Below are 288,358 nucleotides of genomic sequence, written 5' to 3' on the forward strand. Positions count from 1 at the left end.
CTAAACAAGATTCTCTAGGTTTAGCCTGAAATCTTGCACACAAACAAGTACCATATATAAATGTGGTCTACTAGCAGTTAGATACAATAATGAGCCAATGATACCTCTATAAGCAGTGATATCAACCTCATTACCTTGATCAGGATCTAACTTAATAGTAGTGGCCATTGGAGTTGTAGTTGTAGTACTTTTCTGCATATTAAATCTAGTCAATAGATTCTTTGTATACTTGGACTGATTAATGAAAATTCCCTCATCAGTCTATATTATGTGTAGTCCAAGAAAGTAGCTCAGTTCCCCAATCATACTCATTTGATACCTTGACTTCATAAGATTAGAAAATTTCTTGCACAACTTGTTATTAGTAGACCCAAAAATTATGTCACCTACATATATTTTCACTAAAAGCAGATCATTACCCTTATTAATGTAAAACAAGGTTTTGTTAATTGTACCTCTTTTGAAACCACTTTCAATCAGAAATTTTGCAAGTATTTCATACCAGGCCATTGGTGCTTGTTTGAGTCCATATAAAGCTTTATCAAGTTTGTACACATGATTTGGAAATCTTGGATCAATAAAACCATGTGATTGCTCAACATACACCTATTCTTCTAACTCTCTATTCAGAAAAGCACTTTTGACATCCATCTGAAAGACCTTGAATTTCTTAAGTGCAGCATATGCTAAGAAAATCCTAATAGCTTCCAGTCTTGCCACATGGGAAAATATTTCATCATAGTTAATGCCCTCTTTTTGTGAATATCCCTTTGCAATAACTCTAGCTTTGTTCCTGATTATAGTGCCATCTGAATCTGCCTTGTTCCTGAAAACCCACTTTGTGTCAACTACTAGTTTGTTCTTTGGCCTTGGAACAAGCTTCCACACTTCATTCCTTTCAAATTCATTCAACTCTTCCTGCATTGCTTAAATCCAATCAGCATCTTTGAGTGCATCCTCTACTTTCTTTGGCTCCTCCTTAGAAAGAAAATTATGATAGAGGCATTCATGCTCAGTTGCACTCCTTTTCTGAACACCAACATTATGATCTCCAATGTTAATATTAGGTGTGTGATCTTTTATCCATTTGACAGCTCTTGGAAGTTCAGTCCTATTTCCTGATGTTCCCACTGAATTGGATGCATCATTTTTATGTGAATCCCCCACATATTCGTACTGTCATTTCCTGATTGATAAGAGCTTCTAGTTATGGACTATTCACCAAATTTATCTAGATGCTCAGTTGAAATATCTCCTCCTGATGAACTATCATTTATTGAACTAGAAGAATTTCCGGTTGATCTAGTATTTCCCGATTCATCAGTATCATCAGGATTTGATTCATTTGAGTTAATACTGTTTGTGTCTTGGTATTGCTCCCCCTCAACATGTGCATCTTCAATAATCAACTCTAGATCAGGATCAGTATTGTCATCGGGATTAGACTCATTTTCAGGATTTGACTCATCATCAGGATTTGATGAGTCATCAGGATTTGGATTATTTTTTGACTTGAGCTTTTTGTTTGCAAATACAGTTCTTCATGAGTATATTCTTCAATTCCTGAAATATTCTTGTCATCAAAGGAAACATGAATTGATTCAGAAATGGTTCTTGTTCTAATATTGAATACTTTATAGGCTTTTTGAAGATGTATATCCAACAAAAATACCCTCATCATCTTTTTGTCAAATTTTCCAAGCATTTTGGGATGTGTTCTCAATACAAAGCATTTACATCCAAAAATGTGAAGATGCTTCAAGCTTGGCTTATTTTCCTTGATCATTTGATAAGGAGTTAGTCCATGTCTGTTAATAAGAGTCAAATTCTGAGTATAACAGGCAGTTTTGGCAGCTTCAGCCCAAAAGTATGTTGGTAAATTTGCTTCCACAATCATTGTTCTTCCAGCTTCAATCAGTGTCATGTTCTTCCTTTCTACAAAACCATTTTGCTGAGGTGTGCCATGAGCTGAGAATTGTTGTGAAATTCCCTTGTATCTGCATAATTTATCCATCTTGCAATTCTTGAATTTAGTGCCATTATCACTCCTGAGTATTTGTACTTTGTACTTGGATCCATTCTCTATTAGTCTTAGATGATCCAAAAGAACATTTAGAGTTTCATCTTTCCTGTGCAAGAAAAATGCCCATGTAAATCTGGCATACTCATCAACAACAACTAAGGTGTACCTTTTCTTGTTAATTGACATGATATTAACAGGGCCAAAGTGTAACGCCCCCAAATCCGGGGTCAGGAATCTGGGTCGTCACGTCATCCTATACTCATATGTAACCTGGTAATGATTCAATAATCCAACAGACCCCAATCTTATACTCGCACACACAAGTTATAGCCTTAGAAATGACATACAAAATGTAATCTTCTTTTATTACACTCAAATGTACTTTACAGGATCTTAAACAATTATTTATAACCTCTACATGAAGTTACAATAATTATGAGTGATATCTTATATCTATCTGATACTCTAGCACACCTGAGACAAAGCTGTCAGGGATCCTCCCCATGACTGTAAGCGACTAAGTCCCACACCGGCATACTGGTTATCTGTTCTGTTGTGTCATTTAAAAGAAAGCAAGAGTGATCTATAATGCCCGGCATAATAATGTACAGTATGAAAATGGCTGTATGATAAACTCACGTAAAATATCATATCTGATAGTTACATTTTATTCGAAAATAGTTTCCCTTGGTGATACACACCTTTTACGAAAACAATCTTTTGGTGGATTTTATTAACCTGCGAATACCTTAATAGTAAACCCAGCACCTAGGCTTGGGTTACGGTATTGCATCACAATTTCAATTGGAAGAATAGGAAATTCATTGGAGCCACCGCATACGATGATCAGTCGTAACACTATAATAGTAACCTTTTCTACTAGTAGAAGCACGACACCTTCGTATCCCGGTTATCACACTTGCCGCATTCGGGCTACGTGTCCCATTTTCGGGTATACACATACTTCACAAGTTCCTGAGTACACTGAGTACCTTCGCCTGCGGTACCTTTGGTAGTCCATCTAGCACACATCGTACCAGAGTCTACCCCTCCCTTGTCCTTTAAAAGAATTCTATCAATCTCAAGAACTCGAACCACATCGAAGTTCCCCAAGCATTTTGCTTATTGATAGAAATAGCTTATCTCTCTAAGATATAAGTGTATATATATGTATATACGTACTTCCTAGAATTTCGAAGGAAGTACTAAGGATGTGAGTTGACCGTTGTAAACAGATAATTAATAAGGGGGAAAAGTTTCTCCTTGAAACTATATTCAACATATTAAATAAGTCGGGATAATATTCACCGACGATCTGAAATTATTCGAATGATATTTTGAAATCAGAAAGTATATTTTAAATCAGGATCTATGATTTTTAAATCAATAATAAACCCTTTAAGAATAATAATTAATTAAATAATAGTCGATAAATAATTAAACCTCGAATGAGTTTACTCTCTAAAAGAATATTTAAAATAATATTACTTAACTAGTTTTTGTCTACATAATTAATAATCTATAATGATTAATCGGGTTTGAAATAAATAATCGCTGGAGTATACTACTCCCAAAATAAAGGAATAAGTATATAGTATTTATTATTCGAACCATAAATATAGTTGAGGTAATATGATCGTTGGGAAATCGTTTAAATAAAAGTTCGAGGTTAATATTTCGTAAGTGGACGATGAGTCCCTTTAAAACGTACTACTACGGACTTATAATCGCCCTATAATATCACCGGAATGATTCCCGGGTTTTATCTTAAATCCCGACCAACTCTCGGTCTTATAACTTATACATCACGCTCTATTATAGCGTTAATATTCTTAACTAAAACGCCTCCAGAATACTTTCGGGTTTTCATCAATTTCAATGACCGATCCTCGGTCTAAAATATATACACGCCACGCTACTCGCTAGCATCGACATTCTCAATTATAAACTCCTCCGGGATACTTCCGGGTTTTTATAAGCTTACACCGACCGGCTCTCGGTCTAAATATAATATTTCGAACTTGGTATGAAATATACTAGAAATTATCAACAATTGAGTAATGTAATACATCTCAACTTCGTAAAACAGTTTAAAGCAATCTCATACATATATTACAGTTTTGAAAAATATTCACAACACAATAGTTCTTAAAAGGTAGGGTTTGAAAACTTTCCTGGGTATCTCGCGGTGGAGGATGCTCTAGGTTCCACTCGGAAATCTATAACCATAAACACAATTCATTTCGTTAGGTCCCGTTCTAATTTACGGTGACTCGCACTCATACGCTACTTATAATGCACCCTCTCAACTTATACTACCCTTATTATTCCTTTAAGTCCTTATTCACATTATGGTCGCTTCATTTTTCTAAGTATCTTAGGTTCATTCTCATTATCGTTGCCGGCTCCGCTTATGGATTCTTACGGTTTCTACTCGCGCGGTCTTGGTTCCGATATTTTTATAAAATTGAAAAATCATTATTTTCACCTGAAATTTTTATGGCAGTTAGGAAACTCTCTATGTTACGCTCTGTAAAAATTTCATGATTTATGAACACATTCAAGTCGATCCTTTATATTTTCAAAGTTCGTGATTTGTAGCTGTTTTCGTCGCGTAAATCACTTTTAGTAAAACGGCCATAACTTTTGATCCGTAAATCAGAATCAAGCGATTCAAGCACCTAAATGATCCTTATAATATTTTATATCCTAAACAAGGGTTATTTTTTCAAGAAACTACAGTTTACAACTTCAAGACTTTCTGCAGAAACTTAAACTTACGATTTGTTGATTTTAATGAAGTTACGTTTACGATCGGGGTTTCGTTTACGCCCTAACTCTTAACACAACCACCAACAATCATCATTTCATCATCAACACACAAACTCCTCTCAAGAACATCATTTTCTTGAGGCAACAACAATCAACCTTTAACTTAAACACCAAGATTTTATCAATACCACTCATTGAACTAAGTTTACTACCACATACTAAATAGATCTTAAAATGAATCTTAAATAAAGTTGGGCCAAAGATTTTTACCTTTCTTGAAAGCTTGAGATGTTTTCTTGAGGATGATGGAGGCTTGGAAGTGCTTGGTATGATTTTTGGAACCTAAAACCACCATTGACATCAAGAAACCAAGGAGGGGTTACTATTCATACTATTCACTAGTGACTTTCTTGATTTTATTTCACCCATCAAACCTTGATAAAAAGAGATGAAAGAATTTTCTTACCTTAGTTTAATTGCTAGGAGGCTTGAGAATTAATGGGATGATTTTACCATGGATAGATTTTGAGATTTGAAATTGAATTTGCCCTTCTTTTTCTTCAAGGCCGAATAGAACAATGTGCAAGAGGGGGGTATTTATACTTGCTTCCCTTGGTTACTTAGCTTGGTTGATTTGCTAGGTTGCTTCTAGGAAATGGGGTGGAAGATCTTGCACTTGATTTTTATTCTCCTAGGTTGAATCCTAGGTTTATTCTTGTTGCAAATCTTAGGGATAAATCTTTGGTAGCTTCCTAGAAACTACTTATTTTAGCTTCCTTAGCACATTATTTGGATAGCTTGCTTGATAATCCTATGGTTAGATTACTATTTGATAAAGTAACCATGGTTACTTTCTTACCATGGTTTAATTAGTGCGTTACGTTTATTTAATCATTTACGCGTTCGCTCGGTTGCTTAAACGTTTTCGTAATACTTACTCGTAAATGGTTCGTGACGTAATTCCTTTCGTGTTTATTCCTTATATTTGAATTATCATACTTGAATATAAATCTGTAGGGTTTTAATCTAGTAATTATATTGTGATTCCCGTAATCCTCGATAAGTCGTAAAAACGGTCATTTTTCAAAGTTCGTTTTCTTCGAAAACTATTAGCGTTTACTTACACTCATTTGGTACGTATAATCGTAATATCAACTCCGAAACTCATTTTCTCGTGCACTACATAGTGTGGGCTCAAACCTTTTTTCCGTCCGCCAGGGTTACTGTTCATTAAACGTTTTACAAGGTCTCAAAAATTCAAGTTATTATATTACCATTCATAAAGGTCTTTTACCGATGTCAAAAATTTGGGTTCTTACAGTCTTCCCCTTTAAAAGGATTCCGTCCCGGAATCAGTTCAGGAACAGGTAGGGATATGCTTCTCGCATGACAACCTCGAGTTCTCACGTTGACCTTACAGTATTTGATCTCTTCATAAAATTTCCACTCATCCATCCAATATAGTGCTGGGTACTCGTCCTTGTAGTCTTATGACCTCTACACGTTACTCGATATACGCTAAGTTTGGCTACGAGTTTATTAGCTCATTTTCAATCATATGTTTAGTTTTGACGGTTAAATTTCCTAATCTCGATTCGTGGTGCTCGTTATAACTTGGTGACCGTTCGACGATGGTGTTAATTTATAAGTCAACTTTCTTAGTCCTTTAATTCTTCAACTGGTCCAATAGATCTTGGGTTCAACATTTCTTCCCTTTCGAATCTCATCACTTGCTCCTCGGGAGGTACTTTCAACAATACTTGGTCCGCTACTTCTATTGTTCGTCCTGGGCTGCCACTAGCCGGGTTCTGATACTTTCTAGGAATTCCTTTGGTTTGTTGACTCAACGATGGTCCAAGTATCTTCCGCTTACCAACTCCTTCCCAATCCTAAGGGAGAACGATTCTTTCTTCCGTACATGCTTTATAGCCGTTCCAATGCTCGCACGATAACTCGTTATTATCGGTGATTCGATTAACGTCAACTGGTCCCTTTATCTCCCTTAAAATTGATAATATGGACAATAAGCGCATCTTCTAGTGTTTGGAATCATCCTTCAACTCATTCGTTCCCCCCTACATCGCTCCTACTAGTGCTAGAGTTTCATTCCTTAATGTTTTTCCCATTTTGGCGCATCCTCTCTGTCGATTAAGTCATGTAAGAAGTTCTCGTTGCATTTTGAAACGCTTGTCTCCTGCTACACGCTTAGCGCCGGATTTGACATTTCTTCCCCTAGTAATGTAAAGCACGTCATTGTCATGCTGCCATCTTGAAGGAAGCACCATTTCATACGCAATTTATTGACACGTGTTAGGATCGTGCAACGTTCAGCTTCCGTCATCGGTCAGACTTCTTTAATCATACCCCGTATAATATCTATAGTACTACGATACCTTCTGGGTAATATTTCTTATTCTTGCTAGCACCTTAGACGTATTCACATTTATTGGTACCTGCTACCAGTGGCATTTATAGGGCGTGTACGATCCTCTTTGCCTTCTATCAGTTCTGACAATGACATCCTTCATTCTTTTCACGTTACCCTTTGTAAGGGATATCGTCGACTATTTTTCGTATGCTAGCGTGGTAAGTACATCTACACGAATTATCCCTCAATAATAGACGATTCTCTAAACCTTTCCAAATAAAAGGTAAGCCGCTAAATGTATCTTCAATGATCAGGATAGTCCTCTCGTTCTACTTGTCGATTTGAGAACTCTAAATCGTGCCTCTTTCCGTCCTTTTTCGTAAAATATCTTGGGAAATAGTCCCGTTGTGAAATTAAATCTTGGGTCCTTGTGCGGCACAGTCATCACGGGGTCTCTCTGTCCCAATTATCTCTTCTACGTTCATAACAATTTTGTAGAGTGGACATCTATCGTTTACATTATAAAGTAAGCGGTCTTATTTAATCTATCACTCAAAATCCCCAAATAGCACGATGGCTAACTTGGTTCTTGATAATCCTCCTTCAAAATTTATTATAATTAACTCTTAACCCTATTTGGGTCATCTACAAGTTGAAATCGCCAAAATTTTAACCCTCGCCTTTCCGTTTTCATTTTCCAGCTATGTCGAATACTTACTTACCTACTTGATGACATCCCCTTTCATATTCTGTCAGGACTAATATCCGTTTACGTTTTTAGGCACCTTTAAGTCTTCTTGTTAAGTAATAAAGCATTCTTTTCAAGCGATCCTTCTCATCAGTTATTCTGAGACTTGTTATCCTCCATATATCTTTTCCTACTTAAAGTATCGGCCACCACATTGGCCTTTCCTTGATGATAATAGATTCCTCAAATACGGCCTTTGATCAATTTGACTATATCCTCTATCTCGTGTTCAGTGTAAAAAAAAATTTCCAAAATTTTCTCATAAATAAACTCCTTATCCCTTTCAGTCCGAACCTTATCGCAATTATTCTAGATTATTATTAGAAAGCCTTATGTCACGGTCCTTAAGTTGCGTAGACATATCATTAGACTTCACGCAATATCCTATTTTTATTGTCAAGTAATTCTAGCACGGGATTGCTACTAACTTTGCCTTCAATTCTTGAAAACCTTATTCCTCAAATTCATACATGCTTGGTTTTCCCCGAATCTATTAGCACCTCTCCCGATAATGTTTCATAGAAGTGTACCTACTAATCATGTCGTATCCCTATTTTTGTTCTTCTATAACCATATTAAATATACTTATGATAATAAATAAACATGGTGTTCTTCTTTTTAAAACAACTTACCCCTCACGATGCTCCGATTGCACCATCATAGCACTGAGCTTTTAGTCTCATATTACAACAATCAGTTCTCGACTATACCTCTTCTTTGTTGGGAAGGAAATTAGCCTTGGAAAAATGATTTTCACGATATCGATGAAATTTAGACAGTCTTAACAAGATTTCAAAATCTAACATCTGAACAAATAATGAGCTCTAAATAAAAGAGTCGCAACACTCAGAAGATTTATAACTTGGAAGGAAGAATATAACAAGGATTATCCTTCCATGTCCTTAGAACTCTATATTATGATATTATGGAGAATATCCATTGAAAGCAATGATTGCTGAATAATAACATCATACGAATGATACTTGTAAGATTTTCCCATTGAAAGAATACTTTTCTTCTCTAATAATGAAAGAAATATCGAATGACATCCTCAACCAAAGGTTAACCATTGAGGTCTCCAGGAGGTGCTATTTTGAAAGAAGGAATTTTATCCAATGATTAATAAATAAGGAAGTATATTGTTCTTCAATCACTTTGAAATTTTAATTGGATATTAATTATACAACGAAAGAATAAAATATTTTATGAACAAAATATTTCATAAAACTGAATGTGAATTCTCATTTGAGTGGGCGACCTAGTTAGGTCTCAATTAAATCATTCTTTGAAAATTTCGTCAACAATTAAATCTGGCATATATAATGCACTATTGAATAATCAAAATTTTATTAGAAGTAGAACTAGCAAAATAATAACTAGTCCATATCAAGCAATATTATCAACCGGCTAAGAAAATGGCCAACACAATTGGTTCGACCCATAACAACTAGCTAGGACGATTAGCTAGGCTTTTGTCGTATTAATTAAAATTTTGACTAGTTAGGACAATTAACTAGTCATTCATAAGAACATATGCAACTAGGCATATTTAAGTTTATTTGTAAAAATCTCAACATCGTAACCACTGAAGAAATTGTGGCTAACTGGATGACGATTTTGAAATAAAGAGTTTTTAAATTTGGGCCGAGAAAGACAATTATAACTCTGAATCGAGTGGTCTTGGCATCAGAACAATCGATAGCCTCTTATCAAATATTTCTTTCAAAATAAAGGGTACACTCATAGGTGCCCTAGTTCACATACTTTATCAGATCTTTAAATAGAATTGAATCGGAATACCAATATCAAATTGATACCCTTACTATGATTTCGAAGTTCAATATATAATTTCATCATGATTAAAAGAAAAGGATTCTCGAGGAATATATGGATATTAGATCATCCATATTTTTAACAATTTGTTAGATATTTACAATCTCGACTGAGAAGAGTAAGTATGAAAGAAGAATCAAAAGAAGATACTCATTATGAATATTCATCGATGAATTGAGGGAAAATTTATATATATAAAAAAATCTATTGGATAATTGAAATGAAGTATAAATATCTCTGAGTTGATCAAGAAGATCATAATCTATGAATGAAAGTTCATGAATTAACTAAAAGAATTGAACAAGTCTGATGCGGAGAAAGACTATTCAAGATGGTCGCATCAGAAGTTCAAAGTAGGGAACGAAAAGGATTGTCTGATATAACTTATCAAGGCAATACCAATGATCAACAATTTGGAGGGTGTAACGGGACAGTGAGTAGGTGCCAAAAGATTTCACTGATTATCCTAACTCTCGTCATTATCCCTCTGAAGATGATCCCACCTCTTCTTCTTCGTAATTCCATGTTTCAAATAGTTTCTCTTTCAACATCATTTTAAAATCGATTACTAATCTTGACTTTTGCACGTATATCTGTCATTCCGGTGTTTTACCTCGAAGACCTTACTCAGAAATATTCCAAAAACATCTGTTAAGCCGATATTTGCCTGCTACACGCATCTGTTACTAACTATAAGTGGCCAGTTCCCTCTGGGAATAGATCAAAGAGATCTCTTAGGGATCTCAATGCAGTCCATAAGTTCAGTGGCATTTGTGTGTAATTGAACATACGTTACCGAATATATTAGAGGTCTACGTGTATATATACGTTGCCTCTGACATTATTTCTACCAAAGAATTCCGCTCTAGACTCACTGGTCTATCTTTTAAAAGGTTTTAAGATCAAACCATCGCTCGTTGTAATCTTATGCCATTTAATTATAGACATGTTATCAATTCTCAATGCTCTCGATTTCTGAGCTAAACCATCATAACCTTACATGTTAAGTGCTCTAATAATATCACATAGTGTACTCGTCCTATGATGACATTCTTATATTAAATTCAAATATTCCGTAATAGAATTAGAATCCTCAATGGTATATTGGACACTATCTCTGGTGAGTTTGTGATTAATACGGCATTCCCATCCTCCTTGGTAAAATGACACTGTCAACTAGTTTGGGCCAATAACCTCAACTGTATGCTAATAATTAGACTTCATGATCCTCACATGTGATGCCCCCTTCACGGGCAACCTATAAAGAACTACGAGTATCAAGGCTCGTGTTATCAAAATTTACATATGGTATTGGTAATATCGTCTTTACCCCAATTGCCCTGGAGACTCAGTTCCAAGTTCTACATCCACATCTTTGCCAAATCAAATATGATTCTAATTTTTCTCCTCATCATTCTGATAATCTCCAATGATCTTATTAGTCATGCTTTAATACCTCAATTATACACTTATCCTAACTACCCATTGGGGCTATATCCGGTAGTCCAATGATGAATTCTATATGAGCTCTTACGCAATCTCGCATCTAGACAGATTCCTAACACAGCATTTCTGTAACGCCCCCAAATTCGGGGTCAGGAATCTGGGTCATCACGCCATCCTTCACTCATATGTAACCTGTATTGATTCAATAATCCAACATACCCCAATCTCATACTCGCACACACAAGTTATAGCCTTAGAAACGACGTACAAAATGTAATCTTCTTTTATTACACTCAAATGTACTTTACAGGATCTTAAACAATTATTTATAACCTCTACATGAAGTTATAATAATTATGACTGATATCTTATATCTATCTGATACTCTAGCACACCTAAGACAAAGCTGCCATGGATCATCCCCATGACTGCAAGCGATTAAGTCCCACACCGGCATACTGGTTATCTGTTGCGTTGTGTCATTTAAAAGAAAGCAAGAGCGAGCTATAATGCCAAGCATAATAATGTACAGTATGAAAATGACTGTATGATAAACTCACGTAAAACATCATATTTGATAGTTACGTTTTATTCGAAAATAGTTTCCTTTGGTAATACACACCTTTTATGAAAACAATCCTTTGGTGGATTTTATTAACCTGCGAATACCTTAATAGTAAACCCAGCACCTAGGCTTCGGTTACGGTATTGCATCACAATTCCAATTGGAAGAATAGGACATTCGTTGGAGCCACCGCATACGATGATCAGTCGTAATACGGTAATAGTAACCTTTTTTACTAGTAGAAGGACGACACCTTCGTATCCCGGTTATCACCCTTGCCGCATTCGGGCTACGTGTCCCATTTTCGGGTATACACATACTTCGCAAGTTCCTAAGTACACTAAGTATCTTCGCCTGCGGTACCTTTGGTAGTCCATCTAGCACACATAGTACCAAAGTCTACCCCTCCCTTGTCCTTTAAAAGAATTCTATCAATCTCAAGAATTTGAACCACATCGAAGTTCCCCAAGCGTTTTGCTTGTTGATAGAAACAGATTATCTCTCTAAGATATAAGTGCATATATATGTATATACATACTTCCGAGAATTTCGGAGGAAGTACTAAGGATGTGAGTTGACCGTTGTCAATAGATAATTAATAAGGGGGAAAAGTTTCTCCTTGAAACTATATTCAACATATTAAATAAGTCGGGATAATATTCACCGACGATCTGAAATTATTCGAATGATATTCTGAAATCAGAAAGTATATTTTAAATCAGGATCTATGATTTTTAAATCAATAATAAAACCTTTAAGAATAATAATTAATTAAATAATAGTTGATAAATAATTAAACCTCGAATGAGTTTACTCTCTAAAAGAATATTTAAAATAATATTCCTCAACTAGTTTGTGTCTACATAATTAATAATCTATAATGATTAATCGGGTTTGAAATAAATAATCGCTGGAGTATACTACTCCCAAAATAAAGGAATAAGTATATAGTATTTATTATTCGAACCATAAATATAGTTGAGGTAATATGATCGTTGGGAAATCGTTTAAATAAAAGTTTGAGGTATTTTAATGTTTTGTAAGTGGACGATGAGTCCCTTTAAAACGTACTACTATGGACTTATAATCGCCCTATAATATCACCGGAATAATTCCCGGGTTTTATCTTAAATCCCGACTGACTCTCGGTCTTATAACTTATACATCACGCTCTATTATAGCGTTAATATTCTTAACTAAAACGCCTCTGGAATACTTCCGGGTTTTCATCAATTTCATTAACAGATCCTCGGTCTAAAATATATACACGCCACGCTACTCTCTAGCGTCGACATTCTCAATTATAAACTCCTCTGGGATACTTCCGGGGTTTTATAAGCTTACACCAACCGGCTCTCGGTCTAAATATAATATTTCGAACTAGGTATGAACATATACTAGAAATTATCAACAATTGAGTAATGTAATACATCTCAACTTCGTAAAACAGTTTAAAGCAATCTCATGCATATATCACAGTTTTGAAAAATATTCACAACACAACAGTTCTTAAAAGGTAGGGTTTGAAAACTTTCCTGGGTATCTCGCGGTGGAGGATTCTCTAGGTTCCACTCGGAAATCTATAATCATATACACAATTCATTTCGTTAGGTCCCGTTCTAATTTACGGCAACTCGCACTCATGTGCTACTTATAATGCACCCTCTCAACTTATACTACCCTTATTATTCCTTTAAGTCCTTATTCACATCATGGTCGCTTCATTTTTCTAAGTATCTTAGGTTCATTCTCATTATCGTCGTCGGCTCCGCTTATGGATTCTTACGGTTTCTACTCGCACGGTCTCGGCTCCGACATTTTTATAAAATTGAGAAATCATTATTTTCACTTGAAAATTTTATATCAGTTAGGACACTCTCTATGTTACTCTCTGTAAAAATTTCATGATTTATGAACACTTTCAAGTCGATCCTTCATATTTTCAAAGTTTGTGATTTGTAGCAGTTTTCATTGTGTAAATCACTTTTAGTAAAACGACCATAACTTTTGATCCGTAAATCGAAATTAAGCGATTCAAGCACCTAAACGATCCTTATAACATTTTATATCCCAAAAAAGGGTTATACAAGAAAATACAGTTTACAACTGCGGGACTTTCTTCAGAAACTTAAAGTTACGATTTGTTGATGTTAACGAAGTTACGTTTACGATCGGGGTTTCGTTTACGCCCTAACTCTTAAAACAACCACCAAAAATCATCATTTCATCATCAACACACAAAATCCTCTCAAGAACATCATGTTCTTGAGGCAACAACAATCAACCTTTAACTTAAACACTAAGATTTCATCAATACCACTCATTGAACTAAGTTTACTACCACATACTAAATGGATCTTAAAATGAATCTTAAATAAAGTTGGGCCAAAGATTTTTACCTTTATTGAAATCTTGAGATGTGTTCTTGAGGATGGTGGAGGCTTGGAAGTGCTTGGTATGATTTTTGGAACCTAAAACCACCATTGAAATCAAGAAACCAAGGAGGGGTTACTATTCATACTATTCACTAGTGACTTTCTTGATTTTATTTCACCCATCAAACCTTGATAAAAAGAGATAAAAGAATTTTCTTACCTTAGATTAATTTCTAGGAGGCTTGAGAATTAATGGGATGATTTTACCATGGATAGATTTTGAGATTTGAAATTGAATTTCCCCTTCTTTTTCTTCAAGGCCGAATGGAATAATGTGCAATGGGGGGGTATTTATACTTGCTTCCCTTGGTTACTTAGCTTGGTTGATTTGCTAGGTTTATTCTAGGAAATGGGGTAGAAGATCTTGCACTTGATTTTTATTCTCCTAGGTTGAATCCTAGGTTTATTCTTGTTGCAAATCTTAGGGACAAATCTTTGGTAGGTTCCTAGAAACTACTTATGTTAGCTTCCTTAGCACATTATTTGGATAGCTTGCTTGATAATCCTATGGTTAGCTTACAATTTGATAAAGTAACCATGGTTACTTTCTTACCATGGTTTAGTTAGTGCGTTACGTTTATTTTATCATTTACGCGTTCGCTCGGTTGCTTAAACGTTTTCGTAATACTTACTCCTAAATGGTTCACGACGTAATTCCTTTCGTGTTTATTCCTTATATTTGAATTATCATACTTGAATATAAATCTGTAGGGTTTTAATCTTGTAATTATATTGTGATTCCCATAATCCTCGATAAGTCGTAAATACCGTCGTTTTTCAAAGTTCGTTTTCTTCGAAAACTAATAGCGTTTACATACACTCATTTGGTACGTATAATCGTAATATGAACTCCGAAACTCATTTTCTCGTGCACTACATAGTGTGGGCTCAAAAGCTTTTCCCGTCCTTCAGGGTTACTATTCATTAAACGTTTTACAAGGTCTCAAAAATTCAAGTTATTATATTACCATTCATAAAGGTCTTTTACCGATGTCAAAAATTTGGGTTCTTACACAAAGAGATCCAGATGTAACATTTGATATGGCTTCTTGATGGATGATTCTAAATTGCTCTTAAAAGAGGTTCTTCTTTGCTTGGCTTGCTGACATGCATTACACAAACCATCAGGGGAGTAGTACATAGTTGGTAGACCTCTAACCAAATCTTTCTTCACCAATTCATTAAGATTGTTGAAATTGAGATGAGAAAGCTTCTTGTGCAAGTTCCAACTTTCATCTACTGATGCTTTTTTATCAAGCAAGTATCAGGTTCATCAGTATTTGCATGAATTTTGGCTTCATATATGTTTCCATGTGTGTACCCTTTGAAAACAACTTTCTTTATAATTTTATGAACTACTTTACAGTGAGTGTCTTAAAATACAACATAGTATCCTCTGTTAGTAATTTGACTGATGCTCAACAGATTGTGCTTCAGTCCTTCTACCAGAGCTACATCTTGAATAATGATATTTTCAATGACTATGTTACCATATCTTAGTGTGTTTCCTACATTGCCATCACCATAGGAAACCATTGGTCCATCCTCCTTCTCCTCGTATTCTGACAACAGAGATTTATTTCCAGTCATATATGCAGAACAACCACTATCCAGGACTAGCACACTCTTTTTGTTTCCCTGCAATCGGAAATATGAAAATCAATTAGAATTTTTAAGAATCCACACTTGTTGGGTCCTTTTTGACATCTTATGTTTATTTGCAGCAGAAGACTTCTTAACAGGATTTGGTCTATCAGGATTTGATCCATCAGGATTTACTCCATCAGGATTTGTCCTGTCAGTTTTAACCTTATAAGATGCATGATCATTCAATTTGGCAGATTTAGCAGAAATAGCAATTTTAATGAACTTGGGAAAAGGATCATAATTATTGTGATACAAACTATGATAATCCGTACAAGTATAAATGGAATGCCAAATACTACCATTGTGGTACAAGGGTTCTGTGGCTTATAAAATAATGATCTACCACTAATATCGGATTCAGGAATAACAGTTGCTTTCTTTTTACTCTTTCTACAATCAATAGCAATATGATTATTATTTCCACAGTTAAAACAAGCTTTCCTAGGAGCATCAGGAATGTATTTATAATTGCTTTCTTTATTTATCCCCTGTTTTCCATTTCTACCTTTTTAACACTAGATTTGTGAGGCCTAACAGTTACTTCACAAATTTTCTTTTCTAGTTGACTTTTAGAGAGAAGACCTATGTTTTTTCCTTTCTTTTCCTTAACTCTAAATTTTACTCTAAATTTAACTCTTTTCTATCAAGAACTCTAGAGGTAGATCCTACTTCATAAACTGACTTGACTCCATTCTCATCAGTACTGACAAACTAAATTGGTATAGTATTGGTAATATTTTTATTGATATTTTTATTAGTGTATTTATTATAACCTAGACACTCTTTCCATTTTTTGTCATATATAAAGTTATGAACCTTCATTCCTGAAATCATCCAAGTCTTAAACATTTCTTTTTCCTTTTCTAGTACTTCCTCTAGCATGGCATATTTGATGCGCATCTGAGCTTCATTATGTATAGCCTTTTTACATGCATTTTGTTGGGAATATGTTGTGAACTTGATGATTTAATTAACAAAACACATTAGTAGATTTAACTTAGTGAAATATGTAGCACTCGACGGATAAGCAAATATAGTCCCGGCGGATGACTCAATATAGTCCCGATGGATGATGATTTGACATCCATCGAGTGAGTAGCTTGTGCAATAATAAGTCATGTAGCACATCTCTGTAAATACCTTTGTTTAGATTCGGTAGTAGCATATAAGTCATGTTGACTTTAATTAGATATGCAGAATAGGTTGATTAATTGTACATAGATGATGTCTTGTAATTCTGCATAAATGAAATGAAGTCAAGTGCCAAATAGCTACCCGAAGGATGATCAATAAGGCAACCCGACAGATGATCAACAAGGCAACCCAACGGATGATCATGTACCCGATGGATGATCAATTCAAACATCTGTTGACAGTGACAACACAGTAACATGCGTCGAGTGTATGCAAAAAGGAATGTGGAAGCCTATTCAACTGGGTTTTTGAGAACAAAGAAGCATTGTCATTTCCATGCTATTATGAAGATATTCAAAGATGCTGGAATAGAGTAATGAAGCAGCATAGTATTAGACTTGATAGGTTTTGTTTTATTATCTTGTCTTATTACTGTGTAATTTTGGTGATATATAAACCAAGAGTAGCAAATAGAACAACAATAAGACTAAGCAGGTATTCTCTAAGAGAAACAATTGTAAGTTGTATCCTTTGCATTTCTCTATAAGTTTAGTTGTTCTTATTTGTAAGCAGCTGTGAGCTATTCAAGATTCACAGAGTTCTCTTGATATATATATATATATATATATATATATATATATATATCTGGTGGATACATTCAAATCCACCAGAAAGTTTTAAAGACTTGTGTTTTTATTACTTAGTGTTTTGATTCATATTTAACTTGTCATTCCGCACTTTGCAAATCAAAACATCGACATATATATTTTAAGTTAGAACATTTTATAATTGAGAAAAAGTTTCAAGAATTCCATTCAACCCCCCTTCTGTAATTCTTGTTGCATTGTTAGGGACTAACAATTGGTATCAGAGTAAGCTCTTGAAGAACAAAGAGTTTAAAGATCACAACAAACAGCAAGATAAACAAGAAGGATGTTGGAGTCAAGATTCCTTTTCTGGACAAAGATAATTACCATCACTGGAAGGTAAAGATGCATCTCCATTTACCTTCTCAAGATGAGGCCTATGTGGATTGCATAGAGAGAGGTCCTCATGTACCAATGAGAGCTGCAACTGGAAATGAGCCATCAGTTCCCAAGCCAAGGCAAGAATGGTCAGATCCTAATATTGAACAAGTCAGGAAAGACAAGAAGGCCATGAATATCCTGTTCAATGGAGTTGATGGTGACATGTTTGACAAACATCATCAATTGCAAAACTGCCAAGGTAGTTTGGGATACAATTCAGATTATCTGTGATGGCACTGAACAAGTTAGGGAAAATAAGATGCAGCTGCTAATTCAGCAATATGAGCACTTTCATTGTGAAGATAGTTAGTCTCTCACTGACATTTTTAGTAGATTTCAAAACCTACTAAATGCTCTGAAGTTGCATGGAAGAGTCTATCAGACAAAAGACTACAATCTTAAGTTCCTTAGATCTCTTCCAAAGGAATGGAAACCAATGACAATCTCATTGAGAAACTCTCAAGATTACAAAGAATTTACTTTGGAGAGACTGTATGGCATCCTGAAAACTTATGAGCTTGAAATAGAGCAAGATGAGAGGATGGAGAAAGGAAAGAAGAAAGGAGGGTCCATTGCACTAGTTGCTGAGTTAGAGAAAGAGAAGGAGATGAAGATAGAAGATGTTGAGTCTACTTCAAAGGTCTGTGAAAACAAGGGCAAAGGGCTGGTGGCAGAAAATGAAGATTCATTGAGCCAAGATGATATGGATGACATTGATGAACACCTAGCATTTCTTTCCAGAAGATTTTCCAAGCTCAAGTTCAAAAAGAACTTTGGAGCAACTAAGCCAAATAGAAACATGGTGGATAAATCAAAATTCAAATGTTTCAAATGTGGCTTGGCAGGGCAATTTGCTAGTGAGTGTAGAAAGTCAGATTCCAATAAGAAGAAGTTTGAGCCTGTGGATTATAAACAGAAATATTTTGAGTTGCTCAAACAGAAGGAAAGGGCTTTCATTACACAAGAAAATGACTGGGCAGCAGATGATCTGGATGAGGATGAGGATGTCAGCTATGTTAATCTAGCCCTAATGGCCAAGTCTGATGAAACAGAGACAAGTTCTTCAAGTAATCAGCTAATCACCGCTAACCTTGCACATTTATCTAAAGCTGAGTGTAATGATTCTATAAATGATATGTCTACAGAATTATATCATTTGCGTGTTACACTTAAGTCCCTCACTAAGGAAAATGCTAAAATCAAAGAAAACAATTTGGTTTTAAGTGAGAGGAATAATGTGTTAGAGTCTCAGTTTATTGAATTTGAAAAACTGAGAATTGAGTGTAAGATTGCTAAGGATGAATTAACTGAGTCCTTGAAGAAAGAAGAGATTTTGATGAAGCAGATTGAACGAGAACAGGAGGTGATTAAGGCATGGAAAACATCTAGAGATGTTCATGCTCAAATCACCAAAGTTCAAGGTATTGAGTCCTTTTGTGATGCAGCCTGGAAGAAGAATAAGGAGAAGCTGGAATCCAATTTTGTTGAAGGATTGCTAACAGATGAGGACTCGACGGATGATGAGAGCCATCCGTCGGATAACCAAAAGAATTATCCGTCGAGTGACATAAATCCTCATTCGTCGATTGTAAGCAAACCTGTGAGTAAAGCCAAACTTGCTAAGTTAAATGAAAAATATGGATCAGTTTCCAAAAACTTCATTTCAGGAGAATCTAGTCAAGTGAAGAAGGAAAAGAATGTAATTGTTGGTCATCTGTCTATCAAGCAATTGAATGACATACTAGAAAAGATTGAGGTTAAAACAGAGGCTATAAGGAAAAACAATAGAAATGGTAAAGTAGGGATTAACAAACATAACAACTACACACCTGATAAATATACTCCAAGAAAAATATGTGTTAAGTGTGGTAGTGTAAATCATCTGTCTGTTAATTGCAAAACTACCATGCCTACTTCCATATCTGTGCCACTTCCTTTTCCCAACATGAATGCCATGCCTTCTATGCCTATGAATGTTATATCTACACAGAATATGAATGCACAATTTTCTAATATGCCATTTGCACCTAATCCTTATTATGCTGCATTTAGTATGCCTCAAATGCCATTTAGCATGCCCTACAAGAATAACATATTTTCTAATTGCATGCCATTTCCTGTTAATCAAAATGTGCATGATAATTCTGTTTTAATGAATGGTTTCAAAGGTCCAACTCAAATGAGTAAGGATGAATCTGATATCCCCAAGTCAAATGAGATCAAACCTAAGAAATAGAAAAAGAAAGCTAACAAGGAAGGACCCAAGGAAACTTGGGTACCAAAATCAACTTGCTTTGATTTTAATGTGTGCAGGGAAACATAAAGAATCTATGGTACTTGGATAGTGGTTGTTCAAGACACATGACAGGAGATTCTACCTTGCTCACAAAGTTCAAGGAGAGAGCTGGCCCAAGTATTACTTTTAGAGATGACAACAAGGGTTATACTGTGGGATATGGCTTGATTTCAAAAGACAATGTCATCATTGAGGAGGTTGCCTTAGTGGATGGTCTCAAGCACAATTTGTTGAGTATCAGCCAGTTTTGTGATAAAGGCAATTCAGTGACCTTCACCTCAGAAGCCTATGTTGTGACAAACAAAAGGAGCAATAAAGTGGTTCTCACTGGAGTGTGAAAAGGAAATGTGTACTTAGCTGACTTCAACTCATCAAATGTAGAATCTGTTACTTGTCTTCTCAATAAAGCAAGTCAAGATGAAAGTTGGCTATGGCACAAGAAGCTATCCCATCTAAACTTCAAGACCATGAATGAACTTGTAAAGAAAGAACTGGTTAGAGGCATTCCTCAAGTAGAGTTTTCTAAGGATGGACTGTGTGATGCTTGCGAAAAGGGAAAGCATATTAAAGCATCATTCATGAAGAAGCTTGATTCAACAATATGGATTTGTTTGGACCAGTCAATATGTTTTCCATCTCTAGGAAAAGATTTTGCCTAGTAATTGTAGATGATTTCTCATAGTTCTCTTGGACATATTTCCTTAAGTCTAAAGATGAGGCTAGTGAAATCATCATCAATCACATAAGGCAAGTCAATAATCCTGATTTCAAAGTTAGAAGAATCAGGAGTGACAATGGAACTGAGTTCAAAAATTCTATCATGAGAGCATTTTGTGAAGAAAATGGGATTTTGCATGAGTTTTCAGCAACAAGAACTCCACGACAAAATGGAGTAGTAGAAAGAAAGAACAGATCACTTATTGAAGTTGCAAGGACAATGCTTGAAGAATCTAAGTTACCAACATATTTCTGGGCTGAAGCTGTAAATACTGCATGCTCCACTCAGAATATTTCTTTGATAAATCAAGAAAAATGCATGACTCCCTACCAATTGTTCAAGAACAAGAAGCCAACTCTAAATTTTCTTCATGTCTTTGGCTGCAAATGTTATATCTTGAGAAATCAAATTGATCAGAATGGGAAGTTTGATGCTAAAGCAGATGAAGGAATTTTTGTTGGATATGTTATTGGTAAAGCATACAGAGTCTACAATCTGAGAACCAACATTGTTGTGGAATCAATACATGTTGTGTTTGACGATAAAAAGATTGAAGGACTACAAGCTGGAGATTACCATGAGAGCCTCAAATTTGACAATGTGGAGATGGTTAGCGATGACAGTGATGATGAAAGTGATCAAGAAACAGTATCAAAGGATAATGCAGAAAAATCTACTACCAATGAAGTACAAAATTCAACATCTGTCGAGTTGCAAAATGCTTCATCCGTCTGGAGACAATCTGCTTTATCCGTCGGGAGACAACCAGCTTCATCCGTCGGTACTCAAAATTCACCATCCGTTGGGTCATCAAAAGAAGCTGAAAGTCAGAATAGATCACTTACAGAAAGTTCCCCTTTCTCAAATCAAAAATTCATAAACTCAGGGGGAGTTTCTAATAATCAAAACTCAATCACACATCAAGACAACTTTGAGGCCTCTTCATCTAGAGCTAATCTACATCAACAAAGGAAATGGAAAAAGGATCACCCCTTTGAGCTCATCATTGGTGATGTATCTTCTAGAGTTCAAACAAGGAGAGCAACTCAGGAAGAATGTCTATATAGCAGTTTCCTATCTAATGAAGAACCAAAGAAGGTAGAAGAAGCTTTGTTGGATCCTGATTGGATTTTAGCTATGCTGGAGGAGCTAAACCAATTTGAAAGGAATAAGGTATGGAAGCTGGTACCCAAGCCTAAAGGAAAGAATCCAATAGACACCAAATGGATATTTAGAAACAAGATGGATGAAAATGGCATAGTAGTCAGAAACAAAGCTAGATTGGTTGCTAAGGGCTATTGTCAACAAGAAGGAATAGACTTTGATGAAACATTTGCTCCTTTTGCAAGACTTGAAGCCATCAGAATCTTCTTAGCCTACGCAGCTCATGCCAATTTTAAGGTCTATCAAATGGATGTCAAAAGTGCCTTTCTGAATGGAGATTTGGAGGAGGAAGTCTATGTCAGTCAGCCTCCTGGTTTTGAAGATCCAAATCTTCCAGAATATGTCTATTATCTTTTAAAAGAACTTTATGGACTGAAGCAAGCACCTAGAGCCTGGTATGACACTTTGTCAAAGTTTCTTTTAGAGAATCACTTCACTAGAGGTACTGTAGACAAAACTTTATTCTTTAGAAATGTTAATGGCTCTAGCATACTTGTTAAAATTTATGTAGATGACATTATTTTTGGCTCCACTAATGAAAAGCTTTGCAAAAAGTTTGCCAAATTGATGCAAATTAAGTATGAAATGAGCATGATGGGAGAACTAACTTACTTTCTTGGTTTGCAAGTTAAGCAAGTTAGTGATGAAATATTCATTAGTCAAACTAAATACATTTATGATCTTTTAAAGAAGTTTGATCTAATGGATTGCACATCTGCAAAAACTCCTATGGCCACTGCAACTAAGCTTGAATTAAACACTACTGAAAAGTCTATGGAAATTTCAAGTTATAGGGGCATGGTTGGCTCACTTCTGTACTTAACAGCTAGTAGGCCAGATATAATGTTTGTTACATGTCTGTGTGCTAGATTTCAGGCTGATCCTAGAGAATCTCACTTAGTAACTATTAAGAGAACTTTCAGATATCTTAAGGGAATACCAAAACTTGGCATTTGGTACCCTAGAGATTCTGGTTTTGATCTAACTGGTTATTCAGATGCAGATTATGAAGGTTGCAGAATTGATAGAAAAAGTACAACATGAACATGTCAATTTCTAGGAAACAAGCTTGTGTCCTGGTTCAGTAAAAAGAAAATTTTAGTTTCTACTTCTACAGCTGAAGCTGAATATATTGCTGCTGGCAGTTGCTGTGCACATATTTTGTGGATGAAAAACCAATTGCTAGACTATGGTCTTCAAGTATAAAGGATTCCTATTTTCTGTGATAACACAAGTGCAATTGCCATCACTGAAAATCCAGTACAGCATTCAAGAACAAAGCACATAGACATCAAGTACCACTTCATAAGGGAACATGTAATGAATGGTACTGTGGAACTACATTTTGTTCCAAGTGAAAAACTGCTTGCAGATATATTTACCAAGACACTGAATGAATCCACCTTTTCAAGGTTGGTAAGTGAGTTAGGTATGCTTAATTACTCTTAAATCTTTATAGATAATTTGCAAGTTGTAATCCAGCCAGAAATTTAATTAATTTTTCAGTCATGGATGAAATTTTGGCTAAGTCAAAATTTACATCTCGACGGATGATCATTATCCATCGAGTTTGATCATCCGTCGATATACTATTTATTAATAAAATCAAATATTTTTCTGGAATATTTTATGTCTCGACGAATAACTGATTTATCATCATCCGTCGAATTATCTTATTCTTAGCCGTTGATTCTCTGAACATTATCCATCGAGTATACTTACAGTTTGTAAGCATAACACGACGGATAATTGATGGAATTTTTACAGTTTATTTTTAAACGGCTATTTTGGGCAATTTTTATTGGTTACTTTATTTTACTTTATTATTTTTTGACAGTTATTTTTTATATAGTATAAAAGCATAATTCATTTTCATTGCTTTTCTTTTATCATTCTCAAATCATCTGCTCTAACTTCTCTCTTTCTCAAAAGCAATTATCATCTCTCTCTCTGCAATTTTCACTCTCTAACAATGGCACCAGTTGTCAAGATCATGTCTCAAACTGGATTTATCTATGAGAAGAACAACTTCACGGCTCTAGTGAACAAGGGGATTCAGAAGTCTGGCGACTACCACAAAATGATGGATTTTGTGAAGAACTGCAAACTCAACTATGCCATGCTGGAATCGCCCACCATTTACTGTGAGGTTGTTGAAGAAATGTGGACGACTGCAACATACAACTCAACTGGCAAGACTATCACTTTCACTATTAAAGGTAAGGAATTCTGTGTTAATAGTGATATTGTTAAAGCATGTTTCAAAATTCCTGATAATACTGCAACTTCTCCACACACAGACACTGACATTGTTAATATGCTTAACTTCATGGTCTATGCACTCTCTACTTCTAAATTGAGTGAAATTAGGAGGTTGGGTCTTAGGAAGGAATGAAGTTATCTGTGTGATGTAGTTACTAAGGTATTTTCTGGTAAAATTAGCAATTTTGATTCAGTTAATATCTCTATGCTCAACATGCTTTACATGCTAGTAACTGATAATTATTTCAACTTTAATGATCTTGTCATATTTGAATTGGGGTTTAAGTTAGGGGAGCTAAATAAGAGGGGTAAAAATGTTTACTATGCTAGATTTTTAATGATGCTTGCTAACCACCTCTCTGAGGATATTGTGCTTGAGAACCCAACCAACAATGTTGGGTTCAAGAAAGGAGAATCACTGCAGATTTGAACAGGGCAAACCATCACAAAGAGGTGCCACTCTTCTATTTTCCGGTTATGGAGGCACCTCAGGTAAGTGAGGTAATTTCAACTGTCTCTACTCTTCCAGCCTCACAAACATCTTTGCATTCTAGTGTAGCTATGGCAACTGTGTTATTGACCCAACAGTTGCCTACCCAAGCTACCAAATCCAAAATTTCAAAAATAAAGACAAAGAAAGCCCCCTCTGGTGTCTCTCAAAAGATGCCAGTTGTAAGATCCACCAAACCAAAAGAGGGGATTGTGAAGGTGGGTAAGAAAGGTGAGGGACAGGGTGAGCATCAAATAAACCCTAAGGATAAGGTTAGAGAGGTGAGTGTTTCCCAACCTAGCCACACTGCAGTTTCCCAACAAACTGCAGTGCTTAATAAGGATATAAGCTCATTACTAGTTGCATCCTCCCAAAAGGATGTGACTATTGAACATAACTCTCAACCAAGAGCACGGGCCAAAAGGGTAAGGGACACAAGCTCACCCCAAACTTACACTAGAAAGAAGAAATCAAAGACCCTTGGGGATACACAGGGTTCACACACTATGAAAACTGGTGCTAAAGACACAGTCACTGCACCTTCTCAAATTCTTTAATAATTGAAGCACCTGAAACACCAAATTCTCCCACACACTCTTTGGATGTTGACATAATAAACACATCACTTCCAAATTCTCCATCTTTAACTCTCTTGGAGAAGCTAAAAATCCAAGCAAGTGAGCATCATCTTCTAGATGATTGTTGGCTTACTTGCCATTTCTTTCTGAAATTGTTGAGACATCTGTGCCAAAATTTTCATCAATCTGCAGAGAGTCCACAATAGTTTCCACTCCAAACTCATTCATTTCTACTCACTCGATGGATATTTTTCATCTGTCGAGTAGTTATTGTATCCCGATGGATAAGCTTAACATCAGTTATCTGTCGGATCGTCAAACTGCTAACTTGATGAATATTCCTTATATGTCGAGTGTCTCTGCACAGCTTCAAATTTCATCAATTATTACAAGTGCATAAGGCTTAGTAGTAGTGCAATCACTCCTAGGATTGAGGGAAGGGAGTAAAATGAGTGATAGTCTGGGTTGCTCCCAGGAAGAAGGAGAGGAAAAGAGTAAACCAATGCAGTCCATTTTTTCAGGACTGGCAAAAGTGAGTGTGAGGAGTCCCACCTTACATGGTGAAGGTGAGGGTGTGAGGGTGGGGAGCCAAGGTGAGACCTTGATGTAACAAAAGAGAGATCATGAGAGAAATGCAGGTACAGGAGTAATAAGGATGGAAACCATTGCAAGTGGGTCAATGAATGTCAGTGATGCAGAAAGGAAAAGGCTATTTCAGCAAGAATATCAAGTTGTTATAGATTCTATTTCCCTAGATGCTGAGACATTTACTCACCCTGTTACATTTTATCAAACTCTAGATGTACAGGGCAATGAGGAGGCTGAAAGATTGCTGAACTTGGTGCATATAACACAATCTTTACAGAGAGCAAATGATGCAATCACTGATATGCCTTCCAACATTGGCAGTGATTTTGAACTGGGTGAAACTTATTTTGGGGATGCTGGTGGGGATGATGAGGAAGATAGCATGGACATAGGGGGAGATGCAGATGTTCCTGCCTGGATGCTAACAAAAGAATGCTAATACTCACATCTCCAATCAACACTATTCAAGCTAATTCATGACACCCAAGCAGCCATTCAGGCATCTTCCAATGTTAGCACAAAGAAGCTACTCACAGCACATCTTGAAGCACTCCAGCTGCATAAAAGTCAAGCCCTCCAACACAGTCAGAGTGTGGATGCAATCAAGCAAGAAATTTCTGAAGTCAAGCAAGATGTTATAGAAAGGATGGATACTAGACTCCCTGCAATCACCATGACTGAAATTGCTCAAAAGCTAAGGAAGGAGGCTGATCTCAATAGGAAAGTTGAGGCCATGGACTCAAGACTATCTGCTGTAGAGAAGTCAATGTCCAAGATACTTAACAATCAAGAAGCTCAGACTACACTACTCCAACAGTTGGTTGCTGCTCAACTCCCTCCCACACAACTTGATGATAACAAAAAGGGGGAGAGAGGCTTAAGTGAGGGGGAGAAACAACTTAACATTAAAGTTAGAAAAGTAATTGTGCCCACAATTGCTTTCACTAAGCCACCAACTAAGGACAACATTGATCTGATTAATGAAGCAGCAGCCACTTTGAGAGCAGCTGAAAAGAAGCAGTTGAGCCCAATCAATTGGGAGAAAATTGATGAGGACATTCAAAAGAGGTTTGGGCTAGCAAAGAAGCCAGAAAAATCAGCCATTCATCACTCTCAAGTCAGGAAAATCTCTGTGAATGATATGAGCATGAATAATCTGGAAAGAGGACAGCCATCCTGCATCAAATCTCCAAAGGCTGAGCTAATTTTGAAGCCAAAGGTGAACTATCCTAAATCTTCCCTAAAGAATCCTTTGGACACAGTGTATGAGACACCAAAGCCTGATGAGAAGAAACTGTTGTCAAGATCTATTGCATTCTATAAGGATCCAGCTGATTCAGCATTGAAAAGAAGAATTGCTAAGGTTTTCAGGAATGGTAAGGAAATTTGTGTGGTGGCTGGACACCCTCAATTTGCTGAAGCAAAGAGAGAAGAAAAGGCAAGATTGAAGCAAGAAAAGAAGCAAGCTGCTCTAGATGCTAAAAAGGTCAAACAAAAGAAGGAGCAAGCTGCTATCTTGGCCAAGCTGCAAGCTGTAAAACCTACACAACAAATTCCTGAACAATCATCTGAAACCACTGAATCTAAGGAACTGAAAATGCAAGAAGAATCACAACAGAGAAAAAGTTATAGATACAAACTTCATGCAAAGAGAAAAGTGGATTTTGATAAAAAGGAATTGGAAGATCAGTTTCCCAAAAATTCTACATCTGCAACAACTCAAACATCCATGCCCTCTGTGGCACATGAAGAATTCAAGATAGATCCATCCAAGAATTTCCATGGTGAACCTATCATTCCAAAGGATGAGCCAATAGACTGGGATAGTCTACCAATACCTCAACTCAATCTACCTCACTTCATGAAGCCAAAGAAGACAAAGACCAGAGCAGTCAAGAAAGTGAAGCCCTCAACTCTCAGATCCAAGTCCCTAACCAAAGCTCAAACCAAAGTCAACAAGGGAGACATCATGTACATCTGTGACATCAAGGAATTTTCAGATCTAAACCTCTATCTAGATGAACTGGAAGAATTCTGAGGGATTAATGCTTACATGAATCTACCTGAAAGGTTAGTATTCAAGTACAAGGGAGGAAAAGAAATACAGTGGCCACTTCACAGGATCCTTCAAGAAAGCCAATCTGTGCTGATAAAAGTTTATCCATCCTTCAAGAAGAACTTTGGATTCTATGTGACAGCTAGAAGACTTGTTCTAAAGAAGATTGAAGAACTAAGGAGTATTAGAGCCAAGGATGCACTCCCAAAGACTCTAACTATTCCTTACACTGGAAGTAGAGTGCATCTAAGGCCCTACTGGCTGATGGAATTCATGGATGATAAAGGAGTTAGAAGATTCTTCATATTAGAAGACCAGTTGAGCATCTCTAGCTATGAGACTCTTTTGGAAATGCAAGGAATGCTAAATCTCTCATAATCTGATGAACTGGAATTCCACAGACAGCTCCAAAATTAGATAGAAGAAAACAACAGAAAGCTTGGAAGGAGATCCAGATCATCAAGGAAATAGATCAATCTGCTCAGGCTAGAGGAGCACCTTGAAAATGATTGTGAGCAAATCTTTGTACATTCTGTGATATGCAGCACTTTACAGTTTTATCTACTTTCATTCAAATTTGTATTTTTAGAGTGTTTTGTTATCATCAAGCTTCTCTTAATTTATGGATACAATTCTAGTAGACATAAATTGGGGGAGATTGTTGGGAATATGTTGTGAACTTGATGATTTCATTAACAAAACACATTAGTAGATTTAACTTAGTGAAATATGTAGCACTTTACGGATAAGCAAATATAGTCCCGACGGATGACTCAATATAGTCCCGACGGATGATGATTTGACATCAATCGAGTGAGTAGCTTGTGTAATAATAAGTCATGTAGCACATCTCTGTAAACACCTTTGTTTAGATTCTGTAGTAGCATATAAGTCATGTTGACTATAATTAGATATGCAGAATATGTTGATTAATTGTATATAGATGATGTCTTGTAATTCTGCATAAATGAAATGAAGTCAAGTTCCAAATAGCTACCCGACAGATGATCAACAAGGCAACCCGGCGGATGATCAACAAGGCAACCCGACGAATGATCATTTACCCGACGGATGATCAATTCAAACATCAGTTGACAGTGTCAACACAGTCACATGCGTCGAGTGTATGCAAAAAGGAATGTGGAAGCCTATTCAACTGGGTTTTTGAGAACAAAGAAGCATTTCCATTTCCATGATATTATGAAGATATTCAAATATGCTTGAATAGAGTAATGAAGCAGCATAGTATTAGACTTGATAGGTTTTGTTTTATTATCTTGTCTTATTACTGTGTAATCTTGGTGATATATAAACCAAGAGTAGCAAACAGAACAACAATAAGACTAAGCAAGTATTCTCTCAGAGAAACAATTGTAAGCTGTATCCTTAGCCTTTCTCTGTAAGTTTAGTTGTTCTTATTTGTAAGCAGCTGTGAGCTATTCAAGATTCACAGAGTTCTCTTGATATATATATATATATATATATATATCTGGTGGATACATTCAAATCCACCAGAAAGTTTTAAAGACTTGTGTTTTTATTACTTAGTGTTTTGATTCATATTTAACTTGTCATTCCGCACTTTGCAAATCAAAACATTGACATATATATTTTAAGTTAGAACATTTTATAATTGAGAAAAAGTTTCAAGAATTTCATTCAACCCCCCTTCTGTAATTCTTGTCGCATTGTTAGGGACTAACATATTTTCATTTTCATGCATACATATAAGCTCAACTTCTAAGTGATCATTTCTCTTTTTAAGTTATTTATTCTCATCAATTGAACTATCAGTTTCAATTGACATATTCTTAAAGCTAGCATGCGGAGAATGCAAGAATTTCTTTAACTCGAACAAGTTATCAGTATCCATTGAAAAAATAGTCATTTGTACCTTATCAGTGGAAGGCACATCATCTCCATGAGTAGTTGTCTGAAGAAATTGATGATATCAGCTTATAAACTATCAAAGTTTATTATCAATATTTGATATTAGAGTTTAGCAGAAGGTGACGTCATCAGCATATGCCATCAATATTTGTTGATCAGTAATTAATATCATTATTGAGTCATTTCAGCTAAAAATCAGAAGATATCAAAGAAGGAAAGGATTTGCAGAATTCAAGTCGGTGAAGGACTTTACTTCTAGTAGCAATCAAATTAAGGATATATTTTATGATTCTTTATTGTAATATAATAGGATTCCTTATTTGATTGTGTAGTTTTGCAATATATAAGTACAAATTAGGTTAACACTTTATGTATCGCGTATTAATATATCTTTTATGTAACCTAGCAACTCTCAAGGATATATGTTCATCCATTGAGAGATTAGTTTTTAACCAGTTTTTATTAATCAATACAAAATGATTTATCATGTTGAGTACTTAATTCGATTTATCTGCATAAACTGTAATCACCCCCCCCACAGTTGTATTAAGGACCTAAAAATTGGTATATCAAGACAAAGAATATGATCTTGAAGACTCTAACTTGAAGTTCCTTCTTGAACTCCCAGAAAAAAAAAAGTGGGACTAAAAAGTCACATCAATCAGGGACAATTATGAACTGGATGATATATCTCTAGATGAGATCTATAGCATGTTGAAGACTCATGAATTGGAGATGGAGCATGTTAGTCCCTTAACAATTCAACAAGAATTACAGAAGGGGGTTGAATGGAATTCTTGAAACTTTTCTTAAATAAAATTGTTCTAACTTAAATATATATATATATAAGTGTTAATTGATTTGCAGAGTGCGGAATAATAACTTCAAATGAATCAAAACACAAGTAATTAAAAACACAAGTCTTTAAAAACTTTCTGGTGGATTTGAATGTATCCACCAGAGATATATAATATATATCGAGAGAACTCTGTGTAGCAAAAAGCTCACAGCTGCTTACAAATGTTGAACAACTAAGAATGCAGAGAAATGCTAAGAATACAGCTTACAAATGTTTCTCTCCTTGTATCTCAGTTAATTAGTTAGTTGTTCTATTTGCTGCTTCTTGGTTTATATATCACCAAGATTACAAAGCAATAAGACAAGATAATAAAACAAAAACTATCAAGTCTAATACAATGCTACTTCATTACTCTATTCCAGCATCTTTGAATATCTTCATATTAGCATGGAAATGGCAATGCTTCTTTGTTCTCGAAAACCCAGTTGAATAGGCTGCCACATTCCATTTGCATACACTCGACACATGTGACTGTGTTATCACTGTCAACGGATGTTTGAATTGATTATCCGTTGATTACATGATCATCCGTCGATGGCTTTGTTGATCATCCGTCGAAAGCTATAATGATCATCCGCTGATAGCTTTTTTAATCATCCGTTGGTAGCTATTTGGCACTTGACTTCATTTCATTTATGCAGAATTACAAGACATCATCTATGTACAATTAATCAACCTATTCTGCATATCTAGTTAAAGTCAACATGACTTGAGTACTACTTACAGAATCTAAACAATGTGTATGCAAAAATGTGCTACAGATTTATTGTTAGATAAGCTACTCACTCGATGGATAATAAATCATCATCCGTCGGGACTATATTGAGTCATCCGTCGGGACTATAAACCTTATTCGTCGAGTGCTACATTTTTCACCAAGTAAAATCTACCAAGGTATTTTGTTAATGAAATCATCAATTTCACAACATATATACAACAATCTCCCCCAATTTATGTCTACTGGAATTGTAGCCATAAATTAAGAGAAACTTGATGATAACAAAACACTCTAAAAATACAACTTTGAAAGAAAGTAGATAATACTGTAAAGTGCTTCAAATAACAAAATGTACAAAGATTAGCTCACAGTCATTTTCAAGGTGCTCATCTAGCCTGAGCAGATTTATCTAGTTCCTTGAAGGTCTGGATCTCTTTCTAAGCTTTCTGTTGTTTTCTTCTATCTAATATTGGAGATGTCTGTGGAATTCCAGTTCATCAGATTCTGAGAGATTTAGCTTTTCTTGCATCTCCAAGAGAGTCTCATTGCTAGAGATGCTCAATTGGTCTTCTAATCTGAAAAATCTTCTCACTCCTTTGTTATCCATGAACTCCATCATCCAGTAGGGCCTTATATGCACTCTTCTCCTTGTGTAAGGGATAATTAGAGTCTTTGGGAGTGCATCTTTAGCTCTAAAACTCCTCAGTTCTTCAATCTTCTTTAGAACCAATCTTCTTGCAGATATATTGAACCCAAAGTTCTTCTTGAAAGATAAATAAACCTTAATCAGTACAGCTTGGCTTTCTTGAAGGATCCTGTGAAGTGGCCATTGAATCTCCTTTCCTCCCTTGTACTTAAAAACTAACCTTTCAGGTAGGTTTCTGTATGCATCAATCCCTCTCACTTCTTCTAGTTCATCTAGATAGAGATTTAGATCAGAGAATTCTTTGATGCCACATAAGTACACGTAATCTCCATTATTGACTTTAAATTGAGCTTTGACTAGAGATTTGGATTTGAGAGGTGACAACTTCACTTTCTTGACTGCTCTTGACTTTGTTCTTTTTGGCTTGCTAAGGATTTGCAAATTGAAGTCAGGAATTGGTAGGCTCTCCCAGTCTATTGGTTCATCCTTAGGCACAATAGGTTCACCATGAATATTCCTATAAGGAACCACCACCTTGATATCTTCAAATACCATAGTGGGTTTTGATGTTTGAGTTGTAGTTAAAGTGGATTCCTTAGAAAACTGATCCTTCAATTCCTTATCAACAAAATCTAGTTTCCTTTTGGTTCTTTTGGCCAATTCCTTGTATCTTGGAGATTTCTTCTATTCTGATTCAACTTGCTTTTGTGGATCTTGAGATTCAGTGATTCCAGATGGCTGAGAAGGAATCTGTTGTGTTGGTTTCACAGCTTGTAGCTTGGCCAAGATAGCAGCTTGCTCTTTCTTTTGTTTAGCCTATTTGGCATCTAGAATAGCTTGCTTCTTTTCCTGCTTCAATCTTGCTTTTTCTTCTCTCTTTGCTTGAGCAAATTGAGGATGTCCCGCCACCACACAAATTTCTTTCCCATTCCTGAAGACTTTAGCAATTCTTCTTTTTAAAGCTGAATCAGCTGGATCCTTGTAGAAGGCAATTGACCTTGATAAAAGCTTCTTCTCATCAGGCTTAGGTGTCTCATACACTGTATCCAAAGGGTTCTTTAATGATGATTTTGGATAGTTCACCCTTGGCTTCAGAATAATGTCAGCCTTTAGAGATTTGATGCAGGATGGTTGTCCTCTTTCCAGATAGTTCATGCTCATTTCATTCACAGAGATTTGTTTGACTTCAGAGTGATGAATGACTGACTTTACTGGCTCCTTTACTAGCTCAAACTTCCTTTGTCTGTCCTCATCAATTTTCTCCCAGTTGATTGGTTTCAACTGCTCCTTTTCAGCTTCTCTTAAATTGACTGCTGCTGCATTGATCAGATCTATACTATTTGTTACTGGTGGCTTGGTGAAAGTAATTGTGGGCACAATTACTTTACTGATTTGAATTTGAAGCTTCTCCCCCTCACTTGGTCCTTTCTCCCCCTTTTTGTTATCATCAAGTTGAGTAGAGGAGGAGGTTTGAGCAGCCACCAGTTTCTGAAGTAAATCTATCTGTTGGGCTTGATGAAGATGAATGGATGTTAGAGATGCTTCCATAGACGACATTCTTGTATCCAAAGCATCTATCTTTGTTGCAAGATCATAATTTTTCCTTAGTTGCCTCTTGATGCCAAGCATTATAGCTTCTGGAAGCTTAGAATCCATTTTGTCTGAAATGGCCTTCTTCATCTCATCAGTATCAGCCTTGATGGTGTTAACATCTCTAGCATGTTGGAAGCCTTGAATCTGTTGTAGTTGCAGAGAAGCAAGATGTGCTTGAAGGAGCTTCTTGGTGTTGGCATTTGTAGTGGTTTGAAGAGCAGTATTTGTCTGATTGATTAGTTGAATCAGGGTTGTCTTGAAGTAGTGCTCATCACAGTGCTTTTAAAATTCCCATGATGGCATTCCTGATCTAGAATTTAAACCTACTTCTCCCCTATGTCCAATGACTCTTCTTCACTGTCTCCACCTTTATCACCAAAGAAATCTGCTGAACCACCAGTCTCATAATCCACATCACCAACTGTAGAAGGCAAAGCTGTGATGGCATCCTTAGCTCTTAGCATTGACTGAGTGGTATGCACCAAATTGATCATCCTTTATGCATTGTCATTTCCCTCTTCAACTAGAAGTTGATAAGCTGGAATAGGGTGAGTAAATGCCTCAGCATCAAGAGAGGTGGAATCTATAACAGCTTGAGGTTGCTGAGATAGTCCATCCATGTCTACATCCTGGACATTCATTGACTCACTAGCAATGACATCCATCCTTATAGCTCATGTACCTGCATTTCTCTCGTGTTCTCTCTTTTGTTGTATCAGGGTCTCACCCTGGCTCCCCACCCTCACACCCTCACCTTCACCATCTAAGGTGGGATTCCTTTCACTCTCTTTTGCCAATCCTGAAGAAATGGATTGCATAGTTTCACTCTTTTCCTCTCCTTTTTCCTGGGAGCAACCCAGACTCTCACTCATAACACTCTCTTCCCTCAATCCTAAGAGTGATTGGACAACCACTAAGTCTTCTGCACTTGATATAAATGAAGTTTAAAACTGTGCAGAGACACTCGACGGATGAGTAATATCCATCGGGTTAGTAGTTTTGCTGTCCGACGGATAACTGTTGTTAAGCTTATCCGTCGGGATACAATCACTACTCGACGGATGAGCAATATCCATCGAGAGAGTAGAAATGAATGAACTTGGAATAGAAACTATTATGGACTCTGTGCTGATTGATGATATTTTGGGCACAGATGATTCAACAGTTCCTGAAAGAATTAGCAAGTGAGCCAACAAACCATCTAAAAGATGATGCTCACTTGCATTAGATTTTGGCTTCCCCAACAAAGTTAAAGAAGGGGAATCAGGAATTGATGTGTTGATCATATCCACATCCAGAGAATTTGTAGGAGAATTTGGTGTTTGAGGTGCTTCTATTATTAGAGATTTTGGTTGTGACTCCACATTTATTGGAGCCACATCAAGCTGAATTTGTGAAGGTGCAGTGATTGTGTCTTTAGCACCAGTTTGCACAATGTGTGTACCCTGTGCATCCTCAAGGTTTTTGGATTTCTTCTTTCTGGCATAAGTTTGGGGTGAGCTAGTGTCCCTTACCCTCTTGTCATGTGCTCTTGGTTGAGAGCTTTGTTCAACAGTTACATCCTTTTGGGAGAATGCAACTAGAAATGATCTTTTATCCTTTTTAAGCACTGCAGTTTGTTGGGAAACTGTAGTGTGGCTAGGCTGGGAACCACTCAACTCTCCATCCTTATCCTTAGGGTTTCTTTTATGTTCACCCTGTCCCTCACCTACCTTTCCCACCTTCACACTCCCCTATTTTGTTTGGGTGGATTTTACAAATGGCATCTTTTGAGAGATACCAGAGGGGGCTTTCTTTGATTTGGATTTTGAAATTTTTGTTGGTTTGGTAGCTTGGGTAGGAAACTGTTGGATCATTGACACAGTTGGCATAGCTACACTAGAACTCAAAGAAACTAGTGAGGTTGGAATAGTAGTAGGGATAGATGAACTTACCTCAATTACCTGAGGTGCTTCCATTACAGGGAAATAGAAAAGTGGCACTTCTCTGTGATGATTTGCCCTGTTCAAATCCGCAATGATTCTTCTCTCTTGAACCCAACAATCTTATTTGTTGTTTGGATTCTCAAGCATAATTTCCTCAGAGAGGTGGTTAGCTAACATCATGAAAAATCTAGCATAATAAACACTTTTACCCCTCTTGTTTAACTCTCCTAATTTAAAACCCAACTCAAACAGAACAAGGTCACTAAAATTAAAGTACTTATCTGTAACTAGCATGTAGAGCATGTTAAGCATGGAAATATTAACAGAGTCAAAATTACTGATTTTACCATAAAAGACCTTGGTCACTATATCACACATGAAACTCCATTCCTTCCTCAGACCCAATCTCCTAATGTCACTCAACTTAGAAGTAGAAAGAGCATAGTTCATGGAATTAAGAATATTAACTATATCAATGTCTGTGTGTGGTGAGGTCACATTATTATCAGGAATCTTGAAATATGCTTTAATAACATCACTATTAATACAGAATTCATTACCTTTGATAGTGAGTGTGATGGTCTTATCAGTTGAGTTGTATGAAGCAGTGGTCCACATCTCTTCAACAACTTCACAAAAGATGGTGGGTGATTCCAGTATGGCATAATTAAGCTTGCAGTTCTTCACAAAATTCATCATTTTGTGGTAGTCACCAGAATGCTGAATCCCCTTGTTCACTAAGGTTGTGAAGTTATTCTTCTCATAAATGAACCCAGTTTGAGACATAATCTTGACAACAGGCACCATTGTTAGAGAATAAGAGCTTGCAGAGAGAGAGTAAGTGCTTTAAAAGAGAAATAAATTGGAGCAGATAATTTGAGAATGATAAAAGAAAAGCGATGGAAATGAAACAGGCTTTTATATTATCTCAAAAATAACTGCCAAAAAAAAAAGTAAAATAAAGTAGCCAATTAAAATTGCCTAAAATAGCCGTTTTAAAAATAAACTGTAAAAATTCCATCAATTATTCGTCGTGTTATGCTTACAAACTGTAAGTATACTCGATGGATAATGTTTAGGAAATTAACGGCTAAGATTAAGACAATTCGACGGATGAGGATAAACTGTTATCCGTCGAGTGATAAAATATTCCAGAAAAATAATTGACTTTTATTAGCAAATAGTATTCCGACGGATGATCAGACTCGATGGATAACGATCATCCGTCGAGATGTAAATTTTGACTTAGCCAAAATTTCATCCAAGACTGAAAAAATTAATTAAATTTCTGGATGCATTACAACTTGCAAAATATCTCATAAAGATTTAAGAATAATTGAGCATACCTAACTCACTTACTAACCTTGAAAAAGTGGATTCATCCAGTGGTTTGGTAAAAATATCTGCAAGCTGCTTCTCACTTGGAACAAAATGTAGTTCCACAGTACCATTCATTACATGTTCCCTTATGAAGTGGTACTTGATGTCTATGTGCTTTGTCCTTGAATGTTGTACTGGATTTTCAGTGATGGCAATTTCACTTGTGTTATCACAGAAAATAGGAATCCTTTCAACTTGCAAACCATAGTCTAGCAATTGATTTTTTATCCACAAAATCTGTGCACAACAACTGCCAGCAACAATATATTCAGCTTCAGCTGTAGAAGTAGAAACTAAATTTTGCTTTTTACTGAACCAGGACACAAGCTTGTTTCCTAAAAATTGATAGGTTCCTGTTGTACTTTTTCTATCAATTCTACAACCTACATAGTCTGCATCTGAGTAACCAGTTAGATCAAAACCAGAATCTCTAGGGTACCAAATGCCAAGTTTTGGTGTTACCTTGAGATATCTGAAAATTCTCTTAATAGCTATTAAGTGAGATTCTCTAGGGTCAGCCTGAAATCTAGCACACAAACATGTAGCAAACATTATATCTGGCCTACTTGCTGTTAAGTACAGAAGTGAGCCAACCATGCCCCTATAACTTGAAATATCCACAGACTTTTCAGTAGTGTTTAATTCAAACTTAGTTGCAGTAGCCATGGGAGTTTTTGTAGATGTGCAATCCATTAGATCAAACTTCTTTAAAAGATCAAAAATGTATTTAGTTTGACTAATGAATATTCCATCACTAACTTGCTTAACTTGCAAACCAAGAAAGTAAGTTAGTTCTTCCATCATACTCATTTCATACTTACTTTGCATCAATTTGGAAATTTTTTTGCAAAGTTTCTCATCTGTAGAGCCAAAAATAATATCATCTACATAAATTTGAACAAGTATGCTAGAGCCATTAACATTTCTAAAGAATAAAGTTTTATCTACAGTACCTCTTGTGAAGTGATTTTCCAAAAGGAACTTTGATAAAGTGTCATACCAGACTCTAGGTGCTTGCTTTAGTCCATAAAGTGCTTTCAAAAGATAATAGACATGTTCTGGAAAATTTGGATCTTCAAAACCAGGAGGTTGACTGACATATACTTTCTCCTCCAATTCTCCATTCAGAAAGGCACTTTTGACATCTATTTGATAGACCTTGAAATTGGCATGGGCTGCATAGGCTAAGAAGATTCTGATGGCTTCAAGTCTTGCAACAAGAGCAAATGTTTCATCAAAATCTATTCCTTCTTGTTGACAATAGCCCTTAGCAATCAATCTAGCTTTGTTCCTGACTACTATGCCATTTTCATCCATCTTGTTTCTAAATACCCATTTGGTGTCTATTAGATTCTTTCCTTTAGGATTGGGCACCAGCTTCCATACATTATTCCTTTCAAATTGGTATAGCTCCTCCTGCATAGCTAAAATCCAATCAGGATCCAAAAAAGCTTCTTCTACCTTCTTTGGTTCTTCCTTGGAAAGAAAGCTGTTGTATAGACATTCTTCTTGAGTTGCTCTCCTGGTTTGAACTCTAGAAGAAACATCAGCAATGATGAGCTCAAAGGGGTGATCCTTTGTCCATTACCTTTGTTGAGGTAGATTAGCTTTAGATGAAGAGGCCTCATTTTTGTCTTGATGTGTGATTGAGTTTTGATTATTAAAAACTCCCCCTGAGTTTGTGGATCTTTGAATTGAGAATGGGGAACTTTCTATAGGTGATCTATTCTGATTTCCAGCTTCTTTTGATAACCCGACGGATGGTGAATTTAGAGTTCCAACAGATGAAGCTGGTTATCTACCGACGGATAACGTAGATTGCCTCCCGACGGATGAAGCATTATGCAACTCGACAGATGTTGAATTTTGTGCTTCATTGGTAGTGGATTTTTCTGCATTATCCTTTGATACTATTTCTTGATCACTTTCATCTTCACTGTCATCACTAACCATCTCCACATTGTCAAATTTGAGGCTCTCATGGTAATCTCCATCTTGTAGTCCTACAATCTTTTTATCATCAAATACAACATGTATTGATTCCACAATAATGTTGGTTCTTAGATTGTAGACTCTATATGCTTTACCAACAGCATATCCAACAAAAATTCCTTCATCTGCTTTAGCATCAAACTTCCCATTCTGATCAGTTTGAATTCTCAAGATATAACACTTAAAGCCAAAGACATGAAGAAAATTTAGAGTTGGCTTCTTGTTCGTGAATAATTGATAGGGAGTCATGCATTTTGCTTGATTGATCAGAGAAATATTCTGATTGTAGCATGCAGTATTTACAGCTTCAGCCCAGAAATATGTTGACAATTTAGATTCTTCAAGCATTGTCCTGGCAGCTTCAATAAGTGATCTGTTCTTCCTTTCCACTACTACATTCTGTTGTGAAGTTCTTGCTGCTGAAAATTCATGCAAAATTCCATTTTTTTCACAAAATGCTTTCATGACAAAATTCTTGAACTCAGTTCCATTGTCACTCCTGATTCTTCCCACTTTGAAATTAGGATGATTATTGACTTGCCTTCTGTGATTGATGATGATTTCACTAGCCTCATCTTTACTAGGCAATATCTTTTCCTTGAAATGGACATCACATTGACTGGTCCAAACAAATCCATGTGAAGCAGTTGCAAAGGTTCTTCAATTGTTGAATCAAGTTTCTTTCTGAATGATGTTTTAATCTGCTTTCCCTTTTGGCAGGCATCACACAATCCATCCTTAAAAAACTCTACTAGAGGAATGCCTCTAACAAGTTCTTTCTTTACTAGCTCATTCATGGTCTTGAAGTTTAGATGGGATAGCTTCTTGTTCCATAACCAACTCTCATCCTGAATTGCTTTGCTGAGAAGACAAGTAACAGATTCTGCATTTGATGAGTTGGAGTCAGCTAGGTACACATTTCCTTTTCTCACACCAGTGAGAACCACTTTGTTGCTCCTGTTGTTAGTCACAACACAGGCTTCTGTGTTGAAGGATATTGAATTGCCTTTATCATAAAGCTGGCTAATACTCAACAAATTGTGCTTGAGACCATCCACTAAGGCAACTTCCTCTATGATGACATTGTCTTTTGAAATCAAGCCATATCCTACAGTATAACCCTTGATGTCATCTCCAAAAGTAATACCTGGGCCAGCTCTCTCCTTGAACTCTGTGAGCAAGGTAGAATCACCGGTCATGTGTCTTAAACAACCACTATCCAAGTACCATAGATTCTTTCTGTTTCCCTGCACACATCAAAATCAAATCAAGTTGAAACAGTTTCAATTTTGAATTAAAACTGTTTCACCTTGATTAATGGAATAATTGGGTAAGTGGAACGGTTTTTCCTTGAAAAACTGCAAGTGGGTAAGTAATGATTACTGTTTTCTCGTGCCCATTAACTATTCGTTTTTACTGCATGTCTGACAGGTGTCCAACGGTTACATTTTTTTTTAAATTTTAAGTTAGACAGAGAGGGGATTTTTTAATCTTTTATTTCTTTTCATACTTTTTCTCTCTACTTGCTTTTACTCTCTTTTTTCTCTCTAACGTTGGTTTTTCATATAGACATTCTATCAAACACCTAACAGGCACTTACACATCTCGATTACTTTCATGGCACCTAAGGATTTAATCATTGACGAAGCTAAATTTGTTCTAAACAATTATGCTGCTATTCTTGATAATGCTGAAGCTCCATCTGAATTGCATTTTGTGCAAGACGTTCTTGCACACAGTGAAATCGGGTATGCATTGACTCAACCTTCAGTATTCTCAAGCCAACAAGTTCTGACACTTTGGAGGACTGGAAACTTTGATAATGGTGGTCCAAATGGTACTCCTATTATTGTTTTCGAAGTGGGTGATTCTTCATATGCAGTCACTCCTGGTACAATATATAAGGCTCTATATCTCCCAGAAGGATGTACTTTTTCAATTCCAGAGGAATCAGCTCTTCAGGAGTTAATGGCCAGTTTGGGGTATGAACAGAGTTTGGCAAAGCTTGGGCAGTTGAAACGGGCTCATATCAGAAGGGAATGGAGCTTCTTCTTCGACTGCATCACTAAAGCTTTTGGGAACAAGTGTTCGAATTTTGATGTCATCCCCATAATGAGTCAGCACATCGGGTATACCATTCTAAACCAAACTCATTTTGATTTTGCAACGGCTATAATTGGTTTTATTGGGGATAGGATGACAGAGGATAGGAATGTTGTCTACTTTTCTAGATTCTGTCAACTTATATATACTTTTTGTACTGATGAACCTCAACTAACCAGTACCTCAACTCCACCTTTTAAAGTTGCAAAATGTTACTTTAATGACCTGATAAATGCTGACACTAAGAAACCAGTGGTTAGACCTTTATAGATTCCTCAGTCTGTAAAACAGATCTTAGTAAATGCTGATCCTGATACCTATAGATCTATTTATCCTGATGTCCAACCAACAACAACCTCCCACACACCACACCAACCATCAGCACCTACCACCCATACTACTCAACCTAGACTAAGGCAATATCTTAGATCATATCTCTCAACTTCACAAACAGTTCAACCTTCATCCTCGGAACCTCCTGTGAAGCCTTCATCTTCCAAGCCTAAGAGGACAAAGACTGTTCCTCAAACACCTCAGAAGAGAAGGAGGATTGTTTTGAGAGATGAATATGGCAGTGAGGAACAGGTTTCTACATCAGAACCTGTTGTCCAAGAAGCTGAGAAAGTGACTTCTCAGAAAGATTCTGGAATTGGGGGATCTAGGCTTCTCAAGAGGCTTAGAAGAATGACTGTTCCTGACACTCCCAAGGAATCAATATCTTCAAAGAGATACAAGAAACAGAGGGAAAAAAGGCCAGTTTCAGATGATGAAGAAGCAGCAGCTAAGGAAGGGGATCAGGAATCTCTGATCTCACAAGAAAAGGAATCTGCTCCAGTCCCTACTTCTCCATCAACTCCAACTCAGGAAGCTGTTACTGAAAAGGTCAACACACCATCTATGTCTCCTGTTCAAAAATCTGTATCTCCTGTTGATCCAGGCACAAGTGCTGATATTGATATCCAGAACTTGGTTTTGCCTGAAGTAATTCTCTTAGAAGCTCCAACAACAACTAATCCATTAACCACACCTGTTACTGATGCTGTTCAAACTCCAGAGTTATCTACTACACCTTCTCTGCATCTAGATGCTGATGATTAGAATTTAGGTGAGCATCAGGATATGGCTGTTGATCAGAACTTAGAACCAAATCAGTACTTAGAGGATGCTGAAGCCTCCATTGCTACTCACACTGTTGTTTTATCAGAAGATACTGATTTTGTAAGTTCTGATGCTCCAAATGCTGGAGATACTGGTAATGCTGCTCTACAAGCAGATACTGATGAAGCAGGTCCTTCAGGACATGCTCCTCAACAAACTATTCTTAAATCTGAACTTATTAAGAAGTTTGTTACCAGAGAAGCACCAGTGCCTTGGAGTGAAACTCCTGCAGGACAGGAGTGGACTAAGGAATGGAACTCAGTTTCCTGTGTTCCAACTGCAAAGCATCTTGCTGAGCACTTGACAAAAGCTGATGAAATGTTAATTTCTGATGATTTCAAAACCCAGCTTAGAGTCACTGCATCGAGTACTAAACATCTTCAAGGTCTCCATTCAACTACTCATGCAGAGCTACACAAGATTCAGGAAGAATTCATCAAATAGGAACTAGTTCAAAAGATTGATAAGAAAAAGTTCTTCAAACCTACCTTTGACAGGATTGCTTATATTGAGATGACTCAAGAGAAACAACAAGCTCAGATTGATGATATTTTGAAAAATCAAGCTTCTCAGCAATCTCAACTTACTGAAATCCAAGCCTCAGTGGAATTGCTTGTCTCTCTTCTACTACCTGCTGATGCCAAAAAGGGGGAGAAAGTAATTAAGTCTAAATGCAAGACTGATAAGACACTGAAAGGGAAGGATGATGAAAAGGATGATCAAGGAAACCCTAGAATGGGTAGAGGTCATAGTCAAGGTAGAGGTTTCTCATCAAGAAAAGTTGAAATCACAAGTCACAGGACAAGTTCTGATGCTGGAAAAAGAATTAGTTCTGCTACTAGTAAAAGGATAAGTACTGATGAACTTTTAGATCTTGATGAAGAAATGTCAAGACAGTTATTTCTTCAGGAAAATCCAGGAATGGACTTGGAGAGTTTAATGGAAGAAGAAGCCAGACTTAAATCAGAAAAAGTCACATCTAAATCTGAAGCTTCTGGTAAAAAGACACTTCCAAAACTCAAAGGCATTGTGATAAAAGAAAGGACAAATACTGAAGCAACATTGGCTAAATCACAACCGCAGATAGATCCAAGATCCAAAGGTAAAGAAAAAGTTGGTGAACCTATCAAGGTTTATGTGCCTCCTGAGAATGAAGAAATCATTGATGAAAAGGATGATCTTGCTCTGACTTCAAGAAAAGTTCTTAAAACAACCTCTGATATGGCTCAAGTTGTTCAGAGTCAAGAGACTGTAAGTTCTGATATTTCAAAGAAGCAAGTAACCTCTGACATAGCTCAAGTTAACTTGACATCAGAAGATAGATCAAAGACACTCCTACCAGGATTCACTAAAGCAAAACAGACAACCTTTGAAGACTGCTACAAGTGGTTTCGAAGCAAGAGTAGTTACAGGAAAGGAAGCAAGAGATAAAACTGGATTGGGAAGTGCTGATGAAAGAAGAATACAGAACACTACCAATGATCCAACTTCCTTGAGTGAACCAGGTATTGGAGCAACTCCTGAGAGATTGAATCAACTGGAATCTGTACAAATGGTCTACCATACCTACTTGAAAGAACACATCTTATTGTACTTCATGACAGATGGTAGGGTTTATCATATAAGGCAAAATGCCATTTCATTGAAGTATTTTGAAGAACTGGAGCATGTACTATTCTTACTTCAAGTGAATAACAGATTAACAGAAAGTGTTGCAAACTATTTGAAGGATCAGATTTAGAGACAGAAAAGGCTTTATTCTGTTAAGTCTGACAGCACATATGTTCCAAAGTACAGAGATCACAAGGGTGATATAGTTGAAATGAAGTCCAACACTGCTAAGATAATAACTACCTTTCTAGGTTACAGGGCTGTGGAATTCAATCTTAAGTCTGATAAAGCATATTTGATCAGACTGGATCAGGATATAAGAAAAGCTAAGATTAATGATCTCAGAGCTGCAATCTTTCAAATTGGTGAAGATACTACAGAGCTTAAAGATGCTAAAAGGAGGATGATTGATGAACTTAGATATGCTGAGAAATGTTTGTTGAAGAACTATCTCAGAACAACTCCTGACATCAGAGAGATCAGAAGATGAAGCCAAGTCAAGATCTACAACTGATTAAATTATGATATTTGTACAGACTGAAGCTGTTATCAGAAGTTAAATGTTGGTAATGATTTAAGGACTGTAAGTTGTAGTTATCTAGTCTAATTCTCATGCATTTGTACTTAATGTTTTGACATCATCAAATATCTGTTAAACTTGTATATTATGCTAATTTACAAGTTGGGGGAGATTGTTAGATATATTTGATAATGTCATGGCTAATATGATTTATGTTTAGGTTTCAGATCTTACTTAAACAGGATAAATCAGTACTTACTGGAAGTCAGGACTTAAGGATATCAGTACTTATATTATCAGGAGATAATCATCAGAAGATGGATATCAGAACTTAAGTGCTGAAGGACGTTCAGATAAGGATAGTAGCTGATTAAAGGAAAGAAGATCAAGATAAACATAAGAAGAGATATGCATGAAGAAGGAATTCTATGAAGAATAGAATACTTGGAAGAAAAGATATCTGATTGATATATTTTAGGAAGCAGAATTATATTCCATATCAATTAGTGATTATCTTGTAATTGTGTAGTATATAAACACAGACATAGGGTTTACACTATAAGTGTTATTATATTCGAGAAGATTATTCATTGTAACCCTAGCAGCTCTCGTGATATTTGTTCATCACTGAGAGGTAACAGTTCCATACTGTAACATAGTTTATTGTTTCAATAAAGTTTGTTTTCTGTTACTTGAAATAATAAAAGTTCGATTTGATTGTATTTATACACTGTATTCACCCCCTCTACAGTGTGTGTGACCTAACATGGTGTTAGACATGGTAACTTATATGAAATAATGGTCTCCATAAATATTAATAATTATGAAGTATGTCTACTTAGTAGAGCATCTGTGGAAGACAGTTGGAAATTGAATAAAATACTTTCTCATCTCAACTTCAATAACATCAATGAACTTGTGAAGAAAGATCTTATGAGAGGATTGCCCAATACAGTATTTACTCCTGATGGTTTATGTAATTCTTGTCAAAAAGCCAAACAAAAGAAAACATCTTTCAAGAGTAAAACCGAATCCTAAATTCTTGAACCATATCACTTGCTCCATATATTGATCTTTTTGGACAAATAAATGTAATGTCTATTGCAAAGAAGAGGTATGCACTTGTTATTGTTGATGAATATCCAAGCTACACTTGGGTGTACTTTCTGTACACCAAGTATGAGACATCATCCATTCTTCTTGATCATGTAAGAGAACTGGAGAAAGGATCATCTCACAAAGTGAATATTATTAGACGTGATAATAGAACTAAATTCAAGAACAACACTATGGAAGAATTTTGCAAGTACAAGGGGATCAAACATGAATTTTCTGCCCCTGGAACTCCACAACAAAATGGAGTTATTGAAAGAAAGAATAGAACTCTCATAGAAGCTACAAGGACCATGCTTGAGGAAGCAAAATTGCCTATCTACTTCTGGGTTGAGGCTGTGCAAACTGCTTACTTCACATAAGATGCAACATTGATCAACAAGCATGGTAAAACACCATTTGAAATGGTGAAAGAAAAGAAGCCAAATTTGAAGTACTTTCACATTTTTTGCTGCAAATGCTTTGTTCTCAAAACTCATCATGAACAACTTACAAAATTTGAACTAAAAGCTGATGAAGGCATTTTTGTTGGATATTCATTGTCAACAAAAGCCTTCAGAGTTTATAGGCCTGAAAACAAGGGTAGTCATTGTAACACCCCCAGATCCGGGGTCGGGGATCCGGGTCGTCATGGTCTTTCTTTCCACAATATCACTTCACTTAATTAATAATAATAACCTTATGCTGTGACCCCACACTAACATACACCACAACCCGTTATAGTCTCAGAGATGAAATTGAAACAAGTACAAGTCTTTGAATCCACAATTTAAAAGTTATTACAACCCAAAAATGATTACTTGATAAATTTACAGTTAATTGCCATTATCTGCCACAAGTTATAATTATACATAATTTGATTCTCAAAAGTAGAGTGCCTGATCTACCAATAGATCTACTTCTGCAGCTATAGCAGCTACAACATCATCGGGAAGACGCGGGATGCTTCCCACGCGCTTGCGCTGGGTCTGCTGGAGTCTGGCCATCTTTCCTAACTGTTGTTGTGTGATGAAGAAATAAAGCAAGAGTGAGCCTTACAGCTCGCAAGATAGTATAAAGTGATAACAATAATATAAGTATCTAAATGAATACTTACTAGAATCTTTTATCAAGTGTAAGATAATTACTTACTAGATATAAGTAAAAACAAGGGATGAAGTTACCAAATACTTCACTACACTTATATCATTTATAAAGCTACTTGAACTACCACTGTTCAAAGTATAATGAGCTTTTACCAGTACATCACATAGATGAGACTACAAGACAAGTTTTGAATAGATTAAACCTTTGAAATATTATTAGAGGAAATGAAGTTATGATATACTTCATTAAGTTCTGATATATATATATATATATCCACATATACATCTTCTTTATACATTTCCTGAAAACCTCTGTCATGTAAAGTATGAACAGAGTTTGAAACATCCAATAAATTTTGGGAAAGGAAAAGAATTTTGGCATAAACCAGGTATCTCGCTGATCAGGCAAAGATACCAATAAGTAACCTTTTCTACTAGTAGATGGACGAATTCCCCACTGGTCATCACCCTGGTCGCAATAGGACCTTATGCTGGACTACCACTCAGCCACTTATGCATTTGATGGACTCCCACTGAGCCACTTACACTATCATGGACGCCCACTGAGCCCATGTTGCTTATGCCGACTCAATAGATGGACTTACTTCCCGAATGTTGGGTAAGTAATCAATTCATTTACCAAAACTGCAACCTTGTTGCGAATATAAAATACACCATAGAGCCGGATCCCTCAGGTTTTGAGCGAGTATTTAAATCCCCTTAAAAAGGAAGATCTTAAATATAAAATGAGTTTTGGGATCCGCTCTAACTTTTAAAAAAATCATTTTGAAGACTCGAAAACACTTTAAAGAGTGTTTGGAGTAATTTAATGAAGTAAATCAGTCCCCAGTATATTTAGAAAATGTTTGAATATTATTATTTAAATAATATTCCCATAAAGAATAATCTTTATAAAAATAATTGAAGTAGAAGTATTAAAACTTATACGTGAAACGAGTATTAAATAACCAAAGATATACTTATACAAAAGTACTATCTTTATTTGAATAATCAAAAATAAGTTTGATTATCGACACCTTATTCTTTAATACAATAAAGAATATTAATAAGTAATAAGCGGAGTCATAATACCTCGAATGAATACTACAAATAACATTCATGAAATAAAGGAGTCATACATCCTCAAATGAATATCCAAGTAATATCCAATAATAATATAAAAGAGTCATAAGCCCTCGAATAATATTCGAAATAATATTCAATAAAATAAAATAAAGTTATCGAATAAATCTTATTCGATTAATAGTTTTGAAACCTATGACCATATATATATATAAATATATATATATATATATATACGGAATCTACTCGGGATCCTCGACTCCCGGTTTTAGAAAATGTTTTCACCATTTGGGTCCCTATAATAAGGGTATATGCAAATTACCGCTATCCTCTAGCATAGGTATTATCAACAATTATATACGGAAAGAATACGAAACATGCATGCATATATATATACCATAGCAGCATGCTTCAATATATAACAACATTTGCTAATTAACTAACATGCATCTATCGCAAGATAATGCATATACACATATACATCACAACAACAGTATAACGGGTAGAAAAACTTGTCTGAGCGACTTGGGGTGATAAAAGGCTCGGGACGAGTCTGGTAACCTATAAACAACAAGTAAGTTGGAATTAAACCAAAGTCACTTGTAAATCTATACTTTAACTAACTTATACTCTAACGCTTATTTTGCGCTTACTGATTCACTTAAGTCACTCGAGTACCCTCGGCTCCACCATTTTTAATAATTTAACCTTTATGAGTTTTAAGGCGATTCCTTCGCGAGTGTCTTACCAACTGTCTAACACACTTACCATAAATGTTTCATACCTCAATTAACCCTTTTTGGTCTTTAACCTATGTTTCAAAGTAAGGCGAGGGGAAAAGTTTCGTTCGTGAAACGCCGTTACTTGAAACGGTCGTTTCTCCTAAACCGTGCATCGGAATCGAACGAACTACATATCAAAACGAAGCTCGTAACGCGAACTATCTAAACATGGCAGTGGTCATAATCTAGCAGGGGGTTCTCGGGTCCTAATGTTATGCAAAAAAATAGTCTAAAGAAAATCGGACGTTACGACGGCTATGTTTACGCGATTTCCCAATTTAAAACCATTCAAAACCAACCCAATTCAACCTCAATCCAACATACAACCAACATCCATCCTTATCACATCATAACAACCCCAACCAATTCAATTTTAACATTCATACTTATGCCTAAGCTTGAATTTAACTATACTACATTCTTTTAACTAAACAACAAGATTTACCAATCCGATTCAATACCATTTCAATCCCAAACTCTAAATCACAAACATCAAGCTACAATATCACCCTACTAATCAAAATCATCTTATAATACATAGGAATCTAGGGTTTGGAGATGATATACCTTCCTTGAAGTGGTGGGAAGAGCTAGGAAACCTTAAGAAGCTTTGAGAAGACTTAGGAATGCTTGGATCTTCAAGGAAAACAAGAAAAAATTCAAGTTAAAAACTTGAAAACACTATTCATTGTCTTCTTCTTTGATTAAATGAAGAAGATTGAGAAGGAATTGATGGCTTAAACTCATGATATATCCCTAACTAAGCATAAAGATGATTAGGGAATTAACTCACCAATTTAGGAAGCTTGGATCTTTGATTTTGAAATTCTTGCCCTTTAAAAAGTCAAAAAGCCGAGAGCAAAAGATGAACAATGCCTTGGTTTTCTTTTTGATTTTGATGAAGAATGAATTTGCTTGGCTTGGTTGATTTGTTTTTGTGTTTGATTTAGTCAATTACCTTGTTGCCCTTAATTTTGTGTGGTTAAAAAGCCACCACATCTCCTTCCTTCCCATGTCATGCCCATGTCATGTGGTGATGTCATCCTTCCCTCCTTGTCCTCTTCTCATTGGTTGGGTGACATCACTCTCTCTAATCCCTTTGATTAACTTCCTAATCGTTTGCCTAATGACCGCTGATCTGTTATACGGTTCACTTAACTTTCATTCTCGTTTATCGTTTGAAGGATCATACCCGGGATCTTATTACTTTGGTTCCCTTAACCTTTCTCAATACATTATATTCCTTTTTATGATCCTCTATTATAATCCTTTAATTTAAATCCTTTTTATCCTGTTACCTTATACTCAATTCTTTCCGCATCTAGGGTATTTCCGGGAAAAACCAAAGTGTTCGGAATTGGATTCTGGCGATCTTTACATACACTCATATACCATATAGAGTACTAAAAAAATCTCAGAATATCCATAATAGAACCCCTACATGGTGTGGCATGAAAAGTTTTCTCGTTCAGCTAAAACACTATTCACCAGGGTTACAAAAAGTTGAAATTTTTGGGGGTTATTACAGTCTCCCCTCCTTAAAAGGATTCCACCCCGGAATCAAATAGAAAACAAATGGGGGTACTTTTCTAGCATTGTGCTCTATAGTTCCCAAGTTGATTCTTCCACATTATGATTCTGCCATAGTACTCTGACTAGCTTGATTACTTTGTTCCGAAGCACCTGCTCCTTCTTATCTATAATCCTTACTGGCTTCTCCACGTAAGTTAGATCTGGCTGCATATCCACCTGCTCGTACTCCACTATGTGTCTGGCATCCCGATGATACTTCCTTAGCATTGACACATGGAACACATTATGAACTTGTTGCAAGTTAGGGGGTAAGGCTAGCTCGTAAGCTAACTTTCCAATCCGTCTTAATATCTCAAAAGGTCCAATGTATATTGGGCTTAGTTTTCCTTTCCTTCCGAACCTCATTAATCCCTTCCAAGGGGATACCTTTAGCAGTACTAAGTCCCCTACTTCATATTCCTTGTCCTTTCGAGCTAGGTCTACATATTTCTTCTGTCTGTCTTGGGCTGCTACAAGTCGCCCTCTGATAAGATCCACTATATCTTTGGTCCTTTGGACCACTTCGGGTCCGAGCATCTTCCGCTCTCCTACTTCATCCCAGTATAAGGGAGATCGACACCTTCTTCCATACAGGGCCTCATAAGGCGGCATTCTGATGCTAGCATGAAAGCTATTGTTATAAGAAAACTCGATCAACGGCAAGTGATCATCCCAACTCCCTTTAAAGTCTATTTCACAGACTCTCAACATATCCTCTAGTGTCTGGATGGTCCTTTCACTCTGCCCATCCGTCTGGGGATGGTACGCGGTACTCATATTTAACTTGGTCCCCGCACATTCCTGAAAGCTCCTCCAAAATCTGGAGTTGAACCTGGGGTCTCGGTCTGAGACAATGGACGCTGGGACTCCATGTCGCGTTACTATTTCCTTAAGGTAAATGTCCACCAGTCTATCGACTGTGTATCTCTCATTGATAGGAATGAAATGAGCTGACTTTGTCAGTCGGTCTATAATTACCCAAATGGCGTCGTGATTCGCTTTCGTCCGTGGCAAGCCTACAACAAAATCCATCGCTATATGTTCCCATTTCCATTCGGGAATCTCCAGGGGTCGTAAGAGTCCACTGGGTCTCTGGTGCTCTGCCTTTACCCTTTGGCAAGTCAAACATTTGCTTACCCATTCTGCGACGTCCCTCTTCATGTTGGGCCACCAGTAATATTCCTTCAAATCCCTATACATCTTGGTACTTCCCGGGTGAATGGAATACCTTGAACTATGGCTTTCATCCAATATCTCATCTTTAAGCTCTTGAACATTCGGAACCCAAATCCGGTAGGAGTACCTCATTATCCCTTTATTATCTTTCTCAGTATGGATCTTCTCTCCAGTCATTGACTCTCTGCCTTCATTCATTATTTTCTCTTGACACAATCTGATCTTTTCCAATAACTCTGGCTGCATTGAGATCTCAAAAAGCTTTTCAGTTCCGGTTACCTTTACTTCTATTTCCATTCTCTCAAAATCCCTTATCAATTCTTCCGAAGTCGTTATCATTTTGACTCTTTCCTTTCTACTAAGGGCATCAGCCACCACATTGGCTTTCCCTGGATGATAGAGAATCTCACAATCATAGTCCTTGATTAGTTCTAACCATCTCCTCTGGCGCATGTTGAGCTCTTTCTGCGTAAATATGTACTTGAGGATCTTATGGTCTGTGAAAATCTCGCACTTCTCTCCATACAAGTAGTGCCTCCAAATTTTTAAGGCAAATACTATTGCCGCGAGCTCAAGGTCATGAGTAGGATATCTAACCTCGTATTCCTTCAATTATCTCGACGCATACACAATCACTTTACCGTGCTGCATAAGCACACATCCTAATCCTTTGTGCGACGCGTCACTATATATCACAAAATCTCATTTTTCGTCTGGCAATGCCAATACCGGAGCCGTTATCAACCTTTTCTTTAATTCCTGAAAACTGTTCTCGCATCTCTCCGTCCATTTAAACTTCTATGTCTTACGAGTAAGTCGTGTCAAAGGGGCTGCGATCTTCGCAAAGTCCTGTACAAATCTACGATAGTAGCCGGCCAATTCTATAAAACTCCTTACCTCTGTGGGTGTGGTTGGCCTTTCCCAATTTGAGACCGCCTTTATTGATCATATGTCCTAAAAACTGTACTTCCTTCTGCCAGAATTCACACTTCGAGAATTTGGCATACAACTGCTCCTCTCTGAGTATTCCTAGAGCTATCCTCAAATGCTCTGCATGTTCTGCCTCAGTCCTTGAGTAGATTAAAATGTCATCAATAAAAACTATCACACACTTGTCCAAGAACTTCTTAAATACTCTATTCATTAAATCCATGAAAGCCGCTGGGGCGTTGGTTAATCCAAAGGACATTACCAAGAACTCATAATGCCCATATCTGGTACGGAACGCTGTCTTGGAAATATCTTCGGGTTTAATCTTTAGTTGGTGATATCCAGTTCTCAGGTCGATCTTGGAAAAATAAACAGCATCCTTTAGCTGGTCGAACAGATCGTCTATTCTAGGTAATGGGTACCTGTTCTTTATGGTTAGCTTGTTCAACTCTCGATAGTCGATGCAAAGCCTCATACTCCCATCTTTCTTCTTAACAAATAAAACTGGTGCTCCCCACGGAGACACACTGGGTCTTATCATACCCTTATCCAAGAGTTCCTGCAATTGGATAGCTAATTCCTTCATTTCTAACGGGGCTAACCGGTAAGGTGCTTTTGAAACTGGCGCCGTCCCCGGGGCCAACTCAATAGCAAATTCAATCACTCTATCGGGTGGTAATCCCGGAAGGTCTTGTGGGAATATATCTTCATATTCGTTGACTACTGGAATATCTTGTAAGTTGGGCACCTCCTTCTGCGTGTCCACCACATAGGCTAGGTAGGCCTCACTTCCTTTTCGTAGCATCCTTCTGGCCTGGGCCATAGTCAAAAATCTCTGCGTCTGCCTCTTTCCTCTAAATATAACTTCTTTCTTCCCAGGGATATTTAACTTAACTTTCTTCCCTTTACAGTCTATCTGAGCATCATTGCTAGATAGCCAGTCCATTCCCAAAATTACATCAAACTCCCCTAATTTAAAAGGAATCAGATCAACACTAAAGGATTGCTCCCCTATGCCTATCTCACAGGCGGGGTGAATCTGGTTAACAGGAATAATTTCATGATTGGCTATTTCTACTTGCAAGGGTTCTATCAAGGGTTCAGCCTTAAGTCTTAGCTTACGCGCAAAGTCCTTTGATATAAAAGATTTAGTTGCTCCCGAATCAAATAAAACCTTTGCACTGACTGAATTTAGAGAAAGGGTACCTGCTATCACATCTGAATCTTTCATAGCATCCTGGACTGTCATGTTGAAAGTCCTTGCAGTAGGTGGCTTATTAGAAGCAGCCATGCTTGCTCCCGAAACTGCTGGTTTGTTCATTGGGCATTCCCTCTTCCAATGACCTGGGCGTCCACACTGATGACAAGTGGTGGTTGGAATGACGGCAGGGATTGATGATGGGCACTTAGTTGAATAGTGGCCTTCCCGACCGCACTTAAAGCAGGTTACTGGCTTTCCTTTACACTCCCCAGTGTGATTCCTTCCACATATGTTACAGGCTGGCAATGGGGGTCGAGACTGGTTGGAATAGGACATTCTTGATTTCTGGCCGCCCTGGCTCACACTCACACTCATTGGCCGCTTAAACCCAGTGTTCCTTCCTGGTAGGGACACTGCTCCTCGATTAAATCTAGTTGGGAAGCTCCTTCCTGCGGAACCTCCACCCATGCTCATACTTTTCCTCTTTATTCCTTTCTTCTCTCTTTCCTTCTGCATCTGTTCACTTCCGACTTCTACAATCGTTGCCTTTTGCACCAGAGTGGCATAGTCCGTAAGCTCAAGGATTGCCACCCTATTCTGAATCCACGGTTTCAGTCCCTGCTAAAACCTCCTAGCTTTCTTTTCCTCGGTGCTCACAAACTCCGGCACAAACCTTGATAACTCAGTAAATTTCGCTTCGTACTCTGCTACAAACAAGTTATTCTGCTTTAGCTCCAAGAACTTGAGCTCCATCTGGTTTTCCATAAACCTCAGGAAATACTTTCCCAGAAACAACTGACTAAATCTCTCCCAGGTTATAATAGCATCTGTCTCCATGTTTTTTTTGGCCTCCCACCAGTAGTTAGCTTCTCCTTTCAGAAGGTAGGTAGCAAATACAGTCTTCTGTGCCTCATCGGTACTCAAAATCTCAAAAGATTTCTCCATTTCCTTTAACCATGCCCTTGCCTCAACTGGGTCGGCTGATCCGTGGAACTCAGGGGGCTTAAGGGACTTAAAAGCCCTGAAAGAGTTTGCCACAGTATTGTTATTTCCTTGAGGGGGTGGGTTGGGTTGACGTTCCAAGTTCTGCCTTAGGAGTTGCATGAACTGGCCCATGGGATCCATGCCTGGGTTTGGTACTGGTTGCTCAACCTCGGTTTCTCCTTCTTCAGCCTCTATCTCAAATCCCTCAACATCATATGTTTCCTCTTCCTCTTCATACAGGGAGTCATCCTGTTCCACATAATCCTCATCTTCCTCTTCACTGTGTTCCTGGTTCCTATCATCCTGGTTATGGCTTCCCTAGTCCTCAGATCCAGGGTTCGCCCTAGTTCCAATCTTTCTTGGCGGCATGATTCTGATAATAAAAAAAATTTATTGGGAAATTCAACGTTAGGTCACAATCATATACAACATTGTGCCTTGCACAGCTCTTATAATGGGGAGAACGTATATCGCAATTCTATTATTTTAAGAAAGTTCTAATACGAAGTGCAGTAATAATAATGATAAAAACAGTGATCCCGTCACTAATGAACTGAACCGAAGGAAACAAATATATACATAATGTGAGAAATACATAGTTTGATCTGGTCAAAAGTACAACAGTGCTACAGTCATCTGTCCCAAAAGTGATACACAAGAGTCTATCTGTCTAGTCAGAAAAAGGGATGCTATATACAAGTCAACTATCCCGGAAAATTGGCTCTTACTAAGGCCTCGGCTAACTAGACAACTAGACTATTCCATCATCAATCCTGAATCATACACCGGAGCGGGTCAGCTCTCATACCCTTTCCATCGCACGACGGAAGATATAGTCGGCCTGCCTCCTGGAGATCCTACCATGCCTGTCCCCCTGGAGCGATCTGAGCCTCGCTCGGGATGTGAGCTATATCCCCGCAAGCTCACTCCTCAAGGATCGGGGTATAGAAGCCCTAGTCTCATAAGCTCGGGTACGCCTACCCGCCCTCTCTGCATCCAACTACCTCCTGGCCTCATCCAGTCGGGCCTCGGCAACAGCCACTCGGGTCCTCAGAACATCCTGAACATATCCATGAGCTAACGAAGACTGCCTGTGGGCAGGGTCAAGAGGTGGTGAATCTGGAGCCGCTGAGGGTGCCTCCTCGGTCTACCTAGGCTCGGAAGTATGGGTCTCTGAGCTGTCATCATAGGGGATCCAGGATAGTGGTGGAGGGGTAGGGGCTCTGACCACCGAAAGTGTGGGTAATGGGGTACCAGCATACACTACCATAGGTCCAACACGCTCCTCAGCTACTGGGACCTCATCCGGGTCCTCCTCATCTGGAATAGCAATAACCTCTATCTCTGACTCCTCTGAGGGGTCCTCCTCATCTGAAATAGCAATGACCTCCGTCTCTGACTCCTCTGAGGGGTCCTCCTCATCCTCCTCCATCTCAGGCTCCTCCTGATCCTCAACATCTAGCAGTGCCTCATCATGCTCACGCTCGAACATCTCAGGGTCCTCTATCTCAGGCGCCTACACATTAAACGAGCTAAGTTACTATCATGATACCTATAAGGGTTCCCGTAAGGGTTTTAACTGTCAGCACTACTTTAAGTAGTCCGACCATGAACTTGGCAAGAGTTCTTATTATCTTTGTGAGTTTATTATTATATCGACGCATCATCTCTGAGGTTTATAACGCTTAGCTCAGATACCATTTCTGTAACACCCCCAGATCCGGGGTCGGGGATCCGGGTCGTCACGGTCTTTCTTTCCACAATATCACTTCACTTAATTAATAATAATATCCTTATGCTGTGACCCCACACTAACACACACCACAACCCGTTATAGTCTCAGAGATGAAATTGAAACAAGTACAAGTCTTTGAATCCACAATTTAAAAGTTATTACAACCCAAAAATGATTACTTGATAAATTTACAGTTAATTGCCATTATCTGCCACAAGTTATAATTATACATAATTTGATTCTCAAAAGTAGAGTGCCTGATCTACCAATAGATCTACCTCTGCAGCTATAGCAGCTACAACATCATCGGGAAGACGCGGGACGCTTCCCACGCGCTTGCGCTGGGTCTGCTGGAGTCTGGCCATCTTTCCTAACTGTTGTTGTGTGATGAAGAAATAAAGCAAGAGTGAGCCTTACAGCTCGCAAGATAGTATAAAGTGATAACAATAATATAAGTATCTAAATGAATACTTACTAGAATCTTTTATCAAGTGTAAGATAATTACTTACTAGATATAAGTAAAAACAAGGGATGAAGTTACCAAATACTTCACTACACTTATATCATTTATAAAGCTACTTGAACTACCACTGTTCAAAGTATAATGAGCTTTTACCAGTTCATCACATAGATGAGACTACAAGACAAGTTTTGAATAGATTAAACCTTTGAAATATTATTAGAGGAAATGAAGTTATGATATACTTCATTAAGTTCTGATATATATATATATCCACATATACATCTTCTTTATACATTTCCTGAAAACCTCTATCATGTAAAGTATGAACAGAGTTTGAAACATCCAATAAATTTTGGGAAAGGAAAAGAATTTTGTCATAAACCAGGTATCTCGCTGATCAGGCAAAGATACCAATAAGTAACATTTTCTACTAGTAGATGGACGAATTCCCCACTGGTCATCACCCTGGTCGCAATAGCACCTTATGCTGGACTACCACTCAGCCACTTATGCATTTGATCTACTCCCACTGAGCCACTTACACTATCATGGACGCCCACTGAGCCTATGTTGCTTATGCCGACTCAATAGATGGACTTACTTCCCGAACGTTGGGTAAGTAATCAATTCATTTACCAAAAATGCAACCTTGTTGCGAATATAAAATACACCATAGAGCCGGATCCCTCAGGTTTTGAGCGAGTATTTAAATCCCCTTAAAAAGGAAGATCTTAAATATAAAATGAGTTTTGGGATCCACTCTAAGTTTTAAAAAAATCATTTTGAAGACTCGAAAACACTTTAAAGAGTGTTTGGAGTAAAGCTGATTTAATGAAGTAAATCAGTCCCCAGTATATTTAGAAAATGTCTGAATATTATTATTTAAATAATATTCCCATAAAGAATAATCTTTATAAAAATAATTGAAGTAGAAGTATTAAAACTTATACGTGAAACGAGTATTAAATAGCCAAAGATATACTTATACGAAAGTACTATCTTTATTTGAATAATCAAAAATAAGTTTGATTATCGACACCTTATTCTTTAATACAATAAAGAATATTAGTAAGTAATAAGCGGAGTCATAATACCTCGAATGAATACTACAAATAATATTCATGAAATAAAGGAGTCATACATCCTCAAATGAATATCCAAGTAATATCCAATAATAATATAAAAGAGTCATAAGCCCTCGAATAATATTCGAAATAATATTCAATAAAATAAAATAAAGTTATCGAATAAATCTTATTCCATTAATAGTTCTGAAAACTATGACCATATATATATATAAATAATTTATATATATATATATACAGAATCTACTCGGGATCCTCGACTCCCGGTTTTAGAAAATGTTTTCACCTTTTGGGTCCCTATAATAAGGGTATATGCAAATTACCGCTATCCTCTAGCATAGTTATTATCAACAATTATATATGGAAAGAATACGAAACAGGCATGCATATATATATATATACCATAGCAGCATGCTTCAATATATAACAACATTTTCTAATTAAACAACTTGCATCTATCGCAAGATAATGCATATACACATATACATCACAACAACAGTATAACGGGTAGAAAAACTTGCCTGAGCGACTTGGGATGATAAAAGGCTCGGGACGAGTCTGGTAACCTATAAACAACAAGTAAGTTGGAATTAAACAAAAATCACTTGTAAATCTATACTTTAACTAACTTAGACTCTAACGCTTGTTTTGCGCTCACTGATTCGCTTAAGTCACTCGGGTACCCTCGGCTCCACCATTTTTAATAATTTAACCTTTACGAGTTTTATGGCGATTCCTTCGCGAGTGTCTTACCAACTGTCTAACACACTTACCATAAATGTTTCATACCTCAATTAACCCTTTTTGGTCTTTAACCTATGTTTCAAAGTAAGGCGAGGGGAAAAGTTTCGTTCGCGAAACGCCGTTACTTGAAACGGTCGTTTCTCCTAAACCGTGCATCGGAATCGAACGAACTACATATCAAAACGAAGCTCGTAACGCGAACTATCTAAACATGGCAGTGGTCATAATCTAGCAGGGAGTTCTCGGGTCCTAATGTTATGCACAAAAACAGTCTAAAGAAAATCGGACGTTACGACGGCTATGTTTACGCGATTTCCCAATTTAAAACCATTCAAAACCAACCCAATTCAACCTCAATCCAACATACAACCAACATCCATCCTTATCACATCATAACAACCCCAACCAATTAAATTTTAACATTCATACTTATGCCTATGCTTGAATTTAACTATACTACATTCTTTTAACCAAACAACAAGATTTACCAATCCGATTCAATACCATTTCAATCCCAAACTCTAAATCACAAACATCAAGCTACAATATCACCCTACTAATCAAAATCATCTTATAATACATAGGAATCTAGGGTTTGGAGATGATATACCTTCCTTGAAGTGGTGGGAAGAGCTAGGAAGCCTTAAGAAGCTTTGAGAAGTCTTAGGAATGCTTGGATCTTCAAGGAAAACAAGAAAAAATTCAAGTTAAAAACTTGAAAACACTATTCATTGTCTTCTTCTTTGATTAAATGAAGAAGATTGAGAAGGAATTGATGGCTTAAACTCATGATATAGCCCTAACTAAGCATAAAGATGATTAGGGAATTAACTCACCAATTTAGGAAGCTTGGATCTTTGATTTTGAAATCTTGCCCTTTAAAAAGTCAAAAAGCCAAGAGCAAAAGATGAACAATGCCTTGGTTTTCTTTTTTGATTTTGATGAAGAATGAATTTGGTTGGCTTGGTTGATTTTTTTTTGTGTTTGATTTAGTCAATTACCTTGTTGCTCCTTGATTTTGTGTGCTTAAAAAGCCACCACATCTCCTTCCTTCCCATGTCATGCCCATGTCATGTGGTGATGTCACTCTCTCTAATCCCTCCTTGTCCTCTTCTCATTGGTTGGGTGATATCACTCTCTCTAATCCCTTTGATTAACTTCCTAATCGTTTGCCTAATGACCGCTGATCTGTTATACGGTTCGCTTAACTTTCGTTCTCGTTTATCGTTTGAAGGATCATACCCGGGATCTTATTACTTAGGTTCCCTTAACCTTTCTCAATACATTATATTCCTTTTTATGATCCTCTATTATAATCCTTTAATTTAAATCCTTTTTATCCTGTTACCTTATACTCAATTCTTTCCGCATCTAGGGTATTTCCGGGAAAAACCAAAGTGTTCGGAATTGGATTCTGGCGAGCTTTACATACACTCATATACCATATAGAGTACTAATAAAATCTCAGAATATCCATAATAGAACCCCTACATGGTGTGGCATGAAAAGTTTTCTCGTTCAGCTAAAACACTATTCACCAGGGTTACAAAAAGTTGAAAATTTTGGGGGTTATTACAGTCATGTAATCTATTCATGTGTCTTTTGATGATAAGAAGATTACAGGACTAGAGGATGCAGATGACCATGAAGAATTGAGATTTGAAAATGAAGTACCGTATGTTGAATAGATCCTGAAAATATGACAAATCCTGATATACAAATTCTTACATCACTCTAAACTCTAATGAGCCACATGAAAGTGGAAACTCTGCACGAACTGAAGCACATTTGGAGGGGGAGCAACGTTATTCACATCAAGGGTCAAGTGATTCAAATCAAGAAATATTAGTAGATACTCCATCAAACTCTGATTCCTCAAATACTGATGAAGAAAATACTGATAGTACTGGAAATTTTGATTCAGGGGGAGCATCAGGAAATAACAACGGTACAAGGAAAAATAAAATAAGAGACTTCATGGATCAAGGGGAGGTTCTACTTCAAGAAGTCAACTTCCTTCTGCAAGAAAATGGATTAAGTCACATACACTTGACTTAATAATTGGAAATCCTGATAGTGGTGTTAAGACTAGGAGAGCCAATAAGAATGAATGTCTCTATAACTCTTTTCTATCTCAAACTGAACCCAAAAAAGTTGAAGAAGCTCTGTAAGATGCTGATTGGATCACAACAATGTAAGAGAAGTTAAATGAATTTAAAAGGAACAAAGTCTGGACTCTTGTACCATGACCTAAGAACAGATCAGTAGTTGGTACAAAGTGGGTGCTTAGAATAAAACTAATAGTGAGGGCATTGTTATAAGAAATAGAGCAAGGCTAGTTGTAAAAGGCTATTCACAACAAGAAGGCATTGATTATGATGAGACTTTTACTCCAATTGCAAGACTTGAGGCAATCAGAATTTTTCTGGCCTATGTTGCTCACATGAAATTCAAGGGGTTCCAAATAGATGTAAAGAGTACATTTCTAAATGGTGAACTTGAAGAGGAAGTTTATGTTGAATAACCTCTAGGGTTCGTTGATCCAGAATATCCAGATCATTTCTAGTTACTGGATAAAGCATTATATGGATTAAAGTAAGCTCCAAGAGCCTGATATGAAACACTTGCTCAATTTCTGTTGGAAAGTGGTTTCAAAAGAGGTACAATTGATAAAACTCTATTTTATAGGTACCATGGTAAGGACTTGTTGTTAGTACAGATATATGTTGATGATATTATCATTGGTTCTACTAATGATAAACTCTGTGAGAGGTTTGCAAAGTTACTGCAGTCTAAATATCAAATGTGTATGATGTTACGACCGACATTTTATGTAATATTATCTGTGGATTTTGTACGATATTAAAGCCGAAAGTAAATATACTTAATGGTTGTACCTTGTGTGAATGAAAATTTCTGTATTTTAAATTTGCTTTATGTAGTATATGATTTTTCAAAGCAAGAGTTTATTTATTTCCCTTATTTTTGATTTATAAGGAATATTCTAAACCTTGGAGAAATTTTCTTTTAAAAGTTATTTTGTTCACAAATTTCAAAAGTGATTTTATAAAATTTATAATAATCCAAGTTATTTTATGGTATAAATTTTATAATTTTTGAACTTGTATTTTATTTTATAAAAATAAATCTTTACAAATTTTATTTGTTATAATTAACAAATTACCTAGAAGACCTTGCATGCAAATCACCCTTCTATTCTCTCAACGGGCAAATAAGACCTTTCCAACCCCACTAACTCATTTGTTGATTACCAAATTACCACAATAACCTTGCATGCAAAATGGCCTAACTTTAGCTAGAGGACATTTTTGTACATTCTCACTTCCACTCATTATTTTGTCAACCAAACAGCATAAAACTAAAATCAAAGTGGGAGAAATCATTCCACTCACTCCACACTCCAACACCCCACATTTTTCTCTCCTCCCCCTCCCACCATTGCTCTCGGCCGAAGCCCCATTCCCCTACCCCCTTCCATTTTTCATTTCATTCTTCATCTTCCCAAGTGTAAATCTTCTACCTACATTCATCTTATATACTTTCCAAGAGTTTTGTGACTTGGAAGTTGAAGTTCCATGGATGCATGTGTAGTTCTTATGTGATCTCCAAAGAGAAACTCTTGATTCTTATGAATTCAAGAGCTCTCTATGAGATATATTTTATATATGTGCTAACTAAGTATTTTATGGAGATATCATGCATTAAAATCCTGTGCATGCTACTGAAATTTCATTATATATTTATGTTTAGCCATGCATGCTAGTTTTAAGATATTAAAATGATGATCAACCATGTTTTTCATGCTACTCTTTTTGAAATCATGTTGTTATGTCTAAAAATCTATAAATTCGAAATATGTGTGCTTAAAATAGATTGTTTCCATGATAAATTTCTTATTAATAGTTAAGAGAAGATATATTTCATGATTATTAAGGATGAGTAATAGGTACAAGTCGAATTTTCAAGCATTTAAACTTTATGCCTAGCGAAATCTTGTTATGTGTTTTCCATGAGTTACATATTATATTTTTTAGTTGCATGTTATTGATTCTTGGGCATGGATAATCTCCCCTTCTGTTGAGGCACTATTTTAGGACATTAAGACAATAGGTTTGCTTTGGAAAGAGTTGGATGCTTGGTTATTAAAGTGGGAGTTAAGGTGGAAAGGGATTAGTTAGTGTTTGCATTTTTCCAGATTTGATGCACTAGTTTATGGGGAAGTTTTGAATGAGCATTTGTTGTGCACTTTGAGGCCCAAGCCACCAGAAGCTAGCACTAGGAGTATATAAAAGGTTTTAGGTGTTTGTTGGAGGTTTATAAGTCATTTAGTTAGGTGCACGAGTGGAATCACAAAATCTGTCCAGCAGGGGACAGTTTTGTTGTAACTTCGAAATAGGAAGTTTTGACCATGTCATGGGTAGACCCTCATTAGACCCTGTTGGGCCTTAGTTAGAGGGAGTGTCAGAGGATGTTTCCAGCCATAGTTCATAGGATTTGATTTAGAACCATGTGTCACAAGTTAGTTCAAGTCAGGGCATTTTCTGTCCAGAAAAATAGGGGAACCATGAACTTTAAGCTTAGGCCCGTGGAGGCCCAAGCTAGGCCCTTGAGCCACATCGAGTTTGGGAGATGCCTTATGGCCAGAAGAGCCTAGTGTAAAAGTTTTGGAGGTAAAATTGTAGTTTAAGAGTGTCTAATGCACTCAAGAAACCATAGACGTCATTCTGAAATTTTCTTTAGTGAGCACTTTAACTATCACATAGTTTTAGAACACTTAGGAGTGAGACCTAGGTTGACCACTATGGTTGCAAGATAGTATAAAGCCAGTAGAGTAAAAGGCCCAAGTAAGGGTCAATAGGTTTTGGATAGTTGAGTAAAGGCACATCGAGTTAGGAAGCAAAAATTTGGAGACTTTGTCTAGTTTAGCGACCAAGTGACTTAAGTTGTGGATCGAGATCATCCAAGCCTAGTGTTTCATTATGATGTGTGTGATATTATTTGATATTAAAATATGATATGTGAGTATATGTGGCTATGTGTACAATTATATTTATAAGGTGAATATAAATTGCGTGCATATAGGCCTAAGTGCCATTTGTGTTGTAAATAGGTTAAGTTGGTGAGAATATATTATAATGAGGATTATTATTATTTATGTAGGATCTCGAGACGAGGATAAAATTTCCATAAAGGTCGAGTAAAGCTTCCAGTTGCTCCTACCAGCCAGACCAGACCAGCCTTTCTCAAGGCAAGTGATTCAACCTGTTTTTCGTTTACACTGTAAATGTGTGTTAATTAGTTCATATATTGATGCGAGTATCCTGAGTAATCTTGATATACTAGAACCAAGTGATTCTTAAATCTATCTTCGTATTATATAGAAATGCCATGAACCCTCAATTTCATATTGCAAGTAGATCGAAGGTCGTATCATGCTCGTACATCAAACTAATTGGAATGCCATGATAAAAATAAAGATTTGTTATAATACTTGTTTGATCCGCTTGATCAACATACTATTGATTCGTAAAATCTTGACATCTCACCCTAATGCTTGAACCCCAATAGAAACCTTACCTTGATACTTAAAAACCAGATATTCTTTGGAGTTGTTCATGATCGTTTGATAACCCTGTCCTTACCCTAAAGTTTGACATCCTGATATACCTTAAGCTAATGATCACTTTCTTTATACCTTAACACCTCTAGTATGCTTGTAACCCCTGATGCTCATCTTCTTGATGTTATAATACCTATACCTTGTCTACAATCCTTGCTTTAAGCCTAGTTCGGCATTACTCTTTCATATTATCCAATATCCTTGCTAGAACACCTTGTCAAAGTTCTTGTATATGGAAACTTTTCAATTACCCTAATAAAGTAAAGTCTAGTGGATCATGGCCCTGGCATTTTGTGACATATTTCCAGTGTTCAAATTTGATCTATAATCCCTTGATAAAAATGTTTATTGTTTAAGAGATTTTATTATCAATCGGCATCAGTTTTTGAAATGATTAAAATGTGGATTTTCAGTTCCAAAGGGGGATAAATGTTTTCTTTGAATAGTGGATCTATACTGAGACGCGAGTCCTTTCCACACTTATATTGTAGGCTTAATAGTTGCCTAGGGATCCCATTAATATTTTAGAACCTAACGAGGTTCGGGATTACTTCGCGGCTGATCACCGGCTGTAATCCGTAGCGTCATAAAATGATTTTGATTAAGATATGATTTTGAAAAATGTTTTGAATCAAGCAAATGATGCCATCACCCAAAGTTTTATCTCTTGTTAGTATTGGTTATGTCTTCGCATTGTCATTCTTTTATATATATCTCGATTTATGCTTTGTACCGTATTGTTTAGCACTTGTTGAGCATTTGGCTCACTCCTTGCTTTACCCTGATATTACAGCTAGCAGCTATGGTTAGATTCAAGGAAACAGCACGTAAGACCTGTGACGCCGATACGTATGTCCGAGCTCAGGTAGAATAATAGATAGTTTTGTGTGAGGACTCGATATTAAAATCAGTTGTAATAGATGATAGTGTTGGGCTGTTCCAAACCCTAAACTGTAAGATCTTGGATTCCGTTATGATTACTTTCTTTTAAATATTGTAATAGTTATATTTATTTTGTTTGTTAAGTTGGGGGTGTGACAGGTTTTGGTATCAGAGCTACGGTTTAGAGTCCCTGGACAGCCCAAATAGGTTATAGGATATATGTATAGGTTATAGATAATATGCGAGAGAGTAGGTTAAGTAAATTTATTACTAATACTCCTCTTAGTGGTTTGTCAACAAAGGGTGCATTCCTCCTCATCCTCTGGGTCGGACGACACTATTGCTTTCTCCGTGTATGCTAAGTTGAGGCACGATTTTGACATGCTTCAGGGCAAGTACGACCGACTGATAGATCGACTGAAGAACGTGTATCCGGACAGCCGAAACTATGAAGGGAAGCCTAAAGAACAGATGATTGCGAGACTTGAGACTTTGGTTCAGTACGTCAACACTAAGCTTGAGGAGATGCCATCGTACTGAGACCATACCAGTCAGCATATCATCCAGATGGAGGCGGATGAGCTCTAGAGCATTGTGAAGACACTTCGAGAGGAGAAGACTACCAAGCCCCGTTCTGATGGAGTGGAGCCTTAGTTCTTTCCATTATTTACCTTTTCATGTTGTTGTATTATCGGACTTCATAGAAATTCCCAGTTGTTTCCTTTAAATAAGCAAGTTATTCCTAGAATCAGTCTCTATCCTGATCTTGATGTATTGAGACCTTTAGATTTCAATTATTATGCACTATCGTTCCATTTACTATCAACTGTTATCTTACGTCTTTATATGCATCACCATATCTATTTAATTTTAAACTTGACCTCATATGTAAATAAGAATGCCATGCGATACCCTCGAATTATTTCATCATTCATACCTATTTTGACATAACTCTTGTTTCAGGATCATGCCACCCAAAAAGAAGAACCCAACAACCACATCCACCACAGATCCAAATATTCTTCGATTACTGGAAACCTTGCAACAGCAAACCAACGCTATAGCTCAATAACAACTAACTCTTCAACAACAATTTGAAAACCAAGATAACCGTGAACCACACCAACCACCTGATCCACCAGTACCACCTCGACAAGTTGTCACTTTCAAGGCTTTTCAGAATGTGAATCCACCTGCATTTCATGATACCACTAATCCAATAATAGCTAACACATGGATTAAGGAAATGGAAAGGGCTTTTGAGTTGGTACATTTAGGGGATGATCAGAAGACACCATATGCTACTTACTTCTTGAAGGGCGAAGTCATCTATTGGTGGGAATCAGTAAAAGCTATGGAAGCAACTCAGCAAGTTTCTTGGGAAATATTTAAGAAGTTATTTCTGGAAGAGTTTTACCCTAAGTACATGCAGAATCAAATGGAGCTTAAATTTCTTGAATTGAAGCAAGGGAATATGACTGTACTGGAATATGAGAAGAAATTCACAGAGTTGTCAAGGTTTGTGACAAAGTATACCAGCAGTGAGGAGGAAAAAGCAAAGAGATTTCAACAAGGATTAGAGCCTTGGATCAGAGATAGAGTGGCTATGTTTGAGCTTGATACTTATGCGGGAGTAGTACAGAAAGCTGCTCTGATTGAAAATAATGGGATGCAGTCAAGAAAGGAAAGGGATAACAAGAAGAGAAAGGTTCCATTTCATGGAGAAAAATCGGAAGCCGGAAATACACAAGATCGGAATGTAAAGAGGATTGGATTTCATAAGGGCGGAAATTTTCAAAAGAAAGGGAATCTAGGAAAAATACAAGAATGGAAGGGGAACAACCAGGCAAGCCAAGGACAAGTTGGAGAAAACAGGTTCCAGAGACCGGAATGCAAGCACTGTGGAAGAAGGCACCCCGGAGTGTGTAATAAGCTGAGCATGACATGTTATAGGTGCAACCAAAAGGGACATTTGGCAAACGAGTTGTTATGGATAAAAAACTAAGGTTATTATTTGTTGTATTTATTGCTAAGGTTCGGGAGCTCAAGGCCTTTAATGGCTGCTCTCGTGTTTCGTAGCTTAACTCTGCCTTTACGAGATGCCTACGTATCTCTATGAATTAGAGAATCAAGCCAAAAAACGTAGTTCTGATCTGTGGGGTGAGGCCCCTTATATAGATGTTGAGAGTCCTTGAATTGGACTTGGTATAGGAGACTTGGTGGGCAAGTCTCATAATTAGAATAGACTTTGGAGTCCTAGATAGTAGGAAACTGATCCATTATCATTTTAGGTCCCCTTGAGGCTAATCTATAAGGATTTATATCCTCATCGAGACTCTTCTCAATGGCTGATTTTTCCCTTATTAATTAATTACGAAATTAATTAATAATCAGGGCTTTTGGGCCTTCTTTATTCCATCAGGACTGATCTGGTCCATCAGGCTTAACCTTTCTGGTCTGAATATCATATATCTTTTTATTGGACCCAGCAGCCCATTAAAGCAATATTTAATTATACAGTCAGGATTTATTTATCCCTATCATTTACCCCCCAACTTTTGGGAAACATCGGTTAGGTTTCACAGAAGTTAAGTCTATTCATTCCCTTGCAGGGTTTCATTTTTGCGTAAAGTATGGAGCGACCTATGCGTTTACGATGAATTTTCCTTTCATTCAGGATTTATCTTAATTTCCAGGAATTTTTTCCCTTATTTCCGGGATTTTTCCCTTAATTTCTGGATTTTTCCCTAATTTTCTGGATTTTTCCCTAATTTTCTGGGATTTTTCCCTAATTTTCTGGATTTTTCCCTAATTTTCTGGGATTTTTCCTTAATTTTTCAGCCCTTTTTCGACCAGGATCCTAGTCGAAATTTCAACCTGGATCCTAGTCAAAAATATGGGTCATCCTTGCCATCCTGGTCGAAAGAATTCGACTAGGATCCACGACCTGGAATTCGACCAGGATCCTAGTCGAAATTTCGACATGGATCTAGGTCGAAAATTCCCCACTTTGAGCCTATCGACTAGGATTTCGACCAGGATTCTAGTCAAAATTTCGACCTGAATCCTGTTCAAAAATTCTTTGGTTCTCTTGATTCCTGGTCGAAGGATTTCATCTAGGATCCACGACCTGAAATTCGACTAGGATCCTAGTCGAACTTCGACCTGGGTTTTTAATCCTCATTCTTGAAAGATGCTTGGCTAATTCGACCTCATTCCCGGTCGAAGTTTCGACTTCAATTTAATCCTATTTTTTCCGTTGTTTTCGTGAGCCTAGTCGAAAAATTTCGGGCAGGAATCACGACCTGGATTTCGACCTGAATCCTGGTCTTTTTTACCCGTTATTTTCGGGTGCCTGCTCGAAAGTTTTCGAGCAGGATTCACGACCTGAACTTCGACCTGAATTCTGGTCTTTATTACCCGTTATTTTTGGGTGCCTGCTCGAAAGTTTTCGAGCAGGATTCACGACCTGAACTTCGACCTGAATTCTGGTCTTTATTACCCGTTATTTTCGGGTGTCTGCTCGAAAGGTTTCGGGCAGGATTCACGACCTGGATCTCGACCTGGATTCTGGTCTTTTTCTAGCCTTCTCCATTGGACCTTACATCTTTTAGGGCTAAAATTGAATTTTCCAAATCCTAATTAGATTTGGGCCTGGCTTTCTCTATTGGGCTTTTCAAATATTACTGGGCCCCTTTTATTGGGCTTTACCAAATATTACTGGGCCTCTTTATTGGGCTTTACCAAATATTACTGGGCCTCTTTTTTGGGCTTCACCAAATATTATTGGGCCTCTTTATTGGGCTTTACCAAATATTACTGGGCTTAATACACCCTGTTTAGAATGCTCTAGAATTCCTAGGAATATTCTGGAATATTCCTTTTTCTGGGCTTTTTCCTATGGGCCTTTGTTCTTAATGTGCTTTTCGTCCCTTCAACTTCCTTTTCCTCTTATATAAAGGAATGAGGAAAGGCTACTACTCCTCACTTTCTCATTTCTAAGTTTTCTTCTTTTTCCTCCTGCTAAGATTCTCAGAGCAATAACAGCAAGTCGGAGCCCAAAGCCTTTTTCAGGAGTGCTTCTTCAGGTAAAATTCCTCCCTTTGCTTTTCGTGTCTATTTTTCCATTGTGTGCCATTTTAAGATAGCCTGTTTACGTGCCCCTTTCTTTTTTCAGATGGCTGACAAAAAAATGACTCGCTTGGCCAAGATGAACGTGGCTAGAAAGTCCAACGAATTTCCTATTCGATCGAGGTATACTTCCTTAATCGACATGATCAACACTCGAGGGGACGAGTACCCGTCTGATGCGCATCTGGACGCGCACGATCATATCAGCGCCTTACGGGACCCCAAGGAGCTGGAAAAGTTGAGCAGCTGCTTCAGAATCAAGGAACCTTTTAAGCTGGTTCTTGCAGGTCCGGCCGACAGGGCCTGTCAGTGGAAGAAGGACGCGCTATGCGTCTATAGGGATACTCTAAGGGCAGGTATCTGACTCCCTTTTCATCCATTCATTTCTTTGCTACTGGCTGATGTGGGCATCAGCCATTGCCAACTTCCTCCTAATTCTTGGAGGCTGATTCTGTGCTATCTATCGCAATGCGCCAAGCACAATGTCCCCACATATGTTGCTGTCTTCAGAAAGATTTTTCAGTTCAAGAACAGCCCTGATAAAAGTCCGGGTTGGGTTTCTATAAATCAGCGCCCCACTATCCCCCATATCGTGAATGGGAAGTCCATCCCTGACAACAACTTGGGGTGGAAGAAAGATTTTTTGTTCATTGTTTGGGAAGGTGGAGATTGGGGCTCCTTGTTTCGATCATCCTTTGGGATGGCCGTAGACGGGAGCCCAAATGATATAACTTTGTCTGAGGAGGAGGCTAGAGCTTTCAACCTCCTTACGCAAGATAACAGTACTTCCCATTCTTGGGACCTTATCCAGAAGACCGTCCTGGTAGAACGCGGCCTCTCGCACGTTCATAAGAAAAGTAAGTTCTCTTTCTTACCCCCTTTATTTCCTGCATTTTTTATTCCATTGATTTTCAACTGACTTCGTTTGTTGCAGTGGCTGAGAAGATTGAGGAGGCTACCAAGCCTAAGGACCTGGAGACAACTAGGATGAAGAGGGCTGGGAAGGTCTTTAAAGACCCTCGACTTGGTGACCGCTTCCCTGAGTTCCTCCTTCAGGCAACGGAGCCAAGTGAGGAAGGCCCCAGCCAAGTTTTGCGCACCAAGCAGAGGCCAGGGGCCTATTTTTAACCTGCTTGGGGGATCCGGGGCAAGGACTCAATCGTGGGCAGCACGACGCTGTCCAAGGAATGGTCTAAGCATTCCATCTCCCCGGTGGACTATCAAGATTTTGTCCTTCAACAGGACTTAGAGGGGAATGAGCTATTTGGAGCCCAGGCTCTGGCGACGGTACGTCCTTTACTTATGCCCTTCATACTTATCTTTCCATGTTTCTTTTCTAAACTTTTGCTGTTTCTCTTGCAGGCTAACGCCCATTTCCAAGGGGCAATTCACCAAGCTAAGGCTTGGAAGGTTGGCCTGGAAGATGCCAACAAGAAGTTGGAGGAGGCCAACCAAAAAATAGAGGCCCTTGAAGCTCAACTGGCCTCTTCCACTTCTGACCTGGAGACGGCCCGGGCCGAAAATGTCATTCTGAAGGCACAGAAGGATAAAGCCTTTGACGGCTGGATGGACACCCAGGAGTTCAAGGACTTGATGGTGGAGCACGATGCCCTCCTGCACCCAGTTAGCTATAAAGAAGGCTGGGATGCTGCTGTGGAGGCCATACAAGATGAATTTCCAGAAGTCCTCGAGCAGTCCTCCTTTCCTTGCCCTATGCGAGTTCCAGAGCTTGGAGGTGTTACTGAGAAGCTTGCTGATATGATCAAGGACGGAGAGGAGGAAGATTCTTTTGAAGAGGAGTTTGAGCCTGTCACTAAGAAGGCCAGGGTGGAAGAGCCTCCAAGAGCAGCGCCTCAACAGCCAGCATCTCCCGCAGAGGGAACCTCTACAGGGACTTCAGAGGGGACGACCGAGACGTCCGAAGGAACGACTGAGACATCTGAGGAGACTTCGGATAGTGGTTCCGAGGAATCTCAGCCTTCCAAGGCCTAAGTTTTTTTGTATATCTTCTTCATTCATATCAGAACTTGTTACCCTTCGGGGTTATATTTCATATGTTGCTTTTCTTGCCTCTTTCTATTTTAACTTTACAAAACATCATTAGATTTCAAACTCTTTAATATGAAGTCTGGTTTTCCAAAATCTTACACAACATGGGTTCGACCCTAATCAACAATAACTAGACAATGTAAATTCTACTGGAATATAAAATCCTACACAAGCAAAGCTTCAAGGTGCTTTTAAACCTACTTGTCACAATGACAAGTGAGAATCGTACTTCGCCTATCTTACACGTAGTAAACCTTCAGGTTTTGTGCGTGCCAAGTTCTTGGGACTTCAAAACCATCCATAGTCTCCAGCTTGTAGGTTCCTCTACCCTGAACGCTCTTGACTCTGTATGGCCCTTCCCAATTCGGGGCAAGCTTTCCTTTCTGTCCGACACCAGAAGCCTCTATTTTTCTCAAGACTAGGTCACCTTGTTTGAAAAACCTCTCTTTAACCCTTAGGTTGTAGTAGAATGAAGCCTTTTTCTGATATTCTACTATCTTTGCATGTGCTTCATCTCGCACTTCATCGATTAAATCCAGGGCTAACCTCTGCCCTTCCTCATTTTCTTCTGCATTGAAAGCCTGAATCCTTGGAGAGGAATGTGATATCTCTACTAGGACTACTGCTTCTGCCCCATATGCCAACATGAAGGGAGTTGCTCCTGTCGTGACTCTACAGGTAGTCCTGTAGGCCCATAATATTGGAAGTATTTCATCCACCCAATTATTTCTTGACTTCTCGATCCTCTTCTTTAGTCCATCCAGGATTATCCGATTTGCTACCTCTGCTTGCCCATTGGCTTGCGGTTGAGCCACAGAGGTGAATCGTAACTCAATTTCATTTTCTTCACAATACTTCCTGAATTCCTCATTGTTGAATTGTGTTCCATTGTTAGTGACGAGGATACGGGGAATTCCATACCGGCACATAATGTTTTCCCACAGGAATTGTGCAACCTGCTTAGTTGTGATTTTGGCCAAGGGTTTGGCTTCGATCCACTTGGTGAAATAATCAATGGCTACAATCAGAAACTTCCTTTGTGCCGTGGCCATAGGAAAAAGGCCCAAGAATATCCATCCCCCACATAGCAAAGGGAATAGGCGAGTTGATAGAGGTCAGCATCTTGGGGGGGTTGCCTAACAACTGGTGCATGCTTCTGACAGCGATCACACTTCTTCACATATTCTTTGGCATCAGCCATCATTTCTGGCCAATAGAAGCCTAAACGGGTTATCTTATGAGCCAAGGCCCTGCCCCCAAAGTGTTGCCCACAAATACCTTCATGCACTTCCTCAAGAGCCAAGCGTGCCTCGTCGGGCCTGAGACACCTCAAGTAAGGAACCACAAAAGATCTCTTATACAGAATTCCATCTATCAAAGAGTACCTTAGTGCTCGAATAGTTAACTTCCGTGCCTCAGTTGCATTGCTTGGCAACCAACCGGTCTGAATGTGAGCCTTGATGGGATCAATCCATGACGTCCCCAAGCCTATGGGAGCCACAAGCTTAACATCTATGCTTCGTGTCTTCAAACACGGAAGTACACATTTCCTGAACTTTCTTCAATCTCAGATGAAGCAAACTTTGATAGCGCATCTGCCTTAGCATTCTCTTCCCTTGAAATGTGTTCAACATGGCATTCATTAAATTGGGTCATCACAGCCCTTACTAGGCATACATACTTAGCCATCGTATCATCCCTTGCCTCAAACTCTCCCTTTACCTGGGATATAATCATTTTTGAGTCTCCGCGGACCTTTAAGTTTTTGACTCTAAGTGTCCCAGCTAGACCAAGGCCAGCTATCAGGGCTTCATATTCTGCCTCATTATTTGTTGTTGGGAAGTCTAGCTTCATAGCATACTCAATTAAGAACCCATCAGGGCTTTGCAAAACCAATCCTGCTCCACTGGAGTTTGTTTTTGATGCTCCATCAAAATAGAGAACCCAATATTCTTTCTCATCCTTCTCTTTGCCCCCAATATCAACTCCCTTATCTTGAGGTATGGCATCTTCCTGCCCCCCAACTTCTTGGTTGGGTATGGTACATTCCTCCACGAAGTCAGCTAGTGCCTGGGCTTTTATTGCCGTACGTGGCTTATACTTGAGATCAAACTCTCCCAGCTCTATAGCCCACTTAATCAGTCTCCCACTTGCCTTGGGACTGTGAATGATATTTCTCAGGGGCTGATTTGTTAGCACTTCAATCTGGTGAGCTTGAAAATAAGGACGCAACTTTCTTGAAGCCATTACCAAGGCTAAAGCGAATTTCTCAATAGTTGAATAATTCAACTCAGCACCATGCAAAATTTTGCTGACATAGTATACGGGTTTCTGGATTTTCAGTTCCTCCTTAACCAACACCGCGCTCAAGGCGCTCTCTGAAACAGCCAAGTACAAGAACAAAACTTCACTCAGAACTGGCTTGGCCAACAACGGGGCCTGGCCCATATACTTCTTTAGCTCTTCAAATGCCTTCTGATTTTCCTCACTCCATACAAAGTCTTTGATGTTCTTTAGTGACTTGAAGAATGACAAGCACTTGTCTCCTGACTTGGAGATGAATCGTCCTAGCGCAGCAACCCTTCCTGTGAGCTTCTGAACATCCTTGACAATTTTTGGTGGTTCCATGTCTAGGATCGCCTTTATTTTATCGGGGTTAGCCTCAATTCCCCTTTTTGAGACCATCAATCCCAAGAATTTTCCAGATCCTACTCCGAAAGCACACTTCGTAGGATTCAACATCATCTTGTGGTACCTCAGGACCTCAAAAGCTTCCCTCAAATGGGTTATGTGATCAGTCTTTACTAAACTCTTGACTAACATGTCATCAACATAGACTTCCATAGTCTTGCCAATAAGATCCTTAAAAATTTTGTTTACCAACCTTTGATAGGTGGCTCCTGCATTCTTGAGACCAAACGCTATAACAAGATAACAATAAACACCAAAGTCAGTGATGAATGATACCTTTGGAATGTCATCCTTATGCATTCTGATCTGGTTGTATCCGCAAAATCCATCCATGAAACTCAGTATCTCATGTCCAGCAGTGGCATCAATCAAAGTATCAATTCTTGGCAGCGGAAAACAGTCTTTAGGGCATGCATCATTCAGATCAGTAAAGTCTATACACATCCTCCACTTTCCATTAGCCTTCTTCACCATTATAGGGTTTGCTAACCACTTTGGAAATTGAATCTCCTCAATGAAACCAGCCTCTAAAAGCTTTTCTACTTCCTGTTTTATAGCCTCTTGTCTTTCTGGGGCAAAATTTCTTTTCTTTTGTTTCACTGTCTTCCGGCTTGGATCCACGTTTAGCTTGTGAGTAATAAGCTCCGGGTCTATGCCTGGCATATCAGCTGCTGACCATGCAAAGACATCGCTATTTTCTTGCAAAAATTTCACCAACTTCCCTCTAAGGGGCTCCTTTAATGTGGCTCCAATGAAAGTCATCCTCTCAGACTTCTCAGGGTCTAAAGGAATAGTAACCAAATCTTCTGCTGGCTTTCCTCTCTTCTCATCATTTTCTCGGACATCCATATCTTCAATAGGAAGAACCTGCCCCCCGGCTCCATCTGCCCTCAAAGAGGCCACATAACAACTTCTAGCCATTTTTTGATCTCCTTTCTCTTCTCCAATCCCGTTCCGGGTGGGAAACTTCATGACTGAATGATAGGAAGAAGGGACTGCCTTGAAGGCATGTATTCCTGTTCTTCCCATGATGGCATTATAGGTTGAACTAGCTTTTACCACCACAAAGTCCAATATCTGTGTTGCTTGCCTTGGTTCCGTACCTTTGGTGGTTGGCAACTTGATTATCCCTTCTACAGGACATTCTACTCCAGCAAATCCATATATCGGCATGTCGGTTGGTGTTAACTATGAATCGTTATACCCCATCCTTAAAAAGGCGTCATGGAGCAAGATATCCACAAAAGCACCATTATCGACAAAGACCCTCTTGACTGGGCTATTTCCTATTATCGGTTTTATGACCAGCAAGTCGTTATGAGGAAACTTGACTCCCTCTAGGTCAGAATCATCAAAAGCCAATGTTACTTCTGTCCTGGCCCTTTTCGGGGCTTCTCCAACAATATGCATAACCTCTCTAGTATATACCTTTCTGGAATTTTTGGACAATCCAGCAGCAGCTGGACCTCCGAAGATCGTGTTTATCACAGGCCCTCGAGGTCTCGGCCCTCCATAAATGGTGTTTATAACTGGTCCTCTATGCTGGGGGTTTCGTCCCTGATCATCTTGGTCCCTCCTACGATCCTCAAAGTTCTTCCTTCCATTATTATTCCTATCCCCTCCTTCTCCAGTGTATTTGTTCAATCTTCCTTTTCGAATGAGGAACTCAATTTCGTCTTTCAATTGCCTACACTCATCGGTGTCATGGCCAGCGTCTTTGTGGAATCTGCAATACTTGCTCTTATCTAGCTTGGCGGGATCAGCCTTCAAGGGCTTACGCCAATGAATATCTCGATCTTTCTCGATTTCCATCAAGATCTGGCTTCTAGGAGCATTCAGCTTAGCGTATTCGGTGAACTTTTGCCCAGGTCCTCCCTTTTTGGGGGTTGAATCAGGGTTTTGTTCAGTTCTAGGATATTTGTCCTTAGCGATATACTTCAGATCAGTTTTTCGCTTCTTGCCTCCAGTGGGCTCATTACTTACTACGGTCTTCCTCATGCTTTCTTCAACCTTGATATACTTCCCTGCCCTCTCTTGGAGCTGCAACATGTTTTCAGGGGGACGTTTGGCCAAGGACATCTTGAAAAACTCATCCCTAGTTCCTTGTTGCAGTGCTATCATGGCTACCTTATCATCAAGGTCTGGGACTTTTAAAGCCTCCTTTGTAAAACGATTCAGGTAATCTCTCAAGGGTTCATTTGCCCCCTGCACAATGCTCATAAGAGATGCAGAACTTTTCTCATAAACTCTTCCACTGATGAATTGCTTAATAAAAGCCTGGCTTAATTCTCTGAACGACCCAATAGAGTTTGGGGGCAAACGACTATACCATCTTTGAGCCATACCTGACAGGGTTTGAGGAAAGGCTCGACATTTGATAGCATCGTTTACGGGCTGCAACATCAGTGCATTAGAGAATGTCCTGACATGATTAGAAGGATCTCCCGTGCCATCATAGGCTTTGATGGTTGGCATCTTAAACTTCCTTGAGATATGGGCATTCATTATTTCTTCAATGAAGGGTGGAGTTGGATCATCAGGATCTCCAAGAGGAAGGAGATTGCTTGGATCAGTTCTTGGGACGACAACCCTTCTCCGCACCGGACCATCCAGGTCTATGACAGGAGGAGGATTTCTCCCCCTAGGAGATATCTGGGGTCTGGTGGCCTGGTGTGCCTCCAAATCACGCCTCAGACTTTGGATCTCGGCCTCATGAGCCCTAATCCTTTCCTGCACTTCTTGGGGATTTGCCCCTGGGGTGCTTTGAGGGCGTTGCCTTCCATCAGCCATTGGCTCTTTGCCAGGACGCCTCCTTCTCGGGGCCACTTCATCATCCGAAGATTCGGAGTCTCTCTCGGTGTAAGGACCAGAAAATTCCCGATCCTCGGGGATAGGAGCCAAACCTCGTATATAGGGGGCGACTGCCCTCGTGCTTCGCTTTGCCCAGCATGTCCACTTCCTCCAACCTCGGGGTAAAGGGGCATCCCATAAGGGGGGTTAGTAGTAACAACAGTTGAATATTCATACCCGACGGGTCGAGAAGTCACAGGTACATGTACTTGTTGAACTTGAGGATTCGTACCTTGAATATTCGGGGGAGTCGTCCCTTGAGTAGATGCATAAGTAGAGTGGGGAGGGATCTCCATGGTCGACGAAATCACCTGGGTTGTCCCTGATGGTGTTCCTTCTTCCAGAGCTCTAATTGTTCTCCGTGTTCTCGCCATGGTTGTTCGATCCCCACAGACGGCGCCAAATGTTATGGATAAAGAACTAAGGTTATTATTTGTTGTATTTATTGCTAAGGTTCGGGAGCTCAAGGCCTTTAATGGCTGCTCTCGTGTTTCGTAGCTTAACTCCGCCTTTACGAGATGCCTGCGTATCTCTATGAATTAGAGAATCAAGCCAAAAAACGTAGTTCTGATCTGTGGGGTGAGGCCCCTTATATAGATGTTGAGAGTCCTTGAATTGGACTTGGTATAGGAGACTTGATGGGCAAGTCTCATAATTAGAATGGACTTTGGAGTCCTAGATAGTAGGAAACTGATCCCTTATCCTTTTAGGTCCCCTTGAGGCTAATCTATAAGGATTTATATCCTCATCTGGACTCTTCTCAATGGCTGATTTTTCCCTTATTAATTAATTACAAAATTAATTAATAATCAGGGCTTTTGGGCCTTCTTTATTCCATCAGGCCTGATCTGGTCCATCAGGCTTAACCTTTCTGGTCTGAATATCATATATCTTTTTATTGGACCCAGCAGCCCATTAAAGCAATATTTAATTATACAGTCAGGATTTATTTATCCCTATCACGAGTGTAAGATGCCGAAGCCAGGAGTTACATGTTACAAGTGTGGGAAGACTGGACACATAGCTAGGGAGTACAAGACAACCGGACCAGTCAAAGCTCTAATGAATGTGGCAAGTACCAGTACAAGCGTGCCAGCCGAGGTATTGGCATTACCTCCACCACCTACAACAACTCCGCAAGCAACAGCAAGGACATTCGATTTGAAAATGAAGGACGCTGTTCAGAATTCTGAGGTGATAGCAGGTACACTTTTACTCAATAATGTCAAAGCTAAAGTATTGATTGATTCGGGAGCAACAAGATCTTTCATATCAGAAACTTTTGTTGATAAACTTCAATGTGATAAAATGATTATGAGCGAGGTAGTAAATGTGGTAATTGCGAACCAAGAGAAGATTCCTGTGAATCAATTCTTTCCGAAGTGTGAGATTGATATTTCGGGGCATAAGTTTTCAGCCGACTTGATACTCTTCAAATTGGGAGAGTTCGATATAATTTTAGGAATTGATTGGTTAGGGAAGAATAACGGCCAGATTAATTGTAAGACCAAGAAAGTGTATTTAAAGACGAAGAGTGGAGAGAAGGTAGTATTTAAGGGACAGAGGCAAGAGCAACTGTTTCTTACAATCGTTCAGGCTAAGAAGCTACTTAGAAAAGGTTGTGAGTCGTTCCTAGCTTATGTAGTGGATTCAAAAAAGGGCAACCCCAGCATAGAAGATATCCCCATAGTTAACGAGTTCCTAGATGTGTTTCCAGAAGAACTACCGGGCTTACCGCCAGATCGACAAATCGAGTTCGAGATCAACCTTGCTCCGGGCATAGAACCAGTTTCAAAGGCCCCATATAGGATGGCACCAGCAGAAATGAAAGAGTTGGCGAGCCAACTACAAGAATTGTTGGATAAAGGAGTGATTCGGCCAAGTACGTCGCCATGGGGAGCACCTGTTCTGTTTGTAAAGAAGAAAGATGGAAGTATGCGGCTGTGTATTGATTATCGGGAGTTGAATAAGGTAACGATCAAGAACCGCTACCCGCTACCAAGAATAGATGACCTATTTGACCAGCTGAAGGGAGCAAAGTGCTTTTCAAAGATTGACTTGAGATCAGGATACCACCAATTAAAGATCAAGGAAGAAGATATTCCCAATACAGTATTCAGGACCAGATATGGACATTATGAATTCCTAGTAATGCCGTTTGGATTGACTAATGTCCAGCCGCATTTATGGATCTGATGAATCGGGTATTTAAAAAGTATTTGGACAAGTTCGTAGTAGTATTCATTAATGACATCCTTATTTATTCTAAGTCGGAAGAAAAACATAAGCAGCACCTCTAGATAGCATTGGAGATACTTCGGCAAGAGAAGTTGTATGCCAAGTTTTCTAAATGTGAGTTTTGGCTAAAGGAAGTTCAATTTTTGGGACATGTCATTGGAAATGAAGGAGTTAAAGTAGATCCGGCAAAAAAATTGAGGTGATTATGAGTTGGGAGAGGCCAAAGACACCTACGAAAGTGCGAAGTTTTCTAGGATTGGCAGGGTATTATAGAAGGTTTGTCAAGGATTTTTCGAAAATCGCCACGCCATTGACTAAGTTAACCAGGAAGAATCAGAAGTTCGAATGGAGTGAAGAATGTGAGGATAGCTTTCAAGAGTTGAAACAGAGATTGGTAACAGCTCCGGTGTTAGTACTACCAGATGACCAAGGAAACTTTATGATTTTCAGCGACGCTTCACATAAAGGATTAGGCTGTGTGCTAATGCAACACAATAAGGTGATCGCGTATGCGTCAAGACAGTTAAAACCACATGAATTAAAGTACCCGACGCATGATTTAGAACTAGCCGCCATAGTGTTCGCACTTAATATTTGGAGACATTACCTCTACGGGGAAAAGTGTGAAATCTACACGGATCACAAGAGTTTAAAGTACATTTTCACTCAGAAGGAGCTCAATATGAGGCAAAGGAGATGGTTGTAATTGATTAAGGACTATGATTGCTCGATAAATAATCATCCTGGAAAGGCGAATGTTGTAGATGACGCTTTGAGTAGGAAGGAAAGATTGAGTATGATAGCAACACCAAAAGAATTGTCTGAAGAGATTAAGAGATTTGGATTAGAACTTTGTGATTGTGGAATAGTTGAAGAAGTTTGTCGTGTAATGACTTTTCAGCCAACACTAGTGGAAAGGATAAGGAAATGTCAGGAAGAAGTAATGGAGAAAGAAAAGAATCAGCTAACTGGAGAAGAGATTGGCACTCAAAGGGATGAGCAAGGTATACTAAGGTTTTCCTCAAGAATTTGGATTCTTCATGTACCTGAATTGAAGAATGAGATCCTACAAGAAGCCCACAATTCAAGATTTTTAATCCACCCGGGGAGCACCAAGATGTATTGGGACTTAAAGCAGAACTTTTGGTGGCCAAATATGAAGCGAGACGTGGAAGAATGGGTTATAAAGTGTTATACTTTTCAGAAAGTGAAGGCAGAACATCAACGACCAAGCGGATTAATTAAGCCCCTAAAGATTCCAGAATGAAAATGGGAAAATATTGCTATGGACTTTATAGTGGGACTACCGCGAACAAAATCCGGACATGACGCTATATGGGTTATAGTTGATCGCCTTACGAAGTCGGCGCATTTCCTTCCAATTAATGAGAAGTCGTCAATGGATAAATTGGTTCATCTGTACGTGCGTGAAATCGTACTAAGGCATGGAGTACCCGTATCGATAGTTTCAGACAGAGATCCCCGATTTAACTCGAGATTCTGGAAGCAATTTCAAGAAAGTCTTGGCACGAAGTTGAACATGAGTACGGCGTACCACCCGCAGACCGATGGTCAGAGCGAAAGGACAATTCAAACAATCGAAGAAATGTTGCGCAGTTGTGCAATTGATTTTACAGGAAGTTGGGACGACCACTTGCCATTAGTAGAATTCTCTTACAACAACAGCTATCATTCCAGTATTGGCATGCCACCATACGAAGCCTTGTACAGACGAAAGTGTAGATCACCGACAAGTTGGGATGAAGTAGGAGAAGGAAGGATTCTAGGCTCAGAAATGGTACAACAACTCCATGAGAGAGTCAAGTTAATTAAGAGAAGGTTGCTTGCTGCTCAAGATAGACAGAGGAAGTATGCGGATCCAGCGCGTAAGGATGTTCGATTCCAAGTAGGCAAAGCCATTTTGTTGAAGGTGTCACCAAGAAAAGGGTTGTCTAGATTTGGCAAGAAAGGGAAGTTAGCACCTAGATATATAGGTCCTTTTGAGATTTTGAGTCAATTGGGGAAGGTAGCCTATGAGCTAGCCTTACCACCTCAGTATCAGCATGTGTGTAATATCCGGGATATAACGTGTAATTATTTTTACTATTAAATAATTAATATGTGTATTCAGTATCTATTCTGTGAGTTAATTGTTAAGTGATATATGTACTTGAATACTCAAAAATAATATTAATTGAGTATTTTAATTTTTATATGTCCAAAATAAAATATAGATAATTGTTATATCTTCCTAATTATTTTTATGTTGATTTATAGATTTATAAGAATCATATGAAATTTTTAAAATCTTTTTCCGGGTAATTAAAATCTATTTTATAAAAACGGGAACCAACCGACGTCAACCGTTGTTACGTTTTTGGAACCCGAAACTCTTCCGAGAACTCCTTCCTAACCTAATTGTAATATTCCGAGCATTTTCCATGTTTCGACTTTTTCGATCCGGCGTACGGTTTGTCCTGCGCGGGTCCCGGCACAACATTTTCGATACAATATTCGTTTCGGTAAATTAATAAAACCCGTATTTTCGATAAACGGGAGCTTTTTATTAAACTATCCCAATTATCACTTCGTAGTACGTGTAACTGGGTGCTGAGACCAAGACCGCAGTACAAGTTGTACTGATTTGGATAATTATCCCGAAAACCGATACCGTTTGGATCAGTTTTTATAAATAACCGTACCATTTTATATCCGGAATGATCCAACGGGATACTAATTTTCCGTAATTATAAATAGCCTTTTACCGTATTTTATTTCGTATCAAAATCATTTGCAGACAGATAAATATATAATTTTACAGAGAAAAATCATATATTCATAACCCTTTCTGAGAATCAAACCACAAATTGAAGGCGTTAGTGAAATCCGTTTGAAAAGTTGGAGTAACCGATTTGAAGGTCTCAAGGAGTACTATCAGATTCTAAGCTTGGTTTCACTGCAGAATCAAAGGTTGAATTTCTAAAAATTTAATTATTTTCGAATTTATTTTATTAAAAATATGAATTTTTGTTCGGATGATTGTTTGTATGATTTGATGATTGCATGTTGTAGAGCTTGTTTTCCTGATGATTTTCATATGTCATACGTCTGATTTGGAGTTCAATAACATGTTCCAATTTGAGTTTGATTTTCGAATTTTAAAATTAGGGTTTATAACCCGTATGAATGTTCTTAATTGAAATTTGGGGGTTTCTTATTCTGTGATAGATTGATGTTGTGATATAGTGGGTTGTGTTCTCTGTGAAATTAGCAACCCAGTCGTATAAGTTTCATGAACCAACGAGGTCTGTAGAGAAGGGAGTTGTGTTTTGAAGTTTTCCGATGTTCGCCGGAAACTGGAAAATTTCACGGCCAAATTTCGGCCAACTCAGGGATTGTTAGGTTGTTTTGATTGCATGGTTGTGTTCCTGGTGTTGTGTAAATGTGATCTGGAGCTTGTGGCAAGGTGAGGAGGCCAGAATCGTGTTCTCCGGCCACCCCTGTGTTTTCCGGCGACTGGACTGTAAAAATTGCAGTTTGGTCCCTGAAGTTTTGGGGACGATGCAGTTTGGTCCCTGTAGTTTCCAGACTTTGCAAAAATAGGATTCCTGTTTTAAAAATGTTTAAAAATCATATTTCCCATTTATTTTTATTATAAAAATTCGTTTTTAATTTCTGAAAATTCTAAAAAATTATTATTTTAATTTCCGAAAATTATTTTTAATTCACAAATAAATCTGAATTAATTATTTAATTAATTTCAGTTAATTTTTAATTGATTAATTAGTCAATTAATTCGAAAATTAATTGATTAATTGATTTAATTAATTATTAATTGATTTTTAATTAATTATTTAATTAGATTTAATTATTAAAAATGATTTAAAAATTCTGAAAAATAGTTTCGAGCTTTAAAATATTATTCTAAATTATTTTCAAGGCTCGATAATTATTCTAAAATTGTTTCGGAGCCAGAATTGGCCAACCGAACCCTGTTTATTAACCTGAAATTGATCCAACGACCCGTTTTAATTCCGAAAAATGTTTTAAAAATTATTTTAAATACCCGAAAGCACATTTATGACCTAAGACTTCTTTATAAATGATATGTTATTGATTACGTGATGTATTATGTGTCATACGTGACATGTTGTTTAACTATCGGTCTATATATGCGGTGTTTACTTCGTTATTGCGTAGATTTCAATCCGTTAATCGGATTTGGGTAAAACGAAGGGTAGATAGAAGTGTGCGTTGAATAGAATCTTGTGAGTTGATGATTGATAGATGCTTATGATATGTGAGCAGAAGAGGCAAGGCGTAGGAAAGGGAAACAGATAGTTGAGGAATAGGACGATTGTGATTGGAAGCGAGTACAGAGTAGTGAGCTAATACCAGGCAAGTGTTCTGAACTTTCTCGAGATATTGTAATTCTTGATAGTCTCGTTGACATTGCAAGTGCTTTGAAGCATGGAAACCTAAACCCTGATTTCAGTTATTATTCTTAAGCCATGAACCATATTCTTTTTAAACCATTGATTATGGTAAACCCAAACTCGAACCTCAAGTATACGATACTATTCCATAAATACATGCAAACAAAATCTCAAACACTGAACTGAATTACTTGTACATTCAACCATTGTATCCTATGCTTTGGGAGCCCAAATCTTTGAAACCCTGAAGTATTGATTCTTTTGTTATCCAATTCTTTCATTACCCAGCATTCAAGCTTTTAAACTACTTTATTGATCCTTACAAAGATTGAAACCCTTTCATTGTTAAACACTCATTGTTGTTAATGATTCTGTTTATTGTTTATTATTGCATATTCTGTTATTATGTTAGAATTGGATTGTTTTTATAAAATTGTGGACCAGATTCGTGGTCAGACCATATAATGGTCAAGTTAGGCCAATGTGTGCCTTGGATCCAGTAGTTAGAGCAATGCTGTGTGCCTTGCTCGGGGTTAGTGCGTGACTGATCAGCAGCCTAACCTTGGTTTTTAAATTAAAGGTATATTATCCAATTCTAAATCATAATCCAATGTTCACTTGATATCATAATCATAGTCACCTGATGATCATTATTCTCAGTTTTGTCATTGTGACTTGCTGAGCTAGTTAGCTCATTTGTGCGATGTTGTTTATATTCTTTCCAGTTAAAAAGGAACCAGTTGGTAGCGAGGATCCCCAGTCCAGCGCGAGAGCTAGGGGTTCAGGTTGAGGAAGCTGAGCTAGTAGACTTCTTTTGGGATAATTAAGTTTGTAAAAGTGTGTAATAATGTTTGATACTCAGTGTGAGTTTGAAATAGTTGGGATTTGAACGGTTTGTAATATATTAGTGTGTTGGCTTGTGTGCATACTTTAACCTGTCGTGGTTCGTGGTGGTTGATAAGTAGGGTCACTGTATATATTATTATTATCTTTATTATTGTTATAAGCAGGTTATAATTAAGGTGTGTGTGTGGACCCCATACTTCTGACCCGGGTTTGGAGGGCGCCACAGGTTGGTATCAGAGCTACAGGTTATAAGTCACTGACACAAGCCTAGGTTAACGGGAATGGGTAGAGGGTTAAGATTAGAAGTAAGGCATAGGATGAGAGAACGTTGAGAGGGTGAGTGCTTCTGTATATCAGGTATTAGTATAGTTTGCGTTATGGAACGAGATTCTTATATTACGATATGATTTCAGATAGCAGAGATGGCCGACTCTTTTATTCCTGTATCAGCTGATCATTCAGAGCCTTCAGTTGGAGTGCCGTTTTCGGATCCACGTCCTGTTGTTCCACTAGCATTGGCTATTCTACCTCCACCGGTGTTGCAGCCCGTACCACTGCAGGCTATTTCACCTCCAGGCGTAAGGCCACCTATCAGAGGACCCCCACCTGCGGATTCAGGCTTTACTAGTCATTCAGTCACGGGAGTACCTTTCCAGTTCTCTTCCTATCCTGTCCCATATCATCAGTTTGAGGCTTGCCTTATGGAGCAGCGATTCCTACAGGGTCAGATCCAGGAGTTATTGCATATCATGCGTACCAGAGAGATGGGGAGTGGTGAGAGGCGACTTAGAGAGAGGCTCCAGGCGTTTCGTAGAGCAGCTGCTGTGAGGATTGCTGAGGCTACACATGAGGACATCACCCCTGATTTCCTAGTCGAGTGGGCTAAGTGGGTTCTAGAGGAGCTTGAGGAGATAGGAGGTCCAGATTTGCCATGAGCCAGAGATTCAGAGATGAAGATGCTGAGAAGTGTTGTTATGGTTATGTAGTATGTACAGTAGTGTGTAGTGTGTATCAGTAGACTTTTGAGTTGTATTTATAGACTAGCTATGCTGACTAGTGAGTAGGTTGTTGTACCCTTTTTGCTTTTACTTTCGAAGCGTCTTTACGCTTGTACTACCCTAAAACTTTTGATCTATATATATATCAGTACCTTTTTCCTTTCCAGCACTGTCATTTATTTTATTGCACCTGTTTTACTTTACCTTATTTATTGCACCAGTTATACCCTGTGATGCCATGTACCCTATTTTCCATAACTGTTTATATTCTGTAAAGAAGCATGCAATTTACTTAGTTACAACTGTTTTCAAAAAAGAGATATTCCTGTTTTCCAAAACTTTTCTTTTATGCAAATATTTGATTTAAAAGCTAAATAAATTGATTGATTCTTTACAAAAAATGCCTCCTAAAAGAAATACCCGCACCAACACCAGAAATGAAGAAACCAACAACAACAACAATCAAGATGATACAAACCCGAATGTGAACCCAGGACCTATGGACCCAGCAGTAGCCCAGATTCTTCAAATCTTGGCCCAACAAACAGTTCACCTAGCACAACAATAACAAAGACAGACCAATCCCCAGGTAACCTTCAAAACTTTTCAGGCAATAAACCCACCAGAATTCAAGGGTTCCTTAGAGCCAATTGAAGCAAATGTTTGGTTAAAGGAAATAGAGAAGGCATTTGCCTTAGTGAAAGTGAAGGAGGAACAGAAGGTTGAGTTTGCAAGTTATTATCTGAAGAATGAAGCCACCTATTGGTGGGAGATGGTGAAGACATTGGAAGGTACGGATGTTATTACTTGGGAAAGGTTTAAGGAATTGTTTCTAGAAAAGTATTTTCCTCAGTTTGTTCAGGATCAAATGGAGCTGAAGTTTTTAGAATTAAAGCAAGGGAATATGTCGGTAACAGATTATGAGGGGAAGTTTGAGGAATTGTCAAGGTATGTGCCGTCGTATGTTGATACTGATAGAAAGAAAGCTAAGAGATTCCAGCAAGGCTTGAAGCCATGGATCAGAGGGAAGGTAGCTATTTTTGAATTGGAGACTTATGCAGGAGTAGTACAGAAGGCTATGATCGCAGAGACAGAGAGTGAGATGTTCCAGAAAGATAAGGAAAGCAAGTAAAGGAAAGTTGAGGGAAGTGAGGGTCAGTCACAAACAGGGAAGTTTCCAAACTTCAAGAAGGGCAAGTTCCAGCCAGGGAGAAATTTTAATTTCAGAAGACAAAATGCAGGGGACGGAGGACAGGGCAATCGTCCAGCTAATGTAAATCAGCCGAATCAGTTGAGATTAACTTTTCCAGATTGTCAAGTTTGTGGAAAGAAGCATGGAGGAGTTTGTAACAAGTTGAATGTGGTATGTTTTAAATGCAACCAGAAAGGGCACTATTCAAGGGAGTGCCGAAATCAGCCAGCAAATAAGGATCAGCCTATCCGGAATCCAGCAGTGAAGGTTCCAGCCATTGGATTTACATGCTTTAAATGTGGGAAGCCAGGACATATGGCCAGGGATTGCAAGACACCAGCCCCAGTCAGTAATGCATTGAGGATTATGGGATCTACCCCAACAGTGAATGAGACTCCAAGGGCTAGAGTTTTTGACATGTCGGTGAAGGATGCGATCCAGGATACGGATGTCGTGGCAGGTACGCTTAATGTGAATTCTTTATGTGCCAAAGTGTTAATAGATTCGGGAGCAACTCGATCGTTTGTTTCACAAGACTTTGTTAGTAAATTAAATTGTCCAGTTGAATGCTTAAATGAAATAATGACTGTGGAATTAGCAAATCAAGAACGTGTAACTGTGAACCAAGTTTCTGGAAATTGTGAGGTTGAGATTTCTGGTAGTAAGTTTTGTGTAGATTTGATACCATTTAAGTTAGGAGAATTTGATGTAATATTAGGGATGGATTGGTTATCTAAGCATGATGCTCAGATAGATTGTCGGAATAAGAAAGTAATGGTGAGAATGCCAGATGAAAGAATAGTAACGTTCAAAGGTCAGAAACAAGTAAAGAAATTCTTAACAATGATTCAAGCCAAGAAATTATTACGGCAAGGATGTGAGCATTTCGTAGCATATGTAATCGACAGGAGTCAGGAGCCAGCAAAACTTGAAGATATTCCAGTAGTGAATGAATTTCCAGACGTATTTCTCGACGAATTACCAGGACTTCCTCCAGATAGAGAAATTGAATTTGCGATCGACTTAGAACCTGGAACAGAACCGGTGTCCAAAGCCCCGTACAGAATGGCGCCTGTTGAGATGAAGGAGCTAGCAAGGCAATTGCAAGAATTGTTAGAGAAAGGAGTAATTAGACCTAGCGTATCCCCGTGGGGAGCCCCGGTATTATTTGTCAAGAAGAAAGATGGAAGCATGAGACTGTGCATTGACTATAGGGAGCTCAATAAGCTGACAATCAAAAACAAGTATCCGTTACCCAGAATCGATGATTTGTTTGACCAATTGAAGGGAGCCAAGTATTTCTCCAAAATTGATTTAAGATCGGGATATCATCAACTAAAGATCAAGCCACAAGATATACCAAAGACAGCTTTCAGAACAAGGTATGGGCATTACGAATTTCTAGTGATGTCTTTTGGATTGACCAACGCCCCAGCAGCGTTTATGGACCTGATGAATAGAATTTTCAAAGAGTATTTGGATAAGTTTGTTATTGTGTTTATAGACGATATTTTAATCTATTCCAAGACAAAAGAGGATCATGCGGAACATGTGAGAACGGCTTTGGAGATTTTAAGGAAGAAGAAGTTATATGCTAAACTGTCGAAGTGTGAGTTTTGGCTACAGGAAGTTCAGTTCTTAGGACACATAGTCAGTAATGAAGGGATCAAAGTGGACCCGGCAAAGATCGAAGCAATTATGAATTGGGAGAGACCGAGAACACCCACTGAGGTAAGAAGTTTCCTAGGATTGGCGGGATATTATCGTCGATTTGTTCAGAATTTCTCAAGAATTGCCACATCATTAACAAAGCTTACACGAAAGAATGAAAAGTTTATATGGAACGACAAGTGCGAAGAAAGTTTTCAAGAATTGAAGCAGAGATTAATCACGGCACCTGTTTTGTCACTTCCAGACGATCAAGGGAATTTCATAATTTATAGCGATGCTTCTCATAAGGGACTAGGATGTGTTCTTATGCAGCACGACAAGGTGATTGCTTATGCATCAAGACAATTGAAACCACACGAACAGAAATACCCTACTCATGACTTGGAGCTAGCAGCTATAGTTTTTGCTTTGAAGATTTGGAGACATTATTTGTATGGAGAAAAGTGTGAGATTTTCACGGATCACAAAAGTTTGAAATATATATTTACCCAGAAGGAACTTAATATGAGGCAAAGGAGATGGTTAGAATTGATCAAGGATTATGATTGCTCGATTAATTATCATCCCGGTAAGGCGAACGTTGTAGCAGATGCGTTAAGTCGGAAGGAAAGGTTAAATGTGTTATCTGTACCTGAAGAAATATATAAAGAATTTCAGAAATTAGAATTGGAGGTTAGAATTTGCAAGCCTGAGGAAGCAAAAGTATACAGTATGATTTTCCAACCGGAGTTATTGGAGAAAATAAAGAAATGCCAGAAAGAGGTAATGGATCAAGATATAAATAGTTTGGTAGGTGAGGAATTATGCACGCAACAAGATGATCAAGGTATTCTTAGGTTTTCTTCAAGAGTTTGGATTCCACCAGTGACGGAGTTAAAGAATGAAATTTTACAAGAGGCACATAGTTCAAGATATTCCATCCATCCAGGGAGTACCAAAATGTATAAAGATTTAAAGAGGAATTATTGGTGGCCAAATATGAAGAGGGAAATTGCGGAATGGATTAGCAAATGTTATACCTGTCAGAGAGTTAAAGCAGAGCATCAGAGACCAAGCGGATTGCTACAGCCATTGGAGATTCCAGAATGGAAGTGGGAACATATTACCATGGATTTCATAGTTGGATTACCAAGGACAAGGGCTAATCATGATGCCATTTGGCTTATAGTGGATAGACTTACCTAGTCAGCTCATTTTCTACCTATAAATGAAAGATTTTCACTCGACAAGTTAGTCCATATGTACCTAAAAGAAATTGTAGTTTGTCATGGAGTTCCAGTGTCTATCGTATCTGATCGAGATCCAAGGTTTAATTCAAGATTTTGGAAGAGTTTTCAAGAATGTTTGGGAACAAAATTGAATATGAGTACGGCCTATCACCCGCAGACGGACGACCAAAGTGAAAGAACAATCCAGACAATCGAGGACATGCTACGTGTTTGTGCTATTGATTTCAAAGGAAGTTGGGACGAGCATTTACCCCTAGTAGAATTTGCTTATAACAACAGTTATCACGCCAGCATTGGGATGCCACCTTATGAAGCCCTTTATGGACGCAAATGTAGATCTCCATTATATTGGGACGAAGTAGGAGAACGCAAAATACTCGGACCTGAATTGGTACAGCAGACAAAGGAAGTTGTTGAACTTATCCAGAAAAGATTAATAGCCGCACAAAATCGTCAGAGGAGGTATGCAGACTAGTCAAGGAAAGACATGGAATTTGAAGAAGGGAGCTTGGTATTATTGAAAGTATCACCGTGGAAAGGACTAACGAGGTTTGGGAAGAAAGAGAAGCTAAGCCCAAGATATGTCGGACCTTTTGAGATCCTAAAGAGCGTTGGCAAAGTCGCTTACGAATTGGCGTTACCTCCGCACATGGAGCACATTCACAATGTTTTTCATGTATCGATGCTCAAGAAATATAATCCCGACTCCAGGCATGTAATAGAATATGAGCCAATAGAGCTTCAGGCAGATTTATCATATGTAGAGAATCCAATAGAGATTTTAGAGGAAAGAGAGAAAGTATTGAGGGATAAAGTGATAAAGTTAGTAAGAGTATTGTGGAGAAACCCAAAGGTTGAAGAGTCAACCTGGGAGTTAGAAAGTGATATGAGAGAAAAGTACCCTCATTTGTTTTCTTAGGAGATTCTGAGGACAGAATCCTTTTAAGGGGGGAAGGATGTAATATCCGGGATATAACGTGTAATTATTTTTACTATTAAATAATTAATATGTGTATTCAGTATCTATTCTGTGAGTTAATTGTTAAGTGATATATGTACTTGAATATTCAAAAATAATATTAATTGAGTATTTTAATTTTTATATGTCCAAAATAAAATATAGATAATTGTTATATCTTCCTAATTATTTTTATGTTGATTTATAGATTTATAAGAATCATATGAAATTTTTAAAATCTTTTTCCGGGTAATTAAAATCTATTTTATAAAAACGGGAACCAACCGACGTTAACCGTTGTTACGTTTTTGGAACCCGAAACTCTTCCGAGAACTCCTTCCTAACCTAATTGTAATATTCCGAGCATTTTCCATGTTTCGACTTTTTCGATCCGGCGTACGGTTTGTCCTGCGCGGGTCCCGGCACAACATTTTCGATACAATATTCATTTCGGTAAATTAATAAAACCCGTATTTTCGATAAACGGGAGCTTTTTATTAAACTATCCCAATTATCACTTCGTAGTACGTGTAACTGGGTGCTGAGACCAAGACCGCAGTACAAGTTGTACTGATTTGGATAATTATCCCGAAAATCGATACCGTTTGGATCAGTTTTTATAAATAACCGTACCATTTTATATCCGGAATGATCCAACGGGATACTAATTTTCCGTAATTATAAATAGCCTTTTACCGTATTTTATTTCGTATCAAAATCATTTGCAGACAGATAAATATATAATTTTACAGAGAAAAATCATATATTCATAACCCTTTCTGAGAATCAAACCACAAATTGAAGGCGTTAGTGAAATCCGTTTGAAAAGTTGGAGTAACCGATTTGAAGGTCTCAAGGAGTACTATCAGATTCTAAGCTTGGTTTCACTGCAGAATCAAAGGTTGAATTTCTAAAAATTTAATTATTTTCGAATTTATTTTATTAAAAATATGAATTTTTGTTCGGATGATTGTTTGTATGATTTGATGATTGCATGTTGTAGAGCTTGTTTTCCTGATGATTTTCATATGTCATACGTCTGATTTGGAGTTCAACAACATGTTCAAATTTGAGTTTGATTTTCGAATTTTAAAATTAGGGTTTATAACCCGTATGAATGTTCTTAATTGAAATTTGGGGGTTTCTTATTCTGTGATAGATTGATGCTGTGATATAGTGGGTTGTGTTCTCTGTGAAATTAGCAATCCAGTCGTATAAGTTTCATGAACCAACGAGGTCTGTAGAGAAGGGAGTTGTGTTTTGAAGTTTTCCGATGTTCGCCGGAAACTGGAAAATTTCACGGCCAAATTCCGGCCAACTCAGGGATTGTTAGGTTGTTTTGATTGCATGGTTGTGTTCCTGGTGTTGTGTAGATGTGATCTGGAGCTTGTGGCAAGGTGAGGAGGCCGGAATCGTGTTCTCCGGCCACCCCTGTGTTTTCCGGCGACTGGACTGTAAAAATTGCAGTTTGGTCCCTGAAGTTTTGGGGACGATGCAGTTTGGTCCCTGTAGTTTCCAGACTTTGCAAAAATAGGATTCCTGTTTTAAAAATGTTTAAAAATCATATTTCCCATTTATTTTTATTATAAAAATTCGTTTTTAATTTCTGAAAATTCTAAAAAATTATTATTTTAATTCCGAAAATTATTTTTAATTCACAAATAAATCTGAATTAATTATTTAATTAATTTCAGTTAATTTTTAATTGATTAATTAGTCAATTAATTCGAAAATTAATTGATTAATTGATTTAATTAATTATTAATTGATTTTTAATTAATTATTTAATTAGATTTAATTATTAAAAATGATTTAAAAATTCTGAAAAATAGTTTCGAGCTTTAAAATATTATTCTAAATTATTTTCAAGGCTCGATAATTATTCTAAAATTGTTTCGGAGCCAGAATTGGCCAACCGAACCCTGTTTATTAACCTGAAATTGATCCAACGACCCGTTTTAATTCCGAAAAATGTTTTAAAAATTATTTTAAATACCCGAAAGCACATTTATGACCTAAGACTTCTTTATAAATGATATGTTATTGATTACGTGATGTATTATGTGTTATACGTGACATGTTGTTTAACTATCGGTCTATATATGCGGTGTTTACTTCGTTATTCCGTAGATTTCAATCTGTTAATCGGATTTGGGTAAAACGAAGGGTAGATAGAAGTGTGCGTTGAATAGAATCTTGTGAGTTGATGATTGATAGATGCTTATGATATGTGAGCAGAAGAGGCAAGGCGTAGGAAAGGGAAACAGATAGTTGAGGAATAGGACGATTGTGATTGGAAGCGAGTACAGAGTAGTGAGCTAATACCAGGCAAGTGTTCTGAACTTTCTCGAGATATTGTAATTCTTGATAGTCTCGTTGACATTGCAAGTGCTTTGAAGCACGGAAACCTAAACCCTGATTTCAGTTATTATTCTTGAGCCATGAACCATATTCTTTTTAAACCATTGATTATGGTAAACCCAAACTCGAACCTCAAGTATACGATACTATTCCATAAATACATGCAAACAAAATCTCAAACACTGAACTGAATTACTTGTACATTCAACCATTGTATCCTATGCTTTGGGAGCCCAAATCTTTGAAACCCTGAAGTATTGATTCTTTTGTTATCCAATTCTTTCATTACCCAGCATTCAAGCTTTTAAACTACTTTATTGATCCTTATAAAGATTGAAACCCTTTCATTGTTGAACACTCATTGTTGTTAATGATTCTGGTTATTGTTTATTATTGCATATTCTGTTATTATGTTAGAATTGGATTGTTTTTATAAAATTGTGGACCAGATTCGTGGTCAGACCATATAATGGTCAAGTTAGGCCAATGTGTGCCTTGGATCCAGTAGTTAGAGCAATGCTGTGTGCCTTGCTCGGGGTTAGTGCGTGACTGATCAGCAGCCTAACCTTGGTTTTTAAATTAAAGGTATATTATCCAATTCTAAATCATAATCCAATGTTCACTTGATATCATAATCATAGTCACCTGATGATCATTATTCTCAGTTTTGTCATTGTGACTTGCTGAGCTAGTTAGCTCATTTGTGCGATGTTGTTTATATTCTTTCCAGTTAAAAAGGAACCAGTTGGTAGCGAGGATCCCCAGTCCAGCGCGAGAGCTAGGGGTTCAGGTTGAGGAAGCTGAGCTAGTAGACTTCTTTTGGGATAATTAAGTTTGTAAAAGTGTGTAATAATGTTTGATACTCAGTGTGAGTTTGAAATAGTTGGGATTTGAACGGTTTGTAATATATTAGTGTGTTGGCTTGTGTGCATACTTTAACCTGTCGCGGTCCGTGGTGGTTGATAAGTAGGGTCACTGCATATATTATTATTATCTTTATTATTGTTATAAGCAGGTTATAATTAAGGTGTGTGTGTGGACCCCAAACTTCTGACCCGGGTTTGGAGGGCGCCACAATGTGCATAATGTGTTCCATGTGTCGTTGCTTAAAAAGTACAATCCTGACGCCAACCATATGATAGAATATGAACCAGTAGAAATTCAGGCAGACCTGTCATATGTGGAGCAACCTGTCAAATTACTCGACTGGCAAGTAAAGAGTCTTAGGAATAAGTCGGTAAAGTTAGTGAATGTACTTTGGAGGAACCCCAAGGTCGAAGAATCAACTTGGGAGTTAGAGTCTGATATGCGTTCCCGGTATCCTCATATGTTCTCTTAGATTCCGGGGACAGAATCCCTTAAGGGGGAGAGGATGTTACGACCGGCATTTTATATAATATTATCTGTGGATTTTGTACAATATTAAAGCCGAAAGTAAATATACTTAATGGTTGTACCTTGTGTGAATGAAAATTTCTGCATTTTAAATTTGCTTTATGTAGTATATGATTTTTCAAAGCAAAAGTTTATTTATTTCCCTTATTTTTGATTTATAAGTACTATTATAAACCTTGGAGAAATTTTCTTTTAAAAGTTATTTTGTTCACAAATTTCAAAAGTGATTTTATAAAATTTCTAAAAATCCAAGTTATTTTATGGTATAAATTTTATAATTTTTGAACTTGTATTTTATTTTATAAAAATAAATCTTTACAAATTTTATTTGTTATAATTAATAAATTACCTAGAAGACCTTGCATGCAAATCACCCTTCTATTCTCTCAAAGGGAAAATAAGACCTTTCCAACCCCACTAACTCATTTGTTGATTACCAAATTACCACACTAACCTTGCATGCAAAATGGCCTAACTTTAGCTAGAGGACATTTTTGTACATTCTCACTTCCACTCATTATTTTGTCAACCAAAAAGCATAAAACTAAAATCAAAGTGGGAGAAGTCATTCCACTCACTCTACACTCCAACACCCCACATTTTTCTCTCCTCCCCCTCCCACCATTGCTCTCGGCGGAAGCCCCATTCCCCTACCCCCTTCCATTTTTCATTTCATTCTTCATCTTCCCAAGTGTAAATCTTCTGCCTACATTCATCTTATATACTTTCCAAGAGTTTTGTGACTTGGAATTTGAAGTTCCATGGATGCATGTGTAGTTCTTATGTGATCTCCAAAGAGAAACTCTTGATTCTTGTGAATTCAAGAGCTCTCTATGAGATATATTTTATATATGTGCTAACTAAGTGTTTTATGGAGATATCATGCATTAAAATCCTTTGCATGCTACTGAAATTTCATTATATATTTATGTTTAGCCATGCATGCTAGTTTTAAGATATTAAAATGATGATAACCATGTTTTTCATGCTACTCTTTTTGAAATCATGTTGTTATGTCTAAAAATCTATAAATTCAAAATATGTGTGCTTAAAATAGATTATTTCCCTGATAAATTTCTTATTAATAGTTAAGAGAAGATATATTTCATGATTATTAAGGATGAGTAATAGGTACAAGTCGAATTTTCAAGCATTTAAACTTTATGCCTAGCCGAAATCTTGTTATGTGTTTTCCATGAGTTGCATGTTATATTTTTTAGTTGCATGTTGTTGATTCTTGGGAATGGATGATCTCCCCTTCTGTTGAGGCACTATTTTAGGACATTAAGACACTAGGTTTTCTTTGGAAAGAGTTGGATGCTTGGTCATTAAAGTGGGAGTTAAGGTGGAAAGGGATTAGTTAGTGTTTGCATTTTTCCAGATTTGATGCACTAGTTTATTGGGAAGTTTTGAATGAGCATTTGTTGTGCACTTTGAGGCCCAATCCACCAGAAGCTAGCACTAGGAGTATATAAAAGGTTTTAGGTGTTTTTTGGAGGTTTATAAGTCGTTTAGTTAGGTGCACGGGTGGAATCACAAAATCTGTCCAGCAGGGGGCAGTTTTGTTGCAACTTAGAAATAGGAAGTTTTGACCATGTCATGGGTAGGCCCTCATTAGGCCATGTTGGGCCTTAGTTAGAGGGAGTGTCATAGGAGGTTTTCCAGCCATGGTTCATAGGATTTGATTTAGAACCATGTCTCACAAGTTAGTTCAAGTCAGGGCGTTTTCTGCCCAGAAAAACAGGGGAACCATGGACTTTAAGCTTAGGCCCATGGAGGCCCAAGCTAGGCCCTTGAGCCACATCGAGTTTGGGAGATGCCTTATGGTCAGAAGAGCCTATTGTAGAAGTTTTGGAGATAAAATTGTAGTTTAAGAGTGTCTAATGCACTCAAGAAACCATAGATGTCATTCTGAAATTTTCCTTAGTGAGCACTTTCACTTATCACATAGTTTTAAAACACTTAGGAGTGAGACCTAGGTTGACCACTATGGTTGCAAGATAGTATAAAGCCAGTAGAGTAAAAGGCCCAAGTAAGGGTCAATATGTTTTGGATAGTTGAGTAAAGGCACATCGAGTTAGGAAGCCAAAATTTGGAGACTTTGTCTAGTTTAGCGACCAAGTGACTTAAGTTGTGGATCGAGATCATCCAAGCCTGGTGTTGCATTATGGTGTGTGTGATATTATTTGATATTAAAATATGATATGTGAGTATATGTGGCTATGTGTACAATTATATTTATAAGGTGAATATAAATTGCGTGCATATAGGCCTAAGTGCCATTTGTGTTGTAAATAGGTTAAGTTGGTGAGAATATATTATAATGAGGATTATTAGTATTTATGTAGGATCTCGAGACGAGGGTAAACTTGCCATAAAGGTCGAGTAAAGCTTCCAGTTGCTCCTACCAGCCAGACCAGACCAGCCTTTCTCAAGGCAAGTGATTCAACCTGTTTTTCGTTTACACTGCAAATGTGTGTTAATTAGTTCATATATTGATGCGAGTATCCTGAGTAATCTTGATATACTAGAACCAAGTGATTCTTAAATCTATCTTCGTATTATATAGAAATGCCATGAACCCTCAATTTCATATTGCAAGTAGATCGAAGGTCATATCATGCTAGTACATCAAAGTAATTGGAATGCCATGATAAAAATAAAGATTTGTTATAATACTTGTTTGATCCTCTTGATCAACATACTATTGATTCCTAAAATCTTGACATCTCACCCTAATGCTTGAACCCCAATAGAAACCTTACCTTGATACTTAAAAACCAGATATTCTTTGGAGTTGTTCGTGATCGTTTGATAACCCTGTCCTTACCCTAAAGTTTGACATCCTGATATACCTTAAGCTAATGATCACTTTCTTTATACCTTAACACCACTAGTATGCTTGTAACCCCTGATGCTTATCTTCTTGATGTTATAATACCTATACCTTGTCCACAATCCTTGCTTTAAGCCTAGTTCGACATTACTCTTTCATATTATCCAATATCCTTGCTAGAACACCTTGTCAAAGTTCTTGTATATGGAAACTTTTCAATTACCGTAATAAAGTAAAGTCTAGTGGATCATGGCCCTGGCATTTTGTGACATATTTCCAGTGTTCAAATTTGATCTATAATCCCTTGATAAAAATGTTTACTGTTTAAGAGATTTTATTATCAATCGGTATCAGTTTTTGAAATGATTAAAATGTGAATCTTCAGTCCCAAAGGGGGATAAATGTTTTATTTGAATAGTGGATCTGGACTGAGACGCGAGTCCTTTCCATATTTATATTGTAGGCTTAAAAGTTGCCTAGGGATCCCATTAATGTTTTAGAACCCAGCGAGGTTCGGGATTACTTCGCGGCTGATCACCGTCTGTAATCCGTAGCGTCATAAAATGATTTTGATTAAGATATGATTTTGAAAATGTTTTGAATCAAGCAAATGATGCAATCACCCAAAGTTTTATCTCTTATTAGTATTGGTTATGTCTTCGCATTGTCATTCTTTTATATATATCTCGATTTATGCTTTGTACCGTATTGTTTAGCACTTGTTGAGCATTTGGCTCACTCCTTGCTTTACCCTGATATTACAGCTAGCAGTTATGGTTAGATTCAAGCAGACAGCACGTAAGACCTGTGACGCCAATGCGTATGTCCGAGCTCAGGTTGAATAATAGATAGTTTTGTGTGAGGACTCGATATTAAAATCAGTTGTAATAGATGATAGTGTTGGGCTGTTCCAAACCCTAAACTGTAAGATCTTGGATTCCGTTATGATTACTTTATTTTAAATATTGTAATAGTTATATTTATTTTGTTTGTTAAGTTGGAGGTGTGACATATGATGGGGGAATTGAGTTATTTTCTGGGTTTACAAGTAAAGCAGACAGATGAAGGGATCCTCATAAATCAAGCTAAATATACCATAATTTTGCTCAAAAGATTTGGAATGCAAGATAGTTCTTCTACAACAACTCCCATGGCCAATGCAACCAAGTTAGATATATATATATATTGGTTCATCAGTATATATAACTAACTACATAGGTATGATTGGCTCACTCTTATATTTGACTTCTAGTAGACCTGATATCATGTATGCTACATGTCTGTGTGTAAGGTTCCTAGCTAATCCAAGGGAACCACATCTGTTAGCTATAAAAAGAATTTTTAGATATCTCAAAGAGGCCATGTATCTTGTATTGTGGTATCCTAGAGATTCAGACTTTAAGCTAATTAGATATTCATATGCTGATTTTGCAGGATGCAAAATAGACAGAAAAAACACCTCAGGAAGCTTCCAATTTCTTAGTGGCAGATTGGTTTCTTCTTTAGCAAGAAAAAAAAGTCAATTTTCACATCAACTGCTGAAGATGAGTACATTGCTGCAGGAAGATGTTGTGCTCAAATACTTTGGATGAAGAATCAGTTATTGGATAATGGGTTATAATATTCTCAAATTCCTATATATTGTGATAATCAAAGTGCTTTTACAATGACAGGAAATCCAGTACAGTATTCAATGACTAAACAAATCAACATAAGGTACCATTTCATAAGGGAACATGTAAATGAAGGTATAGTGTGTGGCGCCCTCCAAACCCGGGTCAGAAGTTTGGGGTCCACACACACACCTTATTTATAACCTACTTATAACAATATTAAAGATAACAATAATATGCAATGACCCTACTTACCAACTACCACGGATCGCAACAGGTTAAAGTATGCACACAAGCCAAACACACTAATATATTACAAACCGTTCAAATCCCAACTATTTCAAACTCAAACTGAGTATTAAACATGATTACAAACTTTTACAAACTTAAATTATCCCAAAAGAAGCCTACTAGCTCAGCTTTCTCAACCTGAACCCCTAGCTCTCGCGCTAGACTGGGGATCCTCGCTACCAACTGGTTTATTTTTAACTGGAAAGAATATAAACAACATCGCACAAATAAGCTAACTAGCTCAGCAAGTCACAATGACAAAACTGAGAATAATGATCATCGGGTGAACATGATTATGATATCAAGTGAACAATGGATTATGATTCAGAATTGGATATTATACTTTTAATTTAAAAACCAAGGTTAGGCTGCTGATCAGTCACGTACTAACCCCGTGCAAGGCACACAATATTGCTCTAACTACAGGATCCAAGGCACACATTGGCCTAACTTGACCATTAAATGGTCTGACCACGAATCTGGTCCATAATTTTATAAAAACAATCCAATTCTAACATAATAACAGAATATGCAATAATAAACAATAACCAGAATCATTAACAACAATGAGTGTTTAACAATGAAAGGGTTTCAATCTTTGTAAGGATCAATAAAGTAATTTAAAAGCTTGGATGTTGGGTAATGAAAGAATTGGATAACAAAGGAATCAACATTTCAGGGTTTCAAAGATTTGGGCTTTCAAAGCGTAGGAGACAATGGTTGAATGTACAAGTAATTCAGTTCAGTGTTTGGGATTTTGTTTGCATGTATTTGTGGAGTAGTATCGTATACTTGAGGTTCGTGTTTGGGTATACAACAATCAATGGTCTAGAAAGAATAAGGTTCATGGCTCAAGAACAATAACTGAAATCAGGGTTTGGGTTTCAGTGCTTCAAAGCACTTGCAATATCAACATGACTATCAAGTACTACAATATCTCGAGAAAGTTCAGAACACTTGCCTGGTATTAGCTTACTACACTGCACTCGCTTCCAATCTCAATCGTCTTACTCCTCAACTATCTGTTTCCCTTTCCTACGTCTTGCCTCTTCTGCTCACATATCATAAACATCTATCAATCATCAACTCATAGAGTTCTATTCAACACATACTTCTAGCTACCCTTCGTTTTACCCAAATCTGATTAACGGATTAAAATCTATGCAATAATCAATAAACATCGAATGTATAGACCGATAGTCAAAAAATAAGTCACGTATAACACATAATACATCACGTAATCAATGACATATCATTTATAAAGAAGTCTCGGGTCATAAATAGGCTTTCTGGTATTTAAAATGATTTTTAAAATATTTTTCGGAATTAAAACGGGTCGTTGGATCAATTTCGGAATAATAATCAGGGTTCGGTTGGCCAATTCTGGCTCCGAAACAATTTTAGAATAATTATCGAGTCTTGAAAATAATTTAGAATAATATTTTAAAGCTCTAAACTATTTTTCGAAATTTTTAAATCATTTTTAAATAATAAAATCTAATTAAATAATTAATTAAAAATCATTTAATAATTAATTAAATCAATTAATCAATTAATATTTGAATTAATTGACTAATAATTAATTAAAAATTAACTGAAATTAATTAACTAAATAATTTTCGGAATTAAAATAATAATTTTTAGAATTTTCAGAAATTAAAAACAGATTTTTTATAATAAAAATAAATAGGAAATATGATTTTTAAACATTTTTAAAACAGGAATCCTATTTTTGCAAAGTCTGGAAACTTCAAGGACCAAACTGCATCGTTTTCAAAACTATAGGTAATAAACTGTAATTTTCCAGGCCCGTCGCCGGAAAATACAGGGGTGGCCGGAGAACACGTTCCCGGCGTCCTCACCCCACCAACACCTCCAGATCACATCTACACAACATCAGGAACACAACCATGCAATCAAAACAACCTAACAATCCCTGAGTTGGTCGGAATTTGGCCGTGAAATTTTCCAGTTTCCGGCGAACATCGGAAAACTTCAAAACACAACTCCCTTCTCTACAGACCTCGTTGGTTTATGAGACTTATACGACTAGATTGCAAATTTCACAGAGAACACAACCCACTATAACACAACATCAATCTATCACAGAATAAGAAACCCCCAAATTTCAATTAAGAACATTCATACGGGTTATAAACCCTAATTTTAAAATACGAAAATTAAACTCAAATTTGAACATGTTATTGAACTCCAAATCAGACGTATGACATATGAAAATCAACAGGAAAACAAGCTCTATAACATGCAATCATAAAATCATACAAACAATCATCCGAACAAAAATTCATATTTTTAATAAAATAAATTCGAAAATAAATAAATTTTCAGAAAATAAACCTTTGATTCTGCAGTGAAACAAAGCTCAGAATCTGATACAACACTTCAAATCCTTCGTTTTGGTTACTCAAGCTTTGAAAACAGAGATTGGTAACGCCTTCGTTTTGCTGTTTGATTCTTAGAATAGTTTATGTATATAGGATTTTTCTCTGTAAAATTATATATTTATCTGTCTGCAAATGATTTTTATACGAAATAAAATACGGTAAAAGGCTATTTATAATTACGGAAAATTAGTATCCTGTTGGATCATTCCAGATATAAAATGGTACGTTTATTTATAAAAACTGATCCAAACGGTATCGGTTTTCGGGATAATTATCCAAATCAGTACAATTGGTACTGCGGTCTTGGTCTCAACGCCCAGTTACACGCACTACGAAGTGATAATTGGGATAGTTTAATAAAAAGCTCCCGTTTATCGAAAATACGGGTTTTATTGATTTACCGAAACGAATATTGTATCGAAAATGTTGCGCCGGGACCCGCACAGGACAAACCGTACGCCGGATCGAAAAAGTCGAAACATGGAAAATGCTCGGAATATTACAATTAGGTTAGGAAGGAGTTCTCGGAAGAGTTTCGGGTTCCAAAAACGTAACAAAGGTTGACGTCGGTTGGTTCCCGTTTTTATAAAATAGATTTTAATTACCCGGAAAAAGATTTTAGAAATTTCATATGATTCTTATAAATCCATAAATCAACATAAAAATAATTAGGAAGATATGACAATTATCTATATTCTATTTTGGACATATAAAAATTAAAATACTCAATTAATATTATTTTTGAATATTCAAGTACATATATCACTTAACAATTAACTCACAGAATAGATACTGAATACACATATTAATTATTTAATAGTAAAAATAATTACACGTTATATCCCGGATATTACATCCTTCCCCCCTTAAAAGGATTATGTCCTCAGAATCTCCTAAGAAAACAAATGAGGGTACTTTTCTCTTATATCACTTTCTAACTCCCAGGTTGACTCTTCAACCTTTGGGTTTCTCCATAATACTCTTACTAATTTTACCACTTTATTCCTCAATACTTTCTCTCTTTCCTCTAGAATCTCTATCAGACTCTCTACATATGATAAATCTGCTTGAAGCTCTATTGGCTCATATTCTATTACATGCCTGGAGTCTGGATTATATTTCTTGAGCATCGATACGTGAAAAACATTGTGAATGTGCTCCATGTGCGGAGGTAACGCCAACTCGTAAGCTACTTTGCCAATGCGCTTTAGGATTTCAAAAGGTCCGACATATCTTGGGCTTAACTTCCCTTTCTTCCCAAACCTCGTTAGTCCTTTCCACGGTGATACTTTCAATAATACCAAGCTTCCTTCTTCAAATTCCAGGTCTTTTCTTGACTGGTCTGCATATTTCCTCTGACGATCTTGTGCGGCTATTAATCTCTTCTGGATAATTTCAACAACTTCCTTTGTCTGCTGCCCCAATTCAGTTCCGAGTATTTTGCGTTCTCCTACTTCGTCCCAATATACTGGAGATCTACATTTGCGTCCATAAAGGGCTTCATAAGGTGGCATCCCAATGCTGGCGTGATAACTGTTATTATAAGCAAACTCTACCAGGGGTAAATGCTCGTCCCAACTTCCTTTGAAATCAATAGCACAAACACGTAGCATGTCCTCGATTGTCTGGATCGTTCTTTCACTTTGGCCGTCCGTCTGCGGGTGATAGGCCGTACTCATATTCAATCTTGTTCCCAAACATTCTTGAAAACTCTTCCAGAATCTTGAATTAAACCTTGGATCTCGATCAGATACGATAAACACTGGAACTCCATGACGAACTACAATTTCTTTTAGGTACATTTGGACCAACTTGTCGAGTGAAAATCTTTCATTTATAGGCAGAAAATGAGCTGACTTGGTAAGTCTATCCACTATAATCCAAATGGCATCATGATTAGCCCTTGTCCTTGGTAATCCAACTATGAAATCCATGGTAATATGTTCCCACTTCCACTCTGGAATCTCCAATGGCTGTAGCAATCCGCTTGGTCTCTGATGCTCTGCTTTAACTCTCTGACAGGTATAGCATTTGCTAACCCATTCCGCAATTTCCCTCTTCATATCTAGCCACCAATAATTCTCCTTTAAAACTCTATACATTTTGGTACTCCCTGAATGGATGGAATATCTTGAACTATGTGCCTCTTGTAAAATTTCATTTTTCAGCTCCGTCACTGGTGGAATCCAAATTCTTGAAGAAAACCTAAGAATACCTTGATCATCTTGTTGCGTGCATAATTCCCCACCTACTAAACTATTTATATCTTGATCCATTACCTCTTTCTGGCATTTCTTTATTTTCTCCAATAACTCTGGTTGGAAAATCATACTGTACACTTTTGCTCCCTCAGGCTTGCAAATTCTAATCTCCAATTCCAATTTCTGAAATTCTTTATATTCTCTTCAGGTATGGATAACACATTTAATCTTTCCTTCCGACTTAACACATCTGCTACAACGTTCGCCTTATCGGGATGATAATTAATCGAGCAATCATAATCCTTGATCAATTCTAACCATCTTCTTTGCCTCATATTAAGTTCCTTCTGGGTAAATATATATTTCAAACTTTTGTGATCCGTGAAAATCTCACACTTTTCTCCATACAAATAATGTCTCCAAATCTTCAAAGCGAAAACTATAGCTTCTAGCTCCAAGTCATGAGTAGGATACTTCTGTTCGTGTGGTTTCAATTGCCTTGACGCATACGCAATCACCTTGTCGTGCTGCATAAGAACACATCTTAATCCTTTGTGAGAAGCATTGCTATAAATTACAAAATTCCCTTGATCGTCTGGAAGTGACAAAACAGGTGCCGTGATTAATCTTCGCTTCAATTCTTGGAAACTTTCTTCACACTTGTCATTCCACATAAACCTTTCATTCTTTCGTGTAAGCTTTGTCAATGGTGTGACAATCCTTGAGAAATTTTGAACCAATCGACGATAATATCCTTCCAATCCTAAGAAACTTCTTACCTCAGTGGGTGTTCTCGGTCTCTCCCAATTCATAATTGCTTCGATCTTTGCCGGGTCCACTTTGATCCCTTCGTTACTGACTATGTGTCCTAAGAATTGAACTTCCTGTAGCCAAAACTCACACTTCGACAATTTAGCATATAACTTCTTTTTCCTTAAAATCTCCAAAGCCGTTCTCAGATGTTCCGCATGATCCTCTTCCGTTTTTGAATAGATTAAAATATCGTCTATAAACACAATAACAAACTTGTCCAAATACTCCTTGAAAATTCTGTTCATCAGGTCCATAAACGCTGCCAGGGCATTGGTCAATCCAAAAGACATCACTAAAAACTCGTAATGTCCATACCTTGTTCTGAAAGCTGTCTTTGGTATATCTTCTGGCTTGATCTTCAGTTGATGATATCCCGATCTTAAATCAATTTTGGAGAAGTACTTGGCTCCCTTCAACTGGTCAAATAGATCATCGATTCTAGGTAATGGATATTTGTTCTTGATTGTCAGCTTGTTGAGCTCCCTATAGTCGATGCACAGTCTCATGCTTCCATCTTTCTTCTTGACAAATAATACCGGTGTACCCCACGGGGACACACTGGGTCTGATTACTCCTTTTTCTAACAGCTCTTGCAATTGCTTCGCTAACTCTTTCATCTCAACGGGCGCCATCCTATACGGGGCCTTGGACACTGGTTCTGTTCCAGGTGCTAAGTCAATTGCAAATTCAATTTCTCTATCTGGAGGAAGTCCTGGCAATTCGTCGGGAAATACGTCTGGAAATTCATTCACTACTGGAATATCTTCAAGTTTTGCTGGCTCCTGACTCTTGTCAATCACGTATGCTATGAAATGCTCGCATCCTTGTCGTAGTAACTTCTTGACTTGAATCATCGTTAAGAACTTCTTTATTTGTTTCTGACCTTTGAACGTTATTATTCTTTCGTCTAGCGTTTTTACCATTACTTTCTTATTTTGACAATCTATCTGAGCATCATGCTTAGATAACCAATCCATCCCTAATATCACATCAAATTCTCCTAACTTGAATGGTATCAAATCTATACAAAACTTACTACCAGAAATCTCAACCTCACAATTCCCACAAACTTGATTCACAGTTACACGTTCTTGATTTGCTAATTCCACAGTCATTATTTCATTTAAGCACTCAACTGGACAATTTAATTTACTAACAAAATCTTGTGAAACAAACGATCGAGTTGCTCCCGAATCTATTAATACTTTGGCACATAAAGAATTCACATTAAGCGTACCTGCCACGACATCCATATCCTGGATCGCATCCTTCACCGACATGTCAAAAACTCTAGCCCTTGGAGTCTCATTCACGGTTGGGGTAGATCCCATAATCCTCAATGCATTACTGACTGGGGCTGGTGTCTTGCAATCCCTGGCCATATGTCCTGGCTTTCCATATTTAAAGCATGTAAATCCAATGACTGGAACCTTCACTGCTGGATTCCGGATAGGCTGATCCTTATTTGCTGGTTCTCTTGCTGGCTGATTTTGGCACTCCCTCGAATAGTGCCCTTTCTGGTTGCATTTAAAACATACCACATTCAACTTGTTACAAACTCCTCCATGCTTCTTTCCACATACTTGACAATCTGGAAAAGTTAATCTCAACTGATTCAGCTGATTCACATTAGCTGGACGGTTGCCCTGTCCTCCGTCTCCTGCATTTTGTCTTCTGAAATTAAAATTCCTCCCTGGTTGGAACTTGCCCTTCTTAAAGTTTGGAAACTTCCCTGGTTTTGACTGACCCTCACTTCCTCAACTTTCCTTTTCTTGCTTTCCTTTTCCTTCTGGAACATCTCACTCTCCGTTTCTGCGATCATAGCCTTTTGTACTATTCCTGCATAAGTCTCCAATTCAAAAATAGCTACCTTCCCCCTGATCCATGGTTTCAAACCCTGCTGGAATCTCTTAGCTTTCTTTCTATCAGTATCAACATACGACGGCACATACATTGACAATTCCTCAAACTTACCCTCATAATCTGTTACCGACATATTCCCTTGTTTTAACTCTAAAAACTTCAGCTCCATCTGATCTTGAATAAACTGAGGAAAATACTTTTCTAGAAATAATTCCTTAAACCTCTCCCAAGCAATAACATCCGTACCTTCCAATGTCTTCACCATCTCCCACCAATAGGTGGCTTCATTCTTCAGATAGTAACTTGCAAACTCAACCTTCTGTTCCTCCTTCACTTTCACTAAGGCAAATGCCTTCTCTATTTCTTTTAACCAAACATTTGCTTCAATTGGCTCTAAGGAACCCTTGAATTCTGGTGGGTTTACTGCCTGAAAAGTTTTGAAAGTTACCTGGGGATTGGTCTGTCTTTGTTGTTGTTGTGCCAGGTGAACTGTTTGTTGGGCCAAGATTTGAAGAATCTGGGCTATTGCTGGGTCCATAGGTCCTGGGTTCACATTTGGATTTGTATCATCTTGGTTATTACTGTTATTGGTTTCTTCATTCTGGGTGTTGGTGCGGGTATTTCTTTTGGGAGGCATTTTCTGTAAAGAATCAATCAATTTATTTAGCTTTTGAACCAAATATTTGCATAAAAGAAAAGTTTTGTAAAACAAGAATATCTCTTTTTGAAAACAGTTGTAACTAAGTAAATTGCATGCTTCTTTACAGAATATAAACATTTATGGAAAACAGGGTACATGGTATCACAGGGTATAACCGGTGCAATAAATAAGGTAAGGTAAAACATGTGCAATAAAATAAATGACAGTGCTGGAAAGGAAAAAGGTACTGATATATATAGATCAAAAGTTTTAGGTAGTACAAGCGTAAGGACGCTTCGGAAGTAAAAGCAAAAAGGGTACAACAACCTACTCACTAGTCAGCATAGCTAGTCTATAAATACAACTCAAAAGTCTACTGATACACACTACACACTACTGTACATACTATACAATCACAACAACACTGCTCCGCATCTCCAGCTCTGAGTCTCTAACTCAGCTCCAAGGAAACTCTGGTCCTGCCAGCCTCTCAAAATCCTCCATCACCTCAGTAGCCCAGCCCATCAGTGCATCAGGGCCTCTGCCAGGTAGTGTAGCTCCATGTAACCTAGCCTCAAGAACCCTCTGTGTCACATGAATCTCCTCTCGAAGCTCCCTCACACCACGATCAACATCTGTAGTCCTGATAATATGCTGTAACTCTCTGATCTGAGCCAACAAGGAATCACGCTCCAACAGAAGAGCCTCATACCGGTAATAAGGAACTGGGGGCAATGTAGACTGTAATGGGGCACTCGCAACTGAATGCCCAGTGGAATCTGAATCAGCTGGTGGGGGTCCTCTGACAGGTGGCCTCATGCCTGGAGGTGGAATAGCCTGCAGTGGTACGGGCTGCAACACCGGTGGAGGTAGAATAGCCAATGCTGGTGGAACAACAGGACGTGGATGCGAAAACGGCACTCCAACTGAAGGCTCTGAGTGATCAGCTGATATGGGAATAAAAGAGTCGGCCATCTCTGCTATCTGAAATCATATCGCAATATAAGAATCTCGTTCCATAACGCCAACTATACTAATACCTGATATACCGAAGCACTCAACCTCTCAACGTTCTATCTTTCTATTCCTTACTTCTAATCCTAACCCTCTACCCATTCCCGTCAACCTAGGCTTGTGTCAGTGACTTATAACCTGTAGCTCTGATACCAAAGCTGTGGCGCCCTCCAAACCCGGGTCAGAAGTTTGGGGTCCACACACACACCTTATTTATAACCTGCTTATAAAAATATTAAAGATAACAATAATATGCAATGACCCTACTTACCAACTACCACGGATCGCAACAGGTTAAAGTATGCACACAAGCAAAACACACTAATATATTACAAACCGTTCAAATCCCAACTATTTCAAACTCAAACTGAGTATTAAACATGATTACAAACTTTTACAAACTTAAATTATCCCAAAAGAAGCCTACTAGCTCAGCTTTCTCAACCTGAACCCCTAGCTCTCGCGCTGGACTGGGGATCCTCGCTACCAACTGGTTCCTTTTTAACTGGAAAGAATATAAACAACATCGCACAAATGAGCTAACTAGCTCAGCAAGTCACAATGACAAAACTGAGAATAATGATCATCGGGTGAACATGATTATGATATCAAGTGAACAATGGATTATGATTCAGAATTGGATATTATACTTTTAATTTAAAAACCAAGGTTAGGCTGCTGATCAGTCACGCACTAAGCCCGAGCAAGGCACACAACATTGCTCTAACTACTGGATCCAAGGCACACATTGGCCTAACTTGACCATTATATGGTCTGACCACGAATCTGGTCCACAATTTTATAAAAACAATCCAATTCTAACATAATAACAGAATATGCAATAATAAACAATAACCAGAATTATTAACAACAATGAGTGTTTAACAATGAAAGGGTTTCAATCTTTGTAAGGATCAATAAAGTAATTTAAAAGCTTGGATGCTGGGTAATGAAAGAATTGGATAACAAAGGAATCAACATTTCAGGGTTTCAAAGATTTGGGCTTTCAAAGCATAGGATACAATGGTTGAATGTAGAAGTAATTCAGTTCTGTGTTTAGGATTTTGTTTGCATGTATTTGTGGAGTAGTATCGTATACTTGAGGTTCGTGTTTGGGTATACAACAATCAATGGTCTAGAAAGAATAAGGTTCATGGCTCAAGAACAATAACTGAAATTAGGGTTTGGGTTTCAGTGCTTCAAAGCACTTGCAATATCAACATGACTATCAAGTACTACAATATCTCGAGAAAGTTCAGAACACTTGTAATATCCGGGATATATCGTGTAATTATTTTTGCTATTAAGTAATTATTATGTGTGTTTAGTATCTATTCTGTGAGTTAATTGTTAAGTGATATCTGTACTTGAATATTCAAAAATAATATTAATTGAGTATTTTAATTTTTATATGTCCAAAATAAAATATAGATAATTGTCATATCTTCCTAATTATTTTTATGTTATTTTATGGATTTATACGAATCATATAAAATTTCTGAAATCTTTTTTCCGGGAAATTAAAATCTATTTTATAAAAACGGGAACCAACCGACGTCAACCGTTGTTACGTTTTTGGAACCCGAAACTCTTCTGAGAACTCCTTCCTAACCTAATTATAATATTCCGAGCATATTCCATGTTTCGACTTTTTCGATCCGGCGTACGGTTTGTCCTGCGCGGGTCCCGGCGCAACATTTTCGATACAATATTCGTTTCGGTAAATCAATAAAACCCGTATTTTCGATAAACGGGAGCTTTTTATTAAACTATCCCAATTATCACTTCGTAATACGTGTAACTGGGCGCTGAGACCAAGACCGCAGTACAAATTGTACTGATTTGGATAATTATCCCGAAAACCGATACCGTTTGGATCAGTTTTTACAAATAAACGTACCCTTTTATATCCGGAATGATCCAACGGGATACAAATTTTCCGTAATTATAAATAGCCTTTTACCGTATTTTATTTCGTATCAAAATCATTTGCAAACAGATAAATATATAATTTTACAGAGAAAAATCTTATATTCATAAACTGTTCTAAGAATCAAACAGCAAAACGAAGGCGTTACCGATCTCTTTTTTCAAAGCTTGAGTAACCAAAACGAAGGATTTGAAGTGTTCTATCAGATTCTGAGCTTTGTTTCACTGCAGAATCAAAGGTTTATTTTCTGGAAATTTATTTATTTTCGAATTAAATTTATTAAAAATATGAATTTTTGTTCGGATGATTGTTTCTATGATTTGATGATTGTATGTTGTAGAGCTTGTTTTCCTGATGATTTTGATATATTATACGTCTGATTTGGAGTTCAATAACATGCTCAAAAATGGGTTTAATTTTCGAATTTCAAAATTAGGGTTTATAACCCGTATGAATGTTTTCAATTGAAATTTGGGGGTTTTTGATTTAGGGGTTATTAGCTGTTGATTTATAGTGGGTTGTGTTCCTTATGAAATTTGCAATCGATTGATATATAGCTCGTTAACAGAGGATTAGTGAATCGAAGGGAGTTGTATTTTGAAGTTTTCCGATGTTCGCCGGAAACCGGCAATGTTCTTGGCTAATTTCCGGCCAAGTCTAGGGTTATTTGAATGATTTGATTGCATGAACAGATTCCTGGTGATATGTAGTTTAATTCCGGAGCTTGTGGTGGTGTGACTGTACCTGAAACGCCTTCTCTGGCGAGACAGGAATTTTCCGGCGAAGTTCGACGGTGAACTTTGCCAAATTGCATTTCAGTCCCTGAATTTTGAAAACGAAACAGTTAGGTCCCTGAGGTTTCCAGAATTTACAAAAATTGGATTCCTGTTTTAAAAATGTTCAAAAACCATATTTCCTATTTATTTTTATTATAAAAATTCGATTTTAATTTCTGAAAATTCTAAAAATTATTATTTTAATTCCGAAAATTATTTTTAATTCAAAGATAAAATCTGAATTAATTAGTTAATTAATTTCAGTTAATTTTTAATTGATTAATTGGTCAATTAATTCAAAAATTAATTGATTAATTGATTTAATTAATTATTAATTAATTTTAGTTAATTATTTAATTAGATTTAATTATTTAAAAATGATTTAAAAATTCCGAAAAATAGTTTCGAGCTTTAAAATATTATTTTAAATTATTTCCAAGGCTCGATAATTATTATAAAATTGTTTCGGAACCAGAATTGGCCAATCGAACCCTGTTTATTTACCCGAAATTGATCCAACGACCCATTTTAATTCCGAAAAATGTTTTAAAAATCATTTTAAATATCAGAAAGCCTATTTATGACCCGAGACTTCTTTATAAATAATATATCATTGATTACGTGATGTATTATGTGCTATATGTGACTTGTTGATTGACTATCAGTCTATATATTCGGTGTTTACTTGATTATTGCATAACTTTCGATCCGTTTATCGGATTCGGGTGAAACGAAGGGTAGCTGGAAGTGTATATCGAATAGAATCGTATAAATTAAATATTGATAGATATTTATAATGCCTAGCAGAGTAAGCAAGGCGTAAGAAAGGGAAGCAGGTGATCAGAAAATAGAATGGATGTGTAGAAACTACAACAAGTAATCAGAGGATAGAAGCGAGGCATAAGAAAAGCAGACGAGTGATTGTTGAATGGAGTCATTAGAAAAGTACAAGTGAAGTTGAAATCGATTATGATAAGGCAAGTACTTCTAAACCTTTCTCGAGATATATTGCAAATATTACTAAATTCTCTTGTGACATACTGTTAATATTCAAAATAGCTCTGTTTTATATTGGAAATAATTTGAATCCTTCAGCCTTGAACCTGAACCACATCATTTGATCTTTGAGCCGTAAACCTTATTCTTTGTGAACCATTTCTTGTGGATTTACCAGATATTAAACAACACAAATACGATACTACTCCACAAATATATATCCATCATATACCAAACATTGGAATAAAATTGTTTATATATATACAGAAACTTTTATACTTAACCATACCTTGTGATATCAAAGCACTAAAACTTTGTAAAAACACTATTCATCTAATACCCGATTATCCTACCAGCTGAAGGCCACTTCTTTTATGTACTTTGACATACCCTTTCGGTAACCATAAACTTTTATTATGCTCTTATACAAATGTTTTATTGTTATTGATTATGATCCGGTTTATTGAACTCTCTTGTTTATCATATTGAAATGTTTTAGAATTAGATAATTTTCTTTGTATGGACCAGAATCGTGGTCAGACCATATCGATGGTCAAGTTAGGCCAATGTGTGCCTTGGATCCAATAGTTAGAGCAGTGCTGTGTGCTTTGCTCGGGGTTAGTGCGTGACTGGTCAGCAGCCTAACCTTGGTTTTAAAAACTTAAAATGAATATCCAATTCTATTGGTTGTTTAACAAGAAACTTGATTCCTTTGAATCATCTCGTTTATTATTGTTTAACCTCAGTTATTGATTATATGACTTGCTGAGCTAGTTAGCTCACTCTTGCGAATCTTTTCTTTATGTATTCTACAGTTAAGATGGATACGGTTGATAGCGAGGTCTCCCAGTTCAATGTTCGAGCTAGGATTCCAGATTATGATTGATCGAGCTAGAACGAGCTTATTGCAGTAGTGAGATAGTAAGATTGTAAGAATAATTTCATATCAGTTGTAAATTAAATTAGGTGGGATTTGGTACGTTGTAATAAAAGTTAAGGTTGTGGCTTGTTTTCATACTTTAACCTGTTGCGATCCGTGGTTATGTAAAGCAGGGTCATTACAAATAATATTTTATATACAGGTTTATATATTGATTATGTGTTGTGGACCCCAAACTTCTGACCCGGGTTTGGAGGGCGCCACAGGTTGGTATCAGAGCTACAGGTTATAAGTCACTGAAACAAGCCTAGATTGTCGGGATTGGGTAGAGGGTTAGGATTAGGAATAAGAAATAGAAAGATAGGTTATTGTGAGGTTGAGTGCGATTGTATAGTAGGTCTCCGGCACGATTCGTGTTGCGATTCGGGATTCTCAACTAGCTACGTGATATCCAGGCTACGGCAATGGCAGATCCTGATTTCCCTGCATCAACTGATCGTTTGGAGCTTTCCGTTTAAGAATCGTCATCTTCTTCCAGATTCAATTTGCGCCTTGTTCTTCCATCAGTATTAATGGTATTACCTTCTATTACGACAGTTGCGCCTCTTAAGTTATTTAACGCTATTCTATCATCTCTTGATATGAGACTACCTATTCAAGAACCTTCATTTGCTTATTCTTGTTTTTTTTGAACATTCAACTATGAATATATCTTTTCTGTTTACTATACACCATATTCTATATCCTCAGTTTAAAAACTTTCCCAATGAAACAACAACAATTGCGAAAAAGGACACGATAGCTATAGTAAATGGTGAGTATTGCGATACAAATTAAGGTGAGAAGAAGTTTAGAAAGAAGATTCAAGTGTTCTGGAGGATGGCTGTTATCAGGTTACAAGAAGTTATTAGTAATTAAGCCACTCATGACTAGCTTGTGGAATGGAATAGATAAGTGTTGAAGAGAGAGAGTTAGAGGAGATTAGGGATCTGAAGATTTCTTGAAATTAATGGTGTTGTAATTATGTGATATATATTTTAACAAGATGATGTGACATGAGCTGATTTGTCAATTATTGGATAGTCTGTTTTACTTAATGATTGCAAAGTGGTTAACGGGAGTACTACCAGTATGGGAGCCTTAAGGTGAAGTTACGAATAAGATAACGTGTAACGACAACGGAAATTTTTATTGATTAAGGAAAGTAATAGACCCAATGAAGGAGAGAAGATAAATGGAAGTGAATGGACCCTTGAGTGATCGTTTCCTTAACTTGGAATCTGGTCATAAAAAGGACAACAACCGACTTATATAGTAAGGACAACCGGAGGTGTGATTTTTAAAATTTTTAACAAGTTTTCGAAAAAGATTTTTCCTCATAAAATTTCTAAAAACCTTTTTGAATAGAATAAGTTTTAAACCTTGGTTGTCAAGTTACTACTTGAGTTTCTTGTTTGTTAAAAGACATGGATTACCTGGAAGGATACTGTTTCAGACTCAGTATTGTTAATTTGGAAAACGAGGTAACCTGCGATTATGAAGAAGTTAATTATTCCTAACAAGCAAGGTGCAAGTATTTTCTGATAGGATTAACAACGGAACTAGCGTACGGAGTAACTATTCATCCAATTATTGGGATTATTAGAGTTCGAAGAACTCATTGATTTAACGGAAGCCTGCGTATGAACAAAGAAGATTGGGAAGATTTTCAAACCTTTCTCAAAGAAGAATATTATTAATAAAATGATTGTTATGTTGAATGATTCACGGCTATTCCAAATTAAAAAGAGGAAATTCAAGATTATCTGACAAGAACGCCATTATGATCGAATTATTAAAGTATTATACGTGTAAGTGCGACGTTACAGACGCGAGACTTAACAAGTAAGAATCTACCATAATGCTTAGTTGCGAAGGCATTTTTGCATACTTCTAAAATTGTTATGTGATATAATTAGGAAAATGATCGAGCAAGCTCGAAAGATGAATACAAGTGAAATGCAGATGGTGACCAATGGTATCATTTTTATCTTCAACATTAAAGCGTATATTCCTTTTTAATTCCTAAAAATGTATGAACTCCTTTTTCTTAATAATTCTTTCCGATGATATCAAAACGGAGGATTATGCATTCCTTTCAAATTTAATTGTTCCCCTCAAGTTTTGCTTTCCGATTGGGACAAACAGTGTTATGATGAGATACTTTGTCGGAATGACGAAGAGTCGGGTGGGACGCCACCTAATCATGTGATGTATGCCATACGGTATGAAAGACTGGCCATCTTAAGTACCAATGTGGTTGTCTCATTCATATTCAAATCATTACTTCTTCATTCTCTTCAACTCTAAGTTTATAAAATTATGAATCCTTCTAGTTGTTTCGTTGTACCGTTGTTCCTTGCAAGAGCTTTTCAAACAAAAGTCAACATATTATACACCCAGCGGGCAAAGTCTCATCTACCTCTCATGCATGGAAAGGAAACAAGGGCATATGGTGAGAATTGCAAATCACTGGCCCTAACCAGGGTTGCATTAAGAGTCAAGGGAATCTACTTCAATAAGGGATACGTCTTCGAGAACGAAAATTTGCGATATGATATTTAGAATATGGATGTGATGACGTGTAAGATTAATGCGGATACCTTATGCGTTAAAGTATTGAAAGATGTGGGAGCAACTTGATCGTATATCTCTCAAGCTTTTATTGATAAGATGAATTATCATGTCGAATCAATAAGTTTATGACTAAAGGACTAGCAAGTAAAGAACGTGCAGTTATTGAACAAGTAAGTACCAATGGCGGAATCGATATTTCTGGCAATAAGTGGCGAATAATTGATATCATTTGAGATAAGAGGATTTGACATTATGTTAAGGAGTGGATTAACTATTCAAGTGTGATGCCCAGGTAGACCGTCGTGATGGAAGATAGTTCTGAAGACGCCAAATGAGAACATAAAGAGGTTTAAAGGACAAAGGAAAGTAAAGAATTTGTTAAGAACGATTTAAGATTACAATAACCAAAAATATAAGTGCTATGACGATTATAAATAAGAATCAAGAGCAGACCGAATTTGAAGATTTTATAGTATCAAGACATATTTCCAGATGAGTTATCAATATTTCCTTTAGATAAAGAAAATGTGTTTATGATTGATTTAGTACGTGAAATGAAGCCAGTGTTCAAAACCCCGCGTAGAATGGCACCAGATAAAATAAAGTTACCAGAGCAAACGCATGAGATGATTAGAAGAAAAAGCAACTGGACCTAGTGTACCCTCTAAAGTGCACCGGCACGATGTACTAATAAGAAAAATGGAAGTGTGAGATTATGTGTTAGCAAAAGCTTAACAAGTTTACTCTCAAGAGCAGATATCTGTTACCTCAAACCAATGAACTGTTTAATTAAATGAACAAGGCCAGGTATTTTTATAAGATTGATTTAAGACTGGGTATATTACCAAGTGAAGATTTAACTTAGGAACATATCAAAGATAATTTTCAGAACTCAGTACTGTTGTTATAAAATTTTAGAAATGTTAGTTGGATGAACAGATATACCAGTGATGTTTAAATTTGATGAGTAGAATCTAGAAGGAGGAATCTGGATAAGATGTACTTGTGTTACTTAGGAAGAATCATGCAACCTATACAATGATAGCTGAGGAGTCAAAGAAAAAGGAAACGGTATAAAAAGGTTACCAGGTGAAAACTTTAATGCCAGGAAGTGTAATTCTTAGTATAGACCGTCAGTAAGGAGGAGACAAAAGGGGATTCAGCAGAAGAGTTTAAAGATAATATGAATGAAGAAAGACCGGAAGCACCAACAAAAGTAAGAAGTTTTATCGTGGACCAGATATTATTAAAAATTGTGCAAGATTCTTGAAAGTTGCAATATTTTGGATGAGGCTAACCCGGAAAAGCAAGAAAGTTATATAAAATGGAGAAGGGTGAAGAAAGTTTTGCGGAGTTAAATGAAAGAATGATTACAACACCTATTTTATCACTTTAACAGTATCAGGGAGATTTGGTAGTTTATAGTGATACTTCTCGTAAGGGAATAGGATGTGTGTTGACGCAAAGCAATACAGTTATTGCATATGCATCCAGACAACCGAAACCTTATGAGTAGAAGTACCCTACTCATAACTAGGAATTAAAAGCAACAATAATATTCGTTTTGAAAGATTGAAAAAATATTATAAGTATAGAGAAAGATGTGAGATATATACAGACCATAAGAGTTGAAGTATGAACTCCCGAGGAAAAGCAAATGTAGTGACAAGAGATGAGTAAGAAGGAGAGAGAATGAACATAGAGATCGTACCAGAAGAATTATCTATGGAACTCTAGAAGTTGGAATTGGAAGTCAGGGTTCATGGTCCAAAAAGAAGTAAGAATGTATAAGTATAACTTTTCAGTCGGGATTGTTAGAGAAGATAAAGAAGTGTCAGGAAGAGGTAATGAATCAGGATATAAATCATTTAGTAGGTGAAGAATTGTGCACACAAAAAGAACGATCAAGGTATTCTTAGGTTTTCTTCTAGAATTTGAATTCCACCAGTGATGGAGTTGAAGAATGAAATTTTACAGAAATCTCATAATCTAAAGTATTCAATCCATTTAAAGAGTACCAAGATGTATAGAGATTTAAAGGAAAATTATTGGTGGCCAGATATGGAGAGGGAAATTGCGGAATGAATTAGCAGATGTTATATATGTCAAAAGAGTTAAAGTAGAACATCAGAGACCAAGTGGATTGCTACAGCCATTGGAGATTCCAGAGTGGGAAGTGGAAGCATATCGCCATGGATTTCATAGTTAGGTTACCAAGCACAAGAGCTAATCAGGATACCATTTGGATTATAATGGATAGATTTATCAAGTCAACTCATTTTATGTCTATAAATGGAAGATTTTCACTGGACAAGTCAGTTCATATGTACTTAAAAGAAATTATAAGTTCATCATGGAATTCCTGTGTCCATCGTATCCAATCGAGATCCAAAATTGGGACGAGCATTTACCCCCGGTAGAATTTACTTATATCAACAGTTATCATACCAGTATTGGGATGCCACCCTATGAAGCCCTTTAGGGATGCAAATATAGATCTCCAGTATATTGGAACGAAGTAGGAGAACGCAAATTACTTGGACCTAAATTAGTGTAGCAGACAAAGGGAGCTATTAGAGTTATCCAGAAAAGATTGATAGCAACACAAGATCGTCAAAAGAAATATGCAGACTAATCAAGGAAAGATATGGAATTCGAAAAAGGGAATTTGGTATCACTAAAAATATCACCGTGGAAGGGATTAACGAGGTTTAGAAAGGAAGAAAAACCGAACCCAAGATATGTCGGACCTTTTGAAATTTTAAAGCAAATTGGCAAAATAGCTTTCGAGTTAGCGTTACCTCCACACATTGACCACATTCACAATGTTTTTCAGGTATCGATGCTTAAGAAATATAATCCAGACTCCAGGCATGTAATAGAATATGAGCCGATAGAACTTCAGGCAGATTTGTCATATGTAGAGAGTCCGATAGAGATTCTAAAGGAAAGAGAGAAAGTATTGAGAAATAAAGTGGTAAAGTTAGTAAGAGTATTATGGAGAAACCCAAAGGTTGAGGAGTCAACCTGAGAGTTAGAAAGTATTACAAGAGAAAAGTACCCACATTTATTTTCTTAGGAAATTCTGAGGACATAATCCTTTTAAGGGGGGAAGGATGTAATATCCGGGATATATCGTGTAATTATTTTTGCTATTAAGTAATTATTATGTGTGTTTAGTATCTATTCTGTGAGTTAATTGTTAAGTGATATCTGTACTTGAATATTCAAAAATAATATTAATTGAGTATTTTAATTTTTATATGTCCAAAATAAAATATAGATAATTGTCATATCTTCCTAATTATTTTTATGTTAATTTATGGATTTATACGAATCATATAAAATTTCTGAAATCTTTTTTCCGGGAAATTAAAATCTATTTTATAAAAACGGGAACCAACCGACGTCAACCGTTGTTACGTTTTTGGAACCCGAAACTCTTCCGAGAACTCCTTCCTAACCTAATTGTAATATTCCGAGCATATTCCATGTTTCGACTTTTTCGATTCGGCGTACGGTTTGTCCTGCGCGGGTCCCGGCGCAACATTTTCGATACAATATTCGTTTCGGTAAATCAATAAAACCCGTATTTTTGATAAACGGGAGCTTTTTATTAAACTATCCCAATTATCACTTCGTAATACGTGTAACTGGGCGCTGAGACCAAGACCGCAGTACAAATTGTACTGATTTGGATAATTATCCCGAAAACCGATACCGTTTGGATCAGTTTTTACAAATAAACGTACCGTTTTATATCCGGAATGATCCAACGGGATACAAATTTTCCGTAATTATAAATAGCCTCTTACCGTATTTTATTTCGTATCAAAATCATTTGCAAACAGATAAATATATAATTTTACAGAGAAAAAACTTATATTCATAAACTGTTCTAAGAATCAAACAGCAAAACGAAGGCGTTACCGATCTCTGTTTTCAAAGCTTGAGTAACCAAAACGAAGGATTTGAAGTGTTCTATCAGATTTTGAGCTTTGTTTCACTGCAGAATCAAAGGTTTATTTTCTGGAAATTTATTTATTTTCGAATTAAATTTATTAAAAATATGAATTTTTGTTCGGATGATTGTTTGTATGATTTGATGATTGTATGTTGTAGAGCTTGTTTTCCTGATGATTTTGATATATTATACGTCTGATTTGGAGTTCAATAACATGCTCAAAAATGGGTTTAATTTTCGAATTTCAAAATTAGGGTTTATAACCCGTATGAATGTTTTCAATTGAAATTTGGGGGTTTTTGATTTAGGGGTTATTAGCTGTTGATTCATAGTGGGTTGTGTTCCTTATGAAATTTGCAATCGATTGATATATAGCTCATTAACAGAGGATTAGTGAATCGAAGGGAGTTGTATTTTGAAGTTTTCCGATGTTCACCGGAAACCGGCAATGTTCTTGGCTAATTTCCGGCCAAGTCTAGGGTTATTTGAATGATTTGATTGCATGAACAGATTCCTGGTGATATGTAGTTTAATTCTGGAGCTTGTGGTGGTGTGACTGTACCTGAAACGCCTTCTCCGGTGAGACATGAATTTTCCGGCGAAGTTCGACGGTGAACTTTGCCAAATTGCATTTCAGTCCCTGAATTTTGAAAACGAAACAGTTAGGTCCCTGAGGTTTCCAGAATTTACAAAAAATGGATTCCTGTTTTAAAAATGTTCAAAAACCATATTTCCTATTTATTTTTATTATAAAAATTCGATTTTAATTTCTGAAAATTCTAAAAATTATTATTTTAATTCCGAAAATTATTTTTAATTCAAAGATAAAATCTGAATTAATTAGTTAATTAATTTTAGTTAATTTTTAATTGATTAATTGGTCAATTAATTCAAAAATTAATTGATTAATTGATTTAATTAATTATTAATTAATTTTAGTTAATTATTTAATTAGATTTAATTATTTAAAAATGATTTAAAAATTCTGAAAAATAGTTTCGAGCTTTAAAATATTATTTTAAATTATTTCCAAGGCTCGATAATTATTATAAAATTGTTTCGGAACCAGAATTGGCCAATCGAACCCTGTTTATTTACCCGAAATTGATCCAACGACCAGTTTTAATTCCGAAAAATGTTTTAAAAATCATTTTAAATATCAGAAAGCCTATTTATGACCCGAGACTTCTTTATAAATAATATATCATTGATTACGTGATGTATTATGTGCTATATGTGACTTGTTGATTGACTATCAGTCTATATATTCGGTGTTTACTTGATTATTGCATAACTTTCGATCCGTTAATCGGATTCGGGTGAAACGAAGGGTAGCTGGAAGTGTATATCGAATAGAATCGTATAAATTAAATATTGATAGATATTTATAATGCCTAGCAGAGTAAGCAAGGCGTAAGAAAGGGAAGCAGGTGATCAGAAAATAGAATGGATGTGTAGAAAATACAACAAGTAATCAGAGGATAGAAGCGAGGCATAAGAAAAGCAGACGAGTGATTGTTGAATGGAGTCATTAGACAAGTACAAGTGAAGTTAAAATTGATTATGATAAGGCAAGTACTTCTAAACCTTTCTCGAGATATATTGCAAATATTACTAAATTCTCTTGTGACATACTGTTAATATTCAAAATAGCTCTGTTTTATATTGGAAATAATTTGAATCCTTCAGCCTTGAACCTGAACCACATCATTTGATCTTTGAGCCGTAAACCTTATTATTTGTGAACCATTTCTTGTGGATTTACCAGATATTAAACCACACAAATACGATACTACTCCACAAATATATATCCATCATATACCAAACATTGGAATAAAATTGTTTATATATATACAGAAACTTTTATACTTAACCATACCTTGTGATATCAAAGCACTAAAACTTTGTAAAAACACTATTCATCTAATACCCGATTATCCTACCAGCTGAAGGCCACTTCTTTTATGTACTTTGATATACCCTTTCGGTAACCATAAACTTTTATTATGCTCTTATACAAATGTTTTATTGTAATTGATTATGATCCGGTTTATTGAACTCTCTTGTTTATCATATTGAAATGTTTTAGAATTGGATAATTTTCTTTGTATGGACCAGATTCGTGGTCAGACCATATCGATGGTCAAGTTAGGCCAATGTGTGCCTTGGATCCAATAGTTAGAGCAGTGTTGTGTGCTTTGCTCGGGGTTAGTGCGTGACTGATCAGCAGCCTAACCTTGGTTTTAAAAACTTAAAATGAATATCCAATTCTATTGGTTGTTTAACAAGAAACTTGATTCCTTTGAATCATCTCGTTTATTATTGTTTAACCTCAGTTATTGATTATATGACTTGCTGAGCTAGTTAGCTCACTCTTGCGAATCTTTTCTTTATGTATTCTACAGTTAAGATGGATACGGTTGATAGCGAGGTCTCCCAGTTCAATGTTCGAGCTAGGATTCCAGATTATGATTGATCGAGCTAGAACGAGCTTATTGCAGTAGTGAGATAGTAAGATTGTAAGAATAATTTCATATCAGTTGTAAATTAAATTAGGTGGGATTTGGTACGTTGTAATAAAAGTTAAGGTTGTGGCTTGTGTTCATACTTTAACATGTTGCGATCCGTGGTTATGTAAAGCAGGGTCATTACAAATAATATTTTATATACAGGTTTATATATTGATTATGTGTTGTGGACCCCAAACTTCTGACCCGGGTTTGGAGGGCGCCACAACACTTGCCTGGTATTAGCTTACTACACTGCACTCGCTTCCAATCTCAATCGTCTTACTCCTCAACTATCCGTTTCCCTTTCCTACGTCTTGCCTCTTCTGCTCACATATCATAAACATCTATCAATCATCAACTCATAGAGTTCTATTCAACACATACTTCTAGCTACCTTTCGTTTTACCCAAATCCGATTAACGGATTGAAATCTATGCAATAATCAATAAACATCGAATGTATAGACCGATAGTAAAACAATAAGTCACGTATAACACATAATACATCACGTAATCAATGACATATCATTTATAAAGAAGTCTCGGGTCATAAATAGGCTTTGTGGTATTTAAAATGATTTTTAAAACATTTTTCAGAATTAAAACGGGTCGTTGGATCAATTTCGGAATAATAATCAGGGTTCGGTTGGCCAATTCTGGCTCCGAAACAATTTTAGAATAATTATCGAGCCTTGAAAATAATTTAGAATAATATTTTAAAGCTCGAAACTATTTTTCAAAATTTTTAAATCATTTTTAAATAATTAAATCTAATTAAATAATTAATTAAAAATCAATTAATAATTAATTAAATCAATTAATCAATAAATTTTCGAATTAATTGACTAATTAATCAATTAAAAATTAACTGAAATTAATTAACTAATTAATTCAGATTTATTTGTGAATTAAAAATAATTTTCAGAATTAAAATAATAATTTTTAGAATTTTCAGAAATTAAAAACGGATTTTTTATAATAAAAATAAATAGGAAATATGATTTTTAAACATTTTTAAAACATGAATCCTATTTTTGCAAAGTCTGGAAACTTCAGGGACCAAACTGCATCGTTTTCAAAACTATAGGTACTAAACTGTAATTTTCCAGGCCCGTCGCCGGAAAATACAGGGGTGGCCGGAGAACACGTTCCTGGCGTCCTCACCCCATCAACACCTCCAGATCACATCTACACAACACCAGGAACACAACCATGCAATCAAAACAACCTAACAATCCCTGAGTTAGCCGGAATTTGGCCTTGAAATTTTCCAGTTTCCGGCGAACATCGGAAAACTTCAAAACACAACTCCCTTCTCTACAGACCTCGTTGGTTCATGAGACTTATACGACTAGATTGCAAATTTCACAGAGAACACAACCCACTATAACACAACATCAATCTATCACAGAATAAGAAACCCCCAAATTTCAATTAAGAACATTCATACGGGTTATAAACCCTAATTTTAAAATTCGAAAATTAAACTCAAATTTGCACATGTTATTGAACTCCAAATCAGACGTATGACATATGAAAATCATCAGGAAAACAAGCTCTATAACATGCAATCATCAAATCATACAAACAATCATCCGAACAAAAATTCATATTTTTAATAAAATAAATTCGAAAATAAATAAATTTTCAGAAAATAAACCTTTGATTCTGCAGTGAAACAAAGCTCAGAATCTGATAGAACACTTCAAATCCTTCGTTTTGGTTACTCAAGCTTTGAAAACAGAGATTGGTAACGCCTTCGTTTTGCTGTTTGATTCTTAGAACAGTTTATGTATATAGGATTTTTCTCTGTAAAATTATATATTTATCTAACTGCAAATGATTTTTATACGAAATAAAATACGGTAAAAGGCTATTTATAATTACGAAAAATTAGTATCCCGTTGGATCATTCTGGATATAAAATGGTACGTTTATTTATAAAAACTAATCCAAACGGTATCGGTTTTCGGGATAATTATCCAAATCAGTACAATTTGTACTGCGGTCTTGGTCTCAGCGCCCAGTTACACGTACTACGAAGTGATAATTGGGATAGTTTAATAAAAAGCTCCCGTTTATCGAAAATACGGGTTTTATTGATTTACTGAAACGAATATTGTATCGAAAATGTTACGCCGGGACCCGCGCAGGACAAACTGTACGCCGGATCGAAAAAGTCGAAACATGGAAAATGCTCGGAATATTACAATTAGGTTAGGAAGGAGTTCTCGGAAGAGTTTCGGGTTCCAAAAACGTAACAACGGTTGACGTCGGTTTGTTCCCGTTTTTATAAAATAGATTTTAATTACCCGGAAAAAGATTTTAGAAATTTCATATGATTCTTATAAATCCATAAATCAACATAAAAATAATTAGGAAGATATGACAATTATCTATATTTTATTTTGGACATACAAAAATTAAAATACTCAATTAATATTATTTTTGAATATTCAAGTACATATATCACTTAACAATTAACTCACAGAATAGATACTAAACATACATAATAATTATTTAATAGCAAAAATAATTACACGATATATCCCGGATATTACATAGTGGAATTGCACTTTATGCCTATAGATCAGCAGTTAGCAGACATCTTCACCAAACCACTATGTGAAGCAACCTTTGCCAGATTGGTGAATGAATTGGGAATGATCTGAGGATAATTCTCGAACCCTGATGAAGAATTGTGATCTGTAGTTGTTAATTAGAGTGTGGTATCTTTATCTTATGTATTAGTATTTGTTAAAATCTGATAATACTGTTAAACTTTGATGCTATGTATTCATGCTATTTGTTATTTAACTAATCAAGTCAAGTTTTAAATCATGATTGTTAAACTTTGACAGTAGTTGCATGATAAAATCCGATTATGTGAATAATACTTATATTGGTCAAAGTTGAGTTCACTGATAAATCCTGACAGTAGTTAGTTAAATACTGATATTGGTCAAATCCTAATTGACTATTATATTCAGATAATATTTTGAATTTATTCAAAATTATTTTTTGTCAGTATTTTAATTAGAGTTGTGCTATAGAATTATTAGTGGAAAATTTTAAATTGATTACAGTTTTTAATTGATGGCGTGAGGATATGCAAAAATGATTGAGTTATCTACCAAACATCATGTTTGGTAACTGTGCACGTATTAACTGCCATAATTACATGCTTTCATGATTACTTTTTAGTCAATCATATCATGCTACGTGTCCCACAAAGGTGAAACGTTTCTGAGTAGTGGAGTAGAGTGTTAAACAAAACCAATTTTTGATTTCTAATTTTTACTTTATCACTTTCTGATTATCTTCTTACTCTCTTACTTCCTTTTTCTCTCGAGCTTAAACTCTGAAACCCTAATCAGATTTAAAGTAAATTACTTATGAAAACATCATGTCTTCACCTGCTACTTCTACGCCTTTCACTCATGGTGGTGCCAAATTTGTCACAAACAACTATACTGCTATCCTGGACCACAATGGGATAAATCTTGATTTTCATATCTTTTAAGATTTTTTAAGGGCAAGTGAAGTTGGGTATGCTCTCACAACTCTAGCAAACGTTTCTAAAGATCAGGTTCTAGCTTTATGGGGAACTGGTCTATATGATGATGGAGGTGAAGCAGGCACTCCAAGTATCATTTTTGCATTTGATTACCAGAGGAGGGTTATCACTCCTCAAACAGTGCGTGATGTTTTTCATATCCCAACTCCTACTTCTTATGTAACATTTGTGGGAGATACTGAAATGAGAAGATTCTTCACAAAAATTGGCTATGATAAGGATATGAAGAATCTTGGCCAGCTGAAGAGAAATGGGCTAAGGAAGGAATGGAATTTCTTTTTCGATTGCATTACAAAGGTATTTAACAATAACTGCACAAATTTTGATGCCCTTCCAATCATGACACATCAAATTGGGTACTCTCTAATTCATGGTGTAAATTATAATTTTAGTAGACTTATTTTACAATTTATAGGGGATAGATTAAAAGCTGATAGGAATATAGTATATTATGCTAGATTTTATCTGTTATTTTCAATGTCTGTTTCCCTGATACCCCAATCTCTGCTAACTAAATTGTGTCAGTTTTTAAGCTCGTCAAGAGAGATTTATCTTATCTTATTTCTAAAGATTCATAAAAGGTTGATCTAGCTCCTTTGAGTTTGTCAGTGATTTCCAACAACTTGCTAATTGCAAGGCTTCCTGAGCTTATGGTCTGCCAAACCAATAGAGTGCTAAGCTGCAGGAAATAACAGTTGAAAACCCCCTTGTAGCTCACCTCAGCACTGCAACCTAAACACTTTCTCAAACACAATCCACCTCAGGTGCCTCCCAAAAGATACATTTTGTAAAAAGGAAGAAACCAGCAAAAACTGATACTAGGGTTATTGTTTCAATTGAGAACCCACTGGACATTATTGTTCAATCTGTTAGGCCTTCTAGTCAAAGAGCAAGTGGTGCAAATATTGATATAGCATAGAAGAAGGGTTCAGTACAAACTTCTCATTCATCCAAACCTACATAATTTGTTGAGAGAAAATTTGTACTAGCTGAGTCAGAATCAGAGGATGAGTCTACCTTATCATCTAAATTTAAGAAGTTAAATCCTTATTCAACTCATAGTCCAGTTGTATTATCAACTGATGAGGGCGGTGATGTTGCTCAAACTGATTCAAGCCCCCCGAGACTAAGGATCAAGAAGAAGAAATTGGTCAAACCTACATTGCTCAAAATCTGATGCAGATTAAGAAAGAAATTGTTGAGGAGACATATGGTGCAACTACTGGTACTGATCAGTGGAATAGCCAAATTACTGATGCACCTATGACAATTACTAATTCTCCAGCAAAGAGAAAGAGAGTGGGGGAGATCACTCATGAGAAAGTGGAGGAATTTGTCAAGAGGCTGCAGAAACAAAGATTGTTTCCTGAATCAAGCACACAAGAACCTGTATCTTAGAGAATTACAACAGCTACAACAAATCCCGAGCCTTCCACACAAGAACCTGCACTTTAAAGTAGTGCAACAGACATTGAAGATATAGAGCCTCTTGCTCAACTTCTAACTCAAGAATGGCATGAAGCTGTTACTACCAAGGTTCATGGAGAAATTTCTCAAATCAAGGACTTCTGTAAGAAAATTGATCCTCAAAGATACATTCAGACAGTTTGCTTTCATCGGGAAACTTTACAGGAGTCAAATACTGATACTGAGGAGAGGGGTACACAAGAACCTGGGTGTCAAAGTCATCCAACAACTCCTGAATCTCCATCCCCACAAGAACTATTACCTCAAAGTGGTAGTGAAGGCTTGACTCCTATTTTAGTCATTTTAGCAGTTGATTTTGAAGGAAGGATACATCCAACACCTACATCAGCTGAACTTCTCTCAGTTTAACCTTTGGATGTCTACAAAGAAGATCCTTCAAAAGCACAAGGTATAAATACTAATTTATCTCTATCAGCATTTAATTGAAATATTGATTTTGTATTATCAGCATTTACTTCTAGTATAAATCCTGATGATATGAATGTGATTATACCTTTATAAAGGAATACCTCTAGTCATATTATCACAGGCAACTCTTCTCAGCCACCTCTTATTTCTGTAGGACAAACCTATCTAAGCCTTTCATGTGCGAATGAGAGAAAAGATGTAGAAAAAAATAGAATTAAAGAGAGTCGGATCCTTTCCTGGAAAAAGGAGAGGTAGCTGAGTGTCAGGATTTAGTTAATCCGTGTGAGGAAACTCTGACTATTAAAAGTCATGAGATGAGTGGTGTAAGAAGTAGTGAGACTACTTTAAAAGAATATATAGATTTAAGTATTTTTGTTGAAAATTTTGTAGGTGCACAGAGTATTAAAGATATAGCTGCTGAACAACAGTCTGTAGACCCTCGGAGAAACTCTGATGTGCGAAATGCTGATATTCTCCCTGCAGGTCTAAGTACTGATACTTTTCTGCAGTCCACTCACTTCTCTATGTCATTCACTGCAACAATCCATGTTCTTGTTGAAGGACAGTCCACTCAACCTATTATTCCAACATCCATTATTCTCCCTTTTACTGTTGTTGATGTAGATGCAGAACAGTCCACTCAAGATGAACCCGTCATTGCAGAATCACTACAACATTCAACTGGTACTAAGGTCTTGAATATAAATGCTAAAGCTCCACCTCATATGGCCACTATTCTTGAAGATTTGGTGTTAAATGCTGAGGACATGGCGGTTTCTCAAGCAGCTGATTCTCACACAGCTCCAATTCCTGATGATCTACTAAATACTGATGCTGGAGATGAAGTAGTTCAGTACATACAGGATCCAGTTGCTGATGAGGAATCTGTACATGGAAGTGAGTCTAATGATGGAGTAAATGTTAATATAGCACTAGATCATGATGAGGATCTTGATGAACTTTTCTTTCCCGAAGACATGCCTAAACATGACAAGCAAAGGAGATTAGTTGAGCTTGATGCTAAAAATAGTAGAAAATTTTCTGATGCAGAATAGAATTCTAACTGGAAGGATGCTTCATATCCTATTTCTGTTGCTAATGCTTCTCAACATCTGGAGAGAGCAAAGTAGAGCATTGCAAATCCTGATATTCTGACTCATCTCAAGGCTTCTACATTATTGATCAAATTAGTTCAGCATACTCAGTCTCAGGCTAATTCTTTTCTTAAAACCAAACTAACCACAACCAAGGAGATCCAAAAGCAGTTAGCACCCATCATTGCTAGACAAGACAAAATGGAAGCCAATCAGGTTAAGTTGAAAGTTACTCAAGCTAAGATGTCTAGTCAATTGGATGAGGTACAATATTCTATAGAGCTCATTGTTTCCCTCCTACTTGGTGATGATGTCAAAAAAGAGGAGAGAGTGTTAATTGGATGAGGTACAACAGTCTAGAAGATTGACTTGGATTTGAGCAAGAAGGTTTTTGCTCATTGTTCTTCTGCTCATCATCATCCTTGTCATCTTTTGTGTTGAACTGTGTAGTTGGCAATATGGTTTCAGCATTCTGTAGGTATCTTCCCAACATCCTAATCATCTCCTTATCTTCAGCCGTTTTGATGTTTTTCCTCTTTAGATCAGTTTCCAATATCATAATTAATCTTGTATTTCCCCTTACACAGTTTTTGGGTACTGTGAAGTATCTGCACAGTAGGCCAAACCTTTGCTTGGATGTAGATAGGCTTCAGGAAAATCAGCTATCTGAGCTTTCTTGAGTTTTGTGAGCAGTTGCGTGTCCTCTGGAATTACTGGATTAACTCTATCAATTATTATATCCAGCTCAGATGCTCTCATACTTTGAACATTTAATAGAGACACTTACAGACATTTGTCCAAACTACAGTCATTGACATTGGCTACTATCCTCTTCTCCAAAAAGTTGTCAATCTTTACTATTACCAGTCTTAAGAAATTGATGCTGTTGGCCAAGGCTCTCTTGTAAGTGATGTAGTTGTTGGTCAGAGAGACTCTTAGATTTGCCAGTAGTTCATTGAACCCCTTATCTCGACAGGGTCCTACTGCAGCTTTTTGGAGCCCGTCTTTACTAACATCTTGAGAGAGTTTTAATTGCATAGAACTTTGACCAGAATGAGTAGTAGATTTTCCGGCCTCTTTAGATTGTGAAGATTTACCGGCTTCCTAGGACTGTTGAATCCTATATTCTATCTCCCTTTTAATCTTGTTGGCAGGAAGGAGTAGTGGGTTTGGAATTTCTGGCCTCACAGCTTCAGGAAGAGCAGGTAAAGGAACATTCAAGGAACCCATGATAGCTCCCAAAGAAACTGAATTCTCCATTTGAAGATGTTTATGAGAGTCTACCAGGGTCCTAATGTCATTTTGTTGACTCTACACTAGAGAAGTGAGAGCATTGACCTGAGCTGTGAGTGAGTCATTGGAGGCTTGAAGAGTTGAAACTTGATGTTGTAGAGATTGAATCTGGAGATTTGTTGATGTGGAATGAGGTTGGTGGGAGCTTGAAGAGATAGGAGCACCAAAAGTAGCTTGAACTGTCTCCTTGATCCCTTGTATTAAAAGAGCAGATGGTTAATATCTAGCTTGATGAAGTTGATACTTTGTTCTATGCTGGATCAAACCTTGCCATTTGGTCAGCAAATTTCTAAAATTTGTTATTGATTTCTACTTGAGTTGGCACAAGGTCATCCAGCTTGTCTTTCACCAATATTCTAATTATGTCTTGATGATTGTTCAAAACCTGTTGCAATGCTTTACCAATAAGGTGAAAAGCTTTAAGTTGTGCCTTGTAGACCTCTGTAACAGCATCATAAACTTGCCGGGGACTAAGAGTTTTGGCATTGCTTTCCAAGATAGTTATATACTCTTCTCTAAACCTAGCCGAAACCTCATCCATATCTAGACTGAAATCTTTGTCTAACCAGACATCCACATTGCCATCATGTTCAACTTCATTGACATTTTTTTGCTGTTGTTCTTCAATTTCTATTTTATAAGACAGAAAGATTGCTTGATAGTCCTGATTGGACATGTCTGTTGTAAGAAACTGTTGTGTGATGTTGGAAAGTCCAGATAGTTGATCTACCAGAAGGTCATTTATGGTGATTGGTTGAGCCTGAGCATCCTGTAGCCACTGGGAAATTAGGTGAGATGGTTGTTAAGAGGGGTTTAATATTGAAGGGATGTCAGATTTATTTGAAGTTGAGGGTAGAGAGAGGTCAGGTAACCCTATGACTGGAATCACAGTTGAACTCACAGTAGGTACTGTGGTTATGATAGTGTGTTGTTCACCACTTGTGGGAACATCCATTTGAATTGGAGGGGATTTGACCAGGTTACTTTCATGTACCATGACCTCAAACCCTTGTTTATAAAGAACTGGAACTTGAATGTGCTTGACTTGTCTCCCCTATAATAGGCTCATTGGCAATTGGACTCCTAGCTTTAATTGTTAAGGCAATCTCAACTAGGGTTTTGAGGGGAGTTATTCCTTCCTGAGGAACCTCCAATTGAATTGGAGAGGATTTAGATAGATCCCTCACTGGAGTACTACCCTCAAACCTATCAATCTGTGAAGATTTTTTAACATATGACGGTGCTTGAGTAACATCCATAGGGTCTTCAGTTAAAACTGATGAAACCCATGTGGTTTTGATAGTGTCATGAAGGTCTACCCCAGCTAGTAGCCTCTCACCATCTAAATATGGTTCCTGGATGGTGAGCACAGTTTCATGAACCATGTCACTTGATTTTGACAACACTTGAGAATTAGATTCAAGTGTTTCATTGTATAAAGAAGAAATTTTAGATATAAGACTTGTAATTTCAGGATTGAGTATTGGCAGCTCCCCCTGAATAGAAGAGGGAGCTTTAAAAGATGTGCTCTTTGTGTGTATGTCATCCTTATTCCTTCTTTCATACACTTGAATGTGTACAAGTGTTGGTGCAGACTCTTTACAAGGTGCACTAGGGAGAGTGCTCTTTTCAATAGAGACACCATGTTAAGAGAATGCCCCTAGATTCTGTATTATGCCCTATTTTGCAACTACATCTTTTTGGGAGGATGTAAAGGTAGCCAATTGAGTGTTCAACTCGGTTTTTTTTTAACTTCTTTGCCCTCTTGACCAAGGTAGACTATGGTTATGTTTGATCCTCACCACTCTCATTAATAACTATCAAGGGTGCATGCTTTCTCTTCTTTTTACTCACTTCACCCTTTTGAGAGGATGAAGTGGTTGGTTTCCTAGCTGTTAGTGGTAAATAAGGAAGGGTCTCCATTTGGAAGGCCCCTGTTGGTGTTCTTATGTTTGTTCTTCCACGGGTACAGGAGCCATAACTGTACTAATTGTTACTGTAGACCTCATGTCAGGCATAGGGTAAGGGTAAGTCCTGAATCTCTCCAACATAAATGGAGTGATTCTGAGACTTACAGGTACCTTATTTTTAGTAATAAGTGAGCCAAATATAACTTTGGACACTTATTTACAATTGCCTATTTGTGTTCTATCTATACCATTAAGTAAGTGAATGTCTTGCACTTTATAGTTTAAAGCAGACATTATAAATCTAAGAAGAAAAATTTCCTTACCTCTTGATACCAAAGGCATTGTGAGCCTAGTGCTAAGCTCCTCCATTATCAGTAGTCCTACATTGAGGTGTCTGTTGTGATCCATGGAGAACACCAGCTTCTGAACAACACTTGAAATGTTGTTATACCCTGTCTTCCTGCAGGTGAAGGCCCCCACAATTGATTCAAAAAGGAAAAACCATTCCCTCCTCAAATACTTCTTATTCAGGCTTGCCAAGTTGATCCTCTCACTATAGTTGATGAAGTCCATGAACTCAGCTAGCTCATCTTGAGTTGGAACCTCCGCCAAATTGTCAGTATGGATGCCCAGAGCCAAATTAACATCATTCTCAGAAAACTCCACTTGTTGCCCTTGAATGGATCAGTTAACCATCATGGAAATAGCTTGGTCTCATGCACCACTATCTTCACCACAGCTGTGTTCCAAAAATTACTGAGAACATCCAACTACAGTATGGGATTTGCAGTTAGAGCACCTGCAAAGTATTTCTCAGAAAGGAAATTCACAAAGCTCTTGAAGATATCAGAAGCTTAGTTTACATCTGTAAATGCCAGATAGTTGGTGCCCTCTTTTGGGATAAAAGTTCTAACTATGTTTGATGCCATTTTAAGTGTTTTAATTTGAGTGGGTAAGAAAAGTTAGATAGAAAGAGTTTAACATGAGAGAAAACGGTTTGTATTTGGAGAAATTAGTTCACTTAGAGATCTCGAAGGCGTAAAGAGGTGCATGTCGATATGTCTGGGTATTTATAGTAAAAGGTAAATGACTTATCAAGAACTCAAAATAAATATTTGGAATTTGCTTATCAAGAAGTCATATTGAGAGAATAGATACATATCGATATGTCACTTTCCTGACTCTTATCGAGAACTAGAAAATGACTTATCGAGATGTCAAATAAATACCCAGTTTGTCTCGAATGGACTGAATTTTTCTAATTTTTATTTGAATAAATCAAAAAAAATTAGAATTATTTTATCAAAAGTATTTTACTAAAATAATTTATTTAATTAAATTATCTCAGTTCTAAGTTTTTGATAAGTCTAAAATTTATACTTGTAGAGAACTCTGTGAATTAACACTTATCGAGATCTCTACAATGACTTATCGATAAGTCATAATAAAGCTTGTCGAGAAGTCAGAAAAATGACTTATCGAGAACTCACTCGAGAAGTCTCAAAATGACTTGTCGAGAAGTCAATTAGACTTATCGAGAACTCAGTTTTCTAAATACTTTTGTTCTTCTTGATTATGTCTTATGCTAACTTCACATATTAAAAATGTAAATTAACATTTAGACAGTTTTCTCAGAATTGAAAAATTCCAAGTTAAATTTTGAATTTTGAAAAGTAAATATACAGAGATTTTTGAAATATTTATCTCATATTCCAGTTGATTTCCAATTAAACCAAATTAATTTTGATTAATTAGAAATCAATCTGCTGCAAAACATTAGCTGAGTTCTTGCCTTTAGGATGAAGAATTTAGCATTCCAATTTCATCTTCAAGTCTAGTGAAAGTAGCTTCATCCAAAGGTTTAGTAAAAATATCATCTAATTTTTTTTCCGTTAGAACAAAAATGAGTTCAATGATACCATTTGCAACATGTTCTCTAATAAAATGGTACCTTACATCAATGTGCTTTGTTCTAGAGTGATTAATTAGATTAGCCACAATAGATATGGCACTAGTATTGTCACACATAATTGGAATTTTTTGTAACACTAGGTCATGGTCCATTAGCTGATTTCTAATCCAAATCACTTGAGCACAGCAACTTCCAGCAGCAATGTATTCAGCCTCAGCTGTGGAAGCTAACACAGATTGTTGTTTCTTGCTATAACAGGATACAAGTCTATGTCCAAGAAATTGAAAGCTTCTACAAGTGCTCTTTTTGTCAACCCTGCATCCAGCCAAATCTGCATCTGTGTATTCAACAACTTCATATTTAGTTCCCTTGGGATACCATAATCCCAAGTTTGGAGTCCCCTTTAAGTATCTGAAAATTCTCTTCACATCCATCAAATGTGATTCTTTTGGATTGGCTTGAAATCTTGCACACGGACATGTTGCAAACATAATGTCTAGTCTGCGAGCGGTCAAATACAGCTAAGATCCGATCATTCCTCTATAACCTGAAATGTCTACACTTATTGCTTTCTTGTCTTCATCCAACTTTGTAGCTGTAGACATAGGTGTTGATGCAGGTGAACAATCAACTATACCAAACTTCTTCAATAAATTTTAACATACTTGGTTTGGCTGATAAAGATTCCATCACTTCTTTGACTGACTTGAAGTTCAATAAATTAACTTAACTCTACCATCATACCATTTCATATTTACTCTGTATGAGTTTCGAGAATCTTTGACTTAGCTTTTCATTAGTAGAACCAAAAATGATATCATCCACATAGATCTGAACTAGGATCATATCACCACCATGATGTTTGGAAGAGAGTCTTATCAATTGTTCCTCTAGTAAAACCATGTTAAGCAAAAAGTATGACAGTGTGTCACACCAAGCTCTAGGTGCTTGCTTTAGTCCATAGAGAGCCTTTAGATGTTGGTAGATAAAATCTGGAAATTCAGGATCTTCAAAGCCAGGTGGCTGTTGCACATAAACTTCTTCTTCTAACCCACCATTTAGGAATGCGCTCTTAACATCCATTTGATACACTTTAAAGTTTGAGTGTGCAGCAAATGCAAGAAAGATTTTATTGCTTCAAGTCTTGCAACTAGAACAAAAGTTTCATCATAATCAATTCCTTCTTCCTATGAGTAGCCTTTTGCAACCAACATTGCTTTATTTCTTGTTAGAATCCCAATTTCATCCATTTTGTTCCTGAACACCCACTTTGTTCCAATTACACTTCTATTCTTTGGTGCAGAAACCAAATTTCAAACTTTGTTTATTTCAAACTGATTTAGCTTCTCTTGCACAGCAGATATCCAATCAGGATCAAGTAGAGCTTCCTCAGTTTTCTTAGGCTCAACTTGTGAAAGAAAGCATGCATGTAGACATTCATTAGCAGTTGAACTCCTAGTCCTCACTCCAGCATTTGGATCACCAATAATTGCTTCTCTTATGTGGTTCTTATCCCATTTCCCGGTGTGAGTTTATTGACTTGAATTTCCTGCATCTTCTTCACCATTGGCATGACTTGTAGAACTTTCTTCTTTTTCTCCCCCTGAGTTTGTGCTATCAAATTCAGGTGTTTGAGATAAGCTTCCATTCTCATGATTCACTTGTTCAGTTGACTCTTCATTCATTCTGTTGCATGTGTGACTTCAGCTTCATCTTCAGAATCACCATCAATGTTGAGATTTTCAAATTTAAGGGCATCAGCTTCATTATGATCAAGGCATCCAAGCCTGGGTACTTGTCCTTATCAAAAGTCACATCTATGCTTTTGATAATTTTATTTTGTTCATGCACATAGACTTTGTAGGTAGTTCTCTCTAATGAATATCCCATAAAAATTGCTTCAAAAACCTTAGAGTCAAATTTTCCCACATATCCAGAGTTGTCTTTTAGAACATAGCATGTTAGATATATTTGAGATGTCATGTCTAATATGATTTGTGTTTAGTTTTCAGAACTTAACAATAGGACATATCAGGACTTACTGAAATCAGGGCTTACTGAAGTCAGAACTTAATATCAGAACTTAAGTGTCAGAAGATATATATCAGAACTTAAGTGCTGGAAGACTTTCAGTTAAGGAATGAAGCTGATTTACAGGAAAAGATCGAGACTAAAACAATAGAAGATATGCATGAAAAGAGTTAGAAGACTAGAAGACTTGTAGAAGAAATCTGATTGATATACTTTAGGAGACAGAATTATATTCCATATCAATTAGAATATATCTTGTAACTGTGTACTCTATAAACACGGACTTAGGGTTTACACTATATGTGTTATCTTTATCGAGAAGATTATACATTGTAACCTAGCAGCTCTTAGTGATATTTGTTCATCACTGAGAGAGAACAATAGTTCATATTGTAACAGAGTTTATTGAATATACTTGATCTTTGTTACATACTTGTGTTCAAATCGATTTGATTGTGTAAACACTGTATTCAAGCCCCTTCTACAATGTTGTGTGACCTAACAAGTGGTATCAGAGCTATTCTGTTAACACACATATAATAAAGATCCAAATAATGATGTCTGAAGAAACACAAACCCCAATTAAGCCCACCAAAACTCAAGAAACTCAAAACACCCAAACCCACAGTCGATATGAGACTATTAGGGTTCCCATACTGAGACCTTCTGAGTATCCCATATGGAAAGTAAAGATTGTAACACCCCCAAATCCGGGGTCGGGGATCCGGGTTGTCACGAGTTCCATTTCCCTTAATAACACCCAATCTTATTAAACAATCAACCACTCTGTACTGTGACCCCACAATATACACACACACCACAAGTTATAGTCTCAGAGATGAATACTCAAAAATAACAAAAGTCCTTTTATTCCACAATTATCTGCCAATACACCTTAAAAGGTTTTCTGAATAAATTTACATTTCTTTGCCATTATTACAATTCATAAATATACATAATCTGGTACATCAAAAGTTGAAAGCCTAGCCTATTGGTAGTTCCTACCTCAGCTACAATGATATCAACGCCTATAGGAAACTGCGGAACGTTTCCTATCCGCTTGTGAATTGGGAGCTTGGTCCTGTTCATCTTGTCTATCTGATGTTGTGTGATGAAAGAAGAAAGCAAGGGAACAAGCCCACCAAAATAATATATATAATGATTAACAATATATGAGCCTTCTCATAGTACTCATGAAAGTCTTGGTCAAAAGAAATGAACCAAGTTTGATATCTTAATGCGTTGAAGTCACAAAATATTCAGTATATATACATATATACTTTTCAAAATCTTGGAAGTCCTCTTCCATGCATAATATACACAAAGTTCCAGTTTATAACTGTATAAAAATATCGTTGCAAGGTGATCTCATATATCTAACCTCGTCTCAACGTTTTTCTGAAAATCTTTGTCATTCATAAGAAAATTATTAACTAGATATAAGTTTAAAAGAAGAAGTTACAAGATACCCCAATATACTTATATCTTTCCCAAATACTACTTGAACTACCACCATTCAAGTTATAATCAGTTTCAAAAGTTCATCACATTAAGACAAGATTTGAATAGATTCAATCTTTGAATATCATTATAAATAATGAAGTTATGAGATACTTCATTAAGTCCCGATATATAAATGTATTCATACATATCTCCCATACATTTCCTGAAAACCTCTGTCATGTAAAGTATGAACAGAGTTGCAATATTCAATAAATTTGGAAAGGAAAGAATTTTGGCATAAACCCGATATCTTGCTGATCAGGCAAAGATACCAATAAGAAACGTTTTCTACTAGTAGATGGACGAATTCCCCACTGGTCATCACCCTGGTCGCAATTGGACCTTATGCTGGACTGCCACTCAGCCACTTATGCATTTGATAGACTCCCACTGAGCCACTTACACTATCATGGACGCCCACTGAGCCCATGTTGCTTATGCCGACTCGATAGATGGACTTACTTCCCGAACGTTGGGTAAGTAATCAATTCATTTACCAAAACTGCAACCTTGTTGCGAATATAAAATACACCATAGAGCCGGATCCCTCAGGTTTTGAGCGAGTATTTAAATTCCCTTTTTAAAAGGAAGATATTAAATATAAAAATGAGTTTTGGGATCCGCTCTAACTTTTAAAAATTATTTTGAAGACTCAAAAATATTTTTAAGAATGTTTGGAGTAATGCTGATTTAATAAAATAAATCAATCCCAATATGAAAGAATATCTGAATATTATTATTTAAATAATATTCCCATAAAGAATAATTGAGGTAGAAGTTGGAAAACTTATACTTGAAATAAATAGTAAATAATCAAAGATATACTTATACGAAAGTAATATCTTTATTTGAATATCAAAAGTAAGCCTGATTATCGAACATTATTCTTTAATAAAATAAAGAATATTATTAAATAATAAGCGGAGTCATAATACCTCGAATGAATATTATAAATAATATTCATTAAATAAAATAAAGGAGTCATACATCCTCAAATGAATATCCAATTAATAATCATTAAATAATATAAACTAAGTCATAAGCCCTCGAATGAATATTCGAAATAATATTCAATTAATACAATAAAAGGAGTCATAAGTCCTTGGATGAAAATTTAAGTAATATTCAAATAATAAAATAAACTGAGTCATAAGCCCTCGAATGAATATTCAAATCATATGTAAATAATAAAATAAACTGAGTCATAAGCCCTCCGATGAATATTCAAGTAATATTCATTAAATAATATAAAGTTATCGAATAAACCTTATTCGATTAATAGTTCGGAAAACTATAACCATATATATATATAAAAATATATATATTATACTCGGGAACATCGACTCCCAGTTTAGAAATATGTTCATCTTTGGGTCCCCTATACTAAGGGTATACGCAACTACTGCTTATCTCTAGCATAGGTATTATGCAACTATAAGCATTGAAATCAACAGATAGATAACCAGATTACGAAACAGACATGCATATATACCATATGAACATGCTCCAATATATTGCAAAATTTGCTAATAACAATCATGCACTTATCACAAGATAATGCATATACATATATTTACATCACAACAACAGTATAACGGGTAGAAAACTTGCCTGAGCGACTGGGGGTTACAATGGCTCGGGACGAGTCTGGTAACCTATAAACAACAAGTAAGTTGGAATTAAACCAAAGTCACTTGTAAATCTATACTTTAACCAACTTAGACTCTAACGCTCGTTTTGCGCTTACTGATTCTCTTAAGTCACTCGAGTACCCTCGGCTCCACCATTTTAATAAATTACCCATTACGAGTTTTAAGGCGATTCTTTCGCGAGTGTCTTACCAACTGCCTAACACACTTAACATATTTGCTTCATACTCCAATTAGTCCTTTAAGGTCTTTAACCAAGGTTTCAAAGTAAGGCGAGGGGAAATGTTTCGTTCGCGAAACGCCGTTACTTAAAACGGTCGTTTCTCCTAAACCGTACATCGGAATCAAACGAATAAATATCAAAACGAAGCTCGTAACATGAACTATCTAAACATGGCAATGGTCAAAACCTAACAGTGAGTTCTCGGGTCCTAATGTTATGAACAAAAGCAGTCTAAAGTAAATCGGATATTACGACGGCTATGTTTACGCGATTTCCCAAATTTAAACCATTCCAATTCAACCACCAATCAATCCCAATTCACAACCCAATCAAAACTCCATCCATACCATACTACAACAGCCCCAACAAATCAATATTACCAATTCATACTTATTTCTCAATTATGAACTAAGAGTTTACTTAAGTTCATTGACTAATAACCAAGATTTCCAACTCCAAAAATATCACAAAATCAACCAATCTCTAAACACACAATTATCATGCCTCTCACCAACTAAACTACTCATAACAAGCTTTAAACATGATTACATACCCATTACACTAACCCATCATCTAAACATTAGGAAATCTAAACAACAAATCTTAAGACTAAGATCATGAAGAGTTATACCTTCCTTGAAGCTTTTAATCCATGAAAGATCCTTGGAATGCCCATGGAAGCCTTAATCTAATCTCCTACAAGCTTGTTCTTTCAAAGAAATCAAGAACACAAAAATTAATTTCAAGAAAGTCCTATTCACCATCTTCTTGAATGATTTATAGGAAATGCTAGGAAAGGATTTTGAAGCTAAGATTTCTAGAAAGTATGTAACTTAACTAGGAGAAGCTAGGATAATTACCTTGTAAAATAGCAAGTGGAGGAGCTTGGACTTCCCAATTCTTAAGAAAGAAGCCGAGAGCTTCATGAAGAAAATGGTGGGTTTTGTGTTTTGTGATTTGTTTTGCTTGGTTGCTAGGTTTTTGTTTTGTTTAATTACCCTTTTAACCATGTAAAATTGTGTGGTTAATAATCAACCACACTTCCTTCCTTTTTGGTCATGCTTAGGTCATCAATCTTATGTCATCATCCCACACTTGTCCTCTTCTTATTGGTTGGATGACCTCATCATCCCTAACCTCCTTGATTAACTCCTAATTGTTTGCCTAATGACCGCTGATCTGTTATACGGTTCGCTTAACTTTCTTTCTCGTTTATCGTTTGAGAGATCATATCCGGGATCTTATTACTTGGGTTTCCTTAACCTTTCTCAATACATTATATTCCTTTTATGATCCTCTCTTATAATCCTTGAATTTAAATCATTTTAATCATGTTACCTTATACTCAATTCTTTCGGTATCTGGTGGATTTTTGGGGAAAAATCAAAGTGTCCGGATTCGAATTCTAACGACCTTTACATACACTCATTTACTTTATAGAATACTAATACGATCTTAGAATTCCCAAAACAGAACCCCTACATAGTGTGGCATGAAAAGTTTTCTCATTCAGCAAAAACACTATTCATAAGGGTTTCAAAATTTCCAAAAATTGGGGTTATTACAGTCTCCCCTCCTTAAAAGGATTCCGTCCCGGAATCAGATAGAAAATGAATAGGGATACTCTCGTAGCATTGCACTTTCTAACTCTCGAGTAAATTTTCCCACATTGTGGTCCTACCACCAAACTCTGCCTAGTTCCTTTTCGATCTATAACCCTTTCTGGTTGCTCCATATAGGTTACGTCTGGTTGTATGCCTATGCGCTCATATGCCCCTATTTGTCTGGCATCCGAATTATACTTCCTTAACATTGATATGTGGAACACGTTAAGAACTTGCTACATGTTCGGGGGTAGGGCTAGCTCATATGCCAGCTTCCCAATACGTCTTAATATATCCAAGGGTCGAACAAATTGTAGACTTAGCTTTCCTTTCTTTTCGAACCTCATCAATCCTTTCCAAGGGATACCTATAACATTACTAGGTCCCATATTTCATACTCTTTGTCCTTTCGATTCAAATCAGCATACCTCTTATGTCCATCTTGGGTTACTACCAGCCGTCCTCTGATTAGATCTATTATATCCCTAGTCCTTTGGACTAATGTGGGTCCGAGCATCTTGCGCTCTACAACTTTATTCTAACATAAGGGAGATCGACATTGTCTTCCTTCAAGGATCTCATAAGGTGATACCTCGATACAAACATACGATCGATTATCGTGAGATTACTTAATCCGCGTTAAGTGATCATTCCAAATTTCTTTCAAGTATATTACACAGACTCTCATATAACTTTTAGCATTAGAGCTTTTGCTTCTCAATACCCATTCTTTTCCAGTTCGTAATCGCTACTACCTTCCGTTCCTAATAATATACTGGTTATACTTTTGCTCGTTAGCGTTCTATAACCCTTTAATAACCACGTCAACCTTAGTATCATGAATGTGTTTCCATTCCGAATACCACCATAACTTTACTACTCCTTTTTCAGCTGTTTCTATTTTCCCAAAGTTTGATCTATCATATAGAAGTAAAGGAATTTGTTGAGAGATCACTATGCTCATGAACACTTGTTATATCGCATAGTTAGTACAGAAGGTGGCCAGCCTTTAGTACTTGACAAGCAATTAAACAATAGATGGTATCCTACTAGGCTTCTATCACACAGATAGATAGTCATTCGGCAATACCTCCCCTTCTGGAAGGTTTGTTCTTTTCAGCTTATATGAAATGAAAAGAAGAGAAAAGAATGAATTGAAGAGAATTGTGTATGTGAAAAAAAAATATACTGCCACAAAATATCTGGCTTGGAACCTACCTCTGAACTATAGAGGTTTGTCATAGTAGAACAAAACATATATATATTTATATCAACATCAAGTATTATAGCATCGTATTTCACATGCCTAAATATTTTCTCCATTCCGTCCATCATTCTATGGACCCATGCTCTTCCTCGAGCTTATAAACAATCACCTTTGAAACTCCCTCGATATCGAAAATCGAATTTGGGATCTCATTCTAGACATCATCGTTACTAGAATTCTATGCTTGCATCACAACCTTCCTCGTACAGTAATATGACTCTCTATTGAAAAGAAGGAATAGATATTCAATAGGTAAATAATCGACCTATTTTTCTATCAAAGATAACTTATACGTCAACACGACCCGATTAGTGATACTCAATCTCAACATCCATTCCAATACAACTCTCACGGTTGTAATCAGCTCATTACTCGCAGAATCATTGTTGCATTACTATGGTCCACCACTGACCTACCGTCGCCATTCACTTTCCATGAAATCTTAATATCTAACCATACGGAGTCCATACATGTCGTATAGAATTCTTCTAAGGAGTTAACATAATCACCATTCATAATTCATAAAGAACACTCCAAATTCTGACGTACTTTCATGACATGAAGCAGATAAAATTGCAGAAAAGTTTCAATCAAAGCAACGATAGCAGGTTAATACCATTCTTAATCATATGCCTTAAACAGAAGACTTAACTCAAAGGTTCGTCTAGTCCTTTTTGAAACATGGTCCTGGCTTATCTCAAGATAGTACCTTCTGAGATAGATAGCCCGGTCATGGCGATTACACGAATTAAACCTTTACCAACTACTATTACGGTTGGGTATTGCACAGTCATCAGAAGGAATGTCAATCTTCCAAACCATAATATAACCTTCATAGCTTTAACCATCATCACTGTATTCCTTTGGCACAAGCGCCTATAATTATCCTCTTACCATTAAAGTGTCGGCCACCTCTTTGGCCTTTCCTGATAGTAAAATTTCCTTACAGTCAATGTCATTTTAACCACCTCCAAATAAATTGTCTACCTCATTTCAATCACAGCTTATGTGAAGATGCTTTTCTTAATTCCTGGTGAGAAGAAAAAAAATCACCATTTTTTTTCATAAGTTATTGCCTCAGTCTTTAGAGGTTAATCACTGTCACGACTGACTCTCAATCATACTTGGAACATCTTTTATCTTAGGCCCTAATTGCCCTGAACAATTTCGACCTTTACTGGTTCGATCCATACTTTCTTGTGGTTTAACACGTGCCCCACTTGGCATCATTATAATTACATCATATTTCCTTTATCAACATTTTTATTCTTGAGAATTTTGAATATTACCTTTCTCCTTGTAAAACCTCTAAGGTTATCCTTGAATCGTTCCTCCTGTATTCCCTAGATACAGGGCATATCAAGATACCATTTATTAATACCAGAATCATTGTCTATATACTTCTGAAAAATTTCTCCACTGATTCTTAAAGGTTGTTATTACCTTAATCCTTTCCAATTCATACTGTCAAAACTCATACTATCCCTATTAAGGGTGAAATGCCAGCCTTTATGTATTCCCTTAGGATTCATTTTAAGTTACCGATGTTCTATCCTTAATTCCACCTTTAAAAGGTACATGCATCCTTCCATGGATAAATTAAGTCATATATCCCTGATAAGGGTGTCTTATTCAATCATTCCCACCTCGATAGTATATGCCTAATTTCACAATAACATCTGTATTCAAAATGAGGTCAATCAATATGGCCTCCAAAAGATAACAACGGTTATCCGCTTTTCTTGCCTAATTTGGTAATGATAACAAGGATGTTCTGGAAGATATTGGTCGTGTTCAACGTGAACTTCTTCTTAATAATTCCTTATTTACTTTTGTTGTTTATCTCAACAGTCATCTCAATGTTGGGATATCTTTCATACCTGGCATCTCCCTTTCTGGGTATCAAGCCACCGGTCTTACACTTCACATTCTTGAAGGTCACTTCCTTCATCCAATTTTCCTAATTTCTTACTTCCTTGTCTCCTCAGTCTATCCGCGTCTCATTATTTATCCTTCGAACTATCTCAAGGTTTCCTCGAATCCTCCCAACTTACAGGGGATAAAATATATGTATCTCTTATGCCCTTAACCATCCATTTTAACTCATGGTGAATCACCCTCATCCTGACGAATGCATACTTTTCTATGTCTATTGCTACGAGTCTTTAGGGTTTCCTCATACCCAACTCCCTTATCATACCTCAAACTCTATTGCCCTTTTATTCCTTTCCACTTCAGTTTCTTTTTATTTTCCTTTCTCTTATCATTATTTCATGAACCAACACAACATAAGCATTGATTTCAAACATCCCGTCCTTCTGGATTCGTGTCCTCAGAACGAATCTTGATAACTTTTATAACTTAGATTCATAATTCATCATACTCGTCTGCCTTTGTTCTGGCTCTAAAGCTTTTACTCTATCTCCATAACCTTGGGAAGTACTTTCCTGAAAACAATTGAATGAACTTAAATCAGTTTATTATAATCTCTTGCTTCGTGCCTTCCTTGGTCTTTCACCAGCGGGTGGCCTCTCTCTTAGGAGGGTAAGTGACAAAACAGCCTTTTGTGATTCGTCAATCATTTAGAATCTCAAATGATTCCTATATTTCCTTTAGCCAGGCTCTTGCCTCGACTGGGTCAACCTGTTCCTTGGAACTCTGAGAGCTTAGCAATTTAAAGGTCATGAAAAAATTTCCTATCGCATTGTTTCCTCAAGGTGGTGGTTGGGGATAATAGTCTAAGTTCTTTTCAGACAGGTCCATGAATTGCTGTATAGGAGTACCGTCTCGGGTCTCCTTTCCTTACTCGATTTTCTGTTTCCTTAGTATGAAATGTTCTATCCTTCTCCCATACTTGGGGTTATCTTATACGTTAAAATCCTCATTTTCCACTTCATTAGGTTATGGGTTCCTTCTATCTTGATGGCTTCCTCCCTGACTATCACATTCAGGGTTTGCCCTAAATCTTATTCCTTGAACTATGACTTTCATCTAAGATCTCATCCTTAAGCTCTTGAACATTTGGAACCCAAATTCTATAGGAATACCTCAATATTCCCTTATGATCTTTCTCGGTATTAATCTCATATCTATTTGTTGGCTTTCTGCCTTCATTCATCACTTTTTCTGGCACAATATGTTCTTTTCCAATAATTCGGTCTGTATTGCAATCTCAAACAGCTTTTCGGTACCGGCTCCGGTTACCTTCACTTCTATTTCCATTTTCTCAAAATCTCTTATTAACTTTCCCAAAGACATTATCATCTTGAGTCTCTCCTTTACACTAAGGGCATTAGCCACCATTTTGGGTTTCCCTGGATGATAAAGAATCTCATAATCGTAATCCTTGATTAGCTCTAATCACCTCCTCTAGCGCATATTGAGCTCTTCCTGCGTGAAAATGCACTAGAGCACTTATGGCTTGTGTAAATCTCGCACTTCTCTCCATACAAGTAGTGCCTCCAAAATATAGGGCAAAACTATTACCACGAGCCCAAGCTCATGGGTGGGGATATCGAATTTTTATATTCCCTTAATTTTCTTGACGAGTACGCGGGTACCTTTTTGTGCTGTATAAGAGCACCCTAATTCCTTATGCGAAGCGTCAATACAACCCACAAAATCTCCTTTTTCCATTCGGCAATGCCAATATATGGGCCATCACCAATCTTTGCTTCAGTTCTTGAAAGCTGTTCTCGCATTTCTCTGTCCATTCGAACTTCTGAGTCTTACGAGTAAGTCATGTTAAAGGGGGCTACTATCTTTACAAATTTGAACGAACCTCCGGTAGTGATCGACCAATCCTACCTCTGGTAGTCGACCTAACCATGGTCATCAATTCATCAGTGGTCCTTTATTCATTCTTGTCAGGATCCTTCATGGGATCCTCCTCAGCAACTATCCCTTCTAGGACAACATCCTCAACCGCTACATCCTTAATATCAACATCATCCGGTCCTGCATTAGGACGCTCCATCGGATCCACAATCCGATCTCCAATTAGTAATAAAACATCATCGCGCTGTTACTCCTCAGCCTCAGGGTTGGGAGTCCCGCTACTATATACGATAACGAACTACGCTTCTATCACGATATTTATAAGGGTTCCCATACGGGTTTTAACTGTCAGTACTACGTTAGGTAGCCCGACTATGAACTTGGCAAGAGTTCTTATTATCTTAGTGAACTTATTATCTTAATGTCACATCATCTCTGAGGTTTATAACGCTTAGCTCTGATACCACTTCTGTAACACCCCCAAATCTGGGGTCGGGGATCCGGGTTGTCACGAGTTCCATTTCCCTTAATTACACCCAATCTTATTAAACAATCAACCACTCTGTACTGTGACCCCACAATATACACACACACACCACAAGTTATAGTCTCAGAGATGAATACTCAAAAATAACACAAGTCCTTTTATTCCACAATTATCTGCCAATACACCTTAAAAGGTTTTCTGTATAAATTTACATTTCTTTTCCATTATTACAATTCATAAATATACATAATCTGGTACATCAAAAGTTGAAAGCCTAGCCTATTGGTAGTTCCTACCTCAGCTACAGCGACATCAACGCCTATAGGAAACTGCGGAACGTTTCCTATCCGCTTGCGAATTGGGAGCTTGGTCATGTTCATCTTGTCTATCTGATGTTGTGTGATGAAAGAAGAAAGAAAGGGTGAGCAACAAGCCCACCAAAATAATATATATAATGATTAACAATATATGAGCCTTCTCATAGTACTCATGAAAGTCTTGGTCAAAAGAAATGAACCAAGTTTGATATCTTAATGCGATGAAGTCGCAAAATATTCAGTATATATACATATATACTTTTCAAAATCTTGGAAGTCCTCTTCCATGCATAATATACACAAAGTTCCAGTTTATAACTGTATAAAAATATCGTTGCAAGGTGATCTCATATATCTAACCTTGTCTCAACGTTTTTCTGAAAATCTTTGTCATTCATAAGACAATTATTAACTAGATATAAATTTAAAAGATGAAGTTACAAGATACCCCAATATACTTATATCTTTCCCAAATACTACTTGAACTACCACCATTCAAGTTATAATCAATTTCAAAAGTTCATCACATAGATGAGACTACAAGACAAGATTTGAATAGATTCAATCTTTGAATATCATTATAAATAATGAAGTTATGAGATACTTCATTAAGTCCCGATATATAAATGTATTCATATATATCTCCCATACATTTCCTGAAAACCTCTGTCATGTAAAGTATGAACAGAGTTGCAATATTCAATAAATTTGGAAAGGAAAGAATTTTGGCATAAACCCGATATCTTGCTGATCAGGCAAAGATACCAATAAGTAACCTTTTCTACTAGTAGATGGACGAATTCCCCACTGGTCATCACCCTGGTTGTAATAGGACCTTATGCTGGACTGCCACTCAGCCACTTATGCATTTGATGGACTCCCACTGAGCCACTTACACTATCATGGACGCCCACTGAGCCCTTGTTGCTTATGCCGACTCGATAGATGGACTTACTTCTCGAACGTTGGGTAAGTAATCAATTCATTTACCAAAACTGCAACCTTGTTGCGAATATAAAATACACCATAGAGCCGGATCCCTCAGGTTTTGAGCGAGTATTTAAACCCCCTTTTTAAAAGGAAGATCTTAAATATAAAAATGAGTTTTGGGATCTGCTCTAACTTTTAAAAATCATTTTGAAGACTCGAAAATATTTTTAAGAATGTTTGGAGTAATGTTGATTTAATAAAATAAATCAGTCCCAATATGAAAGAATATCTGAATATTATTATTTAAATAATATTCCCATAAAGAATAATTGAGGTAGAAGTTGGAAAACTTATACTTGAAATAAATAGTAAATAATCAATGATATACTTATACAAAAGTAATATCTTTATTTGAATATCAAAAGTAAGCCTGATTATCGAACATTATTCTTTAATAAAATAAAGAATATTATTAAATAATAAGCAGAGTCATAATACCTCGAATGAATATTATAAATAATATTCATTAAATAAAATAAAGGAGTCATACATCCTCAAATGAATATCCAATTAATAATCATTAAATAATATAAACTGAGTCATAAGCCCTCGAATGAATATTCAAAATAATATTCAATTAATACAGTAAAAGGAGTCATAAGTCCTCGGATAAATATTCAAGTAATATTTAAATAATAAAATAAACTGAGTCATAAGCCCTCGAATGAATATTCAAATCATATTCAAATAATAAAATAAACTGAGTCATAAGCCCTCCGATTAATATTCAAGTAATATTCATTAAATAATATAAAGTTATCGAATAAACCTTATTCGATTAATAGTTTGGAAAACTATAACCATATATATATAAAAATATATATATTATACTCGGGAACATCGACTCCCGGTTTAGAAATATGTTCATCTTTGGGTCCCCTATACTAAGGGTATACGCAACTACCGATTATCTCTAGCATAGGTATTATGCAACTATAAGCATTGAAATCAACAGATATATAACCAGATTACGAAACAGACATGCATATATACCATATGAGCATGCTCCAATATATTGCAAAATTTGCTAATAACAATCATGCACTTATCACAAGATAATGCATATACATATATTTACATCACAACAACAGTATAACGGGTAGAAAACTTGCCTGAGCGACTGGGGGTTACAATGGCTCGGGACGAGTCTGGTAACCTTTAAACAACAAGTAAGTTGGAATTAAACCAAAGTCACTTGTAAATCTATGATTTAACCAACTTAGACTCTAACGCTCGTTTTGCGCTTACTGATTCTCTTAAGTCAGTCGAGTACCCTCGGCTCCACCATTTTAATGAATTACCCATTACGAGTTTTCAGGCGATTCTTTCGCGAGTGTCTTACCAACTGCCTAACACACTTAACATAATTGCTTCATACTCCAATTAGTCCTTTAAGGTCTTTAACCAAGGTTTCAAAGTAAGGCGAGGGGAAATGTTTCGTTCGCGAAACACCGTTATTTAAAACGGTCGTTTCTCCTAAACCGTACATCGGAATCAAACGAACTACATATCAAAACAAAGCTTGTAACATGAACTATTTAAACATGGCAATGTTCAAAACCTAACAGTGAGTTCTCGGGTCCTAATGTTATGAACAAAAGCAGTCTAAAGTAAATCGGACATTACGACGGCTATGTTTACGCGATTTCCCAAATTTAAACCATTCCAATTCAACCACCAATCAATCCCAATTCACAACCCAATCAAAACTCCATCCATACCATACTACAACAGCCCCAACAAATCAATATTACCAATTCATACTTATTTCTCAATTATGAACTAAGAGTTTACTTAAGTTCATTGACTAATAACCAAGATTTCCAACTCCAAAAATATCACAAAATCAACCAATCTCTAAACACACAATAATCATGCCTCTCACCAACTAAACTACTCATAACAAGCTTTAAACATGATTACATACCCATTACACTAACCCATCATCTAAACACTAGGAAATCTAAACAACAAATCTTAAGACTAAGATCATGAAGAGTTATACCTTCCTTGAAGCTTTTAATCCATGAAAGATCCTTGGAATGCCCATGGAAGCCTTAATCTAACCTCCTACAAGCTTGTTCTTTCAAAGAAATCAAGAACACAAAAATTAATTTCAAGAAAGTATTATTCACCATCTTCTTGAATGATTTATAGGAAATGCTAGGTAAGGATTTTGAAGCTAAGATTTCTAGGAAGTATGTAACTTAACTAGGAGAAGCTAGGATAATTACCTTGTAAAATAGCAAGTGGAGGAGCTTGGACTTCCCAATTCTTAAGAAAGAAGCCGAGAGCTTCATGAAGAAAATGGAGGGTTTTGTGTTTTTTGATTTGTTTTGCTTGGTTGCTAGGTTTTTGTTTTGTTTAATTACCCTTTTAACCATGTAAAATTGTGTGGTTAATAATCAACCACACTTCCTTCCTTTTTGGTCATGCTTAGGTCATCAATCTTATGTCATCATCCCACACTTGTCCTCTTCTTATTGGTTGGATGACCTCATCATCCCTAACCTCCTTGATTAACTCCTAATTGTTTGCCTAATGACCGTTGATCTGTTATACGGTTCGCTTAACTTTCTTTCTCGTTTATCGTTTGAGAGATCATATCCGGGATCTTATTACTTGGGTTTCCTTAACCTTTCTCAATACATTATATTCCTTTTATGATCCTCTCTTATAATCCTTGAATTTAAATCCTTTTAATCATGTTACCTTATACTCAATTCTTTCGGTATCTGGTGGATTTTCGGGGAAAAATCAAAGTGTCCGGATTCGAATTCTAACGACCTTTACATACACTCATTTACTTTATAGAATACTAATACGATCTTAGAATTCCCATAACAGAACCCCTACATAGTGTGGCATGAAAAGTTTTCTCATTCAGCAAAAACACTATTCATAAGGGTTTCAAAATTTCCAAAAATTGGGGTTATTACAAAGATGGTTATGTTTCTGGAAGCTACAGATCCAGAATACCTTGATAGGATTAATGAAGGACCATATAAGCCTACCAAGCTCTCTGTTGCAGTTGCTGATCAACCAGCAAAGTCCTACCAAAGGAGAAAGGTGATTACACAGCTGAAGACATCTCATATATTGCCACGGATGCAAGGGTAAGGCATTTGCTGCATAGTACCATTGATAATGTCATGTCAAACAGAGTAATTGGATGCAAGACTGCAAAGGAGATATGGGATGCTTTGGAGACAAGATGCCAGGGAACTGATGCAATCAAAAAGAACATGAGGACTATACTCACTCAAGAGTATGAGCACTTTGACTCAAAAGCTGATGAGTCATTAACTGACTTATATGACAGGTTTGTCAAACTCTTGAATGATCTGTCACTGGCGGACAAGGAATATGATCTTGAAGATTCAAATCTAAAATTCCTTTTAGCTCTTCCTGAAAATTAGGATTTGAAGTCTACTACCATAAGAGACAACTATGACCTTACTGAAACTACTTTTGATGAAATTTATGGTATGCTCAAGACTTATGAACTTGACATGGATCAAAGGAGCAAGAGGCATGGAAGAAAGTCAAGGAAAGTTGCTCTTAAAGCTGAGGAGGAATCTCCTAAAGTGGTTGCCTCAAAGAGGGGCAAAAGAAAGGCTCCTATCATAAAGTCTGATTCAGAGTCATCATATTCTGATGATGAATATTCAGAAACTGAAAGTTTACCTGAAATGGATGTTGATGCAGAGATGATGCAACTGTGTGCTCTTATGGTGAAGGGTATCACAAAGATAGCCTACAGGAAATTCAGAAAGGGCAGGAAGTTTTCCAGGAAAGGTGGAAGTTATGATAAGAAAGGGTTCAGAAAGTCTGAAGGCAAAGGAGGAAAGTCTGACAGATGAGACAACTCAAATGTCAAATGCTACAATTATGGTGAAAGAGGCCACATATCTCCTGACTGCAAGAAAGGAAAAAGGCAAGGCATTTGTCACAAAGAAGAAAAGCTGGACAGAAACTTCAGATTCTGAACATGAGGTGAACTATACCTTGATGGAAAATACTGATAGCAGTACTGAAATTACTGAATTGAAGGTACCTCAAACAACTTATGCTTTTATACTGATGATATTACTGAGTTTAGATTATATCTTAAAACCATGTTCATTAGTTACAGAGATCAGACTTTAACATGTGAAAGATTAACATCTGAAAATCTTGCTTTTAAAAAGAGAAATGACTATTTAGAAAAGGAGTTAGTTTTTCTTCATCAAACTAAGAAAGAAAGATATGATGCTTTTTATGTTAGAGATGAAGTGTTAAAATTGAATGAGTCTCTAAAAGATGACTTAGAAAAGGAAAGAGAGATCATCAGGACTTGGACTAACTCTGGCTGAATAACTCAGGATATACTAAGTAGTGGAAACTAGAAAGAGGGCTTAGGTTATGGAGATGATAAAAGTAAGAAAGAAACTGTGCAAATTGAGCCAATTATTGCTAAACAGAATGCTAAGCCAAAGGTAAATCATGTTAAGTTTGTAGCAAAAACTGTAAAGTCTGATTCTGAAAAGATGAAAAAATCTAGGACAGAAGTTAAAGAAAAGTCAACTTCTGACAAATTAAAATAGGATAAACCAGCTGAAGTTAACATAAGCTTAATGACAAAGAAGCAACTTAAGCATAAGCTAAAAGAGATTAGCAATGTCAACAAGGTAAAGGAAGCTAAGAAAAATAGGAATGGAAAGGAAGGTGTCAATAAAAGCAAAAATTATATGCATGTTCCTAATGCTCCTAGAAAGAAATGTTACAACTGTGGAAACTCTAACCATCTTGCTTTTTTTACAGGAAAAATAAAGAAATAAACTCTTCACCTCCTAAATCAGGAATTAAGAGTCAGTCTGTTAGGTTTAAACCACAAAATCCTTGTTTTCATTGTGGTAGTTTATGACATTCCATTTATACTTGTAAGGAATATCATAGTTTGTACTATGATTATTATCAAATAAAACCTTCTTTGAAGAAAGTTAGTATTATTACTTCTAGTGTAAAGTCTGATGCAAAGTCTGATATAAATTCTGATAAATTGCATGTTAGCATAAACTCTGAAATTAAATCCGCTGCAAATGCTAACAAACTTAAAAAGGCCAAAGGATCCAAGCAAGTATGGGTCCTTAAAACTAACCAATGGTGGTCTTTGTGATTGCAGGGCAACATGAAAAACATCCTAGTTCTGGATAGTGGATGTTCAGGACATATGACTGGAAATAAAGCCCTACTATCAGACTTTGTGGAGAAAGCTGACCCAGGAGTTTCTTATGGAGATGGCAACATGGGAAAACTCTGGGATATGGCAATATCAATCTTGGGAATGTCATCATTAAATCAGTAGCTTTTGTCTCAGGACTTAAACACAATCTGCTAAGTGTGAGTCAAATCTGTGATAGAGGTTATCATGTGGATTTCTTTGAAGAACACTGTAAAGTTGTAAGCAATTCTACAGGAAAAGTGTTTCTGAAAGGTTACATGCATGGTAACATTTATGAAGCCAAACTTTCAACAAGTTCTGATGGTTCTGCAATCTGTCTGTTGAGTAGAGCATAAATTGAAGGAAGCTGGAATTGGCACAAAAGACTCTCTCATTTAAATTTCAACAACATAATGAGCTAGTAAAGAAAGATCTTGTGAGAGGACTGCCAAAATCAGTATTTGCTCCTGATGGCCTTTGTGATTCATGTCAAAAGGCAAAACAAAGAAAATCTTCATTCAAGAGAAAAACTGAATCTTCAATTCTTGAGCCTTATCACTTACTCCATGTTGATCTATTTGGTCCAGCCAATGTCATGTCAATTGCAAAGAAGAAATATGCTATGGTTATAGTGGATGAGTTCACAAGGTACACATGGGTGTATTTCTTGCACAAGAAGAATGAGACTGCATCTACTCTAACTGATCATGTCAAACAGCTGGATAAATTGGTCAAAGATTCTGTCAAAATTATAAGAAGTGATAATGGCACTGAGTTCAAGAATTCAATAATGGAAGAGTTCTGCAAAGAGAATGGAATTAAGCAGGAATTTTCTGCACCTGGAACTCCACAGCAAAATGAAGTTGTAGAAAGAAAGAACAGGACTCTCATTGAAGCTGCACGAACTATGCTTGATGAAGAAAAGCTACCAACCTACTTTTGGGATGAAGCTGTTCAGACTACTTGTTTTACACAGAATGCTACACTCATAAACAAGCATGGAAAAACACCATATGAGATGGTAAAGAAAAAGAAGCCAAATCTGAAATACTTTCATGTATTTGGTTGGAAGTGTTTTGTTCTTAAGACTCATCCTGAACAGCTGTCAAAATTTGATTTAAAAGCTGATGAAGGAATTTTTGTTGGATATCCACTTTCCACAAAAGCCTTCAGAGTCTACAATTTAAGAACAAGGATTGTCATCGAATCTATCAATGTATCTTTCTATGATAAGAAGATTACTGGACTTGAAGATTTCAATGATCATGATTAGCTGAGATTTGAAAATAAAGATTTAAATTCTGATTCTGTAAATTCCGATGACTTAAATCCTGATCCTGTAAGTTATGACGGGTTAAGTTCTGATGTCATTGGAACTGTGGTAACTACTCCAAGGGAAAATGCACCTGTCCAGGGGGAGCAGGCTGAAGATCCTACCACAACTCAAGACTCTTAAGAAGCATCAGAACTTGTCACTGGCTCTTCAAGTTCTGATGAGCCAAATCCTGATAATTCTAGAAACTCTGATTCTTCAAATCCTGAAGGATCCAACTCAAATTCTGAAGTCTCAGAGAGCATAACTACAGGGGGAGCATCAGAAAATGCAAATAGAGACAGCATGGATCATGGGGGAGAATCCAGTTCTAGAAAACAACTTCCATCTGCAAGGAAGTGGATTAAAGCACATACACCTGACTTAGTAATTGGAGATCCTGAAGTAGGTGTCAGAACTAGAACAACAACATCAAATGAATGTCTCTATCATTCTTTTCTATCTCAGACTGAACCAAAGAAAGTGGAAGAATCTCTTCAAGATGTTGATTGGGTGCAAGCAATGCAGGAAGTGTAATAACCCCAATTTTTGGAATTTTTGAAACCCTTATGAATAGTGTTTTGCTGAATAAGAAAACTTTTCATGCCACACTATGTAGGGGTTCTTTTATTGATCTTCTGGGATATTATTAGTACTCTATGTGGTATATAAGTGTATGTAAAGATCGTCAGAATCCAAATCCGAACACTTTGATTTTTCCCAGAAATCTACCAGATACAGAAAGAATTGAGTATAAGGTAACAGAATAAAAAGGATTTAAATTCAAGGATTATAAGAGAGGATCATAAAAAGGAAAATAATGTATTGAGAAAGGTTAAGGGAACCTAAGTAATAAGATCCCGGGTATGATCCCTCAAACGATAAACGAAAACGAAAGTTAAGCGAACCGTATAACAGATCAGCGGTCATTAGCCAAATAATTAAAAGCTAATCAAAGAGATTAGAGGGGATGATGTCATCAAACCAATGAGAAAAGGACAAAGGAGGGAGGGTGACATCACAAGGTAACATAAGCATGACATAAGGGGGAAGGAGGTGTGGTTGATTTAAAACCACACAAAGTTCATGGTTAAAAAGGTAATTAACCAAAATCAAGCTAAAAACAACCAACCAACAATCATTTCACCCAAAACACAAAGATTAGTTCATTTTCTTCACCTTGCTCTCGGCTTCTTCTTCTTTTCCAAAGCAAGAAAGTCAAAATCATAGTTCCAAGCTTTGTTAAATTACAAGGTAATTATCTAAGACTCCTTATGCATAGTTATGAATATCCTATAAGTTTGAGCTCCTAAATCATCCACAATCTCTTCCTAAAAATCATGGAAGAAGATGGTGAATAGTGTTTTTCAAGAACTAAATTTTTTGTTCTTGAAGTTTTGTTTAGATTAAGCTTGGATAAGGACTTTAAGGGTGATTCCAAGCCATTCTCTTGATTCTCCACTCTCCAAGGAAGGTATAAACCCTCCAAACCCTAACTTTATTTGAGTAATTAGGTTTAGTTTTGTTGTTATAATTCATGAGAGGTTTGCTAGTTGTAAATGTAGAGATTAGTTGATTTTGTGAAGTTTTTGGAGTGGTAGTTCTTGGATTGTTAATTAATGAACTTAAGTGTAGTTAAATTCAAGTTTAAGAATAAGTATAAATTGTTGATGTTGAGTTGTTGGGGCTGTTATGATGTAGTATGGATGGAGTTTTGATTGGGTTGTGATTGTGGATTGATTGTGGGTTGAATTGGAGTGTTTTAAATCTGGGAAATCGCGTAAACATAGCCGTCGTAATGTCCGATTTACTTTGGGTTGTTTTGTTCTTAACATTAGGACCCGAGAACTCCCTGATAGGTTTTGACCATTTCCATGATTAGATAGTTCATGTTACGAGCTTTATTTTGATATGTGGTTCGTTTGATTCCGATGTACGGTTTAGGAGAAACGGTCGTTTTAAGTAACGACGTTTCGCGAACAAACCATTACCCCTCGCCTTACTTTGAAACATAGGTTAAAGACCTTAAAGACTAATTGGAGTATGAAACATTTATGTAAAGTGTAATAGGTAGTTGGTAAGACACTCGCAAAAGAATCGCCTTAAAACTCGTAATGGTTAATTTATTAAAAATGGTGGAGCCGAGGGTACTCGAGCGACTTAAGTGAATCGTTAAGCGCAAAGCGAGCGTTAGAGTCTAAATTGGTTAAAGTATAGATTCATAAGCGACTTTGGTTTAATTCCAACTTATATGTTGTTTATAGGTTACCAGACTCGTCCCAAGCCATTTGTAACCCCCACTCGCTCAGGCAAGTTTTCTACCCGTATAACTGTTGTTGTGATGTATATGTGTATATGCATGATCTTGTGATAAATGCATATTTGTTATTAGAAAATTCTTGCGATATATTGAAGCATGTGATATGGTATATATGCATGCATGTTTCGTATTCTTGATTTATATATCTGTTGGTTCAAATGCTTACTAGTTGCATAATACCTATGCTAGAGATAAGCGGTATTTGAGTATACCCTTAGTATAGGGGATATAAAGGTGAACTTTTTCTAAAACCGGGAGGCGAGGCTCCCGAGCATAATATATATATATATATATCTATATATATATATGAATAGTTTTTAAAACTATTAATCGAATAAGGTTTATTCGATAACTTTATATTATTTAATGAATATTACTTTAATATTCATTCGAGGAATTATGACTCACTTTATATTATTTAATGAATATTACTTGAATATTCATTCGAGAACTTATGACTCCTTTTATTTTATTTATGAATATTATTTTGAATATTCATTCGAGGGCTTATGACTCAGTTTATATTATTTAATGAATATTATTTGGATATTCATTTGAGGACCTATGACTCCGATTATTTGCTGAGATATATTCTTTATTTTATTAAAGAATAAGGTGTCGATAATAAAACTTATTTTTGATTATTCAAATAAAGATAGTACTTTCGTACAAGTATATCTTTGGTTATTTAATACTCGTTTCAAGTATAAGTTTTACAACTTCTACTTCAATTATTTGTATAAATATTATTCTTTATGGGAATATTATTTAAATAATAATATTCAGATATTTTCTAATATATTGGGACTGATTTACTTTATTAAATCAGCATTACTCCAAACACTCTTTAAAGTGTTTTCGAGTCCTTAAAATGATTTTCAAAGGTTAGAGCGGATCCCAAAACTCAATTTTTTGTATATATTTAAGATCTTCCTTTTTAAAAGGGGGTTTAAATACTCGCTCAAAACCAGAGGGATCCGGCTCTGTGGTGTATTTTATATTCGCAACAAGGTTGCGGTTTTGGTAAATGAATTGATTACTTACCCAACATTCGGGAAGTAAGTCCATCTATCAAGTCGGCATAAGCAACATGGGCTCAGTGGGCATCCATGATAGTGTAAGTGGCTCAGTGGGAGTCCATCAAATGCGTAAGTGGCTGAGTGGCAGTCCAGCATAAGGTCCTATTGCGACCAGGGTGATGACCAGTGGGGAATTCGTCCATCTACTAGTAGAAAAGGTTACTTATTGGTATCTTTGCCTGATCAGCAAGATATCGGGTTTATGCCAGAATTCTTTTTCCTTCCAAAAATTTATTGGATGTTACAAACTCTGTTCATACTTTACATGACAGAGGTTTTCAGGAAATGTATAAAGAAGATGTATATATGGATATATATATATCGAAACTTAATGAAGTATATCATAACTTCATTTCCTTCAATAATACTTCAAAGATTTAATCTATTCAAATCTTGTCTTGTAGTCTCATCTATGTGATGAACTGTTGAAAGCTCATTATAACTTGAATGGTGGTAGTTCAAGTAGTATTTGGAAAAGATATAAGCATATTGAAGTATCTTGTAACTTCATCTTTTAAACTTATATCTAGTTAATTATTGTCTTATGAATGACAAAGATTTTCAGAAAAAAATGTTGAGACAAGGTTAGATATATGAGATCACCTTGCAATGATATTTTTATACAGTTATAAGCGGGAACTCTGCGTATATTATACATGTCAGAGGATTTCAAAGATTGTGAAAAGTATATATGTATATATACTGAATATTTTGCGACTTGGTCGCGTTAAGATATCCGCTTGGTTCATTTCTTCTTGACCAAGACTTTCATGAGTACTATGAGAATGCTCATATATTGTTAATCATTATACATATTATTTTGGTGGGCTTGTTGCTCACCCTTGCTTTCTTCCTTCATCACACAACAACAGATAGAAAAGATGAACAGGACCAAGCTTCCAATTCGCAAGCGGTTAGAAATTGTTCCGCAGTTTTCTGGAAGCATTGATGTCGCCGTAGCTGAGGTAGGAGCTACCAATAGACTAGGTTTTCAACTATTGATGAACCGGATTTATGTATATTTATGAATTGTAATAATGGCAAAGAAATGTAAATTTATTCAGAAACCCTTTTAAGGTGTATTGGCATATAATTGTGGAATAAAACGACTTGTGATTATTTTTGGATATTCATCTCTGAGACTATAACTTATGGTGTGTGTGTTTATGGTGGGGTCACAGTACAGAATAGTTGATTATTTATTAAGATTGGGTGTTATTAAGGGAAATTGAACTCGTGACAACCCGAATCCCCGACCCCGGATTTGGGGGTGTTACAGGAAGAGTTAAATGCATTTGAATGAAATAAAGTCTGGACCCTAGTGCCAAGAACAAAGAACAGATCCATTATTGGCACAAAATGGGTGTTCAGAAATAAAACTGACAGTGATGGCATAATTATAAGGAACAAGGCAAGGTTGGTTGCCAAAGGCTACTCTCAACAGGAGGGTATAGACTATGATGAAACTTTTGCACCAGTTGCTAGATTGGAAGCCATAAGAATTGTTTTGGCTTATGCTGCTCACAAAAAGTTTAAAGTCTTTCAAATGGATGTGAAAAGTGTTTTTCTCAATGGAGAATTGGAAGAAGAGGTATATGTTGAACAACCTCCAGGATTTGTAGATTCAAAATTTCTAAATCATGTCTATAGGCTTGACAAAGCACTTTATGGCCTTAAGCAAGCTCCAAGAGCATGGTATGAGACTTTAGCTCAATTCCTTCTGGAAAGTAGATTTAACAGAGGCACAATTGATAAAACACTCTTCTATCTCAACCATGGAAAGGACTTACTTTTTGTACAGATATATGTTGATGATATCATATTTGGTTCTACAAATACCAAACTCTGTGAAAGGTTTGCAAAGCTAATGCAGTCAAGATATCAAATGAGTATGATGGGAGAACTTAGCTATTTTCTGGGACTTCAAGTCAAGAAAAATGAAGAAGGTACTTTATCAATCAATCCAAGTACACCAGAAATTTACTGAAGAAATTTGGAATGCAAGATTGTTAAACTACATCCACTCCCATGGCCACTGCAACGAAGTTAGATAAAAGTACCGGTTCATCAATAGATATTACTAACTATAGAGGTATGATTGGCTCTTTACTCTATTTAACTGCAAGTAGACCTGATATCATGTATGCTACCTATCTTTGTACAAGATTTCAGGCTGATCCAAGAGAACCTCATCTAATAACTGTGAAAAGAATTTTCAAGTACCTCAAGGATACAGCTGATCTAGGATTGTTGTAACACCCCCAAATCTGGGGTCGGGGATCCGGGTTGTCACGAGTTCCATTTCCCTTAATAATACTTAATCTTAATAATCAACCAACTACTGCGTACTGTGACCCCACAATATACACACACCACAAGTTATAGTCTCGGAGATGAATATCCAAAAATAACACAAGTCATTTTATTCCATAATTATAAGCCATTACACCTCAAAAGGGTTTCTGAATAAATTTACATTTCCTTGCCATTATTACAATTCATATAGATACATAAGTCTGGTGCATCAAAAGTTGAAAGCCTAGCGTATTGGTAATTCCTACCTCAGCTACTGCGGCATCAACGCCTCCAGAAAACTGCAGAACGTTTCCTAACCGCTTGCGAATTGGGAGCTTGGTCCTGTTCATTTTTTCTATCTATTCTTGTGTGATGAAAGAAGAAAGCAAGGGTGAGCAACAAGCCCACCGAAATAATATGTATAATGATTTACAAATGTGAGCATTCTCATAGAACTCATGAAAGTCTTGGTCAAAAAGAAATGAACCAAGTTTGATCTCTTAATGGGACCAAGTCGCAAAATATTTAGTATATATGTATATATACTTTTTAAAATCTTGAAATCCTCTACCATGTATAATATACACAGAGTTCCAGTTTATAACTGTATATAAAAAAAATATAGTTGCAAGGTGATCTCATATATCTAACCTTGTCTCAACGTTTTTCTGAAAAACTTTCTCATGCATCAGAACATGTCACCGGCTCTTCAAGTTCTGATGAGCCAAATCCTGATAATTCTTGAAACTATGATTCTTCAAATCCTGAAGGATCCAACTCAAATTCTGAAGTCTCAGAGAGCATAACTACAGGGGGAGCATCAGAAAATGCTAATAGAGACAGCATGGACCATAGGGGAGAATCCAGTTCTAGAAAACAACTTCCATCTGCAAGGAAGTGGACTAAAGCACATACACCTGACTTAGTAATTGGAGATCTTGAAGCAGATGTTAGAACTAGAACAACAACATCAAATGAATGTATCTATCATTCTTTTATATCTCAGACTGAACCAAAGAAAGTGGAAGAAGCTCTTCAAGATGCTGATTGCGTGCAAGCAATGCAAGATGAGTTAAATGCATTTGAATGAAATAAAGTCTGGACCCTAGTTCCAAGAACAAAGAACAGATCCATTGTTGGCACAAAATGGGTGTTCAAAAATAAAACTGACAGTGATGGCATAATTATAAGGAACAAGGCAAGGCTGGTTGCCAAAGGCTACTCTCAACAGGAGGGTATTGACTATGATGAAACTTTTGCACCAATTGCTAGATTGGAAACCATAAGAATCTTTTTGGCTTATGCTGCTCACAAAAAGTTTAAAGTCTTTCAAATGGATGTGAAAAGTGTTTTTCTCAATGGAGAATTGGAAGAAGAGGTATATGTTGAACAACCTCCAGGATTTGTAGATTCAAAATTTCTAAATCATGTCTACAGGCTTGACAAAGCACTTTATGGCCTTAAGCAAGCTCCAAGAGCATGGTATAACACTTTAGCTCAATTCCTTCTGGAAAGTAGATTTAACAGAGGCACAATTGATAAAACACTCTTCTATCTCAACCATGGAAAGGACTTACTTTTGGTACAGATATATGTTGATGATATCATATTTGGTTCTACAAATACCAAACTCTGTGAAAGGTTTGCAAAGCTAATGCAGTCAAGATATCAAATGAGTATGATGGGAGAAATTATCTATTTTCTGGGACTTCAAGTCAAGCAAAATGAAGAAGGTACTTTATCAATCAATCCAAGTACACCAGAAATTTACTGAAGAAATTTGGAATGCAAGATTGTTCAACTACATCCACTCCCATGGCCACTGCAACGAAGTTAGATAAAAATACCGGTTCATCAGTAGATATTACTAACTATAGAGGTATGATTGGCTCTTTACTCTATTTAACTGCAAGTAGACCTGATATCATGTATGCTACATATCTTTGTGCAAGATTTCAGGCTAATCCAAGAGAACCTCATCTAACAATTGTGAAAAGAATTTTCAAGTACCTCAAGGGTATAGCTGATCTAGGATTGTTGTAACACCCCCAAATCTGGGGTCGGGGATCCGGGTTGTCACGAGTTCCATTTCCCTTAATAATACTTAATCTTAATAATCAACCAACTATTGCGTACTGTGACCCCCCAATATACATACACACCACAAGTTATAGTCTCAGAGATGAATATCCAAAAATAACACAAGTCATTTTATTCCATAATTATAAGCCATTACACCTCAAAAGGGTTTCTGAATAAATTTATATTTCCTTGCCATTATTACAATTCATATAGATACATAAGTCTGGTGCATCAAAAGTTGAAAGCCTAGCCTGTTGGTGATTCCTACCTCAGCTACTGCGGCATCAACGCCTCCAGAAAACTGCGGAACGTTTCCTAACCGCTTGCGAATTGGGAGCTTGGTCTTGTTCATATTTTCTATCTGTTATTGTGTGATGAAAGAAGAAAGTAAGGGTGAGCAACAAGCCAACCGAAATATTATGTATAATGATTTACAAATGTGAGCATTCTCATAGAACTCATGAAAGTCTTGGTCAAAAAGAAATGAACCAAGTTTGATCTCTTAATGCGACCAAGTCGCAAAATTTTTAATCCCTTTACAATATAGCAAGAATTAAAGAAGGGGGTTGAATGGAATTCTTGAACCTTTTTCTTGAAATAAAAATGTTCAACTCGATTATAGATATATTTGTTTTGATTAGCACAATGCGGAATGTAAACTTAAATGAATCAAAACATAAGTAATTAAAAACAAGAGTCTTTAAAAACTTTCTGGTGGATTTGAACAATTCCACCAGAGATATATATAATATATCGAGAGGACTCTGTGTGCAGAAATGCTCACAGCTGCTTACAAAATAGAACTACTAAGAATACTGGAAATGCTAAAGATTATGCTTACAAAGATTTCTCTGTTTTTGTGTTTCTCTCAGTTATCTCAGTTATTTTTCTATTTGCTACTCTCTTGGTTTATATAATACCAAGATTACAAAGTCAAAAAGACTGAACAAATATAAAATCTAACAGTCTTAATCTTTGCTGCTTTTCGTCCTCTATTACCCAGTTAATGGGCTTCCACAATGTGTTTGTATACAACTCGACGGTTGTGTGTCAGCTTTCACTGTTCAACTGATGTTTGAATTCTTGATATGATCATCCGTTGACTTTCAGATCATCCGTCGATGACTTAATTGATCATCCGTCGACAGCTATGTTGAACATCCGTTGATAGTCATTTGATCATCCGTCGAAGGCTTTGTTAATCATCCGTCGATAGCTATTTTGGCACTTGACTTCATTTCACTTATACAGAATTACAAGACATTACTTATGAACAATTAATCAACCTATTCTTCATATCTAGTTAAAGTCAACATGACTTATATGCTACTACAGATTCTATACAAAGGTGCATACATCATTGTGCTACACACTTATTATTACATAAGCTACTCACTCGATGGATAATAAGTTAGTCATCCGTCGGGACTATAATTCTTATCCGTCGAGTGCTACATTATCTCACTAAGTAAAATCTACTTAGATGTTTTGTTTAAGTGATCATCAAGTACACAACATATTCACAACAATCTCCCCCAATTTATGTCTACTGGAATTGTAGCCATAAACTAAGAGATACTTGATGATAACAAAACATCCTAAACATATATCTTTAAAGATAAGTAGATAAAACTGAAAGTGCTTCAATTAAACAAAATGTACAAGGTTTGGCTCACAGTCAGTTCAAGATGCTCCTCTAGCCTGAGCATGTTTTTCTAGTTTCTTGAAGGTCTGGATCTTCTTCCAAGCTTTCTGTTGTTTTCTTCAATTTGATTCAGGAGCTGCCTGTGGAATTCTAGTTCATCAGATTCTGAGAGATCTAGCATTTCATGCATCTCTAAGAGAGTCTCATTGCTAGAGATACTCAATTGGTCTTCTAGTCTGAAGAATCTTCTCACACCCTTGTCATCCATGAATTCCATCAGCCAGTAGGGCCTTAGATGCACTCTTCTCCCTATGTATGGGATGATTAGAGTCTTTGGGAGTGCATCTTTAGCTCTAACACTCCTCAGCTCTTCAATCTTCTTCAATACTAGTCTTCTTGGAGTTACATTGAACCCAAAGTTTTTCTTGAAGGATGAATAGACTTTGATCAACACAGCTTGGCTTTCTTGAAGTATCCTGTGAAGAGGCCAATAAATCTCCCTTCCTCCTTTGTACTTGAACACCAGCCTTTCAGGTAGGTTTCTGTATGCATCAATTGCCCTTCATCCAGTTCCTCCATATAGAGGTTTAGATCTGAGAATTCTTTGATGTCACACAAGTACAAGTAGTCTCCCCTGTTGACCTTGGGTTAAGCTTTAACTACTAACTTGGATTTGAGAGGTGACAGCTTCACTTTCTTGACTGCCCTTGATTTTATCCTTTTTGGCTTGGTAGGGATTGGCAAGTTGAAGTCATGAATTGGTAATTTATCCCACTCTATTGGCTCATCCTTTGGCACAATAGGCTCTCCATGTATGTTCCTGTAGGGGTCCATCACCCTTATGTCTTCAAATACCACAGAGGGCTTTGATGCTTGAGTTTTAGCTGGTGTGGATTCCTTAGGAAATTGATCTTCCAATTCCTTGTCAACAACATCCAGTTTCCTTTTAGTTCTTCTAGCCAATTCTTTCTTTCTTGGGGATTTCTTCTGTTCTTCAATCTTCTTCTTTGATTCAGCAGCTTCAGATGGTTGAGAAGGCATTTGTTGAGAAGAATTCACAGCTTGTAGCTTGGCCAAGATAGCAATCTGTTCTTTCTTTTGTTTAGACTTCTTTGCATCTAGAGCAGCTTGCCTCTTTTCCTGCTTTAATCTGCCTTTTTCTTCTTTCTTTGCTTGAGCAAACTGTGGATGTCCAGCTACCACACAAATTTCCTTTCCATTTCTGAATATCTTAGCAATTCTCCTTTTTGAAGCTGAATCAGCTGGATCTTTATAGAAGACAATGGATCTTGACAGAAGCTTCTTTTCATCAGGCTTGGGTGTTTTATACACAGTGTCCAAGGGATTCTTCAAAGATGGCTTTGGATAATTTGCCCTTGGTTTGAGAATTATTTCAGCCTTTTGTGATTTGATGCAGGAAGATTGTCCTTTCTCCAGATAGTTCATGCTCATCTCATTCACACTGATTGGCTTGACATGAGAGTGATGGATGGCTGACTTAACTGGCTCCTTGACTAGTTCAAACTTTTTCTGTATCTCCTCATCAATCTTCCCAGTTGATCAAACTCAACTTTCCTTTTTCAGCAACTTTCAAATTTGCTGCTGCTTCAATTAGATCTATACCATCTGCAACTGGTGGCTTGGAGATAGTAATTGAAGGTACAATTACTTTGTTGATTTGTACTTGAAGTTTCTCCCCCTCTGTTGGTCCTTTCTCCCCCTTACTTGATTTTCTCTCCCCTTTTTTTGTTATCATCAAGTTGAGGAGTTAGGCCTTGTGCTTTAGCCAATTGCATGAGAAGATTTGTCTGGGTCTGTTGAGTTTGAAGAAGAATAGCCACTGAATCTTCAATAACTTGAACTCTGTTTTCCAGCTTGGCTAGCTTCTTTTCAGATTCTGATTCTCTCCTTAATCTTAGTAGTAGATCTTGCATGGTACCATATGGCATTACTGAATCCGGCTTCTCAGAGTTATAGGTCTTCAAGTTAGCTATATCTCTTTTCAATTCATCCACACTGAGATTCTGTCTTAAATGCTGGATCTTCATTAGATGTAGAGTGTCTAGGTGAGCTTGAAGAACAGCCTTGGTACCAGCATCTGAAGTTCTCTGAAGGATCTGTTGAATAGCTATTACTTGTTTGACCAAGGACACCTCAAATTGTCCTGGTGTAGATTCCTTTGCCCATGCCCATTCAGGTAAACTTAAAGCAGAACTTGGGCCTTCAGCTCCCCCTAAGTTCATGCTTCCATCCAAAGAACCAGAGTCATCATCATTAGAATTTACTCCAAATTCTTCATATGGCTCTCCAGCTTGAGAAGGCATCCTGTTAACAGCAGATTTATCTCTTTGAAGAGATTTTGTGGTGTGCACCAAATTCAAAGTCTGCTCTGCCTCCACATTTCCCTGAGCAGCCAACAATTGATAGGCTGACACAGGATGAGTAAAAGTGTCAGCATCCGAGGAAATGTTATCAATTTCAGCTTTGTAATGTTGCTGAAATTGTCTTTCCTTTTCAGCATCATCCACAATCATTGACTCACTAGCAATGGCTGGATCCACCCTTATTTCTCCTGTACCTTCCTTTCTCTCATATTCTCTCTTTTGTTGCATCAGGGTCTCACCGTGGCTCCCCACCCTCACACCCTCACCTTCACCTTCTAAGGTGGGACTCCTCTCACTCACTTTTGCCAATCCTGAATAAATGGATTGCTGAGATTCACTCTTTTCCTCTCCTTTTTCCTGGGAGCAACCCAGCCTCTCACTCAAAGCACTATCCTCTCTCAGTCCTAAGAGTGATTGTATTACCACTAAATCTTCTGCACTAGAAATAATTGAAGTTTGAAGTTGTGCAGAGACACTCGACGGATAAGTGATATCCGTCGGGTGAGTGGTAAAGCTATCCGACGGATAACTGCTGTTAAGCTTATCCGTCGGGATACAATCACTACTCGACGGATGAGCAATATCCATCGAGAGAGTAGAAATGAATAAGGTGGGAAGAGAAACTATTGTTGACTCTGTGTTGATTGAAGTTATTTGAGGCACAGATGTCACAATAGTATCTGAAAGAATTGGCAAGTGAGCCAACAAATCATCTAAAAGATGATGCTCACTTGCACTAGATTTTGGCTTCCCCAACAGAGTTAAAGAAGGAGAATCAGGAATTGAAGTGTTTATCATATCCACTTCCAGTGAGTTAGTTGGTGAGTATGGCGTTTCAGTGGCTTCTATTATAAGAGATTTTGGCAGTGACTCCACATTTATTGGAGCCATATCAATCTGAATTTGAGAAGGTGCAGGGACTGTGTCTTTAGCACCAGTTTGCACTGTGTGTGTGCCCTGTGCATCCCCAGTTATTTTGGATTTCTTCTTTCTAGTATAAGTTTGGGGTGAGCTTTTGTCCCTAACCCTTTTGGCCTGTACTCTTGGATGAGAGCTTTGTTCAATAGCCACATCCTTTTGGGAGGATGCAGCTAGAAGTGAGCTTTTGTCCTTTTTAAGCACTGCAGTTTGTTGGGAAACTGTAGTGTGGCTAGGCTGGGATTCACTCAACTCTCCAACCATATCCATGGGGTTTCTTTGATGTTCACCCCTTCCCTCACCTATCTGACCCTCCTTCACACTCCCCTCTTTGACTTTGGTAGATTTTCAACTGGTACCTTTTGAGAGATACCAGAGGGGGTTTTCTTTGATTTGGATTTGGAAATTACAGTTGTTTTGGCAGCTTTGGTAGGCAACTGTTTGGTCATTGTCACAGTTGCCATAGCTATGCCTGAAGTCAAAGAAATAGAGGAGATTGGAATATTTGAGGGTATGGATGAACTTACCTCACTTACCTGAGGTTTCAGCACTACAGGGAAATAGAACATTGGCACATCCCTATGGTGGTTGGCTCTGTTTAAATCTGCAATGATTCTTCTCTCTTGAACCCAACAAGCTAATTTGTTGTTTGGGTTCTCAAGTACAATCTCTTGACAAAGATGGTTAGCCAATATCATGAAAAATCTAGCATAATATACATTCTTTCCCTTTTTGGCTAACTCACCTAGTTTAAAACCTAACTCATATATGACAAGGTCACTGAAATTGTAAAATTTGTCTGTAACTAGCATGTATAGCATGTTAATCATGGAAATGTTCACAGAATCAAAATTACTGATTTTTCTAAAGAAAACTTTAGTTACAACATCACACATAAAACTTCATTCCTTCCTAAGACCTAATCTCCTAATATCACTTAGCTTAGTAGTAGGAAGTGCATAATGCATGGAATTAAGCATATTGATCAAATTAGTGTCAGTGTGTGGTGAAGTTACATTATCATCAGGAATCTTGAAACATGCTTTTATCACATCACTATTGATACAGAATTCATTACCTTTGATGGTCAGAGTGATGGTTTTGTCAGTAGAGTTGTAAATTGCAGAGGTCCACATCTCTTCTACAACTTCACAAAGGATTGTGGGTGATTCAAGCATGGCAAAACTTAACTTGAAGTTCTTCACGAAGTCCATCATCTTGTGATAGTCTTCTGATTGCTGAATGCCCTTGTTGACCAAAGCAGTGAAGTTGTACTTCTCATAAATGAACCCAGTCTGAGACATAATCTTTACTACAGGTGCCATTGTTAGAGAAGGAAAGCTTGAAGAGAAAGAGGATTTTTGCTTGAGAGAGCATGAAATTAACACAGTTGAATTTGAGAATGATAAAAGAAAATGATTAGAATGAAATAAACTTTTATACTTTGCTCAAAAATAACGGATAAAAATAATAAAGAGAAGTACATTACCCAATAGAAATTGCCTAAATTAGCCGTTTTAAAAATAAACTGTAAAAATTCCACTCATTATCCGTCGTGTAATGCTTACAAACTGTAAGTATACTCGATGGATAATGTTCAGGGAATTAACGGTTAAGATTTAGACACTTCGACGGATGAGGATAAACTGTTATCCGTCGAGTATTAAAAGATTCCAGAAAAATAATTAATTTTTATTTGCACATTGTTTATCGACGGATGACTCAACTCGATGGATAATGGTCATCCGTCGAGATAAAAATTTTGACTTAGCCAAAATTTCATCCATGACTGAAAATCAGTTAAATTTCTGGCTACTTTTCAACTTAAACCTAGAAAAGGTGGATTCATCCAGTGGCTTGGTTAATAAATCTGCAAGTTGCTTCTCACTTGGAACAAAATGTAACTCTACATTACCATTCATTACATGTTCCCTTATGAAATGGTACTTGATGTCTATGTGCTTTGTCCTTGAATGTTGCACTAGATTTTCAGTGATGGCAATTGCACTTGTGTTATCACAGAAAATAGGAATCCTCTCAACTTGCAGACCATAGTCTAGCAATTGATTTTTCATCCATAAAATATGTGCACAATAACTGCCAGCAGCAATATATTCAGCTTCAGCTGTAGAAGTAGAAACTGAATTTTGCTTTTTACTGAACCAGGACACAAGCTTGTTTCCTAGAAATTGACAAGTTCCTGTTGTGCTTTTTCTGTCAATTTTGCAACCTGCATAGTCTGCATCTGAATAACCAGTTAGATCAAAACCAGAATCTCTAGGATACCAAATGCCAAGTTTTGGTGTTCCCTTGAGATATCTTAAAATTCTCTTAATAGCTATTAAGTGAGACTCTCTAGGATCAGCCTGAAATCTAGCACATAAACATGTAGCAAACATTATATCTGGCCTACTAGCTGTTAAGTACAGAAGTGAGCCAACCATGCCTCTATAGCTTGAAATATCCACATACCTTTTAGTAGTGTTTAGCTCAAGCTTAGTTGCATTGGCCATGGGAGTTTTTGCAGATGTGCAATCCATTAGATCAATCTTCTTTAAAAGATCAAAAATATATTTAGTTTGACTAATGAATATTCCATCACTAACTTGCTTAACTTGTAAACCAAGAAAGTAAGTTAGTTCTCCCATCATACTCATTTCATACTTACTTTGCATCAGTTTGGCAAACTTTTTACAAAGTTTCTCATCTGTAGAGCCAAAGATAATATCATCTACATAAATTTGAACAAGTATGCTAGAGCCATTAACATTTCTGAAAAATAAAGTTTTATCTACAGTACCTCTTGTGAAGTGATTTTCCAAAAGGAACTTTGATAAAGTGTCATACCAGGCTCTAGGTGCTTGCTTCAGTCCATAAAGTGCTTTCAGTAGATAATAGACATACTCTGGAAAATTTGGATCTTCAAAGCCAGGAGGTTGACTAACATACACTTCTTCCTCCAAATCTCCATTCAGAAAGGCACTTTTGACATCCATTTGATAGACCTTGAAATTAGCATGGGCTGCATAGGCTAAGAAGATTCTGATGGCTTCAAGTCTTGCAACAGGAGCAGATGTTTCATCAAAATCTCTTCCTTCTTGCTGGCAATAGCCTTTAGCAACCAATCTGGCTTTGTTCCTTACTACTATACCATTTTCATCCATCTTGTTTCTGAATACCCATTTGGTGTCTATTGGATTCTTTCCTTTAGGCTTGGGTACCAGCTTTCATACTTTATTCCTTTCAAATTGGTTTAGCTCCTCCTGCATAGCTAAAATCCAATCAGGATCTAACAAGGCTTCTTCTACCTTTTTTGGTTCTTCCTTTGACAGAAAGTTGTTGTATAGACATTCTTCTTGAGTTGCTCTCCTGGTTTGAACTCTAGAAGAAACATCACCAATAATCAGTTCAAAGGGGTGATCTTTTGTCCATTTTCTTGGTTGAGGTAGATTAGCTCTAGATGAAGAGACCTCAATGTTTTCTTGATGTGTGATTGAGTTTTGATTGCTAAAAACTCCCCCTGAGTTTGTGGATCTTTGATTTGAGAAAGGGGTACTTTCTATGGGTGATCTGCCTTGACTTCCTGCTCCTTTTGATAACCCGACGGATGGTGAATTTTGAGTACCGACGGATGAGGCAGGTTGTCTTCTGACGGATAACACAGATTGCCTTTCGACGGATGAAGCATTATGTAACTCGATGGATGTTGAGTTTTGTGCTTCATTGGTGGTAGATTTGTCTGCATTATCCTTAGACACTGTTTCTTGATCACTCTCATCATCACTTACATCACTAACCATCTCGACATTGTCGAATTTGAGGCTCTCATGGTAATCTCCATCTTTCAGTCCTTCAATCTTTTTATCATCAAACACAACATGTATATATTCCACAACAATGTTGGTTCTTAGATTGTAGACTCTATATGCTTTACCAACAGCATATCCAACAAAAATTCCTTCATCTGCTTTAGCATCAAACTTCCCATTTTGATCAGTTTGATTTCTCAGAATATAACACTTACAGCCAAAGACATGAAGAAAGTTTAGAGTTGGCTTCTTGTTCTTGAACAATTGATAAGGTGTCATGCATCTTGCTTGATTAATCAGAGAGATATTCTGAGTGTAGCATGCAGTGTTTACAGCTTCAGCCTGGAAATAAGTTGGTAATTTTGATTCTTCAAGCATTGTCCTTGCAGCTTCAATAAGAGATTTGTTCTTTCTTTCCACTACTCCATTCTGTTGTGGAGTCCTTGCTGCTGAAAACTCATGCAAGATCCCATTTTCCTCACAAAATGCTCTCATGACATAGTTCTTGAACTCAGTTCCATTGTCACTCCTGATTCTTCTAACTTTGAAATCAGGATGATTGTTAACTTGCCTTATGTGATTGATGATGATTTCACTAGCCTCATATTTAGACTTTAGGAAATATGTCCAAGAGAACTTTGAGAAATCATCTACAATTACTAGGCAAAATCTTTTCTTTGAAATTGACAATGCATTGACTGGTCCAAATAAATCCATGTGAAGCAGTTGCAGAGGCTCTTCAATTGCTGAATCAAGTTTCTTCCTGAATGATGCTTTGATCTGCTTCCCTTTTTGGCAGGCATCACACAGTCCATCCTTTGTAAACTCCACTAGAGGACTGCCTCTTACTAGTTCTTTCTTTACCAGCTCATTCATGGTCTTGAAGTTCAAATGGGATAGCTTCTTGTGCCATAGCCAACTTTCATCTTGACTTGCTTTACTGAGAAGACAATTTACAGATTCTGCTTTAGTTGAGTTAAAGTCAGCTAGATACACATTTCCTCTTCTCACACCAGTGAGAACCACTTTGTTGTTTTGATTATTAGTCACAACACAGGCTTCTTTGTTGAAGGTTACTGAGTTGCCTTTGTCACAAAGCTGGCTGATTCTCAACAGATTGTGTTTGAGACCATCCACTAAGGCAACCTCTTCAATGATGACATTGTCCTTTGAAATCAAGCCATATCCCACAGTATAACCTTTGCTGTCATCTCCAAAAGTGATACTTGGGCCAGCTCTCTCCTTAAACTCTGTGAGCAGGGTAGAATCACCAGTCATGTGTCTTGAACAGCCACTATCCAAGTACCAAAGATTCTTTATGTTTCCCTGCACACATCAAAATCAAATCAAGTTGATTTTGGTACCCAAGTTTCCTTGGGTCCTGCCTTGTTAGCTTTCTTCTTCTGTTTCTTAGGCCTTATCTCATTTGACTTAGGAATTTCAGATTCTTCCTTAGTCAATTGGGTTGTACCTTTAAAACCACTAAATGCAACAGAATTATCATGCATGTTATGGCTAACAGGAAATGGCACGCTTGGTGCAAACATGTTATTCCAGTAAGGCATGCTAAATGGCATTTGAGGCATATTGTATGCAGCATAATATGGATTAGGTGCAAATGGCATATTAGCAAACTGTGCATTCATGTTCTGTGTAGGCATAGCATTAACAGGCATGGGAGGCATGGCATTCATGTTAGGAAATTGAGGCTGAACAGACATGGGAGTAGGCATGGAAGATTTGCAAATAACAGACAAATGATTTACACTACCACACTTGACACAGATTTTTCTAGGAGCATATTTATCAGGTGTGTAGTTATTGTGTTTGTTAATCCCTACTTTACCATTCCTATTATTTTTCCTTTTAGTCTCTGTTTTTACCTCTATCTTCTCAAGTCTGTCACTTAACTGTTTGACAGTCATGTGACCAAAATTAGCCTTTTTCCCTTTCTTAGCTTGACTTGACTCTCCTGAAACAAAGTTCTTGGAAACAGACCCATACTTTTCATTTAGCTTGATTAATTTGGCTTTGCTAATGGGTTTGTTTACAGCCGACGGATGAGGATTTTTATCATTCGATGGATAACACTTTTTGTTATCCGACGGATAGTCCTCATCATCCATCGAGTCTACATCTGTCAGCAACCCATATACCAAAATAGGTTCTAATTTCTCCTTATTATTTTTCCAGGCTTCATCACAAAAAGACTCAATTCCTTGAACCTTGGTGATTTGAGCATGAACATCCCTAGATATTTTCCATGCTTTAATCACCTATTGTTCACGCTCGAGCTGCTTCTTCAAAATTTCTTCCTTTTTTAAGGACTCTGTTAATTCCTCCTTGGCAATCTTACACTCAATTTTTAGTTTCTCAAACTCAACAAACTGAGACTCAAGCACATTGTTCCTCTCACTTAAAAACAAATTGTTTTCTTTGATTTTAGCATTTTCTTTAGTGAGGGACTTAAGTGTAACACGCAAATGATACAATTCTGTAGACATGTCATTTATGGCATCATTACACTCCGCTTTAGATAAATGTGCAAGGTTTGTTGTGATTACATTATTGCTTGAGGAACTTGTCTCTGTTTCATCAGACTTGGCCATTAGGGCTAGATTGACATAGCTGACATCTTCATCTTCATCCAAACCATCAACTGCCCAGTCATTCTCTTGTGTAATAAAAGCCCTTTCCTTTTGTTTGAGTAGATCAAAGTATTTTTGCTTGTAATCTACAGACTCAAGCCTTTTCTTACTGGAATCTGACTTTCTACACTCATTTGCAAAATGCCCTGCCAAGCCACATTTGAAACATTTGAATTTTGACTTATACACCATGTTTCTATTTGGCTTGGCTGCTCCAAAGTTCTTTTTGAACTTGAGCTTGGCAAATCTTCTTGAAAGGAATGCTAGGTGCTCATCAATGTCCTCCATGTCATCTTAGCTCAATGATTCTTCACTTTCTGCAGCTAGCCCCTTACCCTTGCTTTCACAGACCTTTGAAGTTGATTCCACAGCTTCCATCTTCACTTCTTTCTCCTTTTCCAGATCAGCAACTAGTGCAATGGATCCTCCTTTCTTCTTTCCTCTCTCCATTCTTTCATCCTGCTCTATCTCAAGCTCATAGTTTTTCAGAATGCCATACAGTCTCTCTAAAGTAAACTCCTTATAATCTTGTGAGTTTCTCAATGAGACTATCATTGGTTTCCATTCCTTTGGAAGAGATCTGAGAAATTTCAGATTTGAGTCTTTAGTCTGATAGACTCTTCCATGCAACTTAATAGCATTTAGTAGTTTTTGGAATCTACTAAAAATGTCAGTGAGTGACTCACTTTCTTCATTGTGAAATGCTCATATTGCTGAATCAGGAGCTGCATTTTATTTTCTCTTACTTGCTCAGTACTATCACAGATTATCTGTATTGTGTCCCAAACTTCCTTGGCAGTCTTGCAGTTGATGATGTTATCAAACATGTCTGCATCAACACTATTGAACAGAATGTCCATGGCCTTTTTATCTTTCCTGACTTGTTCAATGTCAGGATCAGACCATTCATGCCTTGTCTTTGAAACAGATGGCTCATTTCCTGTTACAGCTCTCACTGCAACATGAGGGCCTCTTTCTATGCAGTCTACATAGGCCTCATCTTGAGAAAGCATATGAAGATGCATTTTTACCTTCCAATGATGGTAATTATCATTATCAAGAAAAGGAATCTTGACTCCAACATCTTTCTTGTTCATCTTTCTGAATTGTTTTGATCTTTAAACTCTTTGTAGATTAAGAGCTTGCTCTGATACCAATTGTTAATCCCTTTACAATATAGCAAGAATTACAGAAGGGGGGTTGAATGGAATTCTTGAACCTTTTTCTTGAAATAAAAATGTTCAACTCGATTATAGATATATTTATTTTGATTAGCACAATGCGGAATGTAAACTTAAATGAATCAAAACATAAGTAATTAAAAACAAGAGTCTTTAAAAACTTTTCGGTGGATTTGAACAATTCCACCAGATATATATATAATATATCGAGAGGACTCTGTGTGCAGAAATGCTCACTGTTGCTTACAAAATAGAACTACTGAGAATACAGGAAATGCTAAAGATTATGCTTACAAAGATTTCTCTATTTTTGTGTTGCTCTCAGTTATCTCAGTTATTTTTCTATTTGCTACTCTCTTGGTTTATATAATACCAAGATTACAAAGTCAAAAAGACTGAACAAATATAAAATCTAACAGTCTTAATATTTGCTGCTTTTCGTCCTCTATTACCCATTTAATGGGCTTCCACAATGTGTTTGTATACAACTCGACGGCTATGTGTCAGCTTTCACTGTTCAACTGATGTTTGAATTCTTGATATGATCATCCGTCGACTTTCAGATCATCCGTCGATGACTTAATTGATCATCCGTCGACAGCTATGTTGAACATCCGTTGATAGTCATTTGATCATCCGTCGAAGGCTTTGTTAATCATCCGTCGGTAACTATTTTGGCACTTGAATTCATTTCATTTATACAGAATTACAAGACATTACTTATGTACAATTAATCAACTTATTATGCATATCTAGTTATAGTCAACATGACTTATATGCTACTACAGATTCTATACAAAGGTGCATACATCACTGTGCTACACACTTATTATTACATAAGCTACTCACTCGATGGATAATAAATTAGTCATCCGTCGGGACTATAATTCTTATCCGTCGAGTGCTACATTATCTCACTAAGTAAAATCTACTTAGATGTTTTGTTTAAGTGATCATCAAGTACACAACATATTCACAACAAAAATATTTAATATATATGTATATATACTTTTCAAAATCTTGAAATCCTCTGCCATGTATAATATTCACAGAGTTCCAGTTTATAACTGTGTATAAAAAAAATATCGTTGCAAGGTGATCTCATATATCTAACCTTGTCTCAACGTTTTCTGAAAAACTTTGTCATGCATCAGAACCTGTCACTGGCTCTTCAAGTTCTGATGATCCAAATCCTGATAATTCTGGAAACTCTGATTCTTCAAATCCTGAAGGATCCAACTCAAATTCTGAAGTCTCGGAGAGCATAACTACAGGGGGGGCATGAGAAAATGCTAATAGAGACAGCATGGATCATGGGGGAGAATCCAGTTCTAGAAAACAACTTCCATCTGCAAGGAAGTGGACTAAAGCACATACACCTGACTTAGTAATTGGAGATCCTGAAGCAGGTGTCAGAACTAGAACAACAACATCAAATGAATGTCTGGACCCTAGTGCCAAGAACAAAGAACAGATCCATTGTTGGAACAAAATGGGTGTTCAGAAATAAAACTGACAGTGATGGCATAATTATAAGGAACAAGGCAAGGCTGGTTGCCAAAGGCTACTCTCAACAGGAGGGTATTGACTATGATGAAACTTTTGCACCAGTTGCTAGATTGGAATCCATAAGAATCATTTTGGCTTATGCTGCTCACAAAAAGTTTAAAGTCTTTCAAATGGATGTGAAAAGTGTTTTTTCTCAATGGAGAATTGGAAGAAGAGGTATATGTTGAACAACCTCTAGGATTTGTAGATTCAAAATTTCTAAATCATGTCTACAGGCTTGACAAAGCACTTTAAGGCTTTAAGCAAGCTCCAAGAGCATGGTATGAGACTTTAGCTCAATTCCTTCTGGAAGGTAGATTTAACAGAGGCACAATTGATAAAACACTCTTCTATCTCAACCATGGAAAGGACTTACTTTTGGTACAGATATATGTTGATGATACCATATTTGGTTCTACAAATACCAAACTCTGTGAAAGGTTTGCAAAGCTAATGCAGTCAAGATATCAAATGAGTATGATGGGAGAACTTAGCTATTTTCTGGGACTTCAAGTCAAGCAAAATGAAGAAGGTACTTTATCAATCAATCCAAGTAAACCAGAAATTTACTAAAGAAATTTGGAATGCAAGATTGTTCAACTACATCCACTCCCATGGCCACTGCAACAAAGTTAGATAAAAATACCGGTTCATCAGTAGATATTACTAACTATAGAGGTATGATTGGCTCTTTACTCTATTTAACTGCAAGTAGACTGGATATCATGTATGCTACCTATCTTTATGCAAGATTTCAGGCTGATCTAAGAGAACCTCATCTAATAATTGTGAAAAGAATTTTCAAGTACCTCAAGGGTACAGCTGATCTAGGATTTTTGTAACACCCCCAAATCTGGGGTCGGGGATCCGGGTTGTCACGAGTTCTATTTCCCTTAATAATACTTAATCTTAACAATCAACCAACTACTGCGTACTGTGACCCCACAATATACACACACACCATAAGTTATAGTCTCGGAGATGAATATCCAAAAATAACACAAGTCATTTTATTCCATAATTATTAGCCATTTCACCTCAAAAGGGTTTCTGAATAAATTTACATTTCCTTGCCATTATTACAATTCATATAGATACATAAGTCTGGTGCATCAAAAGTTGAAAGCCTAGCCTGTTGGTGATTCCTACCTCAGCTACTGCGGCATCAACGCCTCTAGAAAACTGCGGAACATTTCCTAACCGCTTGCGAATTGGGAGCTTGGACCTGTTCATCTTTTCTATCTGTTGTTGTGTGATGAAAGAAGAAAGCAAGGGTGAGCAACAAGCCCACCGAAATAATATGTATAATGATTTACAAATACGAGCATTCTCATAGAACTCATGAAAGTCTTGGTCAAAAAGAAATGAACTAAGTTTGATCTCTTAATGCGACCAAGTCGCAAAATATTTAGTATATATGTATATATACTTTTCAAAATCTTGAAATCCTCTGCCATGTATAATATACACAGAGTTCCAGTTTATAACTGTATATAAAAAAATATCGTTGCAAGGTTATCTCATATATCTAACCTTGTCTCAACGTTTTTCTGAAAAACTTTGTCATGCATCAGAACCTGTCACTAGCTCTTCAAGTTCTGATGAGCCAAATCCTGATAATTCTGGAAACTCTGATTCTTTAAATCCTGAAGGATCCAACTCAAATTCTGAAGTCTCAGAGAGCATAAATACAGGGGGAGCATGAGAAAATGCTAATAGAGACAGCATGGATCATGGGGGAGAATCCAGTTCTAGAAAATAACTTCCATCTGCAAGGAAGTGGACTAAAGCACATACACCTGACTTAGTAATTGGAGATCCTGAAGCAGGTTTCAGAACTAGAACAACAACATCAAATGAATGTATCTATCATTCTTTTCTATCTCAGACTGAACCAAAGAAAGTGGAAGAAGCTCTTCAAGATGCTGATTGGGTGCAAGCAATGCAAGAAGAGTTAAATGAATTTGAATGAAATAAAGTCTGGACCCTAGTGCCAAGAACAAAGAACAGATCCATTGTTGGCACAAAATGGGTGTTCAGAAATAAAACTGACAGTGATGGCATAATTATAAGGAACAAGGCAAGGCTGGTTGCCAAAGGCTACTCTCAACAGGAGGGTATTGACTATGATGAAACTTTTGCACCAATTGCTAGATTGGAAGCCATAAGAATCTTTTTGGCTTATGCTGCTCACAAAAAGTTTAAAGTCTTTCAAATGGATGTGAAAATTGTTTTTCTCAATGGAGAATTGGAAGAAGAGGTATATGTTGAACAACCTCCAGGATTTGTAGATTCAAAATTTCTAAATCATGTCTACAGGCTTGACAAAGCACTTTATGGCCTTAAGCAATCTCCAAGAGCATGGTATGAGACTTTAGCTCAATTCCTTCTGGAAGGTAGATTTAAAAGAGGCACAATTGATAAAACACTCTTCTATCTCAACCATGGAAAGGACTTACTTTTGGTACAGATATATGTTGATGATATCATATTTGGTTCTACAAATACCAAACTCTGTGAAAGGTTTGCAAAGCTAATGCAGTCAAGATATCAAATGAGTGTGATGGGAGAACTTAGCTATTTTCTGGGACTTCAAGTCAAGCAAAATGAAGAAGGTACTTTATCAATCAATCCAAGTACACCAGAAATTTACTGAAGAAATTTGGAATGCAAGATTGTTCAACTACATCCACTCCCATGGCCACTGCAACGAAGTTAGATAAAAATACTGGTTCATCAGTAGATATTACTAACCATAGAGGTATGATTGGCTATTTACTCTATTTAACTGCAAGTAGACCTGATATCATGTATGCTACCTATCTTTGTGCAAAATTTTAGGCTAATCCAAGAGAACCTCATCTAATAACTGTGAAAAGAATTTTCAAGTACCTCAAGGGTACAGCTGATCTAGGATTGTTGTAACACCCCCAAATCTGGGGTCGGGGATCCGGGTTGTCACGAGTTCCATTTCCCTTAGTAATACTTAATCTTAATAATCAACCAACTACTGCGTACTGTGACACCACAATATACACACACACCACAAGTTATAGTCTCAGAGATGAATATCCAAAAATAACACAAGTCATTTTATTCCATAATTATAAGCCATTACACCTCAAAAGGGTTTCTGAATAAATTTACATTTCCTTGCCATTATTACAATTCATATAGATACATAATCTGGTGCATCAAAAGTTGAAAGCCTAGCGTATTGGTAATTCCTACCTCAGCTACTGCGGCATCAACGCCTCCAGAAAACTGCGGAACGTTTCATAACCGCTTGCGAATTGGGAGCTTGGTCCTGTTCATCTTTTCTATCTGTTGTTGTGTGATGAAAGAAGAAAGCAAGGGTGAGCAACAAGCCCACCGAAATAATATGTATAATGATTTACAAATGTGAGCATTCTCATAGTACTCATGAAAGTCTTGGTCAAAAAGAAATGAACCAAGTTTGATCTCTTAATGCGACCAAGTCGCAAAATATTTAGTATATATGTATATATACTTTTCAAAATCTTAAAATCCTCTGCCATGTATAATATACACAGAGTTCCAGTTTATAACTGTATATAAAAAAAATATCGTTGCAAGGTGATCTCATATATCTAACCTTGTCTCAACATTTTTCTGAAAAACTTTGTCATGCATAAGATAATCATTAACCAAATATAAGTTGAAAAGATAAATTTACAAGATACTCCAGTATACTTATATCTTTTCCAAATACTACTTGAACTACCACCGTTCAAGTTATAATCAGTTTCAAAAGTTCATCACACTGATGAGACTACAAGATAAGACTTGAATAGATTCAACTTTGAAATATCATTTGAAAGAAATGAAGTTACGAGATACTTCATTAAGTCCCGATATATATACACCTATATATATACATTTCATACACTCCTTGAAAACCTCTGTTATGAAAATTATAAACAGAGTTGCAATATCCAATGAATTTGAAAAGGAGGAAACCTTGGCATAAACCTGATATCTTGTTGATCAGGCAAAGATACCAATAAGTAACCTTTTATACTAGTAAATGGATGAATTCCCCACTGGTCATCACCCTGGCCACATTAGGACCTATGCTGGACTGCCACTCAGCCACTTACGCATTGATGGACTCCCACTGAGCAACTTACACTTTCATGGACGCCCACTGAGCCCATGTTGCTTATGCCGACTCAAATAGATGGACTTACTTCCCGAACGTTGGGCAAGTAATCAAAATGTTTTCTCAAAACAGCAACCTTATTGCGAATATAAAATACACCACAGAGCCGGATCCCTCAGGTTTTGAGCGAGTATTTAAATCCCCTTTGAAAGGAAGATCTTAAGTATAAAAATGAGTTTTGGGATCCGCTCTAACTTTTAAAATCATTTTGAAGACTCGAAAACATTTTTAAGAATATTTGGAGTAATGCTGATTTAATGAAATAAATCAGTCCCGATATATTAGAAAATATCGGAATATTGTTATTTAAATGTCAAATGATTTCATAGATTATGGGAGAAGCATGCCATTCAGCATGTGCAAAGGTAGAAGGATCAACATCCATATCATAGTTGTGAATGGCCATGGGCACAAAAGACTCAAACTTAATGGTCGTGATAGATGGATCGACCCTAACTTTCTTGGAGAGAGGACTATTTATGGGGCTCAACAATATGGGGGCTTTAGAGGAGTCAGTCTCCGTGGACTTATCGTTACGAGATCTTTTGGCAAATAGGTCATTACTAGAAATCATCAAGGGTTTTATCACATGAGGCTTAAATTCTACAATGAAGAAAAAAGGTTCAATCCATGTTAATATAACAAGGGATAAATATAATGTAAAAAGGAAATACGTCAAAAAAAAGATACTCGATGTATACCTCTAGTATAGATTCTCCCAGAGCTCATCTCACCTTCTTTAATACTCTTGGGGCTATCTTGTGATTCAAAAGACAGACTTAAAGCAGAATGGGACGGCTTGGTTACTGGGGCTAAGAATTGATTGCTACGAGTCCTATTGGAGGAAGTCTTCTGTGACGATTTCTTAGAAATGCTAGCATTATGTCTTGATTGAGATTTCTTCATACCCTAGGCAAAGTCATCAACATTAACTTGACTGGAATTGCGTTTGGGTTTACCCAAGCAGTTTGGCCACAATATTTCCCTAATTGGCAGAGCACGAATCTTATCAACAACAATTTTAGCTTTAGAATTATCCTCATTGAATTCAAAGTCACAGTCTGCAAATATGAAGAACACTATTTAAACATAATGATGAAAGTACATGGGAATGTGCAATATTGAAAACACGGATACTATTAAGATGGTTTTTGTGGTATTAAAACGGGGAATAAAAAGAGACAAAACATATTATAAGACAACCAATTCACTATTGAACAAGAAGGGAATAATAATATTTGACATGCATGACAAAGGAACTGCAAATTTACAGAGCAATTGAAGATGAAAGCTAACTAACAAAGTTAATGAATAAAGGGGAATTAAAATGTTACCGTTATTATTTCAACTTTCCAAGAGATACTCGACGTCATTCCCTAAGCTCTTTTTCTCAACAAAGAAGTAGTCTTTCTTCCACAATCTATATAAATAATTGAAGTACAAGTTTTACAACTCATATTTGAAATGAATAATAAATAACCAAATATATACTTATACGAAAGTACGGTCTTTATTTGAATAATCGAAAATAAGTTTGATTATCGAAACATAATTTTCTTTAATAAAATAAAGAATATTATTTAATAAAATAAGCGGATTCATAAGTCCTTGAATGAATATTCAAAATAATATTCATTAAATAAAGTAAGCGGAGTCATAAGTCCTCGAATGAATATTCAAAATAATATTCATTAAATTAAATAAAGTTATCGAATAAACCTTATTCGATTAATAGTTTTGAAAACTATATCAATATATATATATATATATTATACTCGGGACCATCGACTCCCGGTTTAGAAAATGTTCACCTTTGGGTCCCCTATACTAAGGGTATACGCAACTACTGCTTATCTCTAGCATAGGTATTATGCAACTTATAAGCATTCGAATTGATAATAGAATATCAAAATTACGAAACAGGCATGCATATAAATATCATATCACATGCTCTAATATATCGCAAGATTTTGCTGATAATAATCATGCACTTATCACAAGATAATGATATGCATATATACATCACAACAACAATATAACGGGTAGAAAACTTTCCTGAGTGTTCCCGGATAGAATTAAGCTTAGAGTGGGTCCGATAACCTATGAACAACAACATAAGTCGGAATTAAACCCCGGTCGCTTAAGAAACTAGACTTTAACCAATTGAACCTTAATGTTCGCTTATGGTCACTTCTACGCTTAACGAATCACATAAGTCGTTCGAGTACCCTCGGCTCCACCATTTCTAATAAATTAACCATTAAGAATTTTAAGGCGATTCTTTCGCGAGTACCCTACCAACTGCCTAATCCACTTTACATAATTGTTTCATACTCCAATTAGTCATTTAAGGGCCTTAACCAAGGTTTCAAAGTAAGGCGAGGGGTAATGGTTCGTTCGCGAAATACCGTTACTTAAAACGGTCGTTTCTCCTAAACCGTACATCAGATTCAAGCGAACCACATATCAAAACGAAGATCGTAACATGAACTATCTAATATTGGAAATGGTAAAAACCTAACAGTGAGTTTACGGGTCCTGATGTTAAGAACAAAAGCAGTCTAAGGTAAATCGGGCATTACAACGGCTATGTTTACGCGATTACCAAAATTTATACTACTCTAAATCAATCCAAAATCAACCCACAATCATTAATACAACCAAACTCCATCCATACTTTACTACAACAGCCCCAACATCTCAAGTTTTCCAATTTATACTACTCTCAATCATGAACTAAAAACTTATACTTAAGTTCATTAACTAATAATCAAGATTTACTACTTCAAAAACATTACAAAACCATCCCAACTCTAAATATACAATAATCATGCTTCTCATGAACTATACTACTCATAATAAGCTCTTAACATTCAATAATAAGGCTAGGTTAAGAGATTATACCTTCCTTGAGAGTAGGAGTAACTAATGAGCTTGAAACAACCTTTGGAAATCCTTACTAAAGCTTTATCTAAACAAAAACATAAGATCAAAATTTCAAGTTCTTGAAAACACTATTCACTCTCTTCTTCCATGAATTATTGGAAGAGATTGTGAAGGAAATGGAAGCTTATATTCATAGCTTATATTCCTTGGTTATTACCTCACTAATTATCAAAGCTTGGAACTTGAGTTTGGATTTTTTCTTCTTGGAAAAGAGAAAAGGGCCGAGAGCTTCTTGCTTGGAAAATGAAAGTCAACTTGTGTTTTTTGTGTTATGGATTATTTTTGGCTTGGTTGCTTCCTTTTGTTTGTTTAATTAAATTGTTACCATGGTAAAAATTATGTGGCTTATAATCAACCAACAATTCCTTCCCATTTGGTCATGCTTATGTCACCTCTTATGTCATCTTCCTACACTTGTCTTCTTCTTGTTGGTGTCTTGGCTAATGATCGCTGATCTGTTATACGGTTCGCTTAACTTTCGTTCTCGTTTATCGTTTGAGGGATCATACCCGGGATCTTATTACTTGGGTTCCCCTAAACCTTTCTCAATATTTTATATTCCTTTTTATGATCCTCTCTTAAAATCCTTGAATTTAAATCCTTCTTATCAGTTTACCTTATACTCAATTCTTTCTGTATCTGGTGGATTTTTGGGAAAAATCAAAGTGTTCGAATTTGAATTCTGACGATCTTTACATACACTTATATACCACATAGAGTACTAATAAGATCTCAGAATATCAATAAAAGAACCCCTACATAGTGTGGCATGAAAAGTTTTCTTATTCAGCATAATCAGCAAAATCACTATTCATAAGGCTTACAAAAAGTCCAAAATTTTTGGGTTATTACAATTGTGGTAACCTAGAGAATCAGATTTTAAGCTAATAGGTTACTCAGATGCAGATTTTGCAGGATGCAAAATAGACTGGAAAAGCACTAGTGGAAGCTGCCAATTTCTTGGAGGCAGATTGGTTTCTTGGTTTAGCAAGAAACATAATTAATTTCCACATCAACTGCAGAAGTAGAATATATTACTGCAGGAAGCTGTTGTGCACAGATTCTATGGATGAAGAATCAGTTACTGGACTATGGGTTAGAATTTTCTAAAATACCTATTTACTGTGATAATCAAAGTGCAATTTCTATGACAGGTAATCCAGTTCAACACTCAATGACAAAGCACATTAGCATTAGGTACCATTTCATAAGGGAACATGTGATGGAAGGTACAGTGGAATTGCATTTTGTTCCAACAGATCAACAACAAGCAGATATCTTCACAAAACCACTATATGAAGCTACTTTTACAAGACTGGTAAATAAACTTGGAATGGTTTCAGGTTCTTTCTCTAAATCTGCTTAGTTTTTGTTCTCATGCACCATACTTTATGATCAGTGTTTACAAATTGTCTTATCTTCATGTAATCTATGCTTAAATTGTAATATATTAAATATTGATTGTTATCTGATGTGGATCTATATACTCTGATAGTGTTTTGACTATTCTGTGACTATTCAATCCAATGAGGATAACTGTGCTAGATGTTGACCTAGTAGTCTTTAACATACTAGAAATCTCATGTTTGAATTATTTGTTTATGTGGAAATTCATTAACATAAGCAAATTCTGATGTTGAGCTTAGTCAAATTTACTTTGTGAATCTTATTACTAAGTCACAAACTAGATTCTTGCTTCTTATCTGTCAAATTCTTATGTCTGTAAATCTTAAGGATGAACCACATGCTTGATAAGCCTCACTTATCTAAAGAAAAGAAAAGAAAATTGAAGTCAGGTACTCCTTTGAGATCTAGAGTAAATATGTGGAAGGGAAGACCCAAGTGCATTGCTGGTATTAAGTAATATGCATTAGAAAAGTAAATTTTTCTTGGTGACTTTTCACATTCTCTGATTACTGGAGAAATACTCTGATAATAGCATAAATTCTGATAGCAGTTGTGACTCACTTACATTGAGAAGCCACTGTAAAAAGGAATTTCAAAAGATGCATAAAATGAGCACAAACAGTTGAGGTGGATTCTTGCATAAATTTATTCTATAGTAGACTTCATTATTAATGATAGATTTTAAGCACTGTTCTTACTTATGCCTTATTTCTAAGATGTACTGAAGTTTATCAGACTTTAATCTTTATCTGATATTTTGCTAATGCACACACTATCACTCCATATGAATGATGAAAATTACTGTGGTGATTAAGTTGTTTTAGACAAACAGTTAAGTGTCATATGCATAAATTCTGAGGACAAGTTTTGATTGAAGTTCTGATGATTAAACTCTGAAGAAACAAGTCAGTATTTGTATGAAGAATCACAGATACAAACATTCACTTTTTGAGTACAGAAGCCATGTTCTGATGACCGTTAAAATCTGATAATAGTCAAGTTCTCATATTAAATCCTGATGCAAAAACTGATGCTTATGTGGCATTATTTATTTACTTGACTTATTTGTGATAAATACTGTAACGATCATATTTTATCAGAATATAATTAGGTGAAATAAAAACAGTCATAATCATTTAGTAAGTGGGAAGCGTGTTTTCCTTGAAACACTGCATGTGCACATTTATTACTGCTTATTACCCGTGCCCACTAATAATGTTTTGACTAATGATATGCTCCCAGGTGTCTAAAGTTTATTCTGATTCAATCATAACAGTTGTCAAAAAGAGAGTACATATATGGGAGTTAAAAGGTTTTATAATCTTTTACCTACTTTTCTTTCTTTAATCTCTCTTATTCTCTCTCTCACTAATATTCTCTGAAGCTATTTTCTTACAGGCCTTTTATCAAACATCTTGTGTACACTCTATTTTCTCACTTATTTTTCACAGAAATGGCACCAAAAGACATCATTTTCAATGGAGCTAAGTTTGTTCCTAACAATTACTCAGCTATTCTTAGCAATGATGAAGCTCCATCAGAACTTCACTTCATCCAAGACTTTTTGTCTCGAAGTGAAATAGGCTATGCACTGACCCAACCAGAGGCAATCTCAGGAACTCAAGTGTTGGAGTTTTGGAGGAGTGGTGTGTATGATGATGGTGGAGCAAATGGGTCCCCTAGTATTATCTTCACAACAGGGGATGATGAACATGTGGTGACTGTGTTTACAGTTCGCCAAGCTCTACATCTACCAGAAAAATGCACTTTTTCCACAATTGAGGAGCCAGATCTTCAACAGCTAATGGTCAATCTGGGCTATGAAAAGACTTTAGCAAAGCTTGGACAACTAAAGAGACCCCACATCAGGAGGGAGTGGAGTTTCTTCTTTGACTGCATCACAAGAACCTTTGCAAACAAGTGTTCAAACTTTGATGCAATTCCTATTCTAAGTCAGCAAATTGGGTATGCTCTGATTACTCAATCTCATTTTGATTATGCTACTGTTGTACTAGGATTCATAGGGGATAGGATGACAGAAGATAGAAATATTGTATATTTTGCTAGATTCTGTCAGCTTATTTACATTTTCTATTGCTGTGATGCACCCCAACTAATAAGTGAGTTAATTTCACCATTTAAACTTGCTAAGAGAGCATTTACTGACTTATTATCTACTGATTATAAGAAAACTGTTCTAAGACCCCTCCAAATTCCACAATATGTCAAACAGTTTTTAGTAAACTCTGACCCAACCACATACCCTGCTCAATATCCTGATGTCCAACCATCTCAACCTCCATCACCTCCAACCACTACACAACCAACCACCTCTCAACCTCAACCAACTCAACCTACCATCAGAATATACTTCCAACCAGCTCAATCCTAATAATAACAACCATCAGCACCTACCATCAGACCTTTATCTTCCAGGCCTAAGAGGGCAACGTTTGTTCCTCAACCTCCACCAAAGAGAAGGAAGATGATTCTAAGGGATGAGTCAGATGATGAAAAAGCACAGGTTCATGCATCAAAACTTGTAACTGAAGAAGCTGAAGGGTCAACCCATCAGAATTTAGATGAAGATGCGGGTTCAGGTAATTTGAAGAGGAAAACTGTAAATTCTGATGCAGATCAAACAACTCCTTCACTATCAAGGAGATTAAAGAAAATGAGGGCAGGAAGGCACATGGATAAGCCTCCATCTGAGGATACTACTGAAGCTGAGGAAGGGGATCAGGAATCTCTGATCTCAAAGCCAATTTTGATTGAATTTTTGCCACCTCTAGCTTAAGCCACAGACACTGTTAATGATACAGTGATCACTCTTACTGTCTCTCCAGTCAGAGAAACAACAGTTAAAGATTCAGGATTAAGTCTTGAAATAGACCTTCAAAGGCTGATTATTCCTACCGTTTTATTTCTGGAACTCCAACAGCAGCTCAGCCATCTACAGTCAATTCTCCTATTCAACAGGCTGAGATACCAACAACTCCTATTTTGGAGATAAATTCTGATGATCAGAATTTAGATGAAGTTGTTCCAGAATCTCCAGTTGCCTCACATACTCTTGTACTGTCAGAGGATAATGAGTCTTCTTCCAGTTCTGAAGAAAGTGTTTCAGTACATACTCCAGCTCCTATTCTTGGAAAGGAGTCATTGATACAAAAATTTGTTAAACAGGATGCACCTATTCCTTGGGAAGATACTCACAGAGGTGTGGAGTGGACCAAGAAGTGGAATGAAACTGATTTCATTTAAAGCTCCAAAGTACTGACAGACCATATTGGAAAAGCTGATGAGTTTCTCACAAATTCTGATTTCAAGACACAACTCAAAGTCACAGCTCTGTCTACCAAAAATCTTCAAGGTCTACACTCTCAAACTCATGCTAAGGTTGATAAACTTCTCGAGTCAGCTGAAAAGCTAGATATGACTCTCAAGTAGACAAGTCAAGACTTATCAGACCTATACATGAGAAGGTTGAAGCAATTGAAAAAACTCAAGAGAAGCAACAAGCCCAAATTTTTGAGGTCCTACAGAATCAAGCCTCTCAAAAAGCTCAATTGGATGAAATCCAATCTTCAGTTGAACTTCTTATCTCTCTCCTACTACCTGATGATGCCAAAAAGGGGGAGAAGGTAAGTAAGTCCAAATGCTCAATCACTCAGATAGTGAAAAAGAAGGATGACAAAGGTGATGACCAGGGAAACTCTGATAAGAGTAGAGGTCATGGAAAAGATCAAGGTCAAGGGAAAAGCAACAAGGTTTCTTCTAGGAAACTAATCTCTGATGCAAGCAAATCTTCTACTCAAAAGAAGACAAGTTCTGAAGCTGCTCAAACTCAAAATCTGATAGCAAGTGCTGATAATCAAAATCTGATATCAAGTTCTGATAAGCAAAGTCTGATGACAAAGCCTGATATTCTGATACAAGGTGGAAGTCAAGACTCTCAGAAGTTTCTGCAACTCTGAAGCTAAAGGGAAAACAGACTACTGTCTACAACAAGGATCCCAAGATTCAGTCACTTGATGAAGAAATTGCTAGAATATTATTTCTGAAACATAATCTTGGAATGGATTTGGAAAATCTCAAGGAGGAAGAAGTTAGATTTAAAGCTGAGAAGACAAATCTAAAGTCTAAAGCTTCTGTTGCAAAGAAACCTCCAAGTCCTAAGGAAAAAGGCATTATGATCAAGGAGAAGTCAAATAATGAGGCATCAAAGCCCAAGACTAGATCACAGACTGAGATTGATCCCAAAGACAAAGGGAAGGGAAAAGTTGATGAACCAACCAAGGCACTGGAGATGAAAATTCCTCAAATCCTGATGAAACCAGTGTGCAGAATGGTCAAGTTACTAATGATACTCTTGCTGAAGATGAAGATGTTCAAACTCTGAAAAGAAGGAAGATAACTAAGGAATCCAAGACAACCTCTGACAAAGCTCAAGTTGTTCAGAGTGAAGAACAGTAAGCTACAGATGAAACAACAAGTTCTGATAAAGTCATCAAGACATCAACCTCTGACTTAGCTCAAGTTGATTAGACAAGATGAAAGTAGCTGATAAAAAGAAACTTCTATGGAAAAATGTCAAACCATCAGATCCAAAGAAAAGCCAATTGTTGTCTGATTTCATGACTATTGGGTTAAATGCTAGAGAACCAAGAGACAGAGCAGGGCTAGGTTCTGATGAAGCTAAAATCAAGACAGGAGTTGAATTTGCTACTAGAGATCCATTTTTTCTAACTGACAAACCTCTTGAAGATGTTACATAGAAACACCTTGATAAGGTTATCTCTGTTCAAGTGGTATTGGATGCTCATGACAAGAATAATGTCAAACAAAATCTGATTATATTTCTTGAAGATGGAAGGACATATCAAATGTCAGAATCAGATGTGCTGAAGAAATCTTTGAAAGAACTTCAATTCTTTCATTATCTTTTAGAGATAAAGTCTGATATTACCAGGAGATGGTCAAATTTCATAATGAAAACCATAAGAGATAAAGCTAGAATTTCTGGTTCAAGGGTTACAGAATTCATTCCTAATATTGTTGAAGATGATGGAAGTGAGATTCCAATGAAGAAGGATTATGCTAAGCTTGAAGTGATACTCAATGAGAAATGTCTATGCTACAATGAAGATTCTTCTCATCCAAGGGTAATAAAACTGGGTGATGGTTTAGAAAGAAACCATATTTCTGCTCTAAGGACTGTAATCTATCAGATTGGAAGTCAGGGTGAAGAGATGAAGCAAGTCAAGACTATAATAGCTCAAGTCCTGAGGAATAAAGAAGAAAAGCTGATATCAAACTTTGTCAAGAATCATTTTGGATTCTGATGGACTCAGTGAAATTGGTAAAAGCTACAGGGACTGTAAGTTGTAGTTAGTTATCTAGTTAAACTCTTATTGCATTTGTACTTAAATGTTTTTGACATCATCAAATCTATTAACTTGTATATTTTGCATAATTTACAAGTTGGGGGGAGATTGTTAGATATATTTGAGATGTCATGTCTAATTGTCTAATATGATTTGTGTTTAGTTTTCATAACTTAACAACATGACATATCAGGACTTACTGAAATCAGGGCTTACTGAAGTCAGAACTTAAGTGTCAGAAGATACATAACAGAACTTAAGTGAGGGAAGACTTTCAGTTAAGGAATGAAGCTGATTTACAGGAGAAGATCGAGACTAAAACAATAGAAGATATACATGGAAAGAGTTAGAAGACTAGAAGACTTGTAGAAGAAATCTGATTGATATATTTTAGGAGACAGAATTATATTCCATATCAATTAGAATATAACTTGTAACTGTGTACTATATAAACACAGACTTAGGGTTTACACTATATGTGTTATCATTATCGAGAAGATTATACATTGTAACCTAGCAGCTCTTAGTGATATTTGTTCATCACTGAGAGAGAACAATAATTCATATTATAACAGAGTTTATTGAATATACTTGATCTTTGTTACATACTTGTGTTCAAATTGATTTGATTGTGTAAACACTGTATTCAACCCCCTTCTACAGTATTGTGTGACCTAACATAGCACTTGCTTCCAAACACATGAAGATGTTTATGTTGTGGATATGTTGTGGACTTGATGATTTAGTTAACAAAACACCTTAGTAGATTTAACTTGGTGAAAAATGTAGCACTCGACGGATAAGGAATATAGTCCTGACGGATAACTCAATATAGTCCCGACGGATGATGATTAGTTATCCATCGAGTGAGTAGCTTATGTAATAATAAGTCATGAAAGCACATTTCTACAAACACCTTTGTTTAGATTCTGTAGTAGCATATAAGTCATGTTGACTTTGATTAGATATGCAGAATAGGTTGATTAATTGTACATAAATGATGTCTTTTAATTCTGCATAAATGAAATGAAGTCAAGTGCCAAATAGCTACCCGACGGATAAACAACAATGCTACTCGACGGATGATCAACAAGGCAACCCGACGGATGATCATGTACCCGACGAATAATCAATTCAAACATCTGTTGACAGTGACAACAAAGTCACATGCGTCGAGTGTATGCAAAAGGAATGTGGAAGCCTATTCAACTGGGTTTTTAAGAAAAAAGAAGCATTGCCATTTCCATGTTATTATGAAGATATTCAAAGATGCTGGAATAGAGTAATGAAGTAGCATAGTATTAGACTTGATAGGTTTTGTTTTATTATCTTGTCTTATTATTGTGTAATCTTGGTGATATATAAACCAAGAGTAGCAATTAGAACAACAAGAGACTAAGCAAGTAAATTCTCAGAGAAACATTTGCAAGCTGTATTCTTAGCATTTCTCTGTAAGTTTAGTTCTTATTTTTTGTAAGCAGCTTCAAACTTCATAGAGTTCTCTCGATATATATATATATATATATATGGTGGATACTTTTTAATCCACCAGAAAGTTTTAAAGACTTGTGTTTTATTACTTTATGTTTTGATTCATATTTAACTTGTTATTCCGCACTTTGCAAATCAAAATACTGTCATATATATTTTAAGTTAGAACATTTTTTATTTCTAAAAAAGGTTCAAGAATTCCATCCAACCCCCCTTCTGTAATTTTTGTTGCATTATTAGGGACTAACAATTGGTATCAGAGCAAGCTCTTAAAGAACAAAGAGTTTGAAGATCACAACAAACAGCAAGATGAACAAGAAGGATGTTAGAGTCAAGATTCCTTTTCTGGATAAAGACAATTACCATCACTGGAAGGTAAAGATGCATCTTCATTTACTTTCTCAAGATGAGGCCTATGTAGATTGCATAGAGAGAGGCCCTCATGTACCAATGAGAGCTGCAACTGGAAATGAGCCATCAGTTTCCAAGCCAAGGCATGAATGGTTAGATCCTGATATTGAACAAGTCAGGAAGGATAAGAAGGCCATGAATATTCAGTTTAATAGAGTTGATGGTGACATGTTTGACAACATCATCAATTTCAAAACTTCCAAGGAAGTTTGGGATACAATACAGATCATCTGTGATGGCACTAAACAAGTTAGAGAAAACAAGAAGGTGAATCTCTCACTGATATCTTTAGTATATTTCAAAAGCTATTAAATGCTCTAAAGTTGTATGGAAGAGTCTACCAAACCAAAGATTCTAATCTCAAATTTCTGAGATCCCTACCAAAAGAATGGAAACCAATGACAGTCTCCTTGAGAAACTCACAAGAATATAAGGAGTTTACACTAGAGAGACTGTATGGCATTCCAAAGACTTATGAGCTTGAAATAGAGCAAGATGAAAGAATGGAGAAAGGGAGAAAGAAAGGAGGGTCCATTGCACTGGTTGCTGATTTAGAGAAAGAGAAAGAAGTGAAGATAGAAGTTATTGAGTCTACTTCAAAGGTCTGTGAAAATAAGGGCAAGGGGCTGGTAGCAGAAAATGAAGATTCTTTGAGCCAAGATAACATGGAGGATATTGATGAACATCTAGCATTTCTTTCCAAAAGATTTTCCAAGCTCAAGTTCAAGAAGAACTTTGGAGCAGCTAAGCCAAATAGAAACATGGTGGATAAATCAAAATTCAAATATTTCAAATGTGGCTTGGCAGGGCACTTTGCCAGTGAGTGTAGAAATTCAGATTCCAGCAAGAAGAAGTTTGAGCCGGTGGATTATAAACAGAAATATTTTGAGTTGCTCAAACAAAAGGAAAGGGCTTTCATTACACAAGAAAATGACTGGGCAGCAGATGGTCTGGATGAGGATGAGGATGTCAGCTATGTCAATCTAGCCCTAATGGCCAAGTCTGATGAAACAGAGACAAGTTCTTCAAGTAATCAGGTAATCACCACTAACCTTGCACATTTATCTAAAGCTGAGTGTAATGATGCAATAAATGAAATGTCTACAGAATTATATCATTTGCGTGTTACACTTAAGTCTCTTACTAAGGAAAATACTAAAATTAAAGAAAACAATTTGTTTCTAAGTGAGAGGAATAATGTGCTAGAATCTCAATTCATTGGATTTGAAAAATTGAGAATTGAGTTTAAAATTGCTAAGGATGAATTAACTGAGTCCTTGAAGAAAGAAGAGATCTTGAAGAAGCAGCTTGAACGAGAACAGGAGGTGATTAAGGCATGGAAAACATCTAGAGATGTTCATGCTCAAATCACCAAAGTTCAAGGTATTGAGTCTTTTTGTGATGCAGCCTGGAAGAAGAATAATGAGAGGCTGGAATCCAATTTGGTTGAAGGATTGCTAACAGATGTGGACTCGACGGATGATGAGAGTCATCCATCGGATAATCAAAAGGATTATCCGTCGAGTGATATAAATCCTCATCTGTCAGCTGTGAGTAAACCTGTGAGTAAAGCCAAACTTGCCAAGTTAAATGAAAAATATGGATCAGTTTCCAAAAACTTTATTATAGGAGAATCTAGTCAAGTGAAGAAGTAAAAGAAAGTGAATGTTGGTCATCTGTCTATCAAGCAATTGAATGATAGACTAGAAAAGATTGAGGTTAAAACAGAGGCTAAAAGGAAAAACACTAAAAATGGTAAAGTAGGGATTAACAAGCATAACAACTGCACACCTGATAAATATGCTCCAAGGAAAATTTGTGTTAAGTGTGGTAGTGTAAATCATCTGTCTGTTAATTGCAAAACTGCCATGCCTACTTCCATATCTGTGCGACCTCCTTTTCCCAACATGAATGTCATGCCTTCTATGCCTATGAATTCTATGTCTACACAGAATATGAATGCACAATTTGTTAATATCCCATTTGCACCTAATCCTTATTATATTGCATTTAGTATGCCTCAAATGCCATTTAGCATGCCCTACTAGAATAACATGTTTTCTAATAGCATGCCATTTCCTGTTAATCAATATATGCATGACAATTCTATTGCAATGAATGGTTTCAAAGGTCCAACTCAAATGACTAAGGATGAATCTGATATCCCCAAGTCAAATGACATCAAACCTAAGAAACAAAAAAAGAAAGCTAACAAGGCAGGACCCAAGGAAACTTGGGTACCAAAATTAACTTGATTTGATTTTAATGTGTGTAGGGAAACAGAAAGAATCTATGGTACTTGGATAGTGGTTGTTCAAGACACATGACTGGTGATTCTACCCTGCTCACAGAGTTCAAGGAGAGAGCTGGCCCAAGTATTACTTTTGGAGATGACAGCAAGGGTTATACTGTGGGATATGGCTTGATTTATAAAGAAAATGTCATCATTGAGGAGGTTGCTTTAGTGGATGGTCTCAAGCATAATTTGTTGAGTATCAGACAGCTGTGTGATAAAGGCAATTCAGTAATCTTCACCTCAGAAGCCTGTGTTGTGATAAACAAGAAAAGCAACAAAGTGGTTCTCACTGGTGTGAGAAAAGGAAATGTGTGCTTAGTTGACTTCAACTCATCAAATGCGGAATCTGTTACTTGTCTTCTCAGTAAAGCGAGTCAAGATGAAAGTTGGCTGTGGCACAAGAAGCTAATTCATCTAAACTTCAAGACCATGAATGAACTTGTAAAGAAATAACTGGTTAGAGGCATTCCTCAAGTGGAATTTTCTAAGGATGGACTGTGTGATGCTTGCCAAAAGGGAAAGCAAATTAAAGCATCATTCAGAAAGAAGCTTGATTCAACAATTGAAGAACCTTTGCAACTGCTACACATGGATTTGTTTGGACCAGTCAATATGTTGTCCATCTCAAGGAAAAGATTTTGCCTAGTAATTGTGGATGATTTCTCAAAGTTCTCTTGGACATATTTCCTTAAGTCTAAAGATGAGGCTAGTGAAATCATCATCAATCACATAAGGCAAGTCAACAATCATCCTGATTTGAAAGTTAGAAGAATCAGGAGTGACAATAGAACTGAGTTCAAGAATTCTGTCATGAGAGTATTTTGTGAAGAAAATGGGATTTTGCATGAATTTTCAGCAGCAAGAACTCCACAACAAAATGGAGTAGTAGAAAGAAAGAATGGATCACTTATTGAAGCTGCAAGGACAATGCTTGAAGAGTCTAAGTTACCAACATATTTTTGGGCTGAAGCTGTAAATACTGCATGCTACACTCAGAATATTTCTCTGGTTAATCAAGCAAAATGCATGACTCCCTATCAATTGTTCAAGAACAAGAAGCCAACTCTAAATTTTCTTCATGTCTTTGGCTGCAAATGTTATATCTTGAGAAATCAAACTGATCAGAATGGGAAGTTTGATGCTAAAGCAGATGAAGGAATTTTTGTTGGATATGCTGTTGGTAAATCATATAGAGTCTACAATCTAAGAACCAACATTGTTGTGAAATCAATACATGTTGTGTTTGATGATAAAAAGATTGAAGGACTGTATGATGGAGATTACCATGAGAGCCTCAAATTTGACAATATGGAAATGGTTAGTGATGACAGTGATGATGAAAGTGATCAAGAAACAGTATCAAAGGATAATACAGAAAAATCCACTACCAATGAAGCACAAAATTCAACATCTGTCGATTTGCAAAATGCTTCATCCGTCGGGAGACAATCTGCTTTATCCATCAGGAGACAACCAGCTTCATCCGTCGGTACTTCAAATTCACTATCCGTCGAGTCATCAAAAGAAGCTGAAAGTCAGAATAAATCACTTACAGAAAGTTCCCCTTTCACAAATCAAAGATCCATAAACTCAGGGGGAGTTTCTAACAATCAAAACTCAATCACACATCAAGAGAACAATGAGGCCTCTTCATCTAGAGCTAATCTGCCTTAACAAAGGAAATGGACAAAAAATCACCCCTTTGAGCTTATCATTGGTGATGTATCTTCTAGAATTCATACAAAGAGAGCAACTCAGGAAGAATGTCTATATAGAATTTTCCTCTCAAAAGAAGAACCAAAGAAGGTAGAAGAAGCTTTATTTGATCCTGATTAGATTTTAGCTATGCAGGAGGAGCTAAACCAATTTGAAAGGAATAAGGTATGGAAGCTGGTGCCCAAGCCTAAAGGGAAGAATCCAATAGACACCAAATGGTTATTCAGAAACAAGATGGATGAAAATGGCATAGTAGTCAGGAACAAAGCTAGATTGGTTGCTAAGGGCTATTGTCAAGAAGAAGGAATAGATTTTAATGAAAAAATTTCTCCTGTTGCAAGACTTGAAGCCATCAGAATCTTCTTAGCCTATGCAGCCCATGCCAATTTCAAGGTCTATCAAATGGATGTCAAAAGTGCCTTTCTGAATGGAGATTTGGAGGAGGAAGTCTATGTCAGTCAGCCTCCTGGTTTTGAAGATCCAAATTTTCCAGAATATGTCTACTATCTTTTAAAAGCACTTTACAGACTGAAGCAAGCACCTAGAGCCTGGTATGACACTTTGTCAAAGTTTCTTTTAGAGAATCACTTCACTAGAGGTACTATAGATAAAACTTTATTCTTTAGAAATGTTCATGGCTCTAGTATACTTGTTCAAATTTATGTAGATGACATCATTTTTGGCTCTACAGATGAAAGACTTTGCAAAAAGTTTGCCAAATTGATGCAAAGTAAGTATGAAATGAGCATGATGGGAGAACTAACTTACTTTCTTGGTTTGCAAGTTAAGCAAGTTAGTGATGGAATATTCATTAGTCAAATTAAATACATTTATGATCTTTTAAAGAAGTTTGATCTAATGGATTGCACATCTGCAAAAACACCCATGGCCACTGAAACTAAGCTTGAATTAAAAACTACTGAAAAGTCAGTGGATATTTCAAGTTATAGGGGCATGGTTGGCTCACTTCTGTACTTAACAGCTAGTAGGCCAGATATAATGTTTGCTACATGTCTTTGTGCTAGATTTCAAGCTGATCCTAGAGAATCTCACTAGTAGCTATTAAGAGAATTTTCAGATATCTCAAGGGAATACCAAAACTTGGCATTTGGTACCCTAGAGATTCTGGTTTTGATCTAACTGGTTATTCAGATGCAGACTATGCAGGTTGTAGAATTGATAGAAAAAGTACAACAGGAACCTGTCAGTTTCTAGGAAACAAGCTTGTGTCCTGATTCAGTAAAAAGAAAAATTCAGTTTCTACTTCTACAGCTGAAGCTGAGTATATTGCTGCTGGCAATTGCTGTGCACATATTTTGTAGATATGAAACCAATTGCTAGACTATGGTCTGTAAGTGGAAAGAATTCCCATTTTCTGTGATAACACAAGTGCTATTGCCATCACTGAAATCCAGTACAGCATTCAAGAACAAAGCACATAGACATCAAGTACCACTTCATAAGGGAACATGTAATGAATGGTACTGTGGAACTACATTTTGTTCCAAGTGAAAAGCAGCTTGCAGATATTTTTACCAAGCCACTGGATGAATCCACCTTTTCAAGGTTGGTAAGTGAGTTAGGTATGTTAAATTACTCTTGAATTCTTTTTAATAATTTGCAAGTTGTATTGCAGCCAGAATTTTAATTAGTTTTTCAGTCTTGGATGAAATTTTAGCTAAGTCAAAATTTACATCTCGACGGATGATTATTATCCATCGAGTTTGATCATCCGTCGGTATACATTTTGTTAATAAAATCAATTATTTTTCTGGAATATTTTATGACTCGATGGATAACTATTTATTCTCATCCCTCGAATTGTCTGAATCCTAGCCGTTATTTTCTTGAACATTATGCATCAAGTATACTTACAGTTAGTAAGTATAACATAACGGATAATTGATGGAATTTCTACAGTTTATTTTTAAAATGGCTATTTTGGGCAATTCTTATTGGTTGTTTTATTTTACTTAATTATTTTTTACAGTTATTTTTGAGAGAGTATAAAAGCACAATTCATTTTCACTGTTTTTTTCTTTCTCAAATCATCTGCTCTAACTTCTCCCTTTCTCAAAAGCACTTACTCTCTCTCTCTGCAAGTTTTTACTCTCTAACAATGGCACCAGTCGTCAAGATAATGTCTCCAACTGGATTTATCTATGAGAAGAACAACTTCACTGCTCTTGTGAACAAGGGGATTCAACAGTCTGGTGACTACCACAAGATGATGGATTTTGTGAAGAACTGCAAACTCAACTATGCCATGCTGGAATCACCCACCATATACTGTGAAGTTGTTAAAGAGATGTGGATGACTGCAACATACAACTCAGCTGATAAGACTATCACTTTCACTATTAAATGTAAGGAATTTTGTGTTAATAGTGACATTGTTAAAGCATGTTTCAAAATTCCTGATAATACTGTAACTTCACCACACACAGACACTGACATTGTTAATATGCTTAACTCCATGGGCTATACACTCTCTACTTCTAAGTTAAGTGAAACTAGGAGGTTGGGTCTTAGGAAGGAATGGAGTTATCTATCTGATGTAGTTACTAAGGTATTCTCTGGTAAAATCAGTAATTCTGATTCTGTCAATATCTCTATGCTTAACATGCTTCACATGCTAGTTACTTATTAATTTTTCAACTTTAGTGATCTTGTCATATTTGAGTTGGGGTTTAAGTTAGGGGAGTTAAATAAGAGGGGTAAAAATGTTTACTATGCTAGATTTTTAATGATGCTTGCTAACCACCTCTATGAGGATATTGTGCTTGAGAACCCAACCAACAAATTAGATTGTTGGGTTCAAGAAAAGAGAATCATTGCAGATTTGAACAGGGCAAACCATCACAAAGAGGTGTCACTCTTCTATTTTCCTGTTATGGAGGCACCTCAGGTAAGTGAGTTAAGTTCATATGTCTCTACTCTTCCAGTCTCACACACTTCTTTACATTATAGTGTAGCTATGGAAACTGTGTCATTGACCCTACATTTGCCTACCCAAGCTACCTAATCCAAAATTTCAAAAACCAAGTCAAAGAAAACCCCCTCTGGTGTCTCTCAAAAGATGCCAGTTGTAAAAACCACCAAACCAAAAAAGGGGAGTGCGAAGGTGGGTAAGAAAGGTGAAGGACAGGGTGAACATCAAAGAAACCCTAAGGATAACGTTGGAGAGGTCAGTGTTTCCCAGCCTAGCCACACTGCAGTTTCCCAATAAACTGCAGTGCTTAATAAGGATATAAGTTCATTACTAGTTGCATCCTCCCAAAAGGATGTGATTATTGAACAAAGCTCTCAACCAAGAGCACAGGCCAAAAGGGTAAGGGACACAAGCTCACCCCAAACCTATACTAGAAAGAAGAAACCAAAGACCTTTGAGGATACACAGGGTTTACACACTGTGCAAACTGGTGCTAAAGACACAGTCACTGCACCTTCTCAAAGTCAGTTTGATGTGGCTCCAACAAATGTGGAGTCACAGCCAAAATCTCTAACAATTGAAGCCCCTGAAACACCAAACTCTCCCACACACTCCTTAGATATTGACATGATAAACACATCACTTCCAAATTCTCTATCTTTAACTCTCTTGGAGAAGCCAAAAATCCAAGAAAGTGAGCATCATCTTTTAGATGATTTGTTGGCTCACTTGCCATTTTTTTCTGAAACTGTTGAGACATCTGTGCCAAAATTCCCATCAATCTGCATAGAGTCCACAGTAGTTTCCACTCCAAAAATATTCATTTCTACTTACTCGATGGATATTGTTCATCCATCGAGTAGTGATTGTATCCCGACGGATAAGCTTAACAGCAGTTATCCATCGGATAGTCAAACCACTAACCCGACGGATATCCCTTATATGTTGAGTGTCTCTGCACAGCTTTAAATTTCATCAATTAGCACAAGTGCAGAAGACTTAGGGTGCAATCCCTCCTAGGATTGAGGGAAGGGAGTGAAATGAGTGAGAGTCTGGGTTGCTCCCAGGAAAAAGGAGAGGAAAAGAGTGACCAAATGCAATCCAGTTCTTCAGGATTGACAAAAGTGAGTGTGAGGAGTCCCACCTTAGATGGTGAAGGTGAGGGTGTGAGGGTGGCGAGCCAAGGTGAGACCTTGATGCAACAAAAGAGAGATCAAGAGAGATATGCAGGTGCAGGAGTGATAAGGGTGGAAACTATTGCAAGTGAGTCAATGAGTGTCAATGATGCAGAAAGGAAAATACAATTTCAGCAAGAATATCAAGTTGTTATAGATTTCATTTCCCTAGATGCTGAGACATTTACTCACCCTGTGACAGTTTACCAAACTCTAGCTGTACAGGGCAATGAGGAGGCTGAAAGATTGCTGAATTTGGTGCATACAACACAATCTTTACAAAGAGTAAATGATCCAATCACTGCTATGCCTTCCAACATTGGCAGTGATTTGGAACTGGATGAGACTTCTTTTGGGGATGATGGTGGTGATGATGATGAAGGTAGCATGGATATAGGGGGGATGCAGATACTCCTGCCTGGATGCTCACAAAAGAATGCTCCTACTCACATCTCCAATTAACACTTTTCAAGCTGATTCATGACACTCAAGCAGCCATTCAGGCATCTTCCAATGCTAGCACAAAGCAACTACTCAAAGCACATCTTGAAGCACTCCAGCTGCATAAGATTCAAGCCCTCCAACACAGTCAGAGTGTGGATGCCATCAAGTAGGAAATTTCTGAAGTCAAGCTGGATGTTATAGAAAGGATGGATGCTAGACTCCCTGCAACCACCATGATTGAAACTGCTCACAAACTAAGGAAGGAGGCTGATCTAAACAGGAAAGTTGAGGCCATGGACTCAAGACTATCTCATGTAGAGAAGTCAATGGCCAAGATACTAGACAATCAAGAAGCTCAAACTGCATTACTCCAACAACTGATGGCAGCTCAACTCCCTCACACACAACTTGATGATATCAAAAAGGGGGAGAAAGGATCAAGTGAGGGGGAGAAACAGCTTAACATTCAAGTCAGTAAAGTAATTGCTCCTGCAATTGCTTTCACCAAGCCACCAACAACAAACAGTATTGATCTCATAAATGAAGCAGCGGCCACATTGAGAGCAGCTGAGAAGAAGCAGTTGAGTCCAATCAACTGGGAGAAAATTGATGAGGATATACAAAAGAGATTTGGGTTATTAAAGAAGCCAGAAAAATCAGCCATTCATCATTCTCATGTCAGGAAAATATCTGTGAATGAAATGAGCATAAAGAATTTGGAAAGAGGACAACCATCCTGCATCAAATCTCCAAAGGCTAAGCTAATTTTGAAGCCAATGGTGAACTATCCAAAATATTCACTAAAGAACCCCTTGGACACAGTGTATGAGACATCAAAGCCTGATGAAAAGAAGCTGTTGGCCAGATCCATAGCATTCTACAAGGATCTAGCTGATTCAGCATTGAAAAGAAGAATTACTAAAGTTTTCAAGAATGGTAAAGAAATTTGTGTGGTGGCTGGACACCCTCAATTTGCTGAAGCAAAGAGAGAAGAAAAGGGAAGATTGAAGCAAGAAAAGAAACAAGCTGCTCTAGATGCTAAAAAGGTCAAATAAAAGATAGAGCAAGCTGCTATCTTGGCCAAGCTACAAGCTGTGATACCTACACAACAAGTTTCTGCACAACCATCTCAAACAGTTGAATCTCAAGATCAAGTAATGTAAAATGAACCTCCACAGACAAAGAAGCCAAGGTACAAGTAAAGAATCAAGAGAAAATTGGACTTCAGTGATGAGGAGATGGAAGGGTATTTTCCCAAAAAGTCTATGTCTAAAACAACTCAAACATCCATGCCTTCTATGGCACATGAAGAATTCAAGATAGATCCATCCAAGAATTTTCATGGTGAACCTATCATTCTAAAGGATGAGCCAATAGACTAGGATAGTCTACCAATACCTGAACTCAATCTACCTCAATTCATGAAGCCAAAGAAGACAAAGACAAGAGCAGTCAAAAAGTGAAGCCATCAACTCTCAGATCCAAATCTCTAACCAAAGCTCAAACCAAAGTCAACAAGGGAGACATCATGTACATCTGTGACATCAAGGAATTCTCAGACTTAAACCTCTATCTAGATGAACTGGAAAAAGTTAGAGGGAATGATGCTTACAGGAATCTGCCTGCAAGGTTAGTATTCAAGTACAAGGGAGGAAAAGAGATACAGTGGCCACTTCACAGGATCCTTCAAGAAAGCCAATCTGTGATGATAAAGGTTTATTCATCCTTCAAGAAGAACTTTGGATTCAATGTGACAGCTAGAAGACTTGTTCTAAAGAAGATTGAAGAACTGAGGAGTATTAGAGCTAAAGATGCACTCCCAAAGACTCTAACTATTCCTAACACAGGGAATAGAGTGCATCTAAGGCCCTACTGGCTGATGGAATTCATTGATGATAAAGGAGTTAGAAGATTCTTCATATTAGAAGACCAATTGAGCATCTCTAGCAATGAGACTCTTTTGGAAATGCAAGAAATGATAAATCTCTCAGAATCTGATGAACTGGAATTTCGCAGACAGCTCCAAAATCAGATAGAAGAAAACAACAGAAAGCTTGGAAAGTGATCCAGATTTTCAAGGAAATAGATTAATCTGCTCAGGCTAGAGGAGCACCTTGAAAATGATTGTGAGCAAATCTTTGTACATTTTGATAATTGAAGCACTTTACAGTTTTATCTACTTCTATTTAAATTTATATTTTTAGGGTGTTTTGTTATCATCAAGTTTCTCTTAATTTATGGCTACAATTCTAGTAGACATAAATTGGGGGAGATTGTTGTGGATATGTTGTGGACTTGATGATTTAGTTAACAAAACACCTTAGTAGATTTAACTTGGTGAAAAATGTAGCACTCGACGGATAAGGAATATAGTCCTGACGGATAACTCAATATAGTCCCGACGGATGATGATTTGTTATCCATCGAGTGAGTAGCTTATGAAATAATAAGTCATGAAGCACATTTCTGCAAACACCTTTGTTTAGATTCTGTAGTAGCATATAAGTCATGTTGACTTTGATTAGATATGCAGAATAGGTTGATTAATTATACATAAATGATGTCTTGTAATTCTGCATAAATGAAATGAAGTCAAGTGCCAAATAGCTACCCGACGGATAAACAACAATGCTACTCGACAGATGATCAACAAGGCAACCCGACGGATGATCATGTACCCGACGGATAATCAATTCAAACATCTGTTGACAGTGACAACACAGTCACATGCGTCGTGTGTATGCAAAAGGAATGTGGAAGCCTATTCAACTGGGTTTTTGAGAACAAAGAAGCATTGCCATATCCATGTTATTATGAAGATATTCAAAGATGCTCGAATAGAGTAATGAAGTAGCATAGTATTAGGCTTGATAGGTTTTGTTTTATTATCTTGTCTTATTACTGTATAATCTTGGTGATATATAAACTAAGAGTAGCAATTAGAACAACAAGAGACTAAGCAAGTAAATTCTCAGAGAAACATTTACAAGCTGTATTCTTAGCATTTCTCTGTAAGTTTAGTTGTTCTTATTTTTTGTAAGCAGCTGTGAGCTATTGAAACTTCATAGAGTTCTCTCGATATATATATATATATATATATATATATATATCTGGTGAATACTTTCTAATCCACCAGAAAGTTTTAAAGATTTGTATTTTTATTACTTTATGTTTTGATTCATATTTAACTTGTTATTCCGCACTTTGCAAATCAAAACACTGTCATATATATTTTAAGTTAGAACATTTTATATTTCTGAAAAAGGTTCAAGAATTCCATTCAACCCCCCTTCTGTAATTCTTGTTGCATTGTTAGGGACTAACAATTTCACAGTAGGCTTTCTTTTCGATAAGATTGAGTAGGGTGATTTGTTGAGATTCTTGTTGATAAGATATCTGTTTTGAGTATAGCATGCAGTGTTGACAGCTTCTTCCCAAAAGCTTGTTGGAAATTTGGCATCTTGCAGCATTGTTCTAGTGGCCTCTACTAGTTTTCTATTATTTCTCTCAACTAACCCATTTTTCTGAGGTTTCCTTGCAGCTGAGAACTCTTGAACAATGTCCTTACCCTTGCAGATTTCATGTAGAGTTGTATTTCTGAATTATGTGCCATTGTCACTCCTCAATCTTTTTACACAATTCTGATCTTCAGCCTGCTTCTCAATTTTCTTGATGTGTTCAATTGTGGTGTATGGAGTTTCATCCTTATAATGCATAAACTCTACCCATGTGTACCTTGAGTAGTCATCCACCATCACAAGTGCATATTTCTTTCTAGAAATAGATAAGACATTAACTGGTCCAAACATATCCATGTGAATAAGTTACAAAGGTGCACTTATAGAATTCATAGTTTTGCTCTTGAGACTTGATTTCTTCATTTTGCCTTTTTGACAAGCCTCACAAACTTCATTCTGAGCAAACTCCAAGTTTGGCATGTCTCTCACTAATACCTTTTTCAATAAAGTATTGATTGCCGTGTATTTCAGGTAAGAGAGCTTTTTCTGCCATAGCTTGCTTTGCTCAATACATGCCTTGGTTTAGAAGCAGCATATTTCATCCTCATTTGTTGAGTTTAAATCTGTAACAAACAAGCTTCCCTTTCTTGCTCCTTTCAAAGCAATTTCACCAGTCATTTTGCTGATTATTGAACAATCTCTTTTTGTCAAATGAAACATTGAATCCTCTATTTGTTAATTGATTGACACTTAGGAAATTCACTTATAAACCATCCTTCAGTGCTACATCTTCAATGACAACATTTACAAAAACTAAATTGCCAGATCCCATTGTGAAACCTTTGTTGCTGTCTCCAAAAGTCATTAATGGGCCAGCCATCTTCTCAAATTGTAATAGCAGGGCCTTATCACCTGTCATATGTCTTGAACATCCACTATCTATGATCCATATGACTCTTTTCATTTTGCCCTGCACATAATGAGGATTAAGTGTGTTTAGCTACCCAAGCAGTGTTGGGTACTTTCTTCTTGCTAACAGAATTTACAGAACTAGAATGAGTTGATTCAGAAGGAACAGTGTGAACAGATGTTTCGCATTTTCCTTTTTGATTATAAATTCAAAAATAACATATTTCAAATCTACTCTCAGTTTATGATAACTTGTCATCACTTTCATGTTGCAAGGTATGCAGTCAAATTTATCACAAAAAGGAGTAAGGGTCTTCTGCATTTGCTTCATTGTACTTGCAGGCTCCCACTTTTGGCTTGCTAACATCCTTTTTACAAAGGTGAGTTAAATGATTTGTTGAGCCACATTTTTGACATTGCCTTTTGGGGGGATCTGCACCGAATGCAAAGTCGTTGCTCTTGTTTACTCCTATATTTCCATTCCTGTTCTTTTTCTTCCTTCATGTATTCTCAGTCTTGACTTCCTTGACTGGTGTCTTAGGGAGTTGGTTAACCATGGGCTTCTTTTTTCTTTCAGTAGCAAGAGTGGTTTCTTCATTTTTCATTTCTTTATCTTCATTTGTAAGTTCTTGCTTGATGACTAACTTCTCTTCACTGAAATTGACTTCACATACCTTGAACACAGGTGACTCAACTTTTCTCAGCATAATCGGGACATCTTCATTTGCAATTATTTTGCCTCTGTCTCTTTCAATTTTCTTGTTGTTGTTCAAGACATCATATCCAAGGCCAATAGCTATGTTAGCACATGGCTTGTTCTTCTCATGGTACTGTATAACGACTCATATATTTTGTATTATTATAAAGTGTAATTATTAAATAATTAATTAAATAAAATATGTGTATTAATTTTGACAGCTGTGTATTATTTCTTATTATTTAAGTGTGATTTTTTGGTGTATAGGGTTGAATTGTGTAATTTATTATTCAGTTGTATTATATTGTTACACTTTTAAAAGTGATTTTATTGCAGTTCTAATTACATAAATATTTGGATTGTCTCTAAAATTGTTTTTATGATTTTATAATTTCAAAAATTATTTTTAGAATTTTATAAAATTGAGAAATCAATATTTCATTAATCATTTATCTTTAAATGATTTTCTGATTGCATTTATTTGTAAAATCAGTATTTAATTCCACAATTCTTCAAAAATTACAAAACTCATATTTTATGGAGTTTATAATATTCTGAGAATTTTAAAATTATTTTGGAAATTTTTGTGATTAATTTCACCCGCTCGTTGATTCGTTTATTTGTTAAATACGGGGGTATAAATTGTGTTCATGGTTTTAAAATTTTGGAATTTACGCTTTAATTAACTTTGGGATATTTATAACATTTTAAGACTATTTTGGTGATTTTTCGAATTTCTTTTAAACGTGACTATGTCCGATAAATTACGATATTTGAGATAAAAATTTTGGTCCCCGGGTATTTAGAGATACGTGTTAACATCTTACAAAAAGAAATTAACATGTATCCCTTTTACAGGACAGGTGTTGGCTTCATTTATTTCCCCCAAACATCAATCTCTTTCTCTCTCGGTCTCAATCTTGATCTGTCTCATCTCAGTCTCCCTCTCGCTTCTCCCCTCTGTTTCTATATCTCCTCCCTTCATTTCTCTTTCTCTCCTTCTATTACACCGCCTGTCCCTTCCTGTTCTTCCCCGGTGCTGCCGTGGTTTCCATTTTCCAGTGAGCTCTGTTCTCCGGTTGTGGTGATTGTTGGTTAATTCGGGTTTATATATATATGTGTTCATATATATGTGTGTATTGGCTTGGTATAGTTGAGTTCTGTGCCGCCTTGTTTTATTTTCCGGTTTGATGTGCATTTTTCGGCCACCTGCTTTGGTTCTGTTGGTTGCGCGTGTGTCATATGCACGTGTCCTGTAGTTGCGTGTTTTGATTTCGATTTTCTGTTGAAACTTAATTGATATTTCAAAAATGAAATAAATTTTTGTTGCGTGCAAGGAATGAATTATAAAATAATCGGCGGAATTTTCGTGTTGGAACCCGAATAAGCAGGTTCCCCGAATATTTTGCCGCCGTCCGCGATGAATTTCGATGAGCGGTCGGTGGACGGTGATGATCGTTATCTGAGTCCTAAATAAATTTATAAAATAAACAAAATGATTCGAATGAACAGTTCATATGTAAATAGTCGTTTAGTTATGAAAATTGTGTTGTAACGTAACTTGTGATTTGTTGGGATTGACGTCGATTATGTTTCGACGGGTAGGCTTACAAATAGAGGAGTCGCTGTCAAAATTTTTTGAAAATTATTTTTAAATACGAGAAACGTACTTTACAAAATAAAGTGTTATACCCCTATATGAATATTTATTACGTAATTATGTGCATATACATTATACGAGTCGGGTTATCGAATTGGGTTGTTAGGTTTAAGGATATCAAGCATGTAGGTATAACTAATTAGGGTATTCTGTTACTGTAGATCCCGGTCGAGTTTCGCAAGAGCCGAAGTCAGCGTAAAAGCTACCTAGGGTTTTTGTAAAGCGTTGCAAGGCAAGTACCCCTGACCATTCTTTTATGGTTCAGTATATATAAGTAAACTGTTGTTTTATTCTCGTATAGGAACAGAAACATTTTAAGTCACGTATCCCCTGTAGTTATAAATAATTGTTTTAAACTTGTTTTTAGGAAAAGTCACTTCGAAAGGTACCTATCTCGAATAAAAATGATTTATGAACCAGTTTTATGTGTGCTGTTAAATGAATGGTTTTGAAATGAGATAGGTACAAGTATTTTGAAAACTGGATAAAAGGATCATATATGGGATACATAGGGGCCAGAGTGGCCTATTGAGATTGTGTAAGAGGCTAATTCGGTTGCACGTTTTACATAACCGATTAGTCTAGCAGGTCAGAGACCTAGCTAGTCTCTGAGTTCTGGAACAGGTTTGTGAGATGGAAGTTGGAGCCGTATGGTGTTGATAGCCTGATCAGTTGTCTTCACATATCCATTACGTATCTGATATGGCTTTGAGATTCCCGTAAAAGAATAAGTGATTGATACAGTTGAATAACAAATGTGAATAGCATGCTAAAATTGGACTCTGGTACTTATACAACACACCACTATGTTTGTTTTATAAAGAGCATGCTAGTCAGTGATATCCAGTTTCTTTTATCGATGATTATTTACTGTTGTTCAAAATGATTTACAGATTAGGGTTTCCTGTTGATTTATAGTTCTGTTCCTATAAATGTTCACTTCACTATTTCTATCTTGATATTCATATATTGGTACTGCTGAGCGATTATATGATCACCCTTGCAACCTGTTATATATATATATATATCGCAGATGTCTAGAAGGCCGCTCAGACCTTGGCAGAACCGTGTCTCAACCCCTTCTGGACCTGGCTCCTCAGAGGTAGTTAGTATCAGACCATGTGCGGTCTGATGAGTTGCTGAATAAGTTTAGTGTGTCAGACTTGTAGTAATTGGTTTGTAATAATGAGTAATTTGAATCATACTTGAACCTGGATCGGATCTTGGTTTGGGGTCGTGTTAGTATAATATTAATAATAATCTTGTAGTTTATATTATGGTTTTTCGTGTTTAGTGACGTCAACTCCTGACCCCGGGGTTGAGGCCATCACATACTGACCAACTAATTGAGAAGCATTCCTGAAAGACTTCAACTTCACTTCATTTTTCTCTATCTTTTCCCTCTAAACAACTTCTATTTCACTAGCACACTTCATCTTGTTCTTCATATAGTCATTTTCCTGCTTGATAGTTTGAAGCTCAACAAGATGCAGTTCCACATCTTGTTTCTCAATCTCAAGCTTCTCATTTATCTTAAACAGCCTACTCACTTCCTCAGTAGCTGCCACCATGCTTGTGTGGAAATGAAACAACTCTACACTCATATTTTAAACAGTTTCTTTATATTGGCTTGTATTTAACACAATGGTAGTTAGAGTTGGTACCTCTAATTTTGATGAGGATGATTCTCCTTGCTCAAGAGTCATTAATGTATAGTTTTCAAACTCTTCATTCTCATTTTCATCATCAGCATCATCCCAACTTTTTCCTTCTACAATATAAGTTTTTCCAGACTATTTCTTCAAGAGAGCTTCATACTTTGCTTCCAATTCCAAATATGCCTTGTTCTTCTTCACCTTCTTGGGCTTCCTGCACTCAGTAGCAAAGTGACCCAACTCATCATAGTTGAAGCATCTTATTTTTTATCTGTCCACAGATCCAGTTTTGTAGCCGCCTTTGCTAGCTGAGTTATACTGAGCTTTTGGTTTCCAATTGTTGCTGTTGGAAGACTGTCCCTTGTTCTTGAAAAACCTTTGCTTCTTGACTCTAATGTTAGAAAATTTCTTATCCAAGCAAGCCATGGATTGGTCCATTTTATCTATCTCATCTAAGGTGTAGTATTCATCTTCCTCCAGTTCCATAACAACTTGCTTTCAAGGTCCTTTGTTCTTTTGTTCCACATCTTGAATAATTTGAACTTGATCATCTTGCTCATCTTTATTTTTTTCACCATCATGTACAACTAAGGCACTGGAACCATCAACCACATGTCCATGGTTTGCCTTTAATTACTTTCTTTGCAGCATTTCAAGTTCATAAGTTTTCAAGATTCCATATAGAACTTCCAGTATTATTCTGCTCAGATCTCTTCCTTCTCTAATGGATGATATCTTCTGTTCAAGATGGTCAGGAAGAGCTAGCAGAAACTTCAGGTTAACCTCCTCAGCTTCATAATATTTATTATGTAGCTGCAAGTCATTTATCAATTTATTGAACCTCTAAAAAACTTCATTAATTCTTTCTTTGGGCTTTGCCATGAATCCCTCATACTGAGATACCAATGTTCTCCTTTGATTGGATCTAACTTCCTCTATACCTTCACACAAAATATCTATTTTCTCCCTGATCTATTTAGCTGTGTCAAAGTTGACAATATTGTTGTACATGACATTGTCAAGTGACTCTATCAGAATTAATTGCAGACCACTATCTAGAGAGACTTTCTCCTTCTCAAATTTAGTGTATTTTGAAGGGTCCTTGGGTGCAAAATGAGCTGGGATGACCATGTCCCCATCTGTAGATTCATCTACCCTTTCCATGGGGTGAAAGGACCATTCTTGAGGATCTGGATATATAATGGATTGTCCATCCTTATGAACAACATCATTTTCTTTTTCCAAAGTGTATAGTTAATTTTGTCAAAGGATGGTATCTTAATGTTGCTTATCTTCTGTGAACTCATACTTCCAAGATCTTTATCTGTTTTCTTTTAGATTTTGCTCTGATACCACTTGTTAGATATTGAGTGCAACACAAATGGATGAATGTGTTTACTTTATTTTTAGGCTTTTTAAAACTTATTTAGAAAGGTGGTGAACAAAGTAGTTTGATTATAGAGATACTATATTTAGAAAAATATAAAGAGCATGCACAACAAACACAGTATTTCAAAACTCACTTAATTTGTATTAAAATTAAGTATATCTTGCTACAATTCCTGGGTTCTTAAGAATATAGGAACTCAGCTTCTTCCTTGAGAGAGTCCAAGAAAATTTAGGTCTCTGAGTTCTCTATAAGTGAACTTGGCTTGTCGAGGTCTCCAAATCTCTGCATGTAGAAATGACTTGTCGATATTACTAAGAACTCTATATACATTTTGACTTGTCGATATCTCTAAGATCTCTAATGAGAAATTGACTTGTCGATATCTCCAATCTTCATATCTTCATTTTGACTTGTCGATATCTCTGAGTTCTCTATATACAGAAATGACTTGTCGATATCTCAGAAATCTCTAATGATAATTTGACTTGTCGATATCTCCAATCTTCATATCTTCATTTGACTTGTCGATATCTCTGAGACTTCTCTATAAGCCATTTTGGACATCTCGATAGGTCATTCTGGAGTTCTCGAATGACTTCTCTATATGACTTGATCTGTGACTTGTAGATATCGTGACTTAAAACATTTTTCCTAGAACAGATTTATTCAACTCCAAGCTTCTTCACCTTTTTTCTGAGGCATTACCTTGTTGTTCTTCTTCCAAATTTATTCTTAGACTTGAGACTATTCACAGAAAAATACTCCAGTTTGATCTTTAACATTTTTACAAACTCAAGTTATACAATACAAAATACATATTTTGACTATCATACAACTAATTCTTAGGGCTGGTACTTTGACTTAGTCCTGTTATAATATAGGCATATGTTGCACAACATTTTGTCACCCGTCTGATATTACACCTCCCTTCGCTTTTTATCCTCTTGTAACTTCATTCTTTGTTTATCCTGAAATAAGTTGTAACGCAAATCGTCTAACATCGAGTCCCTTTCCCTAAGTTGTTCTTCGATGTTGTTCACTCCGGTATGGACTGTGGCACCTCATATAAGTGGGGGAGGATTTCTTCCATATACTTCTTTAAAAGGAGAATATGAAGGGCATGTTTGGGTATTACCAAATAAATTGCTTATTTCCTTATAAACTCGTAAGTACTTATCGACGAGTATTTGCCGACCCATTTTATAAGTTAGATTCATAACTTATAATGCTACTAAACAAGTACGAAATCAAAGATCATAAAGGACGAGACAAGAATTTAGTAAGGCGCAAATAGTTCTGCCAATTTAAAAAAAATAATTTCATATTTAATTTTTATTTAATTAAAAACTATGATTTATTTTTAATAAATATTTTTTTCATCATTTTGAATATATTAAAAATAAAATTTTTAAAAATAAATATAAGTAAATATTGAATACATTATTATATATGACTAGATTTTCAACCTGTGCGATGCGCGAGACTTCATTATATTTTTATAATAATACCATCACATATCAATACTAAATTAATAAAATCGAAAGATATTAAAAATGTGACATGAATACTCATATTTTAATACCTACACCATAAATTCTTTATTTTATAACTAAAATTTTAGTGTACAAACCCTAAATTCAATTTTATTTTTATTTCAAAAATATCCATTTTTTAGTTATTGGTGTTTCCTAAACATAAAGAATTCTATTTCAACATAAGGAATCCTATTTCATGTTGGCCTATGTAAGACCGTAAGAAAATGCAAGTTTTGTGTTTTTTCAGTTCCATGTATTTTTAATTTAATTTTTAAATATAGTATTTGTGTTCATCTGATGTGTATTGACTGTTAAGAATAAATTGATTATGTTATCATTTGGTCTCTGACTCAGAGAGAATTATAATTTGAATTAATTTTAGAAGAGTCAAAGATACATATTTTTTTATTTTTAATATTAATAATATTTTTGAAAGTCGTGTTAACTATTTTTTTTGAAGGTATTAACCAAACAACCAATCATAACCTATTACATTTAAAATAGCCTATTACGCTTAAAATAACATATAACCTATGTGATGCATGATTTAATTTTAATATTATTATCATATTATTATTATATTTCTTTTTATTATAAAAAATAATAAATAAGTTTTTGAAATTTATGATATTAATTTTAATGTAAAATATTTAATCTTATTTTTTTTAATTTATTTATTAATTTTACGATCCAATATGTTTTTGATATAAATGGTCAATGGAGTAGGTTTTTAGTAGCGAGTCGTGTGACAACGACGTGCAAGTGTGTTGTTTGGGAAATTTCGCATGAATAATGGATGTATAGCTTGTCTATATTGCATTTTTTAAATTAATTAAATATATTTTTAGTCCGCATAATGAACGAAAAATATTTTTGCTGAGAGGGAGAGGCATATATTTAGTCAGGGTACTCTGTAGCGTAAAATTTTATTTTTATTTTTTAATGAAAAATGAGCGTTAGCCTGTTTTTTGGAAAGTGTTCACTAATGAACCAAACGAAACCATGTTTTGCTTATAATAAAATAGTATAGTATAGATAGATTATTATTATTATTACTATTTTAATTTTTTAAAAAAAAAATTCTAGATTTATTAATTATATTATTATATTATAATTTGAATTACTAAAATTAATTTTAAAAGTGTTTGTGATAGGGATAAATAAATTATGATAGTATAATTAAATACTGCAAGGTATGGGCTGCTAGGCCCAATAAAAAGATATATGATACTTAGACCAGAAAGATTAAGCCTGATGGGCCAGATCAGGCCTGATGGAATAAAGAAGGCCCAAAAGCCCTGATTATTAATTAATTTCGTAATTAATTAATAAGGGAAAAATCAGCTATTGAGAAGAGTCCCGATAAGGATATAAATCCTTATAAATTAGCCTCAAGGGGACCTAAAAGGATAAGGAATCAGTTTCCTACTATCTAGGACTCCAAAGTCCATTCTAATTATGAGACTTGTCCATCAAATCTCCTATACTAAGTCCAATTCAAGGACTCCCAACATCTATATAAGGGGTCTCACCCCATAGATCAGAACTACGTTTTTTGACTTGATCCTTGGCAATCAGCAAGGTACGTAGGCATCTTGTTAAGGCAGATTGAGTCACGAAACACAAGAGCAGTCAAATCGAGCCTTGAAGCTCACGTTCCTTAATACTAAATACAGCAATTATATATACTAGTTTTAATCCATAATATTTGGCGTCGTCTGTGGGAAAGCACAATAACAACCATGGCAAGAACAGGGAGAACAATTAGAGCTCTGGAGAAAGGAACACCATCAGGGACAACTCAGGTGATTTCGTCAACCGTGGAGATTCCTCCCCACTCAACTTATGCATCTGCTCAAGGGGAAGCCCAGACAGGGGCAACACAACCTCAACCACAAGGGACAACTCCCCCGACTATTCACGGTACGAATCCTCATGTTCAACAAGGACATATACCTGTGAATTCTCGACCCGTCGGGAATGAATATTCAACTATTATTACTACTAACCCCCCTTTTGGGATGCCCCTTCACCCTGAGATTGGAGGAAACGGATATGCTGGGCGAAGCGAAGCACGAGGGCAGTCGCCCCCCTATATACGAGGTTTGGGTCCTATTCCTGAGGATCGGGAATTTTCTGGTCCTTACACTGAGAGAGACTCCGAATCTTTGGATGATGAAGTGGCCCCGAGAAGGAGGCGTCCTGGCAAAGAGCCAATGGTCGATGGAAGGCAACGCCCTCAAAGCACCCCAGGGGCGAATCCCCAAGAAGTGCAGGAAAGGATCAGGGCTCATGAGGCCGAGATCCAAAGGCTGAGGCGTGATTTGGAGGCTCACCAAGCCACCAGACCCCAGATACCTCCTAGGGGGAGAAATCCTCCTCCTGTCATAGACCTGGATGGTCCGGTAAGAAGAAGGGCTGTTGTCCCAAGAACTGATCCAAGCAATCTCCTTCCCCTTGGAGATCCAGATGATCCAACTCCACCCTTCACAGAAGAGATAATGAATGCCCATATCTCAAGGAAATTCAAGATGCCCACTATTAAAGCCTATGATGGCACGGGAGACCCCGCAAATCATGTTAGGACATTCTCTAATGCACTGCTGCTGCAACCCGTGAATGACGCCATAAAGTGTCGGGCCTTCCCTCAAACCCTGTCGGGTATGGCTCAAAGATGGTATAGTCGCTTGCCCCCAAACTCTATTGGATCGTTCAGGGAGTTAAGTCAGGCTTTTATTAAGCAGTTCATCAGTGGGAGAGTCCATGAGAAAAGTTCAGCATCTCTCATGAGTATTGTGCAAGGAGCAAAGGAATCTTTGAGAGACTACCTGAATCATTTTACAAAGGAGGCTTTAAAAGTCCCAGACCTTGATGATAAGGTAGCCATGATAGCACTGCAACAAGGAACTAGGGATGAGTTTTTCAAGATGTCCTTGGCCAAACGTCCCCCTGAAAATATGTTGCAGCTCCAGGAGAGGGCAGGGAAGTATATCAAGGTTGAAGAAAGCATGAGGAAGACCGCAGTAAGTAATGAGCCCACTGGAGGCAAGAAGCGAAAAACTGATCTGGAGTATATCGCTAAGGACAAGTATCCTAGAACCGAACAAAATCCTGATTCAACCCCAAGAAGGGAGGACCTGGGCAAAAGTTCACTGAATACGCTAAGTTGAATGCTCCTAGAAGTCAGATTTTGATGGAGATTGAGAAAGACAGAGATATTCGCTGGCCTAAGCCCTTGAAGGCTGATCCCGCCAAGCTAGATAAGAGCAAGTACTGCAGGTTTCACAAAGATGTTGGCCATGACACCGATGAGTGTAGGCAATTGAAGGATGAAATTGAGTTCCTCATTCGAAAAGGAAGATTGAACAAATACACTGGAGAAGGAGGGGACAGGAATAATAGTGGAAGGAAGAACTTTGAAGATCGTAGGAGGGACCAAGACGATCAGGGGCGAAATCCCCAGCCTAGAGGACCAGTTATAAACACCATTTATGGAGGGCCAAGACCTCGAGGGCATGTGATAAACACGATCTTTGGAGGTCCAACTGCTGCTGGATTGTCCAAAAATTCCAGAAAGGCATATACTAGAGAGGTTATGCATATTGTAGGAGAAGCCCCGAAAAGGGCCAGGACAGAAGTAACATTGGCTTTTGATGATTCTGACCTAGAGGGAGTCAAGTTTCCTCATGACGACCCGCTGGTCATAACACCTATAATAGGAAACAGCCCGGTCAAGAGGGTTCTTGTTGATAATGGTGCTTCTGTGGATATCTTGCTCCATGACGCCTTTCTAAGGATGGGGTATAACGATTCCCAGTTAACACCTACCGACATGCCGATATATGGATTTGCTGGAGTAGAGTGTCCTGTAGAAGGGATAATCAAGTTGCCAACCACCATAGGTACGGAACCAAGGCAAGCAACGCAGATGCTGGATTTCGTAGTGGTAAAGGCTAGTTCAACTTATAATGCTATCATGGGTAGAACAGGGATACATGCTTTCAAGGCAGTCCCCTCTTCCTACCATTCAGTCATGAAGTTTCCCACCCGAAACGGGATTGGAGAAGAGAGAGGAGATCAAAAAATGGCTAGAAGCTGTTATGTGGCCTCTTTGAGGGCGGATGGAGTCGGGGGGCAGGTTCTTCCTATTGAAGATATGGATGTCCGAGAAAATGATGAGAAGAGAGGAAAGCCAGCAGAAGACTTGGTTTCTATTCCTTTAGACCCCGAGAAGTCTGAGAGGATGACTTTCATTGGAGCCACGTTAAAGGAGCCCCTTAGAGGGCAATTGGTGGAATTTTTGCAAGAAAATAGTGATGTCTTTGCATGGTCAGCAGCTGATATGCCAGGCATAGACCCGGAGCTGATTACTCACAAGCTAAACGTGGATCCAAGTCGGAAGACAGTGAAACAAAAGAAAAGAAATTTTGCCCCGGAGAGACAAGAGGCTATCAAACAGGAGGTAGAAAAGCTCTTAGAGGCTGGTTTTATTGAGGAAATTCAATTTCCGGAATGGTTAGCAAACCCAGTAATGGTGAAGAAGGCTAATGGAAAGTGGAGGATGTGTATAGACTTTACTGACCTGAATGATGCATGCCCTAAAGACTGTTTTCCGTTACCGAGGATTGATACTTTGATTGATGCCACTGCTGGACATGAGATGCTGAGTTTCATGGATGGATTTAGCGGATACAACCAGATCAAAATGCATAAGGATGACATTCCAAAGGTATCATTCATCACTGACTTTGGTGTTTATTGTTATCTTGTTATGGCGTTTGGTCTCAAGAATGCAGGAGCCACCTATCAAAGGTTGGTAAACAAAATTTTTAAGGATCTTATCGGTAAGACTATGGAAGTCTATGTTGATGACATGTTAGTCAAGAGTCTAGTAAAGAATGATCACATAACTCATTTGAGGGAAGCTTTTGAGGTCCTGAGGTACCACAAGATGATGTTGAATCCTACGAAGTGTGCTTTCGGAGTAGGATCTGGAAAATTCTTGGGATTGATGGTCTCAAAAAGGGGAATTGAGGCTAACCCCGATAAAATAAAGGCGATCCTGGACATGGAACCACCAAAAACTATCAAGAATGTTCAGAAGCTCACAGGAAGGGTTGCTGCGCTAGGACGATTCATCTCCAAGTCAGGAGACAAGTGCTTGTCATTCTTCAAGTCACTGAAGAACATCAAAGACTTTGTATGGAGTGAGGAAAATCAGAAGGCATTTGAAGAGTTAAAGAAGTATATGGGCCAGGCCCCATTGTTGGCCAAGCCAGTTCTGAGTGAAGTTTTATTCTTGTACTTGGCTGTTTCAGAGAGTGCCTTGAGCGCGGTGTTGGTTAAGGAGGAACTGAAAGTCAAGAAACCCGTATACTATATCAGCAAAATTTTGCATAGTGCTGAATTGAATTATTCAACTATTGAGAAGTTTGCTCTAGCCTTGGTAATGGCTTCGAGAAAACTGCGTCCATACTTTCAGGCTCATCAGATTGAGGTGCTGACAAATCAGCCACTGAGAAATATCATTCACAGTCCCAAGGCAAGTGGAAGATTGATTAAGTGGGCAATAGAGCTGGGAGAGTTTGATCTCAAGTATAAGCCACGTACGGCAATAAAAGCCCAGGCACTAGCTGACTTCGTGGTAGAATGTACTATACCCCACCAAGAAGTCGGGGGGCAGGAAGATGCCATACCTCAAGACAAGGGAGTCGATAATGGGGGCAAAGAGAAGGATGAAAAAGAATATTGGATTCTCTATTTTGATGGAGCATCAAAAACAAACTCCAGTGGAGCAGGGTTGGTTTTGCAAAGCCCTGATGGGTTTTTGATTGAGTATGCTATGAAGCTAGACTTCCCAACCACAAATAATGAGGCAGAATATGAAGCCCTGATAGCTGGCCTTGGTCTAGCTGGGACACTTAGAGTCAAAAACTTAAAGGTCCGTGTAGACTCGAAGCTGATCATATCCCAGGTAAAGGGAGAATTTGAGGCAAGGGATGATACGATGGCTAAGTATGTCTGCCTAGTAAGGGCTGTGATGACCCAATTTAATGAATGTCATGTTGAACACATTCCAAGGGAAGAAAATGTTAAGGCAGATGCGCTATCAAAGTTTGCTTCATCTGAGATAGAAGAAAGTTCAGGAAGTGTATACTTCCGTGTTTTAAATACGCGAAGCATAGATGTTAAGCTTGTGGCTCCCATAGGCCTGGGGACGTCATGGATCGATCCCATTAAGGCTCACATTCAAACCGGATGGTTGCCAAGCGATGCAACTGAAGCACGAAAGTTAACTGTTCGAGCACTAAGGTACTCTTTGATAGATGGGATTCTGTATAAAAGATCTTTTGTGGTTCCTTACTTAAGGTGTCTCAGGCCCGATGAGGCACGCTTGGCTCTAGAGGAAGTGCATGAAGGTATTTGTGGACAACACTTGGGGGGCAGGGCCTTAGCTCATAAGATAACCCGTTTAGGCTTTTATTGGCCAGAAATGATGGCTGATGCCAAACAATATGTAAAGAAGTGTGATCGCTGTCAGAAGCATGCACCAGTTGTTAGACAACCCCCCGAGATGCTGACCTCTATCAACTCGCCTATTCCCTTTGCTATGTGGGGGATGGATATTCTAGGGCCTTTTCCTATGGCCACGGCACAAAGGAAGTTTCTGATTGTAGCCATTGATTATTTCACCAAGTGGATCGAAGCCAAACCTTTGGCCAAAATCACAACTAAGCAGGTTGCACAATTCCTGTGGAAAACATTATGTGCCGATATGGAATTCCCCGTATCCTCGTCACTGACAATGGAACACAATTCAACAACGAGGAATTCAAGAAGTATTGCGAAGAAAATGAAATTGAGTTACGGTTCACCTCTGTGGCTCACCCGCAAGCCAATGGGCAAGCGGAGGTAGCAAACCGGATAATCCTGGATGGATTAAAGAAGAGGATCGAGAAGTCAAGAAATAATTGGGTGGACGAGATACTTCCCATATTATGGGCCTATAGGACTACCTGTAGAGTCACGACAGGAGCAACTCCCTTCATGTTGGCATATGGGGCAGAAGCAGTAGTTCCAGTAGAGATATCACATTCCTCTCCAAGGATTCAGGCTTTCAATGCAGAAGAAAATGAGGAAGGGCAGAGGTTAGCCCTGGATCTGATCGATGAAGTGCGAGATAGGGCACATGCAAAGATAGTAGAATATCAGAAAAAGGCTTCATTCTACTATAACCTAAGGGTTAAAGAAAGGTTTTTTAAACAAGGTGATCTAGTCTTGAGGAAGATAGAAGCATCTGGTGTAGGACAAAAAGGGAAGCTTGCCCCGAATTGGGAAGGACTGTACAGAGTCAAGAGTGTTCAAGGTAGAGGAACCTACAAGCTAGAGACTATGGATGGTTTTGAAGTCCCGAGAACTTGGCATGCACAAAACCTGAAGATTTACTATGTATAGGGCAGCCGGATACGATTCTCACTCGTCAGGATGGCGAGTAGGTTGAAAAGCACCTTGAAGCTTTGCTTGCTTAGGATTTATATGTTTTAGTTTTATTATGAAGACTTGTGTAAGGGACGAATCCCAGACAATTTTATGAAATTCATGAGTTCTTCAAAGTATGTTTGTGGCCTAACGAATAAAAACCAAATGCATGGATGCAAGCATAAAAGGTGATAAAATTAGATCAGATAAATATTACAAGAAATTTGATAAATAAAGTCTCGAAAATAAGACAAGCCACGCAGGGCTGAAAAAGCTCTAAGGAGCTGAGGTGCCCTCGGCATCCATATCATCGTCCTCTTCGCTCTCGCTGGATGTCTCTGTCGTCTCGGGGGAGGAAGAAGAGCTGTCGTCCTCAGCAGGTCTGGAAGAAGACTCGGGAGGAGGAAGGAGTGGATCATGAGGAACATGGTCCGAGACAACTACTCGGGTACGAAACCTCTGTAGCAAAGCCTCGTCATCAGGGCAGATATAGTCCGCCGAGTTAATATCAGGACAAGCCTCGTTCACGGTCCCAAGGGCCGTGTCCCAACCAGTCCTAAAAACCCGAGAAAGACTGAATCATCCCTAATCCTCATGGATTGGGTAAACTCCTCCGAGTCCAGATAGTTGTCTATGGCTTTATCCTTCTCCGCCCGAAGTACCACTAGCTCGGCGTTGGACTCTCCGAGTTCTTCCTCCTTGCGCTTGAGCTTCTTTTCCAGGGTAGCATACTTCTTCTGTTGCCTCCTAAGGGCATTATCGGCCTTATCAGAAGCCCGCTTCCATGACTCGGCTTGCCTCACAGCGCCTTGAAAATAGGCGTTGGACTGAAACAAAGCAATCAACAAAGTATAAGGCGAGAAAACACTGCAAGAATGAAAGATAAGTTCAAAAGAGAGAAGGCATACCGAAGCCAGAGATTGGGCTCCCATAAGCTTAATCCTCTCAAGGTCAGGGGTGGCCACCACGTCAGTAAAGTCCTTTGGAGTCACGCTATAGTAGGACCAATCCCAAGCATGTTTCGTGGAACCAACCACGGTGTCCCCTCGGCGGAATCCCCAGAGAGGCTGAAAGGCGCCTGTGGCAGCAGCAGTAGGGGCAGCAGCAGTGATAGGAGCACTATGGCCCCCAGCTCCTTCAGTTGAAGCCTCCCCTATAGGCTCTTTGTGCTTCTTCAAAAAGCTAGGCTCCGTGGCCTTTCCCCGGGTGTCTAGGCCTGCGAGCCGAGCTTTCTTCATCCTAGCTGTCTCCTCAACCAAAGGAACATTGTCCTCGTTAATCTCCTTAGCAGCTGAAACAAAGCAAAGGACAAAATAAGTGATGTTAATAATGCATGAAATGAAGTAAAATTGAGAAGGGAAGAAAAATACCCTGTTGAGAAACAGAGGATAGTCCCACATGAATCAGGGAAAACTCCTCTAAGAGAGTCCAGCTGGTGGTGGTGCCATCATCCTGAGTAAGCCCATTATAAATAATAGTTTCTTCAGGAGTTAAGTGAATGGATTTGAGGCTACCATCACTGACCTTCCCGAAGGAAGATCGAAAAAGTGTGCCCCAGTCACCATTCTCCCAACGTAACCCAACGAAACTATTCCTCCAATTTTGATTATTATCAGGAATAGAGGCGCTGTTAAAGATATGTTTGCTTTTGGGCCTTTGCTTGACATAGACCCAGCCACAGATACTGGAAGAACTATTATAACACTGAAAGACCTTCCTAAAAACAGCTACAGAAAGAGGAAAGCCCTCCCTAAGACAGCAAACCATAAAACATAGAATGTTCCTCCAGGCGTTTGGAGGAAGCTGACACGGGTTGATTTGTAAATCAGCTAAAAGATGAGGAATAAAAGGGTGGAAAGGAAACCTAAGCCCAGCATTAAGGGCATCTGTGTAAATGAAGAGAGTGTCGGGTCTCCAGTGGCAAGTACGGTCACCACCAGAGACTAGAACTAATCTAAGAGGAGGAAGGACGTTATAACGAGCATTTAGTTTATTGAAACTATGTTGTGCCAAGTATTACAATGATTAAAAGAATCGAGATGTGCAGTGGAGGGATATTCACCCCCCTAGTGTTAATCATATCGATTAAAGACATATACGAAGAACGGATCTCGATATCCTTACCTCGTTTTGAAGCCGAGGCTATCTTGGCCGCCCTCTCGGAACTCTTGTCAGCCATTTAGTAAAGCTAGAAAAGGCCTGGAAAGCTAAAAGAGGAGATTTGAGAGAGGAGAAGGTTAGAAAGTTTGAGATGAAAGGAAAAGTGAAGAGTGAAGAGTGAAGAGTGTGAAGTGAATGCATACTCCCCCCACCTATATATAGGAAGGAAAAGTGGATAATGGGCCTTAAAAAGCCCATTTGGGCCCAAAAGTTGGAAGGTTCTGGAATTATCCAGGAGATTCCTGGAAAATTCAAGAGAATTCTAGCAAAAATCAGAAGAAAACTTGATTTTTTTTGAAGAATCTGGAAGGATCCAGAAAAACCCCAGAAGAATTTGGAATTTGGGCTTAGAAAAAAGGCCAGTTTAGAAAAAGGGCCCAATTTTAGAAAAAATTAAGCCCAGCTAAAAGCCCAAGTGTTTTAAAAAGCCCTGTTTGAGGCCCTAATGGTGTTTAAGAAAAAAGGAGTGGAAAGGGAGCCCAGTTACAATGGGCCAATTGCAAAGCCTAGCTGGACCAAGAAAAATGGGCCCAAGGTTTTTCTAATTAAAACCCAGAATTAAGGCTAGGCCCAATAAGAAAATAAGCCCAGTTACAACGGGCCCAGGTTTTAGCCAAGCATTAAGAGCCTAAATCCAAGTAGGTACAAAAAAATAATAATAATATAAATTCCTGACCCATTCGACCAGAAAACATAAAGAAATCCTGGTCGAATGGCTTGAGGTCGAAAACCTGTCGATCAGAGGTAAAAAATGGCCTTAATTCGACCAGAACCAGGACCAATTCTACCAGAAATTGTGAAAGATTCCTGATCGAAATCCTCGAGCCCGAATTAACGTCGACCTGGGCAATCAAAAAGGGGATAATTCGGTCAAAAGTAGAGATCCTGACCGAAAATCCTGATTGAAATAGAATCCTAGCCGAAGGAAGCAAGTCCTGATCGAAAATTCCTGGTCGAAATAAAAAAAAAGGAAAAGAAGGAAGGAAGGAAAAATCCTGGCCGAAATTCGACCAGGACTCCTGACCGAAAGCATCCTCCTCGAAAAGCCTTCGACCAAGGCACAGTAGAGGCTAATTCGACCAGGATCCTGGTCGAACAAGATTCCTGGTCGAAATTTTAATATAAAAAAAAATCTGAAAAATTACAGAAAAATAAGGAAATTCCTTAAATATTTTCTGAAAAATGTTAATATTTTCAGAAATAAGGAATAAATCCAGAAAATTAAAGGATAAAATCCCAGAAATTTGGGAAAAATCCAGAAAAATAAGGAAATTCCTTAAATATTTTCTGAAAAATATTAATATTTTCAGAAATAAGGAATAAATCCAGAAAATTAAAGGATAAATCCCAGAAATTAAGGAAAAAATCCAGACAAATAAGGAAATTCCTTAAATATTTTCTGAAAAGTGTTAATATTTTCAGAAATAAGGAATAAATCCAGAAAATTAAGGATAAATCCCAGGAAATTAGGGAAAAATCCAGAAATTAAGGATAAATCCCAGAAAATTAGGGAAAAATCCAGAAAATTAGGGAAAATCCCAGAAAATTAGGGAAAAATTCCTGGAAATTAAGATGATTCCTGAATAAAAGGAAGATTCATTGTAAATGTGTAGGTCGCTCCACACTTTACGCAAAAACGAAACCCTGTAAGGGAACGAATAGATTTAACTTCTGCGAAACCTAATCAATGTTTCCCAAAAGTTGGGGGGCAAATGATAGGGATAAATAAATTATGATAGTATAATTAAATACTGCAAGGTATGGGCTGCTAGGCCCAATAAAAAGATATATGATACTCAGACCAGAAAGGTTAAGCCTGATGGGCCAGATCAGGCCTGATGGAATAAAGAAGGCCCAAAAGCCCTGATTATTAATTAATTTCGTAATTAATTAATAAGGGAAAAATCAGCTATTGAGAAGAGTCCCGATAAGGATATAAATCCTTATAAATTAGCCTCAAGGGGACCTAAAAGGATAAGGAATCAGTTTCCTACTATCTAGGACTCCAAAGTCCATTCTAATTATGAGACTTGTCCATCAAGTCTCCTATACTAAGTCCAATTCAAGGACTCTCAACATCTATATAAGGGGTCTCACCCCATAGATCAGAACTACGTTTTTTGACTTGATCCTTGGCAATCAGCAAGGTACGTAGGCATCTTGTTAAGGCAGATTGAGTCACGAAACACAAGAGCAGTCAAATCGAGCCTTGAAGCTCACGTTCCTTAATACTAAATACAGCAATTATATATACTAGTTTTAATCCATAACAGTTTGGTTTTCTGCAAAAGAGTTAGAAAAGAAGTTGAGTGCAATTAGATATTAAGTTGGATAAAAATTAATAGAGTTTGTTGTTATATTAGATACTTGATTTATTTTTTTAATAAAATTATATATGTTTAAAATTTATTTTGAAAGGTGTTAACATACCTTTTAGGAAGGTGTTAACCAACCGACAACACGAAACCATGTTTCGCTTATAATAGTATAGTATAAATTTTAATATTAATAATGTTTTTGAAAGTCGTGCTAACTATTTTTTAGGAACGTATTAACCAAATAATCAATCATAACCTATTACACTTAAAATAGCCTATTACGCTTAAAATTACATATAACCTATGCGATGCATGATTTAATTTTAATATATATTTTCATATTATTATTATATTTACTTTTATCATAAAAGGTAAATTATGAAATAAAATAAATAAGTTTTTGAAATTTATGATATTAATTTTAATGTAAATTATTTAATCTATTTTTTCAAATTTATTTATTAATTTTACGATCCAAATATGTTTTTAATATAAATGACCAATGGAGTAAGTTTTTAATAGTGAGTCCTGTGACAACGATGTGCAAGTGTGGTGTGGGAAATTTGGCAGGTCTAATGGATGTATAAGTTGTATATATGATATTTTTTAAATTAATTACATATATATATATATATATATATATATTTAGTCCGCATGATGAACGAAAAATGTTTTTGCGGAGAGGGAGAGCATACATTGAGTCACGTGCTCTGTAGCGTAAAATTTTATTTTTATTTTTTAATGAAAAATGATAAGTGTTAGCCTGTTTTTTGAAAAATGTTAACCAGTTAATCAAACAAAACCATTTTTTCCTTATAATAGTACTAGGTTAAAACCCGTGCGAGGCACGGATCGCACATATATTTTTTAATATTATATAAATTAAAAAAATTGAATTCAATTCTTAATTTTGTTCATTTAAAACTTTAAATGATATGACTTCATAATAATTATATTAGTAGACGTATATGTTCATAATTTTTTTGAACATTTAAACTTATTTAAAGTGATAGCTTTGGTAAGCTGGAAAGTTTAATCATAATGAAATTATTTTTTATTAAGGGTAAAAATGTAATGTCTCCATTATGTTCGGAACTTAAAAAATTTATTTTAGCATGGTGATTACCTAATAGATTACCTATAATTTCATATAAGATATTTAAAAAATACAATATTAGTGATTGAACGATATAATTTTATTGATAATTCTATGTGTATTTTAAAAAAAAATTATGTTTTAAATAAAATTTGAATTTTTAATTCGCATCAATAGGATACGAATTATACTTAGTCTAATATTAATTTTATTTATCTCGGATCAGTGGTTTATATTATTTTATTTTAGCCCGATGCCCAATACACCGACCAAATCAAACTAATTATTTTTAGTCTAATTTTAATTTTTTTAAAGTTTGGATCATTAAGATAATTTTATTTTAGACTGAATAATTAATATATATGATTTTATTTTTATTGGCTGAATTGTATTTTTATTTTAGTTTTGTGTTAGTCTGAATCAATTATATAATGTATTTTTTATCCTGGATAAATAATATATATATTATTTTGTTTATCCAAGTTCATTAGTTTAATTTTTTTAGGAGGATGGATGGTATTATTACGTTATCTTATCCCGCTTCACATGATATATCAACTGAATATTAATAATTACATTTAGTTTGTTTAAATTTAATTTAGCCTGAAGTAATAAACAAATTAGAATAATTTTGAACTCGATATGAATTAAAATATAAATTGATAAAAGAAGTTGAGTTTAATATAAATTATAATGATATAGAGTTCGATATAACATAGAATTGAAATTGGTAAAGCGATAGAGGAAGTGACTTTAATATCAATTAAAATTAGAATTGATCGACCCAGTAATTAGAATTAGAATAATTAAGTAAGGGTAATTAAGTAATTTCAGCAAGCACCGACCGACCGACTACCAAACTTTTAATATTTCGTCTATTATAATATAGTATAGATAGTATAGTATAGATAGATAGATTATTATTATTATTTATTATAATTTAAAACAAAATCTTGATTTATTATATTATTATATTAAAATTTAAATTATTAAAATTAATTTTGAAAGTGTTTGGTTTTCAACAAAAGAGGTAGCAAAGAACTTGAGTGCAATTAGATATTAAGTTGGATAAGAATTTATACAGTTTGTAGTTATATTAGATACTTGATTTATTTTTTTAATAAAATTATACTCCCTACGTCCCTTACAATTGTTTACATTTTTTAGAGAGTGTCCGGCACGTTTTTTAAGGTGGATATAAAGTATAGTTCTGTAATTTTTCTTGCAATTTTGTTTTTCTGAATAAAAATTAAAACATTCAACTTTTATTCAGAAAAAGAAAATTGTAAAAATAAGTTACATAACTATACTTTTTATACCGGACACTTCCTTAGAAATGTAAACAATTGGAAGGAACTGAGGGAGTATTTGTTTAAATTTTATTTTGGAAAGTGTTAGCATGTTAGGGATATGGCATGTTAACCAACCCCTTATAATAGTATAGTATAGATAAATATAGAGTAAAGATATGGGAGTGGAGTCATTTTATACGTTCAAATTTGGTTCGAACTAGAGTTCAAATTTAAACCAAACCATATGATACGTTCTTTAAAATTTTTAAACCAACCCCCAACCTTTAACTCAACTAACTCAAACCATGCGATGCGGTTTTAGATATTTAAGTTTAGGGGATTAATCGATTTGTGACCAATGATATAGAGTTTTTCAGAAACTATTGATGTTAATAGAAAATGAAATGAAATTCTTCCCAGCTGAATGCATTAATAACCTATAAATTACAATGTATTAATCAAGTAATGAAAATAATAATACTTCGATAATAATGATCAAAAACTTGCAGTACATAAATAACAAGTGCAAATAAATAATTAAGAGTCTTCCAACAATCATTCATAGTGGGTAAACAATGAAATGACGGTAAATTCAAATTGTTTGTTGTACAAAAAATTTATTAAGGAATGACAATTTTTGCGGAGTTCAGGTAGGAAGTAATATATAACTAATAATTTAAAATATATATTATGTTAGGTCACACAAAACTGTAGAAGGGGGTTGAATATAGTGTTTATACAATCAAATCGATTTAGAACACAAGTATGTAGCAGTAATCAAGTTTATTCAATAAGCTCTGTTACAAAGTAGGTTAAACTACTCTCTCAGTGATAAACCGTATCACTAAGAGCTGCTAGGTTACAATGTATAATCTTTCTCGTGAATGATAACACTTATAGTGTAAATCCTAAGCTATGTTTATATAGTACACAGTTACAAGATATCTTCTAATTGATATTGAATATAATTCTGTCTCCTAAAATATATCAATCAGATATTATCTTCTACAAGTCTTCTAGCTGTCCAACTCTTCATGCATATCCTCTTTTGTTTTAGTCCAGATCCTCTCCTATAAATCAGCTGCATTCCTTATCTGAAGTATCCGCACTTAAGTCCTGATATAAATCCTGATGACCTTAAGTTCTGATATAAGTTCTGACTTCAATAAGTTCTGATTTCCAGTAAGTCATGATATTAAGTTCTGAAACTAAACACAACAGATTAGACATGACATCACAAATATATCTAACAATCACCCCCAACTTGTAAATTATGAAAAATATACAAGTTAATAGATTTGATGATGTCAAAAACATTTAAGTACAAATACAATGAGAGTTTATTCAAACAACTAACTACAACTTACAGTCCTTGTAGCTTTTACCAATTTTACTTAGTCAATCTGAATCCAAAGTGATTCTTGACAAAGTTTGATATCAGCTTCTCTTTTGCATTTCTCAAGACTTGAGCTAATGTAGCTTTGACTTGCTTTATTTCTTCATCTTTACTTCCAATCTGGTAGATTGCAGTCCTAAGTGCTGAGATGTGATTTCTTTCTAATCCATCACCAAGTCTGATTACTCTTTGATGATGTGAGTCTTCATTATAGCACAGACATTTCTCTTTCAGAATAACTTCAAGTTTAGCAGAATCCTTCTTCATGGGAATTTCACTTCCATCATCTTCAACTATATTTGGAACAAATTTTGTAACCCTTGATCCAGAGATTCTGGCTTTATCCCTTATGGTCTTCATTATGAAATTTGACCATCTCTTGGTAATCTCAGACTTTATCTCCAAAAGATAATGATAGAATTGAAGTTCTTTCAGAGATTTGTTCAGCACATCTGATTCTGACATTCCATATGTCCTTCCATCTTCAAGAAACAGAATCAGCTTTTCTTTGACATTACTCTTATCGTGAGCATCCAGTACCACTTGAACAGATATAACCTTGTCAAGGTGTTTCTGTGTAACTTCCTCAAGTGGTTTGTTAGTTAATAAGAATGGATCTCTAGTAAGTACTTATACTCCTGTCTTGATCTTGGCTTCTTCAGAACCTAATCCAGCTCTGTCTCTTGCTTCTCTGGCTTTCAATCCAACAGTCATGAAATCATATAGCAGTTGACTTTTCTTAGGATCTGATGGTGTAACATTCTTCCATAGGAGTTTCTTCTTATCAGTAACTATCATTTTGTTCAAATCAACTTGAGCTTTGTCAGAGGTTGATGTCTTGATGACTTGATCAGGATTTGTTGTTTCTTCTGTAGCTTGCTGTTCTTCACTCTGAACAACTTGAGCTATGTCAGAGGTTATCTTAGATTCTTCTGTTATCTTCCTTCTTTTCAGAGTTTTAACAGTTTCATCTTCAACTGCTGTATCATCAAAAACTTGAACCATTTTGTACACTGGTTTCATCAGGATTTGAGGAATCTTCATCTCATGTGTCTTTCTTGGTTCATCAATCTTTCCTTTCCCTTTTGCCTTGGAAAGCCTCAGAGCTTTCCTTGATCACAATGCCTTTTGCCTTAGGCCTTGGAGGTTTCTTTGCATTAGAAGCTTTAGACTTAAGATTTGTCTTCTCAGCTGCAAATCTAGCTTCTTCCTCCTTTAGAGTCTCTAAATCCATTCCAGGATTATGCTTGAGAAATAATCTTCTAGCAATTTCTTCATCAAGTGTCTGAATCTTGGGATCTTTATAATAGACTGTAGTCTCCCTTCCCTTAAGCTTCAAAGTTTGTAAGAACTTCTGAGAGTCTTGACTTCCTCCTTGAATGAGAATAACAGAACTTGATATCAGACTTTAATCATCAAAACTTGCTTTCAGAACTTGAGCATTCACAACTTCAGAACTTGTCTTCTTCTGTGTAGAAGATTTGCTAGAATCAGAAATTAGTTTCTTTGAAGAAACTTTGCGGCTTTGCCCTTGACCCTTTCCCTTGCTAGGGTTTCCCTGTTCATCTTCTTTATCATCCTTCTTCTTCAATACTTGACTAGTTGAGCATTTTGACTTCACTACCTTCTCCCCCTTTTTGGCATCATCTGGTAGTAGTAGAGAGAGAAGAAGTTCTACTGAAGATTGGATTTCATTCAGTTGAGCTTGTTGAGAGGCTTGATTCTGCAGGACCTCAGTCAATTGGGCCTGTTGCTTGTCTTGAACTTTCTCAAAAGCCTCTACTTTTTCATGAATAGGTCTGATAAACCTGTTCTTGTCTAGCTTGAGCATCAGGTCCAGCTTATCAGCATTTTACTGTAGTTTATCAACCTTGGCATGAGTAATGGAGTGTTGACCTTGAAGACTCTTAGTACTGAGAGCTGTGACTTTAAGTTAAGCCTTGAAGTCAGAATTTGCCAACAACTCATCAGCTTTTGCAATATGTTCTGACAGAACTTTTGAGCTTGGAATGTAGTCAGGCTCATTCCACTTCTTGGTCCATTCAACTCCTCTGTGAGTTTCCTCCCAAGGAACATGAGCATCTTCTTCAACAAACTTTTTAAGCAGTGCCTCCTTTCCAAGAATTTGAGCTGGAGTGTTAACTGGAGCTGACTCTCCAGAACTTGTAAGAAACTTATCATCTTCTGAAAACACAAGTGTGTGTGTGGCTGTAGGAGATTCTGGTACAACTTCATTAGTTTCCATATCCAAAATTGGTGTGATAGGAACTTCAGCATTTAATGGAGAAATAGGTGGAGTTGTCTCCTTTTCTGGTGCTTCCAGATATAGTACAGTTGGTATGTTCAGCCTGTGAATATCAACTTCAGGACTTAATCCTGAATCTTCAACTATAACAGGTTCTTGGATTGGAGAGACAAGAGGTGTAATCACTGTGTCTGGAACAGTATATATAGCTTGAGGTGGAGGTGGAAAAGCTTCAATCACCATAGGTTCTGATGAGATCAGAGATTCTTGATCCCCTTCCTCGGAGTGAGGTTGTGCCATATGCCTTCATGCTCTCATTTTCTTTGATCTGGACCTTTGTTGTGAAGGTGTTGCATGGGCAGCATCAGAACTTGAAGTTCTTTTCCTTTTTAAGATTCCAGAATCCTCAGCTTCAGTTTCCTTTTGAGGAGTTATCTTTTTAGTTGCTACTGTCACAGGTTCTGATGCATGAACCTGGACTTGCTCCTCTTTATCTGATTCATCTCTAAGAATCATCTTTCTTCTCCTTGATGGAGATTTAGGAACAGATTTTGCTCTTGAAGGTTTGGGTCAAGATGTTGTAGCACATGGTTGTGGTTGAGAAGATTGTGCAGGTTGGAAATAAGTTCTGATGGTAGGTTGTGGTTGTGGTTGAGAGGATTGAGCTGGTTGAGTATTGGTTATAGGTACTGATGAAGGTTGAGAGGGTGCAACTTCAGGCAATTTGGTTGTATATGTGTTGGGGTCAGAGTTTACTAAGAACTGTTTTACTGATGTAGGAACTTGAAGGGGTCTTAGTATCTCTCTTATTATCAGTAGATAATAAGTCTGTGAAGGCCCTTTTACCAAGTTTAAAAGGTTAAATTGTCTCACTATAGTTTTGAGGCTTATCAGGACAACAAAAATTGTAAATTAATTGACAAAATCTAGCAAAGTATACAGTATTTGGGTCATCATTCATTCTATCCCCAATAAAACCAAGAATAGCAGTAGCATAATCAAAGTGAGTTTGATTTAGAAGTGCATACCCTATTTGCTGACTCATAATAGGATTGCCATCAAAGTTGGAGCATTTGTTGGCAAAAGCTTTGGTGATGCAGTCAAAGAAGTAGCTCCACTCCTTTCTGCTGTATGGCCTCTTCAGCTGTCCCAGCTTGGACTAACCTTTCTCATAGCCAAGATTGGCCATCATACCCTGTAACAGTGGTTCCTCAATCTAGGCATTGAAAGTGCAATTTTCTGGTAAGTGCAAAGCCTGTCGAACTGTTGACAATGTTACCAGATGCTCATCTTCCCCTGTTGTGAAGATGATACTTGGGGACCCAGCTTGACCACCATCATCATAAACACCACTCCTCCAAAACTCCGGTATTTGAATTCCTGAGAGTATTTTTGGTTGGGTCAGAGCATACCCAATCTCACTTCGAGCTAGAAAGTCTTGTATAAAATGAAGATCTGATGGAGCATCATCCTTACTAAGAATAGCCATGTAGTTATTTGGGACGAACTTGGCTCCATTAAAGATGATGTCCTTGGGTGCCATTTTTGTAAGAAATTAAGTGAAAGTTGTGTATATGAAAGGTGTTTATTAAAATGCCTGTAAGAAATAGCTTCAGATAATATTAGAGAGTGAGAGAGAATAAGAGAGATTAGAAAATAAGAATAGTAGGTAAAAGATTGTAAAATCTTTTAACTCTCTTATTTATACACTCCACGTGACAACGGTCATTTTTGTGAAGCAGAACTGACCTTTTACACCTGGCAGCATGGAAACAGTCAAAAAAGTAATGAGTGGGCATGGTAAACGTGCAGTAATTATTGCTCACATGATGTTACCAAAACAAACACGCAACCCATAAACCAAATGATTATCACTGTTTTTATCTCACTTAATTATTTTCTGACAAAATATAATCGTTACAGTTGATACTAAAAATAAGCCAAGTGATTTAAATAATGCCACGTAAGCATCAGAGTTTCCATCAGGATTTGCATCAGAACTTGACTATTATCATAATTTAATGGTCATCGGAACATGGCTTCTGTACTCAAAAAGTGAATGACTATTTCTGTGATTCTTCCCACAAATACTGACTGGTTTCTTCAGAGTTTAATCATCAGAATTATCATCAGAACTTGTCCTAAGAATTTATGCAAATAATACTTAACTGTTTGTCAGAAACAACTTAATCACCACAGTAATTTTCATCATTCATATGGAGTGAGAGTGTGTGCATTTGCAAATGATCAGATAAAGATTAAAGTCTGATAAGCTTCAGATATCTTAGAAATAAGGCATAACTAAGAAAAATGCTTAAAATCTGTCTTTAATTTTAAAGTCTACTATAGAATATATTTATGCAAGAGTCCATCTCAACTGTTTGAGCTCATTTTATGCATCTTTTGACATTCTTTTTACAGTGGCTTCTCAGTGTAAATGAGTCACAACTGCTATCAGAATTTATGCTATTATCATAGTATTTCTCCAGTAATCAGAGAATGTGAAAAGTCACCAAGAAAAATTTATTTACTTTTCTAATGCATATAACTTAATACCAGCAATGCACTTGGGTCTTCCCTTTCACATATTTACTCTAGATCTCAAAGGAGTACCTGACTTCAATTTTTCTTTTCTTTTGTTTTCTTCAGATAAGTGAGGCTTATCAAGCATGTAGTTCATCCTTAAGATTTACTGACATCAGAATTAGACAGATGAGAAGGAAAAATCTAGTTTGTGACTTAGTAATAAGATATACAAAGTAAATTTGACTAAGATCAAAATCAGAGTTTGCTTGTGTTACGGATTTCCATATAAATAACTAATTCAAACATGGAAAACACAGTTTATTAAAGACTACTAAGTCAGCATTTAACAAATAATCCTCATTGGATTGAATAGTCACAGAACATTTAAAACACTATCAGTGTATATAGAATCACATCAGATAACAATCAGTATTTTAATGTATTACAATTTAAGCACAGATTACATGGAGATAAGACAATCTGTAAACACTGATCATAAAGTCTGATGCATGAGAACAAAAACTAAACAGATTTTGAGAAAGAACCTGAAACCATTCCAAGTTCATTTACCAGTCTTGTAAAAGTAGCTTCACATATTGGTTTTGTGAAGATATCTGCTAGTTGTTGATCTGTTGGGACAAAATGCAATTCCACTGTACCTTCCATCACATGTTCCCTTATGAAATGGTACCTAATGCTGATGTGCTTTGTCATTGAGTATTGAACTAGAATACCTGTCATAGCAATAGCACTTTGATTATCAGAGTAAATGGGTATTTTTGAAAATTCTAACTCATAGTCCAGTAACTGATTCTTCATCCAAAGAATCTGTGCACAACAGCTTCCTGCAGCAATATATTCTGCTTCTGCAATTGATGTGAAAATTGATTTCTATCTCTTACTAAACCAAGAAACCAATCTGCCTCCAAGAAATTGGCAGCTTCCACTAGTGCTTTTCCTGTTTATTTTGCATCTTGCAAAATCTACATCTAAGTAACCTATTATCTTAAAATCTGATTCCCTAGGATACCACAATCCTAGATCAGCTGTACCCTTGAGGTACATGAAAATTCTTTTCACATCTATTAGATGAGGTTCTCTTGGATCAGCCTGAAATCTTGCATAAAGATAGGTAGCATACATGATATCAGGTCTACTTGTAGTTAAATAGAGTAAAGAGCCAATCATACCTCTGTAGTTAGTAATATCTACTAATGCTCCAGTATCTTTATCTAACTTGGTTGCAGTGGCCATGGGAGTGGATGCAGTTGAACAGTCTTGCATTCCAAATTTCTTGAGTCAATTTCTGGTGTACTTGGATTGATTTATGAAAGTAACTTCTTCAGTTTTCTTGACTTGAAGTCCCAGAAAATAGCTAAGTTCTCCCATCATACTCATTTGATATCCTGATTGCATTGGCTTTGAAAATCTTTCACAAAGTTTTATATTTGTAGAGCCAAATATGATATCATCAACATATATTTGTACCAAAAGTAAGTCCTTTCCATGGTTGAGTTAGAACAAAGTTTTATCAATTGTGCCTCTGGTGAATCCACTTTCCAGAAGGAATTGAGCTAAAGTCTCATACCATGCTCTTGGAGCTTGCTTAAGGCCATAAAGTGCTTTATCAAGTCTGTAGACATGATTAGGAAATTTTCGATCTACAAATCCTGGAGGTTGTTCAACATATACATCTTCTTCCAATTCTCCATTGAGAAAATCACTTTTCACATCCATTTGAAAGACTTTAAACTTCTTATGAGCAGCATAAGCCAAAAAGATTCTTATGGCTTCCAATCTAGCAAATGGAGCAAATGTTTCATCATAGTCATTGCCCTCCTGTTGAGAGTAACCATTAGCAACCAGCCTTGCTTTGTTTCTTATAACTATGCCATCACTGTCAGTTTTGTTTCTAAACACCCATTTTGTGCCAATAATGGATCCGTTCTTTGGTCTTGGCACTAGGGTCCAGACTTTATTTCTTTCAAATTCATTTAACTCTTCCTGCATTGCTTGCACCCAATCAGCATCTTGAAGAGTTTCTTCCACTTTCTTTGGTTCAGTCTGAGATAGAAAGGAATGATAGAGACATTCATTTGTTGTTGCAGTTCTAATTCTGACACCTGCTTCAGGATCTCCAATTATTAAGTCAGGTTTATGTGCTTTAGTCCACTTCCTTGCAGATGGAAGTTGATCTCTAGAACTGGATCCTCCCCCATGATCCATGCTGTCTCCATCAGCAGTTTCTGATGCTCCCCCTGAAGTTATGCTCTCTGAAATTTCAGAATTTGAGTTGAATCCTTCAGGAATTGAAGAATCAGAGTTTCCAGAATTATCAGAATTTGGCTCATCAGAACTTGATTAATCAAAACTTGAAGAGCCAGTGACAGGTTTTGATGCTTCTTGAGAGTATTGAGATGTGGTATGTTCATCAGCTTGCTCCCCCTGAACAGGTGCATTTTCACTTGGAGTAGTTGCACAGTTTCAATGACATCAGAATTTAACCCGTCAGAACTTACAGTCGCAGGACTTAGGTCATCAGAATTTACAGTATCAGAGTTTACATCTTCATTTTCAAATCTCAGCTGATCATGATCATTGAAATCTTCAAGTCCAGTAATATTTTTATCATCAAAAGATACATTGATAGATTCCATGACAACCTTTGTTCTTAAATTGTAGACTCTGAAGGCTTTTGTGGAAAGTGGATATCCAATAAAAATTCCTTCATCAGCTTTTAGATCAAATTTTGACAGTTGTTCAGGTTGAGTCTTAAGAACAAAACACTTGCATCCAAATACATAAAAGTATTTCAGATTTGGCTTCTTTTTCTTCACCATCTCATATGGTGTTTTTCCATGCTGGTTTATGAGTGTTGCATTTTGTGTAAAACAAGTAGTCTGCACAGCTTCAGCCCAAAAATAGGTTGGTAGCTTTGCTTCATCAAGCAGAGTTCGTGCAACTTCAATGAGAGTCCTGTTCTTTATTTCTACAACTCTATTTTTCTGTGGAGTTCCAGGTGCAGAAAATTCCTGTATTATTCCATGCTCTTTGCAGAACTCTTCCATGATTGAATTCTTGAACTCAATGCCATTATCACTTCTTATGATTTTAACAGAATCTTTGACTAATTTATCCAGCTGTCTGACATGATCAGTTAGAGTAGATGCAGTTTCATTCTTCTTGTGCAAGAAATACACCCAAGTGTATCTTGTGAACTCATCCACTATAACCATAGCATATTTCTTCTTTGCAATGGACATGACATTGACTGGACCAAATAGATCAACATGCAGTAAATGATAAGGCTCAAGAATTGAGGATTCAGTCTTTCTCTTGAAAGAAGATTTTCTTTGTTTTGCCTTTTGACAAGAGTCACAAAGACCATCAGGAGTAAATACTGATTTTGGTAGTCCTCTCACAAGATCTTTCTTTACTAGCTCATTTATGTTGTTAAAATTTAAATGAGAGAGTCTCTTGTGCCAATTCCATCTTTCTTCAATTGATACTCTGCTTAATAGACAGATTGCAGAACCATCAGAGTTTATTGAAAGTCTGGCTTCATATATGTTACCATGTCTGTAACCTTTCGTTACCACTTTGCCTGTAGAATTACTTACAACTTCACAGTGTTCTTCAAAGAAATCCATATGATAACCTCTGTCACATATTGACTCACACTTAGCAGATTGTGTTTAAGTCCTGAGACAAGAGCTACTGACTCAATTATGACATTCCCAAGATTGAAATAGCCATATCCCAGAGTCTTTCCCATGTTGCCATCTCCATAAGAAACTCCTAGGCCAGCTTTCTCCATAAAGTCTGATAGCAAAGCTTTGTTTCCAGTCATATGTCCTGAACATCCATGTCCAGAACTAGGATGTTTTTCTTGTTGCCCTGCAATCACAAAGACCACTATTGGTTAGTTTTAAGGACCCAGAGTTGCTTGGATCCTTTGGCCTTTTTAAGTTTGTTAGCATTTGCAGCGGATTTAGTTTCAGAGTTTATGCTAACATGCTTCTAATCAGACTTTATATCAGACTTTGCATCAGAATTTACACTAGAAGGAATTACACTAACTTTCTTCGAAGAAGATTTTATTTGATAATAATCATAGTACAAACTATGATATTCCTTACAAGTATAAATAGAATGCCATAAACTACCACAATGAAAACAAGGATTTTATGGTTTAAACCTAACAGACTGACTCTTAACTCCTAATCTAGGAGGTAAAGATTTTATATCTTTATTTTTCCTGCAAAAAGAAGCAAGATGGTTAGGGTTTCCACAATTATAACATTTCTTTCTAGGAGCATTAAGAACATACATATAATTATTGCTTTTATTCACACCTTCCTTTCCATTCCTATTTTTCCTAGCTTCCTTTATCTTGTTCATATTTTTAATCTCTTTCAGCTTATGCTTAAGCTGCTTCTTGGTCATTAAACCTATGTTTACTGAAGTTGGTTTGTCTAGTTTTAATTTGTCAAAAGTTGACTTTTCTTTGACTTCTGTTTTGGAATCATTCATCTTTTCAGATTTTGACACATTAGTTTTTGCTACAAATTTAACAGGATTTACTTTAGGCTTTTCAGCTTTCTTGGTAAAGTTTGGTTTAGATGACACAGTTTCCTTTTCTTTTCTATCATCTAGGTAACCTAGACCTTCTTTCCAATTTCCATTTTCTAAGATTTTCTGAGTTGTTCTTCTAGAGTTAGTCCAAGTTTTGATTATCTCCTTTTCCTTTTCCAGTTCAGATTTGAGAGATTTATTCAATTTTAGCACTTCATCTCTAATATACAAAGCCTCATCTCTTTCTTTCTGAGTTTGATGGAACATAACTAACTATTTTTCTAAGTAGTCATTTATGTTTCTAAGAGCAAGACTTTCAGATGTTAATCTTTCATTTGTTAAAGTCTGATCTTTAAAACTAATGAACATGGTTTTAAGGTATAATCTTAGCTCAAGAAATATCATCAATATGAAAAGCAAGAGTTGATTGAGGTACCTTCAATTCAGCAGCATTAGAACTGCTATCAGCATTTTCCATTAAGGCATAGTTCACCTCATCTTCAGAATCTGAAGTGTCTGCCCAGTTTTTCTTCTTTGTGATAAGTGCCTGGCCTTTATCACCTTTTCCTTCTTGCAGTCAGGAGAGATGTGGCCTCTTTCACCACAGTTGTAGCATTTGACATTTGAGTTGTCTCCTCTGTCAGACTTTCCTCCTTTGCCTTCAGACTTTCTGAACCCTTTCTTTTCAGAACTTCCACCTTTCCTTGAAAACTTCTTGCCCTTTCTGAATTTCTTGTAGGCAATCTTTGTGATAGCCTTCACCATAAGAGCACACAGTTGCATCATCTCTGCATCAAAATCAACTTCAGATAAATTTTCAGATGTTAAATCATCATCATCAGAATATGATGACTCTGAATCAGACTGTATGATGAGAGCCTTTCATTTGCCCCTCTTTGAGACAACCACTTTAGGAGATTCCTCCTCAGCTTTAAGAGCAACTGTCTTTGACTTTCTTCCATGCCTTTTGCTCCTTTGATCCATCTCAAGTTCATGAGTCTTGAGCATACCATAAATTTTATCAAGAGTAGTTTCAGAAAGGACATCCCAATTTTTAGGAAGAGCTAAAAGGAATTTTAGATTTGAATCTTTAATATCATATCCCTTGTCCACCAGTGACAGATCATTCAAGAGTTTGGCAAACATGTCATATAAATCAGTTAATGACTCATCAGCTTTTGAGTCAAAGTGCTCATACTCTTGAGTGAGTATAGTCTTCCTGTTCTTTTTTATTGCATCAATTCCCGGCATCTTGTCTCCAAAGCATCCCATATCTCCTTTGTAGTCTTGCATCCAATTACCATGTTTGACATAACATTGTCAATTGCACTATGAAGCAGATGCCTTACCCTTGCATCCTTGGCAATAGATGAGATGTCTTCAGTTGTGTACTCACTTTTCTCCTTTGGTATCATCTTTGCTGGTTGATCAGCAACTGCAACAGAAAGCTTAGTAGGCTTATATGGTCCATCATTAATTCTACCAAGGTATTCTGGATCTATGGCTTCCAGAAATATAGCCATTTTTACCTTCCATATAGGATACTCAGATGCTCTCAGTATGGGAACCCTAATACTCTCATATCGACTGTGAGTTTGATTGTTTTAAGTATCTTGAGTTTTGGTGGGCTTAGGTGGGGTCTGTGTTTCTTAGAACATGATTGTAAACTGGATCTCATTATTTGTAAATCAACAGAGAGGCTCTGATACCACTTGTTGGGCTTGCTGAGCATACCTAACTCCACATTAATATGATATTGTCCGCTTTGGGCCGAGCCCGCACGGGTTTGTTTTTGGGCACCTCCCAAAAGGCCTCACTAATTGGAGTTGTCTAGCTGCTTATATTCTAGAAAACTGCCCCTCCCACAAACGATGTGGGACAACTCCTAACAATCTCCCCCTTCACACATCGGGTTCGACACCTGTCGATTCTGCTTCCTTCAGTGTGACCAGGCTCCCTCTCGACCCATACTGAAAGTCCATCTGGCTATCTGCTCCCCCTAGGCCCATACTGGAAGGCCCGTCCGCCTTTTCCTTGAGCCCATTCTGGGGCAAGCCCATCTGCCTCTTCCTAGGTCACTTTTGGAGCCCATCTGAGATTGTTATGGACCGTTTCAACCATAGCTATGATACCACTTGTTAGGCCACACAACACTATATAAGGGGGTTAAATATAGTGTTTATACAATCAAATCGATTTAGAACTCAAGTATGTAACAGTAATCAAGTTTATTCAATAAGCTCTGCTACAAATTAGGTTAAACTACTCTCTCAGTGATGAACAATATCACTAAGAGCTGCTAGGTTACAACGTATAATCTTTCTCGTGAATGATAACACTTATAGTGTAAACCCTAAGCTGTGTTTATATAGCACACAGTTACAAGATATCTTCTAATTGATATTGAATATAATTTTGTCTCCTAAAATATATCAATCAGATATTATCTTCTACAAGTCTTCTAGCTATCCGACTCTTCATGCATATCTTCTATTATTTTAGTCCAGACCCTCTCCTGTAAATCAGCCGCATTCCTTATCTGAGGTACCCACACTTAAGTCCTGATATAAATCCTGATGGCCTTAAGTTCTGATATAAGTTCTAACTTCAGTAAGTTCTGATTTCCAGTAAGTCCTGATATTAAGTTCTGAAACTAAACACAACAGATTAGACATGACATCACAAATATATCTAACATTTTATTATATATATGTGGTTCAGTTTGGCAGCGAGTTGGTTTAAGATAAAGTCAAAATCAAACAATGAATCTCGGTTTATTAAATTAGGTGAATCGAAAGCACGAACCTCATTTCGATTTCGGTTCGAATCAGATAAAAATCAAAATTTCAAATTTTATTGTTATATTTACTTAAATCTAAAAGATAAAAATATAACATGTGTGTGTCACGATCACATTATTGGGGATCGAAAAGGAAACATGGTCTAAAAGTTATTTCGTTCGAAGTTGGGGTATTGGATCCGTGATCGTGGCGGAAACATCAATTTTTATCATTTATCCGCTAATCATTATTCAAGTTATTAGTATTCTTTTTACTGAATATAATTTAAGAAAAATCTTTTTTTTTATTTCTTACTTCATTCTTTTATAATTACGAAAATAACTAAACCCGTGTGCGTAGCACGGGCATATTGCTAGTTTTATGAAGAATATGTCAAAGATACGTAGGAAGATCAATAAAGATTTAAGCATAATAAACAATGACGCGAATAATATAATAATGCTACTAAACAAGTACGAAATCAAAGATCATAAAGGACGAGACAAGAATTTAGTATGGTGCAAATATTTCTGCTAATTTAAAAAAAAAATCATATTTATTTTTTATTTAATTAAAAATTATGATTTATTATTAATAAATATTTTTTTCATCATTTTGAATATAAAAATAAAAATTTATAAAATAAACATAAGAAAATATTGAATACATTATTATATATAACTAGCTTTTCAACCCGTGCGATGCACAGATTTTCATTATATTTTTATATTATTTAAATTTATAATAAATTTCTTTTTATTATTATCTTATTAGTATATTTATAAAAAATAATATAAATATTTGTTGTTAACATGATTCGTACCTGAATCTTGGGTAGTATATAAATAATAATATAAATATTTGATGTTGCTAGAGTTTTAGTAGTGTATAAATAATAATATAAATATTTGTTATTAGCGGGGTTCGAACCAGAAGTTTTCTTTTAATATTTGAATCTAATGATCCTGATCACTTGATTAAAAAGATCCAACGATCATAAATAGGAATAACCAAACCAACCAAAAAAACATACCAAATTATAGGTCATTTACGGGTTATTATAGTATAACTAGCGTAAAAGCCCGTGCGAGGCACATGTATGTATTTATATCAATATATTATCTCGAACGAACTTGTGCCTATAAGAAATTAATTTTTGAATTCGATAAATGATTATTTTAACTTTATTTTACATTCATACAACAATTACGTAATAATGAATCACACATTTTTATAAATTTAATTACATTTCATAAAAATTTAAATAAATTAATATGCAATGAAAATGAGATGGCATAAAGGTAATCACTATTTTTTTTTGTTTTTTTCTTTTCGTACATATAGATAACTTAAGTGGTGAAAAACTTATTTTTGTCATAAAGTCGATTCTCGGTCACCCTCGATAATTTTGATATTAGATACTTAGTTTGTAGTTTGTAGTTATATACTATTTTAGCAGAAATACTTGTAGTTTGTTTGTAGGGATATGCACTGGGTCACTTCGGGATCAGGATCTGATCCTCGAACCTACCCTACACCCTAAACGGAGATTTTATTCCTTTCCAATCCTCACCCTAATGGGGGAATCCGGCGGGGATTCTGGATATAATTAAAAATAATATTTATGTTATTTTATTTTGTTCTAAAAAACAATCAACTAATTCGTATTGTACAAAAACATTAGTAATATCTTATATTTTTAAAATTAAATCACATTAAAATTGATTTACAATATAAAGAAATGACAAATTAAAAATTAGACAAATATTTGAAATTATAATATAAAAAATGATCAATAAAATTTTAGATTATTTTACGAATAAAATAATAATTTATTAATATTTTTATAATAATTAATTTAATATAATATATAAATATAAATATGTATATAAAATCAGGGTCGGGGAAATGGGGCGGGGAGACACTAATCCTAGACTCCGCCCGATCCCCGAAATTTTATAAAACCTTTCTCGTTGCTAGGCCCGCCCCCGAAAACTTCTCAAAATCCCTGACCTGAACAGGGTTGGGATCAATCGATGTCAGGAGGAACGGCGTTAAGTCTCATCCCTATTTATTTCGTTGAGATTAAAAAAATGAAGAGTAAAAAAACGAGAGCATATTCGTTACTAATTCGTCTCAATTCTCAATTGTTAACACTTAGGTTGACTAAGTGGATTTATAAATGTGAGATGAGTGAAACAAATTGAAAAATGGCGGGTAAATTAATAAGAGTGTAAAATATTTTGGAACTAATAAAAAAACCGACATTCTCTCTTAGAAGATAATAACAAATGAAGTACACTCAGAAAAATATAATGATAAAAAATATTTTTTCCAAAATGAAGGTGTAAAAATGAATATTGTCTAATTTAATAAAACTTTCAGCACTAATTTTCTTATTTTAGAAATATACTTAATAACAAGTAATGAAATACACCACATTTGATATATTATTTATATTAAATCAAATTTTGTATTTTATTTTTCTGTGTCACTGCTCGACTAATCCAATTTATTGTTCTAAAACTCGAACGTTTTAGCCAAGATATCGACCGAGTACACATAAATGAACTTATTCACGAGCTAATTTTTCTTTAGTCGGATAAAACCCGATTTTGAGTCTAGCTTGGGCCAAACTTGTATCTACTCGGGTTAAACATTAAGAAGTTTAAAAATATATAGAAGGTAAAAAAATATTAAACCTACACAATTACCTTAATTATTTAAGAGTTTTACAAAATTTACTCACTCATCTCGTTGTATAATCTATATATGCCCGATTTTATACAAAATTAACATTTTTACCTCCGTAATGAATTATAGTTAATATTTTTTATGTTATCTAGGAGTACGTAATATATATTTTTTTATGTGATACATATCTATACTAAGGGTATCTCCAATCACATCTTTATATGCCATATTACTTCATTTCTTACTCTATAGATGAAGTTATGAGGCTCCAACGATGAATTTCCCTATCTTTATAGAAAAAGGAAAGCACCGTGCAACTCCAAATTTGGAGTTACACTGTAGATATGAAGATATTGGTTTTAGAATAAACCCTCTCACATATTTTTATATCATGCAGGTCCAACTCCCTGTGTATTTTAAAATTATTTAATTATTGCCCATAGTGATTAAGTAGATTTAGAGTAAAATTTGAAGGAATGGTTGGAGATGAAATGGAAATATAAGTAAAAAAGGTGAAATTTGAAGATAAGTTATTTTGAAATAGAGGAATGCTTGGATATGACCTAATGAATTATTTTTAAAGTTAAAGTTTTAATATATTTGATTTTTTTAATTCGAGTACTCATTCCATGTACTCCCGGATTAAACCGGATACTTTTGACTCAACAAACACACAAGTCAAACTGAATAAAATGAAATTATGATTTACTCACTCATCTCGCTGTGTAATCTATATATGCCCGATTTTATACAAAATTAACATTTTTACCTCCGTAATGAATTATAGTTAATATTTTTTATGTTATATAGGAGTACGTGTATAATAATGATAACAATAAGAGTACTACATATTGTTTCGATTGGTTTCATCTTTAAAAGTAATATATAATTTTTTATGTGATACGTATCTATACTAAGGGTATCTCCAATCACATTTTTATATGCCATATTACTACATTTTTTTACTCTTTAGATGAAGTTATGAGGATCCAACGATGAATTTCCATGTATTTATACGTTAGATATATTTTTGATGTCATGTCTAATAATGATTTGTGTTTAGTTTTCAGATCTTGACTAACAGGACAAATCAGGACTTAACTGGAAATTAGTACTTATACTGAAGTCAGAACTTAAGATATCAGAACTTAAGTTATCAGAACTTAAGATATCAGAAGATATTCATCAGAAGGTAATATCAGGACTTAAGAAGACTTTCAGATAAGAAAGGCGGCTGATTGAAGGGAAAGAAGATCAAGACTAAAACAAGAAGAGATATGCATGGAGAAGAATTCTATGAAGAATAGAAGACTTGGAGGAAAAGATAACTAATTGATATATGTTAGGATACAGAATTATATTCGATATCAATTAGAGATTATCTTGTAATTATATGGTATATAAACACAACATAGGGTTTACACTAGAAGTGTTATTGTTATCGAGAATATTATTCATAGTAACTCTAGCAGCTCTTAGTGATATTGTTCATCACTGAGAGAGAACGGTTCCATTACAATACTGTTTTATTAATAAGATTATTCTTTGTTATATACTTGTGTTCTTAATTCGATTTGATTGTATTATACACTGTATTCAACCCCCTTCTATAGTGTGTGTGACCTAACAAGTGGTATCAGAGCTAATCTGTTAACACATATACAGTAAAGATCCAAAATAATCATGTCTGAAGAAGAACAAACTCCAACCAAGCCCACCAAAACTGAAGAAACTCCAAAGACTCTAATTCACAGTCGATATGAGACTATTAGGGTTCCCATGCTGAGACCTTCTGAGTATCCCATATGGAAAGTAAGGATGGCTATGTTTCTGCAAGCTACAGATCCAGAATACCTTGACAAAATTAATGAAGGACCACATAAGCCAACCAAGCTCTATGTTGTAGTTGCAGATCAGCCAGCAAAGACTGTACCAAAGGAGAAAAGTGAGTATACAGCTGAAGATATCTCATCTATTTCCAAGGATGCAAAGGTAAGGCATTTGTTGCATAGTGACATTGATAATGTCATGTCAAACAGGGTAATTAACTGCAAGACTGCAAAGGATATATGAGATGCCTTGGAGATAAGATGCCAGGGAACTGATGCAATTAAAAAGAACAGGAGGACTATACTCACTCAAGAGTATGAGCACTTTGACTCAAAACCTGATGAGTCATTAACTGGTTTATATGATAGATTTGTCAAACTCTTGAATGATCTGTCACTGGTGGATAAGGAATATGATCTTGAAGATTCTAATCTTAAATTCCTTTTAGCTATTCCTGAAAGTTGGGATTTGAAGGCAACTACTATAAGAGACAACTATGCTCTTGATGAAACTACTCTTGATGAAATTTATGGTATGCTCAAAACTCATGAACTTAAGATGGGTCAAAGAAGCAAGAGGCATGGGAGAAAGTCAAGAACAGTTGCTCTTAAGGCTGAGGAGGAATCCCCCAAAGTGGCTGCCTCAAAGAAAGGAAAAGGAAAGGCTCTCATCATAAAGTCTGATTCAGATTCATCAAGTTGTGATGATGATGATGAGTATTCAGAAACTGAAAGTCTATCTGAGATGGATGCTGATGAAAAGATGATGAAATTGTGTGCTCTTATAGTGAAGGGTATCACAAAGATAGCCTACAGGAAATTCAGAAAGGGAAAGAAGGTTTCCAGGAAAAGTGGAAGTTCTGATAAGAAGAGTTTCAGAAAATATGAAAGCAAATGAGGAAAGCCTGACAAAGGAGATTACTCAAATGTTAAATGCTATAATTGTGGTGAGAAAGGACACATATCTCCTGATTGCAAGAAAGGAAAAGGTGACAAAGGCAAGGCACTTGTCACAAAGAAGAAAAGCTGGACAGACACTTCATATTCTGAAGATGAGGTGAACTATGCCTTGATGGCAAATGCTGATAGCAGTTCTGAAGCTGCTGAGTTAAAGGTACCTCAAACAACTTATGCTTTTCATACTGATGATATTACTGAGTTAAGATCTTATCTTAAAACCATATTCATTAGCTATAGAGATCAGACTTTAATATGTGATAGGTTAAGTTTTGAAAATCTGGCTTTTAAGAAAAGGAATGACTATTTAGAAACGGAGTTAGTTATGTTCCATCAAACTCAGAAAGATATAGATGATGCTTTTTATGTTAGAGATGAAGTGCTAAAATTGAATCAATCTCTAAAAACTGAGTTAGAAAAGGAAAGAGAGACTATCAGGACTTGGACTAACTCTGGCAGAACAACACAGAATTTTCTAAGTGGTGGAAACTGGAAAGAGGGCTTAGGTTATGGAGATGATAAAAGTGAAATAGGAATTGAACAAATTAAGCCAATTTTTGTTAAACAGACTACTAAGCCAAAGGTAAATCCTGTTAAGTTTGTAGCTAAAACTGTAAAGTCTGATTCTGAAAAGATGAAAGATAATGATACAAAAGTTAAGGCAGAGTCAACTTCTGACAAATTAAAACAGGATAAACCAGCTGAAGTTAACATAGGCTTAATGACAAAGAAGTAGCTTAAGTATAAGCTGAAAGAGATTAAGAATGTAAACAAGGTAAAGCCACCTAGGAAAAATAGGAATGGAAAGGAAGGTGTGAATAAAAGCAATAATTATAAGTCTGTTCCTAATGCTCCTAGAAAGAAATGCAATAACTATGAAAACACTAACCATCTTGCTTCTTTTTGCAGGAAGAATAAGGATATAACTCTTTACCTCCTAAATCAGGAGTTAAGAGTCAGACTGTTAGGTTTAAACCACAAAATCCTTATTTTCATTGTGGTAGTTTATGGCATTCCATTTATACTTGTAAAGAATATCATAGTTTGTACTATGATTATTATCAAATAAAACCTTCTTTAAAGAAAGTTAGCATTATTCCTTCTAGTGATGCAAAGTCTGATACTGTAAAATCTGATATGAAAAATGTTAGCATAAACTCTGAAGTTAAATCCGCTGCAAATGCTAACAAACTTAATAAGGCCAAAGGATCCAAGCAAGTCTGGGTCCTTAAAACAAATCATTAGTGGTTTTTGTGACTATAGGGCAACAGGAAAAACATCCTAGTTCTGGACAGTGGATGTTCAGGACATATGACTGGAAATAAAGCCCTGCTATCAGACTTTGTGGAGAAAGCCAGCCCAGGAGTTTCTTATGGAGATGGCAACATGAGAAAAACTCTGGGATATGGAAATATCAATCTTGGGAATGTCATCATTGAAAAAGTAGCTCTAGTCTCAGGACTTAAACACAATCTGCTGAGTGTTAGTCAAATTTGTGACAGAGGTTATCATGTGGATTTCTTTGAAGAACACTGTGAAGTTGTAAGCAAATCTATAGGAAAAGTTGTTCTGAAGGGATACAGGCATGGAAACATTTATGAAGCCAAGCTTTCAACAAGTTCTGATGGTTCTGCAATCTGTCTGTTAAGCAGAGCATCAATTGAAGAAAGCTGGGATTGGCACAAGAAACTCTCTCATTTAAATTTTAACAATATAAATGAACTAGTCAAGAAAGATCTTGTGAGAGGACTGCCAAAATCAGTATTTGCTCCTGATGGCCTTTGTGATTCATGTCAAAAGGCAAAACAAAGAAAATCTTCATTCAAGAGCAAGACAGAATCTTCAATTCTTGAGCCTTATCACCTACTACATGTTGATCTATTTGGTCCAGTGAATGTCATGTCTATTGCAAAGAAGAAATATGCTATGGTCATAGTAGATGAGTTTACCAGATACACATGGGTGTATTTCTTGCACACAAAAAGTGAGACTGCATTTATCTTGATTGATCATGTCAAATAACTGGATAAATTGGTCAAAAACTCTGTAAAAATCATAAGAAGTGATAATGGCACTGAGTTCAAGAATATGATTATGGAAGAGTTTTGCAAAGACCATGGAATAAAGCAGGAATTCTCTGCTCCTGGAACTCCACAGCAAAATGGAGTTATTGAAAGAAAGAATAGAACTCTTATTGAAGCTGCTAGAACTATGCTTGATGAAGCAAAGTTACCAACCTACTTTTGGGCTGAAGTTGTGCAGACTGCTTGTTTTACTCAGAATGCAACACTTATCAACAAGCATGGAAAGACACCATATGAGATGGTGAAGAAAAAGAAGCCAAATCTGAAGTACTTTCATGTATTTGGATGCAAGTGTTTTGTTCTTAAGACTCATCCTGAACAGCTATCCAAATTTGATCTAAAAGCTGATGAAGGAATTTTTGTTGGATATCCACTTTCCACAAAAGCCTTCAGAGTCTACAATTTAAGAACAAGGGTTGTCATGGAATATATCAATGTCTAGTTTGATGATAAGAAGATTACTGGACTTGAAGATTTCAATGATCATGATCAGCTGAGATTTGAGAATGAAGTTTTAAATTCTGATTCTGTAAATTCTGATAGTCTAAATCCTGATACTACAAACTCTGATGGGTTAAACTCTGATGTTATTGAAACTGTGGTGACTACGCCAAAGGAAAATGCACCTGTGCAGGGGGAGCATATTGAAGATCCAACCACAACTCAAGAAGTATCAGAACCTAGAACAGGCTCTTCAAGTTCTGATTCATCAAGTTCTGATAATTCTGGAAACTCAAATTTTGAAGGATCCAACTCAGAGAGCATAATTTCAGGGGGAGTATTAGAAAATGTTGATGGAGACATCATGGATCATGGGGGAGCATCCAGTTCTAGAGATCACCTTCCATCTGCAAGAAAGTGGACTAAAGCACAAACATCTGACTTGATTATTGGAAATCCTGAAGCAGGTGTTAGAACTAGAACAACAACATCAAATGAATGTCTCTATCATTCTTTTCTTTATCAGACTAAACCAAAGAAAGTGGAAGAAGCTCTTCAAGATGCTGATTGGGTGCAAGTAATGTAGGAAGAGTTAAATGAATTTGAAAGAAATAAAGTCTGGACCCTAGTGCCAAGACCAAATAATAGATCTGTTGTTGGTACAAAGTGGGTGTTCAGAAATAAAACTGATAGTGATGGCATAATTGAAAGAAATAAAGCAAGGCTGGTTGTAAAAGGATATTCTCAACATGAGGGAATTGATTATGATGAAACATTTGCACCAGTTGCTAGATTGGAAGCCATAAGGATATTTCTGGCTTATGCTGCTCACAAAAAGTTTAAAGTCTTTCAAATGGATGTAAAAAGCGCTTTTCTTAATGGAGAATTGGAAGAAGAAGTATATGTTGAACAACCTCCAGGTTTTGTATATTCAAAATTTCCTAATCATGTCTACAGACTTGATAAAGCACTTTATGGCCGTAAGCAAGCTCCATGAGCATGGTATGAGACATTAGCTCAGTTTCTTCTGGAAAGTGGATTTAACAGAGGGACTATTGACAAAACCTTATTCTATCTCTACCATGGAAAGGACTTACTTTTGGTGCAGATATATGTTGATGATATCATTTTTGGTTCTACAAATGACAGAATTTGTAAAAGGTTTTCCAAGCTAATACAGTCAAGATATCAAATGAGTATGATGGGAGAACTTAGCTAGTTTCTGGGTCTTCAAGTCAAGCAGAATGAAGAAGGAACTTTTATTTGTCAATTTAAGTACACCAGAAATTTGTTGAAGAAATTTGGAATGTAAGACTGTTTAAGTGCATCCACTCATATGGCCACTGCAACAAAATTGGATAAGGATACTGGTACATCAGTAGATATTACTGATTACAGAGGTATGATTGGCTCTCTACTCTATCTAACTGCAAGTAGACCTGATATTATGTATGCTACTTGTCTTTGTGATTTCAAGCAGATCCAAGAGAACCTCACTTAATAGCTGTGAAAAGAATTTTCAAGTACCTTAAGGGTACAGCTGATCTAGGATTGTGGTATCCTAGGGAATCAGACTTTAAGCTAATAGGTTACTCAGATGCAGATTTTGCAGGGTGCAAAATTGACAGGAAAAGCACAAGTGGAAACTGCCAATTTCTTGGAGGCAGATTAGTTTCTTGGTTTAGCAAGAAACAAAAGTCAATTTCCACATCAACTGCAGAGGCAGAGTACATTGTTGCAGAAAGCTGTTGTGCACAAATTCTTTGGATGAAGAATCAGCTACTGGATTATGGGTTAACATATTCTAAAATACCCATTTACTGTGATAATCAAAGTGCTATTGCTATGACAGATAATCCAGTTCAGCACTCAATGACAAAGCACATCAGCATTAGGTACCATTTCATAAGGGAGCATGTGATGGAAGGTACAATGGAATTGCATTTTGTTCCAACTGATCAACAACTAGCAGATATCTTCACAAAACCACTGTGTGAAGCTACTTTTGCAAGATTGGTAAATGAACTTGGAATGGTTTCAGGTTCTTTCTCTAAATTTGTTTAGTTTATGTTCTGATACATCAGACTTTATGATCAGTATTTACAGATATTACTCTCTTTATGTAATCTGTGCTTAAATTGAAATTTACCTAACTGCTGATTGTTGTCTGATATGAATTTCTAAACTCTGATAGTGATATGAATGTTTATGTGACTATTCAATCCAATGAGGATAAATGTGCTAGATGTTGACCTAGTAGTCTCTAATATACTAAATATCCCATGTTTGAAGTAATTGTTTATGTGGAAATCTTTTAACACAAGCAAATTCTGATATTGAGCTTGGTTAGGTTTACTCTGTGTATCTTATTACTAAGTCAAAAACTAGAATAGTACTTCTTATCTGTTAAGTTCTGATGTTAGTAAATCTTATGGATGTACTAAGTGCTGATAGGCCTCACTTATCAAAAGAAAAAGTAAAGAAAAGAAATAAATATCAGGTACTCCTTTGAGATCTAGAGAAAAATGTATGTGGAAGGAAAGACCCAAGTGCATTGCTGGTATTAGGTAATATGCATTAGAAAAGCAAAATAAAGTTTTCTTGGTGACTTTTCACATTCTCTGATTACTGGAGAAATACTCTGATAATAGTATAAATTCTGATAAGCAGTTGTGACTCACTTACACTGAGGAGCGCCTGTGAAAAAGAATATCAAAAGATGCATAAAATGAGCACAAAACAGTTGAGGTGGACTCATGCATGAACTCATTCTATAGTAGACTTCAGACTAATGACAGATTTTGAGCAAAGTTCTTAGTTATGCCTTATTTCTAAGATGTACTGAAGTGAATCATACTTTACTCTTTGTCTGATATTTAGCTTAAAGCACACACTTACACTCCATATGAATGATGAAAATTACTGTGGTGATCAATGTTGTTTTTGTTAGGTCCCAATGTGTTTGTAGAAGGGGGGTTGAATACAAACAATACCGAATAATCGAATTTAGTACGGAATAAAAAATTGAAACAAAATTCAAGTTAAATAAAAATTTTATTAAACTTGAAAGGTGTTACAACAACGATATCAATTACAAGGGATTAATCTCAAATTAAATATCACAAATCTAGAATAAATTCAACATGAACTTTTTCTATTTTTGTAATAAAAAGATTCAAATGCTAAACGCAATTTGAGTTTAAGTTCTAGGGATTATGATCCGCTATATAGTTACACAAGAACAAGATAATGATTTCTAGTGGTTTGGATTTAACTTTACTAGCTAGAAATTGTGATCTTGAATTTAGCAGATGAAAATGAAATATTGTGCTCGGCTGCTTTTCTTTTGTTCTTGAGTTGTTGATTTTGGATGATTGTTGAGAGTCTGCTGCTTCTGTCTTTAAGTATTAATCAACAGAACTGAAATGAACTGGCATGACAATCAGCATGACAATCACTTGTACTAGGAAGACAATCGGTATGACTATCTCCTGAACTAGCATGATAATCAAAATGAACTAGCAAGACAATCCTCTTCCCAGTATAACTTTCGGTGAGACTATTGAAAATGGCATGGCATGACAATCGGTATGACAATCCAGATTGTCATGCCAGTTCAATTTCAAGTGTCTTACTGAGTTAAAACTGATTTTAATCCAATTATAATTCTGAAAATTCTTAATATTAATTCAGAATTAATTAATCAATTAATTCAATTAATCAATAAATTAATCTTTGCAGATTTAATTTATTTTCTTAATTAAATTATATGACTTAATTAATTAATAGAGAATTAATACTACTCTTGAACAGCAACCATTCTTCTGAAAATCTTCTGATAATCACTGTCAATTATGAATCAATTCCACCACTTCAATGTTGACACTAGATGTACTATCTGGTTCATGAGTGACTAACTTTCGTGACGTTTCTTCATGTCTTGACTTTGATCACTTGATTTTCTTCAGATTAAATCCTTGTAATTAATTGATACCCTGACAAGATCTCTGTCACTTGATTAAATCCACAATCTTGATTTATATCACTGAGGCTTGATCAATTTCTTGAACTTCTTCCAGTGAAGTAATTCCTCAATTCTGTAGATGAACCTTGTTTCTGAATCCTTTGACGGATGTTACTTTGTGAGATTTCTTTGATGGTATATCCACTATTTACTTGTTACATTCTTATTTGAGTTGAGTTATATCCTCGAATAAACAAATAGGCTATGACATATGCCTTTCAATCTCCCCCTATTTGTTTGTTAGACAATAACAACAAATACCTAGAGGATAACTCAACTAACAAATAAGAAAAAGATATAAACAGAAATGCAAAGTAAATAGCAGAATAGTTCTGGATAACATTTAACATTTTCCAGATTCCAAATAGATGTTCCTCTAGACTGAACATATCTTCAAGTAGTTTCATCTTCTTTTGTACAACCACATTTCATGTTAAGAAGCGCATATCTCTCTTGCTTCTCCCCCTATGAGAAACAACTGCTTAAAGAAGATCACCTTCGTTTACCACATCTCCCGTACAATAGGATCCGCAGATAAAAACCAATGGTACTCCCCTTTTGGAAAACAGCTTCTTCCCTTACTAGAAAATCACCTTGTGTTTACCACCTCTCCCGTACAATAGGATCCGTAGTTACAAACAACATGGTATGGTGTAGTGTACATATGTAGGATCTTTTTCTTCTTCCCTGCTATTTCTCCCCCTTAGTTGAGGAATCCTCCAAACTATTACTTAAGCTTTTATCTCCCCTTTAGAGAAGGAATGTATACCGTTGTCTGAAGGAGTTCTCATATATCACTTGGTTGGAAAAGAAATAACAAGTAGTTTCATCTTTCTTCCTCACTGTGAGTGTGTGATTCTGTTTTAGTGTACCTCACATGTGTTTCACTCTTCTCTCCACTCGTGTTTACACTCATTCTCACAAGTGTATCACTCCTCTCATAGCTCCAACATTCTGCTGTACCTGCAAGGAAAATCACCTTAGCCATCCTTAAGGAGGTCACAGGTGGTGTAATGGGAGTTCGCAAATCCCCATCCTCGTTAGACTCGTCAGATAAATCTGAGTCATAATCTACAAGTTGCTAGTTTCCCTTTTAGGGTTCCAGATTTGAATTCTGGGAAGGTAAACAATGATCCAATGAATTTAGCATAAAGATCAAAGTTCCCTTCTAATGTCTGTGAAGACATTTCCTTGTGACTCATCAGGTAATATCTGAATCATTGTCAACAAGTTGCCGATCTGCGCCCATGTCAGATCCACTATCTGCAGATGCATCCAGGGGATTTAAGCCTGGGGAGGTAGACACTGACCACTGACATATGGCTTTTGGATCAGTATCCTCTCCTAACACCTGTAAAGGCAATTGGTCCATTAACGAACCTTGAACAATCGAATCTGACCTTAAAATGGTCGAAACTCTTGTTTTCGTCAACTCATCCTTTGTGTGTGTGACCTTTCCTTATGTATCAAGAATTTTTTATGTTTGAGGTGGTGACACTACAACGGATTACCTGGCCGACAGGCAAATTTCAATAGACGCACCCTGTTGAGAGAATGACTCTAGTAACTATTTTTGTGCCTTTTCAGCCATTACATCTTTTTGAGAAGATGTATGGGGGCTAGCAGTTGTCTCGGTTTAAAATACTACTCATCTTTGTAGGAGACAGAGCTACTGGGTTGACTACAGAACCTTCCTTATGTGGTGCACTAAGGCACTATCTCCCTCACGCTCACTCATACTCCATTTTAGTGGTAAGAGAGTGTTGGTTGGTTCTGTTTTTGTGTTTGTCTTTACAGTCTAGGATAGATGTTGTGGGTTTTCAACCTCATGACTGTCAATGAAAGAAAGCCATTGGAGACTGAACCTGTATCACAGAACATATGGCAATAGAGAGATAAAATATACTTAAGATCTATAATGAATGAAAATTATACATTTAATATTTTGAGAGAAATGATGTACACTAGTGATTTCAAAAGATTTTAATGAAATAAGAAATCACTAATGTAGAAAGAAGTTTGATTTTCTCCTAAAACTCACTGCACATATAAAACAATATGTTTGTCCCTAGTAATAAGAGAGTTATTAATATGACGACTCTACTAGTTCATATTAAACTGTAACCTCAGTTAGAGTGCCATACCATGTTCTTGACGATTGCTTGAGTAGTACACTAGTTCATACCAAACTGAAGTGAGATTGTGAAGAAGAGATTGCATAGTCCAATAGATCTGCAACTGCAAAGTCCATGAACTGTGGTGCATTGACTTCCTCTTTTGACTCACCAACCAGGAGTGCATTTGTACACATCTTACTAGAGTCCAATTCCAAGTGTAATGTGCATCAGGTGCCTGATATGTCGTAATATTCTCAAGTCTCGTCATTGGTGCTATATGTTAGATAATGCTTCCTGATAATAACCTAGCACAATATACACATTGTCAATGATAACATTTCCAGCTTGCAAACAGCCATATCCCTCAGTTAAACCTTTGTTGTTATCTCCAAAGGTAACCAGTGGGCCAGCTTTCTCAACCACATTTGATAGCAGGGCTCTATATCCGGTCATATGTCTTGACAATCCACTGTCAAGAATCCACACTACCTGTTCCACCTATTTACTTCCCTGCACTACAAATGGATTAGACCTTCTTCGGAACCCAAACTTGGTTGGGCCCGGCATACTTGTAGAATTGTCCTTTGTCAGGATAAACAACATTTTTAATTTTAATGGTCTCAACTTTCTCAATGACTGAACATTTGACCTTGTAAACAGCCTTAACAAATTTCTGTTTAGGCTTAGGCACAAATGTCTCCTTTCTAGCCTTAGAAGGACTAGCAGTCTTAGACCTATCATGCTTTCTATTATTCATATGTTGACGAGGAGTAGTCTTATCACTAGAAACATGCTTACCATTAAAATAAGCATACATCAAATTGAAAGCACAAGTCATACAATTAGCAACACCACATGCTTTATGAGAAGGATTAACAACAGACAATTTATGCATGGTAGACATGGCATTTTTGTTATCCAACTCATGTGTGTCTGAGTTAGTCTCAGTTGCTTTCACAACTTTGACTGGAACTTTCGACACACTTGGCTTGGAAACAACCTTCTCATTAGCATGATCTTCAGCACTTATTTCTTCTTGAATAACAGAAGAGGTCACATCAAATGGTTTAGCAATTGATGCTTTATAGAGGGGTTTATCAACACCCTTAAGCACATGTGGTACTTCCATGCCTTTAGCACAGACATGAGGAGGGGAGTTTATGCCTAATTCTCCAATAGCAGCATTGTAATCATAACCTATTCCAGATGTTTGATTAACAGCTTGCTTACTGTAGAACTCTTTAGTCTTCGAACAATAATTGAAGTAGGCTCTAACCTTAGTCTCAAGACCGGTGATCTTGTCTTTGAGAATAGTTTCGAGTTGCCTATAACAGTTAACTCTATTCTCTAGAAAAGATACTTGTTCTTTTAACTTGTCTTGATTAATGTGCACAGGTCTTAATTCATTGACCTCTTTCTCAAGGTCTTTGATCTGTTGACTTAACAGTTCATTATCACGACGAGCACAATCTAAGGAACCTCCTAGATGATAAACTAATTCAGCATCAGTATATTTTACCTCTTTTCTTGACGATGAAGCTTTTCCATCAATAGCCATAAGAGCAAGATTCTCATCTTCTTCATCTTCACTATCAGTATCATCCCAGCTTCTTCCCTTTGCCAGGTAAGCCCTTTCAGAGTTACTCTTCTGATTTGAATCATAAGAGTTCTTCCTTACTTGCTTTGGCTTCCTGCATTCTGTGGCAAAGTGTCCCAACTCATTGCAGTTATAGCATCTAATGGTGCTCCGATCAACCATCCCTGTTTTGTATCCACCACTACTGGTGTTAGAGGATGAAGATCCACCTATCTGGAATCTGTTGTAGTTGGACTTATACTTGAACTTGGGATTTCTCTTGAATCTGACATTGGAGAATCTCTTGACAATCTGGGCCATTGACTCATCTTCTAATTGCTCCAGCTCTTCCAAGGAATAAAAATCATCACTGGATTGATTTGTAGTAGGAGGATCATATTCTGCTACTAACACATTTTCCTCATCCTTGGAAAACTGTACCATTCTCTCCGACTGTTGAGATTGTTGTTGTTGTTGACCTTCAGCTACAAAAGCAGTAGATGTGCTGACCATTCTATCTTTCCCGTAGACTTCCTTCTGCTGAATCTGCTCCAACTCATAGGTTTTTAACACACCATAGAGTCTATCCAAAGAAATCTCACTTAGATCTCTAGCTTCTCTTATGGCAGTGATTCTATACTCAAGATGAGTTGTCAGTGTTAAAAGGAACTTTTTGTTGATGTTACGACCGGCATTTTATGTAATATTATTTGTGAATTTGGTATAATATTAAGTCAAATGAAAATATATTCAATGATTGTACGTTTGTGTGAGTGAAAATTTCTGCATTATAAATTTGCTTTGGGTAGTATATGATTTTTCAAAGCAAGAGTTTATTTAATTTCTTTATTTTTGATTTATAAGGAATATTCTAAGCTTTGGAAAAATCTTCTTTTAAAAGGTATTTTGATCACAAATTTTGAAAATGATTTTATAAAGTCTCTAAAAATCCAAGTTATTTTATGGTATAAATTTTATAATTTTTGAACTTGTATTTTATTTTATAAAAATAAATCTTTACAAATTTTATTTGTTATAATTATCAAATTACATAAGAGACCATGCATGCAAATCATCTTTCTATTCTCTCAAAGGGCAAATAAGACTTTTCCAACCCCACTAACTCATTTGATTATTACCAAATTACTACCTTAGCCTTGCATGCAAAATGGCCTAACTTTAGCCAAGGGACATTTTTGTAAGTTCTCACTTCCACTCATTATTTGTCAACCAAATAGCATAAAACAAACAAATCAAAGTGGAGAGAAGTCATTCATCATTTCACACTCCAACACACCACAAAAATTTCTCTCTTCTCCCCCCTCCCACCTTACTCTCGGCCGAAGGCCAATTCCCCACCCCCCTTCCATTTTTTAATTCATTCTTCACCTTCCCAAGTGTAAATCTTTTACCTACATTCATATTACATACTTTCCAAGTATTTTGTGACTTGGAAGTTGAAGTTCCATGGATGCATGTGTAGTTCTTATGTGATCTCCAAGGAGAAACTCTTGATTCTTGTGAATTCAAGAGCTCTCTATGAGATATATTATATATATGTGCTAACTAAGTGTTTTATGGAGATATCATGCTTTAAAATCCTTTGCATGCTACTGAAATTTCATTATAAATTTATGTTTAGCCATGCATGCTAGTTTTAAGACATTAAAATGATGATCAACCATGTTTTGCATGCTATTCTTTTCGAAATCATGTTGTTATCTATAAAATTCGAAATAGATGTGCTTAAATAGATTGTTTCCATGATGAATTTCTTATTAATACTTAAAAGGAGTTATATTTCATAATTATTAAGGATAAGTATTAGGTGCAAGTCAATTTTGCAAGCATTTACAACTTTATGCCTAGCCGAAATCTTGTTATGTGCTTTCCATGAGTTGCATGTTATATATTTAGTTGTATGTTGTTGTTTTTAGGCATGGATGATCTCACCCAATGTTATTTTGAGAATAAAGGAGTTAGTTCAGTAGATTACCATGTATAAGTCTTGGTTTAAGTATTGAGTTTTTGTTAGTTGAGTTGTCAAGTCAAAACCTTGGAAAAATGAGAGTTATAGTTTCTGCAGAAAAATCAGTTTAGTACCTTGAGGTTTAAAGTGAATTTTGACCATGTCATTGGTGTGCACTTTGAGGCCCAAGCCACCAGAAGTTAGTATTGGGAGTATATAAAAGGTTTTAGGAGTTGGTTAGAGGTTTGCATGTCATTTGGTTAGGTGCACAAGTAGAATAACAAAATCTGTCCAGCAGGGGACAGTTTTGTTGCAACTTAGAAATAGGGAGATTTGACCATGTCATGGGTAGGCCCTCATTAGGCCCAATTGGGCCTTAGTTAGAGGGTATGTCAGAGAAGTTTTTTCAAACATAGTTCATAGGATATGAGCTAGAACCATGTGTCACAAGTTAATTCAAGTCAGGGCATTTTCTGCCCAGAAAAGCAGGGGAACCTTGGACTTTTAGCTTAGGCCCAAGAAGGCCCAAGCCAGGCCCTTGAGCCACATCAAGCTTGTGAGATGCCCTTAGGTCAGGAGAGTCTTTTGTAAAAATTTTGAAGAAAAACTTGTAGTTTAAGAGTGTCTAATGCACTCAAGAAACCTTAGTTGTCATTCTGAAATTTGCACCAGTGAGCACTTTCACTTATCACATAGCTTTAGAACACTTAGAAGTGAGTATTAGGTCGACCACCATAGTTGTAAGATAGTATACGGTCAGTAGAGCAAAAGGCACAAGTGAGGGTCAATAGGTTTTGGATAATTTAGGAAAGGCACATTGAGTTAGGAAGCCCAAATTTGAAGACTCTGTTTAGTTAGCGACCAAGTGACTTAAGTGGTGAGTCGAGATCATCCAAGCCTAGTGTGGCATTATGGTGTATATGATGTTATTTGGTATTAATATACCATATGTGATTATGTGGCTACGTGTGTACATTTGAAAATATAATGGTGGATATGAGTTAAGTGCGTATAGGCCTAAGTGCCATCCATGTTTAATTTCGGGTTGTAAATAGGTTAAGATGGTAAGAATATATTATAATGAGGATTATTATTATTTATGTAGGATCTCGAGACGAGGGAAAACTTGCCATAAAAGTCGAGTAAGCTCCAGTTGTTGCTCCTACCAATCAGACCAGACCAGCCTAACTCAAGGCAAGTGATTTAACTTGACCTTCGTTTTTATTATAAACAGTTCATATATGTCGATGCAATTATCCTGAGTCATTTTGATATGTTTAAGTCAAGCGTATCTCTCGTTTATCTTTGAATTATATAGAAATGCCATGAACCCCCGAGTATGTATTGCAAGTAGTTCAAAAGTCATTTCATGATAGTTAAATGCCATGATAAAATGAAGAGTTATTATATTACTTGATTGACCCTCTTGATTAACATAATGATGATTCCTAAGTATTGATATCTCATCCTGATACTCGAAACCCTATAGAACCTTACCTTGAACCCTGAAAGTTAGAAACTTATCAAAGTGATCCCTCATTGATTGATACCCATCTTTCTTATCCTAAAAGTTTGACAACTCTGATACATCCTGAGTTAAAAAAATCATTTCTTCATACCTTAACACCCTTAGTATTCATGAAGCTTACATTCTTGATGATCCAGCACTTGAACCTCGATGAGAAACCATTGCTTTAAGCCCAATTTGGTACTTCCTTTCATGATATCCAATAGCCTCACTAAATACCCTTGTTCAAACTTTGATACATGAAAACTATTCAGTTACCCCAATAGAGTAAAGTTTTGTGAATCATGGCTCTGAGATTTAGTACCATATTTTCCATATTTCGAGTTGATCTATAATCCTTTGTTAAAGATGTTTACTGTAAAAAGAGATTTTGTCATAATTCGGCATCAGTTTTTGAAATAAATAAAATATGGGTTTTCAGTCCCAAAGGGGGATAAATGTTTTCTTTGAATGGTGGATCTGGACTGAGACGCGAGTCCTTTCCACACTTATATTAGGCTTAAAAGTTGCCTAGGGATTCCCATTAATGTTTTAGAACCCAGCGAGGTTCGGGATTACTTCGCGGCTGATCACCGGCTGTAATTCGTAGCGTCATAAAATGATTTTGATTTAGACATGATTTTGAAATCGTTTTGATACAAGCAAAATGATGCCATCTATCATAGATTTATCTCTCGTTATCATTGAGTTATATCCTTCCATTGTCATTCTTAAAAGTATATCTCGATTTATGTTTTGTGTCGTACTGTTAGCACTTGTTGAGCATTTGGCTCACTCCTTGCTTTACCCTGATATTACAGCTAGCAGCTATGGTTAGATTCAAGCAGACTGCCCGTAAGACCTGTGATGCTGATGCTTATGTTCGAGCTCAGGTAGAATAAGTAATAATAGCTGTGAGGATTCGGTATTTGTAATCAGATGTAATAGTTGGTAGTGTTGGGCTGTTCCAAACCCTAAACTGTAAGATCTTGGATTGGTTGTGTATCCTTCATTAAAATGATGTAATAACTATATTTATTTTGCTATTTAAGTTGGGGGTGTGACAGGTTTTGGTATCAGAGCTACGGTTTAGAGTCCCTGGACAGCCCAAATAGGTTATAGGATTTGTGTGTAGGTTATAGATATTATGCGAGAGAGTAGGTTAAGTAAATTATTATTAATACTCCTCTTATTGGTTGTCAGCAAAGGGCGCATTCCTCGTCATCCTCTGGGTCGGACGACACTATTGCTTTCTCCGTGTATGCTGAGTTGAGGCGCGAGTTCGACATGCTTCAGGGCAAGTACGACCGACTGATAGACCGACTGAAGAACGTGTATCCGGACAGCCGAAACTACGAAGGGAAGCCCAAGGAGCAGATGACTGCGAGACTTGAGACCTTGGTTCAGTACGTCAACACTAAGCTTGAGGAGATGCCAGCGCACCGGGACCGTACCAGCCAGTATGTCATTCAGATGGTGGCGGATGAGCTCCAGAGCATTGTGAAGACGCTTCGAGAGGAAAAGACTACCAAGCCCCATTCAGATAGAGTGGAGCCTTAGTTCTTTCCATTCACCTTTCATGTTGTTGTACTATCAGACTCTATGGAATCCCCAGTTGTTTTCGTCTTTCCTTTAAATAAGCCTGTTATTCCTAGAATCAGACTATGTCCCAATCCTATGTACTGTGACCTTTAAAATTTCAATAATTATGTGCTATTGTTCCATTTGCTCTCAACTGTTATTTTATGTTTTTATCATCATATCTGCTTAATTTGGAAACTTGACCTCATATGTAAACGAGAATGCCATGCGATACCCTCGAATCATTTTATCATTCATATCTGTTTTGACACAACTCTTATTTCAGGATCATGCCTCCCAAAAAGAAGAACCCAACAACCACCTTCACCACAGACCCAAATATTCTTCGACTACTGGAAACCTTGCAACAGTAAACCAATGTTATAGCTCAACAACAACTAACTCTTCAACAACGAATTGAAACCAAGATAACCGTGAGCCACACCAACCACCTGAACCACCAGTACCACCTAGACAAATTGTCACTTTCAAAGCTTTTCAGAATGTGAATCCACCTGTATTTCATGATACCACTGATCCAGTGATAGCAAACACATGGATCAAGGAGATGGAAAGGGCTTTTGAGTTGGTACAGTTAGGAGACGATCAGAAGACGCCGTATGCCACTTACTTCTTGAAGGGAGAAGTCATCTATTGGTGGGAATCAGTAAAAGCTATGGAAGTCACTCAGCAGGTTTCTTGGGAGAGATTTAAGAAGTTATTTCTGGACAAGTATTACCCTAAGTACATGCAGAATCAGATGGAGCTAAAATTTCTTGAGTTAAAGTAAGGGAACATGACTGTACTGGAATATGAGAAGAAGTTCACTGAGTTGTCAAGGTTTGTGACAAAGTATACTAGCACTGAGGAAGAAAAAGCAAAGAAATTTCAGCAAGGATTGGAGCCTTGGATCAGAGACAGGGTGGCTATGTTTGAGCTTGAAACTTATGCGGGAGTAGTACAGAAAGCTGCTTTGATTGAGAATAATGGGATGCAGTCAAGGAAAGAGAGGGATAACAAGAAGAGGAAGGTTCCATTTTATGGAGAAAAGTCTGAAGCTGGAAGTTCGCAAGATCGGAATATAAAGAGGATTGGTTTCCAGAAGGGCGGAAATTTTCAAAGGAAGGGAAATTTGGGCAAAAGGCAAGAATCAAAAGGGAACAATCAGGCAAGCCAAGGGCAAGTTGGAGAAAACAGGTTCCAGAGGCCAGAATGCAAGCACTGTGGAAGAAGGCACCCCGGAGTATGCAATAAGCTGAGTATGACCTGTTATAGGTGCAATCAGAAGGGACATTTGGCAAATGAGTGCAAGATGCCGAAGCCAGGAGTTACGTGCTACAAGTGTGGGAAGACTGGACACATGGCTAGGGAGTGTAAGGCAACAGGACCAGTCAGAGCTCTGATGAACGTGGCAAGTACCAGTGCAAGCGTGCCAGCTGAGGTATTGGCATTACCTCCACCACCCGCACCAACCCCGCAAGCAACAGCAAGGACATTTGATCTAAAGATGAAAGATGCTGTTCAGAATTCTGAGGTGATAGCAGGTACACTTTTATTCAATAATGTCAAAGCTAAAGTATTGATTGATTCGGGAGCAACAAGATCTTTCATATCAGAATCTTTTGTTGATAAGCTCCAATGTGATAAAACGGTTATGAGTGAGGTAGTAAATGTGGTAATTGCGAACCAAGAGAAGATTCCTGTGAATCAATTTTGTCCAAAATGTGAGATTGATATTTCGGGATATAAGTTCTCAGCCGACTTGATACTCTTCAAGTTGGGAGAGTTTGATATAATTTTAGGAATGGATTGGTTAGGAGAGAATAGCGCTCAGATAAATTGTAAGACCAAGAGAGTGTATTTAAAGACGAAGAGTGGAGAGAAGATAGTATTTAAGGGGCAGAGGCAAGAGCAACCATTTCTTACAATTATTCAGGCTAAGAAGTTACTTAGAAAAGGTTGTGAGTCGTTCCTAGCATATGTAGTGGATTCAGAGAGAGGCAGCCCCAGCATGGAAGATATTCCTGTAGTTAATGAGTTCCCCGATGTGTTTCCCGACGAACTACCAGGCTTACCACCAGATCGACAAATTGAGTTCGAGATCAACCTTGCTCCAGGAACGGAACCAGTTTCAAAGGCCCCGTATAGGATGGCACCAGCGGAAATGAAAGAGTTGGCGGGCCAGCTACAAGAATTATTGGAAAAGGAGTGATAAGACCAAGTACGTCGCCATGGGGAGCACCTGTTCTCTTTGTGAAGAAGAAAGATGGAAGTATGCGTCTATGCATAGATTACCGGGAGTTGAATAAAGTAACGATCAAGAACCGCTACCCGCTACCAAGGATAGATGACCTTTTTGATCAGTTAAAGGGAGCAAAATGCTTTTCGAAGATTGATTTGAGATCGGGATACCATCAATTAAAGATCAAGGAAGAAGATATTCCCAAGACCGCATTTAGGACCAGATATGGGCATTATGAATTCCTAGTAATGCCATTTGGATTGACCAACGCTCCGGACGCATTTATGGATCTGATGAATCGGGTATTTAAGAAGTATTTGGATAAATTTGTCGTGGTATTTATTGATGACATCCTTATTTATTCTAAGTCGGAAGAAGAACATAAGCAGCACCTCTGGATAGCATTGGAGATACTCCGACAAGAGAAGTTGTATGCCAAGTTTACCAAATGTGAGTTTTGGTTAAAGGAAGTTCAATTTTTGGGGCATGTTATTGGAGATGAGGGAGTTAAAGTGGATCCGGCGAAGATTGAGGCAGTTATGAGTTGGGAGAGGCCAAAGACTCCTACGGAAGTGCGAAGTTTTCTAGGATTGGCCGGATACTATAGAAGATTCGTCAAGGATTTCTCGAAGATCGCCACGCCATTGACCAAGTTAACCAGAAAGAATCAAAAGTTTGAATGGAGCGCAGAATGTGAAAATAGCTTTCAAGAGTTAAAACAGAAGTTGGTAACAGCTCCGGTGTTGGTACTTCCAGATGATCAAGGGAATTTTGTAATATTCAGCGACGCTTCACATAAGGGTTTGGGTTGTGTGTTGATGCAACACAGTAAGGTAATAGCATATGCGTCAAGACAGTTGAAGCCGCACGAGTTAAAGTATCCGACGCATGACTTGGAACTAGCCGCCATAGTGTTCGCACTCAAGATATGGAGACACTATCTCTATGGAGAGAAGTGTGAAATCTACACGGATCACAAGAGTTTAAAGTACATTTTTACTCAGAAAGAGCTCAATATGAGGCAGAGGAGATGGCTGGAATTGATCAAGGACTATGACTGTTCGATAAATTACCATCCTGGAAAGGCGAACGTAGTGGCCGATGCGCTGAGTCGGAAGGAGAGATTGAATATGATGATAACATCAAAAGAGTTATCTGAAGGAATCGGAAAATTGGAATTGGAACTTTGTGCTTATGGGAAAGTCAAAGAAGTTTGTCGTGCAATGACCTTTCAGCCAACACTAATGGAAAAGATAAAGAATTGTCAAGAGGAAGTAATGGAAAAAGAGAAAAATCAGTTATCTGGAGAGGAGATTAATACTAAAAGGGATGAGCAAGGAATACTAAGGTTTTCATCCAGAATATGGATTCCCCATGTACCTGAATTAAAGAAGGAGATCCTCCATGAAGCCCACAATTCGAAATTTTCAATCCACCCAGGAAGCACCAAGATGTATCGAGACTTAAAGAGGAACTTTTGGTGGCCAAATATGAAGCGAGACGTGGCAGAATGGGTTGCGAAGTGCTATACTTGTCAGAAAGTAAAGGCAGAACACCAACGACCAAGCGGATTAATTCAGCCCCTGAAGATTCCAGAATGGAAATGGGAAAATATCGCTATGGACTTTATAGTAGGACTACCGCGAACGAAATCCGGACATGATGCAATATGGGTTATAATTGATCATCTTACGAAGTCGGCGCATTTCCTTCCAATAAATGAGAAGTCGTCACTCGACAAGTTGGTTCATCTGTATGTGCACGAAATCGTATTAAGGCATGAAATACCCGTATCAATAGTTTCAGACAGAGATCCCCGATTTAACTCGAGATTCTGGAAGCAATTCCAGGAATGTCTTGGCACGAAGTTGAATATGAGCACGGCGTATCACCCGCAGACTGATGGTCAGAGCGAAAGGACGATTCAAATAATTGAAGACATGTTGCGCAGTTGTGCAATCGATTTTGCAGGAAGTTGGGACGACCACTTGCCATTGATTGAATTCTCTTACAACAACAGCTATCATTCCAGTATCGGCATACCGCCGTATGAAGCTTTATACGGGCGAAAATGTAGATCACCAGCAAATTGGGATGAAGTAGGGGAAGGAAGAATTCTCGGCTCAGAATTGGTACAACAGTTGCATGACTCAGTCAAGTTAATTCAGAAAAGGTTGCTTGCTGCTCAAGATAGACAGAGGAAGTATGCGGATCCAGCGCGTAAGGATGTTCAATTTCAAATTGGTGAAGCTGTGTTGCTAAAGGTGTCACCTAGGAAAGGGTTGATAAGATTTGGCAAGAAAGGAAAGTTAGCACCTAGATACATAGGTCCTTTTGAGATTTTGAGTCAAGTAGGAAAGGTGGCCTACGAGTTGGCCTTACCACCTCAGTATCGGCATGTGCATAATGTGTTCCATGTGTCGTTGCTTAAGAAATATAATCCTGACACTAGCCACGTGATAGAATATGAACCCGTAGAAATTCAGGCAGACCTGTCATTTATGGAGCAACCGGTTAAAATACTCGACTGGCAAGTAAAGAGTCTTAGAAATAAGTCAGTAAAGTTAGTAAAAGTACTTTGGAGGAACCCTAAGGTCGAAGAGTCAACTTGGGAGTTAGAGTCTGATATGCGTTCCCGGTATCCTCATTTGTTCTCTTAGATTCTGGGGACAGAATCCCTTAAGGGGGAGAGGATGTTACGACCGGCATTTTATGTAATATTATTTGTGAATTTGGTATAATATTAAGTCAAATGAAAATATATTCAATGATTGTACGTTTGTGTGAGTGAAAATTTCTGCATTATAAATTTGCTTTGGGTAGTATATGATTTTTCAAAGCAAGAGTTTATTTAATTTCTTTATTTTTGATTTATAAGGAATATTCTAAGCTTTGGAAAAATCTTCTTTTAAAAGGTATTTTGATCACAAATTTTGAAAATGATTTTATAAAGTCTCTAAAAATCCAAGTTATTTTATGGTATAAATTTTATAATTTTTGAACTTGTATTTTATTTTATAAAAATAAATCTTTACAAATTTTATTTATTATAATTATCAAATTACATAAGAGACCATGCATGCAAATCATCTTTCTATTCTCTCAAAGGGCAAATAAGACTTTTCCAACCCCACTAACTCATTTGATTATTACCAAATTACTACCTTAGCCTTGCATGCAAAATGGCCTAACTTTAGCCAAGGGACATTTTTGTAAGTTCTCACTTCCACTCATTATTTGTCAACCAAATAGGATAAAACAAACAAATTAAAGTGGAGAGAAGTCATTCATCATTTCACACTCCAACACACCACAAAAATTTCTCTCTTCTCCCCCCTCCCACCTTACTCTCGGCCGAAGGCCAATTCCCCACCCCCCTTCCATTTTTCAATTCATTCTTCACCTTCCCAAGTGTAAATCTTTTACCTACATTCATATTACATACTTTCCAAGTATTTTGTGACTTGGAAGTTGAAGTTCCATGGATGCATGTGTAGTTCTTATGTGATCTCCAAGGAGAAACTCTTGATTCTTGTGAATTCAAGAGCTCTCTATGAGATATATTATATATATATGCTAACTAAGTGTTTTATGGAGATATCATGCTTTAAAATCCTTTGCATGCTACTGAAATTTCATTATAAATTTATGTTTAGCCATGCATGCTAGTTTTAAGACATTAAAATGATGATCAACCATGTTTTGCATGCTATTCTTTTCGAAATCATGTTGTTATCTATAAAATTCGAAATAGATGTGCTTAAATAGATTGTTTCCATGATGAATTTCTTATTAATACTTAAAAGGAGTTATATTTCATAATTATTAAGGATAAGTATTAGGTGCAAGTCGATTTTTCAAGCATTTACAACTTTATGCCTAGCCGAAATCTTGTTATGTGCTTTCCATGAGTTGCATGTTATATATTTAGTTGCATGTTGTTGTTTTTAGGCATGGATGATCTCACCCAATGTTATTTTGACAATAAAGGAGTTAGTTCAGTAGATTACCATGTATAAGTCTTGGTTTAAGTATTGAGTTTTTGTTAGTTGAGTTGTCAAGTCAAAACCTTGGAAAAATGAGAGTTATAGTTTCTGCAGAAAAATCAGTTTAGTACCTTGAGGTTTAAAGTGAATTTTGACCATGTCATTGGTGTGAACTTTGAGGCCCAAGCCACCATAAGTTAGTATTGGGAGTATATAAAAGGTTTTAGGAGTTGGTTAGAGGTTTGCATGTCATTTGGTTAGGTGCACAAGTAGAATAACAAAATCTGTCCAGCAGGGGACAGTTTTGTTGCAACTTAGAAATAGGGAGATTTGACCATGTCATGGGTAGGCCCTCATTAGGCCCAATTGGGCCTTAGTTAGAGGGTATGTCAGAGAAGTTTTTCCAACCATAGTTCATAGGATATGAGCTAGAACCATGTGTCACAAGTTAATTCAAGTCAGGGCATTTTCTGCCCAGAAAAGCAGGGGAACCTTGGACTTTTAGCTTAGGCCCAAGAAGGCCCAAGCCATGCCCTTGAGCCACATCAAGATTGTGAGATGCCCTTAGGTCAGGAGAGTCTTGTGTAAAACTTTTGAAGAAAAACTTGTAGTTTAAGAGTGTCTGATGCACTCAAGAAACCTTAGTTGTCATTCTGAAATTTGCACCAGTGAGCACTTTCACTTATCACATAGCTTTAGAACACTTAGAAGTGAGTATTAGGTCGACCACCATAGTTGTAAGATAGTATAAGGTCAGTAGAGCAAAAGGCACAAGTGAGGGTCAATAGGTTTTGGATAATTTAGGAAAGGCACATTGAGTTAGGAAGCCCAAATTTGAAGACTCTGTTTAGTTAGCGACCAAGTGACTTAAGTGGTGAGTCGAGATCATCCAAGCCTAGTGTGGCATTATGGTGTATATGATGTTATTTGGTATTAATATACGATATGTGATTATGTGGCTACGTGTGTACATTTGAAAATATAATGGTGGATATGAGTTAAGTGCGTATAGGCCTAAGTGCCATCCATGTTTAATTTCGGGTTGTAAATAGGTTAAGATGGTAAGAATATATTATAATGAGGATTATTATTATTTATGTTGGATCTCGAGACGAGGGAAAACTTGCCATAAAAGTCGAGTAAGCTCCAGTTGTTGCTCCTACCAATCAGACCAGACCAGCCTAACTCAAGGCAAGTGATTTAACTTGACCTTCGTTTTTATTATAAACAGTTCATATATATCGATGCAATTATCCTGAGTCATTTTGATATGTTTAAGTCAAGCGTATCTCTCGTTTATCTTTGAATTATATAGAAATGTCATGAACCCCCGAGTATGTATTGCAAGTAGTTCAAAAGTCATTTCATGATAGTTAAATGCCATGATAAAATGAAGAGTTGTTATATTACTTGATTGACCCTCTTGATTAACATAATGATGATTCCTAAGTATTGATATCTCATCCTGATACTCGAATCCCTATAGAACCTTACCTTGAACCCTGAAAGTCAGAAACTTATCAAAGTGATCCCTCATTGATTGATACCCATCTTTCTTATCCTAAAAGTTTGACAACTCTGATACATCCTGAGTTAAAAAAATCATTTCTTCATACCTTAACACCCTTAGTATTCATGAAGCTTACATTCTTGATGATCCAGCACTTGAACCTCGATGAGAAACCATTGCTTTAAGCCCAATTTGGTACTTCCTTTCATGATATCCAATAGCCTCACTAAATACCCTTGTTCAAACTTTGATACATGAAAACTATTCAGTTACCCCAATAGAGTAAAGTTTTGTGAATCATGGCTCTGAGATTTAGTACCATATTTTCCATATTTCGAGTTGATCTATAATCCTTTGTTAAAGATGTTTACTGTAAAAAGAGATTTTATCATAATTCGGCATCAGTTTTTGAAATAAATAAAATATGGGTTTTTAGTCCCAAAGGGGGATAAATGTTTTCTTTGAATGGTGGATCTGGACTGAGACGCGAGTCCTTTCCACACTTATATTAGGCTTAAAAGTTGCCTAGGGATTCCCATTAATGTTTTAGAACCCAGCGAGGTTCGGGATTACTTCGCGGCTGATCACCGGCTGTAATTCGTAGCGTCATAAAATGATTTTGATTTAGACATGATTTTGAAATCGTTTTGATACAAGCAAAATGATGCCATCTCTCATAGATTTATCTCTCGTTATCATTGAGTTATATCCTTCCATTGTCATTCTTAAAAGTATATCTCGATTTATGTTTTGTGTCGTACTGTTAGCACTTGTTGAGCATTTGGCTCACTCCTTGCTTTACCCTGATATTACAGCTAGCAGCTATGGTTAGATTCAAGCAGATTGCCCGTAAGACCTGTGATGCTGATGCTTATGTTCGAGCTCAGGTAGAATAAGTAATAATAGCTGTGAGGATTCGGTATTTGTAATCAGATGTAATAGTTGGTAGTGTTGGGCTGTTCCAAACCCTAAACGGTAAGATCTTGGATTGGTTGTGTATCCTTCATTAAAATGATGTAATAACTATATTTATTTTGCTATTTAAGTTGGGGGTGTGACAGTTGACCTCCCTGATTGAATAATATTTTCCATTTATGTTCAGGTTGTTGATCAATGCATTGTACCTCTCAAACACTTCAGTAATTCCTTCTCCTGGATTGGATTTAAAATGTTCATACTCAAAGGTTAGGATCTCCAACTTGTTCTCCCTAACTTCATCTGTACCTTCATTAATCACCTCAATAGTTTCCCAGATGTGTTTGGAATTTTTACAGTTCATCACATGTCTGTTCATCAAGGGATCGAGGGAATCAACTAAAATTAACTGAAGGCTGGCATCCAAGAAGGCTTTTTCTTTTTTAGCAGGAGAAAAATCCTTAGGCTCTTTTGGATAGGTTCTAGCTTTGGTAATCACAACATCATCTACTATCACCTCTGGTTCAATAACCATCGGAGTTTTTGGACCCTTCTTTAACAAGTTCAGATATTTGGGATTTGCAACTTGTAAAAACAAGAGCATCTTCTTCTTCCACATGATATAATTTTCTTTATCAAATAGTGGAATTTTAACGGTTCCAACTTTTTGTGAAGTCATTATGAATTTTTGAATGAATAAAAATTCAAGGAGTTGAAAAATCACAAAAGTCTAGGATCTTGATTTGTTCGTTAATCAGAAGGCTCTGATACCAATTGTTAAGTCCCAATGTGTTTGTAGAAGGGGGGGTTGAATACAAACAATACCGAATAATCGAATTTAGTGCGGAATAAAAAATTGAAACAAAATTCAAGTTAAATAAAAATATTATTAAACTTGAAAGGTGTTACAACAACGGTATCGATTACAAGGGATTAATCTCAAATTAATTATCACAAATCTAGAATAAATTCGACATGAACTTTTTCTATTTTTGTAATAAAAAGATTCAAATGTTAAACGCAATTTGAGATTAAGTTCTAGGGATTATGATCCGCTAGATAGTTACACAAGAACAAGATAATGATTTCTAGTGGTTTGGATTTAACTTTACTAGCTAGAAATTGTGATCTTGAATTTAGCAGATGAAAATGAAATATTGTGCTCGGCTGCTTTTCTTTTGTTCTTGAGTTGTTGATTTTGGATGATGGTTGAGAGTCTGCTGCTTCTGTCTTTAAGTATTAATCAACAGAACTGAAATGAACTGGCATGACAATCGGCATGACAATCACTTGTACTAGGAAGACAATCGGTATGACTATCTCCTGAACTAGCATGACAATCAAAATGAACTGGCAAGACAATCCTTCTCCCAGTATAACTTTCGGTGAGACTATTGAAAATGGCCTGGCATGACAATCGGTATGACAATCCAGATTGTAATGCCAGTTCAATTTCAATTGTCTTACTGAGTTAAAATTGATTTTAATCCAATTATAATTCTGAAAATTCTTAATATTAATTCAGAATTAATTAATCAATTAATTCAATTAATCAATAAATTAATCTTTACAGATTTAATTTATTTTCTTAATTAAATTATATGACTTAATTAATTAATAGAGAATTAATACTACTCTTGAACAACAACCATTCTTCTGAAAATCACTGTCAATTATGAATCAATTCCACCACTTCAATGTTGACACTCGATGTACTGTCTTGTTCATGAGTGACTAACTTCCGTGACGTTTCTTCATGTCTTGACTTTGATCACTTGATTTTCTTCAGATTAAATCCTTGTAATTAATTGATATCCTGACAAGATCTATGTCACTTGATTAAATCCACAATCTTGATTTATATCACTGAGGCTTGATCAATTTCTTGAACTTCTTCCAGTGAAGTAATTCCTCAATTCTGTAGATGAACCTTGTTTCTGAATCCTTTAATGGATGTTACTTTGTGAGATCTCTTTGACGGTAGATCTACTATTTACTTGTTACATTCTTATTTGAGTTGAGTTAAATCCTCGAATAAACAAATAGGCTATGACATATGCCTTTCAGTTTTAGATGAACAATTTAAGTGTCAGTTGCATAAATTCTGAGGACAAGTTCTGATGAAAGTTCTGATGATTAAGTTATGCGGAAACCATATAAGTATTTGTGTGAAGAATTACAGAAATAAACATTCAATTTTTGAGTACAGAAGCCATATTCTGATGACCTTTAAATTCTAATAATAGTCAAGTTCTGATGCTTACGTCTGACGCCCTCCAAACCCGGGGTCTAGATTTGGGGGTCACTAGCCAATAAACTATAATAAAATAATCACAGCGGAATAATATAATAAATATGACACATTGCATGTTCTGGATCGATCACAGGTTATAGTATGAAACAGGCACTAATACAAACCAACGGTTATTACAAACCATAAGTCTAATTAGTTTTACAATTTATTCAAATTTTATTACAAACCTCTGGACTATCCAAGCGTCCCAAAATAGTCCACCTGGAATACACACAAACTATTTACAAGCACTCGACTTCTGATCAAACCTGGATCTCAAGCCTGCTCTGGCTTAGCTGAAAGTTTAGATTGATAAACAAGTAGGAGCGAAAGAAATGCTCAGCAAGCAGTATAAAATGTGCTTGAAATGATAAACCATATTCTGATAATAACTGAACAACATGATAAAATCAGTAATATTTGATCAATAATAAAAGCTTCACAAGCTATCAACAATAAATGATAATTTTTAGATTGGAATCTAACTCCGACGGACGTACTATCACATGCTAATCAGCCCGTGTGATAGCACAAGGTCATGATTCATAGAAACATGTCCCCAAAACACGAGTACTCAAATAAAAAGGCAATATACCTGCCTGTGGCAAAAATGGTGTCATAATATTTCATATAACACATAGAAATAGCCCTCTGCCGGACCGTCCGTCCCGGTCACTTACGCATTCATCCAATCCATAAAACATTTTGATCAAAGGAGTCGAATCAAAGTACATCCTTAACCATATAACTCCCTATTTCTCATGGTCCAGAGCTATCTCAACAAACAATGGCGAAATAACTAGAACCATTAGTTATTCGCTAATCTCAATTCAATGTTCCACTGTATAGAGTGATTTATAGGGAAATATAAACGTTTAACTATTCTTAACTTAGAATAGTATGGAAATTGAAAGAATAAAGTTCAGATTCAATATCAATTGAATGATAAATAAAGATATAACATTTGCATAATATGATTCAAAATAAACGTCACTTGAACAATAAGTGAAGTTAGGCGTACTTTCCTGGTATGCTCGATAACCTCTTAATATAACATTGCTTATAGCTACTGGCTACTATCTCCGTCTAACACTTGACCGCACTCCTTGCTACTCGATTCTATAAACAAAAAGACTAACTTAATTGACAGAACCAAACTCAATCGACGTAACTATTCGTCTTAACATCTACCCGATCGTTTATAACTAAACATGGCATTTTAAAACTGTAAACAGATAGCATACATATCACGTAACACATAATCATGGCATTTGTATAACACGTAATCACATATTTCATGTAACACATAAGTCAGATCATTAAAAGATACGTCTCAGGGCGTTTAGAACTAAAATCAGGTCAATATTAGCATTTACCGATCAACTACCGACTCAAACTGATGCACAAATCAAATGACATTGCAATACAAAAGAAATTAGGACTCAAAAGTATTTTTATTGAAAGCGTAACATTTTTCTAAGTCTATACGCGTTCGTTTCGTAATAAACGAACGAACGATTTAATTATTATGAATAATATAAGAAATAAATGGAAATAAATCAATTAATAATAATATTAATTTATTTTTAAATACCAAAATATAATTTTTAAAACCTTAAAAATAATTTTTAGAATTTTTTTGAATTAATTATAAATAATTTACATTTATTTAACAATTTATAAATAAAATTAATTGATTAATTAATTTTTAATCAATTAATAAAATTCATAAATAATTAACTAAAATAAATTATAAATAATTAATCAAAATGTATTTTCGAAAATAATTAAAGAAAATAATTTTAGGAATTTAAAATAATTAAGAAAATAATTTTTAGAATTAAAAATAATAAGTAAATGATTTTTAAATATAAACTAAATGATTTTTGGAAATAAGAAAGTAATTTTAAAATAAATTATAAAAAGTAAATACAGAAACAGATTTTTAGTTTGGGTTTCTGGAAATATCAGATTAAAAGCGGATCGTAATTAAATCTAACGGGTCAGGTTAGGCTTCAACCGGGTTGCCAAGAACTCCGGTTGAAGGTCGAACGGAATTTGGGTTTTCCCCAGAAATCGGCGACTTCGCCGGAGTCCGGCGAATTCCCGGCGCCACTGTAACACCCCCCAATCGATTCCGTTTCATCTGGTTTTTATACGGAATCAATCCCACATCGTTCCCTGCACAGCTTCATCAACCCAGAAACCACCGAAACAATCCCGGTCAAGATTCCGGCCATAAACCAGCGAGCGAGTTCATCGGAAAAAAAAATGAATCGGGGTAAATCTTAACCAAATCTTTCGTTCTTTATATCAATTCAAAGCTCTAACAACCTATAATCTACTCATGATCTCAAAAATCATCAGAATCATCACAATAATCGATAAAATCGAATAGAAAATCAAGAAAACTTAAAACTTGAACTCACTTAAATCGTAATCAAAATTAACGAAACGAAGTGCTAAACTAATCCTTACAATCCCAGGAACGATTATAACTCAACCAAATCATCAAACAATACCTCCAAAATCAAGAACGAATTTAGACCATAAACTACCAAAAATCGAAATCACAAAATACTACATCTCAGTTAATGAAATTGGTACCAATAGATTGGGCTCTTCAAGACGATCAATTTGATAAGCAAAACGTCCAATTTGGTTTCCAGAATCGATCAAAAATCACGATTGAAGTTGAGGAAGAAAATTTTCACCCCCAAAACTGTTCTTGGTTCTTATGAATTTTCTGAATTTTTAATAAAATAAAAATAAATGAATAAAACAGTTCAGCTATTTATATTTAATCTGAAATTATATCCCCAAAATAAATTAAAGGTGTTTTTATCCCTAAATTAAAATAAATAGACCCCAAAATAATAATTACGGGAATAATTTTAAAAATGATAAAATACAAAATTCATGTCAAAATTCCCCGAAAATTGTGAATAATTAGAAAATACAAAACTAAAGGATATTTGAAATACGAATATTTTTATAAAAATAAAAACACCGATTTTGTGGGGTTTGTCGTCCCGGTGGGGTCCCGGTCTGTTGATTTTTGAAAAAGGGAAACGATCCCTAAATTACCAGAAAATCCCGAAAACACGTAGAATACATTCAAACGCGCATAAAATGAAGTAAAACAGGTATCTTAATAAAGACGCTGATAAACACGCCTCCCGATTACAGATAGATTCATATAATTGCAGTTTAAACATATATTAATCAATCGAAAAATTTTCTGGCCCGCACGAAAACACACATAACAGCTATACCATCTAATATCATGGCAATAATCACTTTAAATTTATAAAAGACATAATATTTATTTATTTAACACATAATATTTACATAATTTTTCGCAGATATTACATCATTCCCCCTTAACAGGATTCTGTCCTCAGAATCAGCCTAAGAAAACAAGTGAGGATATTTGGATCGCATTTCGCTTTCCAACTCCCAAGTCAACTCTTCAACCTTGGGATTCCTCCACAAGACTCGCACTAAAGACACAGACTTATTCCTAAGCACTTTTTCTTTCTTATCTAAAATCTACACCGGTTGCTCTATAAAAGATAAATCTGGCTGAATCTCGATTGGCTCATATTCTATCACATGATTCGAATCAGGCAAATAACGCTTCAACATTGACACGTGGAACACGTTGTGAATATGCTGAATGTGAGGTGGTAACACTAATTTGTAAGCAACCATTCCCACACGCTTCAAAATCTCAAAAGGGCCAACATAACGCGGACTCAGCTTTCCTTTCTTTCCAAATCTTGATAAACCCTTCCAAGGTGAAACCTTCAATAACACTGCCTCACCAACTTCAAATTCCATATCCTTTCTAGCAAGATCATCATATTTGCGTTGACGATCTTGAGCTACCACTAATCGTTTCCGAATGAGTACTATTTTCTCTTTTGTCTACTGGATCAATTCTGGACCCAAAATCTTTCTCTCACCGACTTCTTCCCAATATATTGGAGATCTACATCTTCTCCCATACAAATCTTCGTAAGGCGGCATTTCAATACTGGCATGATAACTGTTGTTGTAGGAGAATTCAACCAATGGCAAATGCTCGTCCCAACTTCCTTCAAAATCTAGCGTACATACCCTTAGCATATCTTCAATAGTCTGAATCATCCTTTCACTTTGACCGTCTGTCTGCGGATGATACGCAATACTCATGTTCAGCTTTGTTCCGAGACAATCTTGAAAACTTCTCCAAAATCTTGAATTAAATCGAGGATCTCTGTCTGAAACTATGGATACTGGAACTCCATGTCGGGTCACAATTTCTTTAAGATATAACCGAACCAATTTATCCATTGAAAATCTCTCGTTGATAGGAAGAAAATGTGCTGACTTCGTCAATCTGTCGTTAATAACCCAAATAGCATCATGATTTGCCCTGGTCCTCGGTAATCCAACCACAAAATCCATCGCTATATGCTCCCACTTCCATTCTGGAACGTCCAATGGTTGTATCAGTCCACTGGGTCTTTGATGTTCCGCTTTGACTCGCTGGCAAGTGTAACACTTACTTACCCATTCTGCAATTTCCTTCTTCATGCTTGGCCACCAAAAGTTTTCTCTTAACTCTCTGTATATCTTCGTACTCCCGGGATGAATTGAATATCCGGAGTTGTGAGAGTCTCGAAGAATTTCATCTTTCAGCTCGGCTACGTTGGGTATCCATATTCTAGAAGAAAATATTAACATCCCTTTATCATCCTTTTGACTCCCTATCTCTTCTCCTGTCAAACTGTCTCGTTCATGGCTCATGACTTCTTCCTGACATCTACTTATCTTCTCTAATAATTCTGGTTGAAAAGACATTGTACACAACACCTCTGTAGACATACTTGGGGTACTGATCTCTATTTCAAGCTTCTCAAATTCCTTGATTAATTCCTCGGATGAAGTTATCATGTTTAACCTTTCTTTTCTACTTAGAGCGTCTGCCACCACATTTGCTTTGCCTGGATGATAGTTGATAGTACAGTCATAGTCCTTGATTAATTCTAGCCATCTTCGTTGTCTCATGTTCAATTCCTTCTGGGTGAAGATATACTTCAAACTCTTGTGGTCCGTGTAGATCTCGCAGTTTTCTCCATACAAATAATGCCTCCATATCTTCAATGCAAGCACTATAGTTGCCAACTCAAGATCATGCGTTGGATACTTTTCTTCATGTGGTTTCAGTTGTCTTGAAGCGTAGGCTATCACCTTGTCATGCTGCATCAAAACACATCCCAATCCTTTGTATGACTCGTCACTGTAGATCACAAAATTTCCTTATTCATCTGATAAGACTAGTACTGGAGAAGATACTAATCTATTCTGTAAGGAAACTCTCCTCGCACTAATCGTCCCATTCAAATTTCTGGTTCTTTCTGGTGAGCTTTCTCAACGGCGTAGCTATCTTTGCAAAATCTTGCACAAATCTTCTATAGTAACCTGCCAATCCCATAAAACTTCGTACTTCCGTTGGTGTCTTTGGCCTCTCCCAATTGATTATGGCTTCAATCTTTGCTGGATCTACTTCCACTCCTTTATTGCTAATCACGTGCCCAAGAAATTGTACTTCTTTTAACCAAAATTCACACTTGGAAAACTTTGCGTATAATTTCTCCTGTCGCAGTATGTCAAGAACTATCCTCAAGTGCTCTGCATGCTCTTCTTTTGTTTTAGAATAGAACAAGATGTCGTCTATGAACACGATCATGAATTTATCCAAATACTTCTTGAATACTCGATTCATCAGATCCATAAAAGCTGCTGGTGCGTTGGTTAATCTGAATGCCATCACTAGAAACTCATAATGCCCATATCTGGTTCTGAATGCGGTCTTCGAAATGTCTTTCGGCTTAATCTTCAATTGATGATATCTGAATCTTAAATCAATTTTAGAAAACCATACAGCGCCTCTCAATTGGTCAAACAAATCATCGATCCTCGGTAACGGGTACTTATTCTTAATAGTCAACTTATTCAGTTCTCGATAGTCAATACACAGTCGCATACTCCCGTCCTTCTCCTTGACAAACAGTACTGGTGCACCCCACGGGGATACACTGGGTCTTATAACTCCTTTCTCCAAAAGATCTTGCAGCTGTGTTGCCAATTCTTTCATCTCCACTGGTGCCATCCGATACGGAGCTTTAGAAACTGGTTATGTTCCGGGTGCTAGATCAATTGCAAATTCAATTTCTGTCGGGAGGTAATCCTGGAAGATCGTCTGGAAAGACATCTGGAAATTCGTTGACAACTGGAATCGCTTCTAGTGCTGGAACTTCCTTGCTGTTGTCTACCACATGGGCCAAATACGCCTCACAATTCTGACGTAATAACTTCTTCACTTGAGCTATCATTACGAACTTCTTCTCTTGTTTATTTCCTCGAAATATCACCTTTTTCTTACTATCCAATGTCTGAAGTCTCACTTTCCTATCCTTACAATCAATCAAAGCATTATTTTCTGACAACCAATACATTCCTAAGATAACATCGAATTCTCCCAACTTAAAAGGTATCAAGTTGGCATGGAAATGATGTCCTCCTATCTCAATATCACACCTCGGGCACACTCGGTCGACGGAAACTTGATTCTTATTAGCTAATTCTATCATTAATGCTTGTTCTAACAATTTACCTTCGCAATGCAGCTTATCGACAAAACTTTGAGAAATAAATGATCTTGTAGCTCCAGAATCAAATAGAACTTTAGCATCTACGGAGTTGACTGGAAGCGTACCTGCAACCACATCTGAACTCTGAATAGCATCCTTCATAGTCATGTTGAATGTCCTAGCCTTTGGCTGGTCCTTCAATCCGTGGCACATTCTGAGATGGAGCACCTGTAAGCCTTGGTGTGTTGCTCGTCGTACCCTGTGTTGGGCAATTCCTGGAGATATGTCATGGCTTCCCACACTTTTAACAATCAGTTCCCACATTCTGACCTTGAGTCGGATTCTGACACACATTAGCAAAGTGTCCTTTCCTGCCGTACTTGAAACACGTCACATTGGCAATACAATTCCCAAAGTGCTTCCTACCACAAAACTGACAATCCGGTACTGGTGGAAGATTGGGCCTCTGCTGATTTGAATTCTGAAAATGGTTGCTTTTTCCTCCATTCCCTGATTGTGGTCTTCTGAATCCCACATTCCTATTACCCTGAAATTCTGGCCTTTTGTTGAAATGGCCCTGAAAATTACCCTGCTGCTGACCTCCTTCTGAGGTTTCTATTTTCCTTTTCTTCCCATCCTTTCCTTTCTGAGACATGTCACTTTTACTTTCGATCACCATTGCTTTCTGAACCACTGCCACATATGAAGTCAATTCAAACATGGCCACTCTGTTCAGAATCCAAAACTTCAATCCCTGTTCAAACCTTCTTGCTTTCTTTTCATCTGTGTCAACCTGGTCTGGCACGAACCTTGCTAACTCAGTAAACTTAGCCTCGTATTCAGCCACAGTAAGATCACCCTGGGTCAGGTTCAAGAATTTGATCTCCATTTGGTTCTTCATATACCTGGGGAAATACTTCTCCAGGAACAACTCGGTAAACCTTTCCCAAGTTATAAACTCACCTCCTTCCAATGCTCGCGTGGATTCCCACCAATAGTTCGTCTCGCCCTTCAGAAAGTAGCTTGCACCTTGGTCTTCTGTTCAGTTCCTGCTCCAACTAATTCAAAAGCCTTTTCCATCTCCTTGAGCCATGCATTGGCTTCCACGGGATCAACACTTCCCTTGAACTCAGGTGGCTTCACAGCTTGAAACTGCTTAAAGGTTACTGCAGGTGGTGCTACTGCTTGTTGCTGTTGCTGCTGTTGTTGCTGCTGCGTAAGATGTAACATCTGTTGCTACATCAGTCCCAACATCTGGAGAATCGCTGGATCCGTACGACTCTCGGTACGATCCTCTCCTGGATTATTCCTTCTCTTTGGTGCCATTATTCTGATAAGAAACAAGCAACATATATAATAATATGTCAAGCATTGTGTCAAATATGTAGCAATTCCTTAGCATATCAAAATTCTCAAACATTATCTTTCTCAAAATATCATAAACTTGCTACCATATTAACACAAGTGACATGATTATCACATAATCCTGCATATTATCTTGAGAAAAATAACACAAAGAAAATTTATGAAGAATTATCCAAACCTTTTTAAACCCTTACTCAAAATCTCAAATAAACCAACAAACAATGGATATGGTTGCAGCACAACCTTCCAACCTCTTTCATCACTTCTTACCATCCTCAAAACCAACAAAATAGCAAGGCAATAACACAAAGGCCTAAGGCTAAACGCAAAACAGGAAACCTAAATAACTTAACTATAACCCAGCCCAATAACCTAAATTTAATCCTATAAGAGCTAAACTACACGCGCCTATCTTATATGATCTTCCTATGACAATCCTAAGCCTGTTTTAATGACCATAACCTGTAGCTCTGATACCAACCTATGACGCCCTCCAAACCCGGGGTCTAGATTTGGGGGTCACTAGCCAATAAACTATAGTAAAATAATCACAGCGGAATAATATAATAAATATGACCCCTTGCATGCTCTAGATCGATCATAGGTTATAGTATGAAACAGGCACTAATATAAACCAACGGTTATTACAAACCATAAGTCTAATTAGTTTTACAATTTATTCAAATTTTATTACAAACCTCTAGACTATCCAAGCGTCCCAAAACAGTCTACCTGGAATACACACCAATTATTTACAAGCACTCGACTTCTGATCAAACTTGGATCTCAAGCCTACTCTGGCTTAGCTGAAAGTTTAGATTGATAAACAAGTATGAGCGAAAGAAATGCTCAGCAAGCAGTATAAAATGTGCTTGAAATGATAAACCATATTCTGATAATAACTGAACAACATGATAAAATCAGTAATATTTGATCAATAAAGAAGCTTCACAAGCTATCAACAATAAACGATAATTTTTAGATTGGAATCTTCCGACGGACGTACTATCACATGCTGATCAGCCCGTGTGATAGCACAAGGTCATGATTCATAGAAACATGTCCCCAAAACACGAGTACTCAAATAAAAAGGCAATATACCTGCCTGTGGCAAAAATGGTGTCATAATATTTCATATAACACATAGAAATAACCCTCTACTGGACCGTCCGTCCCGGTCACTTACGCATTCATCCAATCCATAAAACATTTTGATCAAATGAGCCGAATCAAAGGACATCCTTAACCATATAACTCCCCATTTCTCATGGTCCAGAGCTATCTCAACAATCGATGGCGAAATAACTAGAACAATTAGTTATTCGCTAATCTCAATTCAATGTTCCACTGTATAGAGTGATTTATAGGGAAATATAAACGTTTAACTATTCTGAACTTAGAATAGTATGGAAATTGAAAGAATAAAGTTCGGAGTCAATATCAATTGAATGATAAATAAAGATATAACATTTACATAATATGATTCAAAATAAACGTCACTTGAACAATAAGTGAAGTTAGGGGTACTTTCCTGGTATGCTCGATAACCTCTTAATATAACACTGCTTATAGCTGCTGGCTACTATATCCATCTAACACTTGACCGCACACCTTGCTACTCGATTCTATAAATAAAAAGACTAACTTAACTGACAGAACCAAACTCAATCGACGTAACTATACGTCGTAACATCTACCCGATCATTTATAACTAAACATGGCATTTTAAAACTGTAAACAGATAGCATACATATCACGTAATACATAATCATGGCATTCGTATAACACGTAATTACATATTTCATGTAACACATAAGTCAGATCATTAAAAGATACGTCTCATGGCATTCAGAACTAAAATCAGGTCAACATTAATATTTACCGATCAAATACCGACTCAAACTAATGCACAAATCAAATGACATTACAATACAAAAGAAATTAGGACTCAAAAGTATTTTTATTGAAAGCGTAACATTTTCCTGAGTCTATACGCGTTCGTTTCGTATTAAACGGACGAACGGTTTAATTATTATGAATAAAATAAGAAATAAATGGAAATAAATCAATTAATAATAATATTAATTGATTTTTAAATACCAAAATATAATTTTTAAAACCTTAAAAATAAATTTTAGAATTTTTTTGAATTAATTATAAATATTTTACATTTATTTAACTATTTATAAATAAAATTAATTGATTAATTGATTTTTAATCAATTAATTAAATTAATAAATAATTAACTAAAATAAATTATAAATAATTAAATCAAATTGTATTTTTGAAAATAAATTTAGGAATTTAAAATAATTAAGAAAATAATTTTTAGAATTAAAAATAATAAGTAAATGATTTTTAAATATAAACTAAATGATTTTTGGAAAATAAGAAAGTAATTTTAAAATAAATTATAAAAAGTAAATGCAGAAACAGATTTTTAGTTTGTGTTTCTGGAAATATCTGATTAAAAGCGGGTCGTAATTAAATCTAACGGGTCGGGTCAGGCTTCAACCTGGTTGCCAAGAACTCCGGTTGAAGGTCGACCGGAATCTGGGTTTTCCCCAGAAACCGGCGACTTCGCCGGAGTCCGGCGAATTCCCGGCGCCACTGCAACAACCCCCAATCGATTCCGTTTCATCTGGTATTTATACGGAATCAATCCCACATTGTTCCCTGCACAGCTTCATCAACCCAGAAACCACCGAAACAATCCCGGTCAAGATTCCGGCCATAAACCGGCGAGTTCAACGAAAAAAAAAACGAACCGGGGCAAATCTTATCCAAATCTATCGTTTTTTATATCAATTCAAAGCTCTAACAACCTATAATCTACTCCTGATCTCAGAAATCATCAGAATCATCACAATAATCAATAAAATCGAATAGAAAATCAAGAAAACTTAAAACTTGAACTCACTTAAATCATAATCAAAATTAACGAAACAAAGTGCTAAACTACTCCTTACAATCCCAGGAACGATTATAACTCAACCAAATCATCAAACAATACCTCCAAAATCAAGAACGAATTTAGACCATAAACTACTAAAAATCGAAATCACAAAATACTACATCTCAGTTAATGAAATTGGTACCAATAGATTGGGCTCTTCAAGACGATCAATTTGATATGCAAAACGTCCAATTTGGTTTCCGGAATCGATCAAAAATCACGATTGAAGTTGAGGAAGAAAATTTTCACCCCCAAAACTGTTCTTGGTTCTTATGAATTTTCTGAATTTTTAATAAAATAAAAATAAATAAATAAAACAGTTCAGCTATTTATATTAAATCTGAAATTATATCCCCAAAATAAATTAAGGGTGTTTTTATCCCTAAATTAAAATAAATAGACCCCAAAATAATAATTACGGGAATAATTTTAAAAATGATAAAATAAAAAATTAATGTCAAAATTCCCCGAAAATTGTGAATAATTCAAAAATACAAAAATAAAGGATATTTGAAATACGAATAATTTTATAAAAATAAAAACACCGATTTTGTGGTGTTTGTCGTCCCGGTGGGGTCCCGGTTCGTTGATTTTTGAAAAACAGAAATGATCCCTAAATTACCAGAAAATCCCGAAAACACGTAGAATACATTCAAACGCGCATAAAATGAAGTAAAACAGGTATCTTAATAAAGACGCTGATAAACACGCGTCCCGATTGCAGATAGATTCATATAATTGTAGTTTAAACATATATTAATCAATCGAAAAATTTTCTGGCCCGTACGAAAACACACATAACAGCTATACCATCTAATATCATGGCAACAATCACTTTAAATTTATAAAACATATAATATTTATTTATTTAACACATAATATTTACATATTTTTTCCCGGATATTACATTACGTGGCAGTATTTAGTTCCTTGATTTTTTTTGGGTCAATACTTGAACGGTTATATTTTATCAGAATATTAGTTTAAGTGAGATAAAGACAGTCATAATTACTTGTTTAGTGGGAACAGTTTTTTTTAAAAAAAGTGCATGTGCATAGTAATCATTACTTATTTCCCGTGCCCATTAACTATTGTCTTAACTACTGAATGGCTGACAGGTGTAAATACTGTTCCAATTCGTCTTAACTGCTGTCAAGTGGCGTGTATAAGTAAAAGAGAGAAAAGATTTTAAATCTTTTATCTACTTTTGTATTCAATACTCTCTCTCTTTTCTCTTATTCTCTCTATATTCACTAACGGTTTTTACGCAGGCATTTTACCAAACACCTTTCGGGCATTCTTATTTCTCACTTCTTTTTCAATGGCACCCAAGGATCTAATCTTTAATAGAGCAAAGTTCGTCCCCAACAACTACACTGCCATCCTAACCAAGAGTGACGCTCCGTCGGAACTTCATTTTGTTCAGGACTTCTTGGCTCACACTGAAATAGGGTTCGCTTTGACGCAGCCTTCCACTTTATCTGGAACTCAAGTTCTGACGTTCTGGCGAACGGGACTTTATGATGATGGTGGTAAGGATGGGACTCCAAGCATCATTTTTACAGCAAAGGAAGTGGAGTACGTTGTTACTCCGGCAACAGTCAGGAAAGCTCTACATGTACCTGAGAACTGCCAGTTCAGTTCTGCTGTTGAGGAGCCATTGCTACAGCAAATGATGGCTAATTTAGGGTATGAGGAGAGTTTGGCAAAGTTGGGCCAACTTAAACGCCCATATATTCGAAGAGAATGGAGCTTTTTCTTCGATTGCATCACCAAGGCGTTCGCAAACAAATGCTCAAATTTTGACGTCATTCCGATTTTGACTCAACAAATTGGGTATGCTCTCCTAAACCAGTTTCACTTTGATTATGCCAAGACTGTGTTAAGTTTTATAGGAGATAGAATGAAAGAGGACAGGAATGTAGTTTACTTTGCTAGGTTATGTCAGTTAATTTACAGTTATTGTACATCAGATGAACCACAACTAGCAAGTGAACACATAGAACCTTTTAGGTTAGCAAAAAGGGCTTTTACTGACCTTTTAACTGTTGATAACAAAAAGAAAGTTCTGAGGCCCCTTAGAATTCCTTTAGCAGTAAAGCAAGCCCTTGTAAATGCTGATGTTGATACTTACTCTGTATTATATCCTGATGTTCCACAACAACAACAACCACAACCACAACAACCATGAAAACCTACTACTGCCACTCAACAAACACACACATCAGAACATGCCAACCATCCATCAGCACATAATCAAGTGAAGCCTTCTTCTTCTAGAGCAAAGAGGACTAAGACAGTACCTCAGGCACAACAGAAAAGAAGGAAGATGATTTTAAGAGATGAGTATGATGATGAGGTACAGGTTTAACCATCAGAACCTGTTGCTGAAGTAGTCGAGAAGGTCTCTTCTCAGACAGCTCAAGAAACTGGGAGTTCTAGGCCCCTAAAAAGGCTTAGAAAGCTAAACTCTGATGATCAAGCTCCCAGAGTCTCTCCACCAGCTAAGAGACTTAAAAAGCAAAGAGCAAGGAGGGCTGTAGAAGAATCAATCTCTGAAGAAGGAATGGAAGCAACAGCTGTGGAAAGGGGTCAGGAATCTCTGATCCCACAAGAACCTACTGTAGTTGAATCTCTTCCGAGTGCTGAGTCAGAACTTCATGAAGCTCACAAATCTCCAATCCAAGAGCCAAAGACTACTCCAATGCCTACACCTCTTGTGTCTCCAATAAATTCTCCAGTACATGCTGAAAACCCAGGCACAAGTGCTGAAATTGATATCAATAACTTGGATGTGCCTTTGGTCTTGTATCTGGAAGCTCCATCCACTTCACATCTTTCTCAGCACACTCCACCAATAACTCCATTGCTAGATGCTGATGACCATAAAGATGAATCTTCTATTGCTTCACATACAATCATTCTATCAAAAGATGCTGATATTGAAGATTCTGCAAGTTCTGTTGAAGAAAATACTGGTAAAGCTGCTACAAATTTAAATGATGATGTAGCTGGTCCTTCTGGACATACACCTCCACAAACAGTTTGTAAAGCTGATTTGATTAAGAAGTTTGTGAGAAAGGAAGCACCAGTTCAATGGAGTGAAACTAACAGAGGAAGAAAATGGATCAAGGAGTGGAACAAAGTTGATTTTGTTCCTACTGCAGTGTTCTTGCTGAGCACCTGGTGTAACACCCCCAAATCCGGGGTCGGGAATCCGGGTTGTCACGAGTTCCATTTCCCTTAATAACACCCAATCTTAATAATTAATCAACTACTCTGTACTGTGACCCCACAATAAACACACACACCACAAGTTATAGTCTCAGAGATGAATATCCAAAAATAATCACAAGTCATTTTATTTCACAATTATCTGTCAATACACCTTAAAAGGGTTTCTGAATAAATTTACATTTCTTTGCCATTATTACAATTCATAAATATACATAATCTGGTACATCAAAATTTGAAAGCCTAGCCTATTGGTAGTTCCTACCTCAGCTACAGTGACATCAACGCCTATAGAAACTGCAGAACGTTTCCTATCCGCTCGCGAATTGGGAGCTTGGTCCTGTTCATCTTGTCTATCTGATGTTGTGTGATGAAAGAAGAAAGCAAGGGTGAGCAACAAGCCCACCAAAATAATATGTATAATGATTAACAATATATGAGCCTTCTCATAGTACTCATGAAAGTCTTGTTCAAAAGAAATGAACCAAGTTTGATATCTTAATGCGACGAAGTCGCAAAATATTCAGTATATATATATACACATATACTTTTCAAAATATGGGAAGTCCTCTTCCATGCATAATACACACAGAGTTCCAGCGTATAATTGTATAAAAATATCGTTGCAAGGTGATCTCATATATCTAACCTTGTCTCAACGTTTTTCTGAAAATCTTTGTCATGCATAAGATAATCATTTACTAGATATAAGTTTAAAAGATGAAGTTACAAGATACTCCAATATACTTATATCTTTTCCAAATACTACTTGAACTACCACCGTTCAAGTTATAATTAGTTTCAAAAGTTCATCACACTGATGAGACTACAAGATATGACTTGAATAGATTCAATCTTTGAAATATTTGAAGGAAATGAAGTTATGATATACTTCATTAAGTCCCGATATATATACACCTATATATACATACGTTTCCTGAAAACCTCTGTCATGTAAAGTATGAACAGAATTGCAATATCCAATAAATTTGGAAAGGAAAGAATTTTGGCATAAACCTGATATCTTGCTGATCAGGCAAAGATACCAATAAGTAACCTTTTCTACTAGTAGATGGACGAATTCCCCACTGGTCATCACCCTGGTCGCAATAGGACCTTATGCTGGACTGCCACTCAGCCACTTACGCATTTGATGGACTCCCACTGAGCCACTTACACTATCATGGACGCCCACTGAGCCCATGTTGCTTATGCCGACTCGATAGATGGACTTACTTCCCGAACTTTGGGTAAGTAATCAATTCATTTACCAAAACTGCAACCTTGTTACGAATATAAAATACACCACAGAGCCGGATCCCTCTGGTTTTGAGCGAGTATTTAAATCCCCTTTTAAAAAGGAAGATCTTAATTATATAAAAATGAGTTTTGGGATCCGCTCTAACTTTTGAAAATCATTTTAAAGACTCGAAAACACTTTAAAGAGTGTTTGGAATAATGCTGATTTAATAAAGTAAATCAGTCTCAATATAAAAGAAATATCTGAATATTATTATTTAAATAATATTCCCATAAAGAATAATTGAGGTAGAAGTTGGAAAACTTATACTTGAAATGAGTATTAAATAACCAAAGATATACTTATACGAAAGTACTATCTTTATTTGAATAATCAAAAATAAGTTTGATTATCGACACCTTATTCTTTAATAAAATAAAGAAAATATCTTAGCAAATAATCGGAGTCATAGATCCTCAAATGAATATTCAAATAATATTCATTAAATAATATAAACTGAGTCATAAGCCCTCGAATGAATACTCAAATAATATTCAAATAATAAAATAAACTGAGTCATAAACCCTCGAATGAATATTCAAATAATATTCAAATAATAAAATTAAAGGAGTCATAAGTCCTCGGATGAATATTCAAGTAATATTCAAATAATAAAATAAACTGAGTCATAAGCCCTCGAATGAATATTCGAAATAATATTCAATTAATAAAATAAAAGGAGTCATAAGTCCTCGGATGAATATTCAAGTAATATTCAATTAAGTAAAATAAAGGTATCGAATAAACCTTATTCGATCAATAGTTTTGAAAACTATATCCATATATATATATATATATAATATACTCGGGAACATCGACTCCCGGTTTAGAAATATGTTCACCTTTGGGTCCCCTATACTAAGGGTATACGCAACTACTGCTTATTTCTAGCATAGGTATTATGCAACTATAAGCATTGAAATCAACAGATAGATAACCAGATTACGAAACAGACATGCATATATACCATATCAGCATGCTCCAATATATCGCAAAAATTGCTAATAAAATCATTCACTTATCACAAGATAATGCATATACATATATTTACATCACAACAACAGTATAACGGGTAGAAAACTTGCCTGAGCGACTGGGGGTTACGAATGGCTCGGGACGAGTCTGGTAACCTATAAGCAACAAGTAAGTTGGAATTAAACCAAAGTCACTTGTAAATCTATACTCTAACCAACTCAGACTCTAACGCTCGTTTTGCGCTTACTGATTCTCTTAAGTCACTCGAGTACCCTCGGCTCCACCATTTTTAATAATTTAACCATTACGAGTTTTAAGGCGATTCCTTCGCGAGTGTCTTACCAACTGCCTATTACACCTTACATAAATGTTTCATACTTCAATTAGTCCTTTAAGGTCTTTAACCTATGTTTCAAAGTAAGGCGAGGGGTAAGGGTTCGTTCGCGAAACGTCGTTACTTAAAACGGTCGTTTCTCCTAAACCGTACATCGGAATCAAACGAACTACATATCAAAATGAAGCTCGTAACATGAACTATCTAAACATGGGAATGGTCATAATCTAGCAGGGAGTTCTCGGGTCCAAATGTTATGAACAAAAGCAGTCTAAAGTAAATCGGACATTACGACGGCTATGTTTACGCGATTTCCCAATTTTATACCATTCCATTCCATCACCAAACAACCCCAATCCATTCATACAATCAAAGTCCATCCATATCACATCCTAACAGCCCCAAAACCCAATATTATCAACTTTATACTACCCTCAAACATGAACTAAAAGCTATACTTAAGTTCATTAACCAATAATCAAGATTTACAACTTCAAACTCATTACAAATCCAACCACACTCTAAGTATACAAGGATCATGCTCCTCATGAACTATAATAATCAAAACCATTCCTAATACTCAAAAGTAAAGCTAGGGTTTGAATTTTTATACCTTCTTGAAGCTTATAATCAATGAAAGATCCTTGGAATGCCCATGGAAGCCTTGATCTATGCTTAAGCTACCTTGTCCTTACAAATAAAATCAAGAATCAAAAATTTGTTCTTGAAAGTTACTATTCACCCTAAACTTTTAGGAATTGATTAACTAGGTAAACCTTGGATTCTTGGATCCAAACTTATAGCATAACTAAGTTATGAATTATGGAAGCTAAAGAAACAAACCTTATAATTTTTGAAGGTGTGTAGCTTGAGTTTTTGAAAAACTCCTCCTTGTTTTTC

Source organism: Apium graveolens, chromosome 5, assembly GCF_009905375.1.
Source record: "Apium graveolens cultivar Ventura chromosome 5, ASM990537v1, whole genome shotgun sequence".
In the NCBI taxonomy this organism is placed as follows: Eukaryota; Viridiplantae; Streptophyta; class Magnoliopsida; order Apiales; family Apiaceae; genus Apium; species Apium graveolens.